Source organism: Paroedura picta, chromosome 3, assembly GCF_049243985.1.
Source record: "Paroedura picta isolate Pp20150507F chromosome 3, Ppicta_v3.0, whole genome shotgun sequence".
NCBI classification, from domain to species: domain Eukaryota; kingdom Metazoa; phylum Chordata; class Lepidosauria; order Squamata; family Gekkonidae; genus Paroedura; species Paroedura picta.
Window position 1 is genome coordinate 115418407 of NC_135371.1, and position 288358 is coordinate 115706764.

General features: G+C 42.7%; 1 protein-coding gene across 5 annotated transcripts; it reads left to right on the top strand.

Moving 5' to 3' along the window:
- The first annotated feature begins 32012 nt into the window (after nt 1-32012).
- Nucleotides 32013-222689, top strand: GABRB2 (gamma-aminobutyric acid type A receptor subunit beta2). 5 transcript variants are annotated; one of them, XM_077327209.1, is made up of 12 exons: nt 32013-32503; nt 33336-33569; nt 33704-33795; nt 34684-34751; nt 88912-89132; nt 110473-110555; nt 171764-171901; nt 177026-177178; nt 178356-178600; nt 198528-198638; nt 210976-211026; nt 217192-222689. In XM_077327209.1, exons 2-12 carry the CDS (start codon nt 33493-33495, stop codon nt 217537-217539), a joined length of 1587 nt encoding a protein of 528 aa, XP_077183324.1. In that variant the 5' UTR covers nt 32013-32503; nt 33336-33492; the 3' UTR covers nt 217540-222689. The 5 variants fall into 5 exon arrangements, with proteins under 5 accessions (XP_077183324.1, XP_077183326.1, XP_077183325.1 ...); XM_077327211.1 differs by lacking the exon at nt 198528-198638 and having other exon boundaries at nt 32014-32503; XM_077327210.1 differs by lacking the exon at nt 210976-211026 and having other exon boundaries at nt 32015-32503.
- The last annotated feature ends 65669 nt before the right edge of the window (nt 222690-288358 follow it).

The window sequence follows — 288358 nt, forward strand, 5'->3', positions numbered from 1 at the left end:
ATCAGTGTTTCAAAGAACCAGGCAGCTTTCTTCCCAGTACCAATCCTTTTGTAAGGGTATTGCATTTCCTCCTGCAGTTAACAGTATGCTGTTTCTCCCTATTCATGTTTGCAACGGTGTCTCTTGTGTTTAATGTGGCTTTGCTAGTGCCCAAGCACAAAAGATGGATCAGATAAGTGGTCCAGCCTGTCTCACAGTAGCCAACCAGTTCTTCTGAAGGTCCAGTAACAGGGCATAGAGGCTGAATCCTCTCCAATGTTACCTCCTGGTTCTAGTATTTTTCTCTAGTATTCAGAGGTTGACTGCCTCTGGATAGGGAGGTTTCCCATAGCCAGCATGGCTGTCAAGCGCCGACAAAACTCACAAACAAACTTCTATAAGAAGAAAGCTTTAATTGCAATTAGATCTGGTCACTATAACATTCGAAGTCAAGACTGTTTGATACCAGGACAGTAAGCAGTTATCAATACAATTCTCCCACCCAAACCCGAGCGTTCCCAGGGGAGAGGGGGGAACCCCACACCCAGGTGCCATCCCAGGCTTCCTGCCAAGGTGTTGAAGTTAGCACGGCCTTGTTCAGGCCGGCGCCTCAGGCTAGCTGATAAGATGTTTACAGGAACTAGGCGACATTGTTTCACAGCGGGGAGACTATGCAGTGTGAATATGCAAGGATCAAAGAAAGGGAAAGGAAATCTACAGGCTGGTTACACGGGAACATTTCTAACAAGGCACAGCATCTTAAGATGGAGTCACTTAGGTTCACTGAAAGGCAAGCATGGCAGAGAGCAGGGACTGATCCTGACAATGGCTAGTAGACACTGATAGATTTATCATCCATTAATCTATCTAATCCCCTTTTAAAGCTGTCTATGCCTTGCTGATGAGCAAGAAAATATCTTCTCCTTGATCACAACCCTTGTTTGGGTTTTACTATAAATGTTGATTCTCAGATTAAATCTAGTTTTTCTGCAAACCTTGCAAGGCATAACAATTGCTTCACAACCTGAACTCATCGCCAGCAGCCACAGTAAACATCTCACAACCTCAGGCACCGAAAACCTAGTAAGATTACTATTAGCCACCTTGGGATCTTTTGGCTGCCAACATTGGATATAAATATTTTAAATAATAAATATAACATAGGATGTGTTGCATGGATTGATAATGTTGATTTCTAGGAGAATACTTCTTTTAACCTATGAACTTATTCTTGGCTGTTGTATTCAAATTCAATCAAGTTACCTTACTGTATTTCAAAAATTTATTTATAATTATATTTAACTGCCCTATCGCATGAGACTCAGGATGGTTTACAATAGATATTTATGCCCTCAAAATATTATTAAATTATCTTCTGCTTGTTCTCAGTTTCTGTCACAAGTAGAGATGACCTGTCAGCCGAAGATGAATAAACAGAAAGAAATTTCCAAGCTGGCAATGGCAAAAAGCTTTATTCAGAACGAGTTCCTAGGTATAAAACCTCGTTTTCATATTTTACGTTCTCAGTAAACTTATTTCTTAACAGTTTTTTTCCAGGGATACAAATTCTTCAGCCCACTACCTAATTCTTATGTTTTATATACCTTATACTTTGTATTTTAAGCCATATAATTTGGGTCTATTAGTATCAAAAGGTCCATAAAGGTCATTTATAAGACAGTTACCTTTATGTACAGCTCAAAGCCATGGACATGCTTTACATTTGTAAGGTCAGGAATTCAATCCCCAATATTTGTAGCAAAAAGATTTTTGTACAGCAGAGCTGAGGAAGTCCTATGCCTGAGGCCTTGAAGAGCTGTTGCCAGATAGAGGGGCTCCTATGCTCATCAAGGTGGGAATGGGAGATTACAAAGAAAATTCCACTCATCTTTCTGCTATGCAAAGCATTGAGGCTCCATCTAATCTTTCTGTTGGATACATTTTCTGTGTACAGAGCTAATGCTTCAAGTCAAGTCAAGTCAAACTTTATTGCACTAGGCCATAGGCCATTGCAAGATCATCAGATACAATAAAATTATTAAAAAACAAGGTATCCCCTGTGCAAGCACCGGGTCATGTCTGACCCTTGGGGTGACGCCCTCTAGCGTTTTCATAGCAGACTCAATACGGGGTGGTTTGCCAGTGCCTTCCCCAATCATTACCATTTACCTACCAGCAAGCTGGGTACTCATTTTACCGACCTCGGAAGGATGGAAGGCTGAGTCAACCTTGAGCCGGCTGCTGGGATCGAACTCCCAACCTCATGGGCAGACAGCTTCAAACAGGTTCAAACAGCTTGTCGCTGCCTTACCACTCTGCGCCACAAGAGGCTCTAAAAAAAAAAGAACAGAGTAAAAATTACATACATTTACCCATACCTTCTGCTCATTAGCCCGCAGTATTTGCCACAAGGCCAGCTCGAATCTTTCTTGTGGCCAAAGCAAAGGTGGCAACCCTTTGTGACACAAATGGGTCCGTATCGGAGAGCAAATACCCTAATCTATCATGAGTTGAGGAAAAAGCCCCTGGAATGATTTTATTTTTAAAAATTCCTCCTTGGATCTATATACAGTGGACATTCCAGTATATAGTGTGGCAAATCTTCAACTACTGGGTTCCCACAAATACAGAGACGTTGTAGTAGAGGAATTTGAGCATATCTCCCTGTCAGAACAGATCTCCCTGTCAGAACAGAACATTGTCTGAAATCTCAGGGCTGAAAACGCTACTCTTAGCTTGCTCACATTTATATTACCTAGATACGGGGCTCTGCTGTGATCTTTTTTAAAGGGCTTAGACCATGGTGCACACCTGGACTGCACAATTAAATATCTGTCGATTTCTGCATCCTGGGAGAAAACCCATTGTCTTAGGTCTTTGTTTTTTCCAGATTCTGCTAGTAAATCATCTGGGGCAGTGTAGTGTGAAATAATACCATCTGTGCAAGTAGAAAGTGACCCTTTAGCTTCAATGGCAGAGTTAAAGTACTGATGGCTAAAGGAGCTTGCAGCAGATCGTATATTCTTTTTCCACCATTTTAGCAGGGCTAGATGTGCGCGAGCTCTAAAAGAGGGAAGTCCAAGCTCTGCCCTCATCAAGGCAGCCGGGGCCCTTTTGGGAAGAGCTAAGATACGTCTCATGAAAGTGTTCTGAATGGATTCTAGACCACTGAGTGCTTGCAGAGCTAATGCTTAAGAAACGAAATTGTGTCAGACTTGTGTACAAGACAGGGTGACATGCAGAGGCCAGGCAGCAACAAGGCTCTGCATGAGGTAGTGACTAAGAGGATAATTCCCAAACTTATTTTATAGTGCAATCCTAAACATAGTCTCAGCTTCTAACCCTGTTTACTTCAATGCATTTAAACCGTGCTTAGAAATGTACCAAATGGGAGTGACAGGTTTGGATCTGATACGCAATTGAGGCTGTTTAGCATTACATGGAACCTACCCAAAGTCACATAGTTAGCCTTGTCCGGATCTGCAAAATGCCTCCATGGTTATTTTCTGTTTTTAATAACATTGGAGACATTCTCAGCACTGTTTCTCTTTAAAAAAAAAAAGATAACAAGTCCTCTCCTTTTGAATGCAATGTCACAATACTACCTCCTCGTATGAATGCACATAAGATGTCAAAATTGATTATATTATGCTTAGTTTATCATGGCTCCACTACCACACTTCCTTTCTGAACCAGTTCCTGTATGTTACTCTGGGCAAAGTCAAGAGTAGCCTTTCCTCTTCTGTGCTTTGGAATGAACAGTTCCAAGGAGATTTTGTTTACTGTACTCAGATTGTCTCTCCCAATTATGTCCATATATGACATCCAACTAGTCTATATTTGGTACATTACTTCACCAACCAATATTATTGCTTACTTTAGTTTGTGGTAGGCAATTTGTTCAACGGGATAAAATAAAAGCAAACCACAATCCTCTAACATTTTGCTTGTTTTATATTATGACTAGGGGCAAAGCCCGTTGTCTCCAAGAATACAACGGGCGCTAGAGCTTGGCAGTGGGAAGAGGAAGGGGAGGAGTTGTCCAGTCTGTAAGGGCATGAGTTGAATGTGTGTGTTGTGTGGGAGGTTGTGGTGGCGTGGTGGCAAATGAGGGCATGGGTGTGCAGATATGGGTTTCAAGAACCTGTGGTGTGGAATGTTCGTTGATTGTGGGAGAGGACTGACCTTTGGGAATTGTGGCATAGTGGCTACAGATGAGCTTTCCAGAGCCATGTCCTCAGATATGTGAAGGGAAAATCAGGCTGGAGACTCTTCTTAGGGGAAGATTACATGGCAACCAATTCCCCCCAGTTCTGCGTCATTTCCCTTCTTGTGTGAATTAGGCCACAGACACCGAAATGCCCCTCTGCCCTAATACACATGGGGTAGTCACAGTACACAGGTGTCCACCCTGTTCCTTCTGTCTCCCATATTTTCACTGTTGGTAAAATGTTATGTGCCCACATGCTTCTTTCATGGTTGCTCCTTTGAAGAACGGATTTTTGTACCCTATTGCTTACTACCCAAAGAAGTCTCAAAGCGGTTTACAAACACCTTTTCCATTTGTCTCTCCACAATAGTCAACCTGTGAGGTATGTAGGGTTGTGAGAGATCTGAGAGAACTGGGAATGGGCCGCAGTGACCCAGCAGGCCTCAGGTGTCTCAAAGCATTTTCCAATCGTCTTCCCCTTCTCTCCCCATAGCAGACTCCCCATGAGGGAGGTGGGGTAGCGAGCCTCACAGGGAAGCTGGCAACCCTAAGAGGAAGACTGTCTGTGCACAGCAGTCTTGACCTTAGTAAGGTTTTTAATACTGTTTTTTTATTTGCCAGGCCAAGGTTATTTGCCAGTTACTATTTCAGTGACGATGTGTCTCCAGACATTTACTTGTTCTCTATTTAGTTTCAGGCTGTAAATATTTATTTAGATCTTCCTGCACTTTCCAGACTCACAGGACTGATGCTGGTCTGCCTGTCTGCGCCCCAGAATACAAACAGTTGCTGATAAGGGCTGGCCATAGCCCATAGCCCAGGAGGGACACTCCTGCACCACTCCCTACCAACTGCAGGCAAAAATGGCTCATTTGAAGGCTGGACTCTGAGGCATTGTACGATTTTGAAGTCCCACCTCCAAACCTCCAGGAATATTCCCAATCCAGGGATAGCCAACTTACAGGTGTGGCCTGGAGAGCTCCTGGAATTAGAGCTCACCTGCAGAGTATAAAGATCAGCTCCCCAGGCAGAAAGGGCTTCTTTGCAGAGGGTTGTGGTAGAGAAGAAACATTTAAGGCCTCCCACACATGTTGTTGAATTGAGACCTACTGCACAGGGTTGTTGTGCAGATGAAACAGGAGACAAAAGAGCCAGTTTCATCTGCAGAATAACGCTGTGCAGTGGCCTCAAACCTGCAGAGAGTTGCAAAGAAGAAAGACACATGGCTTGGCTGTGTCTAACCCCCGGCCAGAGCAGTATTTTAAGTGAGAAGGGGCTTTTCTGTGGCCTCCCTGTCAGGCAACTGTTTGGCAGAAGGGGAAAGTACCCCCCCCCTCAAAAGGAAGGCCCACCCCCATGCCCTGAAGCTCCCCTGTGTTGCTCTTAGAAACGCCTCCCTCCCCTCAGTCAGGGCCTGTCAGAGGCTCCTTCGCAGCAGGCCTGAAGGGAGGGAGGGGGAGCACTCTGCAGCCTCCTGCCAGCTCTGTCAGGGTTCTGAGGCAATTTGCAGTTGGACTTGACAGTTAGGACAGCCTTGGGGCGAAAAGGGCTGGTGCAGCCTCTGTTCTCACCCCCCTTGGCAGCCCTACTGAACTCCTCTCCCTTTGGTGGTCAGGAGCAGACTGGCAGCCAGACTGGGCTGGGTGAATGGAATTTTGGTCTGTCCTGGTGAGGGGCCAATAGGAAGGCACTTTGCACACCTCCCCATTGGCTGCTTGGCCCTGGATGGACACTCGGAGGGCCCAATGAGGAGCCGCTTTGCGGCTCCTCATTGGGCCCTCTGAGTTTTTATCCTGGACAGGGCCCGCCCTAACTCCTCCCCAGGTGGCCTTACTCTTTTATTTAATAGGACCCTGTCCAATTTAAAGATTAAAGATTGTGAGGGGGGAAATGGATTTTTCACAAAACTTCCTCCAAGGATGCATGTGCTTTAATTAGTATGTACAATATTAGTATACTGGGAAAAGGGACAATTTGAGGTAGCCACAATTCTCAGCCATAATGTTCTATGTAATACCCCATAACATTTCATGTAAACTGCCCTGAGCCATATGGGAGGGCAGTATAAATATCTAAGAAAATAAATAAATAAATAATTCCAACAAAGAAAATTGTTTCTAAAGTAACCACAGGCAAAACATTATTAAAACATCTTCTGTTTAGGAGATTGAATTAAATTAATTCATGTACCAAAATCAAGGAAACTCTAAATTAAGTCTGCTAATGTCACTTCTGCACTACAGCAGAATATCATGATACAGTCCAGTATTTTATACTTCCTTATGACATAGGCTCTATACAGTATATTTTCCTTCATCATTTAAAATTTTGTTTTCCAAATCAGATTGCTAAGGCAGTGGTCCCCAACCTTTTTATCACCGGGGACCGGTCAACACTTGACAATTTTACTGGGGCCCGGGGGGGTGGATAGTCTTCTGCCAAGGGACACCCCCACCACTGCCTGAGCCCCTGCTCCACTTGCTTTCCTGCCGGCGCCTCTGACTTCCTGCTGCCCACTGGGAGGGGGGGTGCTGCCAGCAGCAACGCCAGGGGCAGCCCCAGCCATGGCAACCACTGGAGAGCACCAAAGGTGAGCCAGCGGCAGAGTGGCAGGGCAGCCCCCAAGACAGCAGCCGGGGAGGAGGACAAGGAGGAGCTGTGGCCCGGTACCGACTGATCCCCGGACCGGTACCGACTGATCCCCGGACCGGTACCGGTCCCCGGACCGGGGGTTGGAGACCACTGTCCTAAGGAGTGAGCACCTGCATCTTTATATAAGCCAAAGAAACCAGCAAGGAGATCTCATAATTGGAGTAGTATTTTTCTTTTAAATATTTTTTAAAATAAAAATTATGACATTGTAATGACAATAAAAGGAACACATTTCATTACACCATTATAGAGAATATCAAAACCCTTAAGATTACAACCTAAACAGTTATCATTGACATTTTTTTGCATTGTTTTAAACCAATTAGAATCCAAATTCCCTATATCTTTGTTATTTTGGTAACCAGTTGGTTTAACTATGGTATACATTCCCCATATTTTAGATCAGCGGTCTGCAAGCTTTCGCCCGCTGCGGACCGCCGCTCCGGAGTGGGGGGATAGGGCGGCCTGGGGGCCCGTGCACGCGCGCCAGCCCCAGCGCAAACGCGCATGCGCGGACTGCCGCGCATGCGCGTTTGCGCCGCCGCCATGCCGGTGGCCGTGGCTCCCCCTCCCGGCCCCTCCAGGCCGCCAGCAAATCAGCCGCTAAAGTGGCTGATTAGCTTGTGGCTCGGCAAGCTTCTCTTCCCTCCCCTCCCAAAACAAGAAGCTTGCCGGGCCGCGAGCTAATCGGCTGCTTTGGCGGCCGATTTGCTTGCGGCTTGGCGAGCTTCTCGCTTGGGGGGGAGGGAAGAAGGAGCCGCAGCCCGGCTCCAAGGCCTTCACAGCCTGGCAGTTGGGGACCACTGTTTTAGATAACCAATCTTGGATTATTGGCATGTTGTTTTCCCTTCATTGTTTAGCATACACCAGCCTGGCAACTGTAATCACGTGCAATATTCACATAAATTATAGGAAGATCGTTTAGTAACATTGCATCTGGATTGAGTAATATTAAAAGTTTTCTTTGGGGCATCCTAGATTCCATGGGAGGGAGCACTGTCCCTTAACAGGCCCATGGTTCTACTCCTGCTGCCAATCCCACTTGGCTGGATTATTTATTTCTTTGGAACATTCTTGTGCTGCGTCCCCAGACCTGCTCATGATAAAAAGGTCCTTCCCTCAGTGGCTGTTTTGACTCATAACCATAAAGCAAGACTAAACACAATAAGAACAGTAAAAAACAAATCATAGCAAAATAAGATTATTCATAAAACTTCCCAATGAAAATCATGCCAACAAAAACAGTCCACAAAAGCAAGCCAGGGCATAACAACACATAAATGGAGCAGTCTAGAATGGTATTGATACACCAGTTCTCAGGAAATAAAAGGTATTTCCAAATGCATTCTTTGTGATGGATCTCAGATTGTCTTTGTCACACCAAGTCCCCTTCCTCATCCCCACCTGCCATTTCAGCTTACCTGGGACTCAGGTGGCAAGGACACAGATCTTGGAAGTGACAAGCACTAAGTTTTAGATACCAGGTGAAAGCACCCTTGCAGGCATTTGTTAATATTGTTGTATTTTTGTGTGATCCTTACTTAAATTGTCTGATTAATGAAGATGTCTGGGTTATTTATTTATTCTGCCAAACTTACTCTCATTATGCTATTTCATTTTGCTGCTTTATTAAAATTATAGACTGCTGTTTTAAGCTGTTTAAATGTATTTTGATATATTCTGACTTTGTTGTAAGCTGCTTCAGGCAGTTTATGGAAAGCTGTAAACATTCTAAAAGAATAAAATAAACTATGTGGATTGATTAAATCCACAATGGCTCAGTATATATAAATGACAAGGCAATTAAATCTACATTTTTAAAACTCAGTTCTTACAGGTCTTGTTATTTTCAGAACAAATGTCTGCAAATTACCATATATTATTAAGTGGGAGGTTCTGGTGTATGGGGAATCCCACTTATCCTACAGTCTCTTGAGGAGAGCTCATTTGTTTCTTCAAATATTTATGTCTCACCTTTTCTTTTGAAAAGGAGGCAAATTACATGGCTCTTTCATTGAAAGAAGAGCTACAATTTGAAGGAAGGCTCTTTATGCTGAAGAATGGTTAGACCCACCCAAAGCTTTCTTGCTTACTTTATTTTTAACCCACCTTTCCCAGTAGCTCAGGATGGATAACAACATATAAAATACACAATATTACAAGTTTTACAATTTAAATAAAAATCTTAACTTTAAATTACTAGAAATATAGCCTTCTAAAAATACAAAAAAAGCACAAAAAACAGCATGGTTGTTTGCCAGACATCCTTTCTTATCAAAAACAAGAGGATAGGAAATAATATATGAAATATAATTTGTCAGATTGCATTTTTGGATGGGGAGGCCAGGTAGAATTTTGAAGTTCTTCCAGGCCTCAAAATGAGAGCTTAGACATAGCTTAACTAACTATTTGGAAAATGTTATGGAAGTCTAGAATCCCTCTAAGGACCACATTTAAAATGCCTTGCATCAATACTTGCCAAGAACAAATTTCATTTGATAGCATCCTGGTATGACCAGAACCTTGTGGTTGTGCACAAAACACTATGATGCCACGTGTCCTTGTCAGAGCCATTTTAAATGAATTCAAACAATTGAACAAATGATGGACTGATAGTTCTTTTGTGCTGCCATCATTAGGAATCATTCTTAACTTGGGACTGAACATTTCTTGCCTGAATAACAGGGTAATATGGAATGATTGGTTGGCATGCAAAAGTGTGAAATGTCATAGTGCCTTATGGTTCACTGGTGTGAAGAACCTCTCAATCCCCCCCCCCCAACTATTCAATTGTCAGTCCTAGTTTGACTGGGATCTCTGTCAAGTTTCTGCTATTAAGCACAGCTGACATTTCACCTTTCAAATAAAGGCTAATCTGCTTTCATTGATTCATGTCTGTGATTTATCAAGCGGCATCCCAAAAGAGAAAATTAAATTGTGGATGGCACAAGGCTTGAAATCTCTTCTCTGTTCCCAAGTAAAATGCCAATGCCAAGAGACAGCGTTGCTACTGATTAGGACACATTTTATCACTGGGCTGTTCACTCTTTCTTGTTTCTGCCCCACAGGCATGCCTGTAATTCACTAGAGAGAACTCAGAAGGGCAATGGCAGGAATGAGCAAGAGCACAGTGTACTGCATCTGATGGGCTCAGTTGAAAGGAGACATGGATTCCAAATGCTGTTCAACCAATTGGGTGATCTTGGGCCAGCTACCATCTCTCAGTATAATATACTTAAACGGGCTGGTATACAGATAAAATAAGATTGTACCAATGAAGGAGAGAGATATTAGAGGGGCTGGCTTGCTAGAAGATATTTTAAGCTTTATTCTCCTGCCCTTTCTCCATGAATTCCCACAGTGCTTTGTAAGTGCAGTCTTAAGCGAAGTAGATTTTAAGTAGATTGCACAGGTATCAGACTTATCTGGTTTGCAATGCTTGTTTGCAATGCTTGGAGAGCCAGTTTGGTGTAGTGGTTAGGAGTGCGGACTTGTAATCTGGCATGCCAGGTTCGATTCTGCGCTCCCCCACATGCAACCAGCTGGGTGACCTTGGGCTCGCCACGGCACTGATAAAACTGTTCTGACCGGGCAGTGATATCAGTGCTCTCTCAGCCTCACCCACCCCACAGGGTATCTGTTGTGGGGGGAGGAATGGGAAGGCGACTGTAAGCCGCTTTGAGCCTCCTTCGGGTAGGGAAAAGCGGCATATAAGAACCAACTCTTCTTCTTCTTCTTCTTCTTTTATCTCAAGTTGAATATCACAGAGGATTTCACTGATGATTTATTTGCAATTTTATGCTAGCAACACTTTCCGTAACTGCGGTTGTATAGTTGATGGCATTTAGCATAGCATCTAGCTGGGTAGGCATTGGTGAGGTATGTTACAAACCTCAATAACATCCTTGGTAAGTCCTTTATCAATTAAAATCGACTAGATGTCAAGCCTATATGTAGTTGATGTGCCTACACTATTAGTAAGATTCTTCACTCATTTGATGGCATTCAATGTGCTGGTGCATGTTTTGTGCGTTCCAGTCCAACTACAGTTCCCAGAATAATAATTCCATAATGTCACATGAACACATGGAAATGCCTTATACTAAATCAGTCCCTTGGTCCATCAAAGTCAGTAGTGTCTACTGAGACTGTCCGTAGCTCTCCAGGATCTCAGGCAGTCATCTTTCATTTCACTTACTTCCAGATTTTTTAACTGGAAACACTGGGTATTGAACCTGGAATCTTCTGCACAGCAAGTAAATAAATACAGTGAAACGTTCCACTGTATTTAAGCACCCAGTCTTCCAGCACAGGATTTTATTTGCCAAAGATTTATTGTTGCTTTTCAAAAGAAACTGAATATAATATAAGCAACTTGAAAAAGCTATTGCCAATAAATTACTATAAAATCTGGGATAATATATCTACACAATAGAGTCCAAATTAAGGTCTAACCTTAAAAATGTAAAATTATTTTTATATTTAATAAACAAACACAAAATATTTGCATAATGACATTACATAATTGGTATATTTATTTCCATATTTTAATCCTGTGTTTTCCCAGTTGGGAACCCAAAGCAGATTGCAAAATGCAAAATAATAAAGTGCAATTTGTAAAAAAAAACACACACACACACACACACAAACAATTTAACTAAGTAAATATAAACAAAACAAACAAACCTATATACCCTACTCCTGAATCTGCTGGCACTTTGGCTCTTGCCCTTAGAATGATGGCCAGGACAAATATGTACAACTAGAAATATAGCCCGCTGTATAAGGGATACAGCGGGCGCTAGGCACTCACAGTTTGGGGTGTCCTGCGGCGATGGCTCTCCGCGGCGGCTCCCTCCCTGTGGCGTCGTGTCTAAGTGGCAGTGGCGGGGGAGGCAGGGAGGCCCCGGCAGCTGCGCTCCGTGCGACTGCCAGGGTCTTCGTCTGGCAGCAGCCTGACGCAGCGAGAGGCCGCTGGGCAGGGAGCCCCTGGCAGCCGTGCTCTGCGCGACTGCCAGGGGCTCCCTCGGGTAGCGGCCTGACACGGCGAGAGGCGCTTTGCGCCTCTCACCGCGTCAGGCTGGGAGCAACTGCGAGCCGCGTTGCTGGGGCTGGGAATCGGAGGGACCAATCGGCAGGCACTTCGCACCTGCCGATTGGTCCCTCCGATTGTCTATCCACAGGAAGGGTCCAATCCGGACCCTTCCTCATCACGGACAGATCCCACCCCAGAAGCCCTTAGCAAATTATTTAGTCCGTGGCGCCCGCGGCGCCGCGGGCGGTGTTTAGATGACAATCGGTAAAGTCATACAGAGAGAGATGTTCTTACTGGTTTCATATATGGTGTCAAAGACTTAATTCATTCTACAATGCTCCAAAAATGTAGCCTTCATTACAGGAACAGTCAAACTGGGTGAGATGCTAGATGAGATGCTGAGAACTGCATCTCTGGAGTGTTTTCTTTTGAAAATTGCAGCTATGGGCAAATGAAATTTTAATTAGGACCATGGTCAGAGGGAGACCATGTTTAACCCTTTCTCCTTGTGCCAAACTGCTGCCTTGAAATGTTACTGTGGAGCTTCTGTTTGTCAACTGAGACAATGATACAGCCCCTCTATATTTCCCCTATATGGGGGATGGGGAGGGAAAAAAACAATCCAAGCCCTGTTGCTACTGCTTGCAAAGCAAAAATTGGGAGATCCAAGCTCAAAACTCTTAGCATCCCCTGTAGGTAGATATTATATTGCTATTTAGGAATTTTGTCTAATAAATATCTCCTGTTTATCTTGTCTCAAAGAATGAATTTTTTTTGCTTGTTTAGATGAGGGTTGTTTTTATTTTAGTTTTTTGGGGGTTTGTTTGGATAATGCAAGGGTTTACTTCCTAATGGCTTAATTTCCACAATACTATCTGAATAAAAGGCTGGCATACTAAATTAGGAATAAATATTCTTTCATACACGTTGTCTAATGTTACTGTATTTTATTTTCTTAATCCATCATCCAGTATAAGGATTCCTTCCTGCTTTTCCTTTTTTCAAGCACTGAAATCCTGTCAAAAGAACAGTCCTGGTGAAAATCCAATTAAACATCTACAATCAGTGATTACTGAATTAAGTGTCTAATCAAACACGTCAATTCATTAAAGCTTTTAGTTTATTCAGTATAATTCCTGTTTGTGAGGCACTTTATTGCTCTCACTGATACATTTGAGTGATATCTCAAGCCAGTCTCCAACATGCACTGGAATATGGATATAAAGACTATATATACCCACCTCCACACGAAGAAAACCACATAGAAGAAGAAGAGTTGTTTTTTATATGCCACTCTTCTCAAAGTGGTTTACAATCCCTTTCCCTTTCCTCTCCCCACAACAGACATTGTGTGAGGAAGGTTAGGCTGATAGAGCCCTAATATCATTGCTCCGTCAGAACAGCTTTATCAGTGCTATGATGAGCCCAAGGTCGCCCAGCTGGCTGCATGTGGAAGAGGAGCAGGAAATCAAACCCAGCTCACCAGATTAGAAGCTGCTGCTCTTAACCACTACACAAGCTGTCTTAGTGTGACTCAGGTATATACACATAGCAATGAATACATGTTAATCAAATTTCTACCCTTCTTTCACATTTAAGAAGAGATAGATAACAAATTCATAAGATATTGTGTATATACATTCTACTTTATATGTGCCATCATGGGTGATGGCAATATTGAGACCTGCAGTAATGTCTATCATTTAGCAGAAAGTCCCTGAAAATTAGGAATTATTAATAAATTATGAATGAGTACAGCAGCATCAAATCTCATCCCCCCTACAAAAAAGCTGAAGGAGATACTCCTATGACATCATCCAGCTCAGCATCTCAGACCTAGACTTGGAATATGCAACATTTGTAGTGTGCATGATTCAAAAGCATATGAGTAGGGGCACTGGAAGAGACGTATTTTAGCATACTTAGAATAGGATCTTCCTGATGTTTTTCAAATGATCTCCTCCAACATTCTGACTGGTTCACTGGAGACTTTCCTGTTCCTTTGACAAGATTTCCTCCCTGCTTGCTTGCAGAACAGACAGAATGAATGAAGACGACCATTAGATAGTTAAAACTACTAGGAATCTCTCTCTCCAAAACTGTTTTTCATAATATTAAAACTGTTTTATTCTTTTAAGCATCCTGCTGCTCAAATCCTCTGTGAATATTTAAACTCTGCAAACAAAGAATTAAAATTAGAAGAGCTGTTTTTATACCCTGCTTTTTACTACTCAAATGAGTCCCAAAGCAGCTTACAAACATATTTTCTTTCCTCTCCCCACAGTAGGTAGGTGGGGCTGAGAAAACTCTGAGAACTACTCTGTGATAATAGCTCTATAAGAACTGTGATTAGTCCAAGGTCACCCAGCAGGTTGCACGTGGAAGAGTGGGGAATTACAGGTCTCTCGATTAGAGTCTGCCATTCTTTAACCATTATACCATACTGGCTTTCCAGATAAGTGCTGCAAGGAGAAAATAAAGCTAGATTCAGCCACATTTGGGCTTGCTATATCAAGAGCACCAATGGTCTGGCAAGATCTTGACTCAAGAAATAGTAATGCTGAATACTCCTGCTGATTAAGATAAGTCAACATGTATATCTTTCACTTATAAATGCTTGTTATCATTTGATTTAGCATTCATTCTTACTTAAATAATCTATCGTCATGACTTGGTATATGCTTTATAGCAGTGGCCTCCAACCCCTGGTCCGTGGATTAGTTGGTACTGGGCCACGGCTCCTCATCCTCCTCTCCAGCTGCTTCCTTGGGGGCTGCCCTGTTACTCTGCCGCTGGCTCACCTTTGGTGCTCTCCAGTGGCCACCAAGGCTGGGGCTCCCCCTCGGCGTGGCACTGTACAGCTGCTGCTGGCAGCGCTCCCCAGTGGGTGGTGGGAAGTCAGGGGCGCCGGTGGGAAAGCAAGCGGAGGAGGGGCTCTGGCGGCAAAAGACTACCCCCCCCCCCGGCCTCAGTAAAATTGTCAAGCATTAACTGGTCCCCGGTGATAAAAAGGTTGGGGACCACTGCTTTATAGTACACAAATCCCATAACCTCTGGTAAATAACCAACACACACAACTTTCAAAAAATAATGGCACATTCCTTGCAAGTTGTCCTTAGTGCTTTCTGCAATTTTTTCAAGTTCAGATTTCATTTGCCTTGTCACAATGGAGTACAAATATGCCTACATTTTAAGACCATGTAATGCATCCTATATAATAGATCAAAAAGTGACTGTCACATGTTCCTTTTATTCACATCCTCCTTTCCTACAGCCATCACCTGAAACAGTGCAATAACATGGAATTTTATGTCTGAGGAAGAGGGCTCAAAAGCTCACACCTTGAATAAATCTTTGTTGGTCTTAAAGGTGCTGTTGGACTCAATTTTTGTTATGGAATTTTATGGATCAGAACACAAATCATTTGCACATCTGCATTTCCTACAACTTTAATAACATGAAAATCAGCTCAGGGACAAAAAAAAAAAAGCATATGAGTTCCTAGGCAGAAAATAAAAGTTCAGCTAGGTTTTATAACCCTAGTAGTAGACCTAGGAGAATGAATCAAGAAGTAGCAGGCAGGCTTTACATGCAGAGATGGAAAGGACCAAGAGGAAGCTGAGTGTAAGAGGACAGAGAAGAAGTATAAGCCCTAAGGGACAAAGGCCCTAGGGATATGAGTGCATGTAGGAAGATGGAGCACAGGAAATAGTGGAATGATTTAGACCAGGGGTAGTCAACCTGTGGTCCTCCAGATGTTCATGGACTACAATTCCCATGAGTCTCTGCCAGCTGGCAGGGTCTCATGGGAATTGTAGTCCATAAACATCTGGAGGACCACAGGTTGCCTACCCCTGATTTAGACTACGAATTGTTTCCTTCATTTGTGATAGCCTCCAAAAGAAGAGTCACCAGATTGCTATCAAAATTTCTGAACTAACTTCTTTCACTTCAGAAAAAGAGAGAAAGCTCTCCAGAGATTAAAGAAAGAAATCATGGGATGTATCCAGAGCAGCCCTAGACAGGACATTAGTCTTTTTCTTTAAGAGGCAGGAGAACCAAAACTTCCTGCTTCCAAAATCTTTGGTTTGGCTTAAACTGTAATACATGAGAGGAAATGTCTCCTGCTTTCTCATCATTATCACATATCTTTTTTATTAAATGCAACAAATGTGTGCATGAGAGATACACACTCATGGATGCAGTATTTAGGCTCACGGAACTTATATGATGTGTTTTGAATCGATTTTTGTACACTAATGCCACATTAAAGTATATGCTACTTAGCTTTGACAGGGCAATGGAGAGGCTGACATAACATTTGTGCAGTGTGACATATGTTACATAAGCAGCAAGTTCATTAACTTACCAGCAAAGCAACAAAATAAACACAGTTAAGATGTATGCATAAATTACCAAACAGTGTTTTAAAAAAATCATACGCTATAACTTCTTGAAACTTATACTTAGCTTATTATGTATTTATCATTTTATTGAGAAAATTTGTGTGCCACGTCTATAGACCTGGACATGACACAATAAAATAAAACTAAGCATACAATTAAAATAAGGGGAAAACTGATCCTAACAATAAAAACAGAATAAAACAACCCAAGTCAGTAATAATATCCATATTTTAAAAAAACTACCCAAGGCAATAAAGCACAGAAGACAGCAGTTTAAAATAACAATGATTTTTAAAAACCACAACTCTGTGGGCACTACTGGAATTAATGATTCAGAATTTTGCATCTGCAAAATGGCTGCTGTAGGAGGTGGAGCCAACCACAGAAGAAGTATCAAGAAGTGAGGTTGTCCGCACCTGGCTGACCTGAGCAGATACGCAAATCTGCTCGCCGGTCGCCCCAGGAACCGGGAACGGCATCCTGAGGGTCCTACAGATCCATGGGGAGGTAGGGAGACCGAGCTCTCCGGATCAACAGCAGCGTGTGCTCAAGGTCACGATGGCGCCCTTGTCGTAAATAACTTTCTAAGCCTGAAACGACCAGCTGACCCTACATTCTTCCCAGATCATCTTTTACCCGACTAACAGGAGCCGAAGTTTACAACAGTAAGGATTGAAAATTTTCTGGCTTTTCCTTTTCTTTCCCCACAAGCTCTTCCCCCCCCCCCTCAACCAATTTACAAGTGAATTCCTTCTTTCTTCGAGTGAGAGGCTCCCAGCTAATTATACCCACTAACCAAACAAAGAGAGTGCTTAAGAGAAGAGAGACTTTAAAGTTTTGTTGGAGAGAGTTCAGTGGGGGAAGCTGACTTGATACGGAGATCGACAAACTGATAATTTGGGATCGCTCGTGCTCCCGCGAGACCTTACGAGACTTTCTGTTTATAGTTTGTGACTGCCTAGAACTATGGAAAAATGAACTAAGGCACAGCTTTTCCATTTGTTATGCGAAGGAAACTCAAAGATACTGAAAGCAGTCAATAAGGTGGAAAAGGAAATCCGTGGGACTAAGGGGGAGCTTTGGGACGGAGCCGACGGTCTAGAGAGAGCAACTGATGAGGACACAGCTCAGCTAACAATACATCAAACAAAAATTCAATGTTTGGAAGTTAATCAACAGGAGGGGGAGAAAGAGCTAGGGATGTAAAAATCCAAAGCACCTTGGAAGAACTTGGGAAAACAGATTTAAGGAAGGAAAGCACCGAAAACCTGGAAGTCTATTTAGAGCAGGAAGTGATTTGGATCAGCAAAATAAAAAGAGTCTATTCAAAGGTGACAGCACCCAGGAAGCTATCAGGAGATATCTCTGTGCGACCAGAGGAAGAGATCCAGATTGATAAAGTATACAGAGCCTACTTAAAGGCGACTGCAAGCAAGAATCAAGTAAGAGACTTCTCTGGCCCTGACAGAAGAACAATCAGAAATACTCTATTATGGAAAAAAACACAATTTCATTTTCTGCGACCACCTGAAGGATGAGTTGAACAGTGGAGTATTCTCCTGGTTTCCTGTGGGGAAGACAGCAGCAGTAACTTTTAGGACAAGACCAATCATAGAATCATAGAATCATAGAGTTGGAAGGGGCCATACAGGCCATCTAGTCCAACCTCCTGCTCAATGCAGGATTAGCCCTAAGCATCCTAAAGCATCCAAGAAAAGTGTGTATCCAACCTTTGCTTGAAGACTGCCAGTGAGGGGGAGCTCACCACCTCCTTAGGCAGCCTATTCCACTGCTGAACTACTCTGACTGTGAAAAACTTTTTCCTGATATCTAGCCTATATCGTTGTACTTGAAGTTTAAACCCATTACTGCGTGTCCTCTCCTCTGCAGCCAACAGAAACAGCATCCTGCCCTCCTCCAAGTGACAACCTTTCAAATACTTAAAGAGGGCTATCATGTCCCCTCTCAACCTCCTTTTCTCCAGGCTGAACATTCCCAAGTCCCTCAACCTATCTTCATAGGGCTTGGTCCCTTGGCCCCAGATCATCTTCGTCGCTCTCCTCTGTACCCTTTCAATTTTATCTACGTCCTTCTTGAAGTGAGGCCTCCAGAACTGCACATAGTACTCCAAGTGTGGTCTGACCAGTGCCGTATACAATGGGACTATGACATCTTGTGATTTTGATGTGATGCCTCTGTTGATACAGCCCAAAATGGCATTTGCCTTTTTTACCGCTGCATCACACTGCCTGCTCATGTTTAGTTTACAATCCACAAGTACTCCAAGGTCTTGTTCACACACAGTGTTACCTAGAAGCGTATCCCCCATCCAGTAGGCACGCTTTTCATTTTTCTGACCCAGATGCAGAACTTTACACTTATCTTTATTAAATTGCATCTTGTTCTCATTTGCCCATTTTTCCATTGTGTTCAGATCTCGTTGAACTCTGTCTCTATCTTCCGGAGTATTTGCCAGGCCTCCCAATTTGGTGTCATCTGCAAACTTGATGAGTAGTCCCTCCACCCCCTCATCTAGATCATTAATAAATATGTTAAAAAGTACCGGGCGAAGCACCGAGCCCTGAGGTACCCCGCTACTCACCTCTCTCCAGTCTGATGAAACACCATTGACAACAACTCTTTGAGTGCGGTTCTCTAACCAATTCCCTATCCACCTGACTATCTGAAAATCCAGATTGCAGTCCTTCAATTTATCCATCAGAACATCATGGGGAACCTTGTCAAAAGCTTTACTAAAATCCAAGTAAATGACATCAACCGAATTTCCCCGATCCAGCAAACCTGTTACTTGGTCAAAAAAGGAAACCAGGTTGGTCTGGCAGGACCTGTTGGAGACAAAACCATGCTGACTTCCTTGGATCACCAAATTGTCCTCCAGATGTTTGCAGATCGCTCCCTTTAATATCTGCTCCATTATCTTCCCCACAACAGAGGTCAGACTCACTGGTCTGTAGTTTCCCGGGTCATCCTTCCTCCCTTTTTTGAAGATCGGAATAACATTTGCTCTCTTCCAGTCCTCCGGGACATCTCCAGTCCTTAAAGAGGTTCCGAAGATGATGAACAAGGGCTGTGCAAGTTCTCTGGAAAGTTCTTTGAGTACTCTCGGGTGCATTTCAATATATGAGTTTATATTGAAACTGACTTTATATCATCTAAGACAATAATAGAATATATTCTTATAATAGATTATACTTTCATATGTATCAACAACTATTCTGCTAAGAAAGATGGTAATAACTTCTAGATCAGGATCAATATGTGATGGGAACTGAATATGTATGCCAATATGTATGCTAAAAGAGGATGACAAACTATACTTCATAGGTATTAACAAGACGGCAGCAGTAACTCTTAGGTCAGGGCCAATTCATGAAGGGGACTGACCTTACATCATTTAAGATAATAACAGAATATATTCTTATAACAGATCATATTCTCATATGTATTAACAATCACTTTGCTAAGAAAAATGGTAAAAACTTCTAGATTAGGAATAATATGTGATGGGAACTGAATATGTATGTTAAAAGAGGATGGCAAACCATATCAGCTGGTCGCTTTTTTCTCTCTTTATTTTTCTGTAAATGCTTCATATAATAATAAATAATAAAATTATAAAAAAAAAAGAGGTGAGGTTGTGCATAACTCGAAAAGTAACACTTCAGCATTTCAGGAAGCTTTGCTTAACAGGATGCCTTTTTAAAAGACCACATTGTTTCAAAGTATCCTTTGACTTACACAAAGCTTACTTTCAGTCACACAGTGTAGATCCTTGTGCTGGGATGACAACTGCTGTCAAAACTACTTTCAGATATTCTGTACAGCCAGTCTGATCTCCAATGGCCAATCAGAAGCCCTGCTGGGCAAAAGTACTACTTCACCCTGTAGTTATCTAACAAAAACTCAGGACCCTCCTCCCCTAATCTAATCAGCACATAACTTTGAGGCCATGTAGAGGAGCATCAGGGGGAGACCCCCTACCACTTTGATATTGCTAGCTTGCACAGATCCATTCTATATACTCCTGAACCTCCTGAACCTGTGTCTGTCATTTTCCAAGAAAACACTTTCCTGGGAGCACCTTCTATGGGTGTGTGTATAACTTGGATCCCAAAAATCCAATTCTCACCAAACTTGAAGGGTAGGCGGAGAAGAGTCAGACAGAGATCCTGACTAGATGTCCCTAGTATGCCAGATGGAAGGGGGGCATTCTACCATGCCATGAACAAAACCAGTTTGTTTGGCACCTAAAAGTTCATGTCAGGTCATGGCTCATGAACCTGGCATGCTATGAACCATAAACTGAATCTGCATTTTCCCTGTACATATTCACCCCTATTCATAATTTTCATAATATGTTGCAAATAGGGGGTTATTCAAATGACCAGATTTAATCTGGGAGGCATCTATTGTCAAGATAATCCATTCATAGAACCATAGAATCATAGAATAACTAGGGGCAAAGCCCGTTGTATCCCAGAATACAACGGGCGCTAGAGCTTGGCAGTGGGAAGAGGAAGCAGAGGAGTTGTCCAGTCTGTAAGGGTATGGGGTTGAATGTGTGTGTTGTGTGGGAGGTTGTGTTGGCATGGTGGCAAATGAGGGTATGGGTGTGGAGATATGGGTGTCAAGAACCTGTGATTTGGAATATTCGTTGATTGTGGGAGAGGACTGACCTTTGGGAATTGTGGCATAGTGGTTACAGATGAGCTTTCCAGAGCCATATCCTCAGATATGTGAAGGGAAAATCAGACTGGAGACTCTTCTTAGGGGAAGATTACATGGCAACCAATTCCTCCCAGTTCTGCGTCGTTACCCTTCTTGTGTGAATTAGGCCACATTCACCGAAATGCCCTTCTGCCGTAATACACCCGGGGTAGTCACAGTACACAGGTGTCCACCCTGTTCCTTCTGTCTCCCATGTTTTCACTGTTGGTAAAATGTTATGTGCCCACATGCTTCTTTCATGATTGTTCCTTAGAAGAACGGATTTTTGTACCCTATTGTTTACTACCCAAAGGAGTCTCAAGGTGGTTTACAAATACCTTTTCCATTCGTCTCTCCACAATAGTCAACCTGTGAGGTATGTGGGGTTGTGAGAGATCTGAGAGAACTGGGAATGGCCTGCAGTGACCCAGCAGGCCTCAGGTGTCGCAAAGCATTTTCCAATCATCTTCCCTTTCTCTCCCCATAGCAGACTCCACATGAGGGAGATAGGGTAGCGAGCCTCACAGGGAAGCTGGCAACCCTAAGAGGAAGACTCTCTGTGCACAGCAGTCTTGACCTTACTAAAGTTTTTTATACTGTTTTTTTAATTTGCCAGGCCAAGGTTATTTGCCAGGCCAATAAGTCATTCCAGTTACTATGTGTGTCCAGACATATACTTGTTCTCTATTTACAGTTTCAGGCTGTAAAAATTTATTTAGATCTTCGTGCACTTTCCAGACTCACAGGACTGATGCTGGTCTGCCTGTCTGTGCCCCAGAATACAAACAGTTGCTGGTAAGGGCTGGCCATAACCCATAGGCCAGGAGGGACACTCCTGTACCACTCCCTACCAACTGCAGGCAAAAATGGCTCCTTTGAAGGCTGGAATCTAAGGCATTGTATGATTTTGAAGTCCCACCTCCAGGAATATTTCCAACCAGGGGTAGCCAACCTACAGGTGTGGCCTGGAGAGCTCCTGGAATTACAGCTCACCTGCAGAGTATAAAGATCAGTTCCCCAGGCAGAAAGGGCTTCTTTGGACAGGGTTGTGGTAGAGAAGAAACATTTAAGGCTTCCCACACAGGTTGTTGTTGAATTGAAAGACTTGAGGCCTACTGCACAGGGTTGTTGTGCAGATGAAACAGGATACAAAAGAGCCAGTTTCCTCTGCAGAATAACACTGTGCAGTGGCCTCAAATCTGCAGAGAGTTGCAAAGAAGAAAGACGCATGGCTTGGCTGTCTAACCCCCGGCCAGAGCAGTATTTTAAGTGAGAACGGGCTTTTCTGTGGCCTCCCTGTCAGCCAGCTGTTTGGCAGAAGGGGAAAGTCCCCCCCCCCTCAACAGGAATGCCCTCAGCCTCCCCTGTGTTGCTCTCTGAAGGAAAATGCCTCCATCCCCTCAGTCAGGGCCTGTCAGAGGCTCCTTTCCAGCAGGCCTGAAGGGGGGGGGGAGGGGGAGGGGGAGGGAGCCAGCTCTGTCAGGGTTCTGAGGCAATTTGCAGTTGGACATGGCAGTTAGGACAGCCTTGGGGCAAAAAGGGCTGGCGCAGCCTCTGTTCTCATCCCCCTTGGCAGCCCTGCTGACCTCCTCTTCCTGTGGGGGTCAGGAGCAGACTGGCAGCCAGACTGGGCTGGGTGAATGGAAGTTTGGTCTGTCCTGGTGAGGGGCCAATAGGAAGGTGCTTTGTGCGCCTCCCCATTGGCTGCTTGGCCCTGGATGGACACTCAGAGGGCCCAATCAGGAGCCGCTTCGCGGCTCCTGATTGGGCCCTCTGAGTTTTTATCCTGGACAGGGCCCGCCCTAACTCCTCCCCAGGTGGCCTTACCCTTTTATTTAATCGGCTCGGCAGGAGCAGTTAAAGATAGAGTTGGAAGGGACCTCATGGGTCATCTAGTCGAACCCCCTGCACTATGCAGGCCACCCACATCCCTATCGCTCATCTACTGTAACCTGCCACCCCTTTGCCTTCACAGAATCCGCCTCTCCATCAGATGGCTATCTAGCCTCTGTTTAAAAATTTCCAAAGATGGATAAACCACCACCTCCTGAGGAAGCCTGTTCCACTGAGAAACTGCTCTAACTGTCAGGAACTTCTTCTGGATGTTTAAATGGAATTGCTTTTGAATTAATTTCATCCCATTCATTCTGGTCTGTCCCTCTGGGGCAAGAGGGAACAATTCTGCTCCATCCTCCATATGGCACCCTTTTAAATACTTGAAGATGGTTATCATATCCCCTCTCAATCGTCTCCTATCTAGGCAAAAAAGACCAAGCTCCCCCAGCCTTTCTTCATATGTCTTGGTCTCCAAACCCCTCACCATCTTTGTTGGCCTCCTTTGGACACGTTACAGTTTGTCAACATCCCTCTTCAATTGGGGTGCCTATAACTGAACATAGTACTCCAAGTGAGGCCGAACCAGAGCAGAGTAAAGTGGTACCATCACCTCCCGTGATCTGGACACGATACTCTGTTTGATACAGCCCAAAATCCCATTTCCCTTCTTAGCCACTGAGTGACACTGCTGACTCATGTTCAATGTATGGTCTATTAAGACTCCTAGATCCTTTTTGCACATGCTAATGCCAAGACAAGTCTCCCCCATCTTATATTGGTGTATTTGGTTTTTCCTACCTAAATGCAGAACTTTACATTTGTCCCTATTGAATTTCATTTTATTCAGTTTAGCCCACTTCTCGAACCTATCAAGATCATCCCGTATTATGTTGCTGTCTTCAGTTGTGTTTGCTACCCCTCCCAGTTGAGTATCATCTGCAAATTTAATAAGTAACCCCTCTAATCCCTCATCCAAATCATTTATAAATATGTTGAACAACACAGGCCCCAGGACAGATCCTTGTGGTACTCCACTTGTCACTCTTTTCCAAGAAGATGCTGATCCATTAACAAGTACCCTCTGGTTACGATTTGTCAACCAGACAGAATTCGGATCCATACCACATTTTACCAACTTGTGAACAAGAATATCATGTGGAACCTTATCAAAAGCTTTACTGAAATCCAGATAAACTATGTCCACAGCATTCCCCTGATCCAGCAAGGTTGTCACTTTCTCGAAAAAAGAGATAAGGTTGGTCTGACATTACTTGTTCTTGTGAAACTCGTGCTGAGTCTTAGAAATCACAGCTCTCAGTTCTAGCTGTTCAAGGACTGAGTGTTTGATTATTTGTTCCAAAATTTTGCCAGCTACAGATGTCATAACAGAAAGAAATTTCCAAGCTGGTGATGGCAAAAAGTTTTTATTCAGAACAAGTTCCTAGGTATAAAACCTCATTTTCGTATTTTACTTCCTCAGTAAACTTATTTAAGTTTTTTTTTCAGGGATACAAACAAAGTCTTCAACCCACTACCTAATTCTTATATTGTATATACCTTATATTTTATATTTTAAGTCATATAATTTGGGTCTATTAGTATCAAAGATCCATAAAGGTAACATCTTATAAATGATGGGTCATCTCTGCTAGCTACAGATGATAAGCTGACGGGTCGATAATTACCCAGATCCTCTTTTTTCCCTTTTTTCCCTTTCTTGGGGACAACATTCACCTGCCTCTAATCGTCTGGCACCTCACTTGTTGTCCAAGAAGTGTCAAAAATAATGGACAGATGTTCAGAGATGACATCTGTAAGTTCTTTTAGTACCCTTGAATGAAGTTCATCTGGCCCAGAAGACTTTGTTTCATTTAAAGAAACTGGGTGTTTGTGAACCATTCCAACAGTGATCCTAGGCCACCATTCCCATCCCCCGTGTTGTGTTACGTTTTTGATCACTATTTCCCTCACAAGAGAAGACTGAGGAGAAGTAGGAGTTAAGCAGTTCAGCCCGCTCTTCATCATCTTTTATAATTTCACTTTCTTGTCCTTGCAGTGGTCCTATGGTGTCCTTATTCTTTTTCTTGCTTGAAATATAACTAAAGAAGCCTTTTTGTTATTTATAGCATTTCTTGCTAGCCTAAGCTCATATTGAGCTTTAGGTTTTATAACACTCCCCCTACAATAATTGGTTATTTGTTTATACTCATCCTTGGTAATAAGGCCTTCCTTCCATTTCCTAAATGACTCTTTTATTTCTCAAATCTTTTGACAACTGCTTATGGAGCCAACTTGGCTTCCTTCTGCAGCTATTTATTTAATACCTTGTGTTTGGGTTTTCTTTTTGAAGTTTTCAGCCCTAATATTATCTGTCATTATATCCGTCTCAGCAACGTTGCTGAAGTTAAGTAGGCACAATTTTAATCTATTCCACCAGACACCATCCAAAAGATTGGACTTTGATTGCTTTCAAGATTTCCTTAAATTTTGACACTGAAAGATTACAAAAATATAATGTTCTTTTTGTGCATCCTTTTTGTACACTAAAGTCACTAAAGTCTGTACACTAAAGTCATCTGTTGTCATAGATAGGCCTTGCTTCTGAAATCAGCAACATACCTCACTTTTTTAACCTGCAGATGTTTATTCCTGGATCTTCATGATTTTAACACAAATCATGCTTCATATGTCATGAAGGACATGAATGCTACATTTCCTTAAGTTACTTGCTATGTTTGAAGAACTGGGTTCCGGTATATGAAAGATCATGCTGAAGTGAGATTTTTTAGTCTGAAAGTGCCCTAAGATTTATGTTTATTTTTTCTACAAGAGGCTATCTTCCATTCTACAAGTGAACTAATGAAAATTGCACATTCACATCATTTCTCTGTTGTGTCTCCCACCTTGTAGAATAGCCTCCCTGAAGAGGTCAGGAAAACTCCTGCTCTCCTGGCCTTCTGCGAACTATGCAAAATTAAACTATTAAAGGGGGCTTTTCTAAACAGTACAAAATGGTTTCACAAACTTACTTGGATAAATTATTGGGACTTGTGTTTTTTACTGCTGCATATGTTGCTGAGTACCCAGCTTGCTGCTGGGGGGTAAAACGGTAATGACTGGGGAAGGCACTGGCAAACCACCCCGTATTGAGTCTGCCATGAAAACGCTAGAGGGCGTCACCCCAAGGGTCAGACATGACTCGGTGCTTGCACAGGGGATACCTTTACCTTTATGTTGCTGTTGTTCTTAGTTGCGAAGTTGTGTCCGACCCATCGTGACCCCATGGACAATGATCCTGCAGGCCTTTCTGCCCTCTACCATTCCCCGGAGTCCATTTAAGCTCGCACCCACTGCTTCAGTGACTCTATCCAGCCACCTCATTCTCTGTCGTCCCCTTTTTTTTGCCCTCGATCGCTCCCAGCATTAGGCTCTTCTCCAGGGAGTCCTTCCTTCTCATGAGGTGGCCAAAGTATTTGAGTTTCATCTTCAGGATCTGGCCTTCTAAAGAGCAGTTAGGGCTGATCTCCTCTAGGACTGACCAGTTTGTTCACCTTGCAGTCTATGGGACTCACAAGTCTTCTCCAGCACCAGAGTTCAAAAGCCTCAATTCTTTGACGCTCAGCCTTCCTTATGGTCCAACTTTCGCAGCCATACATTGCAACTGGAAAGATCATAGCCTTGACTAGACGCACTTTTGTTGGCAGGGTGATGTCTCTGCTTTTCAGGATGCTGTCTAGATTTGCCATAGCTGTCCTCCCCAGGAGCAAGCATCTTTTAATTTCTTTGCTGCAGTCCCCATCTGCAGTAATCTTGGAGCCCAGGAAAATAAAATCTGTCACTACCTCCATTTCTTCCCCATCTATTTGCCAGGAATTGAGATGCCATGATCTTTGTTTTCTTGATGTTGAGATTCAAGCCAACTTTTAAACTCTCCTTTACCTGCATCAAGAGGCTCTTTAGTTCCTCTTCGCTTTCTGCCATTAGAGTGGTATCATCTGCATATCTGAGGTGGTTGATATTTCTCCCTGCAATATTAATCCCAATTTGTGACTCATCTAGCCCCACCATTCTCATGATGTGCTCCACATATAAGTTAAATAGGCTAGGCAACAGTATACAGCCTTGCCGAACTCCTTTCTCAATTCTGAACCAATCAATGATTCCATGCTCAGTTCTTACTGTTGCTTCTTGACCTGCATATAGGTTTCTCAAGAGACAGATAAGACGCTCTGGTATTCCCATTCTTTAAGAACTTGCCACAGTTTGTTGGGCTCCACACAATCAAAGGCTTTAGCATAGTCAATGAAGCACAAGTAGATGTTTTTTCTGGAACTCCCTAGCTTTCTCCATGATCCAGCGTATGTTGGCAATTTTGCTGCATATACCATATTGTAATTAGGATCCTGCTACGTATGTTCGGTACCACTTAATATACCATATTAATATGTACTCTATGTTCCTGTTCTTTCTGGTGGTTCCAGTCTTCTGATATCCTAATGCATTAGTTATTGAATATCCTATTTTGATTATTGTACTCATTTTGTATAATCTGCCTAGATGTGAGAAAGGCTCACTATCTTTAACCGCTCCTATGGAGCAGAATAAATAAATAAAAAAGGCCCAATTGGGCCCTCCGAGTGTAACTCCAGGGCCAAGCAGCCAATGGCCTTGCCCAGCCGGGAACTCACTACACACAAGGAGAAGCAGCCTTCCCCAACAGTGAGTACTCCCGCTGGCTTCCCCTCAACCTCGCGAAAGGAGCAGGGACACCGCGTCGCAGATGCAGCGTCCCTGCTCCTTTCCCACCCGGGGTCCCTTCCCAATGGCCATTGCACCGCTGCTGCTTCCCCGCACACAGACACACACACACAGCCTAACCAGCCAAACCCCCCTGGCTGCCCCCCCATCACCCCGCCGCCGCTTCCCTGTGACCACAGACACGCGCACACATACACAACCCCCCTGGCTGCCCCCCATCACACCGCCGCCACTTCCCAGTGACCACAGACATGCACACACACACACAACCCCCCCGCATTGTGCCACCACTGCTTCCCCGCACCCACAGACACGCACACACACACACACAACCCCCTGGCCGCTCCCCCATCACCCCGATGCTGTTTCCCAGTGACCACAGACACGCACGCACTCACACACACACGCAGAGCCACCCACCGCACTCTCCCACCCCTTCCCCCACCCCACACACCCATGCACACACTCCTCTCTACCCCCGCTTCCCTCACCACCTCCCCCTCCCGATTCACCCCCTCCCGATTCCCCCCACCCTTCACACATGCCCTGTCCCCTCCCCTTTCACCTACCTCTCTGCCTGCCTTCCTTTCTTCCATCTTACTTCCTGACTTCCTCTATTTCTCCATCTCCTTCCTGTCTGTCTCTCCCTCTCACTTACTTCCTGTCTTTCTCCTTTACTTCCTTTCTTTCTCCCTTCTGCCCATCCCTTCAACCACGCCTTGCCCTTTTTTCTCCCTCCCATACCTCCTTTCCTCTTCTTCCTTCCTTTCCTATAGTCTGTCTCCCCATCCGCTAGCGCCCACTGTCTTTCTTCTACAGCGGGCTTAATTTCTAGTAAATAATATAAAATTAATAAATAATACATAACTGTCCACACAATCATACAACATGATTCATCCAGGACACCAAGCATTTTTCTTTTAGTGTAATGTGCCCACAAACTGGGCATTTGAAATATTAGAAGATCAGAACCACCAGATGAAGACACTAGCATTCTGTTTCCAATCATGGCCAGGCAAATATTTCCTGCTTGGAAAGTTCATGAGAGTGGAGAAGAGGCTTTCTTCCCTTTAGCATCTAGATCATGAGGAATTGTAGCATGGAGATTCAGTTTAACAATCATGGTTTAATACCCTCCATGAATAAACCTAATCCTTTTAAAGAGCCTTTTAAGCAAGTGGTGATCATTTCATCTTTGGCACTGGATCCCACAAGTTAATTATACAATGTGTACAGCACTTCCTTCTGTTTGTCTTGAACATACTGAAAAGCTGTTTCCTTTATTGGTTATAAAAGGCAGGGCAACTGTCTGCATGCCATTTATAATTGTATAAATCTGTATTGTGCTATACATAATCTTTTTTGCTTTTGTAAATCAGTATGCCCAAGATGCGTTACCCTTTCCTTATAATAAGGAAAGCCCCTCAACCCTAGATAATATTGATTCCTCTTCACCTAGAAAGGAGCTTTGACTCTCAAAGGCTCAAACCCCCGAAAATCTTGTTGCCCCCCCCAATCTTTTTGCCTTCATCAGGGCCACCAAAGTGGCTAACAAACTAATAAAACTACATCTCGAAAACCATTAAAACACATCATTAAAACAATTAAAACCAGAAGAAAAATACATAGAACTCAACAATTTAAACATTGGGTAGGAAGGAGGGATCACCCGGAAGGATCACTGTCAAACCTACACTAGGTCTTTCCTGTGTTTATGTGTATATTGCATGTTTGTGTCCATGTAAAGCATGTTCTCATTTGTGCCATCACAGGGGGGTCAAGAAACATTGGGGTCTATGGTTATAATTGCATAGCTCATTCATATATGATTGGATAATGGATTCACCAAGTCTCCATAAAAATAATGAGGATGATTCATGGCTTTTAATGTCATTGCTACTCCATTTTTACAGTGCAACCTGTGATGTGTTTTGGGGGCTTGGGGGATTCATGTGAAAACTATGAGGATCCACAAAAAATCATGCCTCAGATCATGTTAGCGGCACAGCACTGAGACGAAACCATGAAGTCATAACTGTGATAAAGCCCATGTCCTGGGTCTATGGATTTGCACAATGACAGTGCCATAAAGCACTGAATTTGCTAATTGTATGTTGGAGTCTATAAAAAGGGGCACAAGCTGTCATTATATATGATTATAAGAAAAATCATGAGGACCTGTGGCTCAATGCAATGGAGAGAATTTTTTTAAATTACAGTGTGATCCATGTATACAGATGTGACCTTTGATTTGATGGAGAGGACTTCAAACCATGAGGGGCTGCTTAGATCCCACATTTCCCTTTTACCATTGAAGGACAAGGTGCTTGTTTCCTCTTTCCCCTTCTTTAAGCAACACTCTCCACACAGGTCTGTTTTTATCTGAGCCACAGCCAAATACAACAAACACCTTCACCTGACTTCAACTGTCTGCAACTTCCATTTGCAATTGCTCCACACAGTCTATGGCTACACAAAGTATGAAGTGCCCAGCCAAGGAAGTTGATGTCATCCTCCCACCCACACTGACCCCACCCCCAGTCAGGCTGGCAATCTCAGAGACAAATGACAGGATTGCCCATTGGAAACAATGGAGATGCTGGAATGCACAGTGGCTGTATAAGAACAGGAAAGCCAACTCCTGGAGTCGAATGACAGCCCTGGGAACAGAATCAGTGACCATTGGTTGTAATGGGAACCTGGAATGCCAGCCCCAGGGGGAATGGGGGTCCCTGGAACCAGATAAGGTGATCAGGGCTGGAATGATAGCCTTCAGAGTGGCATGATGGTCTTCTTCCACTGTGACATTGTGGTGATCAGTTGTCAAGTCTTTGCCATGTCCTCCCACAAAAAATGTTCATGATCATACGGCTTCTTACTAAGAAGCAGAAACAGAACCCACGGATTCTGCAATGGATCTGCCTGAAAACTGGCAATAAGATCAGATACAACTCCAAAAGAAGGCACTGGAGAAGGACCAAGCTAGGCGTGTAAAGATAAGCCCTTATGGCCCATCTTGTCCTGCATCAAGACCTCAGATGCCCCTTTGCTACCAACCTGCCACAGACCTGTTTTCAAAGCTGACTCATGTTGTGCATATTTTTGTTTATAAAGCTTTGGGGTTTTGTGGAAGAATTAAAACTGAATAATGAGAGAGCCAGCTTGGTTAGGAGCATGGTGGACTTCTAATCTGGGGAGCCGGGTTTGATTCCCCACTCCCCCACATGCAGCCAGCTGGGTGGCCTTGGGTGGCCATAGTGCTTTTCTAGAGCTTTTCATAGTGCTTTTGCTAGAGCTTTTCTTACTGAGCAGTAATATCAAGCCTCTCCTACCTCAGCCTCTCCTACCTCACAGCGTGTCTATCTTGGGGAGAAGAAAGGGAAGGCAACTGTAAGCCGCTTTGAGAAAAGTGGCATATAAAAACCAACCAGGATAAGTGTCTTGGGACTTGTATGACACTCCCAGAATGGAATCATGGCCAGATCATCAATGCACTCTGAGGCCTCTTATTTCTGGCCCAGAACACATCTGGTACTCCCAAGGACAGTCATTCCACTGGGGGGGGGGGGGCTGTCATTACAGTTGGAGAACACTTCTGCTAATTCCAGGAACTGTCATTCCAGGCCCCAAACCCTTATCCTACTCCCAGTACGGTCCATTCTGGGTGCCACTCCAGGTCTAGAGTCCTTTATCCAGTCCCAGGGGTTGTTCTTCCACACTGAAGTCTGTCATTTCAATCCTTTAACACTTCTGCTATTCTGTCAGTTCACTCTGGCGGCTCATTCCTGTCCCCAAAGCAGTCTATCTGGGCTCAGAGAGATCAACATTCTAAATCCATTCTGTCTTTTTGTTTTCACTTTTGTGTGCTTTAATGTCTTTCATATGAAGCCCGTGCAAGTCTATAGCCATTCCTGGTTCCCATCATCCGCACTGGGCAATCCGTCACCTCCTATTGTTCCCAGTGGGCATTCCTGTCACTACATCCCCTGGCCGGTACCGGTGGGCGCCGCAGCCGTCCCCACTGTACTTGTCTGCGGGTACCACACCATCATCCGTGCCTCCAGGAGTCAGCTGCTATGCCAGCGGCCCCGCCTGAAGGAAGCTCACGTCTCCATGCCGGCGGCCACAGAAGGGGCTAGCCTGTGCGCGACTGGCTATTGGCGAGCGGCGCCTGTTATGACTGAGGCGGCCTTTCCCGCTCGGTGTTTTGGCGCGGGGGCAGCTGGGGTTCGTCTGGCCGACTGTGGGCTTCTGGTTTCCAGCCCCCGGAAAGCAAGGCAAAAGCAGGCGGGCAGCCAGGTGGGGGGGGGGGGGTTAGAAACGCCTGTCACGGTCTGTGTGTGCGGAATGACTAAACGTTTGCTGAAGAGCTCTCGGCGTCTCCTTCACAAGCACAGTTCACATCTCTCGGGCACGCGCCGCCGCCGCTGCCCCTCCACCTCCCGCGGCTGGCAACACTTCTCCCCTCACACTCGCCCTCCCCTCCCGCTTCTCCCCTGCAGCGAATTATATATTTCGTGGCTTAATTGAAGAATCCAAGTATTTCTGCCTAATTCGCCCCCCCCCCCCGCCCGCGCTCCCCGTTTCCAGTGCAATCCCCGGCAAGGCGAGCACTTGAGCCCTGCACCCCGCATCCGTTCAATGAAGCAGCACAGATCCACGGCGGCTCCGAGTGGGGTTTTACAGGACGAGAAGGAGGAGGAGGCGGCGGCGGCGGCGGCGAAAAGGAGCTGGTAGCAGAAGCAGCAGGCATCTTTTGCAAGGAAGCCGTTAAGAGGCTCGGGAGGCTGCTGGGGATTTAAATGTCACTCAAAGCATCCCTAAACCAGCTCGCTGCTCCTCGCCGCTTGCTTTGGAGGCACTGAGCCGAGCCCCGAGCGTTGCATTTCTGCAGCCAAGGTAAGGAGGCGTTGCGAGTGCAAAATGCACCGCGGCGGCGGCGTCGGCAGCATGGTCACTGAGAGCCCAGAGCCCCTTTCCAGGGTAACTTCGTTGCCCTGTCCTCCCGCCAGCAGCTGCCTCTTGCGGGGCTGCATTCGGGCACGATTGCCCTCCCACCTTGCCCGTTCTTTCTGGCCACTTGAGCTGGTTAGGTGGACAAATGAGGGGGGGAGGCGCGGCCTTTTGGATCGGCCCCTTTGCACGGCGTGAATGCTGTGTAGGTCTCACTTGTACTCCGCGCCCCCGGAAAAGAATCCTGAGGATCGCGAGCCCGATAACGTCATCCCGCGATCCTGAGCACTCCATTTCTGTGTCCCGGAGACCATCCTCCCCCCCCCCTCTCCCCGGCACAGCAGACAGCCCATCTGACCCCTTCCAAGAAACTCGTCATCTCCTAATACCCCCCCCCCGAAATACTATAGGCGGAACCCTTTCCTACCAGCCTTTGCAAACTCGGACCTCCCCCCCCCCCCTTCCCGGGCGCTTCACCCACCATTTGCTATTTCCAAGCCTAGCGCCCCCCCTTTTTTTTGCAGGTTTTGAATTCCTGTTTTTAACCTCTTTTCCTCTCTGTGCCTAATTCGGTTTTGCACATCTCTTCCCCTTTAAACTAGGTTGCAAAACTGCTGTAGGCTGCAACTCCCGAAACTTGTTCGGTGTGTGTAGTTCGGGCTGTATTACCCCCCAAAGGACGACAAAAATCCATCTTATCCTCTTGTGGATTTAAAAAAAAATGCATTTTCTTCTTCCCCTTTAATTTCTTTCTTTTCTTTCCTTTTTTTTTGGCAAGGAAATTTGCTCCATCTCCAGCAGCAACCACTGCTCCTTTTGATGTTGTGGTACGCCGTGCGCATGCGCCCCACATTAGAATTACTGCACTGGCTAGAATAAGTTGGATCTCTTCTTCTCTTCCACTGAAACCCTAAATCATATCAAAAGCTAAAGGGATGCTGAGAGTCCGGAAAAAAGGTGGCTTTGGGATATGGTCGTTGCCCTTAATCATAACGGTGGTGTGTGCACAGAGGTAAGTGACCAAGGCATCTCCCCCCCCCCCCTTCACTTTGAATTGTACTGTTTGCTTCTGAATGCATCTTGAGAGACACCGAGAGAAAAATCGCCCCTGTATTTGTTTCCCTCTCCTCAACCCTTCTTTTTTAGTGCGAACGACCCCAGCAATATGTCACTGGTCAAAGAGACCGTGGATCGCCTGCTGAAGGGCTACGACATTCGACTGAGGCCAGATTTCGGAGGTAATTCGATGGCTTTTGTTGAAGGCTGCTCTTGCTCGGCGTCCGTGCCTTTAAAACGTGCCGGGGGTGCTGCTTCCGCATGTGTGCTTTGCTGTTTTCGGAAGCCTGACCGAAAGTTAAGCCAATTGTTCGCCGATTGCCCCTTAGCCGACAACGATCGTGAGCCGGGCATTTTAATCTCCCTGATCTTTCCTTGTCCGGAGTGTAGCTGGGCGCGCGCGTGTGGATCACTTCTCGATCCCCCGTCATTAAGCCCTCGCTTAATTGGCTTTGCCGAGATGCCCCCGAGTTTACCCCGCGCCGGCTTCCCCGAGCCCTCCGTGCCGGTGGCAACGGGGGGGGGGGGGTGCCATACCTCGAAGCCGGGACGAAAATGGCATTTAAAGGTGATCTTTATTTGGTTGGTTTGTTTCTTTTCCGTTTGGAAACCGCGGCCTCCGGGGGTTCACGCTTGCAAAGCTTGTCCGGATCCCTGGACAGGCGTCGGGTGGCTTCGCCTCGAGACCGAGGTCGGCGAGGGCTCCGGAGAACGCGGGATTGCGAGAGCCTGGCTTCCATGCGATTTGAAGCCCGAGGCAGCTCGGGTGGCCTGCCTAACGGGAGTGGCGAGAGCCTTTTTGCCGTTTGAACTCGGGACGCGACTCCCCCAGTCGCCTGTGGATTGAATCCCTTTTAGCCGGTACCGGGGGGGGGGGCGGCGGCGGAGAGAGACTTTACCTTATTATTAGACACGTGTTGGGTATCTAAGGCGTGAAGTGGTGCGAGCAGGGCGCGTGTGGCTTGGCCTTGGAGTCGCCCCCCCCCTTAGTCGAAAGGAATCGCCAGCTTTGGAATGAGTGAAATAAATGGCCGAGATCTTTGAATACAGACCACCTTGTTGCGTTTCAGGTCCCCCCGTGGCCGTTGGCATGAACATAGACATTGCCAGCATAGACATGGTGTCCGAAGTCAATATGGTGAGTATCTGATCTCTCTCTCTTAGTCCCTCCAGGCCAGGCCCTTAGGCCGTCCCTGCGCTCCAGCCCAATGTCCTGCTTGTGTGTTTTCTACCTTGGTGTTCTTTAGAGGGCCTTCCTGTGAGGCATTGACTTAGGACTTTCTGCATCTTCTGAATAGGGGAAGTATTAGGATCATGTCATATCCTTACAAAAAAATCGCTTCTGTTTTTAAAGGGGTGGGGATTAAAATCTATACAAAGTTCCTTGACTTGAATGAGGTTATGAGGCCATTGGTACAGCCAGGTAAATCGTATCCTGTGTTTCTTTAAGGGTCTTTCAGCAATCCTAGCATTTAGCAGATACCATTTCACACATACAGTTAACCCTATTGAGAGAGTTAGGTGAACGAGGCTGGCCTTCTTTTACTTCATGCACGAGCGCCCCCTGCTGACTCCAGTGTACACTGCAGCTCATGATATTTTACATATATCCATCATCTTATTGTTTTGGGACACTTTTGGTTGTGTTGGATGGTGTTAGAGTGAGTGGGGGCTAGGATTAATATGGATGACCCAAATGGCAACTTGTTGTAATTGACTGATTTTGATTCTTAAATATGGTATGGATGTTTCGTCATCCATGTTTGAGGCGTGCAGGCCTAAATGTAGGTATAATATAATGAGAAGAAGCAGTAGTATATGATCACACTTTGAGGGGAGGTTTTTTAATTTAAAAAATAGTTGTTGGAAAGCTCATTTTAACACATTGAGAAGTTGTGCTTGCTAGGTAGTGGGGCATTTTCCAGCGGATTTTGACAGAAACAACCTTTCAAACAGCAAGCTTTTAAACTATTAATTAGCATCAAATCCATTCACCTAGAGTTGGTAAAATGGAAAGGTACTGACATATGTTAGGAAGTCTGCTTTAATATCTGCCATAGGGTACAGAAGTCAGTGAAGAAAATATTTGGAATTAACGTTAAAATTCAAAAGGACCTCTTGACATGACCAGTAACCTTTTTTCCTACTTGGAAAGGGTCTTCAGCTTCGGTTGTCATTGATAAAGATTCACAGGGTTTGGCTGCGATGCATACATTATAAATAATGGTAACATAACATGGTAAATTGTGGAAGTTCGTGTATTGTTAAAATGACCAAAATTACAGATAAAACAAATTAGACATTAAGTTGTAGGGGCTCAGTTTCATTACTTGCAGCCCCAGTCCTGCTATGACATATTCAATTGATTATTGTAACGTGTTATATTATGATTTTTCATTGTGTTTACTTTTGTGAAGTATGCTTTGTATATTTAGCTCATTGGCTTGGTATAAATCCACTCCTTCAGTGGATTAATTTAAGAAGCTACATGAATTTAAGAAGCTGTTTCACATTCCTTTTTCTTTAAAAAGTTGTAAATATGTTCTTCTGACCACACAGTGTTCTTCTGACCATAGCAGGAGAAAAGATTATAAGTCCAAAAGAGTACAAATCCAGTAGCAACTAATTTGGGGCAGAGTATATATGCTTCCATGAGTCACTGCTGACTTCAGATAACAGCTAGAATGAGAGTATTCCATAGTATAAAAGAGCATCCATTTTGAAATACCTGTGTTAAAGTTAGTTAACTTGTATTTCAGTTACGAGGTGCTAATGATATCTCTTATAATCAGAGTTGAAAGGGACCTCCAGGGTCATATAGTTGAACCCCCTGCAGAATGCAGAAAACTCACTACTACTTGCCCACCCACAGTGACCCCAATTCCATGTCCAGATGATCCCCTCTCCCCCCCCCAAAAAAATCCAGAATCCCTGGCCAGTCTAGCCTGGAAGAAATTTGCCTCCCAACCCCAAAAGTGGCAATTGGTATTTCCCTGGGCGTGCAAGAAAGAGCCACAAGAGCCAAGCACCAACACAATCCCTTCTGCCCACCCACTTAAAATCTGCCTAAGTTCACAGAATCAGCATTTCTGTCAGATTACTTTCTAGCCTCTGCTTAAAAACTTCCAAAGAGAAACTTCCAAAGAATGAGTACCCACCACCTCACTCTTCTTTTTAAAGTCAAATTATATATATATTATCTTTTCTATTAAGTTATAGTTAATTTTTATGCAAGTCGTCTCATTTGATTTATTTAAATTTTTTGAGTCATTTATACTTACGCTTTCCCTTAAAGCTTCCAGACACTCATTGGTCTTGTTTAGTGTATAGTGTCCCATATTTTGTACCTAACACACCATCATTATATTATAATCCTGAGACTTCTATGTGCAGTCTTGTGCATTATCCTCAGTTAGCCGATGGGGCCCAGTTCAAATATGCTTCTAGTGACTGCCACAAGGCACAAACTGGCCTTGATGTTGTTTACAAAGAAAATAAAAAGTTTGACCCTCTTTGTCTCTCTTCCATATAATGGGCTTGTTGGTTGTCAAGAAATGTACTTGTTCAACCACTATTCTTCTAGTAGTGTCACTTTGGTTCTATTATGAGCCAGCAGAATAACATGGTGAGGAGAATCTAAGAAGGAGGCAGTAATGCAACCTTAACCTAATAGTGCAGAAGTAATTTTGATGGTAATCACATCGTGAAACATTTTGGATGGAATGAGTTGGTTCAAGTGTAATGCCCTATCCACCACCTATTAACTGTTTTAAGATTAAAATGATAATGCTTATGTAGCAAGCCCAAAAAGTTCTAGCACTAGAGAACTTTTTCAGCCTACTGGGTCATCCTATAAATATTTTAAACAAGAAAAAGTGAGCCAAATCCTGACCTGAAGTTTGACTCAGGTCATAATTAGCTTGCCAGGCCGAACTTACTTCCAGGTTGTCTTGCCACTGATTCCTTCCTGCTCTTTCCAATCCAAATTACTTATGAAAGCAGGAGAGGTGAATTGATAGCAGGGGAGGGTGGGAACCCCAGAAGGTTAGCTAGTCCTTCTGAACCGGCAGAGAATTCTCTGAACCTTCTGAACCGGCAAAGAACTCAAGCTTTCTTGGACTGACCTCTCAGAAAGCTTGCAAAGACGGATTCCATTTTTTAAATCGCGATTGGAAGACCTGGCTTGTCCATCCATTGACTGATAGTATAAAGCTTACAAGGCAGCAACCCCCAAAATGTCTTATTATTTTATATATTTAGCAAACTTTGATGCCACCTGCCTGAGATGGCTTGCAAAATAAAACATAAAAATCTTTATTTATTTATTATATATTTATATACTCCCCTCCCCTGAGGCTCAAGGTGGTTTACATGGAACATAAATGTTACATGGAACTTTGTTTCTGTATAACATATGAATGAACTGCAACAATAATAGCATTAACATTAGCAACTACTACACAGGGTAACAGTCTGTAATGGTTCAAACAGGTCCAAGGTTCAGAATGGGTGTATGGATTCCTGATGATGTTACTAATTCTGGTCGACCTCAACCAAATGCCTGTCAGAAGAGCTCCCTTTTGCAGGCCCTGCAGAATAGTTTTAGTTCTGTCAGGGCCCTGATCTCCTCTAGGAGCTCATTCCACCAGGTGGGGGTGAAAACAGAGAAAGCTTTGGCGGTGGCTGAGGCCATGCGGGCTTCTTTAGGGCCAGGGATCACCAGCCAGTTGGCAGTGGCAGAGCATAGAGCTCTTTGAGGGGCATAGGCAGGGAGGTGGTCTCTCAGGTACACTGGGCCCTGACCACATAGGGCTTTAAATGTAATTATCAGAAACTTAAGCCTGATCCGGAATTCAACTGGTAGCCACAGTAATTGATGGAGGATGGGCTGAATGTGGGACCTCCATGGTGTTACTGTGAGAGACCTGGCTGCTGTGTTTTGGACCAGCTGTAGTTTCTGGATCAAGGTTAAGGTCAGGCCTGCATACAGCGACTTGCAGAAGTCCAGTCTAGAGGTGACCGTGGCATGGATCACTGTGGTTAGGGGTACTGGTGCCAAGTAGGGTGCTAGTAGTTTGGCTTGGTGGAGGTAGTAAAATGCCAGTCATTCTACCTTTGTGACCTGGGCTTCCATTGTGAGAGAAGCATCCAGGATTACGGCCAGATTCCTGGTGGAGTGAGCTGCTGAGAGCTGCACACCATTCAGGGTGGGCAGACTCACTTCCTCACATGGACCCTTCCTACCCAGCCACGGGACCTCTGACTTTGAAGGATTGAGCTTCAGACAACTCTGCTTGAGCCATCTCGTCACTGCTTCCTGGCAGCTGGCTAATGTTTCTGGGGAAGAGTCAGGGCGGACATCCCTCAGGAGAAAAAGCTGGGTGTCATCTGACAACCCAGCCTGAACCTTCGTATCAGTTGATTAAGAGGGCGCTTGAAGATGTTGAATAAAATAGGGGAGAGGACTGCTCCCTGTGGGACTCTACAAGTAAGTTGTCGGTGGCTTGATGTTCTCTCTCGTACCCACTGTCCATGACCCCAGCATTAAAAAAACATAAAATGCAGCATTAAAAGCATGGGCACAGCATGAAAACATAGACCATTAAGTATCTTAAAATTAGAGTTTGAGACTAACTCAGGTGGGTAGCCAGGTTGTTCTGAAGCAGCAGAACAAAGTTTGAGTCCAGTGACACCATTGTGACCAACACATTTTTATTCACCGTCTTTCTCAACTTTTTATCATTGAGAAACTCCTGAAACATTCTCCACAGTTTGAGAGATCCTGAAAGTGATATCAGCAGGCCACACCTTCCTGCCACACCCCCAGAAGTCACAGGTCATCAGAGGTGATCTCACTCAGACACTCCATTGGACATGATATTACCAGGCCACTTTCACAGCATATGACAGCACAGAAATATTTTCAAATGATTTGTGAACAGAACCATACCTGCACTCTGGGCTAGCTAACAGTTTGCTCTCCACCAAAGGGAGCCGGCACAAACAGAGCTGAGGCAGGCCTACGTAGCTACGTTGTCTCCACCCCCCCCCCCCCCCCAACACCAGAAACAGCACCAGAGCTGGCCCATCCCATTCTATTTCCCTCGCCCCCACTGCCGTTAAGTGAAAATGAAAGTAGCCTCTCTGGACTCTAGTTGCTACCGCATGCAATGAGCCTTGGCCAGCAAGGATTTCTGTGGCCAGGGCCCCTCTCCTTCCCACCCCTTCCAGTCCATCAAAATATATTAAAATTCATTCACACCCAGTCAGTAATACCCTTCTGGTGCTGTTGCAAAACCATAGGCTTTTGCAAAACCCTGATTGAGAAAGGCTGTATAAGCTTGCATGTGTATACACACCTCTTCAGATACAGTGAAACAGAATTTCCTCAACCCTTACATATAGGTGTGTGCGGGGGGGGGGGGGATGGGGGCTAATTGCCAGGAAGGGTTAGCTGGAGTCAAGATGCATAGTTAATAGGGTGACTGTAGCTGGATTAAGGCAGTTCTGAAGAACTGCCATTGACAGATCTTGACAACTGCCTTAATCCGATCTTAACCATGCATGTTGACTCTAGCTAGCCTTTCCTGACAATTAACCCCTCTCTTTTATCTATATATAAGGGCTGATAAAATTCTGTTTCACTATATGATGAAGTGTGCATGCTTGGGAAAGCTTGAATAAAAATTTGTCAGCTTGAGGACACTTAAATAGTATGAAAAGATTGATTGTAAGTATGGCTTTCCCTTGCAGCTCAGGGTGGTTTACATGGAACTTAAGGATAAGCACAGTTAAACAACTTCAACCAACACAATAGTAACTGTAGTCTCATCAACTGGTAACAGTTTCAACAATAGTTTGATACAACACTTCCAATAACAGTGGTGACAGCGTTGTCAACTATGGTCCCATAGGTTGGTCTGTTCAGGAGCAGTTCATGGGAGGGGTTTCTGGGGGACCCAGCTGGTGTTGTTGGTTTGGTGGACCTCAACAAAATGCCTGGGAAAAGGACAGAAATAATTTGACCTGGCATCTAAAAAGAGTTGTGTAGGCAGCAGGCTAGCCTTAATGGAAAGGGCATTTCAGAAGCTAGATACCACCACTGAAAAAGCCCTGTTTTTGAGAGTCAGCATAGTTTAGTGGTTGGAGGGTCAGATTAGGATATGGTAGAGCAAGCTTCATGGAGAGCTTGTCATGGAGAGTTGCAGGTGGTCACATACATTCAGCCTAACTTACCTCACAGGGTTGTTATGAGGGTTAACTGGAGGAAAGGACAATGAAGTAAAGCTGCTTTGGGGAGAAGGTGGGACAGTGAAAGCAGGGTTTGTCAGGTAGATCTTAGCTGGGGATGGGGAGGAGGAATTGATAATAGGGGAGATGGTGGTTCAGATTCAAAGTTTAGACCAGGAAGCAATTGGACCATTATCTCTTGTCTGTTGTTCAGTTGAAACTAAACCATTTTGTCCATTATCACCATCCCAACATAAAAGAGAATGCTTAAGGGGGTTAATAAGATCAGAAACTCTCTGTGGACACATAAGATACAAATAGGTTTTAATGCACTCCTAGGGAACTTTTTGCTGCTAGAAATTTAATACCACTGTTCTTCTGCGGACTGTTAGCTGAATTGCTGTGCTATCATAGGATACTGAAATGTTCGGAAGCAATTTAACTGCTTGAATGGGAATTCAGCAGTAGAATACTGACAATGTGTGCGATTTCGGTAACCCAGTTCATGCTTCCAGAAGTAAAAACATCAAATGCAATTTTAAAAGCCTTTCTTCACCACATTGTGGTGTTTCTGGGTTTTGCTTGCGTATGTTTTTTCAACATTTGGAGTATAGGCAAGGTTGCCAGTGAGAACCAGCTCTTCCAGCAAAGAACATTTAAAACTGGCCCAGAGGACAGGTTTGTTTGTGAGAAGTGAACTCAGCCACTGGAACTCAGGTGTTGTTAAAGGGGACTTTGTCTAAATATGGAAAGATGTATGTAGGAGCTACTGCTTTGTATAAGTTAGGTAAAGGTATCCCCTGTGCAAGCACCGAGTCATGTCTGACCCTCTAGCGTTTTCATGGCAGATGAATATGGGGTGGTTTGCCAGTGCCTTCCCCAGTCATTATCGTTTACCCCCCAGCAAGCTGGGACCTCGGAAGGATGGAAGGCTGAGTCAACCTTGAGCCGGCTGCTGGGATTGAACTCCCAGCCTCATGGGCAGAGCTTCAGACTGCATGTCTGCTGCCTTATCACTCTGCGCCACAAGAGGCTCATTTGTATAAGTTAGAAACAGTGAAACTATGTCAGATGGCACTTGCTCCCAGGAGTCCTCCAGTCCCTCTCCAAACCCCTTCTCTCCTCAGGCCTGGAGCGGGCAAGGAGCTTAATTAGCTGCTGCCATTGTGGTCTGGGTTGCCATCTCTTGGTTTGGAAATATTTGGGGACTTTGAGGGGCAGAGGCAGAAGAGGGTGGGATTTGCGGTGGGGAGGGATCTCACCAGAATAATAATAGAATCATAGAATCATAGAGTTGGAAGGGGCCATACAGGCCATCTAGTCTAACCCCCTGCTCAACGCAGGATCAGCCCTAAGCATCCTAAAGCATCCAAGAAAAGTGTGTATCCAACCTTTGCTTGAAGACTGCCAGTGAGGGGAAGCTCACCACCTCCTTAGGCAGCCTGTTCCACTGCTGGACTACTCTGACTGTGAAATTTTTTTTCCTGATATCTAGCCTATATCGTTGTACTTGAAGTTTAAACTCAATAAAATGTCATTGAGTCCACCCTCCAAAGCAGCCATTTTCTCCAGGGGAACTGATCTTGTTAGAAATAATATGAGGAAATAAAGAACTGGATACAAATAACATGATTTGGTTTGCAAACTTCACAATCTAACAAAAGGTACAATATCTTAAGATATCAAAGACTAGGAATTCATGTCATGATAGAACTAGCTGGCACTTGAGGTAATAGAGAAAAGGACTAATGTTTTTCTGTGTTTTCGGTCATCGTAAAACCAGCATTTTCTGTTCAGTGGAAGTCTCAAGCAGCTTCACTTTTCCCTTCCTATCAGAACTCTTCTCTTTCAAGGAGCAGAGCTTGCAATGTTGAACACTTATTAAAAGCTTCCCACAATTTAAATAAACAAACTAGACCTTGTTTCAAATCCTGTTATCAATTTTAGGCCCCTGGGAAAACTTGTATCCCTTGGGCTTTCTTTGCATATTAAATATATGTTTAGAGGATGCTTCGAAGAATGAATTGCTTACTTGAGGCACAGGTCCAGTTTAACCTACTTCATAGCATTTACATTTTTGCTTACTTGAAGCATTATATTTATGTACATACTTGTTGATCTGTATTAGTACTTCTGAGCAGTAATCTTCTGCTTAAGTAGCTCTTGCAGACGTACATAACACAACAATATAGGTGAAAGCAATAGGAAAATGATTTCTAAACACTATAAAACCCACATTTCTGCTTTAAACACAGCCTCCCCCCTCCCCCAACATCTTGAAATCAGCTGCAGGTGGGGTTGGGGGGACAACCATCTTAAATTGGCACCATCTTAAAAATGCCTGCTTGAAAAGCAATGGAAACACATTCCACAACATGGTCAGCACCACAAGAGAAGGTGTGTCGCCATGCCCCACACAATAAAAGTGTCTGTAAAATGCAGAGTCTTTTTTTTTTTTTGCAAAAGCAAGAAGTTCAGAAAGAGTGAAAATTGCTCCTGAAGATTATATGGATGCTGTGGTGATGGCCATATGCAGCTTTCAGCAAAGATACCATTGTTTAGCGGGTGTGTGTCTCATCTATGATATTCTCTGTCAGCAGGAAAAGCAGCAGTTGCTTAATCAAATTCTCCCTTGAGGTGAGCAGAGGGAGCCAACAGGAGAGAGAAGAGCTGGGTATTTTATACCCCGCTTTTCACTACCCCGAAGGAGTCCCAAAGTGGCTTACATTTCCCTTCCTCTCCCCACAATAGAGGAAATTGGGTCTAAGACCGTTTAAGCACTGGAGGTTTCATGCCGGGCTGCAGTCTGGAGTTATAGTCGTGGCAGGTTGCCCCATCTCTTTCTGCACCCACACAGTGGAGCATTTGTCCCAGTGCGCCTCATTTGCCGCCGATTTGTGCTCCTGCACGGGTGCTGGGGCAGTTAACTTCCCAGTGCGTAAACGGTCTAAGAGAGCTGTATGAGAATTGTTCTGTAAGAACAGCTCTAAGAGAACCATGACTGGCCCATGGTCACCCAGCTGACTGCAAGTGGAGGAGTGGGGGATCAAACTCCGTCATCTTCATTGGTTACCCGTCTGTTTCCAGGTCAAGTTTAAGGTGTTGGTATTAACCTTTAAGGCCATACGCAGCTTGGGTCTTACTTACCTGCGGGACCGTTTGGTTGCTTATGCCCCCCACAGTACTCTCCGCTCTGCGGGTATGAATCTACTGACTGTTCCGGGCCCCCGGGACGTTTGCCTGGCCTCGACCAGGGCCAGGGCCTTTTCGGTCCTGGCTCCAACCTGGTGGAATGAGCTCCCGGAGGAGCTAAGGGCCCTGTTGGAATTACCATCTTTCTGCAGGGCCTGTAAGACAGAGCTCTTCCGCCAGGCATATGGTTGAGGCAAGGGCAGAGCCCGGGTTCCATCCAAGATTCCTAATCCATTGGCCAGTCTTTCTCTCCTCTCTCTCTTACAGGATTAACGCCCAACCTCTCTCTGAACAAGCGGGGAAAGTGGGGAAAGTTATAGAATAGAATGCCATCTTTTATTGTAATAATGGGGTATTTATGGGATTTTATGTGATTTTACTTTGATTTTATATTTTATTGTGAACTGCCGTGAGACCTTTTGGCGAACGGCGGCATATAAATCCAGTTATAAATAAATAAATAAAATAAACCCAGTTCTCCAGATTAGAGGCCACCACTTTTAACTACTACATCAAGCTGGCTAGTAGAGTCTTCAGTGTGCATTTGATGGTGGCTGTCTTTTAGCACTGCAGCAGACTTGAAAAGGTGTAACTCCAATTGTTCAGAAGAGCAATAGATAGCTGTGAGTATAGGAAGACAAAGCAAAACAATTCCAGGTAAATAAAGAAGAGTTCACATATTTCTAACTTAATAATAAACAATTATACATTTAATCCATTCTGTCTTCAGTTTATGACTATGTCTGTGTTAATATGCCAGCCAATGACAAAGATTTACATTCTAAGTTTATTCATCTTAGAATAGCTCTTTATTTCATACTAGCTTCAAAGCCTGTTCCTAAGAACGGGCTCTGAAAGGGCCCCCTCCCCTGGCCCTTGGCCAGGCAGCTTAAGGTGGCTTTGGGCCGTAGATCACAGCTGGATCAAGTGGGGCAGGTGGGGGCTGGGCCGCTCGTTAGCAGGGTGGAGACAGAGCTCCTTAGCAGGCAGTCAGCAGGCCAGGGGGCCCTTGTTAGGAGGCCCTCCACCACGACCCTTTGCCCAGGGCCCTCTCACCTGCTGCTGGCTCCAGGCACTGAGGTGTCTGAGAGCAAAGAGGCTAGAGTCCAGGGCCAGAGGGTGGGAGCTGCAGAGGCAGGGCCAATCATGACAAAGCTGGCTGCACCCTGATTGGCCCTATTCCAACTTGGACAGCTGGACATGTCCCACCCCCTAGGCCAGGGGTAGTCAACCTGTGGTCCTCCAGATGTCCATGGATTTGCTGGCAGGGGCTCATGGGAATTGTAGTCCATGGACATCTGGAGGACCACAGGTTGACTACCCCTGCCCTAGGCTGTTTCAGAAATATATAGAGGACCAACAATGTCTGCTTAAAAGTCTGCTTAAAAATCTTCATCATACTTAAATATATTAGGTAATGTACAACAATAAATTATCCATCTTAGAGGTGGTACTGTTGTTCTGCCATTGCCTTAATTTACAAATTATTTCACATTATTTCAAATTATTTCATATTCCACTCCTGACTCGTTTTGTAAGCTTTCTTGGTGCTCATATATCTACAATTTAATTATCTTGCAAAATCTTCTCATGGGCTTAATTCCCTGGCCAGGACATTTGGCAAGTCTACTTTCACTGGATCCAACCCTTTGTATGCAAAACATTCCTATAATTAAAATGGGCAGGGTGGATCATCCTTTCGAGGCATAAAATACTACCTGAGATTATGCAGGAGAAAGGTCATACACAGTCCGAGGACTTGTTTCACATGTGCCTCTGAACACAAGATTTGTGTTCTGAAATGAAGCTTAAAAGAATCTTATGTATTAGCCCCGTTCATTCTGAGTAGATAAAGTAGAATTTAAACTGTTTTGAGGCAGAGTATTTCCATTGTGCAATTAATGCATACTTATATCTAACTGTGCTAGATGTGGAGGAAGATTATTGTTGCCCCTATTTAATGCGGCTTGATGGGTTTAAGAGGTCATAATTTCCCTCCCATTTCACACACACTGGATAATGCACTTTAGAAGTAGATTTTCCTGTTTTGCATAAGAAAATCAAATGCAAGAGCACAGTAAAAGCACATTGTCCAACATTTGTGGAATAAGTGTGCGCCACGTAGGAAGTTATTTGTTAATGAGTGGTGCTGAGATCTGTGGGTTATCCTCTTCCTCCTTGGTGCTTACACTGAAAAAGTTTGATATGAATTTATTTGATCTTAATTTTCTCTTTGTGTGCATGAGTTCTGGTTATATCCATTTTCTAAACAGGACAGTTATCTTTTTGTTTGTATTAACTACACTACAAAGGATTTGAGGCATTATTTCTTTGTGTCAGTGTGATAAACTTTGACAGGCTGTCAGAACCACTGCACATTTGACACAGATACTCAAGTAATTCTCACCTTGACTTCCGATATCATTCTTGAAGAGGGAACTTCATCTTTCTTTTACCGCAAGAATATAGTGCGCAAAGCTCATATCTGCACACTATGCTCCAAATAAAAGCAACTCACATGCCTGTTTCTCACTGATATCGTGCGTGAATTATATGGATTATTTAGCACATGGCTGAAAGCAGTATGGTGGAGTTTATTTATTTGAAATACTTTTATTGCACTTTTCTAACTGATTGGAGTCACCAAGGCAACACACATAAAACATTAGGACAATTTAAAATTATAAGATAATTTAATAAAAACACATTTAAAAGCCCCCACAATTCCAGAACCATGGAGGAGGGTCAGTACTGTTACTAGGAGGTATAGAAAGCAAAACCAAAAAATAATGACAGGTTTGATAGTAATGAGCCTTGTATCTTTGCATGTGGAACTTTATATGTGCTCAAGTAACCCCTTCCTTGGATATTCTTGATATAGAACTTAACTACTGTGGTTTCCAGGCCCTGAATAATGTCAGAGTTTAGTCTAATAAGAGAGAGTTTTGAGCCAATAATCTTGAATCAAGAGGACTGACGAGAATCTGCTTTTAATAACAATAGGCAGCCCAAGTTACTCTAGATCTCTTTTAAGTTATACATTGAAGGCCAGTGGCCTCCAAAGATGGTTGACCCAGTTCTTCTCATAGTGGCACTCCAGCTTCTCATGTGTTGGTCAACTTATGAAAGAAGCAAAGTAGAGGTCTGAGAGATCTTTGATTGACTGGATCCAGATGGCTGTTCTGAAAAGCAAGATAGGGATAATAATCTTATTGAAAACGTGAATTGTTCCATGTATTTATCATCCTCCATGGTACCTAAAAAGAATTGGGATGCCTTCAGTGCAAGTTCATACTTTCTTCTGCATGGCTTTCTGATGAGAGGACAAACTCAAATTATATGTGAAAACTATTCCTAGATACATAAATTCCTTCACTTGTAGGATCCTAAAATTATCAAGAGACCATCAGTATAAGGGAAGTCATGAAAGAGTTTGGAAAGAAGAGTACCATAATTAATTTTTAGATCTTCAGAATGACAGTAAATGGCAAAGTTGTTTAATAGTCTCTGGAGTCCAGTGCAAGAGCAGTACAGTAGATCTGCATAATCAGAATTATGAAATTTCATAATCAGAAATGAACATACAATAATGCACAGATCACTCCGATTATGAAGGGAAGATTAAGAAAGATTTCTTACTCAGTCTGCCTTTGTGATTGTTCTCAAGGGTAAATTGGTACTTAAATACATATCTTATTGGAGTTCCTCTTTATAATAGCCTTAGAAATAGGTTTTGAACATAATTTTTCATCTTTGCCTCATCACAAGCTAATTTTAGTCCTTTTATCTGACAGATTCCCTAACCTTACCCTTGTTTTTGCAAGATTTTTCCATTGGTTTAATGTTGAATCCAGGTTAACAGAAGGGTTTTTGACTGCTCAAGACTTTAAGTCAAAGAGCTTTAAAGGAAAGGAACTTTATATAATCATTTTGATTGATAAGTATTGATCTCATCCCATCCCTTTCAGAATTCAGGATAACAAGCAGGGGGCCTACCATTTCTTCTTTCCATCCCTATTTCTTTCCCTTGCCTGAAAGTTTCTCCCCCTTTCCTGCTTCCTACTGACTGTCCCACCCACCAGCCAACCTTCCTTTATCAGCCTCCCTGTCTTCAGCTTTTCGTTCTTCCCTCATCCTGGCAGCCTCTCCCTGTAAAAATGATGCATGGTTCTGGCTGCCAGACTGAGCCATGCCCAGTTGCACAGGGTCAAACACTGGGCAGGGCATTGTTTCACAGTTAAAGACCCACATGGACTTGAAAGTACACCTCACATCTCCCCTACACTGTTTCCTCTTTTCCTTCTCTTGGCAGCCCCCATATTGTTACCCTTCTTGGGTCTTCCAGCTCACCAATCAGTCTTCCTTTTATCTGCGCCCCCCCCCCATTTCAGCTATATTAGTCCTATAGCTGTCTCTCTCCATGGGGGGGGGGGCAAAGTATATCTTTCTCCTCGTCTCCATTTTGTCCTCATAAAAAGCCTGTGAGGTAGGTTAGGATGACAGTGCATGACTGGCCCAAGTTCATGCAGTGAACACTATGGCAGAGTACAGATTCATACCCGAGTCTCTCAAATCATAATCTGTAACTCTAACCACTACCCCACACTTTCATGGCAAGTAATTGGACCTGGGTGCATTGTCCAAGTTGTGTGAAATCAGCTTACCGAATGTTTGTTAGCAGGCCTGCCCACAGTGAGTCTTTCTTCAAAGATGAAAACAGTTCTGAAAAGGGCCCTTCCTCCTCACGCTGCCTTTTACTGACAGAAACAAGTGTTTGAAGGCTAGTAATATGGGTGTGGCTGCCTAGGAACAGCCACTGAGGGAAGTTATTTCTTAACGCTTCAGGCACTGCTTCTATTATTTTGAGTGGTTTTAAGCTCCCTGTGTCTCTTTAAATTGCAGATTTTTCTGTGAACCTGGGGCGCTATTCACATTTGTAGAAACTTCTGTCTTGTCCACTGTTTTGTCTGTGTTTAAAATTAGACATATGGATATGGGAACATGCAAGGAACTTGTGGGAATGTCCATGCCATTCCTGTACCTTTGCCTATTCTTCTCTTCTACCACCCCGTTTCTCAGTTCCTCTTTTTTCCTCCTCCCATCTTACTTTATGTCTTAGTTCCTTACCTCTTTCTCTATCATACCTACTGTCAGTCCTCTCTTTTTACTTTTCTCCCACTCCCAAAATTATTATTCTCCTTACTCATCACTGTCTCTTGCTTTCTTTCCTGCCATCATTTGGATCCTACCTGCTGGCAACCCCACCACTTTCCCTCTCATGCGATCACTGGCCATCTTTTCTTTCCAGATGCCCCCCACTGGCTCTGCTTTTGGGCCCATGCTATGTCTTGCATCCTTTACTGTCCATTGAAGGGTCTATATGGACAGACCTGTTCTCTTTAGAAAAGTTCTGAGGCTGTGCAAGTTAGAGCTCTGTGGCCATCACCCTGCTCCTCCCCAGCCTGGGCCTGGCAAGCTCTCTGCATACCTGCCTTCCCACATGCCCCCAGCCTTGGCCATGCTGGTGATGGAGGAAGCCACGCCAGCCACACCAGTGGCTCCTACCCCCTCTTTTTAAAGTTGCAGATTTTTCTGCAAATCCGGTGTAGGGGGGTTGCCCTAAGGCTTGAAGAAAACTGTCTCTTCTCTTGAACTGGTCCCAATCTGCCGTATAGGGTGAGGCTGACTATTAAAATCTATGATAAGAAACTTGCAACAGAAGCTATCACTTTCCCCCACCTTTGCTTCCTCCCCTCTTCCCCTACTTCTTTTACACATTTTCTCCCTCCTGCCATCCATTTTCTTACTATCTTTCTCATGCCTTCCACTTCCTTTCTCTTTCTGCCTCCAACCCCGTCATTGTCTCTTTTTTGCCACCCTTCCCCCAACCTTATCATGCTTTATCTTTCTGCCTCCCCTCACTTTCCTGGCATCCTGTCTGCTTTCTTCCCACCCCCAGTGGCAGCCCCAGCTGCCCACCTTCTTTCCCCACATACATGCACAGCAGCAGCGGCTCTCAAGGAATCACAACTGCGAAGATCATTTCTCGTTAGGGGTGCCACTCCAGATTGGGAAATTCTTGGATATTTGGGAGTGGAGTCTTGGAAGGGTGAGGTTTGGAGAGGAAAGCAACATCAGCAGGGTAGAGTGTCATAGAGACCACCCTGCAAAGCAGCCATTTTCTCCAGGGGGAGTGATCTCTGTCATCTGGATAATCTCCAGTTCCTACCTACCTGGCGGCTGGCAACATTTGTTTCCTTGGGAGAAATGACTGCTTTGGAGGGGCGAAATCTATGGCATTATACTCTTTGAGGGCCCTTCCTTCTTCAAACCCAACCCTTTCCAGTTTCTGCTCCCCAAATCTCAGGGAACCTGGAGTTGGCAACCATATTATGTTCCTACCCAACAGGCCAGCCTCCTTTTATCTGCCTTCTGTCTTAAGCTCCTCTCCCAGAAGATCTACCTAGGAAATTGCCCCAGTTGTGTGGTAGGGAACCCTCAAGGATTTATTGGGTGGTACCTCATTTTCTCGCCACACTATTCTCCTGTGGGGAATCCTCATATCCTTTCCTTTTTCTCTTCTTCATTCTCTCAGTCTCAGCCATTCACCAATCTACCTTTTATCTGCTTCCCATCTTCATTTAATTCCCATTAAATGAAGTGCATTTAATGACTTCATTTATACTCCAAATTTCTTCACAGTGGTGATCAAAGCAGATTACTGCCCTCTCCTACTTTTTGTCTACACAACAACCCTGTGAGGTTGGTGAGGCTGAAAGTATGTGACAGGTGCAAAATCACGTACTGAGCTTCTAAAGCAATATGGGAATTCAAACCTTGGTTTCAAGACCCTACTGTGAAGCTCTAGCTACCACACCACACTGCCTTTCACATGGTGGTGACCGCTGGACAGAAGCGGGCAGCCAAGCCTAAGTGAGTCATGCAAGTTGGGTGGTAGGTCACCCAGAAGTTGCTGTCAGGCCAAAAGATGCCAACCTCTGGGTGAGACCTTGAGATCTACTATTAGAACTGAACTCTGGATGACAGAGATCTGCTGGAGAAAATGACTGTTTTGAAAGGTGATGTTATATTCAGCAGAAGACTCTCCTCTCAAACTCGGCTCTCAGACTCTACTACAAAATCTTCAGCCATTTCCCAATCTGGAGCTGGCAACCCTAGGCAGGCCTGGCTGTGATGCACACACTTTCTAAGACCTGGAAATGACCCTGCCCCCTCCCTCTGCCTCTTTTCTCAGATAATATCTGCCAAAATATTGTGAGTCCAGGAACAGCCACTAAGGAAATCCATTACTTAAAGCTACCGGCACTCATTTGATCATTTTAGCTTTTAAAAATACCTGCCACTTTTCTGTTAGATTTCTGATTTTTCTGCAAACTTGGGGCAGAAACTTTAATTGAAAGTTCTGTCTTGCCTATTCACAGTTGCAGTCATCAGATTTAAATATCTAAATATTAACTGGTTTTACTATTAGACTATAGAATATATAATTTCACATGTTTGGTGCTTTTGTTTAACTTTTCCTATATTATTTATTACTTTCAGTTAGGGCCATTCAGCACCTGATAAATGTAGTGAAATGCTTACCTTTTGAAGACACCATAATTTTGCCATTTTGCACGACGTCGCCAACCTCTAGTGTCCATCCAGCAAACTTCAAGCAACATCCGCCATTTTAAAGTGGTAGTCGGAGAATTGCATAAAGTGGATTCTCCAACCTAAGTATTGCTAGCTACAGGAGAGCAACCAGCAAGCGCGCTAAAGAAATGTATGGAAGCGAAGAAGTGCTATCTTCACCTCCAATGTCCTGCCTTCGCACCCACCTCCCTCTCCCTTCTTCTTTTTTTTTTTTTAGAGCAAACTGCCTGGTGCAATGAATAGGTGTTCAATTGTGCAGGCAAAACCAAAGAAAACTTTCCCCCAAAGTTTTCACACAAAGCATGCCTCTCTAAAGGCCCCCCCAATCAGGAACACGATTAATTTTTTAAAGATTCCAGACTCATGATTCCATAAGGGGTGGCATTATAAAAAGCACTATGCATCTATGATTAGTGGCATAGGTGTTTCAATGGAGAAGTTTTACTTTTAAAAAATTAGTGGACATTGTGGGCCCTTTAAAACAGTGTGAAAGGGGATTGGCTGCCCGGCTTTATTGACAGGCAGAAGAGAGTTGTGTGTAAAGTGCATTGCTCTCTTCCGCCATTTCAAGCGCTTGCAGAGTATAAGAAGTGCAAGAAGGTGGCAGGCATAAGCGAGAGAGCCAGAAAGTGAGGAATGGCCGGAGGCGCAATAATATTTAGTGCTACGCCATTTCCCTGGCATAACGCTATTTTTTTCAATGTGCGGAAATTCCCTTAGTTTTTTCATGGTACTTTGCTGTAAAGAAGTATTCTCTGTATGTACATTTGTAGACATTGTAAGACATTTTCAGGTAGAACAAAAGGTTGGATAGATGCTGGATTTTGTTAATTTTAATAAATGTCAGAAATCTTTAAATAATTTTCATCTCCCCCCCCCCATTTGTTGTAAGGGGGCAGATTCTTGTGTAGCTTATAGTGGTTTTAACTTGAGATAGTTTAAATGATAGCAATGTATTTTAATTTCATTTTTTGAAAAACCTTGTTTCATTTTGATGTAATCAAATTTTGATGATGTTGCTATGGTTTATTTGCTGACACAACGAAGACTGAATATTGAATATAATGTGAATATCTCACGTAAAAGTAGCCATGGGATTCTGCAGTTCAAACTTCTCAATATGGGTTGGAAGATGACATAGTAATCTGTTGATTCATCCTGTATTTGCATGGCTATTGTTATATAGTTCCATCCTATGCAAAGGGATACCCTTTGAAGTCTGTTGAAATTAATGGCCGTAAATGTCAATATTATGTATCAAAAATACGTATTACGGCTACATGTTTATCACAACTTTCTTTCTTTGAGGTTCTCTAAGATCTTCTGTCTGCTAAGTTCAAAAACTGTCTTGTCTTGTTCAATTTTGAGATGGAAGTCCATTTGGAGCTACTGAAAAATAAGTATTTCAAATGTCATATTCGCAACTGTTTGAGGGCACCAAATGAAAATGATGGATAATAAATTCAGAAAGAATAGAAGGAAGTACTACTTGATTCAGGCAGTAATGACATTGGGAGGCAAAGCAGCATGGTGTGACCTGATTTTGTCAGATCCTGGAAACTAAGAAATAATAATAAGAGTAATAATAATAATAACTATTATTACTATTACTATTATTATTTGAATTTATTGCCCACCACTCTCGGCAGAGTTTGGTACTTCCATGGGAGACCTCCAAGGAAGGCTCTGCAGAGGAAGTCAGTGGCAAACTACTTCTGCTTCTCACTTGCCTTATGGAATTCCCTGCTAGTGGTCATAGTGGTAGTTACTAATGTGTATGTGTGTGTGTGTTATATGCCATCAAGTTGCTTCCAACTTATGGTAACCCTATGAATTCATGATCTGCAAAACATTTTTACCATAGAAAGCTTAAAGGTGAATTAGATATACTCATGAACGATAGGGTCATCAGTGGTTACTAGCTCTGATGACTAATGGGAACCTCCATGTTCATTAAACAGTAAGCCTCTGAAGATCAGTGCTAGGGGAGTATAGGTGTGTAATTTATTCTTTCGATATTTTTCAGTTTGGGTATATTGGACCCAAAAAGATTTTGGGATTTCTGAATATTCCCGGATACCGTTATGAGTACAGTGTTCAGATTCAGGATTTTTTTGAAATACCAAATTTGTTTTGTCCAGTAGACTTGAGGGAAAAGAAATGGTATATGTGCAATAAGTAGCAGCAACACTGCAAAAACAGCTCAGAGGTGTGAGCAAATTACTCCTGCTGCTTAGCTGCTTTTCAGGCTTTCATCTGCAGGCCCTTTAAGCAGAACATAGCCCAGAAAACAGCTGAGCTGGCAAGGGGCAATCTCCCTGTTGGCTCAGCTATTTGTCAGGCTTTTCCAACGTTTCCAGTAATTCCTGAATATATCTGGAATTTTTTTCCTGGTGTTCCTGGAAAATCCAGGATACCTTTGGGATGCAAAAATATATGCCCGAATAAGGTATTTTGGGGTATATTTTTGGCTTGGTTAGATCTAAATGCTGCACACCCCCTACTAGGAGGCAGGCACACGGAAAAGACCTGGCCTCTGTGTCCTGCTTGTTCACCCTGTAGGGCACTTGGTTGAGCTGGATGCTGAACTAGTAAGACCACTGTTCTGAACCAGTAAGATGCTTTTTAATCTTATGTTGTTTAAAAACTGTGAGGTGCTTTCTTTCTTTTTTCTTTTTGGTGTGGGTGTATTATAGATGGGCTTTGCAGTATGTCTACAGAAACCTGTGGACAATGCTATTCAGAACCATTGTTTATAGGCCATTTGTAAGGAAATCTGTATATATAATGATGTTGTTAAGTTTCTAGCTGTTTTGTTCTGGCAGCATTCAATTCTAAGTGCACAGCATATAATATCACAATGCATAATGAAGAAATTAATACATTGGCATTTTTTCTTTTCAATAAAAAGTGTGCATGCATGTGTTAGGTCAGGTATTCATAAATCATAAGTCTGGAGTGCAGAATTTCATTTTGATTAACTTTTTAATTGGATTGACTTTTGGAGAACAAAATGATGCATCAACACTTGATGCATCACTTGACATTTTGGTGATGAGGCATCTATTCTGTGGAGCACAATGAAGAGATAAGCATCTTTCACTGTGTTAAAATATAGGCTTATGTGAAACATTTTTGGAATCACATTTCTGTAGTGGTTAAACAACTTTGCACCCATTGGATGGAAAATCTTTTTCAATAAGTGAATGCTATAGAAACTTCACTGTGAACAGGAATTGTAAATTTTATTTCTGTTCTTTAAGTTGAAGGGGGAAACCCTGGTGCAGCTGTTAAATTGAGAATAATATGAGTTTTGATCAGGTAATAAAAGAGGTCACATGTTTATAACCAGACAAAGTTAGACAGTTATTGATCACAAAAGTGAGAGTGTAATACAATAGACACACCATGTGGAGAATCCACAATGCTATGTTCTATGTATACCATTCCTGTGTAAGATTGCTGCACTCTATACACCTGTGCAAATGTTATTCCACTGGAAGGGATCTGTTGCAAGTATATTAACTAGGGATGTACATGAATTGGCTCATGTGTTGAAATGCAGAATGAACTTAAACCAGTTCATAGTTGCTCAGGGAAGGCACCTTCCCTAAACATTTAATGGATATTTGTCTGGTTCAGTTTGGCTGTTTGGGCCATTTAAATGAGTCTACCCATCAGCTGTCAGATAGCTGCCAGCCATTTAATCTGTCCATTTTGCTACCTGGGAAGAGTGAAACAGATCGTTTAAATGGCTGGCAGCTATTTAAACCTAATGTCCTGGTGGGTCTGCCTGTCAACTGTTAGGTCATTTAATCCATCTGTTTCACACATCCCATTTCCAAGTGGGGAGAAGTAAAATGAACCAGTGAAATTGCTGCCAGCCCTTTAAACCTAACAACCTGTCATGTCTGCTTGTCAACTATTAGGTTTAAAAGGCTGCAGGGGGAAGCAATACATGGATTAAATGTCTACTGGCTATTTAACCCTTCCCGGGCAATCTCTCTTCCAGCTGCAGCAAGCTGCAATTGGAAGAAGGGGGCTCCAAACTAGTTGGTTCAGGAAAGTTCTGCCTCACTTCAGTTTGGGATTTGGTTCAGGATCATCTTTAATCAAACTGGAATTTGGGGGGTTGTGCTCATCCCTAGTATTAACTGCATTAAGTAATATCTTGAATTGGATATTCAAAGTGGATCAAATAACATGCTTGCCAACATCCAAGTGAAACCTGGAGATCTCCTGGAATGGCCAATTGCTTTCCAGACTTTAGAAATTGAGAAAATGCTTTAAGGGGTCAACTCTATACCAGCATACCCTACTGAGGTCCCTCCCTGCCCTAAACCCTGCTCTCACTACATTCCCAAAATCTCCAGACATTTCCTAACTCAGAGTTGGTGACCCTATTACATAATGAATATTTAGCTTTGCAGGAAATACAGTATATTCCCACTTGGAAGACTGAGTGCACCTGGGAGGGAGAAGCAGACAGCTCTCTGAGAAGGCCCAAAACCGAACATGTATCCACTTTGCATATATGGGCAGAAACCCTACAAAAATAGAGCTGCCACTACTGCAAGCAAGTCCATGTGTATATAATTTAGGGTTATAGGCATGAGTTAAAGGGAGGTCTCCTACTGTGATCCCAGGTAAACTGAATGTGATACTTGGTAAAATTCAGCCAAAATTCTGATCTGTTGCTCAATATAGTATAAAATAATGTGTGACAGGACTTCTGTCTGCTTGACTATTGAGATAGCAATGACAGACAATCACTAGAAATCATGGTTAATATTACATTACCATTTTATATAGTCTTGACAATCAATCTGGTTAACCAGAGAAACATATTTTATGTAGATTGTCAAAGTCATGTAGAATTGTGTGGCAAACAAACCATCTTTATTATACTCTTAACATGCTTTTTATCATGAAGACATATTCAATGTGGCTGTTTTTACCTCTTTCTACTTTATGACACTCCTGAATTTGGGAACTTCTTACATAATTCAAACCATTAATTATATCCAAAATTACTGGTGAACCCACATTATTAGGGAACCTGCACTCTTCTTTATTAATTTTTAGGATATGACTATATGCCATGTAAATTAATTAAGTGGCAAGATTTTTAAAAACTATAGTGTTTCTGGTATTTGGGTTAGGTCTCATTAGGACCCTCTCCACTGATGTATGCCATTTGTCATAAAAAGATGTTCATCTGCAAAACTGAAGACAAGTTCAGCAAAGCTTTAAGTGTGCAGATTTTGAGTGAGAGCTGCAAAGCTTGTTGTTGAACATAGATAATATTTTCCCCAGCTCCATGGCACATTTCAAGGTTCAGATTTTGCCTTAAGCACATCCACTCACTGCTGTCATGCACACAAGTTTCCTTGCTTATCTCCATGGCAACTAGAATGACTGGTTGAGGGGTCTCACTGTGTTGCATGGAGGTTTGTTCAGAGCAAAGATGCTTATGTATTTGGTGGTGGGGGGATGTCCTACACAGATCAGCATTAATGAACTTACGGTCATTGAAACTTATAATGTATTGATGCCTGTAGTGTTTCAAAAGCAAGCATAGAAGGAAAAAGCCTCCATCATGATGTACTACTAGACTCAACTTTCAAGGCTGGACAATAAAATCAGAGTCCAGTGGCACCTTTAAGACCAACAAAGATTTATTCGGCATGAGCTTTCGAGTGCAAGCACTCTTCGAAAGCTCACGCCTTGAATAAATCTTTGTTGGTCTTAAAGGTGCCACTGGACTCTGATTTTATTGTGCTACTTCAGACCAACACGACTACTCATTTGATTCTTTTAAGGCTGGAGTCATTGAGATCTGTAATGCACTTGCTTTTGTAAAGTAAGAATGCTAACCATGTATTTCAGTGCCCGCTCTGTGTTTTGGGAACACTCCTGTGACTGCTGTTGGGCCAAGCAGCTTGCTTTGAGGAAAGAGCACTTGATATTTGAAGTACCAGTACAGATATATAATGTTAATTTTCCCACTTCTTGACTCTTACAACATCCTTACAAGACACACAGCAATGTGAATAATATCCCAAAAAGACATCTCTCAGCCTAAAGCACAGTTGATTGAAGTGAGGGAACAATGTTACTTTACAACTTGGGGTAAAGACATGCAATTCAATGTTGTACCTACTTCATCATTTGAATTAAATGGGTTCTGGTAATCCATAATCAAAATCTTAAAATTTCCCATACATTACATTCTTTCATGGTCCACTCAACAGTTAGCATATCTTGGAATCTTCTGAACTACTGTCCAGGGATTATGGAACTACATATTGTAGCTCAATTAGACAGGCAAATATTAATGCTAGCTACAGAGAGGGAAAAAATAGAATAATCCACAGCACTGTTTCTTAACCTTTTGTGTCTTAAATAATGTGTGTTATAAATAATTTGAAAATCTAAATGTTTTATTAGTGTTATGTTTATATGGAGAGCCCCCCAGACAACCAACATAATCCCTTCCTGCTCTCTGCTGAGGGAATTGTGGCAGAAAATCTGAAGTTCTAAATGTTACTTTAATAACAAAACCGTATTTACCTTCGGAATAATATAAGTGTCAGTGGTGACTACTACCATAACATTGTTGAAGGTGCAGAGTTCCTTATATACTGATCAGATCCTCAATTCTGAGGCCCTCCTAGTTGAAGTTGTGGCCACTGCAAAGACCACTTCTCATGACAGCTAGCTTAATTTTAACTAAATCAAGACTTGGGAATGTTTTTACTAAATCTAACAGCCCCTTGCAAAAAAAATCCATTTAGGAACCATATGCTGCACCTTGAGTGCTTGTAACATTACACCTTTGAGATATTACTGAATGAACTTGTTGCAAGGTAACTTGGTTGTATCAAATACCTCCAATTCAACTCAATGTCAACAATTTTAGCCCCCAACATTGGGTGATGAGTGAATCCCTATTTCAGCAAGGGCCCACATCAAATAGTGTCCTTGGTTCTGACACTATTAGCTGAACCGGGTCCAAATACCATCTCCTGTACCCAAAAAGATGTCAGATTATTTTTACATGCATCTCCTGCACCCTGATCAACACTTTGCTTTTTGAGTTAGTGGGAAAAATTACAGTCTGTAATTATCAAAAGGTCCCAATTCAAGGTATTTGGTCCTTCAGCAGCCTTGCCCTTCTGGACATGAATCTCTTCACTGTACAGCTCTCAGCAGACTCAATAGGTCCATGCTCAATAAGTCTACCTAACCTGCCTAAGGACTCAATAAGTCTACCTAACCTGCTGTCAATCCTCTGAACAAAACTTCCTATCGCTAATTGGCCACTCCATTTCATCAATAAATTTGCAACAGAGCCAGTTGGCCTGCTTGGTCTGAATGCCTCGAGCATGCCGAGCTTTTAAGCCCAGGGCATTGATCTCTGTCCTCTGAATAAACTTTGCCATCATCTGATATAGAGATGTTATAGGAGGCCTTGGTGTCTTTTTGGTGACTTATGCATCTTTGCCAAGACATTCCCTTTCTGTTGGTACATAATGCTGTCAACTCAGCTCCTTAAAATCATATAAGGCCACCCTTATCAACCAAATCTTAAACAGGCTAAGACTGCAGTCCTTTGCTTGATGCTGACCATCTTCCTTCTGTTATGTAGTCAAATTAGTGAACCATCCCATTCGTCATTATTAGGACCTGGGGAGGGTTGAGCTACTAGACCTTGACTGTCATCAACCAGTTCATGGATTTTTAACCCTTCTGGGATAAGAAAAAACTATTTTGTCAGAAAAAAATCCTTATTAGAAGATTATTTATCAATTTTCCTAAAAGTATCAGTTTTCTAGTGAGAACTAAAAAGGCCCTTTATTTGTTTGTTTGTTTAGTTGTTTTTTAAACTGACTTTGAACCTATGGTCCCAGATCATCTGAATATCAGTGAGCACATTGGGTTCTGAATTCCTCAGGTCTTTGCCATGAATCAAAAAAGTGGTCCGGGCATGTTAGGAATGTTCTTTCCTCTGTGTGATGGCTGCAATCAGAGCCCCCTCCCCTGATTTATATGGTAATAGACTCTTGGTGGTGAAGGTAGACCAAAAGGTAACACCCTTACATGGAAGTGTTGTTCCATGAATGCACACCTGTGGTATTGTTTAGGAATATGCCTCCAAGAAATTTAAGGGAATCAGGTAATCATTTGTCTGGATAGCCTGCAAGACAATGTGCGGTGCTTCCATTCTGATTTCCATGGGACTAGGAACAGAAATGGACCATACTTCCTTGTAGAGATGAAGGGATGGAGTCTGCTCTGATGTCCCTATGCCCTGAAGATGATGTATAGTCTCTTGAACAAGGGCCAATTTACTCTTGTTTTGTGGGGCTGGAGAATGTAGGAATCTGTGAAGACAAAACATTATAGGCATGCGAAAAGCACACTCCTGCAGATCCTACTCTCTTCAGAATATTTCTAAGAATTTTTGGATACCGGAATTGGAAATAATGTCCACATTCCAAGGTTTCAGCCACAAAATCCTCCTAACCATGATGATTTTGACAAGTTCTAGATGAAAACTATAGCAACCTGAGGTGAATTCTCGGCATACTGACAGGCAATCTTGTCAGCGCAAATGACAGATTAAAAACAGTCATTGGATGGATGGTGATGTGACTTTGTAAACTGTCTTTTATGCAGCTGTCCACAGGATCTTGGAGAACATACTTCCCCATCCTCTGACAACGCTGCCTCTGGGTGTAGCACCTTTTAGGTCTTCTTTCACCTCATCCTGGAACCTGTAACAACTCTCAGTGACTGAACATCAGGACACTCCTTCACCTGAGATTGTTCACTAAGTTTTCCGCATCTTCTCAAAATTTTCAGGAAGTGGACCAAAGCTTTGTAGCGGTCTCATCCATCTCTACCTCATTATCTGTAGAGTTCCATCCTTCTGAATACTATGACAACTCTGGGGAGGGACTCTGCTTACCAGAGTGTTCCCCCTTCAAACCCTTTAACAGTTTGTCTTCTCTTTCCTGTGGCCAGACAGTCCTGTGTTGCTGATGAGGCAGAGTAGCCAGTAACAGGAGGATAGGGAGAGAACTTATTCTAGCCATCTCAAAGAATCCCTCTATGATTTCCCAAGTGTTATGCAGTTTTTTTGTGGCTCTTTCAGTTTTCCTGGAGTTCCCTGCAGCTTACTAGCTGTCCATCTGGGACAGGAGTAAACCTTGTTGAGCACCATACCCCAGACCATCCAGGTTGGAGCTATACAGACAGGGAAACAATTAAAAAATGACAGGCCCACCAGATTTTTCATTCCCACCCTTAGTCCTGAGGTACCAAAAGGACCTGGATTGTAAAGGGGCCCTGATGACATAGCCCTCTGCCCATGTTCTGGTGCTGTGAACTAGATATTACCAGAGCTCTGCCCACCAGGGTTGGCTGTACTGCTCCACTCTGCACCATTCTCCCCTAGACTTTTTGTACATATGCCTCCAAAAAAGCCCAGTGCCACAGTGTTTTTGGGTGTGAATTTGTGATTACCGCAGCAGCTTCCTCCCCTCCCTGCTCTTACCAAACAGGGGTAAGGGAAGCCTCTGGTGGTGATTCCTTCAATGTTTTTTCCTCTCCCTGCTCTTGAGGGACACCCGCCGTTGAAGGGTTTGGGGAAATATCCATCTTGGCCTTTGCCGCCCCTGGATGATAAGGAAGATGGCTCAGAGGAGGGAGATAAAAAGAGCTCTGCCTGTCTCCATGTCTGCCTCTACCCTTTTAAAATGCATCCCAATACTTCTCTCCATGCCACTACTAGTAGCTGCTTCAGAGGGACCCCCTGTATATGCTAAGAAGTGGTTTCCAGGGGGCAAATTAGCCATGCAGGTCTCCAATCCTTTGGGGGAGAAGTAACAAAGATGATGAAAAATTGTGTGGTCACCATTTTGGTGTTCCCTGTGTCGCAGGTTGGCCTGCCATACTTGGTGGAGCTTGTTGAATTAAAAATCTTTACTCTGAGAGAATTAAAAAACTTTACTCTGAGGGAACAAGCAGTAAATTCCCTGTGGCCCAGAAGACTGCCTCACCACACTACAGTAACCCAATCTTTCTGACACGCTGGGAGCCTACAATCTACCTTTCCTTTTGGCTTATTCAAGATCTTCCTTCAGGTCAGGTGAGCCCTCCCCTAAGCCCAGTATATGGACAGGGGGTGAGATTTATCAAAGATTTGTCTCTCTTCTGGCTGTTTAGGGCCAGAAAGACTCCTTTGGTTTCTTTTATTCTAGCCAGATCCATGGAGTACTTTCATTTCCATAGCCACTCATAGGCCGTTACAGGCAGGTTGAGGAGCTGTGCTCTGAACATCCTGCGGGCTAATAAGACTAGAAGGGACAGCCCACTCTTGTCCTGGAAAGGCATACTTATTTGCATTAGCCCTGGCTGAAACGAGTAGAGGCGTGACCTAACCAGTTTTGGAGGACTTCCCCCCACTGAAAGAGAAGAGAAAGAGTTCATTTCTTTCCTCTTTAAGCCAAGCTGACCTCTTGAAGTGTAAAGAAGAGACGGGGAAATTGGCTGGATCACCCCTTCCCAAATTCCATCTCAACACACACACACACAGACAGAGGGGGGGGGAGTATAGAGCAAATTTCTCCAGCAGGCTGTTGGCTACAAGTAGCCTATTTCTATGCATATGCACAAACACCAGCTTAATTGGCTACCTGATCACCACTGCTGAATGGGAAGTGGGCTAAACTAGCAGTCTCTCATCACAATCTGGGAGCCACATATTTGAAGAACTGCTCACATGCTATATGTTGAGTTGAGGGTAGAGTTACAGTGATGCCTTCCTTATGCGAGCTCCTTTGCCATCTATAATAAATATAGAAATTGTTTTTTCTGTTCTCACATCATGGAATTGCTTGCCAGTGGAAAGCTGAATGCCTTATCTGGGAAAACTTTGAAAGCCTGTGTGAATTGGTCTTTGTACCTTGTTGTGGAGGTTGTTGTTGTTTTTTAGAGTTATTGGGTGATGGTTTGTTCTCACATGGGGTCTAGGTATAGGGAGTTTATTTGTCTTTAATTCAGGATCTATGTGATTAGACAGTATTTTATTAGTGCTATTTTTGTGATAAATGGTGGGGTTTTTAATACTAAGTAGTTTGCTTTAATTTTTCTTAGCTGCTTTGTTCTCTGGAGAAGCAGAAGATAATTTTTAAAAAAAATTAATATGTATTCCTATAGCCCTTCCCAATGTCATAGTTATCCTCCAAGAAGTCTTGGAACATAATTCCTCCTAGTTTTTTTATAGATTTGTAAATGCATGCAAAAATCTATATGGTATATGTAGTTACCTAAAATGGTCTCTATTGTTTACTTGGCATTGTGGAATATAAATAGTTAAAATCTTTGTTCTTACAGCCATTTTCAAGAGAATGCTTCTCTCTCTCTCTCTCTCTCATCTATCTAGTTCAAAAATTGGTGTTTGTGTGAATTAAGCCACCTTACTTATACAAGCATCCAGTGAAAATTCTGAAATTAGCCTAGGTAAAGGGTTATAAATTCAAAAGATATAAATGGCAGCTAAAGTAAAATTAAAATAAGTAAGGTTCATATTTATGCTTATAGATAGGGACCTTCTTATCATTATTTATGATTTTTATTATATTTTGTTATAGTTGTAGGTACAACACTTAGTTTCTGGTTAATGCTTTCATAATTTTTCTCCTTGCCAAACTGTTTAATACAATTCATGAAAATGTTCAATTCCCGATTTCTCGATTAGCATTTTATTCTGCCTCCATGGAAACATGCTTGGTGGAAAATTCAATAACATATGCATACCCCAGTGATTAAATATGGGATAAATTTACAGTGTTACTTAAAAAAAAATCCTCTTAAGATAAATTTTCCTTGTGCCTAGGTCTAGGTTGCAAGGCATGCTTTGCTTCTCATAGGCTCATTAAAGCAAACATGTAAAAATGTTGTTTTGGGGAGAATGAAGTTAAGCATTACCAGGGTTTACCAAACATACATTTATTTTTTACTTGTGTCTTGGGTTTTTCCCTCCCAGACATTACAGATAAATGAAGTGACCCAAGAACAAAAGAAATGAGTTAAGATGGATAAATCAAACTAAAATTAGTAACAAGCTAAGGGCATGTGGGTTGCTTAGGGCATTATGCAGCTGACATATGATGCGATGACAGCCAAAAGATGAATTCCCATTCTGCATCTTATAAGTTTTGTTTACTACACAAGGTCAAAAACTTGTTTTGTAGCAATTGCTACTTTCAATAATTCTGAATTATCTGTAACACCCCCCCCCCCCCGTTTCCTACATTCCCCCACTCTTCCACTTCAAGCAACTTGCTCTCTGGTTTTCAGCAAATAAGTACATGGAAAACATACCCAAATGCGTAATGCATTTCATAATAACTTAAATGAGCTTTCAGTCAGTAGTATGGAAATAGCAGCAGTAGGAGGACTAAGTCTTTTCCTTTATCTAGTACCTTGAATGTTAAATGTTAAGATATGCTTTTCAAGAGAGGATGATAAAAATATCTGACATACTCTGAATGACGATTATTCCTTACGTTGTACAATGAATGCCACTGTAAACTGCCCTGAGCTTTAAGGAAGGGCGGCATATAAAGGTAATAAAATCAAATCTCTAAAAGCACTATGGCTTGGATCCTAAGGCACCTTTCTATTAGCACAGGAGCAACACTTCCAATGGAATGATAGTCCTGGCTGCAAAGGTTTTTTTTTGACAATTTCCTCTTCTGCTGCAGATGCTCTGTTTGTTCCTTGCAGGAGCACAGTTGGGAGGGGGGAGCACAGAAAGCTGCAGCAAGAGGACAGGAAGTTGACTTACTCTAGCTCAGTGGTTCTCAAACTCTTTTCGGCTGCTGCCCCCCTGGGTCCCAGGCTTCCCTCCAGTTTGTGTCCTCAATTGGGAGAAAAACAGGTGGGGTGGAGGAGAGAGTGAGAGGCAAGTAATGGAACATCCCATGGCCAGGAGCTAGCAGGAGATGGCTTTTTCAGCCTCCCAAAAATGGAGACATTTAAGGAAGCGTTGCGAACCCTGGGTTGAGAAATTCCTGGAGATCTGGGATAGAGCCTGGGAAGGACAGACTTTGAGGAGGGGAAGGCGCTGTACAGGAATGTGATCTCATCGAACCCATCTTCTGAAGCTGTCATCTTCTATTGGAAGCTATTGGGATGGGAGAACACCAAGGAAATCCAGGGTCACTACTACCCAGAGGAAGGCAATGGCAAACCTCCTTGGAACACCTCTTACTAGGAAACAGCTGCAACAAGAAGAGTCAGACCGCTGTCTCCCTACTGCCTCCCAATTTCTTTTCTTTTTTTTCTTTTTTTTAAATAATTTTATTATTTATTATTATATAAAGCATTTACAGAAAAGTAAAGAGAAAAAAGCAACCAGCTGATATGGTTTGCCATCCTCTTTTAACATACATATTCAGTTCCCATCACCTATTAATCCTAATCTAGAAGTTTTTACCATTTTTCTTAGCAAAATGATTGTTAATACATATGAGAATATGATCTATTATAAGAATATATTCTATTATTATCTTAAGTGATATACGGTCAGTCCCTTCATAAATTGGCCCTGATCTAAGAGTTACTGCTGCTGACTTGTTAATACATATGAAGTATAGATTGTCATCTTCTTTTAGCATACATATTGGCATACATATTCAGTTCCCATCACATATTGATCCTGATCTAGAAGTTATTACCATCTTTCTTAGCAGAGTAATTGTTGATACATATAAGAGTATAATCTATTATAAGAATATATTCGATTATTGTCTTAGATGATATAAAGTCAGTTCCCTTCATATATTGATCCTGTCCTAAGAGTTACTGCCGCTGTCTTCTCCACAGGAAACCAGGAGAATGCTCCACTGTTCAACACATCCTTCAGGTGGTCGCAGAAAATGAAATTGTGTTTTTTTCCATAGTAGAGTATTTCTGATTGTCCTTCTGTCAGGGCCAAAGAAGTCTCTTGCTTGTTTCTTGCTTGCAGTCGCCTTTAAGTAGGCTCTGTATACTTTATCAATCTGGATCTCTTCCTCTGGTCGCACAGAGATATCTCCTGATAGCTTTTTGCGTGCTGTCGCCTTTGAATAGACTCTTTTTATTTTACTGATCCAAATAACTTCCTGCTCTAAATAGACTTCCAGGTTTTCAGTGCTTTCCTTCCTTAAATCTGTTTTCCCAAGTTCTTCCAAGGTGCTTTGGATTTTTACGTCCCTAGCTCTCTCCCCCTCCTGTTGATTAACTTCCAGACATTGAATTCTCGTTTGTATTGTTGACTGAGCTGTGTCCTCTTCAACTGCTCTCTCCAGACCGTCGGCACCATCCAAAAGCTCCCCTAGTTCCTCGGATTTCCTTTTCCACCTTATTGACTGCTTTCAGTATCTTTGAGTTCCCTTCGCATAACAAATGGAAAAGCTGTGCCTTAGTTAATTTTTCCATGGTTCTAGGCAGTCACAAAGTATAAACAGAAAGTCTCGTGAGGTCTCGCGGGAGCACGAGCGATCCCAAATTATCAGTTTGTCGATCTCCGTATCAAGTCAGCTTCCCCCACTGAACTCTCTCCAGCAAAGCTTTAAAGTCTCTTTTTTCTTAAGCTCTCTCTTTGTTTGGTTAGTGGGTATAATTAGCTGGGAGCCTCTCACTCGACGAAAGAAGGAATTCACTTGTAAATTGGTTGAGGGGGGGGGGAAGAGCTTGTGGGGAAAGAAAAGGAAAAGCCAGAAAGCTTTCAGTCCTTACTTTTGTAGACTTCAGCTCCTGTCAGTCTAGTAAAAGATGATCTGGGAAGAATGTAGGGTCAGCTGGTCGTTTCAGGCTTAGAAAGTTATTTACGACAAGGGCGCCATCATGACCTTAAGCACATGCCGCGGTTGATCCGGAGAGCTTCGTCTCTCTCCCTCTCCACGGATCTGTAGGACCCTCAGGATGCCGTTCCCGGTTCCTGGGGCGACCGGCGAGCAGATTTGCGTATCTGCTCAGGTCCGCCAGGTGCGGTTGCTCCTGACTCTCAGCATGGCTTAAGAGCCGGACAGAAGCCCAGATGTTACGGCGCCATCTTCAGTTGTTCTTCTCCCTGCCTCCCAATTTCTCACTGCCTCTCTTCTGACCCAAAAGTCCTCACTGCCACCCTGGATCCTTCCATTCCCCCCCCCTGCAGGAGCATACCACCCACTTTGAGAACCCCTACTTCAGCTCAACTTCCTGCCTAAGCTAGATCCAAGCGTATTTATGCTCAGTGAATTTTATCTATCCAGCTGCAGTTTAGGCGGCAGTGAAAGCAGATTTTGAGTCAGACTCAGTATCTGAGCACACTGAATTGGTTTTCAGTGGTGAGAAAAGCTATTGGATATACTGTAGTCCAGGAGTCTTCAATGTAGTGCCCATGGGTGCCATGGCACCTGCTGACACATTGCTCACCATGTATTTTTAGAAAGTGGGTGAGGATAGGCAGAGCTTTTACCCAGCGGGCCTTCTGATTGACCACTGGAGATTTGATTGGCTTTGCTGTTTTCTGACTTCACTGGTGTTTCTTTTGGGTGGTCTGTATGACAATTTTAAAAATATTTTGTTTTCATATGTTATATTATATTGTACTGTCATTAGATTTAGTGGTCAAAACTACATGTGAGTTGGGGTTTAGGACAGTGGTCCCCAACCTTTCTGCGGCTGGGGACCGGCAGGGCATCGGGCCGCGCCTGTGCGGACCACGCTCGCGCAGCGGGACGCGACCGCGGGCCGTGCCCACGCATCAGACCGCGCCTGTGGGCTGTGCCCGCAAATTGGGCTGCGCCCGCACGGGCCACATATGCGTGATGCGCGGCCCGGCCCTGATTCCCTCTCCCCGCCCTCCCGCAGTAAGAAGCTTCCCGGGCCGCAAACTTGCGCCCTGGGAAGTTTTTTACTGCGGGGGGGCGGGGAGAGGGAGCCGCGGCCCGGCGCCATGGCCTTCGCGGCCCGACACCGGGCTGTGGTCCGCAGGTTGCGGACCACTGGTTTAGGAGACTCAGGTAGCCATCCCAAACAGTTCTGTTCAAAAGACTGTTGTTTTTCTATTTGACTTACTCCCTGGAAAATGTTCTTTGGAATGATCCTAATAATTTATTAAGATCATTCCAATGCTATTTTCCCATATAACAGAAAAGAAGAGGTGGTGTTTAGGACTACAGCAATTTCATCTGCTATAAGCTTGACTTTGGAAATGTTTGGGACTTTCATCAGCAGTTTAATTAAAAATCAGTGGAGTTTAAAAGAATTTTAATTCAGCATGGTATTAGTGGGATATTGAAGCTTTCCATAGTTTTGTTTATTAATTAGAAATTCTATAAAAAGAAATGCAGACTGGCTCCAGTAATTTTATACTGTTTATTTGGACTGCATCTGTGAGAAATAATCTACTACTTGATATGCAAAATTGTAAAGTTCTGTTTCATAAGTAATACAAAAGGAAATCTTCCTTCTGCACTCTGTCTCCTTAATGTCTCAAATGTAAGTTCCTTCCCAAAAATGGGGGGTGGGAAGTAGCATCCAAGAACTGTGAAATATTTTTGATACCTGTTTGCCAAATTAAAGAGCTGAAAAGTGAACCCAAGGTAAGAAAATGAACAAAACTGGAATGTGATGCAGTTATACTTTAAAATTTTGAATTAATACCATGCATAACTAATCTTTATGATTATACAACTGCCCTTCCCTGTTCAAAGTACTCTTGCTTGCTTGCTTGCTTGCTTGCTGGTTGTCTTGCTAGTGTTCACTCTTGAGAAACAAATATACTAAATATGCAGCTTATTTTTTATCTTTTTGAGCTGTGGTGCATTGTCAAATAAGTTATTGGCAGGGCTTGTATCCACAGAACATGTGTTTAAAAAAACAGCTTCCTTTTGTTTTGTTTTTGCTTTTCTTGCTATTACGAATAAGCCTCTATTGGGTTTTTTATGGATTGTCTAAACTAGATTCTGCAGTCTCTTGCATTTTAGCTGTATGTTGCATGGTAAATTTCCAGAAATGGAAACACTCACATATAAGCCGAGTTTTCCAGCACAGTTTTTAGCACTGAAAAGCCCTCCTTGGCTTATATGCGGGTAATTGAAATAACAGCCTGCTCCCAGCCAGTGAATTGTAGCATTGCTTTTTGCAGCTGAGCCAGCTATTCCTAGCATTGCTTTTTGCAGCTGAGCTTTTTGCAAATGAGTTATTTGCTCCCAGCCAACCATTGCCTTCTGCAAAGGTCTTGAAATCGGGTAGCTTGTAGGACATCAATGGTTTGACTGAGGTTTGACTACCCCCCCCCCTTCTTTTCCTAATGACTTTTTCCAAACTATTATTTTGGTTTCTGTGGGTGGGGTGGGTTGGGTTTTGAGGGTGCTTTGGGATTTATTGTTTCTTTCTCCTAGTGTTTCTTCTTTTATTTGAGGGGCAGCATTGTTTGCTTTTCTTCTTGGGGTTGTGCTTCTTTTAAAAGTTGATTTTTACAGTAATTTCTTTCAGTTTTCAGTTTTAAATTTGTTTATTTCAGAGTTTTGTTCTGGGGGGGGCACTGTAGCCCCCAGTTCGGTAGCTGTTGTACTTGTTGTAGTAGGTTGCCAACTTCGCGTACTGTTGTTCTGCTCTAATTTGCTGGCCTGGGGGGCACTGTTTGGTTCTCCTGCCAGAGCTATTCTCACAGAGCAGTTCTGTCAGTGCTCTCTCAGGGTCTCCGGCATCAAGAGAGGAAGAGAAGGCAATTGTAAGCCACTTTGAGACTCCTTTGGTTAGTAAAAAGTGGGGTACAAAAGCCAGCAGCTATTCATCCTCTTAACTTTTCTGTATTTGTTGGGGGGGGAGGCTGGAGGGGAGAGCCTATGATGATGGAGCATGGATTAAGTGCTTAGGCCACCCTGTAAATTTACCAGTAGCCTGCTGCATTTTCCACCCTTGGCTTCTATGCGAGTCAATAAATTTGCCTAGATTTTGTGGTAAAATTAGGTGCCTCGGCTTATATGCGAGTATATACGGAGGAAAAAACTCCAGCCAACTGACTGACCTTAATTCTCCTTATTTTAATTTTGTTATTCTTTTAAATGTTCACAACTTGAGACTCCCTTAGAGGGAACTGTTGATTCCTCCAAATAATATAAAGTATGAACCAACCGATAACCACCCATATGGGCTCTGGATAAACTATCTAATTCTATTTCCTATTTTCACTTTCTTTCTTCTTCAGTGGTATCATTTCAAATATATAAAGTGCCTCTAATTCTTTCAACTGTTTCATATACAATGTCCTGATCAGCTGAAACCTTCTGGGAGGTTTTCTAACAGCTTACAGGCTTCGAAAGCCCCCTACATAGGTCAGGTAAGACTTGCAGTGATGGGAGCCTTTTTTTCTTCGTTTTCTTCTTTTCAAGGGGCAGGGCCTTGGACAGTCAGGTGGACCCCCATGCCAAGACAGCCGCTGTTGTTGCCCTCATTAAAACAACCCCAGGGAAAAGTTAAAGCCAATAGCTAACAAGCACTGTAGCCTGTGATAATGAAGCTTTAACTTGTATAGGATGAATTTTTGAAGTTAGAAAATGAAATGAAAAAACAATCGGAAAGCTTCTGCCTGATTTGGAAAAAAAAACAATCCCTTTACATGAATATAGAGGATTGATTCCAGTATGAAATACCAGATTTTTTTTTGATACATTTTTAATCGCTCATTTGCAGAAGACAGAAGTGATGTTTAAACAGTAAAAATTAGCAAATTCACGTGCTTTACAATTCACATTCTGTTAACTCTCTTGTTTGGATTTTCTTATTGGGTTTTCTTATTGGGCATTAAATATGCTTAGATTATACTCAGTTTGTAAACACTAATTGCAATAGGTAAATTTTAGTGAGATTATCTCCCCCCCCTCCACTTTGAGGCTGCAAATGGCTGACATAAACAAATGTAGATAGGAAAGTAAAAATGTTTGTAGACTGTTATATTTGTGGAGTTAAGCATTATGTTGGGTTATTTATTTGGCTATTTTAAACTATTTGATTACCATTCTCTGCATAAAATTACCCTTGCTCAATATAATTCTGTTTTATAACATCTGAATTTATTTAATTAGTTTTGAGCCTGAATAGAAGATTAATTAGAGCTATTAATTAACTTCAGAATTAAAATGTAGATTTTAATCAGTGTGAATCTTGTGATAATGTTGAATTCTGACAGGTTTGTATAGACATATGTACATTCCCATAGAGATAAATTTCAGATTTTCAAAAATATATATGTATTGTTTAAGTAAGACTATAATAAAGCATACTTAAAGTGATTTTTAGGCACACTCAGCTATAAGCAGCTGGAAGCTCCCTCCCTGCTTTAATCAAGCTATTTAAATTAAATATATGCTATTAACATGGCTTGGGGAGAAAGCCCTCTGAATCTGTGAAGAGGCAATTTGGGTTCATTTTCTTTTATGCATCCTGTTGTAGGGTTGAACATTTTGGATCCTGATTTTGCAGTCTTCAGTTATTTGAACAAATCTACTCCATTGAAAAAGGAAAGGAAAGCTTGACATTCATATATTTCTGTAAAAAGTAATTAGTAATGAAAGTGTAAGAGCATCTTTACGAATCAAGTGAATGATTCACCCACTCTGATAGCAGCCTGCGTAGGAGGCTTGAAAAGGACTAACGGAGCAGGCTACTAATAGAATGCACTTCACTACTTTTGTTATCCCCCAGATCTTGGCTGTTAAATTTCTACCTCAGATTTTGCAAAATGATGTATTGCCTTGAGCATCTTAGCTAATGGTTACAGTTACATGAACACCCCCCCCCCCGGTATTTTCCCCTGTTCTAAAGACTTACAATGTGTAGGTATGTCTTCACATCAGATAAAATGGAGAATGTTTAGCTTAAAATGCAATACATGAAAATTACACTTAGTTCTTACAATGTAAACAAAACACATACATTATGATGCAATTACCCACCATGAGCCAGCTCACCTGGGAGTGGCAGGCTATAGATTTGACAATAAATAAAATAAATTCATGGATGGCAGCTTGCTACAACATACACAAAACAGGGAGGACCTTCAACCACTTCAAGAGGGCAAAAATATCTGACCTGGGAACAGCCCTGCCCAATCAAGGTGGAGCTGTGACCAGAGCCACAGGCCAGCTTCCATGCATACCCTGGGGCTTATGGTGCTACTGAACGAGACTTTTGAGAGGGCTCACAGTGGCCAACCCAACCTTCTATGTCGGCATCCATCTGGGTCCACCAGACATAACTGCGAGCAAGGCCCCTCTAGCTCACCACCCCTGGATGACTGGCATGGAGTGTGTCCAAGACTGGGCGGTGAAGCACCTCGAGAATGACCACCCATTCTCCTGATAGAAGACACGCCAAGTGAACCGACAGTTCCATTTTCTGCATCCAAAATGGGGCAAATTCCTTCCCTGGGTCTGTTACTGGTCACCCTTGCCAAGTCTAGTACAGAACCCTGGACAATATTGGAACTTTGGTTGAATGCACGATCAGGTCAGCCACGAGGACAGGGGCCAGGGGTAATGTCCATGAGCATTATCCCACGGGTTGGTGAAGGGTCCATCCTGGGAACTGGCATTTGCAGGTGGCTCAGGGCCCATGTCCGCCCCAGGTCAATGAGTCAAATGGTAAGTGTAAGCACTCAAAATAATGGCCCATCACAGTTACTATCAGGGGATCCCCTAGAATTAGTGAGATCAGGACCCTCAGTCCTAATGAAAGAGCTCCTGACTGCAGCTGGACAGGGGAGAGGAGATGGGGAGTTAACTCCAATGAATAGCCATCGTTTTGTGTGTGTGTGTGTGTGGGGGGGGTTTACAGGTTGTGTTGTTTTATTCTTTTATTGTAAACCACCATGAGTCTCTGAGAGTAGTGGTATATAAGTTAATATATTAAATAAGTAAATGTCTCTCTTTTGCAAGTGTGGCGCTGTGCGTTGCAGAAACAGCAGTAGGTCCTCTCGTTTTGGCCTGGGCATTTAGGCCCAGGGTCTGTGGCCCTCAGAGAGTGGCTAGTGGTCCCACATGAGCTGTCATGCGCCCTGCCTGCACATGGTGGACTGCGTCCTCCAGCTCTTTGTGGATATTGGCAGATTTTAGGGTAAGTTCTTGTCGGGTGAGCAGTTTCCACTATGTCACCTCATCACATACCACAGATCAGTCAGTCTCATAGTATGTCTTCCAGATTCAGGAAGTTGCATTGCTGTGCCAGCGGTCCCAGTTCTGCAATGAACATTGCTGTAGTTTCCCCTGGATGCTGGTTCTGACCACTTCAAAGCAAAATGGTTCATGAGAGCTGCCAAAATGTAGTAGCTATTTTGGCCAACGATGACGGGGCCAACAGTGCCTTAGCTGAGGCAAAAGTGCAAGCCCCACACAGGCTGAAGAAGACTGCTCACTTCTGTTCTGCCAGCGTGATGGCATTTGCCATGGCATAGAATTCTAACCTGGCTGCATAATTGTCCCACTTACTTGGGCAGGAGGGGTTGAAGTCATCTAGATGCCTTTGGGTTGCTATCTCACCTTCGTTGCCAGTGTAAAGTAGTGGGAACAAAGCATGCCCTATTAGTAACAACAACCCTTAATAACGGTCTTCACCAAATCTCTGTGAGTGCCAACAGAATAGAAACCACTTTTTTAATACATGTTTTTTCCCTCCCAAACTTCCTGTGTGTGGGAACAACATAATTTCACAATTAACCCTATAACAACTGAATACATTGCACTACTGGAAAGTGATTCTGACCAGAAAATATTAGTGTAATGTGCATCTTGTAGTCCTCTCCTACATAGTGTGCTGTCTTATTCTGTATCTCCCAGCCTTGAAATATGTTCTGTGACAGCTACATACACAGTACATCACTAAAAACTATTAGGAGACTTAAAATCCAGCAGAGAGGAGGTTGTACTTCTAGGAGACAAAGGGAAAAGATTGCTGAAGGAAGGGCAGGAAAAATGAAAGCAGTTGGACAGATAATCCCCACACTTTTTTAAAAAGGGGGGCTCCTCTGAACAACTAAGTTAGGTACGGGTGACAACAGATGAAGTCTGCTCTAGGTGAATTTTTGAAAACTGTTACTAAGGTAGAAGGATTAGGAAGAGAACATGCCCTTCTGAGAAAGAAACAGCATATAAAGTGAAAGGGAGTATATTGTTATGAGTCGTCTGATAGACATTTTATACTTGGATTTCTGAAAAGCACCAAAACAAACATGGGATGAAAGAATTTAGTATAGTGACAGGTTAAACATGAAACAACAGGTAAGAATAAACAGAGTTTTCACAGTGGAAAGATGTGCATAGTAGAGTCTCCTATAGATTAGGTAGATGGTTTAACAGTTCCACTATTACAGGATAACCCGTTTCTATGAATCCTAGCAGTTATACCCAAACAATATGACAGTCCCCACTGAGAAATACAAGCATTTTACAAATCATATCTCTCTCCAGGTTTTCTGACCATTGTTCCCATTTTTTTTTCTGTCCTTTGTGCCTGCTAAATCATGGCTTGTTAGAAGGATCCCTGTTGATACTCTTTAGTTCTTTTGTAATTTCAAGTCATCTTATTTTATTGTCTTGAAAATTCAAAGTTTAGTAAAAAGAATCTATATAAGAAATTAATGGTAATTTTTATTATTTTCACTCATATATTTCTCTTTTCTCAGTAATAACGTTATCAGTGAGATTACATAAACACACATACACACTGCCTCTCAAAAATGGAAATTATTGAAATAGTGTAAACAATTAGTGTTGGGGGAGTATCTATATTTTTAACCACAAAAATCCCCTACAGCATTTCTGCTCCAAATGTCATGCTCAGGCCAGTGAAATTGCTTGGTCATAGGGTAGAGACAGATTCAGTAAGACAGATGGTGTGTTAGGCCAAAACTAGAGCCATTAGTCCCAGGGCAAAAGTTGGAATCAACAAGGTTGAACCTCCAGGGTGACTTCGACACCATTCTGAAAGGGTTGGTCTTTAAGTCATTTTCTACATGCTTGAGTCCTCGGTTAATTTCACAGTGCCCTGGAAATTATAGTAGATGAGAAAAATAGGGCCATGAATTATTTTATGCTATAGGAAGTATATTCATAATTAGTTTCAAGAGAAAATGTACAGCTTTGCATTAGGAGAGACACATGACTATTGTGTTTTCTTCAAACTAATGTAATATACGGGTAATCTGATTTATCCATGGCTTGGCTGGTGTATTATCACATTTGGTAGTGCTCAAATAGCTGTGGCAAAGTTAGACCACCTCTGTCTCTTGCCTTTAGATTACCGTGAGTCATCTGTAAAATTCAGTGGAACTTTTCACTCCCCCAAAACAGCTGTGACCACAGACCTAGTTATATGCTCTCCTGACCCCAAAGTATGTCAGCGCTTTCAAGATGGGCCCAATGCTACACCAGCCATTTCTTACACAGTTGTCAGGTCCTTCTGTTATCAGAACATCAGATTAGAAGATACGGACCAAAATCACATGTAAAATACATTATACAACACAGGTAGATTGACATACACTTGTTAATTAACTTTCATACATGGCCATCAAACAATTGACAAGCCCAGTATAAATGTATAAGAAACTGCCTTTCTGTTTTCCACAAGTAAGAAGCCTGATACTTGCATATGTAGGAGTGGGCCCTTTCATGTTTCAATATGCAATCAAAGCACAAGAAGAGCTGAAGTAACTTTAAGCAACACGTGTTGTTGGTAAAAGGCTACCTCATTAATTAAATGGGCAGCTGACAGATTAACACATAAGAACTGAGATCTTGACAAGATTAGTGTCAACGTTAAAATAAATTAGTGGCCAACTGAAATATTATTGACATGTCTGTATACTCTGGTATACACATGCAGTCTTGTGCCCTTTTGCAGAAGACCTTTACGTTGCTGACACCGTCGTTTAAACCCCTGTCAGGCTCTCATGGGGAGGGGGTTGCCTGACACAAAACCACTGAGGTAAGGTAAGGCTGAGGTTGTTCTCGCAGAAAGAGCTGGGGAGAAAATAGGGCTGCCAGGCTAGTCGTTAACCCCCCCCCCTCAGAGAAGTGGTAGTCAAGTCCTAAGAAAAAAATTGATAACATCTCACAAAGTAATTTGGGGGAGGGGGGGAACCAAGATGATGAAGTTGGTACATTTCACTTTGGAAAAAGGGATATGATAGAAACTCATCAAATCTCAAACTGAGACTAGTTTGAAGAGAATTGATTAAGAGTTTTTTTCTCTTTTAATGCTAGAACTTGGGGTTAACCAGTGAAATTGATAGGCGCTAAGATAAAGGAATGTAGAAGTTTTTAGAACAAATAAAAAATACTCTTTCATACAGGGCATAGTTAAGGAATTCACTGCCCCAGCAGATATTGAAAATCTTACCTAGGCGGTTTTAAAAGGGGACTGGAAAAGTAATGGAAGGCAGCTTTATCAATACCTCTTAGCCCATATTGCTAAATGGTACCACCATGTTCAGATACGCTTGTGTGGCATTTTGTGTGAACATGTTATAACTGGCTGGGGAGGCAGGACGTTTTGGATTGCCAGGAGCTGGATTTTTCAGAAGCTCATGGACCATTAAATCAGTTCATCTCACACAGCAGCTGAGCACAAGGAACTAACAAAAATTCCTGTCTCTTTCACTGGATCATCAGTATCTCAGAATTAAGAGTGGGTTCTATGCACAATTAAAAACAAAACAGATTGTACATAGAAACAAACAGTCTTCACCCATCACATTTCCCCCCCTCTCTAGTGCCCAACCTGTCTCTCACCTCCTCTTTTTATCTTATTCTCCTTTTTTTGTCTCTTATACATTTTCTTATACATTTTGGGGGAAAAGAGAAGCAAATGGTGGAGTAACCCATTTTAAATTGTGATTAGGCGGCCAATTTGCTCGCGGCCTGGCGAGCTTCTCACTTCGGGGGGGGGGAGGGAAGAAGGAGCTGCGGCCCGGCACCGGGCCGTGGCCCACGGGTTGGGGACCACTGGTTTAAATTGCTTCGAAAGAGATCTAATGTTGGCTATCAGAGCTCTCTCTCTAGGATTGGTGTACTAAAAATGGATTAAATAAGATCATATCTCCCACCAGACCTCAAAAGGTACTACAATAGTAAGTAACAACTTTTTACAAAAATCACTGCATTTATTAAAAACATTCTTTTTCTATAGAAAGCACAGCCAAATTCATCATTTCTGCTAGGACTGGGTGAATCTGGACTATATGAATGAAGTCTAGATTCAAAGTGTAATGCTTGCTTGGTTTTCAGCAGCATCACAAAACTGATGTGTTCAGCCAGAAATGCCCCATTAGCTTTTGTGAAGTTCAATATGAGGGGTAGCCTTCAGCATATAAGGTTTTTTAAAGCTGCAGAATCTGGAAGGAACATCCAAGCTTCAAAAGAAATGTTTCCCTTGTGGATTCAGAATTACATGTGGCATTTGCCTACTGTCCACTTGTTGTGAGACATTTGTATTTGCTGGGCAATCAAGAGATGGGTTGATTTTCACAATCTAGCCTATATCCTTACAAAAATTTTAAAAATGCTTAAACACTAAAAAATGCTATTTTTCTGTAATATATATGGCAAAGCAATTCCAAAAGGAAAAATGAGCCAGATTGCTTTTATGAAATGTATCTACAATACCTTTTCCTAGAAAAGTTTCCAACAGCAGTGGCCTGCATCCTGCTTCTTTCTAGGTTGTTGTGTTTTTTACAAAATGAATAAAAAATAAAAAATTAACAAACTACACACAATACACTAAAAAACAACTTATAATGGTGGTGGAAAGTATCTTTCAGTTGGTGTTGACATGGCATTCCCATAGGATTTTCAGGACAAGTGACAAATAGTTTGCTATTGCCTGTCTCCCAAACAAGTGCTAACCAGGACAGACCCTGCTTGGCTTCTGGGAGCTGATGGGATTATGATGGCTGGGCCATCCAGGTCAGAACTCATTTATAGTAATAGCTATAAGGAATGACATGTAATAGATTGAATCTAAAGATGATTCTTCCAGTGGTGCAAGGAGCTTTGCTTCAGTGGAGAAGATTTTCCACCTTGCACAAAACAAAGGTCTGCCTTTAGTGAAACAGAAGCTGTGGATCAACCCAACAAAATCAGCATTATTTTAGAAGGTGAGCTTTACACATATTTCAGTATGTTGTGCTCCTGTACATGATCAATAGGGAATTCGCTCCACAAGTTTAGGTATATCAGAAAAGTCCTGCTTGTTCCCATAGCTTAATTCTCTAATTGTTTGAACCTTAATGCCAGTCTTAATTAGTTTTAACAAGTATGGTAGTCCATTCAGCTTGGCAAAGGATGAGGGTGTGCAGCTAAAATATGGTGCTAACAATTTGCAGATCAAAAGAGAAATTTTGAACACCTAACCTGCCTCACAGATCTGTTGAGATAAAGATAAGTTGTAGGAAAGGAGAATTAGGTATTCTGCCCTGGAAAAAGGGCTGAGTGAAAATAAAACAAATTAACATGTGTTTAAATGAGACCTCACATGATGACTCTTATTCCCAGTTTCTGATTATTTTTCATGTCATAAACACCAACGTACCATTGTGCTGCATTTGGAGTGCTGGCTTTTTGCAGTTGGCTGTCCTCTGCAGGAGATACCTTTGGAATCGACTTTTGATTGATGTTGATGTTTGTTCTTGGCAACGCATAATGATGAAGATAAATTTGTTCCTGTTATGAAATTTAACTTTAACCAAAAAAAAAAATGGAATGTTTACAACAGCCGTCATTTATTTTTCTGACAGATATTCTTTTTTATGTGTTCATATCATACAGAACCAATTCTTGCAAATAAACCAGGTTATAAATCACCATTGGTCATACAAATAGAAGCTGAAGTGCTGTTCTGGGGTTATGTTTTACTGATTTGCTGATTCTTCTCATTACCTACTTGTATTATATCTTTGTCTTTGTTTTTTTTTTGCGAAATTTTATTTAATGTCACGCTGAAGAACCCTGATAAAGGCCTGACACATGTTTAGAATACTTCAGAAACAGTGTTGTCCTAAGTCAGCTGTTGCCAGCTCCCCAGGGGTGGATACATTTTTTTTAATGGTCGTTGGGATGATAGCAAGATGTCACTTCTGAGTTTTCCCTGAAAGTGATGTCAATGGGAATCTCTGGAAACTCTGGTTTCCAGCAGTTCTTAAGGAGGCATGGTGCCACACAGAAGTGATGTCACACTGTGACCACTGACCATCCCTATGTACTGCCTGATCTGCTGTCCTAAGCGGGTTACTCAGGGATATTCAGTGGGACTCATGCCTCCAGTTAGTATTGGTCTGTAAGGTACTTCTTTTTGCCCTGTTTTCCTCCATTTCAGAAACTTACACTGCTGTCTTTTACTGTAAGTCCCACTCCGTTCAATGGTGCGTGCTCCTGAGTAAGTATTCATAGGATTGCAAGCTTTATTCTCCTTGATTTAAGCATATATATATATATATATATATATATATATATATATATATATATATATATATATATATATATATATATATTCATACCCAAAAGGACATTGCAGGAAAGAGTTAAACAGACATGTGAGAGACTACACAAGATGATTGCAATTTATTAAAATTAGAAATTGTTAGAGACATGCATGTTTTGCTTTAGGCCAGTTGAGAGTTCATCTCACGCATTGACATTAGAAGATAATTAAGAGAAATGGTTAATTATAGTTCTGGATGATACTAATAACAAGATGTATCAGACAAGGAATCAGGCAATTAACCTCTTACATGTTTGTCTGAAAGCACCCAGTAATGTAGCAACATCTTAAATTATTATCAGTTAGGTATCATTAAATCTAGATAGGTATTAAGGATTTGCATTTCATGGTGCCTTTTCAAACTGGAATTTTAACAAATAAAAGGTTAAAATATATGGGGGGGAAAGAAGCTTGAATATTTTAGAAGCAGAGCTGAAACCAAGTAAATCATGATGCTGTATATCTAGAATCTTACTAAAATATAGTTGAATAGAGTTGCCAGCTCCATCCTCTGCTTTTTGTATAAAAAGATGTTAATAATATTAGGACTCAAATAGATCAAACCTAGCAATGTTTACTAAGAAGTAAGCCACAACAATTTTAGTAGTATTTCTGCAGATAACTAGCTGGAATTTCCTCTGCAGTGGTTGAGAAGACAATTTGGGAAGGAGGGAGGATATATTAAACAATGATGTTCCGTTATAGATTTTTTTCCCCTTTAAATTCTAAAGGTTATTGAATTCACTGAATGGACTGAACAGCTTCATAATACATCTGTTGAAATGTAATTCCAGTATGATCTTGGTGCAACTGTGATATAATAATTAGGTCAGCCTGCTTACCTTGCTTGGCAAAAGAGATCTGATGGTAACTTAGCCATCTATCATTCTTTTTAAACACTGGTCTGTGCAGAGTTTCCGGAGGAACCCACAAAGTCATTTATGCAATTCTGTCACATGGCAAAGTATATTTGCTCTGGCGTGCTGTTTGGATGTTCATTTATCTCTGTTAAGCTCACTTGTGGCTTGTTTCTGCCAAATTAGTTTTTATGCGTTGATGGACCATGGTCCCAGATGCCAGCCATTTTAAATTTATACTTTATTCTTCATCTAGGCCTTTAGGAACATAAACTCTTTCTAAAAACATTGGGCAGTTTCCTATCACTCCATGTGCGAAAGATATAGCTTTCCCCTTTTCCTCTCCTGTGCTGTAGCTCTTTACAAACATAAATAAGATCATTTCTAGGGATACAGAATCTGTGGTGAGGAGTAGCTATGCCCATGTGTGGAGTTCCAGTGAGTCACTATTATTTCTCCTGCTTTGCCATGCAGCAGGCTTCATGCTATAATGCCCAATGTGTGGAAGAGCTCTCTTTTTCACGTTCTAACAGTGTTACAGGCTCAATGAACATCCAGCTTTCGTTTGTTTAATAAAGCAAATCTGGAGTACATTTTATCATGGAGTTGTAAAAGGAACGGCATAGCTTTGCAGTAGAAGGGGCTGATTTTAAGAGTGAAAGACAGAAAAGGTGGTGTAGAGAGGGACGGCTGTAGCTGGACTGCATAAATCATTCCATTTTTGTGGTAGGAAGTAGCCCGGGGTCTGTTGGCAAGCCTGGACCTGATATATAGTCCCTCAAAGGCCAAAATGGCCCTAGTAACCACCATGCACTTCCCTGCCATTTACTGACAGAAACTAATTCTTGAAGGCTACCAGTGTTGGGGATAAAATGAGGGAAAGGAGAAAGTATGCTTTGGGCATAATAAGCACATACATAAAACTGACAACTGGCAGTGTTGATATAAAAGCACCAAGGGAACTTGCATGGTGCTCCCGAAATGTGCTTCCTTCCAAGAGGTGATGATTTCTTGGAAGGTAAGGGACATGCAGAAAGAGAGCAGTGGCCAGCCTGTACTCTGCTCAAAGTTACATGATGTTAATCAGCAGTTCCATGGCTTATGAATTCCAGTTATCCCCCTGCCTTACTTTCATGTGATAATTTTGCTGGGCTGGTTTCCTTGAGCTTTTCTGAGTATCTGAGACCAATAGTACTGGAAACCTCTGCCAATTGAGTTTATGCTCAATTTTACATTTAACCGAAAATGTACCTTTTCTGCTAAAGACGCAGTCTGAAAACTGCTGACAGTTGCACTGGTGTGCAGGATTCCCCATCTCTAGTGGGTTGCCTTCCACAGATCTCATCCCTTGTGAGAGTTTAAGCATAATTCTTAATAGCTTCCAGTTTTTTGCATTGCTATATAGTAGGCAAGATTACCCTCAGCCATGTTTTGATAGCTAGTCAGTCAATTTAACTAACCACTAGAATCATATTGCACTCAGTTGCCTTGCAGGGGAAATTAGGTTAAAGACAAATGCCATGTGTTGCATTTCAGTCTCTATATTAAAGAATTATTTCCCCTTTAGCAATTATTACCACCTTTTGTTTAACATTAATCATTGTAATTTCTCTGGCTCCAGGTATATTATTTACAAATCATTCAGAGAACTTCCCCCTGAAATATGCATAATGTTATTATCCATTGCCCTATTTCCCTTTAAATATAAATAGATAATGGTCTGACAGAAAAGAGACATACGAACAATTAGTACTCTAAGTAGTCAAGTGTGTAAAGCTAGTAGATTGTGACTATGTATCTGCTTTGTATCTGCTAGTATAGACTGTTCAAAAGTTTTCCTACCATAATAGGAGAAATTTAAACAATAGATAAATAGAGAGGAAAAGATTCTTCATGTATATAGTGGTGTAGTTTTATTAGCATTTAGTCTGATGAAGCTGGGTATGCCTCTGGATTATGTGCAGGGCCCAAGGGTAAATGTTTTATGTTAGAGGAAGATAGGAGAATGTATTGGAATTCTTTCCTAGGGGACCTAAAGCACATGCATATTTCAACTTCCAATTTTTTAATTTATTTCATTTATACCCCTCCTCTCTCCCTGATGGGCACTCAAAATGTCCTACCTCGCCTCCATTCCATCCTCACAACAACCCTGTGAGTTAGGTTAGGCTGAAAGTGTGTGACTGATCCAAGGTCATTCAGGAGCTTCCATGACAATGTAGATTTGAGCCTGGGTCTCTCATATCCTAGTACAATTATCTTAACCACACAGGCTCTCTTTTATTCCCCTGTTAAGTGATATAAAGAAATATGGTAAAGAATAAGCTCCTAGTTTCAGCAGCCTCACAGGAGTCATCCATAATGGAAGAAACTGTGGTTTATTCATTAGGTAAATGTTACCTTTGGTATTAAATTTCTGCAGGGAAATTGAGCACAACACTTTGATTATTTGTAAATATTTACAATAAATTGCTGCATAAGTCCCCCAAATTGTTAAGTACTTACTCATTACAAAAAATAACTAGGAAACCTTAGATATAGAGAAGATGTGTTGCCAGTTTTCTTATTGCTTGAAAAAAAGATGACTGTAGATGTACACTGTTCAACAATTTTTGACCTTAGCCAACCATAATTTTTTATCATTCCAGTGACGTCCTGATAACTTTGTAGGCACAATCCTCCTAAATGTGTTTCCCTATACAAATTAGGGTTGGGTGCTTTGGCATCTGAAGCGGCCATTCGCGCCTTAAGCAGCCAGCGCTGCGCCACGGGGGGAGGGGGGGAGGCGTGCCTGTTGGTGCGTCGGCAGGCACACAGATGCTGGCGCAAAGGCGTGCTGGCACCTACGCCTCCCCTCCCCTAGTGCAGCGCTGGCTGCTTCGGGCGCAAACAACCACTTTGGATGCCGAAGTGCCCAACCCTAATACAGATCTTTTCCTCCTTTTCCTTTCCATGCATGTGGACCAGGCCAGACTGAAGAATGAAAAGTCATGCTGGAGAGATGTTATTACTTCAAAACTGTGTGGTCTGATCCCCTAATCAGGGTTGCTAAACCCTCATCAGTAGTGGGGAATCCCCCAGTCTGGGGCTCTCCCCCTGACACTGATCAGCAGTGAAACTAGGCCTCAACCTGCATTGTTGGCGATGCAGTGATATCATTCCGGCACGCACTAGAAGTGACATCATATCATTGGCAATGCAGGGACGCTCTGGTATTTGGGCAAAAACTCTATGGGGGAAAAAGACTTCTACAATTGAATTTTTGTCCATATATAGAGTGTCCCTATATCTCCAGGGACACAGTTACCACACTTTCAGTGTACGCTGGAAGTGACACCCCTGCATCACTGGTGATGTAGGCCTACGCCTAGTTTCCTGCTGATTAGTCACCACCAGCTTCTGGCACCCAGGAGGTACCTGGGAATGATTCTTCTGAGGAATCACTCTGTCCTGAGGCTAGCAGCAGCTGTGTTTGGAGGGCAGTCATATGTCAGAATCAGATTAACCTGGCTTAGTATCTGCCTTCTCTTTAATTCCTACTTTGCCTGGAAAAAGGAAAAACACACTGTGATTCCATACTGTTCCCCCCAAATACCCAACGATCTTCAAAGGACTCTAAAAATATTCCTAGATCAATACAAATTCAGGAAGGTCTGTTGTGTTCTTTCGTCTCCTCATACCTCTCTGGAAACTCCCTGCCCACCCCTCTTTCTTGCCTCTCGCTGTTAGAAAAAGTATGCTTCTTATTTCCAGTTGGCCACAGGTGTGAGTTAATACCAGAACACCTTACCTTTGTAAACCTTTTAATGCTGACAAAAGGTCAAGGCTTGAATATCTTCTCTCCCCACCTTTTAACATCCAGCGTGATGAAGAGCAGAAATGCTCAAACATCTGCCATTTCAGTTCACTGCCTATCTGCCAGTAGCAATCAGGCAGCTGATTAATCGATGACTTTATCTGCTCAGCTGTCTGCAGCCTGCTTGTGTGCTGGGCTGCTGAAAGCCACCATATCCCCCTTCCCGGACAAAGATACTACCTGGACCCTGATCCATACTAATTTTGTAATTTTACATTTTTGCACATATATGCATATACCAATATAGGATATCATTAGCATACATGTAAAGGGAGCATCTTTTTATTACTTTGATTGATTGTGTGGAAAATATTAACTCCCCCTCCATTGTCCATAATATTGACAAAGGTTTGCTGCTAACGTTATTAAGTAGCCAACCAGGATAGGGATTAGACAAAAATTGACAAATAAGGGAGGCAGGTTATCAAAGGAAGAACAAAATGGAGGTAGAAAAACATGGAAAAGTGGAAGATGACACACTAAGATGGCAAGAGCTGGCTTAGCAGACAAAGCTATAGAGCTGGATGGAAGGGAAGGAAACAGACTGCTGCATTAGAATATAACAAACTGAGAGGCATTTGGTGAATCATCATAATGTTGGTTTCAGGGACCTTCCAGCTGATGTACTCAGAAATTTAGTACACACGCACAGACAGCTTTTATGTATTAGTAGGAACAGGCTAATTAGAGCCAGCACAGAGTTTCAGTTTTCAGGAAAGTCAAGGAAATTGAAATTGATCAGGGAAGGTCAGGGAAACAGGTGAAAACATCAAGGAAAGTAAAAGAAAATGTGATTAAGACATACTTCAGGGATGCTATCGCAAGAGTACAGTCTGCATTTGTGGCAGCTGAAATAGAGAAGTGGCAGAATACAATATAGTGATGCACCCCTATTCCATAATTACTGCTCTCACAATAGTACTCTCAGTAATTTTGAGATTGGATTAGAAATCATCAGACTTTATAATGCAGAACTGCCCTGACTTCGATATTTCAGGCTAGCTCAGTCTCTTGTTTTGAAAATCCTATGGGGTCACCATGTCAGCTGTAACTTGACAGTACTTTCCACCACTAGTACAGTGATGCATACAATGACTTAGAAGTTATAAATTCATACATGAATAAGCTCTTAGTTTTAAAAATTCAATCTAAAAAACAAAGGATGAGAATATTCAGTAAATGAGACAATGATTTATTGATGCAAACAAACTTGTGATAGATTTAATATTTATTCATACCTCTGGGCAGGAAGGTGACAGATCAGGAATCATGCCTTCCTACCTTGGCTGGGGTACAATTTAACATCTCACCCTCGGCAAGGAACTTGATAATGGTCCTGGATGCCTCCCTGTTTATGGAAGCTCAGGTCACAGGAGTAGCATGCACGGTGTATTTCTATCTACACCAGGTGAATCTACTAGTGCCCTACCTGTCCTCAGACTGTTTAGCCACAGCAATCCATGCAACGGTCACCTCCAGGTTAGATTTCTGTAACTCACTCTACATGGGCCTACCCTTGTCCCTGACCTGGAAATTGCAGCTGGTACAAAATGCAGCTGCTAGGATCCTCACAGGAACATCTTGGAGGACCCATACCCAGCCTGTGCTGAGGCAGCTGCATTGGTTGCCAGTTGCGCCCTGGATCAAGTTCAAGTTTTTGGTGTTAACCTTTAAGGCCATATGCATTTTAGGCCCCACATATCTGCAGGACTCCCTACCTCCTTATGCCCCCCGCAGGGCCTAGGTGCTTGGTGGGCATGAATCTGTTGAAGGTCCCTGGCCCGAGGGAGGTTTGTCCAGCCTTGACCAGGGCCAGGACCCTTTTGGTCCTGAGCTCGTGGGTGAGTTGCCAGACCTGTTGAAGCTTTCATAGTTCCACAGGGCCTGGAAAATGGAACTCTTCTGTTTTTGATTGTGGCCAGGACAAGGAAAATCTGGGCCCCCTCACTGAGGTCAACAGGCTCCCCATAGGAAGTTCTCCCCTGAGGCTTGGTTTTTAGACAGTATGTAGAGCCGGGGGGGGGGGGAGGAGGGGGTTTTCCCTATCAAGCAGAGTTAAAATTGGGATTTTTATGGCTGTTTTATGGACTTTTATTGTGAGTTGTGAACTACCATGAGCCTTTTTGGGAGTGGTGGTATAGAAATTGAAATATATTAAATAAATAAATCAGAAACAAGCACAAGCTCTGGAGGATTTACCCCACTACATCTTTGACTGCTTACTTTATGCCCAACCCAGAGCCAAATTCCTCAATGAGACCTTACGGGGTTCTAACCTTCACTCCGTTGCTGAAAAGATAATCTATCTTTTATCTGACCAGGTTGATGATGTAACATATAAAACCGCCCTATTTGCCTTGGCTGCAAGGAAAATAAGGGCCAATGTTACAACCACTAAGGCAGCCTCTTAACACTCTTGCACTTTGTATGCTGTTTCAGTTTTTTGGTCTTAAATTTTATATTTTTATACAGTTCCTTTTATTCTATTTTACTGTTTGTAAATTTGTATTTTATATTTTGTAAAGGCCTATGGCTATATACAAATAAATGTATCTTATCTATCTAAATAAATAAATCCCATTCTTTCCCATGGAAGGAGTTTAAAACTTGAACTACCAATTTTGATATTTTGATATTTTATGTGGTGAAAAATGATATATAATTTTCATTAAATTTGTTTATAATGCATGAATGTTATAAATGCTATAAAATGCTGTTACAGTCTATAAAATGAAATAGGGAAACTAGCAAAGAACATATGTGGGAAGAAATTATAATATGTCCAACAATGAAAAGAAATGAGAGGGGGGGGGTCGAGATAGAGAGATGGGCCCCATGAGTGAGGAAAATCCTTGAAAAGAAACATCTAGGGATGTATATGATTAATGAGTCAGATGGAGCTTTCTGTCTTTCAGTAGCCTAGATTGGTTGAATGTTCCCAGGCAAAGGATCTTCACTGCTCTACATTTGATGTATAGAGGTTACTGCATCCCCACTGTAAGGCAATATAATGGCAATGGAGGCACAAATGATCCATGTATATTATGCTGCAATCCCATCCTCACTTAGTTCAAGTAAGCTTTATTTCATATAGGGGGACTTCTGAGTAAGATATATAGGATTGAGCTGGTTGTCGTGCATCTTGATTGTTCTGTTAATCAAAAGGACAATCCTGTCCTTATTTTCTTTGAAGAAGATCCCTCTGACTTACATTAGGCTTAGTTCCAAGTAATGTTGCCTCCCGTAAAATCAAGGTCATTGGGTATTTACTAGGTTTTGTGTACCAGGAATGACATTCTTTCTATTCTATAACACCGAATGTGTTAGGGTTACCAAATCCTTGCTGATAAATCCCAATAGTTTTCAGGAAGTGAAGCCTTGGGTGGGTGGGTAGGTGGGTGGGGGTTTAAGGGAGGGCCCTTAGCTTAGTGTAATGGCATACAGTCCCCTCTCCAGCTTGGAGAGCCAGCTTGGTGTAAGAGCCAGCTTGGTGTAATGGTTAGGAGCACGCACTTCTCATCTGGCGAGCTGTGTTTGATTCCACTCTCCCCCACATGGCAACCAGTGGGCTTGCTATAGCACTGATAAAGCTGTTTAATATCAGGACTCTCTCAGCCTCCCCTCCCTCACAGAGTGTCTGTTGTGGGGAGAGGAAAGGAAAGGCGACTATAAGCCACATTGAGACTCCTTTGGGTAGAGAAAAGCGACATATAACAACCAACTCTGCTTCTCCAAAGCAGCAAGTTTTTCTAGGGGAACTGATTTTTGTCATTTGGATATATGTGGTATTTCCGGAAGAGCACAAGGTCCCATCTAGGTAATGGCAACCCTAGAATGCTTTGTGCACGGTCTAGTGCCATTTGCTTTGATTTCTGAAAATAAATTTTTTGACAAATAAAAAAGGAAAGTGAAAATTCAGAGATTATTGAAAAGTATATCAACTGTTACAGTGTGGCTGTCAAATTCAGACAAATGCAGTCATCTATAAATTGTGCCTGACCTAAAGAACATTAAGATATATTAGCACACAAATGGTGAATCACAATATTGTATAGGTTTCTCAAAATTAGGCAATATTTCCTGTACCCTAAACCAGCATCAGAGTGCTGGCAAGATGGATGCTTTCATAATGTCATGAATTATTTCATCCTAGCTCTTTTCATCTGGGGAAAGAAAATCATCATTATGTTTCATAAACATCACGACGAAGTGTAGGTCCTTAAAGACAAAACTATTCCTGTCAAAATATTTACTGTATCACTGTGTTACATATATTTAAAAAAATTAAGGCTTATAATATTTCTCAACAACGAGATCTGTATATCTGAAAAGTGTGCTCTCCTTCTAATTTATACGATAGAACTTTAACAAATATGCTTCAAATCATAATACTAAAAGATATTGGCTGAATATGGTTCCAGGGTCTGTTGCACTAAAAATAAACAGGAATTTTGTGGCACTTTGAAAACTAAAATAAATCATTCCAACATGTTTGCATAGAGTATAGCTACTTCTTGAGATGCAGGTAGTGCATACTAAATATGCAGTCATTTGTGCACAGATACAAAAAGAACAGCACAGGGTAGAAATCATGAAATGCAGAAAGTATTTATTATTCGATTTGTTACCTGCCACTTTCAGCATACCGGCTCATGGCAGGTACAAAGTGAAACATAATGATGCTAAATTCAAATCTAGTTAAGAGAAATACAGGGACACCTTACTATTCCCAGGTTTTGTTAAAATTATTAATAGCCATGGTGAGTAATTCCTTGCATGGCCCTGGGTGGGGGATTGGGGGTAATGTTAACTAGATTCCTACTTATTTGGGTGGTATATGGATATTTATAGAAGGAAAATGTACTTTTTTAAAAATCTCAAACCAATTTCAATCTGTTTTTTCTTCCCTGTTTCTTCTATGATTTCAGGACTATACCTTGACAATGTACTTTCAGCAGGCGTGGAGGGATAAGAGGCTTTCGTATAATGTAATACCTTTAAACCTTACCCTGGACAATAGAGTAGCAGATCAGCTTTGGGTTCCTGATACCTACTTCCTGAATGATAAGAAGTCATTTGTACATGGTGTCACCGTGAAGAACAGGATGATTCGTTTGCATCCAGATGGGACAGTTCTCTATGGTCTCAGGTCAGCATTAAGTATTTTAAACATCAAACTTTAAACTTTTCTTTACAGCTTTCTGTGTCTTACAAGCCACAGATTAAAGGACTCCAGGTATAATTGTTAACATTGTTGTGAATCCCACACACCAACCTGTCCCATAACATGTCCTCCTAATTGGGGAAATTGCATTGCTGTGCTAATTGCCTTAAGTCCACAACATAAACTGCTATGCTTTCCCCTGCCCTCTAGTTGTACACATAGAAAGCATGTTGCCGGACCACCTCTGACGGCTTAGGGGCAAAATGGGTCGTTAACGTGGTGATGATGTCTGTAATCCCTGCTGCGTCCAGCTGCATTGGCACCACTTTGGCTAATGTGAAGATCTGTGCCTTCATATGCTCATTTTCCATATGAGGTCCGTAATTCTGTTACCTGTCACGTAAAACTCGAACCGCACCACATAATTTTTCTACCTTCTGGGATCGGCTGGGATATCCCCTGGCTTGCCTGATCCCATCCTCATTGCCAGTGCAAAATATCAAGAAATGAAGCTAAGCCATAGGAAATAGCAAGAACAAAAGCACAACTAGCAACAGCAACTGGCAAAAATGACACCACAAAACACTCCTTATATAGCATAGTTTCCTGTCCTAATTTCCCACATGCAAGAACAGTTCCCCAAGCAATTAATCCTTCCAAACTCAACCATAACTCAGAATGATACATTATAGCTCCCCCCCCTCACATGGCCTTGATCTATGTCCAATATCATAACAATATAAATCATTTGGCTGGCTGTTATCACATCACATCACATATATCTATAATAATAGAGGATCTGCATGTCCAACTCTGTCCATTTGTGGCAGATGTAAGTCAACAGAAAATTCGAATTTCAAAACTGGCTACCAGCTTCAGGATAGGATGATGGGAGTTCCTTGGCCTCAAATTTTTAAAAATCAGAATATCCTGGCTCAGGTTAACTCCAGATCTTCCTCCTGCACCATTTGCAATAGAAACTAAATTTCTGGTTAACTACAGATTCTTGTTTTGTGCTTTGTAAAAGCTAAGCTTGATTAGTTGTTAAAATCCCTTTGCTATGGAAATTTACTGAGTGCCCTTTGACCTCTCAGCCTCACCTACTTCACAGGGTTGTTGTGAGGATAAAATGGAAGAGAGGAGAATGATGTAAGCCAGTTTTCTGGCAGGTATCATGCTGTATTCATTGAACGCAATAAAAGAAATCCTGGTGTAGTTCTGACTGCAGTCACTAGGAGTATAGGGAAGGCAGAGTGCAGTAAGAAGCTGACTGGAATCTTTAACAAAGTTTAGTAGCTGTAAAACCGTTTACTGCAGAACTCATCAGCCAGCACTGGAGTATGGTAAGACCAACTTAGGTAAATGCCAGGCATTGCCAAGATGCAACCTCCTAATAAACCTATGGTTTTTCTCTTTCTTTAGTTTCACCCAACTCCCGCACCGCCAGCTTTTGCAAAGGGTTTTTCTCTTTCTTTAGTTTCACCCAACTCCCGCACCGCCAGCTTTTGCAAAGGAGCAGCCCTGTTAGTGTGTCTAACCTTGACCTACCCCCCCCCCCGCCAAAGTGGGAAGGGGAGTAAAGGCAACATGCCTAACCCATTGACTCGGTATTGGTTTCTTCACCTTGGATGGGCTGCCTCCCTTGTCTCATGTGGGCCTGATCCCTCCTCTCAGCTGGGCTGGTTAGGTGCCTTATTCATCTTGCACATGGCTTGGCAGGGCCACCTGGCTGCCTCCCTCACCTCATGTGTGTATGTATGTGTGGGCAGGGGCTTCGCATAGTTGGATGCAACCACCTACCTTACCTCACACGGCTCTAGCAGACCAGGCTCCTGCTCCCTGTCTCACCTCAGGCAAGATGGCGGGAGCCTCCTCTGCTTGGGTAGGCTGGGCTCAGCTCCTGTCACAAGAATGACCCACCCCAAGTGGGGGGACTTTACCACATTTAGAGATATCCTGGTGTTCTTGGTGGCCCATCTGTTCCTCCCTGTGAAGTAAATTAGGCTGAGAATGTGTGACAGTGTCACCCAGTGAGTTTCCAAGGGTGAATGGAGATTTGAAGTTCTAGTCTGAAACACTAACCCTGTCCATACTGATTTTTGTGGGGTGGCTGCTGTTGAACATTGTCAAGCAGTGTAGCCTGGGTTACTCATGTAAGCTGCATGGTAGCAAACTCTTGCTGGACCTGGCCTTTCTCTAGAAAGGGCCCTGCCCCCCTCTCCTTTTATAGATGGAAACCAAGGCTGGAACTGGCTGGCAGTACTGTTGTGGCTGCTTTGCAATGGCCACCGAAGGCACCTGTTTCTTAAAGAAACAGGCACTCCATTTATTATTTTGTTTTTTTGTTCTTTTAGAACTTGTTAATATGTTTCTTTTCTGCAAACCTGAGGCAATTTTCAGGTTTCTTGAAATATAAGGCTTGTCAATTCACTGCTCCAAACTTCAGATTTAAGTATCCTCAGACTTTGCGGGGTTGAGAATAAGAATATATGATGTGATATAATTTAGGTTGAACTGACTGGAGAGTATTATTGAGCGTCCGGTGGCTATAGGAGCGTTATGCGGCACCAGCTCTTCCATTAAAATGCAAACTCCAGAGAAGGTCTTTGCAGCGAGTCTGGTAAAAGCTTAAAGGCAAAGAATCCCTACAAGGCCTTTTGGCATAGTATTGCCTCCTGTACCATCTTCAGTGCAACCCTGTGCAGAATTTTCTACTCTAAACCAATTGACTTTGACAGGCTTAGGCTGGCATTATTTTGCAAATGACTTTGTCTGTTGGCATACTCCTCTCTAGCGCTAGGCAAAATATGACATCATTACCTTTCTGCATGCATCCTTCCTGTTTAATCCTCATTGGAAACACTGAGACCTTTTCTTTGCCCCAGTATTCTGCAGCATGTTTCTGTAAGGGTAGCATAATATATTGGAATGTTGGGACACCAGCTCTTTTGACTTTGCAGGAATGTGCCATCTGTACGAACAGATTGTAAATATGTTACAAGGCCGGAGGGAGATGTCAAAAATCAAACCATAAGAGAGAAACTACAATTTTTTTTTTCTCTTCCCCCCTCCCCCCCATCCTTATAATGGATATTTATCCTTTTAATAACATTTATCAGCTGGACTCGCCTAAAGAACCTGGAAGAACTCAAAATCCATTAGGATATTTTGGGACAACATTTCTTCCCAAACATGGATACCAACTAAAATTCTAACATCTGATATGTGTTATATTAACATACAATATCTTATCTGGTGGCAGAGGGGTTATGGGTAGCATTTTGCTGTATATTGTGATGTTTTTATGGCGTTTAAAAACATTTTTTCATTGTTACTGAAAATTATTCATTTATTATTTTAGTGATCATCAAACTGTAGTAATCCAATATTTTATTAAATATGTTAATTGGTTGAATACTTGGTGCAGGCATCATCAGCAACGAATACCAACAATTGTTTCTCCTGATTGGTAAAATAGCAACAGCAGTCATAGGTGTCCAGCTGAGTGCTAGAAGATAGTACGGGAAGGAATTAGAGTTGGAATAAGTGTGCTATGGCTGCACAGATTTTCATGTTTGCATGTATCACATGTTTGTGCATGCACATAAGAGGACAGAGGACTGTTCTGTATCAGTTATGATTATATGATATGACTAGTAGTAGAGCCTGCTGAAACCAAAATTCAGCGGGCGCTAGGGGCCTGGGGAGCTTTTTTCCTCCCCCCTCCCCGATCTGGGAAAAAGCTCTCCTTCCCCGGGGCTTGGGGAGCTTTTTTCCTTCCCCCCCGATCTGGGAAAAAGCTCTCCAGGCCCCGGGGAAGGCAATCCGCGGCTCGCGGAGCTGTGGATCGCCTTCCCCGGGGCCTGGAGAGCTTTTTTCGTTCCCCCCGATCTTCAAAACAGCCCCCAGGCCCCGGGGAAGGCGCTGGGCAGCTCAGCGAGCCGGCCAGCAGCCTCCCCGGGGTCTGGGGAGCCGTTGTCGCGTAGAAGGTGGGGGCCAGAGAGTATACCTTCGCTCTCGGCGGCCAGCAAAGCAATGGCCACTGGAGCGAAGGTAAGCTCTGGTGGGGGGCTGTGCGCGGCTGCTGATTGGCAGTTTGGGCCTCCCGATTGGGCCCTCTACTTGTCAGTCCAGGGGAAGGGGCCTATTGGCACCCTTCCTCATCCCGGACAGGGCCTGCCCTCGGGGCCCTTACTGTTTTATTTCTTTATTTCCTGGCGGAGCAGTTAAAGATAATGAATGAAGGGCATTTATATTTTCTCAGAAGATTTGAGATTCTTTCTATCAAAATGTATTTCTTGAACTGTAGTTTGTGACTTCACTTATTTTCTTGAATTATTACCCTGTGTGTAGGTTGTTTTCTGCTTTCTGGCTATACAACAGTTACAGCCTCATTTTATATTGTGATGTGTGGTAGCCTGAAATTATATGTGCATGCAGAAACTGGGCATCTTAGATGAACGGAATATTTTTGCGGCACTATAAAAACACCTTTTTTGTTTGTTATTTTAAGAGACTGGTGCTTTGATCTTTGAGGCTTATGCCCCCCCCCCCCCGGTTGTGTTGGCTGAAAAAGCTGGATCAAGGAATGGAATCCTATCAGGGTACCCTGTTGGAGTTAATAGATTAACAGATATTTGAATGCAGATGACAGAGGAAAGGATGAAAAACAATGTATTTTTTGAAACTAGGGACTGCATGAAATGGCCGAGGTCTCTCAGTGAAAGACAAAGTTGTTTAATTGTTGCTAATTTGATAGGTCTTTCTAGGGTCTTAAATATAGTCTTCCATGTCTAGTCAATCCGTTCCTGCATATAGATTACATGATTCATTTTGTTGTTGTTGTTGTTGTTGTTGTTGTTGTTGGATTTATTACCCCCCTCTCTCAGGAAGTTGGTTTGCAGCGGGTTACAACGTTAAAAACTGCACAATAAAATATCACAATAAAATATCTTCTGCTTTTCAGTTTATAAGTAAAGAAACAAAGATAAGTAACTGGAAGTCACAAGCTTCATCTTGTATCCTTTGATGCACCTTATTGTATATTATGTAACAGTAAAACTTATAGAAACAAAGTGCAGGGGAGGATGGTATACAAGTTAAATAAATGAATGAATGAATGAATGAATGAATGAATGAATAAATAAATAAATAAATAAATAAAGTATCATGCAGTTCCAGGGGCAGCAAGGGCCAGACTGTAGCCACTAAAGTAGATATTTGGGAATTCTCAGTTCATTCTCACTTCTGTCACAGTTCATTTATAAACACTATATTAGTTTCTTCAGTCATTTCCATTCTGTCCAAATATACATGCATTTCCATATCCCTGAATGTATTTAAAACTGTATTCATGGCTTCCTACTTTAGCAGGTGTTGATGCAGAAAATAACAGGGCCAGAAGAACAGCGTTCTTTATTAAGCACTGTCCCCAAGGGGATAACACAGTGCTCTCTATTTGGTGCAGTATAAACTTTCCTCTGCTTTGTAGCCATAAAGATGTGAAGACCTAGGGAGGGGAAAAAAAAGGTTTGGAGAGAAAAAACAGGTGGTTTTTTCGTTTGTTTAATTTTCCTCCACCTCCCTTCCCCCCATTTTTCAGATGGAAAATCTGGGAGTACTGAAAACTCCTGTGAATTATTTTCTCTTAGAATAAGTGACATGCTTTTAAAGTAGACCGGTTGTAGATTCATACTGCTTTTAAAGCCAAGCTGCATTTCTATACCTGGAATGATACCTAATCTTCATGAAGTGAACATTCAGAGCTTTGATTGCTTCTAAACTATTGCATGCCTTCTGTTGTCCTTTTCACCTGAGTCTTCCTTTGAAGCTGACTTTTTATCTCTCCCTCAAACCATTGTGACACAAATCCCCCCAAATTGGGTACAAATTAACTTATTTACTTAGCTTGCTGAAACCAAAATAGATTGCTGAATAGAAAAGGAGGGGGCAGATATCTTACTTCTATGGTATGTGGATTGCAGCCTTAATTGGCATTGGTGATACTGATCCATTGAACTGGATCATGACCTGGCCAGTGGGGGGGGGGCAAACATTGCACCAAACAAAACTTTCAGAGTTTCATTTCCTTTCTCTTTAACCAGTAGCCGCAGAAGGAAGTAGAAAGAATCTCCTTACAACTAAGATACATGTGGTAAGGTAGCATACTCAGCTCGCAAATTTCTCTCAAATATTGGGTATAATTGCAGTTTTGTTTATAGAAAACTAATTCACTTATAAATTTTAAATTCCACAAATATGTCAAATGTTGCCATTTCATATGCTAGGTTATAAATTATGCACTTTATGCTGTGAAAACAATAAAATTGTTTGATAGGACTATAGGTATTGCAGATATTTCAACTTTCCTTCTCCTACCACAAAATAGAAATTTTTCACACATTTGACATCTCTTACTAGCCAGTGTGTGCAGTCCTGTTACGGCACTCATGGGTCCTTTGCAGAATACAAACTAGTAGGCAGGTCATTGTGAAGTGATGGGGTGTGGAACAGAGTGTGCTGATGCCACCACTACTTGCAACCAAACTTGCTGCCCCCCCCCCCTCCAATCTATCTGAATGAGGTCATAGCTTAGAAACTGTGTGTGCATAGAAGCTGTCCCCACGATTAGAAATGTTCACATAAGTAGACTTGGCATACCCATATTATACCATCAATCTAAAAACTCTGCTTGCCTGCCTGTTTCTAACATGGTATAATGCAAATCTTCCATATTTTAAGGTACCTGTGAGACTGTTAACTGGGTTGGTATAGTGGTTAAGAGCAGAAACTTCTAGTCCAGCGAGCGAGGTTTGATTCCCTCTATATGCAGCCAGCTGGGTAACCTCCATCTTGGAGGGGTTGAGTATCAGGCAGCTCTGCTCTAACTATCCACCTGTGGCTTCCAAACATCTGACAAATGTATCTGGGGGGGAGGGGAGTCCAAATTGCTGTCCATGAGGAGCTAGAGCTGGGTGTTATCTGCATATTGATGACAGCCCAGCCCATAACTCTGGAACAGCTGTCCCAGGTGGCACATAAAGATATTAAATAGCATAGGGAGGAGTACTGACCCCCGTGGAACCCCACAAGGGAGTTGGTAAGGGCGTTATAAAATCTCCTCCACTGCCACCCTCTGTGTCAGGTTCTGGAGGAAGGAACACAGCCATTGAAGGACTGTACCTCAAATCCTGCTCCGGCGAGGCATTGGGCCAGTAACTTGTGGTAGACAACATCAAATGCGGCCGATCTAACAACACAGGAATGGCTGAACCGCCTTGATCCAGCTGGCTCTGGAGATTGTCCACCAAGGCAACCAACACTGTCTCTACCCCATGGCCAGGAAGGAAGCCCGACTGGTATGGATCAAGCACATAAGCTGCACCTTCATGCTGCTACATATATCAACTTGTTTACATAAAAATATTAATTTTTGAGGAATATTTTTTAATCTGATTCTGGTTCATGTATATGTTTTTGTTTGCTATAGATAAATATTTTAGTTAGAGTATAATCACAAAATAAGCAGAAATTGATACGTATAATATTTCCCCCCTCTTATGAACCCAGGAACTTTCCCCGGTCTATCTTTGCACTTTTAAGTAAACAAGAAAAGATTTTTGAAAAATGAATTAAATATTTGTTTTCAATTTGGGTCCATTTGTGAGAAAGAGAGACAGAGAAAGAGATTGCATCTGGACACATTTTACCTGTTTCACTTCATTTAATTTTCTCTAAACTTTACCTCTTTAGAGTTCCATGCCATTTAAATCTGTGTTCTACAGAATTGCTGGGACAATATTCATTGTTCTAGCAGAAAGAATGGTGAGAAAATCAAAAGATGAATACTGAGCCACTCCTTCCAAATCAATTGGCTTTGGTGATACAGATCAAATGAACAGGCCCATGGAGGGGACAAATATTTTTTTTAGTCAATTGAAGGAATCTTAAAAAGGTATTGTCTTGGAAACTCTTTCATAGGTTTTGGATTACTAAAAATGCCCATTTGAAATTTGGTATGCAACATATGTACAGCACTTGAGTTCATGGATGGTTCGTAATGGGCCACTGAAATCAGGATAATTATAACTATTTTCTAAGCATGGATTTCATGAATTTGGCTTTTTCTAGTGCAGTCTAATCCCAGATGCCTTGTTTTTCACCCACCTACACACTAGGTGGGCTGAATTTAGCAAGATACATGAACCCTAGTGGGTGGGCTTTAAACCATTTGTCTGGTAGTGATTGGGATATTGGACTACATAGTCATGCATGCATGTGCCAGACACCTCCTTCCTACCACTGTTTGACTATTCAGGTGGGAAACCTCCCAATTTTCTCTCCTTGTATTGAATACCCCTTCCTTTTGTCTGTTCATTAAATGGCTTTGTTTTTAAAACCAAATTCTGTAGAAACGGGCTATAAATGACTTTAGAATTATTTAGAATTAAAGAAATGAATAAAGGAGTGACTGTTGAAAGATCTGATGGATTTTCATAAAATTTAGACGCAATCTGGATAGCCCGTGCTAGCCCAACGTTGTCAGAACTCTGAAATTTGGTTGGCCCTGGTTAGCATTTGGATAGAAGACCAACATGGAATATGCAGGTGATGGCAAACCACTCTTGCCTTGAAAAGCCTACATGGACAACATATCAAGATGGCGGCTGGAACAATCAAACAGACTGCTCCCAACTTTGATTGCCCTAAGACCCTCAAAAGCCACCAATTAATATTAAATCTGGCCAAATTAATTTTAAAAAGACCAAAAATACCCAAATATCCAAATTAAGCCACGCAGAGAATCTAAATTAAACAAAAAAGACCAGAAACTGACCCAAAACAACAAGCAACGCACCAAAGGGAAGAATCAAACCAGACCAACTGGCATAAGCAAGAAAGAAGAACAAAAGAAACAGTAACAAATCCAATCGGGAAAAGACTAGAAAATAGCAAAGGGCAAATAAAGGAGGAAAAAACCTCAGAACCCCCCGAAAACAGCCTAGCCACTGCCAGGAGCTCACATCAGGTCCAACGCATCCACTATGAACCCAGGCTATGCTGAGAGCCCTGACAGCTGCTGCCGCCCCGATCCATACCAGGCCCAACATTGCTACCATCCCGGGAACTTCAGCATGGCGGCTGTCTCTCAGACTGTACCAGACACACCACTACTGCAGCTGCCTCTCCAAAACACCCTGGGAGCCTGCCACAGTAGCCACTATCAGGATCGTATTGGGCCCACTGTCACAACTGCCACTGCCTGGACTGCATCAAGCCTACCTCCACTGTGGATCCGGGCTGCCCTGGAAGCCCACTTCTGCCACCTCTTTGGTCTGTGCCAGGCCCTCCACAGACACTCATTGCTTTAGAAACCTTTGGACCCACGAGAGCCCAACAACTATTTTCCCATCTTGCATTTAGCATTTCTAGGAAAGATGCTTGAAAGGGCTTTCGTGGACCAATTGTCAGCACTCCTGGAAGAAGCCTCAGTCTTAGACCCATTCCAGTAAGGTTTCCAGCCTGGCCATAGGGTTGAAACAGTGCTAGTCCCCTTGACAGATGATCTCCATCATCAGTTGGACCAGGGTGGGTTGGCGCTGCTTTTATTACTACATCTCTCAGCAGCTTTCAACACAGTCAACCATTAGCTTTTATGTTGAATCAACCAGCTTTCATGTGGAATCCCTGCAGGAGCAGTCCTCTTTCCAATTCAATTTACACTTTCATGCACCGACTTGCTCAACTAATCCGGAAGTTCAGGCTGGGATGTCACCAATATGCTGACGATACCCAGTTCTTTCTCCTGATGGATAGCTCACCTGATTCTTCCCCAGAACTATTAGCCAGTTGCTGGAAGTAGTGATGGGATGGCTCAAGCAGAGTCATCTGAAGCTCAACCTTTCAAACATGGTCCTGTGACTGGGTAGGAAGGGGCAAAGCAAGAAAGTGTGCCTACCCAACCTGGATGGAGTGCAGCTATCAGCGGCTCGTTCCACTAGGAACTTGGGCATGATCCTCAATGCCTCCCTCTCAATGGAGGCTCAGATCACTAGAGTCGCTCATCTGGGAATCTGCCACCTTCACCAAGCCAAACTGTTAGCACCCTACTTGGCCCCAGAACACCTGGCCACAGTGATCCACACAGCAGTCACCTCTAGACTGGACTTCTGCAACTCGCTCTATGCTGGCCTGCCATTAACCTTGATCCAGAAACTACAGCTGGTCCAGAGTGCTATGGCTAGGGTCATCACAGCAACACCATGGAGGTCCCACAGTCAGCCCATTCTCCAACAACTGCACTCATTACCAGTCGAATTCCAGATCAAAGTTCTTATCATCACCTTTAAGGCTATACTTGATCTAGGCTCAATGTACCTGTGGGACCACCTTTCTTGCTACACCCCTCAAAGAGCTCTTCACTATACCACTTCCCACTGGCTGTTTATCCGTGACCCCAGAGAAGCTTGCTTGACATCAGCCAGGGACAGAGTTTTCTCCATCCTGGCCCCCACCTGGTGGAATGAGCTGGAGCTCTATATGGTTGGTGGAGACACTGGAGAGTTACCCCTGTCAATTGTCTGACAAATTTTAGTATTGTAGAATCCCACTACTATTTCTGTGAACACTCCTAACTTCCCCTTGACCTCATTGGGATCCCGTAGCCTCTGACTGGAGACTAACCAAATCAATCTTCCATTCTTGAGGAAGAAGGATACCAGTTTCTTTGACAGTGTCACAGTCTAAATTTACAAAACCTCAACCAGATCACCAGAAATGTGCTCAGTGCAGAATATTACATTAAGTATGTAGGCCCAAAATAACCTGGGGCAAACCCATAGTGGCCATGGTTTCTAAAATATCCTGATCCAATCCTAACATGGCAGCCGTTGCATGTATATTGATGTCCTCCAGAAAAGCAAAAGTCCAAGTCTTCAATAAAGTTCGAGTTTAGAAACTAGATAATTCTGAGATCATCCAAGATGGTTTTTGGGAAAGACATTTTAATGGTTATCCTACCTCTCCAAGACAATAATTATGAAGAACATTCAGTACAAGAAAATAAGGTAGGGCTGCGAATAGAAGAAACACACACACAAAAAACAAACCTCTGTAAATTTTTTCTCTAGTGAGGTTTATGTTACATTGAATATGCATAATGTGCATGATATCACAACAAAAGGAATATCTTTCCAGATTACATCTTCTGATCCTTCTAAAACAATTACAAAGCATGCTGTCTGTATCTCTTTCACCCTTTCCCCTGCATTGTTTTTAACCCTAATTTATTGACAGATTTCTGGAACAGAGAGAAAACAGCAATCCCTGACAGCAGGAACTCAGCTGGAACTTGAGATGGCAAACTTGATGTAATGTACAGAGAAAATAAATACAGCAGCGCAGATCTCTGGAGTAAGATGACCTCTTCCAGTTAATGTCTTCCTCTAGCACATTTTTTTGAAAATAGAAAAAGCAGTGTGACTAAATCACTCTTCTTTTGCTATTTCTTTACACATATGGATTGTCTTCTCCTCTAGCTACATGGTCTGTTGTTTTGATATAGGGCCATCGCCTCCTACACTAGACCATCTTAATGACTGCAGATTTCATATCACCCTCATAACACTGCTGTATTTATTCTTAAAGCCAGTCTAGCAGTATATGGTAACCTTAAATATGTTCTGTGCTTCTTTCTCAGCTTTCCTCTGTGTTGGGACCAAATGCTCAACTGTGCTCAGTTGCATTCTGTGGCTTCTTCCTACATAGAGTTTAGATTGTGATTTCACAGCTGCTATGCTTAACAGACCTTTGATTTCAGTCACTGTAAATATGTGTGTTTGGGTGCATATTGTGTGGCAAGAGATTTTTAAGTTGAGCCCTTATGAGTAAGTGAATGTCTTGGATGTCCATTTATTCCATGTGATAAAAATGTCATTTGTGTGTAATGTTTTTGAGTTAAGCTGAATCTACTACTTCTTTTGGTCTCTTTGATTTACTATAACTGTATATATTGATTTATTACAGTTATATAGAAAAATCCTTTACTAGTGTGTTTTATCAGTGAAAACAACCCCTGGAACATCTAAAAATTTTGAAATAATATTGTATTCATCTTTATTGCTTTATATAGAACCTAAATGTATTGAATTTATACTATGTTCATTGACTGGATAGTGTAGAGCTCAGTAGGCTGATATGGCTAGTTAGATGAGATCCTTCATAAAGCCATATCTTTCTTGAGATGAAAATAGCTGACAATAGCAATACTTAGGGTATGTATTCCCTAGCCAGAATATGTAGCAGAACTGAAAGCAGAACATTTTAGGCACAAAAGGATTTATAAGGAGCAGGGCTCAGTGTTACAGAACAGGATTTCCAGAGGGCTTGGGAAGGGGGTGGGGGCATGCTGTTTGATCTAGGAAGGCTACCTCAGAAGACTTCCATATTACTCTTTTGATAATGCACTATTGGGTTACAACTGGACACTCAGCAATATGGTGTTTAAAAACAGTCACCTTTCCTTTCCTCTCCCTACAACAGACACTCTGTGAGAGTGGTGAGGCTGAGAGAGCCCTGACATTACTGAAGAAGAAGACTTGGTTCTTATATGACACTTTTCTCCACCCGAAGGAATTGCAGTTAGTTATCTGTTTTTGTAACTAATGAATGAAATTCCTATATATAAGGGAGATGAAGAAGTTAGGATACATGCAGGTGATGCCAGAGGAATTTTGCCATTGATCAGTAGCCCTAGTTATTAATCCACAGGATGAAAATGGATTAAAACGCCTGCCAAGGAACAGCTGTATCTCTGCTATGAAAAGATAGACAGTTTTCACAGCCCACAGCCCACAGCCCACAATGGTAGGAAAGCAATGGTGTCAGATTGCTTTCTTCACCAATCTTTTCCTAATCTGGGGCTCCTGCCTGCTAAAATAACTTGTGTTGTTTATTTTGTTCAAAGCTACTGCTGGGCATTTAAAACAACTAATTCTAAGGTTTCTCTAGTAGAATTTGACAAAAAAATATTGGCTATCAGGTGATAATATAGATTGTGACTTAATTTTTTGCTTAGAACATTTTTGTGCTACCTCTACAGAAACCTGCTCAAGACAATTTACAAAATAAAATATGAAATGGGTATCATTGTTGTGTATCTATTAGAAGCATAGTGCTAAGACTAAATATGTTGCAAGTATGAGGAAAGTAATTGGCAAAATGACCTACCTCATTCCAAATACAACTGACAAATAATATTTACTGTGGAGCTGTAATGATTTAGGGACAATTTAATTGAGCATTGGCAACTGTACATTGCAGCATTCGTTCCTTTGATTTCATTATTGTCCTTAAAATTTGAATGTGGCGTATATCCATGCAAGTTCAAGCAAATATTTATGTTGATGTTTTCTAGGAGAAAGTACTTAACTCTAATACTTTAAATTTGGTGCTCTGATCATGAGGCTCCTGGACTGAGACCCATGTATGCTGACTTGAACCACTAGGATATAGATGCAGATACATATTTTACATTAATTTCTTCCTTTAGACTGTCTTATAGAATCATGCCAAATTAATGTGAGATACATCAAATTTGTTTTGTAAGTAACCAGGTCATCCCATAAAATATTAATGTTTGGTACAGAACAGTTGAGGAAAAGTCAGTGGATAGAAATAAACTGGTAGTTTAAAGAAGCACACAGATTTTGTCATTTTTAAATTTAATGAACTTCCATAGTTTCATTTTTGGCTAAATTCCATTATTATTTATTTAACTTATTGCTCACCACTCTCAGAAAGTTGGCTTGCAGCAAATTATAAGTAATAAAAGCCCCAAGGGCTATTGGGGAGGAGTTAGGGCGGGTTCTGTCCGTGATAAAAACTTGGAGGGGCTCCTGATTTGCCCCTCTGAGTGCCACTCAAGGCGTGCAAAGCACGCCTCCCCAATGGCCGCTTGCCCCGGCCTCGTCCACCAGAAGACTCGCCACGCCAAAGGACGTCCTCCCCAGGGCCTGGGGAGCATTTTCGCTTGCTGGGGGGGGGGAGGAAAAGTGCTCCCCAGGCTCAACGGGGCCTGGGGAGCGTTTTTGCTTGCTGGGGGGGGGTGGAGGAAAAACGCTCCCCAGGCTCCCCGGGGCCTGGGGAGCATCTTCGCTTGCTGGGGGGGTGGAGGAAAAACGCTCCCCAGGCTCCCCGGGGCCTGGGGAGCGTCTTCACTTGCTGGGGGGGCCCCTGCCCTTCCCAACCGTCCAGGCAGCACTGCCACGGCAGTTGGGGACGGCTAGCACCCGCTGTATTTTGTTTACAGCGGGCTTTATTACTAGTTATATAATAAAACAATTCCCCGACCTCACCACCCCTGTTCAACAACCTCCCATCTAGTGTCTCAGGGGAGATGTTCATGGAGAGGAGCCTACTGTCCTGGCTAAGCCAATGAGGGGCCCCTGACTTTAACTGCCCTGTCCTTAACCAAATACCTGGTGGAAGAGTTCCATCTTGAGGTCCTGTGGAACTGTGAAAGCTCTGTCAGATCCCTCAGCAATTCTGGGAGCTCATTCTGCCAGGACCAAACATGTTCTGGCCCTGATCTAGGCCAGGTGTACCTCTCAAGAGCCAGGGGCCACCAGTAGATTAGCACTCACAGAACGTGGAGCCCTGCAGGGGACCTAAAGTGTTAGGCGGTCCCTCAGGTATGTGGAGCCCAGACTGTGGATGGCCTTAAAAGGTTAACACCAGAACCTTAGACTTGATCCTGAGGACAGAACTGCCAACCAATGCAGCTGCCTCAGCATTGGCTGGATATGGGCCCTCCAAGGCGTTCCAGTGAGGACTGTAGCAGCTGCATTCTGCACTAGCTGCAATTTCTGTGTCAAGGACAAGGGAAAGCTCACATAGAGTGAGTTACAGAAATCAATCCTGGAGGTGATCATTGATGGGCTCTCAACTGATAGGGACAGAAGAAATTACATCATGGTGTGATAATGATTAGCTCAATGAAAAATGTTGATAGTGTGCTGCAGCAGTGAAAAATGCAAAATGCAAAATCCACCCTGATGATTGTCAGGAAAATAAAATTGTCATTGAAAATAAAATGGCCAATATTGTGATGTTCACTTATAGATCGATGGTGCCATCGCATGTGTAATGCTGTGTACAGTTCTGGTCACTATATTTCCAAAAAGATAACACAGAGCTGCAAAAAATAAAGATATAAATAAAGATGATTAAGGAGGACATGCTAGAGTTTGAAATAACTATGCGTGGGGGGGTTGAAGAAAGTAGATTTCTCTCCCAACATATTAGAGCTTGCAGACATCCCATGAACTTGATGGACAGTAGATTCAGAATACTAAATTCCAAGGGCATTCGTTCCATCCAACACATAAGACCTCATAAGTCAGTACTCCAGAATCCAGGAAGAAATTTGGATAGGAATGGTTTCATAAGTGGCCCCTACATATTTTAAGAAATGTCAGTGTATTTGATGGTCTCCTAAACAGCTTTTTAAATCTTTCTGTGTAAGCAGAATAGAAAGGTGTCTTCTCTTTTTTTCTATAAAGAATAAAGTAGCAAGAGGTAGAAAATTAAAATAAGAGAGGGAAATACTGCTGCTAAAGAACCATGGCTACTTTTCTTCAAAGCTGAGCTCTGTGTGCAGGAGAGAAATTAATCACAAGGCAGTTTTGTCCTCAGATTTCCATATATTTATTACTGGGGCTACTGCCAGCCTTTCCAACTGTCACAAAACAGGCCTGCTTCCAAGAAGCAGACGTGAACACTGGGCATAGCTACAAGTGCACAGCTCTGGTAACTATTTCAGACATAAGAGTCACTGATGCTTAGTTACCAAGCATGGAAGGCACCTGATAAGAGTTCTAATAAAAGTATGCAGTCCCGTGAAGAGAATGATTTCTCCTGAAGGATTATTAGTGAGACTGCTAATTAGCACCTGGAGGCTCTTCCCTGAGGTGGATGTCTGTTTTCTATTGATCCAGGTGTGAGTGCTGTAGATTACCTATGCAAAGCATTAGGAACATTTACTTTCCCAGTGTTTTGTATCTTTCCCAAAGTTTTCTAAAATGTTTCGTTCATGTGTGCCATGGCTTAGACAAGATTGCTCATGAGCGGAAAGAAGGAATACTTTTCCAAGTAATTTTCTTTATAACTGGCAGGGATAACAGAAATTGTGCAATTCGTGAAGAAAAAATACAAGGATTTCGAGCAGGAACATGACAAGGAGTTTCAGAGGAATGCCTCATTTGTTCTTTCCCCATTCTTTCCCTTCCTTGAAAGCCCCCAAACCTCTCCCCTTTATTTACCTCTCCTCATCCTTACTACTCTCCTACCAACCTACCTTTGCCTATCCTCTACATCCTTCCACCTAGCAGCTTCTCCCTGGGAACAGTATGGCACAATTCTGTGGCGCTAGCTGCTCAGTCCAGTTGTGCAGAGCTGGTGTTGGGTCAGTTGTATGCCTCTTCCCACATTATTTCATCGTTCCCTCCTCCTGTCAATCTTTCCCTGCTTCCTTGTCTCTTTTCCATTGCCCAACCAACCAGACTTTTATTTGCCTCCCCCTTCAGCTGTATTTATTATTCTTTTATTACTTTTTACCCTGCTTTTCTCCACAATAGGGACCCCAAGCAATTTGCATAATGTACTTGTCCTCCATCTTACCTATCTTTCCCTGTGAAGTAGCTTAATCTGTATGAATATCTCAGGGTTGGCCAGATTTGTGGAGCTTGGAAACACAAAATTTTCAGAGTCTGTGCTGTGCCAGGAGTAGGGGCACGGGGTCCCCACTGCATGATGGTGGGGAGCAGCAGGCCTGCAGAAGAATCCGTGTTTCTTTGATGCAGGTCTTCCGAGGACCAGGGTCAGGGCAATAACATCAAGCATAATTCTAGCCTGTGCATAATTGGTCTTTGAAGAAAATCATCACAGATATATGTACTTGGGTTAGTTCCATTGTTGCTGCTGGCAGGGGATGGAGGGGCACTTTCCAGGATTGGAGAAGAATGACATGATGTACTGATATTACCTAGAAGTTATATGGGGGGGGGGGTTAGCTTATAACCATAGAGCTTGTTACCCAAATTGCTGAACTCGTGTCCTAAAACACGTTTCTTTGAGCTTGTGGGGAATATTAGCCCAAAATGCTGCGAGAGGGGGGTAACTTAGCGTTATCGGATCGTTACCTATGTATACGAGGGTCGATTCCACCCGTAGGAACTCAAGGCAAACACAGATTTAAATGGTAAAATAGTAATATAAGCTTTTATTGAAAGGAAAATAACAAAAAGACACACTAATAGCTAACACACATACAAGCAGTCATATAGAGAAGGGGGAGGAAGAGTGGAAGGCTTGATAGTTACCTGTCCGAGGAGTGGTGGGTCAGAGGAAGAAGCACGAACCAGCGTGGGAGGTCCCGGGTTGGAAGACACTCAGAGTGGCTGTGTGAAGCCACAGTTTTTATAGGATTTTTGGGAAGGGGGCTATGTGACAAGGCTCAGATAAGCATGTGCTGGAAGTTTCCAGGGTCCCCAGAGATTAGGACAATACCTGGCCAAGTGTGTGTGTGGGGGGGGTGATGGCTGTAAATGGATTTGGATAAAGGTATTAATGGCTCTGAGGAAGAGAGCCATTAGGTCTAGTTGGCAGGGTGTGGGGAAGAGATATCCCCTGGCAGAGGGGCCAAGTGTGAAAAATGTTGCAAGACAAAGGATTTTCCTAGGAGCCCTTAGGCAAACAGGAAGAAGCCAGTCCACTCACTTAGAAATACAATGGGGGGGGGGGGAATGAGCTGATGCAAGCTTGAGTCCAGAGGCACCTCTGGGTCAGGCAAAGGCTGTCATTCCAAACCTAAGGCAGAGAGCAAGATTGCTAAGATGGAGTCTGGCCTGGCTTGGCTGACCCTAGCAGTGTCATGGCTTTAGCTTAAGCCTAGACTATTGTGGGGTGCCATTGGTTATAGAAGACAGTATGCCAAGGCATAAGGCAGGGATCCTGCCATGCGTAACAAGCTTTGCCCCCAAACCAAAGCGTCACTTCCCCAAATGACATTGACTTGTCAACATCACTTTCTGGGGATGTCAGCACACTGTGTAAATTTGCTGCATTCTTCTAGTTTGGAAGGGGTTGGGGAGATGAGGTGCATCTGGAAAGCCAGGAACCCCTGCCTGGTCTAGGAGAGCTGGCAATCCTAAATAGAGGAGAAGTCCAATATAAGGAATGTGCATTTTTCAGAGAATTTTCTGCAGCTGAAGATATAGATCTGTCTGAAGGTGCTTTACATAGAATAATCATATATAATGTATTTGTAGTTCGTTATGTATAAAGAGAGAATGTGTATGTGTGAAGGAGAGTATGAGTAAGTGCTGAGCCCAGTGAAAACTTGTAGGATTGTTCATTTTGTTAAATCACAGATAATTGATATCCAGCTGAGTCAATGTGTAGCCATTGTATTAGCCGTACAAGCAATCAAAACAACATGTATTGGACCACAGAAATCAGCTAATTAACTTTTCTACAAACATCAGGTCATGATTTCCCCATGTACTGGAATGTTGAACTGCAGTTTGCTGAATTTTGTCATCTGTTTTCAAATTTGCATGGATTCTGATTCCTTGTTCTGTTTAGACAGTCAAAGAGCATTATTTCCATATGATTTTAAAGTTCCTGTTCTCTTTCAGTAATTGTATTTTTAAAGGGAAACTCTGAAATAAAACTGCTGAATTAGAATTTCTTAGTTTTTGAACCAGGAATTAAACATAACCAAGACCTTTCTTGATTACCACAGGTGCTGAATTGCTTAGCATCTAATGGCCTCCCTTTAACAAACATTCCCATGTCTACATCAATCTGGCAACAGATTTATTCAAAAGGATGGCACTAGAAATATTAGCTACAGATTAGATGATACTGCTGTTAAAGAGCCTCTTGTGGCGCAGCGTGGTAAGGCAGCAGACATGCAGTCTGAAGCTCTGCCCATGAGGCTGGGAATTCAATCCCAGCAGCCGGCTCAAGGTTGACTCAGCCTTCCATCCTTCCGAGGTTGGGAAGATGAGTACCCAGCTTGCTGGGCGGTAAACGGTAATGACTGGGGAAGGCACTGGCAAACCACCCCGTATTGAGTCTGCCATGAAAACGCTAGAGGGCATCACCCCAAAGGTCAGACATGACCTGGTGCTTGCACAGGGGATACCTTTACCTTTTACTGCTGTTAAAGATGGTTTTATAGATGGTTTTAAGTGGTTTAATGTATTATGTTAACTGTGTATTGTTTTCATAGAATCATAGAGTTGGAAGGGGGCCATACACGCTATCTAATTCAACCCTCTCCTCAATGCAGGAAACATTTTACTGATGTACACTGCCTTGAGCCGGTATATTGGTAAGGTGGTATATAAATGGAATAAATAAATAGCTGCCTTTTAGCACATTTTCTTGCTCTTCTGTCTGTCAGAGCAGGTTATCTACATGGGTCCTCTTTCCCATTTTATCCTCGTAATAATCCTGTGTGAGAGTAGGCTGAAGGAGATTAACAGACCCAAGGCTACTGGCATCACCATCCTGAGATGGACCATCCCAGTTTGCACTGGAGTGTCTGGAAATGACACTTGGCTCAGCCTATCCCTGCTTAAGAGAAGGCAGAATTGAAGTGATGGTGTTGCTAAGCAACCAGGTCTGAGTTGTTATCAGCCTTGGAGGAGCAGGTAGCATTCCAAGGCAGTGTAGTCAGTGTTTCTATAGCTGGTAAGACTGAAGTTCAGAGGGGGCTCCCTGCCCAGCGGCCTGATGCGGCAAGAGGCCGCCACCTCAGACAGCCGCTGGCCAAGAGAGCCACCCGACAAGGTCAGTTTCTAGCGCCCGCTGTATTCGTCATACAGCGAGCTTTATTACTAGTAACACAATAAACGTATTTTTTAAATTTAAAAAGAATTCAGATCTTGAAGGAGGATGGTCAAATGTGACAAAATGGCACTGGAAGGTGATAGGAAGTTTGTGCCACATGACAATGATTTGCAATCCAGAAAGAAAAATAATACCGCAGGAAGTTTCTACTGCCTGTCCACTGGCAACCTCATGTGGTTGGAAGATTCAGGGCAGACAGTGGGCCAAAGTGCAGTGGTGGAAAAAATTGGGGCAACTAGCCCTTGGCCAGAATCCCGGAGGCAATGCGGTATTAGACTCCCGTACAGTAGTGTCTCTGTCTCTTCCTCCTTTGCTCAAGAGGCTCATTACTGTCCTGTGTCTCTGTTTTTCCCCAAGCTCTTGGCTAGTGCCTGGCTGTTAGGCCTGGGCCATTCGGAAGGGAACAGTCAGATTATCCTGTCCCAGCTGTTTCCCACCTGCACGTGATGTACAGCACCCTGGAAGAGACACAAAATGTCCCAGGCAGCTCTGCCAGGCTGCAGAGCATGACAGAGCCACCTGGGTCATTTTTTAAAATTAAGAATGTGGTATTGGTAAGCAAAACCGGGTTCTTAAAAATAAAAAACAAATCAGGCCCCTGCCACTCTGGGAGCACAAATCCGAGGCAAATGAGGTGCAGTGGGCCAAATGCTCCCCCATTTGGAAGCGGGAAGAACAGAGGCAATCTGCCCTGGCTCAATACAAAGAGGCAGGCCTACATGGAGCCTCTCATGTGGTAGTCTCAGTGACTGACATTAAAACTACTAAACCACATCATTTTCACTTAGCTATCATCAATTATAATTATTGTAAATGGTCTCTAAGCTTACTTTGTTTTGGATTATTAAAAGACAGAGGTTGTAACTCTACCCTTTAACACAATGTCTCAATTCATTTTCTTTCCCTCTGCTATGTTTATGTTCCATTGGTATAGTAGTATAATTAGCCTGTAAGGAATAGTAGTTGCCTCATCTGGTGAGCTGTTATTTGTGTGTTCAAGAGCTCACGGGTTCTAGCATGGGCTTCTTCACACTTGTATTCCCCTTAAGACATACAACTCTTTTATATAGCTCTCACAATTGGTGATGGATTCTTTATAGGCCATTAGTCTCTTCTAGAGATATCCTCTGGCCCTTATTTTTGTCTCTTCTTGTGAACATCTCTTTACTGTCTGGAGAATATGCAAACAAAATTAAAGAGTATTCTCACCTCTCATGAACTGATGGATGTGCTTTCATTTTTAAAAAATCAGACATATAATGGTAAATAATTCTTTCAAACATTTTTGCATATTTAATTCTTGAGTAACAACGCATAGAATGAAGTCTTCCATCTTATAGCCCATCCATCTTCAAAGAGATTTGAACAAAATATTTAAGAATTGTCTTTGTATTTACTTACTTTCTAGAATTACAACAACAGCTGCCTGTATGATGGATTTACGAAGATACCCCCTAGATGAACAAAACTGCACCCTTGAAATTGAGAGCTGTGAGTGCTTTTTGTAATTCCTACCTTGATAGATGTTGAAAATAATTCAAGCATTTAACTGTTTTCTACCTGCAACTAACCTTGTTGTTTCTGTGTCTAGTGACACTTAGATCCTTGTAAATACACAAAACAGATTTAGCTTTCCAGATGGATGAGTAATTCATGGCACAAGGATTTGAGGAACTTATTTTTTTGTGTTTGATGGACAACTTTAAGCTTTAAATGTCTCACTCAAATGCGTTTTGGAGTTCATGTGAGGAGTACAAGGATTACTGTCCGTCCTTTATCCCTTTGTTCTGCTAAACAGGATTGCTGTTTGTTTCCATTTTAAATGAAGAGTCTAAATTTGGCATTGCAGTTGGTGGCATACATCACACTGTAGCTGGGCTTCTTGTCAGTTTACGATGGCAGTAGAATATATGCTGATTGTAGTTATTACTTCCTACCTTTATAGATTCAGAATATTTGATTTTTGTGTCCATTTTCTATACAACTACATGCATTTACTGTGCCAGGAATCCTACCTGTGACAGGATTCAGTGGAACAGAGTTTGTGGAGTGGATCATTGCCAGCTTCCATTTCTTCCTGGCTTTCTAGGAACAAGGAATACTGTACTGAATAGGGTTGTATATGTGAAGCTGGGGTACCATCTGAAGTTCAGTTTCTGTTTTGTAAGTGGCTTATTTTATTTTATTTACCATAGTATGATAGATTAAACTTCCAACTTCTTAAGAAAAATTCCACATTGAAGATCTTCAGTCGAGTAAAAAGACAGCATATAATTAAAAAAAAAAATCCTCCGTGAAGGCATGGGGGATGGGGAGAAGTATTTAACACTAGTTATTGGTGAATATTCTTTGTCAGTATGTCACATTTATTGTTTAAAGAACATTTGTTTCAGTTACAGGGTTTTACTCTGGTTTAAGTAACATTTTAATGATAGTAAGGGCTGGTACTTATTATAGTTTAATTAACATGGATGACAAATGCCATTAGAGGGCAGCAATACCCATCAATACCATTAGCAGGAAGAGATCAAGGAAAGGACACCACATTTTTGGAATTGGTTATGTGTGTAAGCATATTCAGAAAAGAACTCCCCCAGTTTACAATTCCTAAACCCTTTACAAGACAGTTTAAAACCAATACTGGAGTATAGGCTCAACTTGTAATCAATTCAACACCATCCCTGTTGAGACCTGTGCTACAATCCAAAGAGCAATTTAATGTTGTATTGAAGGAGAAGCAAGCTTTGGTTGTGAAATCCGGCCTAGCAGGGGTTTCTGATCTGCTTCTTGTGTTCACCAAGCTTTTCTGTCTCGTTAATTTGATTAATAATTTCCCACAATTCCAAAACAGTGGTTTTCAGCATACATTTGGTTTTCAGTGATAAATACATACAATGTTGACTTCAAAGCATGTAACGATGCCCCCCAATAGTAAGTTCTATGCAACATAAAATGATTAAATACCAGTTAAAACTTTGACTTAATTCTCAAATCCAAGATTGTAGTGGCTTGAAGTCATCAAGTCCATCTGAGAAGGCAGTTGATATCCTCCTGTGACATTTGGTTCTAGTATCTTCACTGGCTTGTATCCAGCCATCCATGCACAGAAGACACATAGTTTTCCTACATTTCTTGCCATATCTGGAGCCCTTGAAAGATTGTTATTTGAGGTCACAATCACATGTGTCAAAGGGTTAACGTAAGGAACACAAGGGGATGAAATTGCCCCTTTCTTTCGATGGAGCTACACCTGCAGATGATTTTCCTCCCTGTTCCTCTTCACTATGCCTCCCTTCCCATTTACACGGATGTCTTCCATGTGAGTCCTGTGAGTCCAAGGATGGTCTTTCTGGGAGTTGGAAGGGACTTCAGGGATAGTTTTAAAGGGTAGGGAAAATCCATTTTCTGTGCATGGATGATTTATGTTTATTTATGTATACTTTGATTTCTGGGCCACCCCTCCCTGCAAGAGGGCTCAGGGTAGCTCACAACATACATTTACATTAAAACCATTTAAAAACATAATTTAACAATTGAACATTTTCACCATTTCCACTGCCCTCTTTGTCTCTTTAGTCATTCTGTCTCATTGGCTACAGTCCATTATTTCTCTGCAACCCCCAAAACTTTATTCCAGTTTGCTCTGGATAGCGCTGCCCTGGAAACTCTGTTTTTATAGATGGATCACCAAAAGATCTTTGATTGTTTGGGATTTGTTAACATGGCTTCGTATCTCACGTTTAGCTAAGCATCTGGTTTAAGCATTTTATATTTGTATTATTTATGTAAATACTGTTGACATTGTTGCATACTGAAGGCATATTTAGGATTAAGTCTTTGTTCAAGATTGGTAGATTAATTTTAGCATATAAGTAACAAGAACAAAAATCCAAGGCATGCAATTATATTAGAAGAAAATGTGACCTCAATTATAGTATTCTCTGGTAGTTTCCAGTACAGCAATAATGACCTGGAATTAATAACAGCGATGTGAAATATTAGAGGAAAAGAAATTTACTTCCATTTACATCTCCTTCTAAGGAAGAGCTGGCACAATCCATAAGATATATTGCCAGCTCTGTGCATTTTTGTATAGTATCAGCAGGATGGAGCACCTTACATTTCATTTACTTTGGTGCTAAGTAGCTGTGTGTAAAGGGAATGCAATAGTTTACAGGTAGAGGAATTAGGTTATATAACAGCTCTAAAAATGCCTCTTACAAAGCGTGTTTAACAACATATATAAATTGTAAGTGAAACAATATTTCAGGCTGCAGAAAATGGCCTTAAATTGGCTTAGTTTTAGTCTAGCATAAAAAGGTTAAATAAGGAGTTTTGCCAGTACGTCAAACCTTATAAAAAGGTTTTATAAGAAGTTAAGAATGCAGCATCAAGAAATTTGTCCCTGTAGTTCAGGATTTTAACTATTCATTAGAGAGTTCCTTGAATGTAGAGTATTGAGTATCAAGGGGAATGTTGCTTATATATCTGTACAGTGAGGGAAAAGGCCATTTCATTAGTTGAATCCAGCAACTTTTCTGCTGGTGAAAAGGGAAGGACAGGCCTCTTAGGACCATGCACAAAGACTCTAGTAAGGATCATGAGACCTGAATGCAAAAAATGACATGTGGGGCAGAGGCTGTACTAGGGAGAAAAATTGGATCAGGTACCACAAAAAAGTTGGCTGGATCCAAACCAGACTTAGCCAATATCTTTGAAATTTAGGATTTGCAAAGGAGGTGGGGAGTCAACATCCATGCTAAGTTTATTTTATTTTTTTAATAATCATGTCTTTCTCCTGAGCATCTCAAGAGCCAGCTTGGTGCAGTGGTTAGGAATGCGGACTTCTAAATTGGCGAGCCAGGTTTGAATCTGCGCTCCCCCACATCCAGCCAGCTGGGTGACCTTGGGCTCGCCACAGCACTGAGAAAACTGCTCTGAGCAGCAATTTCAGTGCGCTCTCAGCCTCACCCACCTCACAGGGTGTCTGTTGTGGGGAGAGGAAAGGGAAGGTGACTGTAAGCCACTTTGGGCTTCCTTCAGGTAGAGAAAAGTGGCATATAAGAACCAACTCTTCTTCTTATTATTGTTATTTAACCAGTTATTAACCTTCTCTTAAGTGACTTACCCTTCTATTTTAACAAAGTTAATGGTCCTCCCCCCATTCTTGGCAAAAGACCCACTCCATTTCTTTTATATGCAGATGACACAGTTATCTTATCTAGAACTCGAGTTGGCCTAATACGCTATCTCCGATCATTCGGAGATTACTGTAGTGACAATCAACTAAAAATAAACTTTGAAAAAATGAAGATCATGGTATTTGGCAAGACCCGATATAAGTTTCCCTGGATAATAAATGGTAAACATATAGAACAGGTCAATCACTACAAGTATTTAGGCATAAACTTTACTTATAATAACAGTTGGGCCAACCATAGAGAAAAAACAATCAAATCTGCAAAAGGCCAGTTGTCCCTTTTAGCCAAGTTTTATCATCAAAAAGGCAACAAAAACCTTCAAGCAGCCATTAAAATCTACAATGCCAAAATAATTCCTCAGATACTTTATGGAATCCCAATATGGATGGATGCATTTAATAATAAATTAGAGAACATCCAATCTTTCTTTTTCAGAAATCTGCTAGGAGTCCCAAACTGTGTGGCCAATCATACACTTGTAGCAGAACTTGGACAACAGAGTCTAGAAGCCCGGGCTTGGTCTCCGTCCTTTAAATACTGGTTAAAAATTCATTTCCATGCTCAAACGGGTAGTTTGTTAATTAACCTTTTGAGTGACCCTTATTCTTTCAGCTGGCTGGGCAAAATGTCAAAAAAACTTCAAATTATGGGTCTGGACATCTCATCCCTTAGCATGCAAGAGGAAAGGATGATACTAAAGCTAATATCACAGAGACTAGAAGATCAGGATGCACAGATTCTGGGCTCCTCTAATAACAGTGTATGTTCTCCCCACTTCTGGGATATTCCGTTATCTTACAAATCCATGCCTATGTATCTCCAAATTTTGGAGACACACCAGTTAAGAAGAGCATTTCTAGTAGCTCGCTTAAACATCTTTCCTTCAAATGTCACCCGAGGTAGATTTTTTAAGATCCCTCCTCAGGAGAGATACTGTTTACATGGATGTAGTGTCCCTGACACGTTGCACCATATACTTCTGGTGTGTCCTAAGTTTGAAGTATTTCGTCGCCCGTTAGCTAATCATCTGAAGAAATTGAAATTCAGCTGTGTTAATGAGAAACACTGGATTAAAATGATACTAAATGTGAGGGACACAGCAACTATTATAAAAGTAGCAAAGTTTTTACTGGCAATTTTAAATGAAAATCTTTTACGATAGATTTTACATCTGAAACTGTTTGAAATTTACATTTTATGCTTTGCAATTTTATGCCAATAAAGGTATTCTTCTTCTTCTTCTTCTTCTTCTTCTTCTTCTTCTTCTTCTTCTTCTTCTTCAAGGCAGGTAACAACAACTCAGTTAAACAAACTCAGTTAAACAAAAACAACAGCTATAAAAACATTAAAAACCAGTAGTAAAACTCCTTAAGCTTTACCTTAGCTTAGACTACCCCCCCCATCCCCCCACCCTGAGTTCTTCAGAATAACTTTGTTTGGCAGCTTTGCTTGAAAGGAGATTAGAGGCCTCCCAATCTCTTCTTGGAGGCTGTTCAAGAAGCATTGAGGTAGTCACTGGTAAGGCTAAACCCGCTGCAAACTATTCCGTAGGTACTGCCAAGGTAGATACTGCCAGTTGACCTTGCTGGGAAGAACAAATCTGCCACATGGGAACATGCAGGGAGATGTAATCCTTCAAGTATGTGCATTCTAGGTCATGGTGGGATTTAAAGTAGGTACCTACACCTTGAATAATCTGTAAACTAATTGGCAGTCACTAGAGTCCTCAGAGTAGGAATGCTATCAGTCCACCAGCTAGCCAGTTATATAAGTTTCATTCTTCCCCAGCTGCAGTTTGTGGATCAGTGGCAGCCCCAAGTAAGCTATGTTACAGTAATCTAGGCTCGGGGCTACTAAAACATGGATCACAATAGCTTCCTAGTTAGACATATCAGGGAGAAAGGGATCTTTTGCTGTGATGGACCCCTGTTTTTTGAAAAGGAGATCAAGATCCATCAAGTCCCCCATCTTTCAGTAGAAGCTGAATCCCATCAATGGCAGGAAGAACAATCCCATTTAAAGCAACAGCACTTCCAGATTGCACCATCTGCATCTTCTCCAGGTTCAGCATCATTTTTATTTATATATGCATTTCCTACCCTGGTGCAAAATCATTATAGTTAATGATTAAGAAAACCATGTCACTAGGCATTTTTGTTACCTTCATTTTGAATGTTGTATCATCCAGATTTTCATACATTTTGTATTAGTGAAATTATGCGCATTATTTGGCATGGTGAGGAAATGAGAACTGTTCACCTGGGCCTATTTCAAATCAGTTTGTGAACTTCAGCTCCGTTTCTTACCCCTGTCTTTATCCACAACATGCACAGAAGCTATGGGAGGAGTAGTGAACATCCCAGAAGAGAGTTCAATGAGATCTGAACATGCTGGAAAAGTGGACAAATGAGAACAAACTGCAATTCAATAAGGATATGTACAGAGTTCTACATCTGGGTCACAAAAATGAGAAGCATGCATACTGGATGGGAGATACACTTCTAGGTAGCATTATGTGTGAACATGATCTTGGGTTACTTGTGGACTGTAAGCTAAATATGAGCAGACAGTGTGATGCAGCAGTAAAGAAGCAGTCTTGGGCTGTATCAACAGAGGCATGACATCAAAATTGCAAGGTGTCATAGTATTGCTGTATACTGCATTGTTTAGACTGCATCTGGAGTATTGTGTGCAGTTCTGGAGGCTTCACTTCAAAAGGATGTAGACAAAATTGATAGGGTGTAGTGGAGAGCAATAAGGATGATCTGGGGCCTGGGACCACACCCATGAAGAAAGGCTAAGAAACTTGGGAATGTTCAACCTGGAGAAGAGGCGGTTGAGAGGAGACATGATTGCTGTCTTTAAGTATTTAAAATTTGTCACTTGGAGAAGGGCAGGGAGTGGTTCCTGTTGGCAGCAGAGTATAGGACCCACAGTAATGGGTTTAAACTATGTGTAGAACAGTACCGGCTGGATATCAATTCAGTAGAATTGGCTGCCTAAGAGCTCCCACTCATGAGTGATCTTCAAGCAGTGGCGGGACAAATATTTATCATGGATGCTTTAGGCTGATCCTGCATTGAGCAGGCAGTTGATGGCCTGTATGGCCTCTTCCAACACTATGACACTATGTTGGAATTTCAATCAGCAAGTAATTTGGTGAAGCCAACCCTGAAGGGTTGTTCTTAAGTTGTTAAGCAGCAAAGCTGCACCTATGTGCTCACTGAAAAGTCATTGCTGGGATTTCAGGGGATCCCAGTCATGTGGTTGGTAAATTTCCACTCCTCATGGCTAGGAGATCCCTATGTTTAACGTAGATTCCAGCCCACTTCCTCTTACTCAGGGAGAGAAGGATCTTGACTATCAAGGAGGAAGCATCCACCATTATTAAGTTCTCAGCTCTCTACATCTGCTGATGTTTGGGCATGTAGTACTGCTTCCAGCACAGCTATAGTGGCTTGCAGTGTGTTGTTCTCCCACAGAGGCAGAAGACAACTCGGGTGTTTTCATCCCTCGGTTCAGGGAGGCAGACTCACGTTTTTCTCCCTTTCTTGTTACAGTGTGGGTGTGCTTCTCTGCTTCAGTTCTTCCCTGCCTCTGACCAAGGGAGGAAGGCTTTTCGCTACGCTACCAGGCTTTCTAAATTCAATCTAAACTCCTAACCTTTTACCTGTTCTTTTCCCTCCTGCTACTTGGCTTGCTGCCTCTTCTCTCTACTCTATTTGCATTTCTAGTAGTGCTCTTATTTTGAAGCTACTATCTGAGGGAGCCTTTTTTCCTCACAAGTCCGCGGATTCCTGCTGGAACTCCGGACCTCCCCTGTAGCTTAGGAGAGACACAGTGAGATCAAAGGCAGCTTAATGGCTTCACGGAGAGAGGAGGAATTCCTCTCCGAGGAGGATGTTTCTGCAGCTGCATTGGAGGGGAATCTGCAACTCCCTGGACCAGGAAGCGCGCCCTCAGAGTCTGTCCTGCATCTGGTCGGAGCAAAGGAAAGCGGGGCAGGTGGGGGGAAACATGCAAAAACTCCCAAGATGATCAAAGCTCATACCCTTGCCTCATCTTCAGCAGCAAGGATAGTTCTATGGCTCCAGTCATGGCAGGCCGATGTCAAGTCCAAATCAATTGTCACCGCATATCCTTTTAACTGTGAAAAGTTGTTTGGTGAGGCTCTGGATAAGGTACTCACTGGTTCAAAGAAAAAGAAATGGGCCATGCCTAAGTTTATTATAAAAAAGTGATAGACGGCCATATTCTAACTGCTCCTTTCGAAACAGTGGATTTTTCCCCATAAATTGCCAAGATAAAAAGCAGTCCTGGTCCCAGTACAGGCAGTCCTCACACTGTGGAGGATTTAACGCTAGATTCTTTAGAAACCAGTGCTCAGATAAGGCCCAATGAGAATCTAAACAATCTAAAGACTGACTATGCCGTGGATCCAGTGGGGGGAAGGCTAATGTTATCCCAACATCCCCTGGCTCAAGTCAGCGACAGATAGATGGGCAAAGGAAGTAGTCACTCAAGGGTACTCCATCGAATTTCATTACCTCCCCACCAGTTTGGTTTGTCAGCTCCCCTTTGAGCAGACAACTGGAAAAAAGGCAAAGAATATTCGGCACCATGCAACACTTAATTCTCATAAGAACCATAGAGGCTGTACCAATTCCGGAAGTAGGCCAAGGTTTGTATTTGAATTCTTCAGCATTCCAAAGTGAAACTTGAATTGGTGAGCCAGTCTGGACTTTAAAAGGCTGAGTCAAGACCAGTTCTGGAAGGAAACTCTGTTCTCAATCACAGAGGCAATTCGGTCAGGAGAGTATATAAACAGTCTTAGACCCACAGGAGGTGTACATGCATATTCCAATGAGGCCATCACATCACCAATTCCTAAGATTCTGCACAGAACACCAACGCTACCAATTCTGGGCTCTCCCAATCGGGCCCTCATTCACCTCCAGAGTTTTTCAAAGATGTTCATAAGCCCAGTGGAAGTGTTAAAGAATCAGTGCATACATGTCCAACTATACTTGGACAACTTGCTTATAAGATTCCCCATCCATGGAAAAGATGGTCTCCAACAAAAAGTCATCAGGGTTCTTCGGGAATTCAGGTTCCTTATACAAGAAAAGATTTTTCAGTTATGTGAGGAGCAAATGTAAAGTAAAGGAGGCAATAGGCCCGCTGTTGGGTGCGGATGGACAAACTCTAACGAAAGATGCAGAGAAAGCAGAAAGGCTTAGTGCCTATTTTACATCTGTTTTTACCACAGGTCAAAGTGTTTAGGCACATCTAGAGATGGCTGTAGCCAAAGGATAGTGTCTGGGTGGCAGGTTAACATGGATAGAGAGGTTGTCGAGAGGCATTTAGCTGCACTGGATGAGTTCAAATCCCCTGGTCCAGATGAAATGCACCCGAGAGTACTCAAAGAACTTTCCAGAGAACTTGCACAGCCCTTGTCCATCATCTTCGGAACCTCTTTAAGGACTGGAGATGTCCCGGAGGACTGGAAAAGAGCAAACGTTATTCCGATCTTCAAAAAAGGGAGGAAGGATGACCCGGGAAACTACAGACCAGTGAGTCTGACCTCTGTTGTGGGGAAGATAATGGAGCAGATATTAAAGGGAGCGATCTGCAAACATCTGGAGGACAATTTGGTGATCCAAGGAAGTCAGCATGGATTTGTCTCCAACAGGTCCTGCCAGACCAACCTAGTTTCCTTTTTTGACCAAGTAACAGGTTTGCTGGATCGGGGAAATTTGGTTGATGTCATTTACTTGGATTTTAGTAAAGCTTTTGACAAGGTTCCCCATGATGTTCTGATGGATAAGTTGAAGGACTGCAATCTGGATTTTCAGATCGTTAGGTGGATAGGGAATTGGTTAGAGAACCGCACTCAAAGAGTTGTTGTCAATGGTGTTTCATCAGATTGGAGAGAGGTGAGTAGCGGGGTACCTCAGGGTTCGGTGCTCGGCCCGGTACTTTTTAACATATTTATTAATGATCTAGATGAGGGGGTGGAGGGACTACTCATCAAGTTTGCAGATGACACCAAATTGGGAGGACTGGCAAATACTCCGGAAGATAGAGACAGAGTTCAACGAGATCTGAACACAATGGAAAAATGGGCAAATGAGAACAAGATGCAATTTAATAAAGATAAGTGTAAAGTTCTGCATCTGGGTCAGAAAAATGAAAAGCATGCCTACTGGATGGGGGATACGCTTCTAGGTAGCACTGTGTGTGAACAAGACCTTGGGGTACTTGTGGATTGTAAACTAAACATGAGCAGGCAGTGTGATGCAGCGGTAAAAAAGGCAAATGCCATTTTGGGCTGTATCAACAGAGGCATCACATCAAAATCACAAGATGTCATAGTCCCATTGTATATGGCGCTGGTCAGACCACACCTGGAGTACTGCGTGCAGTTCTGGAGGCCTCTCTTCAAGAAGGACATCGATAAAATTGAAAGGGTACAGAGGAGAGCGACGAAGATGATCTGGGGCCAAGGGACCAAGCCCTATGAAGATAGGTTGAGGGACTTGGGAATGTTCAGCCTGGAGAAAAGGAGGTTGAGAGGGGACATGATAGCCCTCTTTAAGTATTTGAAAGGTTGTCACTTGGAGGAGGGCAGGATGCTATTTCTGCTGGCTGCAGAGGAGAGGACACGCAGTAATGGGTTTAAACTTCAAGTACAACGATATAGGCTAGATATCAGGAAAAAGTTTTTCACAGTCAGAGTAGTTCAGCAGTGGAATAGGCTGCCTAAGGAGGTGGTGAGCGCCCCCTCACTGGAAGTCTTCATGCAAAGGTTGGATACACACTTTTCTTGGATGCTTTAGGATGCTTAGGGCTAATCCTGCGTTGAGCAGGGGGTTGGACTAGATGGCCTGTATGGCCCCTTCCAACTCTATGATTCTATGATTCTATGATGCTATGAATCTTCAAAAGAGCTCTGTGGTGCCAACTCAACACCTGGAACACCTTGGCATAATTATCAACACTAGGATGGTACCTTATTCACTACAGAGAAGAAAATACAAAAGGTCCAGGAGCCAAGTAATTCAGAGCAACACATCAAAACTTATAGTCTTCACAAGCCTGCACAGACTTCTGGTATCTTGTCTAGACATAGTCCAATGGGCACGACTACATTTATTTCAGCTGTAATCCTTGAGCTTTACCACATGAACATAACATAACACACAACAGGGACATGGTTCTGTCAGTATTCCAAGGGTGAAGTCCAGTTTACAGTGGTGGCTAAGTCTGGGCAACTTATCAGCAGGGAAGAGGTTCATCCTTCCCACAGAAATAGAGACATTTACGGATGCGAGCCTCCTCAGCTGGGGAGACACAGTCCAGGGCAAGCTGGTCCAGCTATAGAGAAGTTATTCATCTGTATTCTAGAAATGAGAGTGGTCTTTCTGGTACTGATCAGCCTCAAGGAAACAGTCCTAGAGAAAGCTATCTTAATCAGAACAGACTATATTGCCATGTGAGCCTACATAAACCATCAAGGTGGATCGCAGTCCTTGAAGAGGCATGCAGAAGCTCTCAAGGTGCTACTGTGGGTGGAGTCTCACCTGATGACTATTCGGGCCAAGCACATTCAAGGGATAAAGAACCTGCAGGCGGATTGGCTGAGCAGATGGACGCTCTCGGAAGGCGCATGGTCAAGCAAATATTTCAGAAAATCACCAGACGCTTCAGAATCCTGCTGGTGGATGTCTTCGCCAGGACAACAATCAGCTCCCAAGGTTCTTCTCAAGGTTCTTCTAACAGGAGAAGAGAAGATGGATGTGCTTCTGGCTCCATGGCTGGCGGGCCTTTTTTATGCATTTCCTCCAGTCCTCATACTCCCAAGGCTTCTCAGAAGAATCAGAGAACAAGATGCACAGGTAATTCTGGTTGCACCTCATTGGCCACAAAGACTGTAGTTCTCAACAATTCTTCAGTTAGCCACGAAGGGTCCAGTGCTTCTTCCACCAGTACCAGACCTGCTTCAACGGAGACCAGTATGGCATCCGGACCTGACATGGGTCCACTTAGCCATATGGAAACTGAGAAGGACGACTTTTTAAGACAAGGCTCCACCCCTGGGGTAGCTGATACCATGCTATCGGCCAGAAGGAAGTCCACTAATCGCATCTATGCATAGTCTTAGAAGGTATCTGGTCGTGGTGCAGGCGAAACATGTGTCATCTCCACCCAGACTAAGGGATGTTTTGGCTTTCCTTCAAGATGGGCTTGAACAAGGCCTGAAGGCAGCTGTGCTTCAAAGGCAAGTGGCAGCAATCTCTATGGTTATTCCAAAGATTAGAGGAAAAAGGCTGTTAAGACATCTCCACATAGTTTAGTTCTTGAGGGGCGTGTCACAGACAGTTCACAGATTTCCTACATGGAGATTAAACTTCATGCTTAATGTGCTATTCAAACCCATAGCAGAAATAAGTCTGAAGATGATAAGGATGAAGACTCTATTCCTGGTAGCACGTCAGCAAGGAGAATCTCAGAGTTAGGCATTCTATCGGCAGACCCAAGGCTTTGCATGTTCCATAAGGGAAAATTCATTTTGCGCCTAGATCCATCATTCATTCCCCCCTCCCCCAATTCATCTTTTCACAGAAGACAGGAGTTAATCTCCCAACCTTTTGCCCAAACATCCATTGGAGAGGTCTTGGCAGATGTCTGAAGGGCTCTTAAGACATTCCTGATTCGCACAGCCAAATTTAGAAAAACAGAGCATATCTTCATCTCGATATCTCCCACAAACAAGGGGTCAAAGATGTCCCATTCAGCCATCAGCAAGTGCCTGAAGGACTATATCATCAAGATGAATAAAGCTTCAGGAACACCAGTACCAGAGGACATCCTGGCACACTCTGTACACAGTGTAGCTACAATGGCAGCACTTCACAATCTGATATCAGTAGAAGAAATATGCATAGCTGACACCTGGTCCTCACTGGTCCTTTACGAAGCACAACAAAGTGGACATGTTCAGCTCTGCAGACACTGCCTCCGGCAGGGTGGTGTTGCAGGAGGTTATCTCTTTATAAGCAACTTCCCACCGATTGGGACACTACTCGGGAAGGTCCCGAGATGTCTTCCACCTCTGGGGGAGAAGCACCATTGGCTAAATCTGTGAGGGGTCCTTCTCCCCAAGGGTAAAGGAAGACATCTATATCCCTCCCTAGATGTTGCTTTCTCTGTTACCTGTTATTTCTATTTACTGTTATTGGCCCGCTAGTGTATAATATAGTGTATAAAATAGTGTAATATAGGACAGTATCCAAGTGGCCTTCTTTTCCTGCAATGTTATCAGTGTGGGTGACTATATTTGCCAGTTATGTTTCAGTTGAGCAGATGTTTCTCTTGGCTCTGGAAGTCTTGAACTGGAGCAGAGAGGAACGCCCACACGAGAACAGGAAGGAGAGAAAAATGTGAGCCTGCCTCGCTGAACCAAGGGATGAAAATACCTGAGATGTCTTCCTTTACCTCTGGGGAGGAGGACACCTCACAGGTAAGGCCAGTGGTCATTTTTCTAACTGTCTTCTTTTGTGTATTGTTTCAGTAAGGAGACTGAAGTAGATGAATATGAAATAAATTAATGTATAATCTTTCTAATAAATATTATTTCTTATAAACATCAAAGCACAGTGAGTCTGGATCTATGCCAAATCCACAGAAGGTAACCTATATGTGCAAATGCTCTACACTAACTCTATTTTTCTAGGACCAAGTCTAGTCCAAAAGTCCCAACAATGATTCTGTTTCTGTGCATCAGAACAGCAAAGTACAATAGTTACTAGGGCTGCCAGCTTCTGGATGGGAAAACCCTGGAGACTTGGGGGTGGAGCCTGCAGATGGCAGGGTTTGGGGAGGGGAGGGACTTCAATGGGGTATAATACCGTACAATTCACTCTCTAAGTGGCCGTTTTCTCCAGAAGAAATGGTTCCCAAGTTCCCCCTGGAGGCTGGCATCCCTAATAGTTACTGTACATCAGCCTCCCCCCTCCCCCCCAATCTTCGGTTAAATTTCAGCCTTAACTGCCTTTCTTTACCTCAAGATTCAGCATGTTAAGCCAACTATCTAGTACGTTCCAATTCTTTAGAACATGCTGCCTTCCCTTTTCCCTTAGCAATCATGCATTTGGGGATCTATTTGCATTAGGATTCCTTGCCTTGTCAATTTATGACTTTCCCTCATTTCCTTCCAAGTTAGCTCTCCACTCTAGCACCTTAAATTCTTTCTTCTACCCCAATGAAAAATTCATATATTTTGCAAATGCTAGTCTTTCTCCTTAAATGGCTAAATCCAGTCTCCACATGGTTGCTGGTTTTCCTTTCCTCCTTTATTTAACATCCATGTTCCAATGAGTCTCTGTGCCAACAACAAAGATTTTTCTATGGATTACAGAACACTAATTTGTCTCATTAAAAGTATAGATAAACAAAGTATCTTGCAGCACATCTGCCTTTAAATGTCACCATCCATATATAAAAATCTTTGGCACATAAGCTACAGACCTCACCAAAAATACATACAGCTATTCTTGGTCTATTTAGGAAACTGATTTCAAGTATTATGTCCTGATTGCTGGCTCATAGAAGCAGTTTCTAGTTATCAGGATTTGTAAAGCAAATCCAGAGTCAGGCATCAAAATATAGTTCCAAAGATTATGTACGGGTTAGGCAACACCATTAGCTTCAGAGCCTAAGGAAAATCCAAGAACAAAGATACAGAGATACAGGCCAGGTCAATGAAGTCAATCCACAGCAGAGGCCGCAAGGACAGTAACTAACAGATAAGTTGCTTCAACACAGCCCTCCCTTTGTTTATTTTAAGCATCATGCAAATAATAGCTGGCCACAGTCCTGCTCCTGCAAGCATTCATCCTCATTGTTGGTTCTGTGCCTTCTGTCTTGAAGGTTTCTCCTTATCTTCCTCCAACAGCATTCCAAGGCTCTGGTGATACACATGCACATTTCTGGTTGACAGGCCATTGTGCTGGTTCCTGGCTGATGATGTCTGCCTGGCGATTCAGAGACTGCCTCCTCCTGCAGTGCCTCTGCTGCTGGCTGGGGGTTAGGGTCAGGGCTACTGACCCCTCTTCCTTAGAGGAGTCTTGTGTGTCTCTTCTTTCTGGTTGACTTGGCTGGTCCATGACATATTATTTATTAAGGCACTTTTAACCCTCTTTTCTCTACTCAATGTGGACTTAGAACAGCTGATAGTGTCAGTAAAGAGTGATACAGAAATCATAAATTCTGCAAAAAAAAATTAAACACAGGTTACTAAACATGAATACTTACCATCATCAACCTAATCCCCAGAAGGTAGAGAAGGTGATAGCAGCTCTGCCCTTCATGACATAGTTTCTCCCCAGGTAGATAAGTACTCTCTGATGACATTTGTAAGAATTTTTTTAAATATTAAAATGCAATCCTACATAGTCAGAACCAGTATACAGAGCAAACAACATGTCCATTTCTCAAACTAACACAAAATGAAGAGATTGTACATATTTCTTTCTTATAAACTGATTTCTGACAGCTAAGGGATTTTTAAAAATGCAGCATGGTGTAGTGGTTAAGAACGGTGGCTTCTAGTAGGGTGAGCTGGGTTTGATTCCTGCTCCTCCACATGCAGCCAGCTAGGCAACCTTGGGCTCATCACAGCCCTGATAGTACTGTTCTCACAGAGCAGTAATGTCAAGGCTCTCTCAGCCCCACTTACCTCACAGGGTGCCTGTTGTGGGGAGAGGAAGGGAAGGCAATTGTAAGCCACTTTGAGACTCCTCCTGGTAGAGAAAAGCAGGATATAAAAACTTACTGTTGCCAAGGTTTAACATCAAAAATATTCTTAGAATTTTGAATTCCCCTTTTGGTAAATTTTTGTACCAACTGTAAGCAAGTATTCAGATTGCTGCAGAATTTGATGTTGTTTGTGCTTAGCATCATTTGCAGTTTGCTTGCCAGGGTTCCCTACTAGTACCACAGGGAGCAATACAGTGAGAAAGCACATTGACCACTTGCAGTAAAGAAAAACTTGTGCTAAGTGAAGGGATTTTGTTGGCCACTCTCGCTATATGAATGTACGATGCCACTTAGCATGAAGAAAATTGTGCTAGTAATGTTTGTTCTCCCTTAGTATCCCTTAATCTTTCTTCAGTGAAGAGATGTTCTGGAGGCAGTGTTGTGTATTTTAAGGCACAGAGGGAATTGTTTGGCAAGATGCTTGATCACATAGCATGATTTTTTTTCTCCAGCCTGTTTTGACTCAAGTTGATGGTAGTCCTGATGTCATTGACAGTTCCAATTAGTACAAACAGCTGTGTCATCTCACACAGACAAATGTAGTGGCAAGTATCTGCTGCCTTCGCAAGGTAGTGTTGCATATTTCAGATGCATAGGCCATGTGATGAGGAAATGAACTCCGTGACAGTAGTAGCTATAAAACTCATTCCATTCTTTCTGCGTTTTGTACTTAGTAGAGCTTGACTTTTAAAACCTTTGACTCTCTCTGTTGCCTTCCCCATTGTAAAGAAATTATTATCAAGTGAGGAAAGCAACGAAAAAAAATACATTTTCTATTCGGTGCCATGTGAGTGGCCAGAAAGGCAGTTTCTTTTTAAGGCTCCCTTGATGGTGGAAAGTGCCATCAAGACACAGACAACTCCATAGGGTTTTCAAGGCATGATTCATTTAGAGGTCAGCCAGCCCTGTTTAGCATCTGAGATTGGGCTAGCCTGGGCCCTCCAGTTCAGGACCTTAGACTTTTTTGTAAGGTGTTATAATACAGCTCAGTAGCTTGCAAAGTTGACATGCTTGCAATGACTTAACCAAGGCTTATGAAAGTCATTGATGCGTGTGTGTCCGCTTTTTAAAAAGTAAATTCTTGGAAGTTGCAGTGCTGTATTTTTGGAACATAAACCAGCCTCATCAACAAATTCAGATGACTAGGCATCCGTTTTCAAGCACCTGCACATTATGGCAACAGTCTGTACTCAGGCATAATGATAAAACCAGTTGAGCCTTAGAAGTCTTTGGGCTCATGAGCTCTCCCCTTCCCTGCTTGTGCTCAGAACTGATGCATATTCCCTAACTAACCAAGGTTTCTTGGGAACCAAGAATCTGCAATCAAATCATGAATTAAGTGAATGAGGGAAGAAATGTACACAGGCCTCACTTTCTCAGTCTGATATTAAAAATCTGGTCCCTGTATCCCTTTATTTGTCCTGATGTTGGTCAGCCAGGTGTTTCCTTTTATTAAGGGATTCATTTTTAGAGCAGTAGTGGTTCATTCTTTGTATCAGATGTACCCAACATTCTTTGTATCAGATGTACCCAATGCCAACAGAAGACCGGTTTATGCCTAGTGGCTTCTTATTGTCTTTTTAAAATTATTTTGCAGATCAAGGGAGAAGTATTGCATTTTGCTCTATCTTAAGGTGCAGCCATTTGGGGGTTGGCCCTGCTTCCTGCAGCAGTCATTTTGTTGTGGCACTCACTACATCCTCTCAAAAGGTTAGGGGACTGCATAGAGGCAAAGGACAAAACGTTCAGAGTAGACTTGAGCAGTAGCTAAATGTCTGGATTTAAATAAACAATCCAAATACTAAATTTTCTGCTAATGGAAAAGGTGGGGCTAGGGTAATTTCCACCAATTTTTTCATTTGCTTTGGACCTGCAAATTGCCTCTCATGCTATTCCTGATGGTCCCCTTTCTCCCAAGAGTATTATTTTGGGAAGAAGATGAACAACATAAGTTCAGTTTTCATTGTTTAAATTGGCCAACAATGGGATCATGATAGAAAACACACTATAAACAGTATTGGGGAAAACAAATGTAGATTTCACATTACTATTCTAAACCAGATGTTATTTGTTGTTGGCCTGATTTTGAGTAATGTGATACAGAGACGGAGGTTTCATACAGCAAATTTATTTCCGTTAATTAGCTGTCTCTCAAGCTCTAGGGTCATTTCCTAACAATTCTGCTTCCTCCTCCCACCCCCTGCTGTCCTTTCTTACTGCACAGTCTTCCTCAGAGGTTTTCCTTTTTCTTTTTTAATGTTCTAAGTTGAGCAATATAGTACCCAACTGAGACCGTTATAAAAGAAGTCCATGAAAAATCATGTGGGGAAAAAGTGCAGAGGGGAAAACAGCACTTTACGAAGCTCTGTGGACATTTTAAACAACATAATACAGTGATCCAGAAGTGCAACGAAGAGGTGAAAAACAGAAGAAAGCAATTTCCATCAAAAGTGGCTCAACCACACTTTGCTAACCTAATGCAAGCAGGTTTTTTTACGAACAGGTAAATAAATTCTATTAAAAGCCAGTTAGTAAAAAATTTGTCTGAAACGACAGAAAATCCATTAGCAACCAGTTACTCAAACAAGATACAAAGGGAGTTTGAAAATGGACAAATCATATGTTAGACATTGGAACCTGACTAGCGAAAATTATAATTCTTCTTTGCTGATCAGTGGCAAAACTCCAATTTATGTCAATGCCATTATGATTTGGGGCTTTTTCACATGCCAGGTTTTTGCGCCAGCTTGGCTACTTAAAGTCATCATGTCTTCACTTCCATGACACACAGCCGCTCTCCCACTTTTTGAGTAGTTTGAAAAAATATGGGGAGAACGAGGAGGTGGTGGTGGGGGACAGGACCACAAACTACTGGGCATGGAAAGAGGAAAAACAAAGTAGTTAAGAAACAAAGCTGGAAGGAAACCGGGTGCAGAGAAGCTCTGTGTCCTGGTACTTCCCTTGGCTCTGTCTGTCAAACTGTCAGTTCAAGCAGAATGTCATCTGCAGAGACCTGTGATTGTATAGGTGTTGGTATGTCTTCTGCATAAAAATCTAGACTAAGAGCAAGTTAAGCAATCAGTAGTAGAAGGATGTCGGAGAGCTCAGGAACTCATCAGCAGACCAATTGAGAAATCTTATTTTTATTCCCACAAAAATGTTGTATTACTAGCTATATTTATTAAATGTTTTGAGGTAAAATAGAGAATTCTTTATCAGAATCAGATTTGAGAATTGCTATAATCAAGTGCAGGTGTACATTAATATCTTTCTAAAGGGCAGTTGTCACAAATATATATACTGTCCCCTCTGCTGAATAGGAAAGAGATTTGGATCCAAACCTGAGATATTGTTTCTCTTTGTTATCCTGTATGTAAGACTGCATGCAGCGCCATCTTATTTAAAGGTTTTCTTCACATAGCCTTGCTCTATAAAACTTTATGGAGGATCAGGGTGACTAGAGAAAAATAGTGATTTAATGTGTTGTGTGTTGTATTTGAAGACTGAACAATACCTCCTATTCTTCTAGAAAGAGCTTGTCAGTGTTCAGTAAATGTAGTCCCTTAGTTATCCTTTACACCGGGCCGTGGCCCCCCCCGCCCCCCCCCCCCAGAGTAAGAAACTTCCCAGGCCGCAAGCAAATTGGCCACAAAAGCTGCCGATTAGCTTGCAGCCCGGCAAGCTTCGTTTTGTGTGAGGGGGGGAGAGGGAAGCAGGGCCACGCATGCATGTTTGTGGCCGCACATGCGCGGCCGCGCGATCACCCTTCCCACCACTGCCGGTCCGCAGCACTAGAAAGGTTGCGGACCACTGCTTTACAAGGTTTTGAACAAATAAAAGCTGTTTCCAACATGTACATTTTAATGTTTAAAGATTACATTTGAAACTGCATTTGATCCGAGGATTCAAATTAATTTCTCATGTTATCAGAATTTTTACCTGCTGTGGTGAATATTTAAAGGAAAATAGTGATCTATGTATATGTGATTTAGACTGCACAAGTATGCATAAGCATAAGCACATTGAACACAATAATACTTATTCCTGAGGGTGCTGGGGTGGGCTAGTTGTATATTGCCATATGTACATCTATATTTTCCTGATGAAGGGATCTTTGACTCTCAAAAGCTCATATCTCCAAAATCTTGTTAGTCTCTAAGGTGCTACTGGATTCGAATCTACTGAGGACCAAAACAGCTACTTTCTGGAAATATTTTTTTCTGTTCACTCAAGTACAATATGCAGCTCATGAAACCATGCTTGTCGGAAAAAAATATGGAGGTTCTGAAATTTATTGCTGGTGGGGTAGGATTTTGTTTTGTTTTGCCTTTTCTTATCTTTTCCCTTAACTTTCTGCTCTCTCAAAATAATTCTGCTTCTGTTGATTTATCACAAAAGCAGTTTGCACAGTTAATTCTCTTAATCTAGATTTTATTTGACAACTGAACTCATGATAGCACAGCAGAATGAATATCATGGTACAAGATAGCTACACTACTGAGAGGCTGAAAGCATTTGACCTTTCTTGTCCATGCTGTGCACACATCACTTAAGGGGTGTGTGATATCTCTCCCATAACCCGGTCTCTGTGTTACCGATTGCTGTGTGATATTTGATCCGTAAGAGCAACTATGCAAGTCACTGGAAAACCAATATTTCTAGTATGCTAGACTGTTTAAGAAATACTGATAATTTGCTTGCTTGCTTGTTCCATAAAACAAAGCCTATAGTTGCTTTGTGAAGCATGCTGAGTTGGTCCTTTTCTTTCCCTGTTTGAAACACTAGAAAATAAATTGTCTCATTTGTCTCATTTGTTCAATAATTGCTTACCAACAGCATCAGTATCTGAACCGATCCACATGATCAAAGATTTATTAGTTTCAAGCACCAACTCTCAGAACTGCTTACATTCACATTTTGCATTATCTGTTCTAAAAATCAGGCCAATGGTATACTATACCATTAAGATCATAAGACAGTAAAATTCTATTTGAAGAGAAAAAAGAGTAAACTGTTTTGTAGAACAGCATAATTCTGCACTAGCATGGGCTCTGTTTGCTGGAGCTCTGAGGTGATTCTATATAGATGGCTAGTTCTCCTACATGTCCCATTCCTCCTTCTCAGGGAGAGGGATGCAATCTGTGTTTGTCGGCCTGCTTCCCTGTACGCACACTGCCTTTCTCACTTGAAACCTTCCCCTGAAACTGACCTGCTTATCCTTGGGGAGGTGGAAGGGGTCATGTTCATGGCTGTAGGAGGGTGGCATAACTTTTCATTATGCCAAGTGGTTGTGGGTGGTGAGCACACCCTTCCCCCAGCTGAGGATACTGCCATCTCATCATCTCATCACTTTGTGTAGTTTCCAGAAACATGGACTTGGCCAGAGGCAACAGCAAGTAGAAGATGCTGGGGAGGATGTGTTAGCAGAGTAGATGAAGGGTACACGGCCTTATAAGAGAAAGGCAAGCCAGAACCCTTAGTTTTGATTGTTGATTGTGAAATATGAGGTCAGGAGCAGGATATTGTCTTCAATGGCAGAGGATTCAATTGAGGTGATGGTCAGGGAGTACCTTGTAGAGCCTGTGAATTCTGACCTTCTTGAATACTGGGCGTGCAAGAGCGTCATATGGCCAGGCCTTGCTAGTGTGGCCATTTATTTCTTTTCCTACCCTCCAAGCGACTGTTCTCCTACGTGGGATATCTGAAGGTCAACCTCTCCTTGCTGGGCCACCCTGATCTAAACCTGGTAGAATAAGATCACAGCTTTCTGTCATTCTCCTGTTTGCCCCCCCCCCCAAGTCCTTCTTGGTAGGTGATTCTAGGATGTAGCCCAAGGGTTGTGCGCCTGGGGCTTGGATGGGATGATGGCCAGCTTTGCCAGTTGGAGTTGGCCTTGCCCCAAAGCCAACTCAAACTGCTGTGAGACTATGATAAGCCACTTTGCCACACCCTTTCTATCACCACCTGATCCTTAACTCCTCAAGATTTTCATTTGTTCTTTCGCCACCAGGAAGGTGACTGCAGGGAAACCCATCATGTATCCGGGACATTTGAGCATGCTGTTTGGCAACTGCCACACTAGCAAGGAATGAGGTGTTCAGTGACCATTAGCAGCTTTGACCCTGGCCAGTCAGTCGCATTAAACTTCTAACCGCTCATATCTCTTCCTTGCTTCCATGCATTATACCCCCCCCCCACACACACACACACCTGCACCGCCGGTACAATGGCTGCAATCTACCAGCAGATAAAAAATCCTTCTTGAGTATGAGTCCTGGGTCTCACTGTAGCCACCAATGGCAGCAAGCCGGAGCCTGGGTGGGGGACACGACATGGCTTGTAGGGGGCTCTGGGAGGCTTTTCTTAGTTCAGGAGCCATCCTGTCTTACTCATCCAACTGGCAAGGTGACTAGAAGAGATGTTTCATTTAAGTTCTGTGCCAAGGTGTTCATTGTAAGTTGATGCAGGAAACGCAGACTCTTCTGTCTGGTTATGGGCTGCATTCCAGAGCCATGCTGGCTGTTGGCAGCAGGTTTCAGCCGAAGCCACCCCCTCTGTTCTTGCAGCCTGTTCTCTCAAAGGTGGCTGTGGTCCACAGGCAGTCAAATTTGGGTGCTTGTTGCCACACTGCGTGGGCTGGGCTTCAAGCTGTCCTGTAACTTGCCCCACTAGCCATCCCCATTCTACCAGTGTGCTGAAACCATGGATTTCAGACACGGACCATATCCACTCTTCACAACAGCAGCAGCAAGAACAAGATTTTAAACCTGTTGGAACTGAACAGCTATTTCTGGAAGGGATAATAAAACACAAAAATCACAGGGTTTTTTTGTCTTTTGCGAACGAGTTGCCAGCTCAGCTTAAAACTGTTGCAGCCCAGACTCCCACTCCTGTAACTGTCAGCAAGTAGAATTATGTAATTGTGCTAATTGTATTCTTTTGACACCATGAAAAAATATTGCTCAGGAGGTAGAGAAACATTTCCATCTTTTATCAGTCAAGATTATAGCGTAATGTTCAATCACTGAGCATTTATACTAAACTATATTGGTGAGTAGCTATTAGAATTATTGCATTCATAGTTATTTTTACAGTCCCTAACTAGAGGGACTGAAAGCATTGGATGGATTAGAGGAAATGGTAAAAAAAGGGGAAGAGAATAAAAAAGTCAGTGGCTGAAAGACAGGAATACTTAAACTTTGTTAATCTCAACCAGAAAAATATTATAAATTATATAATTAGCTGAAATACTAAACCATGCATAATCTTAATTTTATTAATTAAAATGAATCTTCCATAGAATAGGCATACTGTATCATCCACATTTATTTTTGTTCTTTTCAGTCAATTTGTATTGCATATATAGCATGCTGAGAGTCTGTATGGATCAGAAAGTAGCTGCATTCTACTTCTGGAGATATTCCCATTTCCCATGCCTTAGATCTATGGAATCTGGAGTGATGAGTTAGTTTATGTCTGACAACAGCAGTAGTTTATTTAAAGAGAATTCAACCATGGCTTCATTTTAACTTTTAGCAATGCTAGGGGATACACTTGTCATTTTCTGTCAGCTTAAACTACTATAATTGATGTGAGAAAATGTCATTGCAAGTTTGCTAAAGCTTCTTGGCTTGCAAGTTGCAAGATAACTACTTCAGTAAGAAGTTACAGAAATTACAAGTTATCAGAATTTAAAAAATGCAGGTGGCATGCACTATCAGGAGGATATGAACCTTATGCAGACTTGCATAATTGCTGCAGGAAAAGATTAATAACTTTTAGCTGTATATTTAAGAGCTCTGTTTCTAAATGTATTTTAGATTAGAATGGGCTGGGCTGTGATAAACTGATGGCCGCAGGCTTCAATTTGGTCCACAGTTCATGTTTAAAAGGATAAGCATTCATCCTTGTTATGTCTGCAGGCAATCATTGGTCAACAGGTATGTGATGTATATTAGCTTGTACTGTCAAAACCACATAACTCACAATTGCCTGCTGGCATTTGGATGTCGATTGGGGTACATAGTACATGGTGTGCAGGGGTGGACTCCCTGTATGACTCTAAAGGAAGATCCCCTTAAAGGGCTTGGGGTATCCGGTACATGGCAACCAGATTTAGGTTGATCATGGTCCCTGGATGCTAGTGATCAGCAGAAACAGTGGCTTCCATTAGATTTGGCCCTAACCATCTTTCCTTGGTTACTGCACCCTTTGTCCTGAGCCTATGCTATACCAAAATATAAATAACGTGTAAGCAATGAAGTTTGAGCCTGATCCTCCCCACTTCAGTTTGTCTGTATGTTCCTTTCTCTCCCTATTGGCTGGTCCTCACTCCAGATGCAAATTGCAAATGACAATAATCAAAAATCTTACCCAAAAAAAGTCGCACAAAATTGTATTTGCAATTCCAGTATTAAGTAAGCATTAGCCAGTTTTCAGATAAATATTATTTTCCTTTTCTTACTCTTATACATAATTAATCTACTATGCCAGATTTGTTTCAGATAATCATCAGCTATCCATCTATTTTGCTCAACAGTCTTCAGCCCATAAAATCTTTAACCGCTCCTGCAGAGCGGATAAAATAAAGCCCTAAGGGCTATTGTGGAGGAGTTAGGGTAGGCTCTGTCCGTGATAAAAACTCGGATGGGCGAATCAGGAGCCCCGAAGTGGCTCTTAGATTGCCCCTCCGAGTGCCACTCAAGGGCCAAGCGGCCACTGTGACCGCTTGCCCCGGCCTTGCCCACCAGGGGACTTGCCGCGCCGAAGGACACACTCCCTTCGCCCACGGTGAGTCCTCCTGCCTTCCCATCGCCCTGGGGAAAGGAGCCGGGACGCCGTGTCAAAGACACTGCCTCCCTGCTCCTTTCCCACCCACCCCCAACCACACTACACGCCCGCAAATCGAAAACTGCCCCCCACCGTCCACACACTCCTTCCCGCACCCCCGCTGATCCCCTCCCTTCAAACAACCCCCCCACACACACGCACCCACCCGCCGCCAGCTAACCCCCCCACCCTCTCCGCGCCCCACTGCCGCTTCCCACGCTTCCAGCACACACACACACACCCGCGCGCACACCGTCCGATCACCCTCCCACCCTCCCCAGACCCCTTCCCGCCCCGCCAACGCTTCCCATGCTTCCAGCACCCCCCAACAACACAATCACCCACCCTGCCACTGACTGATCATCATTCCAACCTACCCAGACCCCTTCCCACCCCAACACAAAGCCCAAACAACCAGCCGCCACCTATCACCCAGCCCCCGTCCCCGCCCTTCCCCACCACCCCTTTCCTAGGCCGATCCGGCCTCACGGACACCACGCTCACCTTAACCCGGTCCTCCGCAGCCCTGGCCCTTCCTTCCCATTAACCTACGCCGGCCCCAGCCGGCCCGCTCTGCTCGGCTGCTCCACCAGCCCTGGAATGAACCAGGCATGTGCAGAGTCACGCGCATGCCTGATTGCAGAGCCCAACGCACTGCCGTGGCTCAAGCACCCCGCCCCCATGCTCCTGCATGCATGCCCGGATTCCCGAGCATGCGTCCTTCGCCTCCCCGTTCCTTGCCCCACCCCCGAGCCCACGCTGCGCCGCTTCCTTGCTTTGATTGAATGGTTCAAAATGCAGCGGCCAGGATACTCACAGCAACACCGTGCAGGTCTCACATCTGGCCCATTCTCCACCAACTGCAATGGTTGCCAGTTGAATTCCGGATCAGACTAAAGGTTCTGGTCATTACCTTCAAGGCCATACGCAGTCAGGGCCCAGTGTAACTGAGGGATCACCTCCCCGCCTATGCCCCCCAAAGAGCTCTGTGCTCTACCGCCACCAACCAGCTAAGGATCCCTGGCCCTAAAGAAGTCCACCTGGTCTTGACCAGGGCCAGAGCATTCACTGTTCTGGCCCCCACCTGGTGGAACGAGCTCTCGGAGGAGATCAGGGCCCTGATGGAGCTTAAACAATTCCGCAGGGCCTGCAAAAAGGAGCTCTTCTGCCAGGCATTTGGTTGAGACTAGACGTAATCAACAGCGATTGAAGGGCCCCTTCTCCCCCCTGCCCCCCATGCCCCACCTCAGAATTCCACCAATGCTCTGGACCTGTTTGCATTGTTGCACTGTTGTATTGTTTATATTGTTTACACTGTTATATTGTTATATGGTTACAACTATTAGTATTATTATTGTAAGGTATTTACTTGTTTATAGACTGTTATATGTATTGTTCTTTGTTCCTATGTAAACTGCCCTGAGCCTTCAGGGAAGGTGGTATATAAATACAATAAATAAATAAATAAATTTTAGTGCAGAAATAGATGAAAAAGTCAACCTTTAAAAAATGCAAATCTGATCAATATTGCTAGTGTGGAAACAGTCTGAACAACAGTTTCAAGGTTTTAAAAACAGCAAAACAATGAAAATCTCACAGAAGTTTTGAAGTAGTTTTGCCCTATACCTCAAAAGAGTAGTACTAGTGTAGAGCCCATACTGGGTTAGAAACTTTCCCCAGGAGCTATGGCTGGTATGTACCCTATTTAAGAAGAAGGGGCAGCAGCAGAGGTAGAAGTTGGAGTGTTGTCCTTACAGAGAAAGCAATGGGCGGAATGAAATTATCCTATCATAAGAAGGTGACCTAGTTAAGAAGAGAGAGAGGTTGGAAAGATTTCCCAGGAAATACATTCTTTTGGGGAAAGGATGATCCAGTTATATAATCATAGAGTTGGACGGGTCCTCACAACTACCTCCCCACCCACGGTGACCCCAATTTCTTGCCCAATTGATCCCTCCACCAAAAATCTCCAGAATCCAGCCTGGCCCGGAGGAAATTCACCTACCTACAGTGGCAATTAGCAATTCCTTTGGTATGCAAGGAAGGGCCACAAGAGACAAACACTGGAACATCCCTTCCTGATCACCCACTCACACTCTACTTAAGTTCATAAAATCAACATTTCTGTGAATCTATGCTTAAAAACTCCAAAGGAAGGTGAACTCACCACCTCCCAAGGAAGCCTGTTCCACTGAGGAACTGTTTTAACTGTCAGGAACTTCTTCTGGATGTTTAGCCGAAAATTCTTTTCAATTAATTTCAACTCATTGGTTCTGGTCCAACCCTCTGGGGCAGGGGTAGTCAAACTGCGGCCCTCCAGATGTCCATGGACTACAATTCCCATGAGCCCCTGCCAGCATCCGTTGGCAGGGGCTCGTGGGAATTGTAGTCAATGGACATCTGGAGGGCCGCAGTTTGACTACCCCTGCTCTGGGGCAATAGAAAACAACTCTACTCCATCTTTGCAATGACAGTCCTTCAGGTATTTGAAGATCACCTCTTAGTCACATTATCTACAAGCTAAACAGACCAAGCTCCCTCAACCTTTCTTCATACGACTTGGTCTCCAAACCCCTCACCATATTTTTAGCCCTTCTATGGACATGCTCCAATTTCTCTACATCTTTCTTCAGTTGTGGTGTCCAAAACTGAACACAGTACTCCAAATGAGGTCTAACCAGAGCGGAGTAAAGTGGTAACATCACCTCACATGATTTCTGTTTCATCAGACTGGAGAGAGGTGAGTAGCGGGATACCTCAGGGTTCGGTGCTCGGCCCGGTACTTTTTAACATATTTATTAATGATCTAGATGAGGGGGTGGAGGGACTACTCATCAAGTTTGCAGATGACACCAAATTGGGAGGACTGGCAAATACTCCGGAAGATAGAGACAGAGTTCAACAAGATCTGAACACAATGGAAAAATGGGCGAATGAGAACAAGATGCAATTTAATAAAGATATGTGTAAAGTTCTGCATCTGGGTCAGAAAAATGAAAAGCATGCCTACTGGATGGGGGGTACGCTTCTAAGTAACACTGTGTGTGAACGAGACCTTGGGGTACTCGTGGATTGTAAACTAAACATGAGCAGGCAGTGTGATGCAGCGGTAAAAAAGGCAAATGCCATTTTGGGCTGTATCAACAGAGCCATCACATCAAAATCACAAGATGTCATAGTCCCATTGTATACGGCACTGGTCAGACCACACCTGGAGTACTGTGTGCAGTTCTGGAGGCCTCACTTCAAGAAGGACATCGATAAAATTGAAAGGGTACAGAGGAGAGCGACGAAGATGATCTGGGGCCAAGGGACCAAGCCCTATGAAGATAGGTTGAGGGACTTGGGAATGTTCAGCCTGGAGAAAAGGAGGTTGAGAGGGGACATGATAGCCCTCTTTAAGTATTTGAAAGGTTGTCACTTGGAGGAGGGCAGGATGCTGTTTCTGCTGGCTGCAGAGGAAAGGACACGCAGTAATGGGTTTAAACTTCAAGTACAACGATATAGGCTAGATATCAGGAAAAAGTTTTTCTCAGTCAGAGTAGTTCAGCAGTGGAATAGGCTGCCTAAGGAGGTGGTGAGCTCCCCCTTACTGGCAGTCTTCAAGCAAAGGTTGGATACACACTTTTCTTGGATGCTTTAGGATGCTTAGGGCTAATCCTGCGTTGAGCGGGGGGTTGGACTAGATGGCCTGTATGGCCCCTTCCAACTCTATGATTCTATGATTCTATGATTCTATGATTCTATGATCTGGACATTATACTTCTTTTAATACAGCCCAAAATCCCATTTGCCTTTTTAGCTACCAAGTCACACTGCTGACTCATATTCAGTGTGTGGTCTACTAAGGCCCCCAGATCCCTTTCATACGTACTACTGCCAAGACAAGTCTCACCCAACCTTTAGTGATGCATTTGATTTTTCCTACCTAAATACATAACTTTACATTTTTCACTATTAAAATACATTTTATTCATTTTAGCCCAGTTTTCCAGCCTATATCATGATTCTGTCTTCTGGTGTGTTTGCTACCCCCCCCCCCCCAAATTTAGTATCATCTACAAATTTAATAAGCACCACCTCTGTTCCCTCGTCCAAATCATTTATGAATATGTTGAACAACACAGGGCCCTGGACAGATCCCTAAGGCACCCCACTCATCACTCTTCTCCAAGAAAATGATGAACCATTTACAAGCAGCCTTTGGATGTGATCTTGTCAACCAGTTCTCAATCCACCTAACAGTAATAGGATCCATACTGCATTTTACCAACTTGCCAATAAGAATATCATAGGGAACCTTATCAAAAGCCTTACTGAAATCAAGGTAAACAATGTCCATACAATTCCCGTGATCTATCAAGGTACTAACTTTCTCAAAAAAAAGAGATAAGGCTAGTTTGACATGACTTGTTCTTGAGAAAGCCATGCTGACTCTTAGTAATTACAGGCATCCACTCTAGCTGCTTAAGGACCAACTCTTTGATGATTTGTTTTAAAACTTTGCCAGCTATAGATGTCAAGCAGACGGGTTGGTAGTTTCTTGCAGATAGGGACAAAATTTGCCCGCTTCCAGTCTTCTGACGCTTCACCTGTTCTCCAAGAATTGTCAAAAATAATGGACAGAGGCTCAGAAATTACATCTGCAATTTTTTTTCTGTACCCGTGAATGCGATTCATCTGGACGAGAAGATTTTTGGACTACCCCTACAGTGATCCTAGGTCACAACTCCCATCCCTCATCACATGAAATGATTTTGCCATGTTGAGCATGATTCTCCTCACAAGACAAGACTGAGGAGTAGTAGGAATTGAGAAATTCAGCCCTCTATTAATCACACATTGCAGTGTCACTGTCTTGTCCCCGCAAAGGTCCCTATTCTTTTTCTTACTTTGAATCCCTTTTCTTACTAAAGAATCTTTTTGTGTTCTTTTTAGCATTTCTTTTCTAACACTCTCCCTACAAGCATTGGTTATTTGTTTATATTCCTCATTGGTTATAAGGTCCTCCTTCCATTTCGTAAATGAGTCTTTTTTATTATTCAATTCTTTTGAAAGGTATTTGTGGAGCCCTCCTGATTTCTTTAGGTTCCTCCCAGTTTTCCTTCTCAAGGGAATTGTCTGCGATTGTGCCTTCAGTATTTCACTTCTGAGAAACCCCCAACCTTCTTTTACTTCCATCATATTTGCCAGTCCTCCCAATTTGGTGTCATCTGCAAACTTGATGAGTAGTCCTTCCACCCCTTCATCTAGATCATTAATAACTTCTCATTAATGACTTCTCATTTTTTAACAGAGTCTAAAAGATATGCAATTAGTTCTGAATGATGTTTATTTATGTTTATTAATTATATTTACATACTGCCCTCCCCTAAGGCTCTGGGCAGTTCACACAGAATGTAACAGAACAATACCTCAAACTTACTGATTACAATGAAAGGTAACAGTAATAACAACAGTAAACAAAGAAATAACATTCAACATAGTGAACAATCTAACAGGCCCATGACTGGTCCGATCTGTCACATAGGTTCAAAGGAAGGAGGTTCAGAACCCAGTAGATGTTATTTAGTTTTGGTCTACCTCAACCAAATTCCTGGTGGAGGAGCTCCCTTTTGCAAGCCCTGCAAAACTGTTTTAGTTCTGTTAAGGCCCTGATCATCTCTGGGAGCTCATTCCACCAGGTCGGGGCTAGGACAGAGAAGGCTCTGGCCCTGGTTGAGGTCAAGTGGACTTCCTTGGAGCCGATTACTCGCTGGTTGCAGATGATGAAGCACAGAGCTCTTTGAGGGGCCTAGGCAGAGAGGCGGTCCTTCAAGTTCACTAGCCCAGACCACATATGGCCTTGATTACCAAGACCTTAAGCCTGATCCAAAATTCAGCGCAGTTAATCAGCGCAGTTATTGGAGGACTGGCCAGATGTGGGACCTTCATGGTGTTTCTGTAAGTACCCTGACTGCTGCATTCTCGACCAGTTGCAGTTTCCAGCTCAAAGTTAAGGGTAGGCCTGCGTAGAGCGAGTTGCAGAAGTCTAGTCTGGAGGTGACTATTGTTTGGATCACTGTGGCTAGGTGTTTCAGGGCCAAATAGGGCACTAGTAATTTGCTAAGGTGTTAGGCCAGTTATATTACTCTTGTGACCTGGGCCTCAATGGAGATGGAAGCATCCAGGATTGCACCCAGGTTCCTGGTGGAATGAGCCACTGATAGCTGTCCCCCATCTAAGTTGGGCAGATATGTTTCCTCACTTGGACCCTTCCTGCCCAGCCACAGGATCTCTGTCTTCGAAGGTTTGAGCTTCAGACAACTCTACTTGACCCACCTCATGCAGTCATCAGTCAGGAATAAGAGCTGTGTGTCATCTGCAAATTGGTGTTTGCATGTTAGTGTTTGCATAATATTAGTAAAAATTTGCTTTATTATTACCATGTGGAAGTCATTTTCTTAAAATAAAATTAATCATACAGTATTTTAATATCTGTACACCGCCCGTGGCGCCGCGGGCGCCACGGACTAAATAAAACTGTAAGCCCTCCTGGGGCGGGCTGTGTCCGGGATGAGGAAGGGTCCGGATTGGACCCTTCCTCATGACAGACAATCGGAGGGACCTTCGTGCCTGCCGATTGGTCCCTCTGATTCCCAGCCGCAGCAACTGCGAGCCGCGCACAGCGCGGCTCGCAGTTGCTCCTGGTCTGTCGCAGCGAGAGGCGCAAAGCGCCATCTCGCCGCGTCAGGCCGCCGCCCGAGGGAGCCCCCGGCAGTCGCGCGGAGCACAGCTGCCGGGGGCTCCCTGCCCGGCGGCCTAACGCGGCGAGAGGCACAAAGCGCCTCTCGCCACGTCAGGCCACCGCCCGAGGGAGCCCCCGGCAGTCGCGCGGAGCGCGGCTGCCGGGGGCTCCCTGCCCGGCGGCCTGACGCAGCAAGAGGCGCGAAGCACCTCTTGCCGCGTCAGGCCGCCACCCGAGGGAGTCCCTGCCGGTGGCGCGCAGGGCGGCTGGCGGAGGCTCCCTGCCCGGCGGTCTGACGCGGCCGCGCCTCCCGCCGCGTCAGACCGCTGGGCAGGGAGCCCCCACCAGCTGCCCTGCGCGCCGCCGGCAGGGACTCCCGTGACTGCCGAAAACGGACCTAAAACGGACCTCGAAACGGGAGTCCCGGCAGGAGTCCCTGCAGGGAAAAACGGGAGTCCCAGCAGGGACTCCCGTGACTGCCGAAAACGGACCACCGAAAACGGACTGCCCAAAACCCCGCCTGGATCGAAGATGGCCGCCAACAGCCCGCCGAGCAGCTGAGGATGCCCCGCCGCCCGCCCTCTCTAAGGTAAGCTTCCTTGCCGCGCGCTGCCCTGTCCCTCCCTATCCCCAACATTCTAGCGCCCATTGTATTTTGTTTACAATGGGCTCTTTTACTAGTCTTTAATAAGTAGCTTTCTTAAAACATTTGGATTTTCCTCACAACTTGTTTTGAGACCCCTTGAGACCACTTCAGTCTTAACTGTCTGTGCTATCCTAAAGAAGTATGCCATTTAAGAAAAAATCAAAAAAATTAGAACCCCTCCCCCCTCCCCGGTTGTCCAGTGCCCTTCTTCAGAGGAAAGATTTTCTATCCATTTGTGTTTCCCTTTGCTGACTGAGCTGCTTTAGTAATGTGTTTTCTTCTTTGCTGAAGAACTCTGGCTGCCCTACCCTGTCACAATATAATAGTTTAGCGGTAGGCACAGCCCAGGAACCTGAGGGAAAAATCAGGAGCCTGCTTTAATTTAAACATCTTAAATTACACTCAGTGTGTTTTGATTTTAGTTCTTATGTTTCAGGTTAATGAGAGTTTCTTAATCTATTCAGAGGGACTTAAATCTATATGTTGAGTGGCTTTCGTTCCAATGTTTTCCTAAACACTTTAGTACACAATTTAAATATTCTCTGATGCTTTTGGTTTCCAGAAGGTTGGTACGCTCTTTCCAGTATTCAAACCCTTTCTGTTGAAACACTAGTAAATCCTGACTTTTTAACTGACTCTTAAAGCATCTAAGTGTCTTTCTGCATGGGGGAAAAAAACTGGGCCGATGCTCATCTGGCAGTAGGGCTAATCCCTGCTTCCAGAGCACGTCGGCACTGGCCCAGCCTGATATGCCCCAGGTATGCCCTTCAACGTGCAAGTAGGAAAAGCTGCTGCTATCTCCATCTTCATTTCTGACAAGCAAACTCAGGTCAAGCCAAGCATGGCTACCTACAAACTCTACAAAGGGGTGGCAGGTTACAGTAGATGAGGGATGTGAGTGTCCTGCATAGTGCAGGGGGTTGGACTAGATGACCCATGAGGTCCCTTCCAACTCTATTATTCTATGATTCTTGTATATGTCAGAAATACATCAATGGGCAGGCTCCATATGAAACATGGATCTTCAGCAAAGTTTTCTAACAAAGGAGTAATGCAGTCATTTGCATAAAAGCTCCCATTAACAGAAAGTCCTTACACCTGGACTCCCCCACTTAACCAGAATGCAAACTGCATCCTCTCCTAATGCAAACTGCATCCTCGCCCAAAGACTTTGACTGACCTCAAATACTCCTAAATGTCCCATTAACATTTCATTATTAAAACCTAGTCCACCCATTAACGAACCTCTGTTTCAGTGTACAAATTTCATATAAAAAGGGAGCAGAGACAAACATTCTTGTTCATGTGTTCCACAAAACCTAGCCTGCAGTACAGGGTGCCACTCTGCTGCTCCCCCCTACCCTGTTGCTGTTCTGGATCAGGTAAATATTAATATTACCCAGTATTCCTCCATCTTTCCATTTATTTCTTAGGAACCTGTATGCTTTTGCTTGTTTGTGAGTTTTGAATGTACCTCAATATTTACCCCCAAATAAATCTCCTTGAGTGTAAGCCTAATTGTCGTCATTATTTAAGAAGGGTATCTCCCAAGGAAAGGATCCTGTAAAAATTGGTTAAAAGATCTTGCATTACCCAGCCTCTTACAATATTCATAATTCCTCATAATTCCCTTTGAGGGATCCATTTTGGGTAATAGGTGGCAAGGGACCGTGGATTCTTCTAGTGTTCCCTTCCCTGCCGCAGGTGCCATTGAGACCTATCTCAGACCATGCCTGTGTGGAAGGGGTAGAGTCAAGCCTTTCAGGGCCAGCTCCTGCTCTCGTATGGCATCCCAAAAGGGACAAAAATACCCCAGTCGACTCCACAGCACTTCACTGTAATCCAGTCCCACCTTTGTGAAAATATTCTGCCAACACAAAGTGTGGCGGAACTTCTCTGCCCTGGCTGCCTCATTTGGAGGCAGTAATCCATGGTGAACTGGGTCCAGCAGGGAAAATCTTCCTTCATCAGGACTCGGGAAGTGGCAGGGCTAACATCTCCATTGCAAGGAACTGCCAACTGTCCAATGTGGCTGCTGCCATGTGGAATGGGTTTGAAGGCAGTTTCTAACCTCACCAGACCAAGGATCTGTTCACTCTTCAGATCTAATTTCCCATTTGGGTCGATAGGGAAATTCACTCGAAGATCTTTCTTTGACCTAAATTGGGGTCTTTGTCAAATTGCCCACTTGTCCTTGCCAACTTTCCCCAGTTCTTCTGTCTATGTTAACTGCTCTCAATCATGGCTGAATTCTGATACTGTCAATACTTGACTCTTCTCAGCTATGGCTGAAATCAGACTGAATCCTCCTCAGCATCCAATTCAGAAGTCTTTCTTTGCTAAACTAATGCTAACCAATCAGATTACTTATAGCAGCCTTTCACTCAATGCTTTCCGACTCTAATATGTAATCCTTCACAGTCCTTTATCTGTTTACACAGCACTTGTAAGCTTTTAAAAGTGCAGTCTCATATTATGTTCCCCATGATGTTCTGATGGATAAATTGAAGGACTGCAATCTGGATTTTCAGATAGTTAGGTGGATAGGGAATTGGTTAGAGAACCACACTCAAAAAATTGTTGTCAATGGTGTTTCATCAGACTGGAGGGAGGTGAGTAGCGGGGTACCTCAGGGCTCGGTGCTCGGCCTGGTACTTTTTAACATATTTATTAATGATCTAGATGAGGGGGTGGAGGGACTACTCATCAAGTTTGCAGATGACACCAAATTGGGAGGACTGGCAAATACTCCGGAAGATAGAGACAGAGTTCAACAAGATCTGAACACAATGGAAAAATGGGCGAATGAGAACAAGATGCAATTTAATAAAGATATGTGTAAAGTTCTGCATCTGGGTCAGAAAAATGAAAAGCATGCCTACTGGATGGGGGGTACGCTTCTAAGTAACACTGTGTGTGAACGAGACCTTGGGGTACTCGTGGATTGTAAACTAAACATGAGCAGGCAGTGTGATGCAGCGGTAAAAAAGGCGAATGCCATTTTGGGCTGTGCCAACAGGGGCATCACATCAAAATCACAAGATGTCATAGTCCCATTGTATATGGCACTGGTCAGACCACACCTGGAGTACTGTGTGCAGTTCTGGAGGCCTCACTTCAAGAAGGACGTAGATAAAATTGAAAGGGTACAAAGGAGGGCGGCAAAGATGATCTGGGGCCAAGCGATCAAGCCCTATGAAGATAGGTTGAGGGACTTGGGAATGTTCAGCCTGGAGAAAAGGAGGTTGAGAGGGGACATGATAACCCTCTTTAAGTATTTGAAAGGTTGTCATTTGGAGGAGGGCAGGATGCTGTTCCCATTGGCTGCAGAGGAGAAGACACGCAATAATGGGTTTAAACTTCAAGTACAACGATATAGGCTAGATATCAGGAAAAAAATGTTCTCAGTCAGAGTAGTTCAGCAGTGGAATAGGCTGCCTAAGGAGATGATGAGCTCCCCCTCGCTGGCAGTCTTCAAGCAAAGGTTGGATACACACTTTTCTTGGATGCTTTAGGATGTTTTGGGCTGATCCTGCGTTGAGCAGGGGGTTGGCCTAGATGGCCTGTATGGCCCCTTCCAACTCTATGATTCTATGATTACTAAATGTGATGGACAACTGATTCACACAATCATTTTTATGTTCTGTATTCAGCAGAAGTTCTTACAGTGTATGTTGAGAACAGTTTTCTGTAGGTCCGTGATATGTTTCTTTTTTAAATAAAATGTTGAAACTCATTTAAATCAGATAATCCTGTGATTTACTGCCTCATGTTGAAAGAATCACAAAACCACTTTAGTGTGCCAGAAATCTAAAGGATGCTGAATTTGTGCTGACTTGAAATTACAAAAAGATCAAATGAATAGACTCTGGGAAATGTGCTTTTCATGTTGCATTGTATAATAATTTCTTGCATATTTTAAGACTAAGTGAATTTTTCATGATATAACTCCAATTATGTGATTGAATTACCCAATGGGGTCACTGTAAGTCAGCTGTGTCTTGAGAGCACTTTTCACCACCACCACTATTGCTCTTATGAGCCAAGAACAGTTAACTGATTGATTCAAGGTAATAAAAGACCTATTGGATGTCAGACACATTTCCTTGGGAGGCTGAAGTTTAGAAAGGGGAAGTTATGGCAGCAAGGAAAGGTTTCCTTAACTCTTTCCTTGCCTGTGTTCACCTGCACAAAATCCTCTATTCCAAGCTGATTTTATCCACAAGAAAGAAAAAAATATTGGTACAAGTACTGACATCAGAGGTTAACTGTGTTTACCAGAAAAGTTCTGCATATAATTATATTTACAGTCATGTGTTCATGCAAGTAGTTAAGCTTCTCAGTCACAAGTCCTGGAGCTCATAATATTAAGATAAGAGGTACGTAGCAACATTACATACCACAAAAAGGCTACCCATAATATCCACTCTGAATATTAGAGGTCTTCATAGGTCTTATCTCTCCTTGTGAAAATACAATCATTATTAAGTTGCAGTTTTCATATTTTATGGTTGTGGCTCAAAGATCATACAGAGTTTGTCTTTTGGGCATCAATTTAGGCCCAGTAGGTTCATGGAAATCATCCCATCACTGGATAATAATGAATGTAAGAAGAGACTTGGTGAATTAGAGCATGGTCAGTTTAGACCAGCATCCTGTTTCAAGTCATGACCAACCAGTTAGTGCTATCAACAGAGCCAAGGCCTTCCCCTGATGTTGCCTCCTGGCACTAGTGTTCAGAGGTTTACTACCATGTTTCCCTGAAAATAAGACACTGTCTTATATTTATTTTTCCTCAAGAAGACATACTATGGGTTATTTTCAGGGGGTGTCTTATTTAGAAATGTCAGTGCCATCAACAAAAGCGTTTGTGTGGGGTGAGAGACACCCACAGACTGTTGCTGGTCAGTGCTGGGGAGCAGCAACTTTATTGGTGTTTATGGGCGGTGAGAGCAACTGGGGTGGCCAGCACCATGGCACGGGGGGGGGGGGGAGCACAGTGCTGATGCTGGCAGCGCATCACTACCCACATGTTTAGTCCTCTTTCATTCCCTCCCCCAGCCTTTATTACTACTATCACAGCTCTGTCTTATGTAGATTGGAAAGAAGAGTAGGAGCTAAGAAGACAGCCCAGACCCCCCAAACCACTGCACATCAGAGCTCGCACGGACCCAAAGAATTCCCAAAGACCTGTCCATGGTCCCCTGGTTGGGAATCCCTGCGGTAGAGAGTAACAAAAATTGTGTATTTTGTTAAATTTAAAATATATTGATGTGTATAAAAAGCTGGCTGTTTTTCCCCAAAAAATATGTAACTTGTATTGCTATATCTCACTGTTATATACTGCCTTTGGAAAGCAAAAAAAACCGAAGCACAGACCAGCTCCCAGCTTTCTTGCAGGAAGTTTCAGTGCTCGACCCATCCACTCAGGCTTCTGTCCTGGCCACGGGGTAGAGATGATGTTGGTTGCCTTGTTGAATGATCTCTTGGCCAGTTGGATAGGGGTGGTTCAGCAATTCTTGTAATGTTAGATCTGTCATCCACATTTGATGTGGTTGACCATGAACTCTTGGTCTACTACATTACTGGGGACCAGGATTCATGGGAGAACCTTCAATGCTGCTGTCCTTCCTACAGAACCAGACACAGAGGGTTGCAGTAGGGGAAGAGATGTCACACCCCTTTCAACTCCTGTATGAAGTTTTTAACATCTTCATGCACCCTCTGGCCCAACTGGTCTGGAGCTTTGGGCTGGGTTGTCATCAGTACAGGAGAGAAAGGGTATTTTTTGGAACCCGCCACAAGACATTCTTGAGAGCAGCGGGTAAGATACCTAATAAATAAACAAATACTGCATTGATTCATTTGCCATATTAGGGGTATGTGTATCTCAGAAAACAAACAAACTGGGAGGGGGGCACATTAGTATTGTAAGGTCCCAGGTTTGTGGGGAATATTATGAATGAGTTATATTTGGTGTACACATACATATAAGATCAAGCAAATCTATTAATCCATTCACAGTTGTTAAGTGAGACTACTCAGTGACATCCCAAAGATACCTAACCATTCAGTTTCCAGTGAAAGTTGCAGTACATTAATCAGGATGGAAGTATCCAAGGGCAAAAAATATTAGGCTGACTATTATGTTTATTCCCTGTACATGTATTTTGGCAGCTCTGGGAAAAATGAAATAAAAAGTAGTGACAGTCTGACCTACAGGAATGGAACACATACCTGCTCTGGAGCTCCTTCTTCCTGGCCTCCCCCCTCTCTCACACAGAGATACACACACTGACACGCATGCACACACAGCCCCCCCCCCCCGCACTTCTCCTCTCCTTCCTTCTGCTTCCTCAAATTCTTCCCTGGTCTCTCCCCTCCCCTCTTCTGCATAGTCCCTCAGGCCTACGCTGGCTCCTCTGCAGCCCTCAGCATCACAGCCTTGGCCCCCAGAGACACAGCTGCTGCCTCTGCCACTACTTCAGCTGCTTCCCCTAGCCGCCTCCCTTCCTCTTCTGGTGAGCTCCCTCGTTTGTATCTGTTTCCGTCCCAGGGGACGCACAAGAAGATGTGTTCCATGTCAAAAAATCTACAATTTCTTCTAATGAGTTTGTCCATTAGAAGCTGCACACCTCTTAGTCTTCCAACCATAATCACCATGTCATCTTTATATGGATTTATTTCTTGCATACTATCAATGGTTGTGATGTAAAAAACTACTAATAGTCATTTTGTTGTTGTTATGTGCGAAGTCGTGTCCGACCCATCGCGACCCCATGGACAATGATCCTCCAGGCCTTCCTGTCCTCTACCATTCCCCGGAGTCCATTTAAGTTTGCACCTACTGCTTCAGTGACTCCATCCATCCACCTCATTCTCTGTCGTCCCCTTCTTCTTTTGCCCTCGATCTCTCCCAGCATTAGGCTCTTCTCCAGGGAGTCCTTCCTTCTCATGAGGTGGCCAAAATATTTGAGTTTCATCTTCAGGATCTGGCCTTCTAAGGAGCAGTCAGGGCTGATCTCCTCTAGGACTGACTGGTTTGTTCGCCTTGCAGTCCAAGGGACTCGCAAGAGTCTTCTCCAGCACCAGAGTTCAAAAGCCTCAATTCTTTGATGCTCGGCCTTCCTTATGGTCCAACTTTCACAGCCATACATTGCAACTGGGAAGACCATAGCCTTGACTAAACGCACTTTTGTTGGCAGGGTGATGTCTCTGCTTTTTAGGATGCTGTCTAGATTTGCCATAGCTTTCCTCCCCAGGAGCAAACGTCTTTTAATTTCTTTGCTGCAGTCCCCATCTGCAGTGATCTTGGAGCCCAGGAAAATAAAATCTGTCACTATCTCCATTTCTTCCCCTTCTATTTGCCAGGAATTGAGAGGGCCAGATGCCATGATCTTTGTTTTCTTGATGTTGAGTTTCAAGCCAACTTTGGCACTCTCCTCCTTCACCCGCATCAACAGGCTCTTTAGTTCCTCTTCACTTTCTGCCATTAGAGTGGTATCATCTGCATATCTGAGGTTGTTGATATTTCTCCCTGCAATCTTGATCCCAATTTGTGACTCCTCTAATCCCGCATTTCTCATGATGTGCTCTGCATACAAGTTAAATAGGCAAGGCGACAGTATACAGCCTTGCCGAACTCCTTTCTCAATTTTGAACCAGTCAGTGATTCCATGTTCAGTTCTCACTGTTGCTTCTTGACCTGCATATAAATTTCTCAAGAGACAAATAAGATGCTCTGGTATTCCCATCTCTTTAAGAACTTGCCACAATTTGTTGTGCTCCACACAATCAAAGGCTTTAGCATAGTCAATGAAGCAGAAGTAGACGTTCTTCTGGTACTCCCTAGCTTTCTCCATGATCCAGCGTATGTTGGCAATTTGATCTCTAGTTCCTCTGCCTCTTCGAAATCCTGCCTGTACTTCTGGAAGTTCTCGGTCCACATATTGCTGGAGCCTAGCTTGTAGGATTTTGAGCATAACTTTGCTAGCATGAGAAATTAGTGCGATGGTGCGGTAGTTTGAACATTCTTTGGCATTGCCCTTCTTTGGGATTGGAATGTAAACTGACCTTTTCCAATCCTGTGGCCATTGTTGAGTTTTCCAAATTTGCTGGCATATTGAGTGTAGCACTTTTACTGCATCGTCCTTTAAGATTTTGAATAGTTCAACTGGAATGCTGTCACTACCACTAGCTTTATTGTTGCTCAGACTTCCTAAGGCCCATTTGACTTCACATTCCAGGATGTCTGGCTCCAGGTCAGTAACTACCCCATTGTGGTCATCAGGGATGTTAAGCTCGCTCTTGTATAGTTCTTCTGTATAATTTTGCCACCTTTGTTTGATCTCTTCTGCTTCTGTGAGGTCCCTACCATTTTGGTCCCTTATCATACCCATCTTTGCATGAAACGTTCTCTTCATATCTCCAATTTTCTTGAAAAGATCTCTGGTCCTCCCCATTCTATTGTTTTCTTCTATTTGTTTGCACTGTTCATTTAAGAAGGCATTCTTATCTCTTCTAGCTTTTCTCTGGAATTCTGCATTCAATTGGGTGTATCTTTCTCTTTCTCCCTTGCCTTTCACTTCCCTTCTCTCCTTAGCTATTTGTAAAGCTTCCTCAGACAGCCATTTTGATTTCTTGCATTTCTTTTTCTTTGGGATGGTTTTAGTTGCTACCTCTTGTACAATGTTGCGAACCTCCGTCCATAGTTCTTCAGGCACTCTGTCTATCAGATCTAATTCCTTAAATCTATTTGTCACCTCCACTGTGTATTCGTCAGGGATATGATTTAGTTCATACCTGAGTGGCCTAGTGCTTTTCCCTACTTTCTTCAATTTAAGCCTAAATTTTGCAACAAGAAGCTCATGATCTGAACCACAATCAGCTCCTGGTCTTGTTTTTATTGACTGGATAGAACTTTTCCATCTTTGGCTGCAGAGCACATAGTCAATCTGATTTCTGTGTTGACCGTCTGGTGATGTCCATGTGTAGAGTCGTCTCTTGGGTTGCTGGAAAAGAGTGTTTGCTATGACCATTGTATTCTCTTGACAAAATTCTACCAGCCTGTGCCCTGCTTCATTTTGTACTCCAAGGCCAAACTTGCCTGTTATCCCGGTTATCTTTTGGCTTCCTACTTTAGCATTCCAATCCCCCATGATGATAAGCACATCATTTTTGGGCGTTGCTTCTAGAAGGTGTTGTAGGGCTTCATAGAACTGATCAACTTCATCCTCTTCAGCAGCAGTGGTTGGGGCGTAGACCTGGATCACTGTGATGTTGAATGGTTTGCCTTGGATTCGAACTGAGATCATTCTGTCATTTTGGGGATTGTATCCCAAGACTGCTTTTCCTACTCTCTTATTGATTATGAATGCTACTCCATTTCTTCTGCGAGATTCTTGTCCACAGTAGTATACCTGATGGTCATCTGAATTAAATTCACCCATTCCTGTCCATTTTAGTTCACTGATTCCTAAAATGTCGATGTTCAGTCTTCTCATTTCTTGTTTAACCACGTCCAGCTTGCCTTGATTCATGGATCTGACGTTCCAGGTTCCTATGGAATAAAAATCTTTACAGCATCGGACTGTCTTTTCGCCACCAGTTACTTCCACAACTGAGCGTCCTTTCGGCTTTGGCCCAGCCGCTTCATTCATTCTGGCGCTACTCGTACTAGCCGTCTGCTCATCCCCAGTAGCATATTGGACACCTTCCGACCTGAGGGGCTCATCTTCCAGCGTCATATCGTTATGCCTATTGGAACTGTCCATAGAGTTTTCATGGCAAAGATACTGGAGTGGTTTGCCATTTCCTTCTCCAGTGGATCACCTTTTGTCAGAGCTCTCAGCTATGACCTGTCCGTCTTGGGTGGCCCTGCACGGCATAGCTCATAGCTTCACTGAACTACGCAAGCCCCCTTGCCACAACAAGGCAGCGATCCTTGAAGGGGGCTAATAGTCATAAAGCCTATTAATAATAGCTATAATATTTATAGGATTTTGAGAAGTGTATGCACTGGAAGATGGCTAATATAATACAATGACACCAAAATAATCTAAGAGATTTCTGAGAAAAGTTAGAAGACTAAATAGTGTATTTCTTTTCATTCCATAATTGGTGACCCATAACACACATCTTCAGAGATATTTCAATATGTTTCTGGCTTAAATGCTCACGGCATTTTTTACTATTTGGTAGTATATGCTGATGTTTGGCAGAGCACTGCCAGAGAAGATGGCAATAGCCAGTACTTACAGCATTACATGTTTTACCTAAATTTAAACAAAAATGGTTGGAAATGTAAGGAAAATGTAAAAATGTAAGGAAATCTGGTTAATCTATAGAAATCTCTTGTAAAAATGACATTATAAGGTTGTTTCAGCATGAATTCAGATGGCATACATAAACCTAAAAATGTAATATAGGATGTTTACATAGCATTATTGCAACAGAAGGGATATTTATTGTTAATTTGTCAGCTATTACAGAATAATACTATAATATTTTTAGGGCAAATGTGAAGAATAATACCTGCCGATAAAGCAAATACTGGTAGCACCTGAGCAATTACATATTATTTTATACTTACTTTTGTATAGATTTATAGAAACAGAAAACACATTTTTGTTTTGTGTTGTATGTGTTCTGTGCCAAGGACTTTGAGTTCTTTGAATGGAACCCTACAGAGTTGTTAGATAGTTGTGAATTATTGCTTTGTATACTGAAAGATGGGAAATCAGAAATGGGAGGGAGGTTTGACAAGGCAGTATAAAATATATGACACAGAGGGGCTGAAGTAGAATAGAACAAACATTTGAATTAAGGACAGGCTTCCACATATGTTTACTGAAGGAGGCAAAATACAGAAAGTGCAGCACCGGGATTTCAATATTGACTTTTTAAATTGAAGGAATCTCAAACAATCTAAAATATATTAAAAATGGGAAGAGTTTTACTCTCTACAGAAGAAAGTGATACAGATTCCCTGTTTTTGCCAAATTTACATTGCATCAAGGTGTTATTGTCCTGATTACTGGCAACTGATTTCAACTATTATGTCCTGATTGCTGGTCTATAGAGGCAGTTTCTAATTATCTAGTTTGTAAAGCAATCCCAGGATTAGGCATCAATATACAATTCCAAGGTTCAGGCACAGTGTAGGCAACACTCACAGCTTCAGGTCCAAAGGAGAATCCAAGAACAAGGGTACAAAGATTCCAATCAGAGTAAAAGGCAAAGTGGCAACAGACCAGTTGCTTCCACTTTGTTGCTTTTAAGCACCATGCTGCTGAACAGCCTGTATTGCAGCATGCAAATACCAGCTTGCCTCAAGCCTGCGCCTGCAAGAACTAATCCTCACTGTTGGTGCCGGACTGGTGCAGTGCTGCTAGGCAGGCATTGCACCTTCTATCTTGAAGGTCTCCTCAGCGTCTTCTGATGGCATTCCCAAGGCTCGGGTGGGGGTGGGGGTGAATTGACCAGCAACTGGTTCTCTGTTGACAGCCCATGGCTGGGAGCCTTAGGGGCTGGTGTGTTGGTTCCTAGATGAGGATCTATGCCTGGTCCTCAGAGCCTGCCTCCTCCTGCATCACCTCTGCTGCTGGCAGTAGGGGTGTGTGTGTTTGGGGGGGGGGGGAAGGTCAGAGCTGCTGGCTGCCTCTTCCTCAGAGGAAGCTCCTGCATCTTTTTAACTCATGATTTAAATCATGCCAATAATAGTATATTTAAATCATGGGGTATTTTTTACATAAGGACTCATTCTTGCTGGTATGATCTTGTTTGCCTTTTGCAAACATTCCTGCCTTACCCATAGGTGGAGTAATTTCATTAAAATATTCCCAAATGGGATCTTTTTTACAGCCTGCTGCCATGATAGGTTTTGTGCTCTAGGGAGAAAATAATATGATAAACTGCATGCTGAATAAATAAAAATCCCAAGACTTGTGGACTATTCTTGTCAAAAAGTTTCACTTTCTTTTTTACTGCTTGCCCCTCCCTTTTCACACTTCGCTCCTTGTGCATATCCCACTCCAAACAAGCTTCTATTCCTTGAACCTTTTGAAATTTAACACTTGAAGGGGTCAGTTCTGTGTACATAGATTTTCAGAGGAACAATGTGATTATGGTTGGTTTCTCAATTCTGTTTATTTTATAGCATTTTTGCTGTGAAGAAGAGGAGATATCTCTGAAGTTCTGAGAATTGCAAAACCAAGTATCTGTAATATACGTTAGAAAGAAATATTGTCCAAAATTATCCAACTAAAACCACCGGGAGAGAATGACTTTGTGAATGGATTAATGGAATTTATGTATTTTAAAAAAATTATACATTGCACGAGGCTGCTTAGAACCTCTAGGGAAGGGCAAGGTTTAAATGTATAAATAAATATACATCCTCATGATATATAATTAAGAAGTAATCCATATTTCATGATGAATAACCTTGGACTATAATGTTTCTTAAATAGAAAAGTACCTCTATATAAATTTTTCCGCAAGAAAGCATTGCATTAGGAAAAATCTAATTTAAATTTTAAAAATCCTGATGTAAAATTTTAAAATCTTTTTTATAAATAAGAATTGATTTTTATCTGCCCTGGTCCTTTGTCATGATCACTGCAACAAACTTAACCCCCCCCCCCCCCGCCGCTTTTTTGTAAAGATTTCATAATTTTCTGCAGTCTTGGATTTGCTTCAGGTTTGTACAGCAACCCCCCCCCCCATTTATTTGTATTTTTCAACTGTGTTTATTGAATATTCTATGGTGTGGTTTATAACATAATTATATTATGTTAATTATTGTACCATGTATGCTGTTCCCAGAAAGAATGTACTCTAAAATTGTTATTCAGGAAGGTATCCACATATAGATGGATTTTGTGCTATGGCAATGATTTCCAATTGGATTGCCTTCTCCACACAAGAAAATCCAGTTGCAAACTATTGTTATAGCCTGACAATAGTACAGTCACAAAGGATATGTATGAGGATATAAAATGTAGATGATCTATTTAAAATAGTCTGTATTATGTTTAATCAAGAAAATCAGTTACAAAGCTACAATATACTTGTTCTGAGAAGGGAGTTTTTGAGAAACAGCAACATATCTATATGTATTGATCTTTTGATTTGGTGTGTCTTCCTTCAAGTGGTTTTGCCTCTTCTGAGTATTTTAACTTTTTCTTTGAGATTTGTAATGTCCTGCTAGTTTAACAGTTTATAAAATAAGAATGAATTATCTCACATGGCTATTTACATACTGTATAGGGGGTCATTGTGAACTTTCATGATACATGGAAACTGTATTGCCAAAGGTAAAAAAATATAATTCTTCCTGAGACAGGAAAAAAGTTATTATTAATTTCAAAACACACATGCTCACTTGTTTCATGGTTTATATATTCTGTTGTTATACCTAACTAGATTTTGTACTGACAACATTGCATGTAAATGAATCCTTCTATTTATGTATTAACTCTTGCACATGAATAGTGCTAATATTAGGGGTCTTTGCTAATTGGCAGAAGGGATAGGAGAAATAGTTCTGTAGCTGCTACTTTACCCACTTACTGCAAACATACATATGTCTTCCCACACATGTGCCAAAACGACATGTGGAGATAATGTGCTTTTAATTAATGGCATGAGAATGCAAAAAGCTTTTTCAATCTGAAAAGATTGGGTTTCACATTGTCAAAGTTTGTGTTTGGTATAAATTTAGCACTACATCACAACATGCAAAATATGATATAGTTGAGAAAATATCTATTGATGTGCTGCCCTGGCTGGTAGCACACTGGGTACCGGTTAATTACAACCTCGGCCAGGAAGCCGAGACCGAATACAAACACAAGTTCAGAGTCTAAGTCCAGTCCAAGAATCTAGAGCTGAGGAAGACAGTTCACCAAGGAGAGTGGGGCAGGGAGTATAGTCAAAGCCAAACTGGGGTGGTTCGCAAGGGAGAGTGCTGAAGCCGTCGTAGCCGAGAGTCAAAAGCCAGGACTAGAGTCCAAGAGGTCAGGAGCCAGGAACCAAGTCAAGCCAAGCTGAAGTCAGGAAACCAGGAACTAAGTCACAAGTCAAAGTCAGAAACCAGGGATGTAGACAAAATTCAGGCTGAAGTCAGGAACCAGGAGTTAGGCAGGCAGAGCTTCACCTTAGTGAAACAGAATACTGAGCGTCTGGGAAGACGGGCAGGGAACACGGACATTACGCCCACAAAGAGGCTTGCCTTAAATCTAAAGAACAACATGTCTGGTTGGAGTAGCCTTCAGCCAGAAGGCCTGCAGCTAGGCCTAATCCTCATCTGAAGCAGGAGCTGCAGCTGGACCCCCATCTAGACTGGGAGCATATTGACAGCTGTCAGATCTGCACGCTTTTGCTGCTGCTGCTACTCTGGTGAATCATCTGGGCTCAATGGGGACTTGTCCTGTGGTTTTACATAAGCAGACATGTAGCAGCCAGGCAGCATAGACAAAAGTGATGTCATAGTATTGAGGAACACTTTAGGGTTCACTTGATACTGTAATGGTACAAGCCACAGAGTTTAAAGTGAATATTAGAGCATCTTGTGACATGGTGATGTTACTTCCCATTGACATTGCAGCATTAACAAATAACATTTTTGTCCTGCCATTTCTCTCTTTCCACTTTGTGGAGCAACTATGGAGAACAAAGTGAAACTGGTAGGCAACCTGGCCTGCCTAACCTGATCAGAAGCCTCTGATGCTAGATGCCCCTTCATAATCTGCCCACACAGAATATTTAAATACATGTTCTGTATTCTTATGTTTTTAAGTGTATTTAAAAACATGCCTCAGCTTCCATACCCCTCCCCTCAAAAAATTACAGTAGATTTTGGAACATACAATATAAAAACAGCTATTACTGCGCATTGAAAATTTTGTGAAACTAATATTTTAACAAATGGCAGAAACAAATATATTTTATTATCAAATAGTTCAGAGATTCTTAGGAGTAGATAATTAATTTAAATTCCTAGGTGAGAATTAAACTATTTATTTATTTATTTAGAATATTTCTGTGCCACTTCTTCAGAGTCACGTGGACTGCTTTTGGGGTGGAACTGGGTGAGTGGAGGGCTTTGTGGGACTGGGCTTGCAGTGCTGTCTATGGGTAGCCTCTTGGGATCATTCCTCTTAAAATCCAAACAATAACAATACTCAGTAAGTGGTGTCTTTTTATGACTCCAGCATCAAAGCATTCTGCTGGGGGAAAGGGGTGGTGCAGATCTGCAGATACTGTTCTGTCATTTGGGGGTTCAGGTGGCTGTGCCAAAAAAAGGGGCACCCATGCCACCCAGGGGGGTGCAACACAAGATGTGGGTAGCCTCACAATGGGCTCAGGGTTGGGCCACAGCAGCTGTTATTTCTGTGGCAATCCATGCTGATGCCCTGGGTCTGGGGTGGGGCTGCTGACCCCCGCCATACACATTCTGCCCACTGGTCCTGGACAGATGCAGGCTTCACTCAAGGAAGACGGCGATCAGTGCTAGAGGGGAGGTTGGTGCAGCCGAGAGGGACATAATTCCTTGCCACGGGACAGTTCCACTTCACCTTCCCGAGGCAGGGTCAGTCAAGGTTGATGACCCCAGGGGGTTAGCAGGCTCTTGAAGAGCCATTGGGACTTCCTGAGCTGTGGACAGGAGCTGAGCAAGCACCATTGCATTGGGATCTGTTTGACCCATGGGAGGGCAGATCTAGGCTTTACCTGCCCAGCCTCCATTACCCTGACTGGGAGGGCTTTTCTCACAGTACCTACTGTTTCATTACTGGATAAGGCATGAGGCAAAGGCCTTGGGGAGGGCATGGCAATCACTATTCAGCTGGTGAGGTGGTATGCTTTGTGGCTAGGCCCCTTCCTGGATATCCCCTTTGGAGACCGGTTGGGGGACATTCCCTCCTTACAACACAGGAGCGGGCACCGACTGGGACAGTGCCATTGCGTCTTCTGACAGTGAGGACAATGCTAGCTTTCCTGCAGATGACACGGATCATGTTGGTCCAAGATGCTTATGGCATGTTCGGCATCAGGAAGCCAGCTCAGAGCACAGCTGCAACAAGGTTGAGAGAAATGGGAGAGGGGGCATCCATGGTGGGTTCCCTCCTCTGCAGGCAAGCAGATGGCTCCTGCGCAGTCGAAGGGGGTCATAATGCATTCAGCTGCTAACATGAAGGGCAGTGGGCCAGGGGACGTTACTGAGGTTGGAGGTATCAGTTCCCTTTGAAGGTGGTTCCTGGCAGATCTTGAGGGAAGAAGACATTCAGGAGGGCCGGTCCCAACATTCATCTGAGTTTTCTTTGGGTGATTCTTCCTCATCGGATGATGAGGCTGAGGTAGTTTCCACTGGCTTACATGCCTGAAGTCCCCTCAGGGCTCTTAAACTGCAGGAGGGAGGTCCATAACTATTTTTCCAAAAGGTAAGGTGCTGGAGGGCCTGTGGACCCATAGGAGGGCTTTGAGGACAGTGATGAACCACTTGGAGTTCATCTGCCTCTGTGACTCAAGGCTAAAGTTTTGAGCAGCTGCTGTGTTGATGTTTTAAATATCTTAAAACTATTGAGGTTGCTGCTAATACTAGAGTGCATGGCAAGAAAAATCACCCTACGGCAGGTCATTTTTAGCTTGCCTCTAAGAGTACATTGAATATATGTGCCTGATGTCCTCCATCTTTCCAGAAGGTATATCACACTTAATTTGCCACCTTTCTAATGTTATGGACATCCAGACCCTGGTTGGGGAGGCAGCCACCCTGGACTATGACAGCACAAGAGGACATCTAATAATGTCTTAGCGTGCTTGGATAAGCATAACTCCAACGTCTGGTTGCTAACTGTGGTGTCTCTTGCCAGGCAGGGAGTTATTCTGATAGCACTTGTCCAACTTCTAAAAAAGAGAGAACATGGTATCGCTGGGACTTTAACCAAGGGGGTTGCCACAGGATTAAGTGCCACTTTACACATGCTTATGACACATGTTTATGTGGCAGCCGCCATTCCAAAGCTGACTGTGCGCCCAGCCCTTGTATAAGGGCTGGTCTACCTCGAAAGAAAAGGGCAAGTTGGGCTCATGATGATAAGCCAGGAGCCTCTCAGTAGCCGTTATTTGTTTCCATTGGTTCTCACTCCTATTCAGCTTTCTACCTTGCTACCAGTACTAGACCTATACCGTAACAGTTCATCACCGAGTTATTACATTTAGGTTTTTCTGAAGGTTTTCACATTCCCTCCTTGGGGAAGTGAGTGGCCACGCCCTATGCTAATCTAAAGGCGGCTCTAGCAATGCGTAAGGTGGTGGATGCTAAATTACTTAAGAAGCTATTTGCTGGGAGGATTGCAGGCCCTTTCTTAGGGCCTCCATTACCTGGTTTAAGGATGGTCCCTAAGAAAACTCCAGGGGAGTTTTGCCTCAAACACCACATTTCTTACCCTAAAGGGCATCCAGTCAATGATTGCATACCAGTGAAGTCCTGCTCAGTGAAATATGCTTTCTTTGATCAGGCTGTCGCATTAGTCTGGGCTTTCGGTCAGGGCGAGCTGATGGTAAAATGTGACATTAGATCGGCCTTTTGTTTCCTGCCAATTCAACTGGATGACTTTGGTGTCTTGGGTTTTAAATTTTGCAGATCATGGTATGTTTATAAGGCAATACCTATGGTTTGCTCCATTGTTTGTGCTGCATTTGAGACTTTTAGTTCTTTTTTGGAGTGGGCAGTCAAGGACAGGATTGGTTCCCCTTTCTTTACCTTAACAATTTTCATGTATTGGACTTTCTGTGTCATCGGTTTTGTGCTATGCGTCTTCAGTCTTTTCAGTCTTTTGGTGCTGGCTGCTTCCGCCTCTCCACTGACAAAGTGTACGTACCTTCAGAGCACATCAGCCAGATGCTGGGAATGGAAATGTGCATGCTACAGGAAATGCAGACCCTTTGGAGGCACCTTAGTTTTGCCTGCAAGGTGGTTGCCCCGGGCAGGGCCTTTTGCGCTAGTATGACAAGGTCCTTGTTTGGGACACCTCCCCCCCCATGTCCTTTTTACCCAAACCACCAAAGCCGACCTGAAAGTTTGGGGATCCATTTTATGGTAGTTCACGGTCATAGGAATTTGCCTGTTCCCTTTGCAGCTGAGGAATTATCTGCAAGTACACACTGATGCCTTTGGCAGCCTTGGTTTTGGTGTGTTCTATAACAATCACTGGTGCGCTTATCAGTGGCCTCGGGGGTGGTAGAAGGCTGGTCTGGTCAGAAATTTCACATTTCTAGTACTGATTCAGACCCTGGTACCGTCACGATCTGGGCCTCTTCTGCATGATGGATAAGCTGATGAAAACTCACTAAATGCATCATTGTTTTTCTGATCTCTGCACAGAAGAGTTCATTTACTCTGCAAAACTGATTTTGCTCTGCATGGTGAACTGCCTCTTCGGTGCTTTAAGCATCTTTTAAGCGTTGTTTCTGAAAGATGCTTTTCACTGATTCATTTCTCTCCTGCCTGAGACACACTATTAGCCATGCAGAGAAGCTCCTTAGTTATGCAGATTAGTGATTGCATTAGAGAACAAAGAGGAGTTGGCAAAACTACAGGGGGCGGGGCTACAAATTGTTTCATGCAGAGAGCATTGCAACATAGTTTTTCAACAGACTATATTCAATGCAGAACAACGATTGTAATATAATAAAGCGGTCTAAAGTGGTTGTTTTTTAAACTGTTTTATTTGGCTCCACGCAGAATACCTCCAGGAGGTGGGCTTTCCCCAACAAGGTAGTTTTCTGATGCAATGACCAAACTGTGGTGAGGAAACGAAACAGACAATATTTCCATTCTGAAAAAGCCTTGCAACTGGTCCATAGGCTGGTCCTGACTTGTTTGGAAACTAATGTTTGATTCACCGCTAAGCATATTACAGGAGCATGCAACCGGGTCCCTGCTGCATTAATCTGTTTCCAGGATCACCAATTCAGGAGTTCGGACCCAGAAGTGGACTTGTTCCCTGAGGACTTTCCAGGGGAACTGTGAAGCCTTGGAGACTGCTCAACTTAGAGGGCCTGTCAGGTTTCTTGGCACCAGTCATACAACAGACCTATGAGGCGGTTGTTTGTCACTATTTATATTTCTCGCAGGTGTGTGGGTTCTAGGAGTCATTGCTGTCTTCCGAGGAGAGCGTGCTGCACTATTTGGCTCAGCTGCAAGAAAACTTTTATTCAGCCAGGATGCTTAATATGCAACTGGTGGGCATTTCCTGTTTTTGCAAACTGAAAGGCTGGTCAGACCCAAACTCATCCTTTCGTATTCAGAAAACCTCGAAGGGTTGGCAGTGTCTGGTTCCCAACATGGGTGATCCTAGTTTGCTTGGCAAATCACTACAGGAATTACCAACGGTTTGCAACTCCAGTGCAGCATTTCAGACTTGCTCCATTGCGCAGTGACCTGTACGCCTGTGTGATTTAGGCTGCAGATGTCCATTTGGCTGGCACTCAGGTGCACATTCACCTATAGGGGGCCAAAAGTGATCAGCCGGGCACAGGATTGATTATTGTGCAGACATACAGGCCATGCTGTCCTGCCTGCCTGGTCTCCACTGTAGTTCAGTTTTTGTGGTTTCAGCCTCTGGTACCGGTAGCCTCTTGTTCCATGCGGACAGGTCTAATTTATCCAATTTTCAATTTGTGGCTGCCTTTTGCCCTTGCCTGAAGTGGCTAGGACTACTGGTGTCTTCAGGTTTCAGTTCCCACTCATTTCACATTGAGGCTGCCACCCAGGCTGCCATGGATGGTCTGGATTGCGAGCACATATGAGCCATCAGGTGCTGACACTCCAGTGTCCTTTGGTCATATCTAACCTGCTCATGTGATTTCATGCATTTCAGGTCTGAGGAGTCAATAGAGGTTGGTTTTTGTCCTCTGCAACAGCATTGTTTTCTGGTCCTCAAAGTATGCGTCTGAATCCGGGTAGGGGAGAGACCTTGGGCTCACAGACAGCTTTTGCATTCACTGGCATGGGATCTGAGAGCTGAACTGGGCTTCTCTCTTGTTTGTCTTCAAACAACTTGTGGGGAGACTTGTCCCCCCCCCTGCATTTGACTTCATTCATCTCAGTGCAAATGACCTGCCCGCTATGGTGGGTGTGGATCTGTCTTTGATGATCCTGCGGGACCTACTCATAAGGGAACCATAATACTCCAGGACCTTTGTCTTATGGTGTGATTTGCTGTTGACCTTAGGAAGGCGTGCAAAAGTATTGCGACTTTGTGTACTGTGCCGTACTGAGTCACCCAGATATTGTTTTCTGACCGGAGGCCTTGCGCGCAGCAGACAGTATTCACCTATCAAAGTGCGGCTTAGACCTGCAGTTGGGTGTGACATCAGGGGTTCATTATTGAGGTTGCATAAGTATGAGCATTGGTGGGAGTGGGGGAATGGTGACCGTGCGTCTCCCCCCCCCCACTCAGTAGCGGGTTGTGTTTTGGACTGGATCCTTTGGGAACTGAGCCTCACTCAGCCTTTGGGCTAGACTTGGCCTGTTTTCAGGAGCCTTCTTCTCAGACTTTTCATGTGCAAAGGTAGCAGCAACTTCCCAGAAGGGGAGACAGCTGCTGCACATGGCAAGGTGGCTGAAGAGGACCCCAATAGAGGCTAACGCTTGTGGGGTTCTCCTTAGCTTCAGCTTCCTGGTGGTCCAGCAGGCCTAATGGAGAGGGGAACCTTGACAGCTGTGTTGCTCGTACCCTGCAGGTGGGTCTGCCAGTGGGTTCTCCTCCCCAATGGACTGTGGTCGGCTGAGATAGGGATGAGTGGTTTATCGATCCACCCCCTCACCCTTTGATTTGCACTCACTCATTTGCATTACAATAAAAGCTGTGCCTTCAATCATGCCAAAATTAAAATGCAGTTTGTGTCTTGTGTCCTTTGTGTGCTGGTACTGTCCATCCCCTGCCCTGAACAAGCTATTAGACATAAGCAGCATAATATAGAGAAGACCATTAAAAAGCTGATAAAAGCTAGTGTCCAAATGCTCTAAATATGTATTGGAATGAAAGTACCCCCAATAAGTAGGCAGCATTTCCACAGTTCAAATTATGCCCAAAGATTCTGCAGATCAGTTTTTGTAATTAAGAGATATCTTGAGTGTATTTAGAATTAGAATAGCATCATTAACATTTTTTAAAACTGTTGCTTAATGACTGGTGAAATAATTGATCCATTCAGAATATTGGAAATAAAATCAGATGGGCCTCCCTCCTTCCCCCTCTGGAAATTCCTTTTCTGTTCTGCACTGCCCCGAGCCTGCTTGCAGAACAGGGCGGTTTATACATTTAATAATAATTACAAGGGGGGAAGGTAGAGAGAAAGTGAAGGGAGAGGAGAACAAAGAAATGTCAGTGCTCCCACACTGACTAACCAGTGACAGTTGATTATCATAGGACAACATCCGTCACCACAAAAATTGGTTCCCCCCCCCTGCTTTTCCTGTTTCTGTTTATTGCCTGCTTTCAGTGCAGAAAGGAACACCCAGTAATCACACTTCAGAATCGGGAAAAATGACATTTGCAGATCATAGGACAAGATCCAAGAAATGATCTATTTAGGATCCGCAGCTCCTGTAACACTTAAAAAATTGTGAATGCTAAATGTACACTAATCTCACATTTAACGACTATGCCTCAGAGGCTATCATTTTGAGCTGCAGCTAGGGAGGAGACAGGGAAGTCCTAATCCAGTAATGAACATCCTGTCTGTCAGTAGAAATAACTACTGAATATAGCTAGTCCTTTCACCTTTTAATTCATTGTACTTGAGTATACAGTTTAAGTCATAAACAGTTTTTAAGCATTCAATAACATCCACATCACATTGCAGAATAAGCCTGGATTACTTCTGTGGCCACTTGTGTTGCTTGCTTTCTGTACTACTCTTTGTTTCCCATACTTTCTTGCAAATAAACATATCTCTTAAAGAAAATTAGTATTCTCTTGTCATTAAAAATTGAACCAGGCAACACATTTTTTCTAAAGTAGGATTTCATCAACCTATATCTTAACACCCATATCTTATCCATGGTTCCTCTTTATATTTACAAAACCGGCCGTGGGGTGGAGCGTGTCCGGGTTGTCCAAGTTGGAATAAGGCCAATCAGGGTGTGGCCAGAGGTGGTTCCAAATACAGAAAAGCCTGTGTATAGGGAATGGGGAGAGCGTATCTAGTAAATCCTGTCAAGTTTATATAGTTTATCTCACCAGGAAGTGCCATGTTTCTATACTGGACTCATGCCAGACACTTAACTGAAGAGCCTCAGCAGCAGTAGCAAGTAATCACATTTCTTGCAATCCTAGGATTATTTATTGGGGCTTCGTGTTCTAGAAGCTGCTCATAAGTTTGTTTCATTGTTCTGTTATTGTTATATTTTGCTGGTGGTTCAAGGTTCAGCAGCCAAGCAAAGTGTGTCTGTGTGCTGTTCTCTGAATAAAAATGTAGTATGTCATCTTGCACTTTGAGGACAATTTTCTTTAATGTATGTAAATATATTATTAGTGGCTTTGTTTTCATGAATAGTTGCATGCAGTTATTCTCCTTTTCTAGCCCAGGACTAAACATTATATAACCGTCACTTGCATATTGACATGATGCTAAATCTAGAAGAACTCAGATGAGATGCTAACCAGGAGGGATTAAGAATTTTACTTGAACATTCAGAACTTTAATGATTGAGGTCACAGAGGATCTGGTGTTGTTGCCACATTGTCTCCTATTACAGTGAGCTGTGAAAAGTAGAAATGGAGATGCTGAAAACTGTTAAACCAACAGTCAAGAAAGAAATTCTTATGCTTTTCACAATATACCAGAGGTACCATAAAACAGAACATGATACTCCAAAACAGTGGTCCCCAACCTCCGGGCCGCGGCTCCCTCTTCCCGCACCCCCCCCACACAGCGAGAAGCTCACCAGGCTGCGAGCAAATCGGCCGCCGAAGCGGCCAATCAGCTTGCGGCCCGGCAAGCCTCTTGCTTTGGGTGGGGGCGGGAAGAGAAGCTTGCCGGGCCGCAAGCTAATCAGCTGCTTTGGCGGCCAATTTCCTTGCGGCCTGGAGGGGCGGGGAGAGGGAGCCGCGGCCGCCGGCATGCCGGCGGCACAAATGCGCATGCGCAGACTTGCCAGGCATGTGCGTTTGCGTCCGTGGGCGCAAACACGCACACACGGCAAGTCCGCGCATGTGCGTTTGCGCTAGGGCTGCCGCGCATGCGCGGGGCCCCAGGTCGCCCACACCCCGCACCCCGGCGCAGCAGTCCGCAGCCTAACAAAGGTTGCGGACCACTGCTCCAAAAGATAAGGCAAGATGGAGTATTGTAAAGACATGAAAGGTTTAAGAAAATATATATTGTATAGATTTGTTTAAATTTCATACACATTGTACATACAGTAAGTAAAGCTACACCTGAAAGTGCTTATAAACTTATTAACCCTATTTACCTTCAGTAGTTTCTTGTGAATAATTTTAGGGTAACTGCGGTGCTAGGGTGCTAGAGGAGCTGGCAAGAGGCCTACAGACTTGTATTCCAGAGAGGTCAAGGCTGGTTGCAAATGTATGATTAGAGCTGTGAAGAGACTGGCTATTAGGAACTAAAGCCACTAGGGTAAGGATGGGCATGCCGTTAGATCAATAGGGCTCATGAGGAGCCGGCATACAGCAGCATGTCCCAGTAGGCTCAAGAGGGGATTTAAGGTGACCATGGAATGAAGTTGGGTAGCTAACTACCACCACCCGTGCTCCATTGAAGGTGGAATGAGAGCACAGGGAAGGGAGCAATTGTGGCAGTTGGGGACAGGGAGTGATCTGAGAGCACCTTTGCCATCTTGAAGATCGTTTTAAAAGGGAGGATAGGTCCATTAGTGTCAGTTAGCCATGATATATGAATATAACCTCAGAGGCAATAATTTGGAATACCATTTTCTGGAAATTATGGCTTCTGTTTCCCTGCTGTGGACCATCCTAGGCTAACCTTCGTGGGCAACATCTTCTGATTTTCTTATTCCATTTTTCACTTCAGAAGGTAACTTATTAATGCAATTTTTCTTGCTTTGAATGTAAGATAATCCATTTCTCTAATAGTTTGAATCCTTTCTCCTGATAAAGAATCTTAAATTATTGTGAAGAGCTTGGTTTCTCATGTAATTAAACTGAAATAAGGAGACTTCTCCAAATTCTGATTTTGGATGTGAATTAAATTTATTATCTTAAAAATTCACCTTTGTAATTGTTTTCTGGTTTTAAAGGGTATGTATAATATTTTAAAAATAATTGTGCTGTAGTAGGGAACTAGCAACTATATTTTCCATGGACCCAAACATCCTAACATTGTTACACTTCCATGTCTCTGATCTTCAGATTATGGAGTTTTCCTGACAACCATCTTGTGCCATTGCCTAGTCACTTAAAAGTTTGGGGTAAGAGGGTTGCACAGGAAATCTAAAATTGTACAGTTAAGCTCTCCTATGGCCTGGATTGTGGCAGTGGACCTAAAAACATTATTTTCTTCATACTCAGTCTGGATTAATACTATAGTGTAGCCTTTCATTATGTCACAGGGGCTGAATGGTATGAATGGTGGATAGCTACTAACTGAACTTATGGTTGTTCAGTTACCAAACCTTGTAACTATAAATGCCAGCCTAATAGCTGAATCTCTTAGAAAGATTGTTATATTACAGCCAGAGAATTCACATAATTCAAGGGATGAGGAAACATGAAGAATCAAAGGACTAGTCACTAAATTGAATAGCTTCTGTCTGGTATTAGTCTAATTAGGTTGTGGTTCCTCTTGGATATTATATTTACTAATTATCATTTGATCTCTCACATTTGCATACACACATGTTGGTACTCCTTGTTGTTTCAGCAAGAACATAGAATTGGTATAGATTGTACAAGGGGAATTGATAGTCTGGACTGGAGATCAGTTGTAATTCTCAGAGATCTCTAGGTCTCACTTGGAGGTTGACAAGCCTAGTACAGACCCAACTTTCTGTTTCAACTTCCTGTATATACACACAAATAACTTGGGCACAGTAATTAGAATCTCCAATTCATATGCAATCAAAAATTTATTTGGTCTGAAACAAGTTTCATTGGTGTCAATGGTGTCAATGAAACTAGCTTTATAAAAATCTAGGCTGTGTTTGATGCTTTCCCCCCTTATTGAACCTTTCACTTTACTCATAAAATTGCAATGTTTGCAAACAATCTAAAGCCTACAGTTTCTGCACTGACTAAGATAAACTACTCTGTGACATCCAATCAGCTAAGTTAGTAGCTAGTGTGACAGATATGTCGCAAAGCTAGTTTTAGAGTATTGTTTCAAACAATAATCTGTTAGACTATATTTTATACTCCTATGTTCTTCTGAAAATAATATTTTAAAGTAATTCTTTAAATCAGTTTTGCCTGCATGAGACACTGTTTGTGATTTTGATTGCTTTAATATTGCATTATTTTAATGTATATGCCTGTAAGCATGTTAATTTATGAGTTGCCTTAGACTTTTCAAGGGAAAGGCAGGTTAGAAATAATTTAATGGATATATAAGTGCATTTATAATTGCAGACGTGATGGGGTTTGTTCTTTTATACCTAAATACGTATAACAATGAAAATCTACAAGGAAATTATGTAGACTATCAGGAATATTTTGCATGCTACCTTAGACTGAAACAAAATAGAAGGATCAGGTCTCTAAACAGTGCTGTTAGCTTCTCTTAAGGAATTAACTTATAGTTAACTCTGAATGAAACAATGTATGACTGACCAGTTTTTCCAGCACAAGCAAAGAATAAATGCTCCTAAAAACAAAAATTAGAAAGTGGAAATAAAATTCAAAGATCTGGCATTTCCCTCAATTTTAGGTCATCTTTCTATCCTTTAGCTGATGATTGGTGGAGCAGGTTGTCCTCTCAACCAATACACTGCTGTAGGTGCCACTGGATTTTTTGTCTTGTTTATAATGTTTCCACTCTTGGCTATTGGTGGCAGTAGTTTTGGCCATATGGATAATCAGTCATGAGTTTCTAAGGTCTTCTTCAATCTGTTTAAGCCATGTTTTTGTTGGCGCCAGTCGTTGGAACTTCCATTCAGTTGGTCGTTCTCGCCAGAAGAGTTGATGAGGCGGTCTGCTGGTGTTCATTATGCCGACATGGCCAAACAATTGCAGTCTGTGCTTTTGGATGTGTTCTTTAATTTGTGGCTGGTTGTCACATTTGTCCAAATTATCCCATTTTGATTATGATCACATAAAGAGACACCCAGAATTAGGGTTGTGCGATTTGGCAGCCGAAGCGGCCATTCCCGCCTGTAGCCAGCGCCACACCGGGGGTGGTGGAGGCGCGGGCTCCCCGGTCGATGCACACACACAGGTGCAGAGCTGTGCTGGTGCCCACACCTCCCTCACCCATTGCGCGGCACTAGCTACAACAGGTGGGAATGGCTGCTTTGGCTGCCGAATCGCACAACCCTACCCAGAATTTGCTGCAGGCATCGCATTTGGAAAGTCTTAAGTTTGTTTATGTCAGGTTTTGGTAAAGTCCATGTTTCTGATCCATGTTGGAGAATTGGCAGGATTAGTGTCCGGAAGAGACAAACTTTGGTCTTGAGAGAGATGTTTGTCTTCTTCTAGAGCAGTGGTCCCCAACCTTTCTGAGGCTGGGGACCGGCAGGGCATCGGGCCGCGCCCTGATTCCCTCTCCCCGCCCTCCCGCAGGTTGGGGACCACTGTTCTAGAGGCACCATTTGAGTCTGGCAAATGCTGATGTTGCTTGGCCAATCCTATTGTGGGCTTCAGTGGTCAATTACACTTTTCTTGTGCCAGCGAGCCTAAGTATTTCAATTTGACTTGCCCAGTTTGGAATCCATTGAGGTATGCATTTGTTGGTGATTCATCTGTGGTTATGACTTTGGTTTTATTTCATAGATTCCGAAGAGCTATTTAACAGTGAACACAGTATCCATACAATATAATAGAGTGTGCGTAATTCTGATGATGGAGCCGGGGCCCCACATGTTACAGCTGATCATGACAGCTCTTGGTAGACTGGGATGGAATGAATCCCACCCACCAGGAAACTTTGGAACATTCAGCATACTGCAGAAACATGGGAGGGGGTGTTGAAAGGGATCACCCCCATGTGTTTATTATAGCTGATCATGACAGTTGCCAGGCCCAGCTCCATTTAAATACTTCCTCTCTGCCTTGGCAGAGGGAGTATTTAAAGAGACCTCCACCTGGCTATCATGATCAGCTGTAAAGTGCACTGGGCCCTGACTCTGAGGGAGTGTTTAAAATGAGCTGGGGTCCCGTGCACATTACATCTGATCATGACAGCCCAGAAGTTAATACAGATGGAGTTGGAGCCCCACATGTTACAGCTTATCATGACAGCTCTTGGTAGACTGGGAGGGAGTGTTTAAAGGGAACCCCACACACGGATGCATTACAGCTGATCATAACAGCCACCTGGCTGTCATGATCAGCTGGAACATGCGTGGGGCCCCGCACTGTTTAAATGCTTCTCCATGACTTGGCATGCTGGAAGGGAGTGTTTAAAGGGACCAAGCAAGATCTTATGCTCCTTTTCAATCCTCCCCACACCTTTGCAGGCTTTAGTGCTTTACTGCTAGTTTTAAAATATTTTTTCAAAAATAAAGTTTATTGAGTGGCTAACAGTACATTCAAGGTAAAGCACTGGGTAAGCACTGGGTCATGTCTGACTCTTGGGGTGACACCCTCTAGTGTTTTCTTGGCAGACTCAATACGGGGTGGTTTGCCAGTGCCTTCCCCAGTCATTACCGTTTACCCCCCAGCAAGCTGGGTTCTCATTTTACCGACCTCGGAAGGATGGAAGACTGAGTCAACCTTGAGCCGGCTGCTGGAATTGAACTCCCAGCCTCATAGGCTGAGCTTCAGACTGCATGTCTGCTTCATTACCACTCTGTGCCACAAGAGGCTCTCAAGGAAGAGACTGCAAATCAGTGAGATACAAAATCTTTCTCAAGTTTAAGTATAAAATCATGTTAGTATTGGCAATGAGTAGAGAATTTAAAACAAATGTCTCTGAACTCCTGTTAAATATATGAAATGGGGGCTCTGTTTTTAGTAATTTCTGTTTGTATTTTCTAGATTTCAAGAGCTGCTTCTGGTCCTGAGAAAACAATGTCTGTGGTTTCATAAGTGTGCTGGTTGAAGTGTGTAGAGACTTAACTCCATTTAACCATTAGTTTAGTTCCTTGATTTCTAGTAAAACAGTTAGTACATTATTATGTCTACAGTAGGACTGAATAAATTTCCCCTTTTCCATTCTATTATTATTGCAGAATTTTGTTCTGCATTGTACTGTCCTCTTCCTTAATTGCACATTAACTAGGAGAATATCTAACACTAACACAGGAACTAGAGCACGCAGCATTTGCTGTCCCTTTCCCATGCCACTGATCAACAAGGGTAGTGATAAAACCTTGAAGTGAAATGCATACATTAGTATCAGAAATATTTTTCTATGGTCTTCTGTTCATGCACATATGCACTTTTGCACATTGGTAAAATACCAGGAAAATAATCTTGATTCAATTATACATAGTCACATGAATATTGCTTTTGTTTGTGTTTTATCAGTGTACACTTGTTCACTGACACTGTTCCCAAATTGAACCCACTTGCAAACTTTTCTCTCCTAGTGCTCAGTGAGGCAAGAAAGCCATTGTGATCCTCCTCTTTGATTACTGTAGCTGCTTTTATTATATAAAGACAGCAAACTGTTAAATTATTGGAAGATTGCCTTCTTGGATTGCATTAACTGCTTCTGCCATCTGCTGATCCTTCTAAGTAATATTGAACTTTCCCAGATCCAGAACTTTCCTTTGTCTGAAATTTACAATATTAAAATCATTCCTTAATTTGTTCTGCTTGCATGACCCGTTGTCAGTCAAATCATGACTCAGCTGTGGCTCCTGTCACACCCGTGGAAGACCATTAGTGTGGCATAATAGTCTGCAAACTACTAACTAGTTTCCTAGTATAGTTTGTAAAATGATACATATTACTATGAAAAGTGTGGATGTTGTACAGGTGGTTGTATCCAATAGATAGAGTTGCCAACTCCAGGATGGGAATTTCTTGGAGATTTGGAAGTGGAGCTGCCAAGATTGGAGGAGACATATCCCATCATGCCATAAAGTCCATTTTTCAAAGCAGCCTTTCTTTTTCCCCAGGAGAACAGATCTCTGAACTCTTGGGATCAAAGGTAGTCCCAGGAGATCTCCAAGCTCCAATTTGAGATTGGCAACCCTATCAATAGCTTTGGTTCATTTTTATTTTAGCAAAATATTATCAATACTCCAAGTAAAATGATAGAATTCTTTTTGCAATGTGTGTTATTGCAAGTGTACCATATCCTAACGTTTTTCTCCTTCTTTCAGATGGTTACACAACAGATGATATTGAATTTTACTGGCGTGGGGGAGATAATGCAGTTACAGGAGTGAGAAACATTGAACTACCACAGTTCTCCATTGTAGAATACAAACTCATCTCCAGGAAAGTTGTTTTCTCAACAGGTTTGTGAAAGGATAATATAAAGGAAGACTTCGGTTTGTCTGTTGAAAAGCTGTCTCTAAATAGTTGAGGAGCTTAAGGAATGCTTAGTTCATGGGTTACTTAAATAATCAGATAATCTCAAAAATGTCAGATAATCTCAACAATGGCAAATAAATTATGATGGATGAGCAGGAAGAAGGGCAGAAGATTCAGTGACAGAGTGATGGAAAGTAACACTGATATCTCTGATTGGGAGGATGTAGGAAACATGTTCTCCACTGGACATAGAACTGAAGGGGGGAAAGAGGCCAAGCAATGTCTGGCCATCTGTTTAACAGATGCCCAGTTCAGCCACACACCCTGTTGCCATGCCAACACACACACTGCTCAGAGGATGCCAGGGCTGGGAGATCTCACCAACCAGCCAGGTGCCTGTCATCGTTCCTCCTCCACAGCGGCAATGGCCCACTTAGATAAGTCTTGGGGGCTTTCTTTCAACCTAAAAGAAAAAATATGCTAGCTTTTCATGTTTTAGCACTAGGGATGGGCATGAACATTAATAAAAGTATTCCAGTTCATGAACTGAACCAAAACAAGCCAGAAACTACAAAATGGAATTTCAGCATCCCAGTGGACAAGCACACCTTTCAGTGATGGATTTCTCTCCCTCTCAAGTGGAAAGGGGCCAAAATGGAACCCTGAAATGGTTAACAGCCATTTAACCATAACAGCTTGATGGATCCGACCATCATCTACTTGGTATAAATGGCCAGAAGACATTTAAACCCTCCATTTTGCTTTCCCCTTTTCCAAAGGGAGGGAAGCAAAACAAAGTGCTGAAAAGCCAACCATTTTAGCCTCACAACAGACATATCCAACCACCTGACTGTAAGTCTGTAATTGCTGCCACCCATTTGGCTACTCTGTTTTGTTTCCTTTCCCTTTGGAGAGGGGGAAGGAAGCAAAACAGAGCAGTGAAATGGCTACCAGTCATTTAAACCTGCAGTTTTGCTTCCTCCACACACACTTCCAAAGGGAGGGAAGCAAAACAGTACCAAAAGGCTGCCAGCCATTTCAGCCTCATTGCGGACATGCTCACCCACCACATTATTTATTAATTATTATTTTATAATAATACACCAGTTTGGTGTAGTGGTTAGGAGTTCGGACTTCTAATCTGGCATGCCGGGTTCGATTCTGCACTCCCCCACATGCAACCAGCTGGGTGACCTTGGGCTCGCCACGGCACTGATAAAATTGTTCTGACCGAGCAGTGATATCAGCGCTCTCTCAGCCTCACCCACCCCACAGGGTGTTTGTTGTGGGGAGAGGAATGGGAAGGCGACTGTAAGCCGCTTTGAGCCTCCTTCGGGTAGGGAAAAGCGGCATATAAGAACCAACTCTTCTTCTTCTTCTTCTTCTTAATTATTATTTTATTTATAAATTACTACCTTCAAAGTCCGTTCCTAAGAACGGGCCTTGAAAGGGTCCCCTCCCCTGGCCCCCTGCCAGGCAGCTTAAGGTGGCTTTGGGCCACAGCTCACAGCCGGATCAAGTGGGGTGGGCAAGGGCTTGCCAGCTCGTTAGCAGGCCCGGGACAGAGCTCCTTAGCAGGCAGCCAGCAGACCGGGAGGCCCTCGTTAGCAGGCCCAGCCTAGCAGACCAAGAGACCCTTGTTAGCAGGCCCTCCACCATGACCCTTTGCCCAGAGCCCTCTCCCCTTTCCTGCTGCTGGCTCCAGGAACTGAAGCGCATCTTGGAGCAAAGAGGCTAGAGTCCAGGGATGGAGGGCGGGAGCTGCAAGAGCAGGGCCAATCAGGGTGCACCCAGCTTTGTTGGCTAAACCCTGATTGGCCCTATTCTAACTCGGACAGCCGGACACGTTCCACCCCAGGCTGTTTCACAAATATATAGAGGAACCATGGATGGATAAGGATAAGGCTGAAATGGCTGGCAGTAGGGCCTGCTCCTCAGCTGTTAGTTTTAAATGGCCAGCAGCCATTTAAACCCTCAGTTTTTCTTCTCCCTCCCATTTCCAAGTGAGGGGAAGCAAAATTGATTGCTGCAATAGCTGGCAGCCATTTCAGTCCTTCAGAAGGGCTGCATGCCCATCTGCTTTTAGCCTAAAACAGCAGGCAGACTGCCCTGATCAACTGCTAGATTTAAATTGACCAAACCCTGGACTCAAGCGAACAAAATGTCTGGGGAATTTTCAGGGGAAGTACCTCTCATAAACCTTGGTTGGGGGTGGGGGCTCAAAAGAGCCATATTACCGAGGCATTTGTGGTAGTGAAATGGATCATGGCCATCTATAGTTAGTACCTCTTGGTTGGAGATTCCAGATTTTCACAGCTTGATCCTAGAACCTGAAGTCTGTGTAGCACAGATGGGGCAGGGGCTGAAAGGGGAAACTGTTCCTTTGACTTTGTTCATTCATTTTGATGTGCATTAGGGGAGCTAACCATGAAGAACAACAGGGGAATGATGCTAAAGAGGTTTGCAGATAATGTGGAGGGGCATTGTCCAGCTAAGAAAGATCAGCTAGATCAGTGGTCCGCAACCTTCCGGTTGCCGCGGACCGCTGCACCGGAGTGGCAGGAGAGGGCGGCCCGGGCCCCCGCGCACACGCGGCAGCCCCAGCACAAACGCGCGTGCGCGGACTGCCGCACACACGCATTTGCGCCCAGCAAACGTTTGCGCCGCCGCCATGCCAGCGGCCGCGGCTCCTCTCCCGGCCCCTCTGAGCCGCCAGCAAATCAGCCGCCAAAGCAGCCGATTAGCTTGCGGCTCGGCAAGCTTCTCTTCCCCCCCCTCCCGAAACAAGAAGCTTGCCGGGCCACGAGTTAATTGGCCGCTTCAGCGGCCGATTTGCTTGCGGCCTGGCGAGCTTCTCACTTTGGGGGAGGCGGGAAGAGGGAGCTGCGGCCCGGCACCGGCCCGCGGCCCGAAGGTTGGGGACCACTGAGCTAGATCATGGATTGTAGGCACATAATAATTTTGTTTTTGTTTATTTTGCATAGTGCACTTTAGGTCTGTTCTTGTAGTACCTTGAGTTTATGTCTTACAGAAATAAAGTTGTTTAGTTAGAGAGAGCCTGCACCTGCCTTGGCTACTTGGCATGCTACAGCAATACCCCTCTGTGGATTTTACAAGCTGGACTTTTCCCAAGGTTGTGACATTTATATGGAGGGTAAGATGGCAGCTAATCTGTCCCAAAAGGTGACATGTCATAAGTTTATTACAGCTTCTCGCCAAAACAAAATATACAGAGCTATTTATGCTGATAGATTAAAGTGGGTAGCCGTGTTGGTTTGAAGCAGCACAACAAAACAAAATCAGAGTCCAGTGACACCTTTAAGACCAACAAAGATTTATTCAAGGCATGAGCCTTTAAGTGAAAGGCTGAGGAAGAGTGTTTGCACTTAAAAGCTCATGCCTTGAGTAAATCTTTATCGCCTTAAAGGTTCCACTGGACTCTTTTTTTGTTTAATTATCCTGACTGTACAAAAACTTGGAATGACCAATAGAACACTTTTTAAAAATAACAGTGATAGCTCATTGGTGTTAGGTTCTCTGCAACAATTCAGGCCAGGACAAAAGCAATCAGCTTCATCCACCAACTAGCATTACTGAAACATATATGGACCCTTTCAGGTGCTTGATGATGCACCATGGAATCGAAATTAGCTCCCTTTCCTCTCTACTACACAGATTTCCAATCTGAGTCCAGTGAACTATTTTTATTTTTGACAAACAATAAATCTGCAACAGAAAGATTAATTTCACTGTGAGGAAACAAGCTTTCAGACTGATGGAGTGACTGTGATTATTTCTTTCTTGTGTCACTCATTTGTTAGAACAGCTGTCATCTCTAGGGTTTCCTTAGACAGCAAAGAATAGTGCCATAAAAGAAGAATTACCACCATTGTGTTGGAGGCCCCTCTTTTATACTCAGGCCAACCGTGGAACAAAATGCCAGAGCTATGGTCATCCTGAGGGTCATACATTGTTTTCCTGTGGTGTTCAAATTGGGCCAGGGGTGGGGGGAGGTATTGCAAAGGAACAATGGGTTTTTTCAGATCCAATATGCACAGAAGTGGTGAAGGAAAATAGACTTTTATTGAAGCCCCTCTGGTAATATGCAGAAAAGGGATGAACAAGACATAAAGGAAACATGTCCCTGAGCCCCTGCAACTGATTGAGAATCCCAAAGCATGACAGTGGGTGGACTCCTAGAACCTGCTAACATGCTCAGCACTACTCTGTGGCCCAGCCTTAGGCAAAGTGCAATACTATAATAGTTGCCAGGAACTTATATACCATTTTAGTATCACACAATTTTCACTTGCCTGGATGCATGTGTGTTTTGGATCTTGGAGAAGAGTAATACATTTCAAAAGCAACTGATTTTGTCCGGGGTAGCAAGTGTCCAGTACAGATACTCCCTACATTCCAAAAGCAGTGTCAGCCTAACATAAAAATAATGCAATCCTAAAGTGTAATAACAACAGATAAATGAACAGTAAGGAAGAAAACATGTTTTTACAAACGAACATTTTCCACAAAAGCAATCTATTCAGATCCGACCCACAGGGGCAGTTGGAGAAACAGTGGGTCACCACTAACTTCTCAAATTGCAGTGGTTTTCTACAAAGTGCTTTACATAAGGGCCCAGTGGTAACCTATCTCTGGAGGCCCATGGTGGCAACTTGCTGCCCAGGGTGTAATTACCAACGAGGCCATACTAAAGGAAAACAAAATCCCGCCAAAACTTATACTGCTTGCTATTTAGGACAAGGTTCAGAATTAATAGGAATTTCCTACTGATTAGCATTATGTAGGCATTCATGTGAATTAATTTTCAGTCTTGGCATTATGGGTATTTTCAGAGTAGCAGTAAACCAATGGAAATTACAAGAAGTCATAAACTGGGAAGATGTTTTGGAAACACTGGGCAGCGTAGTTTTATACATGTATATATGGGAGCAAAATAGCAATTGACCTTTTGATGATTTTGAGCAGATTTGAGAAAGTGGTTGTTATCTGTATAACGGGGACTACTTTGCCACCATTAAAGTTGGTGAGTTGTAAATTAACATAATTTTGCAAGGTTGTAGAATTGTTAAGTGTTCCTTTTGTTTTAGGTTCCTATCCAAGGCTGTCGCTGAGTTTTAAGCTTAAGAGAAACATTGGCTACTTCATTCTGCAGACCTACATGCCTTCCATTCTGATCACAATTCTCTCGTGGGTTTCATTCTGGATTAACTATGATGCTTCAGCAGCAAGAGTGGCTTTAGGTAGATATTTTTGCTCGACTTATTACCTCTCAAGATTATGTACCAGGGACACATTCTAATAGATACAGTTTTTAAATACAGTATTCGCTGTGAAGTAAATTTAGCTGAAGTTATTTTAAAGGATTAAACTAAATATTTTCAGCAACATGTGAGGTTTTGTTGTGGCTTTCAGCTTTCTTGCACGCTCATTACATCGTATTTAAAATGCAGCATTTGAATCATTACAATTCAGCTAACATATTCAGCCATTTAATCTCTGAATTAGCTAACTGTATAATCACTGCAACTGAGATGAGGTCTGGTAACACATGTCATTTTTTAATTTATTGCTCTTTATTTTATCTTATCTCAATCACAAAGTTCCAACCACAAGCCCAAGGTGTTGGACAATTTATCGTCTTTGCTTCTCAGGTATAAATTAGATAAACTTGTAACAGAACTCTAACCCTGCAGCAAATAAGACCTGTTCTGCTTACTGTCATTTCAAATAGTGCAAGCAAAATAATAAGTGCCTTTAATTCTGAGAACACACCAGTCACTCATGTGGCTTGTTTATGTAGTAAAGGTTCAGATACTGTTTTCTGTGCACATAACAGTTACAAGGAATTCCAGGGCCTTCAAGCACCCATTCACAGTCTAAAATATCTTCAGGTAGTATAGCAATATACTAAATACTCTCCCTGATATTAGTGGCCTGAATTTGAAGTCCAACCATGAGGATAACTATCTTAACACAGTAGAGGTCCTGGCTCCTAGAGTTGTTGATACGCCCAGGATTCTGGGAGTTTATATGATACATCCCTTTTCTTTTCCATATCTCAAGAGGACACTGAGGTCTAAGGTCATGTTTCAAAGTTGTGGTACACTTATACTGAGTCTAGAAATATGTATGCTGCTCTTTCTAGATAAGATGGCCCTTGTTTTGTGTAGCCTATTCTCTCTTTATGTGCAGTCAGATGTAATACTTGAAAAATACTATCATTAGTAGCATTTTACATTTTCTCAACATTCCTGTAACTCTCAGAAAAATATATGGCCACTATTTCTTCTTGCAATTTAATAAATAATAGTTTTTCCTTGGGAGTAGTGCTGGCCTTTAAACAGGTTGACATACACTGATGCCTTTTTAACAGAATGTGTATTTTAAATTAAAGTTTATGTTATTGGCTTTCTCCAGGGATCACGACGGTTCTCACGATGACAACCATCAACACCCATCTACGAGAGACACTGCCCAAAATTCCCTATGTGAAAGCTATAGACATGTATCTAATGGGATGCTTTGTCTTCGTCTTCATGGCCCTACTGGAGTACGCCTTGGTCAACTACATATTCTTTGGCAGGGGGCCACAACGTCAGAAGAAAGCAGCAGAAAAAGCTGCCAGTGCAAACAATGAAAAGTTACGAATGGATGTCAATAAGGTAAATTAAAATGGAGTGTACTACAGTTGCATTGTTAGAGTTTTAGTATGCAAGTCCTTTTTAGAAATACTGTGAGTATGCCTTGGCTTGAAAATAGAGTCTTTCCAGATGACTTTTTTTTAAAGCAGCTTTCATTCTCAGGGCTATTCTTGATCTAGCCCTAGATTAACCATAGGCTTATTGCAGAAGGAATGGTAGCAAGACAGGGACATCTTGGAGAGCGCATGTCACAGGGACATCTTGGAGAGCGCATATTCAGCCGGTGCTGAGGCAGCTGCATTGGTTGCCGGTTGCAAGATCAAGTTTAAGGTTTTGGTATTGACCTTTAGGGCCATTCACAGTCTGGACTCCACATACCTGAGGAACACCTGTTGCCCCCCGCAAGGCCCCTCACTCTGCATGTGCAAATCTATTGGAGGTCCCCAGACCAAGGGAAATGCACCTTGCCTCAAACAGGGCTAGGGCCTTTTCTCCAGGCCCTGACCTGATGGAATGAACTCCCAGAAGAGCTAAGGGCCCTGCAGGACCTTTTATAGTTTTGCAGAGCCTGTAAGATGGAGCTCTTCCACCAGGTATTCAGTGGAGGCCAGGCCGATTAAGATCTGCGGCCCCTTCTTGCCTCAGCTGGCACAAAATGCTGACTCCTGTATATACATCTTTCCACTGAGGCACAGGATGGATAGAAGGGGTGCTCATGCTATGGGTTGCAGCGGTAGCCTTGGATCGAATGCTGCTGGGGGTTTTAAGGGAATGAGGATTGTTTATGTTTTTTATTGTGGGGTTTTAAGTACTGTAAACCGGGGGTAGTCAACCTGTGGTCCACCAGATGTCCATGTACTACAATTCCCATGAGCCCCTACCAGCGTTTTCTGGCATGGGCTCATGGGAATTGTAGTCCATGAACATCTGGAGGACCACAGGTTGACTACCCCTGCTGTAAACTGCCTCGAGCCAGTGAATAACTGGAAGTGGAAGATAATAAAATAGAGAGAGATTTCATTTATTTATTTATTTTTCGATTTATGACCTGCCACTCCCATGGAGTTGCTCGTGGCAGGTAATAATAATTGAAACCACATGAAATCCCCTAAAACAATGTAAGGTAAAGGTAAAGGTATCCCCTGTGCAAGCACCGGGTCATGTCTGACCCTTGGCGTGACGCCCTCTAGCGTTTTCATGGCAGACTCAATACGGGGTGGTTTGCCATTCCCTTCCCCAGTCATTACCGTTTACCCCCCAGCAAGCTGGGTACTCATTTTACCGACCTCGGAAGGATGGAAGGCTGAGTCAACCTTGAGCCGGCTGCTGGGATTGAACTCCCAGCCTCATGGGCAAAGCTTTCAGACGGCTGCCTTACCATTCTGCGCCACAAGAGGCTCAAAAAATGTAATAACCCCAATATAAAATGACCCATGACGGCGGATTCCCACCTCCACACCCCAGCTCAACAGATCTTGATAAAAATCTAATGCATTAAGGGGGAACAAGGGGGGCTGATGAACTGGCCAGACAGACAGTCATCAGTCAGTCATGTAAATTAAGAGTGATAGACATTTATTCCAGGAAGTGGACTACAGAAATCTTCAAAGAAAGAAAAGACATTAAAAAATGAAAGGAAGAGAAAAGTTGGGGCTCTGCAGCAGGGGTTGATTTTGCTAGTATTCATGTTCCCCTTGTTTTTGGTTTATTCAAGTACTCCCCCAATGATGAAAAAAATAATGAATTGGTCAAAAATGGAACAAGAGGGTCATTTCATCATGAGTCCCCTGACTTTCAGTTAGATTCTTTGGTGCATTTCACTCAGAAATGAATGCAGTAACTGGAAGAAAAACTACCTTTAACTGGTACACAATATTTGTATGTGTGTGTGGGGGGGGGTAGGGACTAGTATGCACTGGGGGTGCTTGGATCTGGAGTAACGATTACACACTCATTCCACCAAAAAGAATTATTTGGAAAGGCCTTTTGGTGCCTTACCCATCCTCCATCCTTTAACTGGGATCATCTCATTTATTTTCTTCTCTAAAGTTTAATGGGTCTTCAAACTGTTCCTTAGAAGAACAATCCAAAATGATGGCTAAAATATGAAGAGCTGGGAAGCTGTATGAAACTTTATGGCAGAACAAAAATGGTCTAATCTTAATGTCTTGTCAAGACACCAATAAGCCTGAATGAAAATATTTTCATTTCACTAAAATACAATATACGTTTTGTAAAATATACAGTTTGTAAAACTTTGTGATATGCATTTTGTAAAATTATACATGTAAAACATGGAATAATTTTTGCAACATACATTTGAGGGGGGGAAAGCAAATTGCTTGTCAACATTTTCAGGAAGTATGACATCTATAGAACTTAAAGAATTGTAATTCAAAATAAGATTGGTTCATACAGCTCTGGCCTATAATTTTTCATTTCTCCACCATTGCCACCAACAGCTTATTATTCTAATCATATGTAGTAATTCCAGGTGGTGAATAAGCTAAAGCAAGCCATGTCTAGACAAGATAGGCAGTTGGCACCACTGTTATATTTGTCTTATTGTACTTCTAGCTTGGAGCCAGCTTAGCGTAGTGGTTAAAAGTGGGAGCTTCTAGTCTGGTGAACAGGGTTTGATTCCTCACTCCTCCACATGCAGCCAGCTGGGTGACTTTGGGCTAGCCACAGTCCTGATATTACTGTTCTTACAGAGCAGTCCTGCCAGACTCCTCTCAGCACTACCTATCTCACAAGGTGTCTGTTGTGGGAAAAGAAATGGAAAGTGGTTGTAAGCCACTTTGAGATTCCTCCTGGTAGTGAAAAGCAAGGCATGAAAACCAACTCTTCTTCCATTCATAGTTAAATCAGTTTATGTAGAAGTTGCATGCTTGGATATAAGGGGGGTTGTACTTACTGATATTTACTGATTTTAATTGAAGTAAAATGCTGTTTTTGATAGTGACTTTGAATGAAAATATACAGGCTAACTCCTAATCATGTTTACTCAGAATGAAATCCCACTGATTCCAAGTAAGCTTGCTGCAGCCTGAAGCTGTTGCAGGAATTTCAGGCTGAAGACTTGGGTTTCTGAGTAGCTGAAGTGTTGACACAGTTGTACATACCAGGGAAGTCTGGGCTCTGGCACATATTGTTTATTGTTTATTTCAATAAAAGCTCCCAGGGTCAGTCAAAAACAATTTGCAGTGTCTGAAGAGATCTGTGATCATGTATTCCAAAGCCTTCATTCCATTTAAAAGCACCCATAGACACTCTTTCTCTCTCTGTAAGGGAGGGAGGGAGACGGTGAGAACTATAGCTGCTGTGCTGTGACAGTAGGTTTGTATCGCTTTTGCTTTCTTGTTTTCTCACACTGGAGCAGCTGTTAGACCAATAAAGAAGAGAGTTGGACAGTTATTTTGGCAAACCACTTCAGTTGTAATTTTATCTGTGCTGTTAGTCCTATGATATATCAATTTATAATATGCTTGCAACCAGAATTGGTAATGTCCTTATCTAAATGAGAAAATACATTTATTTTCCAATTTTCTGTCAAACTTGTTTTTACCCAGAATTATTTAGTTGCAACTCTGCCTCCAAACTCCTAGCATCAGTTGCTTTGTAGCAGCCTCAGCAAGGAAGAAATGGAGGGTCACACCAAGCACAGAGCAAAAACCAATTGGTGCCAAGTGGAAAATTAATTTTCATACAGCTCTGACATCCCTACGTGTTTCACATATGCTGCATCAGGGGATCTGAAATAAATACAAGAATAAATAAAATTCTAATCCCTGAGCCTAATATTATATGCTTGGATGTTTAGCTTTAGAAATGTCCCTGTATTGGATGTCTTCTTCATATGCTCAGTTTCTGGGTTTTGTTTGTTTGTTTTTGTCTTTTTAAAGTGTCTTTTAAATAATGCTTTTAAGATTTTTATTTATTCCTGTATTTGTTTCAGCTCCCCCCCCCCCATGAAATGATAACATGAAAAGATAAAATGATTCCTTCAGTGGCTGTTGCTAGGCAGCCACAGTATTCCAGGCTGGATTTCAGTGAGTAAAAAGCAGGGAGAGAGGGCTGGGCCCTTTCCAGGCCTGTTTTGGCCATTGAAGAAAGATTTGTTGGAGCCAGGCCCGTCTAGCATTGCCAGCTTCAGCTGTTATGGTGGAGGGCAGGATTTGGGCAGAGGGGAAGCCTCACCTGGGTATAATAGTATAGAGTTCACCCTCTAGATCAGCCATTTCTCCAGAGAGAAAGATCTCTGTCATCCAGAGTTCAGTTGTATATCTGGTGGATCTCCACATCTCTCTCCCTCCCCCCCCCCCCCTAAGTTGACAACCCTAGGTCTGGAAGCAAACTCCAGGTGACTTGGCCCAGTTTGCATGACTCAATTAGGCTGCTTGCTACTTTTCAACAGCTTACCACCCTAGGAAAAGCCAGTATGGTATAGCTGTTCCAACTTCAGAGTAGAATCTGGGAGACTCAGCTTCAAATCCGCATTGTACTGTGGAAGCTCACTGGATGATTTTGGACCAGTCACATACTTTTAGTCTATCTCCCTACCTCCTCCAGAGGGGAATAATATATGCTGCTATTGTCCCTATTGTAGAGAAAGGCTGAGTATAAATGAAGTAAATTAATAAATATAGTTGAAGATGGGAAGGATATAAAATAAAGGTTGGCAAATAGCTGAGTCGAGAATGGGCCAAAAACTATGGCTTCACACAATTGGGATAGTTTTCCTAAGTAGAGTTTCGGGCGGGGGGGGAGGGGAACTAGGAGGAAAGCTTAAGACAGAGTGCAGAGAAAGGTAGGTTGGCTGCTGGATGAAAAAGAAACAGGGTTGCCAACTCCAGGTTAGGAAATTCCTGGAAATTTGGGGGTGGGGCCAGGAGGGTTAAGGAGGAGAGTGGCCACAGAATGATATAATACCATGGACTCCACCTTCCAAAGTAGCCATTTCCTCCAAGGGAATTAAAGTTGCCACCAGGTTGGGGCTGGAGATCACCCAAAATAACAGCTGCTCTCCAGATGACTGAGATCAGTTCCACTGGAGAAAATGGCTGCTTTGGAGGGTAGAGTCTATGGCATGCCATGCTGAGGTCACGTCCCTCCTTGAACCTTACCCTCCCAATGCTCCACCCCCAAATATCAAAGAATTTCCCAAACTGGATCTGGCAACCCTAACAGGAACTGATCTTTGTATTTGGGGGATCTGTGTTTCCTGGAGAGCCACCAGGACTACTGCTGCTGTGGTGGGCAGATGAATCAGGTGTTGGGAGTATGATGGACAAAAAAAGATTGTGATGGAGTGGGGGGGGGAGCAAAAACAGAGAGGAGTGATGAGGTGAGGTAGAAAAAGAGTGTAGGGATGAAAGAAGAAGTGACAGGCATGTAAGGGGTGACAGAAGGGAGAAAGATTGTGAGAGAAATAGTGAGGGATGGAAGGAAGCAAAAGTGGTGGAAATGGGATAGCCGCAGCCACAAGTTTCTTGTGGGTCTTCACTTGTGAATATATCTAATTCTTAGCATGGTCCCATCAGAAGGTACCACATTCCAGAGACTGGAGCCATGATCAGAAAAGAAATATCTTATACAAATCTGAGGAAAGCCCCAGGTTTGCAGACATAGAGACTGCATGACCAGGCCTGCCATCAAATAGATTCAAGTGGGTAGTCATTTTGGTCTGAAGAAGCATAACAAAAATTGAATCCAATAGCACCTTTAAGACCAAAAGATTTATTCAAGGCATGAGCTTTCGTGTGCATGCACACTTCCTCAGACAAAATAGAACAAGTATTGGAGAAATAAAACTGTCCATGTGAATAATTAATGGCAAACACTATCCCAGTTGTAAAAATAAATTAAAAGACAATACTTTTGGAAGGGAGGTTTCTCCTCCATGTTCAACAAAGGTGGTCAATAAAATTAAAATGAGTGAGACTACAAGTCAAATAACAACTGACTTCAGCAGGATCCCAGTGGAGGGCAGGCTTTCACATTTCCACCTAGTCTAAGCAAACAAAGTTTCAGATCAATGGTCCCTGGAGGTGGTTACCAAAAGTTATGCAATTATATTTCAATGTATCCCACCAGAAAGATTCTTAAGTTCCCCCTCAGCAAACAACTAGTAAAGAGGCAATACCCAATCACGGCAATTGACCACCTTTGCCAGATACAGGCCATAGAGCAGGTTCTACCAGACAAACGGGGGAAAGGAGCGTATTCCATCTTTTTCACATTTCTGAAAACAGTTTCTGGTGAGCTTACTGAGCTTCATGATCTCTTGTCTGGAGATGGTACAGTGGGCACGTCTGCATGCCAGACAAGGCTTCTTAAGACCTCATCAGCCGAGCATCATGTACAAGATGGACAACCTCTGACTATAACACCAGTGATGAAACAGCCTACAGTGGTGGATGGTCATCCCCAACTTGACAATGGGGAAAAGGTTTCTTCTCCAACAAGAACTGGAAGTCTTCATGGATGCCAGTCTTCTAGGTTGGGGAGCCACTTCACAAGGCAAGCTAGTTCAGGGAACCTAGTCCACTCCCGAGAAATCTCTACTGTTAAAAGGGCTATATCTTTGGCTCTGAAATGCCTGAAGAACCTGGTTGTGGAGAAATCTGTCCTAATTCAGACAGACAGTTAGGCTGCCCGGGCCTATATAAATCATCAGGGTGGGGATCCAGGTCCTTCCAGTGCAATTCGGAAGCTCTCAAGATACTCCGGTGGGCCAAACGTCACCTTCAGTCTATATGGGCGGAGTACATCCAGGGTATGGAGAATCATCAGCCAGGCTGGCTCAGCAGGTCAACATTATTGGGGGGACAAGGAGCCTTAAAGAAAAGAGGTTTTTCATCAGATAACCTGATCCTTAGATATACCCATGGTAGACCTATTCGCATCATACCAGAATCATCAGGGTCCCAAATACTTCACCAGATTTTTCCATCTGGAGATGGAGGCAGTGGATGCTTTTCTGGCCCTATGGCCGAAGGAGTTACTTTATGCATTTCCACCAACTCCAATTCTGCCAAAGGTACTAAGAATAAGGGCTCTCAGAGCCGAAGTAACTCTTGTAGCACCACACTGGTCAAGGATGCCATGGTTCTCTTCTATCCTTCAACTGATGACACACAGCCCCTTGCATCTGCCGTTCATTCCAGATCTTCTGCAGCAAGGGCCAATGTGGCACCCAGAGCCAGAGTGATTTTACTTAGCTGCCTGGAAACTGAATGGCAGCATCTGTTGAACGCTGGTTACATCCTCAAGGTATCAGACACGATGCTTTCTGCTAGATGAAAATCCACCAGTAGAATCTACAAGGACACCTGGAAGATGTTTAGGCTTTGGTGCCAGAAAAAGCATATTGTGCCCACAAAGCCCGGGCTACAAGGCATTCTAGAGCTCCTCTAGGATGGCTTAGATCAAAGTCTGAAAGTGTCCAGCCTGTGCAGACAGGTAGCAGCGATTTCCACCGTGATTCCTAAAGTCCAGAAGGTGCATCTATCTAGACATCCACAAATCATTCAATTTCTGAATGGAGTTTTCTTACTAGGCCCTCCAACAAGACATAGATTTCCCACCTGGAAATTAAAAGTGGTTCTTAATGCGCTCCCAAAGCCACCTTTTGAACGAGTGGCAGAAATAAGTCTTACGTTTTTACTTATGAAGACACTTTTCCTAGTTGCCATCACATCTGCAAGACGAATCTCCAAGTTGGGAGCTGTATCTTCAAACCCGAAATTATGTGTTTTCCACAAGGACAAGGTCACCTTACCAAAGGTGATACATCTATTCACCTTCTGCCCTAATCCATGCTCTAGATGTTCAAAGGGAAGGCCGACTTTAAGAAGACAGAATGTATCTTCATCTCAGTCACAGTGCCTAACAAGGGTTCAATAATGCCCAGGTATTATGGAAGCCTATAAGGCATTGCAAATTCAAATCCCACAGGGGATACTGGCACGCTCAGTATGCAGCATAACCACAACAGCCGCCTTCCTCAACCAAACTTCCATAGTGGAGATATATAGAGTGTCTACTTGGTCATCAGACTCCATATTCACCAAGACTCCATATTCACCAAGGTGGACTTGTATAGCTCTGCAGAAACAGTGTTTGGTATATTCATGCTTCAGGAGGTCATTTCTAATTAGACAACTTCCCACCCAAGGACACTGCTGGGGTGGGTCCCAAGATGTCCTTCATCTCTGAGGGAGAACGATTGGTCTAACCTGTGAGAGGGTCCTTTTCCCCAGAGGTACAGGAAGACATCTTTATCCCTCCCTAGAAGCTGCTATCTATCTCTCTTAACCCTATGTGTGTGAGGTATAATTTTTGTTGAGTTTGATAGCAGTTTATTAGTAGTGCCAGTCATAGTGGAACAGCATTGGAAGTTTCAGACTGGGGATCCTGGCATGCCCACACGGGAAACAGGAAGGAGGAAAAAAACTCCTGCCTGCCTGAGTCGAGTGGCGAGAAACACCCAAGATGGCTTCCTATACCTCTGGGGAGAAGGACCCTCTCACAAGTAAGACCAATGGTCATTCTATTTACCCTGGGATTTTCTAGGGTTAAGTTGCTATTTATTTGCATTGGGGGACCAAAGGAGGATAGAAAAGTGTCAGCTCAGACACTGTCCAGATGGATTGGTAGAGCTATTAGGGGATGTTATAGCAGGGCCAGACTTCCATACCCATTGAACATTCATGCACATTACACTAGGGCAATGGCTTCTTCTATGAAGTGCAAATGGGCAAGGCAATTCTTCACTTCTTCAAGTAGTGGAGCATGCCCCACTATCTGGTGCATAGTTTGCTGGAATTCCCATGTGGTACTGCACAGAAGATCAACAATGTTGTTCATCAAGTATCTTTTGTGCAGGCATGCAAACCCTCCCTCCTACCCTGCTGCATGCTCTGCTTCAGCGGCACTAGAGTTACTGAGGGTTAAGAGGATGCTGCTGCACAGTAGTACACGTCCCTAGGCAGGAACAAGCTTCTGACTCTGGTACACAGCACCATCTAGAGAATTTTAACTAGAAAGACCTATCCAATGGCAGGCTTGTTCATGCAGTTACAGGTAAGTGCAAACTTATTTTTGATTTACATTGAGGGAATGCCTGTAATCTGTAGAAATGATTTAAGTATTTATAGAAGAACTGAATGAAAAGAGTTTTTGTTTGTAGCACCGTCCGCAGCCAGTGCAACAACAAAAGTCTAATTTTGGCCTCCCCTCTTGGTTGCATGAATTAAAGTATAATTGAACACTCTACCTTTATGCTTAGTTCTCTAGCATGTGTGGAAATATATAGATTATACATAATGTATAAATTACATAATGAATACTGCTTGACTGTTCTCATGAGCAAGAAATGAGGAAAATCATGGACTGCAGAATTAAGGTCTGAACCTTAACTAGTTAATGCAAATTTTAGGAATGTTCAAAGGGTTTTAGAATGAGGTTTCCAGCTGAGCTTAAATATTAACCACAAGAAGTATCCCTACATATGACATGAGTGTTTCATCACCTGACTTCTGGTGCAGCCCCACATTGGGACTGCACCTGCACAGGCCAGCCATGGTCATTTTCTAGCTTAAACATAGCTGCTATAATGGGGGCACCCATTATAATGGGGGCATCACATTTGTTCGTGCATGTGCTGTTTTTCACTCTGCACACCATGTGTTCAGGATGCTCACCTTTTTTTGCTGCTGCATGTGTCAAACAGGTTTCTAGCTTCACTCAGGTTAGACTTGGAATTTGGCCTTTCTTTAGAAAGTTTGTTTGATTGAAAATTTTGAAAATCTTCCAATGTTACAGCAAACTTTGCTGACAACCAGATGGCTGCCTAATTTGTGATTTGTGAAGCCTATGATCCCATGATGGCAACCAAGGCCTTACTTTATAAGTGCACTATTTGCTCCACTAAGATGCCCACCTCAGATGACCATCTGCTTTGTCTTCTTTGTTTGGGCAAGAGCACCTGCAAAAAATTCATCATGAGCACCTGCAAAAAATTCACTGCAAAAGCATGTTCAGATTGAGCCTCCATATTACAAGCAGCTATGTGGGAAAAAGTCTTATCTGCAGCTCCTCCAGTTCAACTTCAGTAGACTTGAGCCCATGATTGGATCCAGCAGCCATAGCTGAAATAATGTTTTATTGGTTCCATTGGACCAAACCTCAGTTCAAAAAAGGTCTGCTCTGGCAGCCCCTCAAGTGAGGGATTTTAGATCAGCTTCCCCAAATTCTACCCTGAGAAATTCCCAGTGGCCACAGTCTGAGCCTTCTGCTAAGCAATGGTGGTCCAAACACAGAGACAAAGAAGTTTCAATTTCTAAGGCTACTAAATCACCCGTAGCCTCAACCCTGGCCATAGTTCCAAACATAGGGCTCCACCAAGAACTCTGTCTCCTTGTTTGGGCAGTCAGGCAGTCTTGGATGTGAATTAGGTGGATTCCCATATCACAGCAACTCAGAAGAGCTCTTTGGTGAGCTTCAGCCCCCATCTATTTGGCACCTGGCTGAGCATACTCAGAAATACTTTGTCACCCATATAACTGGATGGGATAAGTCTCACCAATTTATGGAACCTGAGTTAGCTCAGGATGAGTTTGGGTAACCATCATTGGAGCCACCCTTCCAGGTACCATGTTATGAGGGTATAGATGCCTTCTCCATCACCTCCTGTGTAGACTCAGCTTCCAAGGCATCCCCAGATGATGCTGTAGGAGACTCCACTCCCATATCTCCTAGAGAAGATCTGTCATTATCTGGGGAGCAGGTGGCCAGGATGGCTAAAACTCTAGACATTGAGGTGACAATTTTGGATAATAGACCCAGAGATAAAGTATTTATACTCACGTGCTTTGGGGTTCCTGTTTTCTGGGATACTGTTTGGTTATTAGGAACTGTAATGCATGCTAACTATTGATGCTTCTCAATTATGTGGGAATACACAGTTAAGGGCTCTCTGCCTAGGAGCTCTGGGACATTTCTCAAAGAGAGGTGCATATTAACATTCTAGACTTATGCATGGTTCTAGATATTAACATTCTAGACTTATGCATGGTTCGCTTAACTCTGATTTCATTTGCAGGCATGGTTAGAGTTAAAAAGGTCCTGGTGCAGACAGACAGTGCAGCAGCCATGTATATATCTTAATAAACAAGATGGTATCTAGGTTCCTATAAACAGAAATGTTGGAAATTTAGAGGATGGCTCTGGAATCGGGGGTTACATTGAAAGCAGGTTCCTTAAATATTTATTTTTATTTATATCATTTACTGCCACTACCGGGCTAGCCGGCTTTTGGCAGTTTACAGTAATAAAACAATGATACAGTAAAAAACATTACTTACAACTACAGTCATCCAAAATATCTACAGCAATATCCCCCAAAGAACTATACGCACCCCCACCCCCAACAAACCCCCTCTCACCAGACACCATGCCTCAAGGGAGATGTTTGAGATTTAGATGTGTGGGATATCTCCCTGGGGGAGAGACCCCAAGATCTTCTTTGCTCTGGCCTCAACCAAATGCCTGGTGGAAGATCTCCATCTTGCAGTTCCCACTATGTCAGTTCCGACAGGGCCCTCAGCTCTTCTGGGAGCTCATTCCACCAGGTCAGGGCCAGGTGCACTTCCTTTGGGCCAGGGATCACCAATTGATTAGTTCCCATAGAGCAAGGTGATCTGTGGGGAGCCTAAGAAGATAGACAGTTTCTCAGATATGCCAGTCCCAGACCACGAACAGCCTTGAAGATCAATACCAAAACTTTGAACTTGATCTGGAACACCAGCAGTAGCCATTGCAGCTGTTTCAGCACTAGCTGAATATGCGTCCTCCAAGATGTTTCCATGAGAACCTTTGCTGTCACATTTTGTACCAGTTGTAACTTCCAGGTCAAGGATGTTACAGATATGCTGAACAGGGTTTATACCATCAATTTTGAGTGGTCAATCAATCCGATATACATTGAGAAAGTGTTTGACCTATGGGTTTACCCAGCTGTGCAACAATTTGCCATGAGGGAGCCTACATAGACATCCAATGCTAAGGAAGCTTCTAACAGGCTGTTTCAGGCAGAACATTTTCAGAGACTTTTAAAGGAAGCCACAAGTTTTAACTATGAGGTTGAAGCTGTGGCAAGTTCTGCCTCTGACAAACCAAATAGATCAGCCAACTAGATGTTTTTTTTAAAAAACAATGAAAAAAGCTTACAGTCTTCCCCTTTGTTGAAGCATTTGAGGACATGATGAGGGCAGTACCAAAGGGTGGAATGTCCCTGAACTCAGTTGCAAAAAAGTTTTATATGCACGCCGAGGACACCATGTGGCTATGTTCTCTGGGGCAGTACTGCCGATGGATGGAGATAATGTTTTGAAGGATCTTGTTGATAGGAAAAACGAGACAGTTTTTTAAAAGGCACACAAAGCTAATCTGTTAGCCATTGGAGCAGATGCTGTGTTATCAAATTTCGCTAGGGCAGCAGTAGTGTGGGCAAATGACCTGTTATAAGATAGCGAGCCAGATCCATTAGTATTAAGATGTTCTCTGTTAACATCAAGAAAGCCTGTCATTTTGTAGCAGACACATCCCAAGGTACGCTGCAGTTTTCAGCCAGAGCAGAAGCAGCAAATATTGTGAACAGATGAAACTTGGAAAGTAGATACCCTTTCAAAGTCTAACCCAGCTATGTGAAGGTCTTCAGATACTGCTCTTTGAAGAAGGAGCTCTGGACAAGGTTCTCATGGAGACATGAGAAAAGAAGAAAGCTATGCCTTCTACCTCAATGCCAAATGACAATGCCTTTAAAGCCAAGACTTATCCATTCTTTCACTCATAGAAATCCCAGGGTGTTCACAGAGATCGTTTCATAGGGGGTCATTCCTTTCCATACCAATCCAAGTACCAAAAAAGGCAGTTCCAACCAAATAAGCATATCAACTGGTGTTCAGTTCCCCCCAGAAAATGCAAAATGGTGCCAAAATTGGGGGTCAACTCCAGAACTTTTTTCATATCTGGAAGCAGTCAATCACAGACCAGTGGTCCTTGTAATCCTGTAATATGGATACAAAATAGAATTTATACAGTTGCCCCCACACAGTTTGTTTTGTTTATGGTACCCAATCACTCTACCAAAGCACTTCTAGTCCAGGAAGCGATCCAACCCTTACTGGACTTAGGTGCCATAGAAGAAGTTCCTAGTACACAGATATTCATATGCCTATATTGGATCCTTTTTAGAGTACCCAAGAAGTCAAGGGACTGGAGGGCTCTATTAAACTTAAAATACCCCACCTTTGGGAAGGAGTCACTTCACTCCATTACAAGCCCTTCAAAAGAGCAATTATATAGCTTCTCCAGACCTAAAAGAAGTCTACATATACCGATCCATGTCACCTGAAGACAATGCCTCAGGTTTTCATTCAGGGGTAGGCATAATCAATATAGATCCTTACCATTTGGCCTTTCTTCATCACTTGGTGGTGGCACTCAGACAGAGAGTAATGCATGCGTACCCTTACTTCAACAACATTTTGATGAAGGGAAAGGATTTATAAAGGACATTGTGACCATAACTGTGGGCCTACTACAAGAACATTTTTGGATAAATCTTCAGAATAGCCAACTAACTCCTTCCAGGGAGCTAATTGATTTAGGGGCAGTGATAAATATAATGCAATCAAAAGTGCACCTAACTCCAGACAGAGTCTCAAAGGTATGGAACTTGGTATGGAATGTTCAGGAAACAAGCCAAGTCAACCTGATGATTCTAGCTGAACTTTCTTCTTATTGCCGCAATAGAAATGTTACCATCTGAAACCATTAAGTTGACACTGCTCCTCCTGCAAAAAGGCATTGCTGGAAAGAGACACAAACTAAAGAGGGGTCTGAAGTAGTGGTACTCGGAGGTGACTCTAACTCAAGGGATACTATTTTCTCAACCAATACAAGTTATTATTCCAACAGATGTGAGTCTATAAGGATGGGGGTAGGGGCACATTGCCTCAATTGGATAACACAGGGAAGATGGTTAAGGACAGAATCAACTTACAGTATGAGTCTTCTAAAATTAAGAGCTATCAAGTTAGCGCTAGGGGCATTCAAGGATGTAGTGTGGAAAAATATGTCTTGATAAGAACAATTTCACAGCAAATGCCCACATAAATTGGCAGGGAAGCACCAAAGTGTTAACCTTACACAAAGAGGCAGAAAAGATTTGTCAGTGGGCAGAGCAAAATCTGCTAGGTCTGAAAGCACAACATCTTCAGGGAGTTCAGAATGTGAGAGCCAGCCAGTTACGTCGAAAGGACCCTGTGGAGTGATCACTCAACAAACAGATCTTCCAACAACTAGTGTCAAGGTTTGGAAAGCCCATGATGTACGTATTTGTGATGGCCAAGAATCAGAAAGTGGACAGGTTCATGTCCAGATTCAAGAACAAGAAGGCAGTAGGAATGGATGTACTACTTCAGGACTGGCCACCCAGACTCCTGTATGATTTCCCCCCAACTCATCTACTGAGCAAGATGTTAGCCAAAATGCAAAGAACAGAAGCAGATCTGTTTGTGCCATATTAGCCGAGAAGGCCTTGGTTTTTGGACCTGGTACAACTAAGGGCAGAGGATCCTGTAATACCAGACCTTTTGACAAAGTCTGATTTGGCACCCAGATCCTTAATGGCTTAAATGGCATGGAAATAGAGTTCAGTCAGGTATCCCTAGAGAAATTGTGGATGTGATGTTCCAAGCCAGGCTCCCAGCAACCAGAATAATTTATCATTATACATGGCTAGCTTTTGAAAAGTAGGCATGAAAGCATAAAATATATCCACTTAAGCTGTACAATAAACTTGGGAAGCAAGGTGTCAGAGTCCACAATTGCAAACTGGATTAGATTGTGTATTAGATAGGTTTATGAGTCACAGGGGTTGAGACAGCCCAATAAAAGTACATCCCATTCTATACGCAGCATTCAGATCCAGGTCTTTGATTGAAGAAATTTGCAGGACATCTACTTGGTCCTCCTTGATAACCTTAATTTGTCACTATAAAATTGAAGCTCTGGAAGCAGAGAATGTAATTTTTGGCAGATGTGTTAATATTTCTGAAATCTTAGTAAGTTATTATGGAGCTGGGCTATTCTATGCCTGGATGGGTCAGCCTGCCATGATCCTGGAAAGACACATTAATTTGCATAAACCTGCCTGGACCAAGTGGAGCATGCCCTAACCAGTCTTGAAAAACTTTGCCCCACTGAAGAGAAGGAACCTTCAAGTAAACCAGTGTTTCTTTTTCTGATGGCAATTACCGCTACCGGGCATGTGACTGAATTTGCCTCCTTACGGATAGACCCTACACTCCTGAAGGTCTTTAACAGTAATTGGCCTTACATCCTAGCCCTGGCTTTCTAACTGAGGTGGTATTAAGTTTTCACCTAGCTCAGGCAGTGGTATTTCCTGTGGTTTTTCCCTCTTTGACTACTCAGACCAAGAAAGCTCCACTCTAGATATCAAGAGAGGTGTGCTTTATTACTTTGAGAGGACAACAGTTTTGAAAGGACAAAAAGTTGTTTATTTGTTCTTGGGGCCCAAAGAAAGGGAAAGCAGCTCCCTCCCCGTCCATTGCCAGGTGGATAATGACTGCAGTTCATTCCTGTTATGATGCTGCTAGGAAACAGTGCCCCGTCAATTTGAAGGCACATTCCATGTGGTCCATAGCGGCCTCTGCTGCATTGCATGGAAAGGCTCCATAATTTGATATTTGCAGAGTTGTAGCCTTGTCAAGAGAGGAGACTTGTCAAGCATTATGCACTGGAACAGCAAGCAAGGAAAGGAAGTTGTGGAAAAAGCTGTTCTGCAAGAGCCAGCTTGGTGGAGTGTTTAAGAGCAATGGTTTATAATCTGGCAAGCCAGGTTTGATTCCCTGCTCCTCCACAGGCAGGCAGCTGAGTGACCTTGGGCTAGTCACAGTCCTAATATTTCTGTTCTCACAGAGAAGCACTGTCAGACTTCTCTCAGCCTCATCTACTTCATAGGGTGTCAGTTGTGGTGAGGGGGAAAGAGGGAGCTGCTTTGAGACTTCATCTGGTAGTGAAAAGCAGGGTATAAATACCAACTCTTCTTTTTTATTTTAAGCAAGAGGTTCAAGCCTCCACCATTACAGGTGGGTAGGTAAAGGGGCTCATGGTGGTGTAGGGGAACTGAGGAAGAAGGGATTGTCCCACCCATAGAATACATGGTGGAAGCTGCAAAAACCAGTGTACAAGATTAAAGAACCCCATTTTAAAGGGGCTCGTGGTGACATAGGGGAACTGAGGGAAGAGGGGGTGTCCTGCCCATTGGGCATATGGTGCATGGTGTGGAAACTAGCACACACATGGGCAGAGCACACCCATTATAGGAGCTTTGTTTAAGCTAGAAAAGAAAATGACCATGACTGACCTGTCCAGGCCCAGCCCCAGGCCTAATGTGTGTCTGCACAGAACATGTCAATGAACAACAGTTACAGGTAAGCCAACTATTTTTTTTATCAAATTAAAGATTTGTGTGGGGATATGTTTACTGGATATGTTAAAAGTGACTTTTTATTACAAAGTGTATTAGCTGGAATATATTTTGTACAGAAATACCACATCAAATTCCAGCATTATGTTTGGAGATGTTTACAGTATATACTGTAGCAGTGTATTTGAAGAGAAGTAATCCAAAAATAATGTTTGCCTTACTTACTTGGGTTTGCAGCTGTCTCAGCCAAGTCAGCTGCAAGCCTTTTCAGCATGGCAGTTCATTCCCCCCTCTACCAAAGTGAGGGAAGTAATGTGACACACTGAAATTGCTTGTAGTCTTTTTAGCCTGGCAGCGGAGAGGTGCACAGTCTTTGCTATCAAGCTAAAATAGCTAGCAGGCTTGGCAGCCGTTATAGTGGCCAATTTTGCAAAATTGGAGATTTAAGTGGCTCAGAGCCATTTCAAACTAACGGCTGAGGAGCTGCCCTGCTCAGTTGCTAAGTTTAAATGTCCTGAACCCTCAGCCAAATGAGCCAGTCCAATAATTGTTTGGGGAAGGTGCCTCCTCCAAACTTGACTTAAGCGGGGGGGGGGGGGGGGGGGACAAACTGGCCAAATTCATTGCCATGTTAAGGTTGTGAACCAGTTCAAGTCCATCCCTAACTAGGACAACCAGAAAATTAGTAGACAATATAAGCTCTACAGGTGGTGTACAAAATACACAATGAAGAAAGAACGAGAAAGAAATAATCACTTGCTAATGTCATTGTATACAAACACCTACTAAGAAAAACATGGTAGAGAGTTTGCCCTACATTTACATGGAGGAAGGATAAAACATATCCATCAAATATTTGTTTATAATTCAAGTGTGCTGCAAAATCCATTTGTTCTACATTCTGGTCACAATCTGCTCTTTCCAATTATCTCATATGGTTTGAGATTTCCATTCTTCACATATGTGAGCTTTGAATGTATTTATTTGACCATGCATCTAATTCATTTAATCATGTACTAAAACTACATTGGCAGAATACATACAGATGTGGCACCTTAGGGCATTGTCATCTGTGAACAATGTCCCTAAAGTGTAGCCAGTTACCACTTAGCTTGCTTTGTGCAAACAGAAAAGCACCTGGGGTAGAAAACAGCCATAATATGTTTACATATTTTCATAAACAAATACCTAATCAGTTTATTGAACTGCTGATCCAGGGAGCCAGTTAATGTGCTCTAGATCAGCTGTCCCCAACCCCCGGTCTGGAGACCGGGACCAGTCCGTGGATTAGTTGGTACCAGGCCGCGGCTCCTCCTCATCCTCCTCCCCAGCTGTTGCCTTGCGGGCTGCCCTGCCACTCTGCCACCGACTCACCTTTGGTGCTCTCCAGAGGCTGCCATGGCTGGGGCTCCCCCTCGGCGTGGCACTGCGCAGCTGCTGCTGGCAGCACCCCCCAGTGGGCGGCAGGAAGTCAGGGGCACCAGCGGGAAAGCAAGTGGAGCAGGGGCTCAGGCGGCGGCGACGTCCCTCAGCAAAAGACTACCCCCCCCCGGGCCTCAGTGAAATTGTCAAGCATTGACCGGTCCCCGGTGATAAAAAGGTTGGGGACCACTGCTCTAGATGCCTTTCATGAAAACCTGGAGACCATTCCTGATACCCTTAAGGATATTTCTATTGGTGGTAGTGGAAAGTATCTTCAAGTCACAGCTGACATATTGCAACCCATGGAGTTTACCAGACATGAAAGTAGAGTTGCCAACCTCCACCTGGAAAAAATGGAGGGTAGACTCTATACTGTATAGGAGTCCCTCTCCTTCCCAAACTCACCTTCCTCAGGCTTCATCCCCAAAATTTACAGGTATTTCCCAACCCAGAGCTGGCAGCCTTACATGAGACAAACAGAGGTTTCCCATTGCTAGTCTCTGCATAGTAACCCTGGACTTCCTTGGTCTTCCCTCCAAGTACCAATCAGGGCTGATCCTGATTACTCTTTCAAGATCATGCTAGCCTGGGCCATCAGGTCAGGACCTTATCACAATGTATGATATAAAATGTATGATATAAAACACCTCAAAGGGTGAAGGTATAATAATACTCCGAGATACAAAAGCAATAGAAATTATTATTTGTAGTTGTTTGTTGGATGTTTCCTTTTAAAATCAAATGTTATCTAATCTTAGGATCCAAACATAGCTTTTGTTGTTTCAATTTTTTTAAATTATTGCTTTCTTTAATTATTACATATTCAATATGTAAAATAGGAGGGGTGAATCTATGCAAAAACAAACATTCTGCCTCATGTCCAAGTGTGTGTTCAAGAGCTAGTATTAGTGTTAGTATTGCTAAACACAGTGGCTTCTGCCACCACAAAACATTTTTGGTTTTGTGGGAACTTTTCTACCCTAATACTTTGCAATTTGATTTTAGAGCAGAAACATAGTTCAGAATACAACATGGTATAGTGATTAAGCGTATTTTGGTGTAGTGGTTAAGAGCGGTGGCTTGTAATCTGGCAAGCCAGATTTTATTTCCCTGCTCTTCCACATGCAGCCAGCTGAATGACCTTGAACTTGTCATAGTCCTGTTAGAGTTGTTCTTACAGATCAGTCCTGTCAGAGCTGTCTCAGCTCCACCTCCCTCACAGGGCATCTATTATGGAAAGAGGAAGGGAAGGTGATTGTAAGATGCTATGAGACACCTTCAGGTAGTGAAAAGCAGGGTATAAAAAACAAATCTTCTTCTTAAAGTTAAATCAAATTATATTTTACATTCTGAATTTTAATCCTAATATTCTTCATGTGCAACAGCTGCTCTATCCTGACATTTTCATGAATTGCCTATATGTTGTTTTAAATGTCCAGTTGTCAGTGCAAGCATTGGACATATGCGCTAGGAGATTAGTGCCAAGTGCTATTATCATTGTTGTCTGTTTTTTTAATGTTTTGAAATGTCATTTATTTATTCCATCAGCCTTTGTAGTTCCCACTTTGTCACATACCTCCATGTTAGTATACTGTCATACCGTTTGTTGCTCTCTTTATTTGCCTCAAACTCTTGTGCATTTAGTTCTTACAGTATATCCTCATGTATGGGATGTTTCCTCATCTTTCTTTCTGGGTGATAATTACTTTTTTTGCATGATGCAGGAATGTCCAAATACATAAAACATTTCAGATGTTTGACATAGCAAATCCATCTTCTGATGTGTGTTTTTTGGAGGGGGGGGGGTTCTCCACTGAATGTCCTATATTCTGTTATTTCCTTCTGTCTCTCTCTGCTTATTTAGAAATAATAGTCTATAAAATCTAATCAACAAATTTCAAAGAGGCATATAGGGTTACTATGTTAGTTCTAGCTCTGATCACCATTCCCTAATCAGTAGAAGCTAAAAGACTTATTTAGCGTATTCTCTACTTTGTCTTCCAGATCTTTTATAAAGATATAAAACAAAATGGGACCGAATTGCGATCCCTGGATCCCACTGGAAATCTCTCCCCAACTAGATGGACTGCCACTTACGATTACTCTCTTAATACGGTTAGATAGCCAGTTTTTGATACATTTGATTGTACTAACTGTCCCAAACATCTTATGTTGGCTTTCTAACCATAAGATATTGTATAGTACTGTATGAAATGCTTTACTAAAACCCAGCTAAAATGCCCACTTCATTCTCATCATTCATTATATTGTAAGTCACATTGAATATTTAGTTGAAAAGAAACTAACAGATAAGTAATTATATGTATTGCAATGTCAAAATTCCCGTGCTGATATAGTGTTTTTCTCTATTTTTCTCTGAATCATCCTTTGTTTAAAAATTATGCAATCACTGACTATTGAGGATTCAAAAAAGACACAATAGCTTATTTCTAAAATTTAGAAAGAAAAATGGCTCCATCTAGACACTACATTGTTAGATTTTCCATAGCTTTATGAAGAGTGCTCAGTGATTAAAAAGTTTTTTGGGGGTGTGCTTTTCTATTTTTTAGATTTATAATAGGCTGTGTGTGTGTGTGTGTGTGTGTGTGTGTGTGCTTGCTTGCGTGCGTGCGTGCGTGAGTGCTTGCATGCATTTGCTTGTTCAACACAGTTTTACAGTCAAGTTTTTACTTCTATTCCTGGCTTCCTAGTTGTTTGGGAAAAAAGTAATATATTTCCATACCCTCAACCATCTTAAAAACTTACTTTGTATCTCCCATCACACTAATTGGTTACTATACCATCTTGGATTAGCTTTGCTTTGGATTTTCGGATTTTCAATGAGCAGAATTTTTCTCTTATTCCATGCAAACCTCTATCAATAACTTCTTAGCTATGCTACAAGCCCTTTTCTATATATACAGCTTTAGGGGGTCTGATTATTGTTCAGTAGCTAGGCAACAGAAAGAGAATTGCCTTGGAAAGTCTACCTGGTTTTTGTCCACCAAAGAAAAGGGCAAGCTGGAAAATATACATTTATATATCTGTTTGAGACATGTGTACTTTCCTTCTGTTCAAAGCAGAAAAGAAAAAGTCAGAGGACAAATGACAAAGCTCTACTCTGGTAACTGTAGTCTGCTGTACAGTGACTGCCTTTGTCAGTTTTCTCCATATCTGTTTGGGACAGATATCTATATCGACCTTCTCACCTTCCCCTTGCATTCTCTGGAATGGCTTTGAAATGACGGCAGCTAAGAGGGAATACCATGGAATTATGGAAATGCGACAGGCATTCACAAACAAGGCCATGCAGGAAAAAAAATCAATGTTAACAGCAACTGGGGTGTCATCTAAATTAGCGATCCCCAACCTGTGGGCTGCGGACCACATGTGGTCCCTCGACTAATTGGAGGTGGGCCCCGAAGGACGCCTTCTCCCCCCCCCCCGGCCCTTTACTTCATCCCCCCCCTTTACAACACACTTCATTGTTGTGGCGTGTCTGTATCTTATTTTTAAGGGATGTTTAAACATTACCATAGCGATCAGAGAGCACTAGGGCAGTGGTTGAGAGTAGAGGAGTAAACTACCCCCCCCTCCGGGCCTCAGTAAAAGGTGTTGAGTGGTCCCTGGTGAGTGGTCCCCGGCATTGAGTGGACCCCGGTGATAAAAAGGTTGGGGACCACTGATCTAAATGATGATAATTTGAATAGAAGAAATAATGAATTTTACTGAAGAGGAAACTGTTCAAGAAAAAGACTAACGATGGCTACTTCCAAAGGGTAGTTGTGCTGGTCTGCACTCAATAGAATAGTAAGATCCAAGTCCAGTAGCAACTTGGAGGCCAACAAGATTTGGGGGGTATAAGCTTTTGAGAGTCATGGTTCCCTTTGTCAGATACGAGTAAGAGTGGAGATCTTAGAATCCTTTTATCCCCGTCAGAAAGTGGGAGGGATATTGTAAAGAAGGACGCAGAGGTGCAACACATATTGTAAATTGTTCATGGGGAAATGTAATTCTTTATTTGTACTTTGGAATATATTTCTGAAGAAGCTGCTTCTGTTGAATTCAGTAATAAGGTTAGGTATAATTTTAAAGCAGGGATTAGGGCGAAGTAAAACACAAAGTCAAGGCTCACTGATGTAATTATCCTTCAACATTCCATACCATAGCCCCAATCACCACTCACCTTTTCATCTATCTTTAAACAGCCCGTGGCGCCATGGGCGCCACGGACTGTATAATTCGTTAAGACCCCTAGAGGTGGGCTTTGTCCGTGATGAGGAAGGGTCCGGGTTGGACCCTTCCTCACGACAGACAATCGCGCCTGCCGATTGGTCCCTCCGATTCCCAGCCTGAGCAACTGCGAGCCGCGCGCAGCGCGGCTCGCAGTTGCTCCCGGACTGACGCGGCGAGAGGCGCGAAGCGCCTCTCGCCACGTCAGACCGCGCCTCCCGCAGCGTCAGACCGGCAGGGAGGGAACCCCCAGCAGTCGCGCAAAGCGCGGCTGCTGGGGGTTCCCTCCCTGCCGGTCTGACGCTGCGGGAGGCGCGAAGCGCCTCGTGCAGCGTCAGACCGCCGCCCGAGGGAACCCCTAGCAGTCGCGCGAAGCGCGGCTGCTGGGGGTTCCCTCCCTGCCGGTCTGACGCCTTCTCCCCTTTCAAAACCCCTTTTTATAAAGGGGCTTTGAAACTAGTCCAGAATAATTCTCAATGTTTAAGGAATTCTACAACTTGGACATTGTTAAGTGAACCTGATTTTTCACCATGGTAACCAAGTTATGGTGCTAGAGTTCTGAGAGAAGTTAAAATCTAGATCTTGAAAGTAAAAAGACAATAATAGTAAAAGTACTTTGCTATCCAAAACCACTTCTGTCCATATTTTTCATTAAAATTGCATTAATGTAGTGCTAAAACATTTTTAAAAGCAAATTTAACTGCATTGCTGCTGCGAACCAGCAATACACAAGGCATTGTTTGTGATTTCTCCATTGGCATTATGTAAGTATTTGCTATGGTTGTAATGAGGTGGTGTCAGTCTTAGCCTTTGGGCTGTTATAGAAAAGGTCACAAGGTAACATATGCATGCCATCTGTAGTGCTTTCTGGCTGACATCAGACAAAATGCCGCTGCTCTAGTAAGATTCTTCCTGACCATAGTTGAGAACTCACAATGCCATCTTTAATTTGCACAAAAGCAGAATTTATACAGTCTTTGCTTGTTTAAAATGTATCAGCTCTCTTACATAATCTAGCAATCTATCCTCCAGTGCTTTTAGCCAACTAATTAACTCTGACGGTGACAGAAACTTTCATTAAAAGTATTCTGGTTTTTATTTAAGGTCTTTTAATAGCAACTTCCTTCAGATGCAGCAGTTAAAAAAAAAGAAAGAAAGAAAACACACAACAGGTCAAGCAGTATAGCAGAAGGGCAACCGTTTAAGAGTTCTTCAAAGCTACATACATAGTTGTCATAGTTTGAGCCCAATTATACAGCCCATGTGTACTTAGCTGGTTCGTATTGGTGTGGTTGCTTGATTTCTCTTCCTCTTGCCCACGTCAATGTTTAGGAAACAATTTACTCCATCTTATTACACATGGGGGAACCAAAAACTCTTCTGCCTTAACGGCCATTAGCATGGGATTCTGCATTGCCATAGGATTCCACATAAAGACTAGTCCTGTCACTGTATTGGAGCTGTCTTCTCACTCCATGCGTACCGCTCAAGGACAGTTGAACTCTATTTCAGTTCCCTTATAGGTAAAATTGCCGGCTCACCAACTTTCAATAGTTTATCCTACTCCAAGCCAGTTGCCAGATGAGGGTCTTTTTCATATAGTGCTGTTTATTTTATGCCTTGTAAAGTATAGACTTTTAAAAAGTTGGTTTTTACTTTTATTTTCAACAAAGGCTTTTCTGTGCATCAAAAGGCTTTTCCAACTGCTGCAGCTGGAATGTGCATCCCTTTCTTTCCCAATATATCATTTTCCGAAAGGGAGAGAACACAGCACTAGTATTGAAAACACTCTGTTTTGCCCTAGTTAGTAGGTTGAGGGAGGGGTTGTAACTGAAATTAGATTTACTACCAACTTCTACTAAGAGATTTCCTGATTCCATTGCCAGGATTTTTCAATCTGGGCATAGGTATGTTTACTCAAAAGTAAGCCCAGTTGACTTGGATTCTATGGAGGATTTCCACATGCAAGGGGGGATGATTTTTGCTAATTCCTACCACTACTACAGATCTCCCACAACAATTCCCAGGGGTTCCCCTATCCCCTAAAAGCAGCATTTCGGGGCTGGAGCAGGCAGGAGGAATCTCTTCCATCTATGAAAATCCTCTATGGGATTAAGTCTGTTGCATATAATGGGGATTGCACTCCCAGGTAAGTGTGCATAGTATTGAAGCCTGTAACATATGGATCTGCCTAGTTATTGAGTCAGCTAACCCAGCTCTGACTGTAAGTGGATCTCTTTATCTTAATGTATTGCTTGCTGGATTTTGTAAGCACATGGAAAACTATATCTGACCATCTTAGATTAGCAGTGGTTTCTGTTGGCTTCTCTCTTTTACCTTTCAGTTTGATCTGGAGCACGTGGGCTCAATTTCTGGGGGCCCTGGCCATTTCTCAGCCTGTACCAGATTCTACTTTTAGGACATCTTGAGTTGAATCAAACGTATACTTGTACAAGTGGAAGATATTTCTGCTCAAGCAAGTAGGAGGCCTGTAGTTTCTACAGTTTCCTAGATGCTCTATTACATATTCCATGATGTTCTCATGGATCCCCTGACCTTTTTCATGTGACTTGGGGAGCAGGTGCAAAGAAGGCAAGTGAAAGAGGGAGAACTGATCAACAAGTTGCATTTCTATTCATGATTCTTAGGATTTATGAGCTGTTTTTTTATCCCCTAGCCAAATACAAGTAGGAAAAAGGGCCAGTTTTTGTAAGCCAAGTGAAACAGGAGTCACTGATGCATAGTTTTGATCCTATGATACACTGAGAAGTTCCTATAGAACAGAAGATAGCATAGGATAGAATTATATCACGGGGATGTGTCCCTAAGGCCCATTATGCACGGCCGCCGAAACGGCGATTTCGGGTCACATGGAAAACGCGGAGGGGGAAGACGCGACGCATACCGGTTATGCACGGGGCGGGGCGCGACGGTGGCAAAACCCAGAGTAACCGATTATGCACGCGGCGATCCGGGCGCCGCTTCTGGTTGCGCCCCAGTCACCCGGAAGCTGCGCTTTCTTCCGCGTTTCACTGACGCGGCTTTTTCGGCGGCATGCACCGACGCTGCGGCCGGTTGCAGCCGGCTCCGTGCGTTATCAGTGATTTTAGTCACCGCCATTCCACCCCGAATGTGCGCTAAAACCCCCGTGCATAATGGGTCTAAGAGATGGTATAGTGATTAAAGAGCAGTGGATTCTAATCTGGAGAACAGGTTTGATTCCCCCACTCCTCTACAACTGGGTGACCTTGGGCTAGTCACAGTCCTGTTAGAGCTGTTCTCTTAGAGTTTTCTCAGCCCCACCTACCTCATAGGGTGTCTGTTGTGGGAAGAGGAAGGGAAATGTGTTTGTAAGCTGCTTTGGGATTCCTTACGGTAGTGAAAATCAGAATCTAAAAACCCTACTCTTTTTCTAGGCTAGAGGCAGAAGAGGACAGAATAATATAGTTTCAGCTGACTGGAGGTAGTATGCAAGAAGCCTCCACTGCAATGTATACATTCATCCTGTTTTCTAGTGGGAAGGTTGTGCAAAAACTTGTTGAACCCATTTTATCAAAAGTATTAGAAAATGTATGTCTACAAAATTGATTAAGGTGTTGTAACCTACTTACTATATGCCGGATTACCAAAGACTGAAAGAAGGATTCAGTATCAGTTATAAATTCACTATGACTGTTTATGCACTGGGAACTTCACTGCCCCAGCTTCCATGCAGGATGGAACACATCGGGGGCAGATGAGGTGCTGTGGGCCAAATGCTCCCGTGTGTGAGTCCAGGAAGAGGTGGGGCAACCTTCCAAAACTAAAACTCCAGTCCGCAGCCCAGCATGAAACCTCCGGTGTGTAAACTGTCTATAAGCTTCAAACAAGAAAAAAAACACAAACACACACAATGTAATATTTGTTGTTCCAGCATAGTTGAAAGGCATAGTCCTTTGAGAGGATTCCATTTTTTTGTTGTTGAGTGGCAACAGTATAAAAGTTCACAGAATTTTTCTTTCATTCCCAACATTTCCCAAATATATAATTTCAGTAAGTTTTTTAAAGGTTTAATGTCAGCAGTCATGTGACTTGTTAGATGACCTGCCTTTCTGGATATTACCTGTAATATTTAGTAATATCTCCTGCAAGGCATATAGTGCATGGAAAAGCTATACTTTCTGTCTTTGACGCATTCTTTGGCTGAGGATAATGTCAGCCTTTGTATGTGTAGCAAGAGTCAGCTGCTGTCTGTCAGAAAAAATAATGTTTATTGACACACGTTGCTAGTTAGAACAGACAATTGTGGGTCATGGGGCTTCTTTATTGGTATGCAAAGTGTTTAATGGGCATTGATTAACTGCTTCCTTCTCACATCTGTAACAAAAAATGGATGAAAAGTTTTTCTACATCCACCCTTTGTTCCAGAAGAAGAATAAGAGATCTGATTTAGGCAGGAGAGAGATCCATTTTGGAGTTCAGCCATGTAACAGCTATAACAAGAACTCCACCATGAGCTATATAAAACTATGCATTTTCTTGTTTTGTTTCCAAGTTCCCCTACCCTGAGAGTTTAGTACTATAACATTGCCTTGTCTGGTATAATCATTGATATATTAATTCTGCTAATATTTTTACACAAAATATCCAATATAAGGTTATGGTCGGCCAGATGTTTTTTCTGTGCATGATTTTGATGAGACTTGGCAGTAAATTAAAGACTAGAACAGAGTAGGAATATTTTTGTTTGCAAAAGCATTTTTCTTTTTGGATATCGTTATGTTTTTTTTTTCTTTCAAAAAGACAGGTTACGTGTTTTGAGCTGGAGCAAAGAGCTGCAGAAACGCCCTTTGATAGCTGAGCAACAATAAACTAGTCGTGCTGAATTTTTGCAAAAGGAACATAGCTTGTGCACTTGTGGCATAATCTCCAGGAGCTTTGGAACTAAGCCATCAGCCAAGCCGATATAGGAGAGAACAAGGGAGATGCGTTGACTTCTGCAGGAAACAAGGAAGTGATGGATTCAATTCCTAAATTAACTCCTTCTGCAATGCAATCTCTAACCAATTTAAGTAATTCTATTTACATTTGCTGGAAATTTAAAGTCTTAAATGCTTTGGGAATGCAAGGTCTAGATTACACCTTGAAGAATGATTTCCCAGATTAGACAGCCCAAGGATATAAACAGTTTAAACCAGATAATTATGTAGCTCTCAACATAATTGCTAAGACTTTGCAAGATTCTGAGACAAGAATGTACCTAACTGTGAAAACAGCCAAAGAATTGTGGGATAAGCTAGCAGAAAGATATCAAAGAAATTCTAAGTCCCAGAGACTTCTCTATGTAAAATTTTGGACCACAAGGCTTGGAGAGAGACAAGACTTACGTAAACATTTAAAATTGCTTTTGGAAAATGCAGGCCGTCTTAAGGAAAATGGGCATGATCTTAAAGATGAGTTAATAATAAATGTTATGCTTGCCCTCTATCAAAGAGTTATGAAGGGTGCATGCACAATTTAATGTGGAGAAATTAGCAATTGAATATACTTTGAATATCTGCAGAAAATGTGATGAGGAAACTCAAGCATCTAAAAGCACGTGTTTTGCAGCTAAATAAGAGAGAGGTTGTCTGTTACCATTGTAAGAAACTGGGTCATAAATTTTTTTCAGAAGTTATTTAAAATAGAAATACAAAGAGCAATCAGACTCTAATGGCCAAGGTAGCTCTTCTGAACGTAATGCACTGAAAGCTGACAAGAACCAAGAGACAAAAGGGCACGTGTTAACTCTGTCTGTGAATCAGTTGTGTGGAAGTGAAAAGAACAGCTCTGTTTGTGAAAGTGGATTAAGGTGGTATTTGGATTCTGGATCAGAAATTGTGTTGGCAAATGACAAAAGACTGTTTAGTACATTTGAGGAATACTCTGAATCTCTATATTTTGTGGTTAATCAGAAAATAAAGGATGAAGGGAAAGGAACTATAGTTTTTAAGGCTCATGAATCAGTGGCAATATTGTGGATTATTCAATATCTGATTCATTCTATGTACTCTCAGCAAAATTAAATGTGATATTTGTATCAAGGCTTGCAAGAAAGGGATTTGAATTTCAAATAAAAGGAGATGAACGGTTGATTTATTATTCAATTGTAGATGAGACATTTAAAGCTAAAGAAAGCTGGGATCTTTATTTTTTTCAATGCTGAGAGGAAAAGCTGTGATCAGCCAAGGTTGCTTAATATAAACAAGGGTGAATACAAGCATAGAGACTGTGTTTATAGATTTCGTAGAAGAATGGGCCATAGAAACTTTGACTCTTTTAAAGAAATCTTTGTGTGATGTTGGTTATAAGATTATAGAGTGTGAAATGTCCAAGAATGGCTGTGAAATTTGTCTCAAAGCAAAGGGGACAAGACCCTCCATGTGCAGCAACACAGTGAACTCTTGGAACAAAGAATGTGAGCCTCTAGAGAAGGTCCATGCTGACCTGATGGGTCCAATCACAGCATCTTCTGGAAATGCTAGATATATTCTCACAGTGATTGATAATTGAACAAAATATGCACGTGTATAATTCTTGAAATCAAAAGATCAAACTTTGTACAAATTGACGATTTATGTGAACTATATTACGAACAATTTTGAAAATTCCTGCATTTTTTATAACAGACAATGGATCTGAATTTTGCAATGCCGCATTTGAGAATTGCCTTGAACAAGAAGGGATTTCATATGGGAAGACAGACCCATACACCCCAGAGTTAAATGGGACAGCAGAGAAATTTAACTGAAGCTTGATGGAAAGCTCTGGTACATGCTAATAGGTTCACATTTGGTTTATAAATGCTGGGCTGAAGCAGCCCATACTGCAGTTTACTTGTACAATATAACACGCTCAAAGGTGATTGGCAAAATGCCATAGGATGCCTTGAATGGCAGAAAACCTAGCCTAGGATATTTGAAAACTTTTGGCATTAAAGTATATGTTTATGTGCCAAAGCAAAAGCATGGAAAATTGAATCCCAAAACTGGGCTGGGAGTTTTTGTAGGTTACAATCCATACAACAAAGGATTTAGAGTTATGAAGTTGATATAAAACATGTTGTGTTTGTGGATGAAAATTGCTCACAACATGTCAAGTCAGGGGAAGGGGCAGTGCTGCCCAGTGGCACAAATGTCAAGTCAAAGCACCAGATCAATGTGAACCTTCAACCTCGGACTATTAATATCCCAATGAGTGAAAGGGACAAATGGCTGGATGCAAGGGAAGAAGAGCTTCATTCTCTTTACAACTACACATCAGTCAAAACACTGCTCTGCATACCTGCATCAAGAAGGATAGCAGTAAAGCAAGTGAACGTGACATCAATATTTAAGCAAACAACTAGAGCTTAGAATGAGATACTCGAGGTACAAGGATTAAAATGAGGAGCAGCAAAACCTTGTCTCTTCTCCAAAACTAATGAAGAACAATATCAATATATACTGGTTTTTGTTGATGATCTGCTTTTATGTTGCAGAAACAAAGAGGAAACAAAAGAAATTGTTGAAAATCTAAATAAATATGTTGAAATCAAGCAACTAGGTGACATAAGTACCTACCTTGGAATAGAAGTGGAATGGACCACAGATAGTGGATTTCTACTTAGCCAAAGATATGAAATAATGGAGTTTGCTCATTCAATGGGCATGAATGAAAAAGGAGTTGGCACTCCATTAGATACAGCTTGCATGTCCTTACCTGATGAACAACAACTAGATAACAACGTCATACAGAGAAGCCATTGGAAAGTTGTTATACCTGAGTAATGTTACCAGACCTGACATTACAGCCGCAGTAGGTGTCTTGAGCAGAAAGGTCAACTCTCCTGATCCTGTTGTAACAAGGATGGTGAAATATCTCAACAATAGTGCTGACAAAGTTGTAGATATCACCATGTAAAGAACTACAACTAGTGAGATTTATGGACACAAACTGGCGTGAAGTCAAGTTTGACAAGAAATCTACAAGTGGATATTTATTCTTCTTTGGAGGAAACCTGATCAGCTGGACCAGTAAGAGACAGCATCTGATAGCTAGATCAACTGCAGAAGCAGAAGAGATAGCAGCCTGCAATGACTGCAATGAACTTGAATGGATAATAGGTATACTGAAGGACTTCAGCATTGATGAATCTAAGCCAATCATAATGTATGAATATAATGCAGCCAGTATTGCAATGATCAAAGGTGAGAATATGAAGAACAGGTCAGGGCACATTGCAATCAAATTTGCAATTGCTAGAGAGAAGTTCAAAGAAGGACTCATTGATGTTGTGTATTGTTCTATTAATAATATGATTGCTGCTGAGCAAACCGTTAGACAGAAAGAGATTTGTGAATCTTAGAGATGAGCAAGGATTGCTTGAAGTCAGCAGCTAACTCTTTAGAAGGGGCTTGTTAGCCTTTGTCTGTTTAACAATAGTCAGCTGCTGTATATCAGAAAATGTTTATTGACACTAGTTGCTAGCAGGAAAAGGTAATAATGGGCCATGGGTTTTGTTCGTTGGTATGCAAAGTGTTTACTGGCTATTGATTATGTGCTTGCTTCTCATGTCTACAACTGAAAATGGAAGAAAAAGTTTTTCTACTTCCACCCTTTGTCCCAGAAGAAGAGATCTACTTTAGGCAGGAGAAAGAGCCAGTTTGGTGTAGTGGTTAGGAGTGTGGACTTCTAATCTGGCATGCTGGGTTCGATTCTGCACTCCCCCACATGCAGCCAGCTGAGTGACCTTGGGCTCACCACGGCACTGATAAAACTGTTCTGACCGAGCAGTGATATCAGAGGTCTCTCAGCCTCACCCACCTCACAGGGAGAGGAATAGGAAGGGGACTGTAAGTCACTTTGAGCATCCTTCTGGTAGGGAAAAGCGGCATATAAGAACCAACTCTTCTTCTTCTTCTTCTTCTTCTTCTTCATATTGGAGTTCAGCCATGTAACAGCTAGGACTTAAAAGCTCCGGCATGAGCAATGCGTTTATAAAGCTATTCATTTTCTTGTTTTATTTCAAGTTCCCGTACCCTGGTAGTCTAGTAAAATAGGCTTTTTATACTATAACTCTGCCTTGATATCATCATTGATATATTAACTCTGCTAATATTTCTACTCAAAATATCCCACAGATATTACCTAAATTTCTGTCAGTGTTCTTACATCATTTTGTTCCACCTTAGTTCAGTCCGATAACATTACTATATCTATCTTCAGCTTTGTTTTTGAAGCCATGTTTTAAGAACAGCTTACAAGCAATGGAATACAACTATACATCTGGAATTCTGTACTACATTGACATGAAGCATGTCTGATAATAAGTCATATGAATAAACAGACCCATAGAAGCATCTTTAAAAGAGGGAAATATTGCTGCAACTCTGTTAAAAATAATATTTTTTCAGTCAAAAATAGTAATTTTCTTGTCTGTTATCTGTTAATATTACTTTGTATGTGTTACACACTCTTCCTTTAGATAAGCCATCATTTTGGACCTTGGCTAGGATTGGTTTTTATTGGTATGCCAGGCTTATGAGCTGGAAAGATCAGCAGGGTCTCATGCTCCATGATCAACTTTCTGCAGATTGATTAGGAGTAACCATGAAATCCATGTTTGTCATTTATCGTGTTATCATTTAGAGTGATCACACCACCCCAGTAATTGCTGAGTTTAAGTATTTTACAGTTTGCCATTCATCCTCTACTTGTGTGGTTTTGTTATCCCACCCCCCTTCTCATCTTTGTCCATCCTACTTCTCTGCTCTTTGGAATTTCTCCATTGTATACTTAATATCCATTTTGCATCGTTAGGCAATTTGATCTGTGGTTGGATATTCCTTTAGCACCAAAGGTTTTGTTTTTTTTACTCTTCCCCATCATGTTCTAAATCCACATATTTTCCACTTATTCCAGTATAAGTTTTACATGTCATCATTTCTTTTTAGGTCAATAATGACCAGTTGGGGGAGAAAAAAAAATCCCCCTACATTTCCATCACAAATTTATGTTGTCTACAATGTCAGGGCCAAGACAACAACAGCAATTCCAAAATGAGGATACACTTCTGCTGATTGTTGGTTCAGAGTGCCCTGTGCTTTTAATTATATTGCAGTATTTATAATAATCATATCCTATAGTGCATTAATTTTAAATGAAAGCTAACAGCTACTTTTTCTCTAAGGAAACTGGTCTTGATTTTATTAACTTACAGGACAGAAGAATAATTGGCACATATCATTGTCCAGAAATGTATTCAACAAAGGTATCTTTTATTGTTTTCTAATGATTTTATCCTTAGAGACATAAAAACTGAGATCTTGGACCATAAAAATCCCATGGCACTTTTTTGTTTTTGTTTTTGTAAGAGCTGGCATTTTAATGTCAGCATTTTGTCCAACTTTTAGTTGTCTTATGAAATGTCTCCTACTTTCTGACCCATCCCCACCATTCACCATCACCCACCGCATAGTTTCAATTGGCTACAGTGTTGTTGTTGTTTTTTTTCATTTCCTATTTTAAAATTCAGTGTGTTGTTTGGCAGTGTTAGACCATTTCTGCACTGGGAACTTTGCTGTACTGGCTGCCATGTGGGAGCACAAATCCAGGATGAGGTTCACCAGACCAAATGCCGCCCCGTGTGGGAGCAGGAAGACGCGGGCCAACCTGCTCCGACTCAAACTCCAGCCTGCAGCTCAGTGTGAAGCCTCCGGTGCAGAAACGGTCTTAGATAGCCACCACATTTCGCCAGAGAGGTGATTGCACTTGTTGGTGAAGTGATGTTGCTTTCTAAAGTCTGTAAATCACTTTGGGATCCTTCTGGATGAAAGGCATCCCATAGAGTTAGTGTTTTTCACTGTCGTAGCTAAGCTTTTCTTTAGTTTTAGAAGCATACATTTTCATTAGGGATGGGTGAACCTATCTGTCACAAGGAAACTCAAAGGTATCTGTCCTAATCTGAAACTCAAACCTCTGCTTCAGGTCCAAAGATTAAGTTAATTGCTTTCTGTCATTTTTCTTCATTGTAAGTTTATGTACTTCCTGGTTTGAAGTGAAAGTCAGGCAGTACTGAAAAGAGGCATCCAAGGAAAGTTGGATTTTTATGAATAAACATACATTCTCTTACATACAGCGCAGGACAGCTGGAGGTTCATCCATTACTAATTTATTGTTATCAAGTAATTAGCAATGTCTTTTTGGAAAAGATTAAGAGACCTCCAGCCTTCTTGAGTTGTGGTTTTGCTGGGGAAGTGTCTGATAACTGCAGAACATTTCTTACAAGAAAAAAAGAGTGGTGCCATATACACTGGTAATAATTTCCTTTTCTTGCTAAAGTCCCTGAAAATGTGGCATCTTGCTGAAGTTAGTCATATTGCAGTTACTGTAATGGCATCTTTGCCAACATTCATACAAGACACCAAAGCTGGCTGTTTGGGAACTTGATATGTCTGATTACATTGGGATTTTTCCTGTGTGTCCAACAATCACACTCAGTATTCTCATGATTCATGCATTTGAGTATATAAATTTTAGAATTTGAATATCTTTTAAAAAAATCTGTCTGGCCAAGCTGCCTATTTTCCTTTTGAAATTAAATGTGTAGAAGGCTGAAGATTGGTTTAGCTATTAAACTTTGGGCTCTGACTGGAAATAGAAAATGAAATTCAGAGGGAGGGGAACTTTGCTATCCTGCTTGTTTGATTCACACCCATTCAACATACCTACCCTACCCTCTTTTACTGCTGTGATTTCTCCTGTTTTTTACCTCAAATATAATAATAGAATGCTTTATTTGTTTCATAGTCATCACGTACTTGTCTCAGAGCTAACATGCTTCTTTCTAAACAGTTTGATATTTCAATGTTAAAGAATTTACTGTTTGCTAACTGGTAAATTCTTTAATGCTTGGTGCCATGACGTATATGTCATAATGAGCTGTTGTTTTTTCCCATGAAAAAAAGTACTATTCTCTTCCTAGGATTTCTGAATTCAGTGATAGAGGGGTAGTGTTTTAAAGATTGCTTGGGTTATAAGTGTTAATGGTTGTTGTGGGCTACAGAAGATGTACAATGGAGTATTTATCTGTTTAAACTGCAAGTAACAGGGGAACTTTTCCAGGCATTCTGATCAGAATTGTTTTTCTGTTATAAGCTTAGACATTAAGTGTCTACTATCCAAAACATAGCCTATTAGGGACAATTTACTGGTAGGCTGTAAACGACAATCACATTTCACCACATACATATGTGAATTGCACACAGTACCTAACTTGGAAGATCCATATGAATTTGATTTGGAAGAGCCAATGCAGTATAGTGCAGTGGTTCTCAATCTTCCTAATGCCGCGACACTTTAATACAATTCCTCACGTTGTGGTGACCCCCAACCATACAATTATGCAAGTGTTCTTTCACAGAAATTAAACCGAAACTGACCAATGGCATGATGATCCATTGTTCATGATTGCATATAAATTGTTTCTTTCCCGTGGTTTCTCAGTTCAGTTCTGCCACTTGTCCCACCATGCTGATTTCACTCTTTTCCGCTGCTCCAGACAGACGAACACTCTATCTTGATCTACCCCACAAGACTGTTGTGTGGATGGCGCCCCCCAAGCCAAGCTGCTTGCCCTGCCGCAACCCCTGTGAAAGGGTTGTTTGACCCCCAAAGGGGTCCCAACCCCTAGGTTGAGAACCACTGGTATAGTGGATAGAGCACTGAACTTGAATGGAGAGGATTCAAATCTTCACCCAACATGAAACTGACTGGATCACACCGGACCAGTCTTTCTTTCTCGACTTAACAGACGTGTTTTGAAAATAAAATGGAAGACAGGTGTAATAATCTTTATCTTTGGTGTTATTCATCACATAAAGCTTGTTCAGTGGGTTTTAAAGAAATGTAACCCAATCCTTGCTTTGATGTCTGTGTTAATGTGAGCTGGTTATTGTGAAGAATGATGAATTATTTGCAAGCATGACTGAGGTGCAGGAGGCAGGATTACAAAAGAGCAAATCGATTTGTTTATTCATCCCCTTAGCAGAGTTTAACATTCACGTTTAACAGTACTCGCTGTTCAGATGTTACAGTGACAGCATAGCCTCATTTCTTTCTTCTGCCCAGGCACCTCTTTTTCAGAGAATAATTGTTTCACGAGAGCTTAAATAGAAAGTACGCAAACTCCCTTCAGAGTACTTGCAACCCTGATTGACAACTGTTTCAGTCAACCAACAGCTGCAGTGTTAGGCATTGTTCAAATTGGCCAGATGCCAAGACATGCTGATTCTGGATTAATATCACTTTTTCCCTTAATAACATGAATTAAATAGGCAGTATGCTATTTACCTGAGCCACACTTCTAGTACACTTATGCATAACCATCAGCAGCCATGTTCTTTCTCTCCAGAACAACTATTGAAGTCTTGAGCTTCGTCCGTACCCAGCATTCTGAACGAATGTTGCTGTGACTCTGATGATGGGGGACTGATAAATGACTCAAAGGAGGACAGGACAGCTGCCCATTCATCACCTCAGAGAGAACTGTATATGCTCCCCTGCACTCCCAGAACGTGATAAAATTGTACTAAAGCATAAAGATACCCTTGACTTAATTTGTTAAGTTTGTCCTATAGGTAAAGTCCCCAAATAAAGGGAAGCAGTCCCACATGGGCCACAGTTCAGTCTTCAGGTCCGGCTACAATATTCCAAAACCTTTGCTTCAAATTTTTTGTGATAGCTTGCAGACCCAGGGGATAGAGAGGGGTGAGGGTGAGAAGTGATAGACCACCAACCAGATGTTTTAGAGAAACAAAGGCCACAACTTTATTGAATACACCATGGCACAGCATAGTGACAGAACCTTAATTGGGTGACCTGCTGGCTGGCTATACCCCAGCCCACCTGTTGGGGCAAACTCTAGGAGCCATGTGGGCCCCAGCGACTGCATGGTACCCTTGTCACCTGGTGATCCCTGCCAACAGCCTCTGAGCTGGGAACACCATTGTTTTGGCTCCACTCCAAGATCCCTTACCAGAGTCCCCAGACTGTGGGATGTGACTACACAATCACTGCCTCTGTGGCAAAAGGATTCGTCCCAATGCCCAAACTATCACAAGAGCTGGGAGGGTGATTGCCCCTCTCCCACTGCTGAGGGAAACGGGTTGAGATCTCTGTGGTGTCACTTTAAATAAGAAGAGGGAAGTGCAGCGAAGCCCCCACAGCCCACTCCAGTGTGACCCCAGCATCTGAACATAGGTACCTACCTAAAGTACTCACCTTTTGGCCAGATTTCAACTACATGGGTTTGCCCCCCACTTTCCCTCATTCCCAGAGCCTCAAAATGTGGCAGCAGGGTAAGTCCCACACATGGATTATAGATTTCTTTGGTATTTAATATGGTACCATTGTCCATAGTTAAATGGGGTATATCAGCATTAACAACTTTAAATGAACATTTTTCCTGAGCAATAATAATTTAAACACCTTATAAATGTGCAAGACTTTGTCTACAGCTCTGTAGCCAAGTATGTCTACATTTACCTCCTATCAGAAACACACAACCTGAACATGTTCATGTTATTGCACATTAGCAGTTATGATGTGTGGCAACTTGCACAAGAACATGGATAAGGAGCCTTCTTCAGACGTCCCATCTCACTGAAAGCAACACAGTGAGGTTATTTATTTAATATAGTATATTTTAGACCAGTTGAAAGCAATCTTTAGAAAAATGCCAAAAATATATAAGAAGTTGCATTAAAAATACAGGCACCATTTATAGCCACTTGGTCTATGGCCTCACAGAGCTCCTTCCCCTCCCCTAACTCCTCTGTCCCTAGGCTCTGAACCCAAATGTCCAGGAACCTCTGAACCATAGTTGACAACCCTACTAGCCAGTGATAAATCCTTGAAAACCTCCTTCCCAGAAACGCTGCTAAATTTCTGAATTGTGTTCATTTTGTCTTACTTTATGAGGGGCAAAAAGTATAGCTTGGATATGAAAAACTGACTAAAATCTTTAAGAAAACATATGCCACTGGTACTCAGTAAAATGATTCCATACTTATATTGTCATTCAAATTAAAATTCTCCTAGGCTTCTTTTTCTAGATGTAGAAATTAAAGAAAAGCCTTGGCACATTGAAGGACTATTCCCAAAACCAAAGTGGGAATTCTTTATGTACCACTCTTCCCCCCAGTGTGGAAGCAGCTGCTGAAGCAGAACGGGTGTTGATTATAGATAATACACAGAATAGTTAATCAGGCAGTACATAAAAGACAGTTTATTCTGTGTTTATACAGAAGCATTTAAAGCTGAAAGAAAATGCATCTTACACCATTAGAATACCATCCATCGAAAGATGTCAGTTGGCCCATTAAGGCTTGCTAAAAAAATCTTACGAAGATTAAACCTGTTAAAATTTCTGGGTTTCAAATTACTTTCAAATTTATATATAGGTATAATATGTGACAGCATAATAATTAGTGTCAGTTAAACATTAAAGTGATACTTTTTTGTCTGATAATAGGGGGGAAACTATGATATACTTTAACTATGATATACTTAAATCAAGGACTATTCCACTAAAGATCATTCCTAAATAAGCAGTAGATACTTTTCTGAAGATAAACTTGTGAATGGCAAAGAGCAATTCTATACTTCTTCCTAGTGTAATTCACTGTGGCTCTTCTCACTTGTCTTTTGTCTGCTTAACACTATAAATGGCATTTAAAAATTCTACGACTTTATAGATTCCAATGATACACACCAAAACCATGTAATTGACACTGGTACTCTGAAATGAATGCCTGGTTATTTTTACTGTTGAGGTACAACCTAGTGTAATGGCCATTATTGTGTTCTGACAGGATGAATTGTTCCAGGATAAATTGTTTACAAGGAGATAGCATTTATCCTCACCATTGCGAGTTAAAAGAGATCCAGTAGTAGATAATATCAAATCTTTTGATCAAAATCTGAATACTGATCTGAGAGTTTCAATGTTGCTTTCAAAAGGATGAAGACTATATCAAAACACCAGGAATCCAAATGAAATGCAGAACTTTGAGTTAAGGCCAGAAATCATATTTAGATTGTCTTATTCTGCAGCACTATTGAAATAGTTTTTATTGTGAATGCTGAGTAGTCTTGTCAGAACAGAATTTTTAGGACTAAGAAATGTAGCATTTGTTCAAGTACATACTAGCAGTCCCACAGACTTCCAAGACTTTCAGCAGCAAACATGTGGCCATGGATGTTATCACATAATGTATTTGTCTGTACTATCAAAGCAACGTATCCAGAAATAAACATACACTTGCAGCTTTAAAGTATAGTCTTTTGTAGGTTGACATTAACAGCTAGGTATCTTAGGTCTGGGTCAGTTTGGGGGTTTATTGCTCACACTAAGACACTTTCTTGTGTTTTCCAGATGGATCCTCATGAAAACATTCTGTTGAGCACACTCGAAATTAAAAATGAGATGGCTGCCTCTGAAGCTCTTATAGGCCTTGGAGACCCTAGAAGCACCATGTTGGCCTATGATACCTCAAGTATCCAGTATCGGAAGGCTGGCTTACCGAGACACAGCTTTGGCCGTAACGCCCTGGAGCGGCATGTGGCACAGAAGAAAAGCCGGCTACGGAGACGTGCATCTCAGTTGAAAATTACCATCCCTGACTTGACTGATGTGAATGCCATAGATCGATGGTCACGCATATTCTTCCCTGTTGTTTTTTCCTTCTTCAATATTGTCTATTGGCTTTATTATGTGAACTAAAACAAAAGCCACACAGATATCAAGAACTGGATTTCCCTTCAAAACCAGTTGTACAGCCAAATGTGGAACTTAGGGAGAAAAAAAACCTATTCAGGACAAAAGTTATTTTAAAACACCTTAGTTGCTGGTCCGCTCTATAAATCCCTTTTGTAACATTTGGATTTCTTTTGCAAAACCGTGGAACATGTTTAGTTACAGTACAAATGTATACACTATGACCCTTAACAATATAACTGCATTATATTGTGTGTGGAAACAGAATTTGGCACTTGATCATTTCATTGTTTCCCCTAGCCTTCATTTTAATGTTAAGAACTTCAGACATAGAAAGCTGTAAGATTTGCATTCTAAGAGCAATGTATCATGCCTCCTCACATCTGAAATATGCACTGTGTTACCTGACTGGAGAAAGGGTAATCTTATGTATATCATGCTTACAGATCATGTTCCTACATTACCTGTGAAATACATGGACTTGAAAATAAGTAGTGCCTACCATCAATGTTTTCCCAAGTAGTTCATGCTACTGACTGTGAGAATTGAAACGTTGAGTGTGGTTTCAAGTACATGTTAAGTTCATGAAAAATCTACAGCATTTGTTTAAAAGATACAGCCGTCCAGGTTATCATGCTGTGTAATTATGATCCATGGAATAATCTGAGAGTTGTCTGAATATGTGCTACAGTGTGCCATTAAGCATAATGTCTGAAATCATTATCTGTGTAAAGTGCCAAATACCAGTGGGCCAGCGGTGACTTCATGGGGGGCTTTCTGTTGGTACTTTGTCATTCTTTATAGGAGAGAGAAAGAAGAATGCTTAGGGGTTCTTTAAAAAAAAATGGCTAGGAAGAGGTTATTTATACTGTCCAAACAGTTAGTATCAGTTTGCCTGGAACCCTTCCAACAAGCTCTGTATTGCTAATTTAATTGAACAAAATCATATCTGTAAATGCTTTGGCTGTTTAGACAACATATATTTTTAAAGAAAAGACCAAACCTCTAGTTGAGATAAAAGATTCTTCGTATTCATTCAGTATAAAGATGTGGTGTTGTTATTGTTCTGAATGAGAGAACTTAGGAAATATTACTTATATTGTTCACATATAGCTGAATATTCCACTATCGGTGAAAGAAACAGAATTTTTTCATTCTGGGTTTTAAAATAGCCCCTTCAGCTGTCCCCCACGCCATTTCCTCACACTCTTCAGGTATTATTATATTATATGGTCATTACATTTGGCTCAGTAGAAATCCTTGCTAGACTCAAAATGAGTTCTTTCTTCTAATATAAAAGAACTGCTTAGTCAAGGGAAATGAGACATGTGTTTCTGTTTCAAGAAATAACACATTGTTGGAAAAGAACTTCCTCTAAAATGTTAAATGTTGTCAATTTCTTCTTCTTGTGCATCTGTTCTATCTAATTCAATGCATTCATGTTCCTTTTGTAAAGGACTTTTCAAATAGGTGTTGCTAGATACCTATTAACTCAGAACCAGTTGGAATTTTGAATGAATTTTGGATTTGCAGAGACACTGACCATTTGATTCAGACAAGAGGTGGTTTCCCATCTGAATTTTTCCTGAGTGCACTTTGAAAGTCAGAACATTGTTGTTTTTGTGATGTTCATGTGCAAATGAGCAATGTTTCAAAATAATTTTACAAGCACTTTGACCATCTTATGTGAGATCTGTCATGCTGTATTCATGGCTTTCCCCTCTCTTTATACACACCCTTATTTATTACTTCACAGAAGTTTGAAAAACAGACAAAGTACCAGCATTGTCACTAATGTTGTGGGGCAGAGGGTATATGGATATTGTAAGAAAGTACTTCTTTTTTCACATTCGTTCAGCAGGTCAGCTTTCGTGGAAACTGTAAAATTATCTCTTAGTACTGCACTTTAAGATATCTGGAATTTTACAGTAAAAGCCATAATATTTTCTGACCTTGCCAAACAGGGAAGGAATTTTTCCCAGGGAGATTACAAAAAGAAAGTGCACAGTCATGCCAATGAGGTCCTTTTTTGTAAAGGAAAAGTGCTTTCAGGAGTAAGCACTTAAGAGGATTTAAGGAGAAGTAGGAAAACAGTAACTTTAGAAACGCACATTGGTTTTCTCCTATGTAATATCAGCATATAGTAAAAGAAAGAGGGAAAGTATTATATTACTTGCTTCAGAAAAAGAAATTTCAGCAAGCTGTTACCTTTGAATGGAGTTGAAATAAATTCTTACTTATTTTGTTATGGTCACATTTCCGCATAATAATTGTTCATTTATTTCAGGTTTCATGATGTTACCAGCCAGCAATTAAGGTGTTTTTCTCTCCATCTTTGTGAAATCATGGTAAAATTACAACTATATAACATGGCACAGTTTTAACAATATTTGCGATTAAAACTCTGTAAATATGTTCTGTATATGACTGCTAGTAAGTCTAATATGCATTTTCCAGATTGACAATTCATGCAGCATATTTATGTTTGCCTAAGGAATGTTATGTTTCCGTACTATTGCAGTTTTAATGACTGGGAAGAAAGAACCAAGCAATGTTGTTCTGAACATTTTCTGTTTTCATACCCAGAGAAACAAAATCTTAAGTAATAGCACTGAAGGAGACATCTGAGAATTTTTATATTCTAATATAAAAAAAACTTAGAATCTGCCAGATACAAAAGCACAATGCATAAGAGAACGTGAGAGCAGGAATATAGCTAGATCTGGGGAACAAATCCCATCTAAGTTTAGATTAAAATGTTTATTAAAAATGCAACCAAAATATTTTTAAATTATGAACTAAACCTATGTTCCAGAGTCATTAATCTGAGTGATCAAAACACTAAACATTATCTAAGTATATAATGACTATATAGACACATATTTCAGTATGTGTATATATATGTCTGTATGAGCCTGTGTGTGTACACACATGTGCCATCTGTATATACACACTGGCAGCCCAGTCCACTGAGAGCAATCCATAAGCAGAAACTGGCTTCTGCCTATGGATCTGCTATACCAAAAATGCAGGCAAGTTGCTGAATGCAATGAGGAGACTAATCCCCACCTCCAGTGACCTCCCACCTCAGACCAGGATAGTACAGTTGCAAGAATGGAGTCTCAGGAGATCTTGTAAGAAACATCAAATAGATGGTAAAAAGAGCTGTTAGAGGACAAAGGGGGTATAAGTGTGGTAATGATCTGATACAGGAGCAGGGAAGAGGGTATTCAAAGAGAGCTTAGCACTGCAATCCTATGAAGTTACTCCACTCTACGCCCATGGACTTCTTCAAATTTAGACTGAAATAACTTGCCATTGGATTGCACTCTAAGGCTGGCCTGCCCATCTCTTTGCTCTTGCACTCCCGAGAACAGATCAGGGCTGAGACCAGGTTCTCCTCTCAGCTCCTGATTTCTCTTTGGCCCTGCAGGCATGCAGCCTTCTGTGGTGCTCGTGTTTCTTTGGATTTGGGCTACAACCTTACGTTGATGTTTTAAAGGAATAAGCTAATAAGTTTTGTTTCTATAAGCAACTGATATGTGAATATTTTTTTCAGAAAGCAAATTATTAATGTATTTAAAATCTTACTATACAGGGTAACTGGGCATTTCTATATCAGCAGATCAATGCATCCAATTCTTACAAAGCATTGCACAGTTTGACATTACAATAGTACTGTACCTCCAAGCATCTCAAAAGTAGAATAGTTCTCACATTGCTTGCCTATTTCTTCTCTTTTAGAAAAAGAAAAAGAAAAAAACACACCATTGTCCACTAGTAACTTTTTTTAAAAGTCCTAATATCTAAGGGAAGAAAAGGAAAATTGTGAAATACTTCTTTGGAGAAAAGGAAAGGAAGGCCAGGGTACAATACTTTTACAGTAGTGATCATAACATTTTGCTATCTGTATATAGAACATATAATGTGAGCAATCGTAACTAAAGCCTAACGTGTAAATATTATCAGATTTCTTAACATTTTTAACTTCTAATTTGTACTTTAATGTAAGGCAAAAAGCTGATTCTATTGGTTTAGATTAGTGTCCTAAAATTATGTAAATATTTAAATAAGCTGTAAATGAGCAATTAATAGAAACAGTAATTGTTCAGTGATAATATTTTGGGTTTTTTTAAGTACTATAATTGCAGTTCTCTAGCGGAATAATTTAAACACCCTTTTGCATAAGACTTGGATTCCAGAGAAGAGTTTTAATATAGAAATCCATGGAAAGTACAGAATTTATTTTCTGTTCAACAGCATCAAATTCATTTGTACAGTGGTGAAAAAACTACTGAAGATTGTCAAATAGCCCCCCATCTAATGGCTGTGGTATATGCATGCAAGTCCAAGAAGGTATGCACACTTATCCAAATTACATTAGAATGGGGGAAATTATACGTGTATTGCGGGGTTTCATTCATAGGTTTTTCTGCCATTAAAGAGAATGGGTCAACTTTAGCAAATACAGACCTCCTTCTGTATATTGGAGCCTTCTGGAGTCTGGATATTATAGGACACAGTAACAGAAATATTTGTTCCAATATTCATTTGCACTAAGACTGTGATTCTAAGAGCGCTGGGCTGATAGAAATTCACAGTAGTGGCAAAAGGGAATTAACCATAAGTTTATTAACATGGTTTAAAAATGACTCCAGTTTCATTTTTGGTCATGATGTAGTGTGGTTAACTGAGCATGCCTCTGGAAGGAAATTACTATGTGTCATGACGGGTTCCGCTGAAAATTCTGTGTGGGTTAGAACATAGTCCCTATTCTTTATCACAACATAGATGCAGAGTTCATGTTTCCGGCTTAAGGGAAAATGAACAGCAAGTAGTCAGCGCAAAGAGCAGAATGATGGTGTGGGATTAGCAACATAGGAGAACCACAGGTTTACAGCATCCTTACCATGCACTAATCCCATGCCATGTGAATTTAAAGCTCTCTGTGCATACCAGAACCTGATAAGCCTTTTGGATTTTGTCCCTTTTTGTGTAAATGCAAGTTGGACCTCTAAAGTCTATAAAACAAAGATAAAACCGGATTTCAAAAGGCACATCAGCCAATGTATAATATTCTGTTCTTTCCACCTCTCCCCAACCCCCCAATGCCAAAGATACTTTATTTTAGAAATTTATTAAAAGGGAACATTATTGAGACACTGCTTAACACCAAAGGTAATGTTTAACAAAATGCACTAGGAAATATTTGTCAGAATTTTGGAGGAGTAAACGGAATGTTAAATGAAACTCATCCATATTCCAGCTTGTACAAATAGTATCTCTAAACATCCATTTTAAAGAATTAATGATAAATTGGAATGGATCATATTTGCAGGCTATATGCAACATGTTTCTTATGTGTCAAGTTATTTCTTTAAGTGCTTTGATAATAAACATTTTTAATAGCTGAACTCTTAGCTACAGTTTGATATTTGGGAAGTTAATTTAGTTCTGTAATGTTTTTTCTCATCTCCAAAGTTTGCTCTTTCAAGTTTATCAGCATTTTATGTTTGCTTCATTGATTAAGAAAATGTCACCAGGAAGTATATTTAAACTCCATCATATAGTTTCAGTTCACATTGGCATTTGAAACATCCAAGAACTCTATTGTTGACCATGTTTTTAGTTTCACGTTTTAATTTGCATGGGTGTTTAAATACTTCTGTTAGTACTGTCTTTGCACTGTTCTCTCTCTCTCTTTCTCTCTCTTTCTCTCTCTCTCTCTCTCTCTCTCTCTCTTTCCTTAGTACGATTCATAATGTAGTAATCATCAGCCTTACTAATGACCTTGTAGCCTTTCTAATATGCACATAATGCACATTTTCCAATGGCTAGAAAATGCAAACTACTAGTGGATATCATTGCATCAGATTTTCATGTTTTTTCTCAAAAGGACTGCTAACCTCTGAGAATAATGGAGGTAATTAAATTATGATTGTAAATTGAGTAGCACATAAGAGATATTTTCTTGAATCTAAACTTAATACAGCCAGTTTCAGCATGTAAATATATAATAATGTTGGCTAGTGTGTAATTCTTGAACTAAAAAAAATATAAATAAAGAAAATGTAAAAGAATCTGTTTGGTTGTAATCATAATTCTGTATTTTTATATATTTTAAATATTTACATACCTATCTTTCTCCCAGGCATCCTAGGACCCAAGTCATGCAGATATATGTGGCAAAAACCAAATCACATGTGCTTCCGTTACTAGAATGATAGAGTTGAAAGGGGCCATATGAGACATCTAGTCCAACCCCCTGTTCAATGCAGAATCAGCCATGATAAGTATCTGTCCAGCCACTGATTAAAGACCACCAGTAAGAGGGTGCTTACTACCTTCTTAGGCAGCTTGTTCCACTGCTGAACTACTCGAGTGGGGGGACACACTATACAGTGTGGTCTTCCCACTAGGGAGGGAATAGATTCTAACCAGTGCAACTTTTGCTATTGAAATACAAGCACTAGTGAAACCAGGATTTATCAATACATTTTCTATTTTAAAAATCATCTCTATGATATTATACAGTTGGTTCCATGTCATTCCTTCTAGTAGTGACTGTTGGTTCCTTGTAATAGGAAGTGAGATAAGAGTGCGTTCTAAATGTCCCATTGTATTCTAGCATAAGAAAGTTGGGGCAATGTAACCACACACAGACAAGGTAGTGGGTTCCAGATATGCAGAGATATATTAATACATAATTTCTTTTTAAAAAATTGCTTCATCTTCATAATGACCCACAATCACTTTAGGCTGCTGTAAGCTACATTGGGCATTTGTACTGTCTGCGAACTGTGAGAAGAATTTAGGATTAGAGGTGTGTGCCATGGGATGTATAACACGAGCATACATGAAACTGCTTTATAGTGAATCAGACTCTTGGTCCATCAAAGTCAGTATTGCCTACTCAGGACTGGCAGCAACTCTCCAAAGTTCCAGGCAGAGCTCTCAGCACCTACACCCAGACCCTTTAATTGGAGATGACAGGGATTGAACCTGGCGTCTTATGCATGCCAAACAGATGTCAGGCTGTGCAATGTTGTGCTAGCTAGCTGGTGGGTGGGATGAAGTAAGGAATGGCCTAATAATTCCCAGTGATCCCTCAAGGATCTAGAAGTAGTAAATTATTTATATAGAAGATCTAGTTGGGTAAATGGTTCCGTATAGAAATATAGAAATAAAAAAGTAGGGCCTAACTGCTTGACAAATTTGGAATCTAAGTGTTAGCAGTGTGGGAACAAAAAAGGAAAGGAGCAAAAGAGTCAGGCAATGGATTAAGTCAATGTGCTCTGTAGAGACTCAGACTAAAATTATGCATGCCCTGAAGTAGTTCTAAATAGAAGATTTAGTGACTGACCGCTGAAGAGGAAATGGCTTATAGATCATTGTAGCTGGTTTTATTTCTATAATATCCATTTGAAAAATCTAAATGAATACATTTGTTGACTCTAGATACTCAACTATAGAGGACAGAACTTTTGTTTAAAAAAAGACATAATTCCATTAAGGAAGGTAAAATACAACATTTAATTATCACATATTCAATGTCAGAGCAAATCTTGAATTTCATGGGAGTAAAGATCAAAGAAAATAACATTACATCTAGAAAACTGGAAGAATAAAGAATTTATGAAAAGGCTGACACATGCTATCTCCTGTGTTAAAACTTCCTAAAATTTCTGGAGGCTCTATTTACGATAATAGCAATTCACTTAATATTAGTGCTCTTGCTTCAGTATTACCAGTTATCTCCAGAAGTGTATGAGGGATACCTGAACTTGTCAGTGTGCAGTCGTGGATATTGTTATGTTCAATGTGCCCAAATCCCCTACTTTTCCTTTCCCTAAAAAATTGAGGTAATTTGTTCTACCAAATTGCAATTGACTGATTTAAGCTTGTTTTGATATAAGCCATTAAATAATTATAATGGTTACTGATGCAGATATGACATTAATTGCTGCATAATTAATAATTAAATCCTCTAGGGGGGACATGTTTGAAAAATCTAAACCAATGGCAAAATGCTTTCATTTCCACCTATTTCACAATGAAGGCAATCCTGGGGTCAGTGATTCAGTAAACATCAGCCGGTGCGGGGGTTGGGGACCACTGCTCTATATGGCACCTTTTTAAATACTTGAAGATGGCTATCAGATCTCCTATCAGGCATCTCCTCTCCAGGCTAAACAGACCAAGCTCCCCCAACCTTTCCTCATAAGTCTTCATACGCTGGGGAGGCAACTGGTCACACTCCTCCTCAGAGAACGCTTCACTCAAGACCTTCACTCAAGACTCAGGGATTCCCTCCTCCCCCTCTGAGTGCAGCCCCATCACCCTCAGCCCTCAGTTCAGGAAAAGCAGGCAGCAGGACCAGGGGACCAGCATACCAGCCACCACCACAGGCAGGGTGTTTGGCTCATTGCTGTACCAAAAGTGCAACCAGCAGTTGGAGTGGGTGAAGTTCAGCCATTTTTGAACCTCTTGGTACCTCTTGCTCTCCCGCCTAATCCTTTAGCCCCCCTCCCTTATGGGGTTACTTCTATAAGAATCACCTAATGTCTATTGTCCCTTTGTATCTGCCAAGACCTTTGCTCAATGGGTCTTGGCACGCTGTTTTGCTTTGTACCGTCTGTTTAATACAGCTGTCTTTTGGATTTTCAACTACCGTATATACTTGCATATAAGCCAAGGCACCTAATTTCACCCCAAAATGCTGGAAAACTTATTGACTCACATATAAGCCGAAGGTGGTATTTGGGTAGCGGCTTTTTCTCGTTTCCTCCCCTCACTCCCTCCCGTTTTGGGCAGAATCTTTTTTCCCCTTTTCTTCCCCCCTTCCTCCTCCCTCTTTCCCTCAGAACAGTCTCGCCTTTTGATATCCAGTCCTGTGCTGCTTCCCTTCTTCTTAGCTGGGTGTTCTGTTCCCTCCACTTTCCATGCCTTCCTCTAGGGGCGTTTCCTCCTCCTGCTCCCTGTTCAGAGAGCTTCAGAGCTTCCTGCAGCTTCCTGCACATGCTGGCCTTGTGCTAGCCTTGTTAAGGCAGAGAGAGGGGGAGGCGGAGACTTCTTTCCCTCCTGGGCTTCTGCTCTTCAGGCAATTATTATTATTATTATTATTATTATTATTATTATTATTATTATTATTATTATTATTACTATTACTATTACTATTACTATTACTATTACTATTACTATTACTATTACTATTACTATTATTAATAATAATAATAATAATAATAATAATAATAATAATAATAATAATAATAATAATTAGATTTATTTCCCGCCTCTCCCTACAGACTTGAGGCAGTCACAGTAGTCTCAACCCCATTAAAACCCCCATTAAGACTTTAAAATACTAACATGACGGCAGAAAATCCCCATCCCTCCCCATACTGATATGGAAATAATGGAAGAAAGCAATGTACACTTCCTGACTCCCGGGGGGGGGGGATGATGTCCCTGGTTCTCTGACCCCAGCCTCAACCATATACATGGTGGAAGAGCTCCGTTTTGCACGTCCTGCGGAAAGCTGACAAATCCCGCAGGGCCCGCAGCTCATCCGGTAGCTCATTCCACCAGGTAGGGGCCAGGACCGAAAAGCCCTGGTCGAGGCTAGGCGCGCTTCCTTAGGGCCGGGAATGATCAATAGGTTCTCACCCGCAGAGCATAAAGCCCTTGTCTCCCACCTTCCTGTCTTGTCTCCCACCTTCCTGTCTTGTCTGGCAGCTGTTTTTTTTATACCCGCATATAAACCGAGGGGTACTTTTTCAGCTTAAAAAAAGGGCTGAAAATTTGGCTTATATGTGAGTATATATGGTACCTTGGAATCCGGGACAATCCTTTATCACGGATACTTTCTGTTTCGTCTCCACCAGCCAGACAAAGCCGTCGGACAAGATAGTGGACAGGGCCCTGCTGGGAACTTCAGTGGAATGCAGAGGAGGCCAGGAACCAGGGAAGGATTTATGGTTTTATGGTGCTTGGCTTAAGGGGCCGTATGGAAGGCATGGCACAGCAGGGGGCATGAATCGGGGTTCATGACACAGGGATCACCAACCTGTTGGAATTGGCAGAGTGCAATGCATCTTGTTTAGATTTAAAGTACATATGAAGTCAGAGATTAGAAGTTAGAACTATTCCTGCACCCAAATAATTATATTTGATTTTTATGTATTGGTGGACATCTGACACTTGGTCTTGAGGAGATGAGCTTTGCTACTGTAGGCATTAAGCTTCAATTGGAACCCATTGCATTTGATTTAATAAGTGGTAGACTTCTATGTGTGTAAAAATATAAAACTACAAAACTAGACACATACCTATATAGGCATAAACTATGTAAACTGAGTAGTAGATATAGGAAATCCTCAGGAGCTGATACAAAGAGAATTGGGAGAATCTGTAATAAAAGAGAATAATTCTGGCAGGAACAGCTCACTGAAAAAAGGTGAGGAAAGGTTCCCATGCTACTTTTATATAATGTTGAAGGCTTACATAGCTATATAAATATAGAGCTTTATAAATTACTCAATGATGTGAGGAAAATGAAAAGTGAGATTTTTTCTGCCTCACTGCCAGAGTTCACCTATACTTTTTGAGAGCCTGACATCTCTGTGCAATGGGGTTTATTCCCAAGTAATTTTTATTCCCAGTTAAGTGATAATCTACTTTAGTGTTCTGGCCATGCCCTTGGCTGGAGAGTAATCTTGATTATTCTTCTTCCTGGTTTGTGATGGATTTGTTGGAAGGGTTGCACCATATCCTTTTGCAAATATTACTCTACTAGCTTGAAATGCCCATTCCTAAGAATGGACCTTGAAAGGGTCCCCTCCCCTGGACCCCAGCCAGGCAGCTTAAGGTGGCTTTGGGTCGCAGTTCACAGCCAGATCAAATGGGGCGGGTGGGGCCTGGGCAGCTCTTTAGGAGGCCCGGGACAGATCTCCTTAGCAGGCAGTCAGCAGGCCTGAAGGCCCTTGTTAGCAGGCCCTGCCTAGCAGGCCGGGAGGCCCTTGTTAGCAGGCTCTCCACCACAGCCCTTTGCCCAGGGCCCTCTCACCTGCTGCTGGCTCCAGGCACTGAGGCATTTCTGAGAGCAAAGAGGCTAGAGTCCAGGGACAGAGGGTGGCAGATGCAGTGGCAGGGCCAATCAGGGGGCAGCCAGCATTGCTGACTGCAACCTGATTGGCCCTATTCCAACTTGGACAGCTGGACACGTTCCACCCCCCAGGCTGTTTTACAAATATATAGAGGAACCATGGATAAGGATTTGCTGTAGAAGAAAGACAAATGATTTGCTTTCTTAATATGTGTTGAGGGTCACATGGGAACCCATGGGGACACTCAACATCTTTCAACACGTCAAAAAGTCCCCTTTGCCAGAGGAGAGTTCTGAGCTATGAAGGAACACCTCCATGATAGATAAGGCTGGGTGCAAAGAAAAGCAAGATGTATGATCCAAGCCTTTCATGGAGACTGTGTATCTCTCCAACAACACATATGGTTTCACTCACTAGCCACAATCCAATCAGGAGTATGCATGTTGGTGGGCTTAAAGGCATCCATGTTGCTTAAGCTTTTAGTCTGAGTCCCTGGTTCCTCTCTCAGTGTCTCCTAAGTGATGGTTTAGGATTGCACAGATGCACTGCAGGTGCTCAGCTCACTCTAAGCCATCAGCCTGAACCACCACAATATATGGGGGCCTGGATGGATGGGAATGCAGGTCCAGGAGGGGATTGGTGCATCTTACTTGGCCCACAAGATTAGTGTTGCCAGGTAACACTGTGCTGTCGGGCACTCTCCAGGCTCTCCCCCCCCCATTTACCTGAACCCAGAAGAACATCTGGTGTGCTGTGTCACCAAGAAGTGCCATTGGGGGCAAAGCCCTGGCCTTTGAGAAAACTCTGTGGTACAATATTGGCCTCAAATCATAGACTTTTGCTCAAAACCCAGAGTATCACCACCCCAATCACTTCCAGCACTTCTGGTGATATCAACACATTGGGATGTTCTTCCTGGTCCTGGTGAGTATTGGGGGTGGGTGAGATTTGGGAGGAAGCATCACCATGAAAGTGGCAGTTTGGGGGGAGATTTCTCCCGCTTTCTTAAATCCCCAAAGCAGAGGGAGAAACACCAAAGAGGGGGGGTTCCCTTGGCCCCTGTGGACATGTGGCAACCCTAGACAAGATGCATGAACCAGACTTACTAACTAGAGGCTGCTTTCTTCCACTTCCCCATTAGGTAATCTTGGAAACAAGATGCCCGGAGCATTCCCAGCCAGTTGCAGAATAGGGACAGAGATGAACACTTTTGCTTGTGTCCTTTGGTCTCAGCTGTTCAATAGCCTATCACCAGCTGAAGCAACAGCCAGTAGGTAAAGGCAGTGGGAGGAAAGTGAATTTTCAGTCTTTAGAGTCATTCAGCCATAGCTTTCCAGCTGTATTAAGGTTTGAAGTGAAGCATGCTGTTTTGCCACTTTTCTGTTCTCGCATTCCTTTCTTTACCTCCATAACCAAAGCAGAAGCCAGAACACAGGATTATCAGCATTCTTCTGCATGCTCTTAGTTAAATGGATGTGATTAAATACATATGATATCGTTTGTGAATAATTGCACTCAACACAGAGCTGTTTAGCCTAGTTTCTGACAATACATAAGGGCATGTATCCAAAGGAGACCTCTAAAAATGTGCCCGTCAGCTTCCATGTGTGTGCATTAGCAAATTCCTGCTGGCTTTAGGAAACAAGACAAAAATTATAAGCAACTGAGATTCCAAAATAGACCATGTGAATGAGGTCGGGGGAAATGTCAAGAGTCTGCTGAGGGAGAAGGTGATACATTGTTGAAGAATTTCCCCTAATAACATTTGAACCATTACTGCCTTTGCAAGCTGCGAAAAAGCAAAGGAATTAGTTTTAATATGACAGCAATCTAAAATCTCCTCTCTGATCCACTGGACATCAGGAAAGTTCATGCATGACCCAAAGGTTCATAAATAATGAATGGTTTACTCAAGTTGACTTTTCATGAAGATCGGGGGGGGGGGTTGTAGCTAAAGTTAGGAATGTATAAAGGTTAGAAGAGTTCATAACTGTTGTTGCATCTGTTGAGATGGCTAAGCATGTGACTATACAAGCTGGTAACCCTTTTGAATTTGGAAGCACATTATCTAATTCAATGAGGGAAAAGGTTATTTACTGACTTCATTACCCTACTCCATCATCCCTCCATTTGACCAAGAAAGTGACTGGCCTAAGGCTGCTCAGTGAATTTCCATGGCACAGTAGGGATTTTAACCAGGGGGTCCCAGACTCCTAGTCAAATCACTACACCACACTTACATTCAGGTGCACTGGAGCAGGAATCCCCAGTGGGATGGCTATGGGCACCATAACACTTGCTGATACCTTACCTGGTGCCTGTCAAGTGTTTTTAGAAAGTGGACATGACCAAGTGGCAATTCTGCCCAGCAATGCTTCTGACTAAGCACTGGAGGTTTGATTGGCCATGCATATTTCTAAAAAAAACTTGCTTTGGCAACAATTGCCACCACAGCACACAGATCTTGATGGTGTGACTGAAGGAAACCTGTCGTAGCCATTTTGTGGCTGGATCCACCTCCCATGGCAAGCACTTGTGGCAAGCAAAGGTGTCTGCAGGCTCAAAAAAGTTGGAGACCGGTGCTCTAGAGCAGCGGTCCGCAAGCTTCTGCTTGCCGCGGACCGCTGCGGAGTGGTGAGCGGAGAGGGCGGCCCGGGGGCCCGCGCACGTGCGGCAGCCCCAGCACAAACGCGCATGCGCGGACTGCCGCGCACGTGCGTTTGTGCCCGGCAGGGGCGCAAACGCGCGTGCGCAGCAGTACGCGCACGCACGTTTGCACCGCCGCCATGCCGGCAGCCGCGGCTTCCCCTCCTGGCCCCTCCGGGCCGCTAGCAAATTGGCCGCTAAAGCTTTGCTCACGGCCTGGCGAGCTTCTCGCTTCAGGGGGGAGGGAAGACGGAGCCGTGGCCCGGCGCTGAGGCCTTCGCAGCCCAGCGCTGGGCCGCGGCCCGCGGGTTGGGGGCCACTGCTCTAGAGTCTGGCCCTTTCAGATAGGAAGAAAGTTCATCTGTTCCTATGATCTAAATCCTCAGGTTTTAAAGTGTCAAATTCGACAACAAACATGCCCTCATACTAATCTGTATAAACTAGCAGCAGGAGTTAGGATGTTGCTAAACTTGGAGCGACATTTTGCAGATGTGGACTGGATATGGATATCTGCCTCCCACCTTGCTCTTTTTTGTTTCTCAGCCTTGTGGCCAATGAACAACAGCATAGTGCCTTATAGAAAATAAGAACAGTTATAATCAGCAGTGTTATTAACCTTCGCTCTAGAGTATTTGCTTCAGGGAATGCTTGGGCAATATCATGAAGATCTGAATTGCCGGCCTAAGGAAATGAAGATTGTGCCCTATGAGCAATCAGGGAACAAAGTACAGAGGAACTGGGAGAGTTGCTTCTCTGTTGAGCTTAAGTGGCATTTTTGTGTGAGGGGGAAAAATGAAAAGGGCATTTTAAGAGAGAAAAATATATGTTGGTGATCAAGAAAGAGACACTGAAAAGCCGTTGGGAGACTGGTTGCTGAGCTTAGGAGTGGTGAAACCTGGGCTCAAATGTCCATGATGCTCATAGACTAGCTTTAAGTTAATCACTCTCTCTCAGTCTAGCCTACTTCAGAAAGCTGCTGTGGAAATCACAGCATGGAAAAGGCATGGAAATCACGTATGATCCCTTGAGATCCATGGAGCATTGGAGGGACAGAACATAGCAAGTACATATGAAGAAGTGACGGAAGGATAAAAATATAATAAGTAAACGTCAAAAAGCTTTCTAAGCACAAAATTGTGGAATGGCAGCTAACCGGCCAGACTCCATGGTCACGCTGCTGCGGCTCTGCGCCTTTATGCTTGGCGCTTTGCTGCTCCCTTCCTGTGCAAGCTGCAGTTCCAGCCCAAGCAAACAGACAAGCTGCTGCTGAAGAGAAGGAAGGAGGACCCCCACTTTGCTTTGCTGCTTTCTAGGCCCCCTTTTCCCAAAGCGGCTATGTCCCAGTGTGCCTCCCCATTTCAGTGGACCATGCGTGGATGAAGAACAAGCCCTGCTGCCATGCTTTCTCTTTCCTTTCACCATCTGGGGGGCAGGGGGCTGACTGCCACTGCCTGTCCAAGCCTCAGAGACTTTGGTGGCCCGCCCCAGGCCTTTGCCCAACAGGGGAGGGGGAGGGTGCTCTGCCTGGCCCCAATGCCCTCTGTGCCCCTCGTTGGACCGCTGGCCTCCGCACCATCACTAGCTCCTCACCACACTCCTTTCTCCTTCCTTCCTTCTCCTTCTCCTTCCTCCTTCCTTTCTTTCTCCCTGACTTCTTCCCACCCTACTTTTCCATTTCCTCCCTCCCTCCTTCCCTTCCTCCCTCCCTTCTTTCCTCCCTCATTTCCCCCTTCCTTCCTTTTCTCTTTTCCCTGACTGCCTACCTTCACTCCATTTGGGCGCTCTTCCTTTCTCCCTCCTTCAGTTCCTCTCCTTCCTCCCTTTCTTCTTTCCTTCCATTCCCACCTTCCTCCCTCCTTTACCCCCCATCCTTTCTTTCCCCCTCCTTCCCCCCCTTCATGCTTCCTTCCTTCACCTTTCCATCCCTTCCCCCACAGGGAGATCCTAGTGCCCGCTGTATTCTATAATTCAATGGGCTTTCATTCCAGTACCTTGAATAAAACTTTGTTTGGGAGCCAATTATGGCATAGTGATTAAGAGAAGTGGTTTCTAATTTGGAGAACCAGGTTTGATTCCTCCACATGCAGCCAGCTGGGAGACCTTTAGCCAGTCACAGTTCTGTGACAGGGCTGTTCTTAAAGAACAGTTTTGACAGGGCTCTCTCAACCCCACCTACCTCTCAGTATGTCTGTTGTGGGGAGAGGAAAGGAAGATGAGTGTAAGCCACTCTAAGACTCCTTAAGGTAATGAAAAGTGGAGCATAAAGACCAATTCTTCTTCTCTTTTTCTTAAAAGTGTCACTGGATCCCAACTTAATTCTGATCCTTCAGACTAACATGGCTACTCACCTGAATCTATGTTAAGATCTGTTGTCTCTGCTTCCACACTTTGTACTATCAATCTCTGTCCTTCAGTCTTCAAGCAACAAGGGGATCTGGACTGGTTGCAGGGAACAGAATGCAGAAGGCCTGAGAGGCTCACCCTTCTTGCCCCAGAAACCAGAGAGAGGCTTTGACAACCTGGAAATGGGTGATGCAACAGGACTGCACCAACAGTGAAATGCATTGCCTTTTATGCTCCTAACATAGTTCAACCATTTGACCATTTCTGGATGGAGAAGTCTCAACTTGTAGACAGGGCACTGAAATAGAACTCAGCATGATTTAACATAGCATCTCACAAAACCTTTTATCACTGGCAAAACTCAATAATGATATTCCTTAGGCCCCTGTAACACTGGAACATTATAACATTGACATGTTACAGAATGGCTCATCATTCAAAACACAGCAAAATGTATCCAAAGAAAAGATCATGCATCAGGCCAATGGAAAAGTCTATAAGTTGTGAAAAAGCGTTGGACTCATAAGGGGTTTTTTGATGTAAGTGAAAGCCAAATGGACAAATGAATTTTGTATATATTTTATAACCTGTATGGCTTATATAGCACTACCTCATTGACAGACATGATGACAGTTTTTGGTGATAGAGAAAAAAACCTGCCTCCTAGACAATCTGATTACCATAAATATAGATAGAACTTCAAATATATAACCCTGGGCTGAAATGATACAAATCGGAATGTGTCAAACTGTTCTGAGAGTGACAGGATTGAATAAATTCTATTTATTTAGGATTTCTTTCTCTGTCAAGGTCCTTTTGAAAAGTCAAGGCGCCCCCCCCCCCAAAAAAAATGCTGAAAATATTGTTTTCTTTTGCTACTTTCAAAACAATGCTTTCAATCTCTAGACTTACCATTGTGTCAGAATTCTGGAGCCCCAGCCATTATTTAGGATGTTTCTGTAACTAGGTTATGTAGAGCATTCACTCCTGTGTAGGAAATGGGGGCAACTTATCTCCTTTGCTTTGCTTTATGACCCTGTTGTAGTTGTTTTTTTGCATTCCCATTCCCCACCCCCTCTTCCTCATCTCTAAGCAACCCATTTACTCTGTTCCTTTCCCCTTCACTCTTGAAGCCAAATTTCTCATCAGTGTTAAGACTGTTTGATGTTCCCCCATTTTCGCTGGATTTCCATGGGAGGAGGGAAGTTGGGTTTGGGATATTTGTGGAGACCTTTATCCCCAGTCCCAGTTTCAACAATGCCTTGATGAGAGTACTTTCTTACTTAATAAAGAAATCTTTGACTATCGGTCAAGTGTTTGCTTTGCTGAGTAATCAAAGATCCTTGCACATTGTAGATCACAAGTATTACTGAGCTCTAATCATCTTTTCATTTCATTTTCATATTTGATGTTTTATTAATGCATGGGTCATGATTTCCCCCCAAAGGAAATGTAAATTATGGTAGGATATGAAGTATCAAAACTATTACCAATGAAATGATGGGAACTAGCACTACTAGCAATTGCAGTACAGAGACAACTTGGCCATCTCTAATCTATATTTATTCTGGCTGTGCCAAACAATGAATGACTGGGGAAATGTATTTGTTGTTTTGTTTCTATGAATGTGGAAGGAAGGGCTAATAAAGATCATGTAGCATCACAAGAATTCCTTCTGTTTGTTGATGGCACAAAGGGAAACTCCTGGTAGTTGCAAAGATTCTAGGTTAACCACTTGTTAATGGGGTTCAAGTCAAGAAGAAAACTATTTTTGGGGATGGAGGGCAGGGTTATCATCCAGATGGGTTTCCTAAAAAAAAAAATTATTGCTGACAATTTCAGCATTAAATGTCAAATATAAATGAAGTAGTAGAAGCAAAGGAATGGAAGGGTTGAGTTTTAATTCTGAAAATAATTCTCTTAGTTGGCAGATGGTGATATAAAGTTCAGAAAGGGCTTAACACTTCCTGAGACTCACCATTTCATCACTGCATTTATTTTCTAAGAAGTCATGTTCATAGCTGGATTTTTGTACCCTGCTTTTTCCTACATCAAGGTGTCTCAAAGCAGCTTACAATCACCTACTCTTCCTCTCTCAACAGAGACCCTGGGTGTTTTCGGAGTGACCTAAAATTTAGAGTTAGCACCCTTTCAGCTGCATGAAATTTCCTCAATTTCACACAAAAATCGGGTCATCCAATCCATGTGGTCAGCATTCGAAGTAGTTTCTCTCTTCTTTCGATGCCCTCAAGATGCTTTCATGGACCTACAAGTATGGTTCCCTGCTTCTCCACCTCCTGTTTCGTTCCCTTGCACCCTGCTGCTATTTGGGGGAGGGGGTATTTTTTGTCTCATTAAGATGCATGAATGTTATTTTTCCATCCCCTCCTTTTCATCTTCTTCCTCAACAGGCTCCCCCCCCCCTTCATTTCAGCTTTGAAGTACAAATGTAGAGTTCAGTGGCACCTTAAAGACCAACATTTTATTCAAAGTTTTATTCACACTTCCTCAGATACAAAGATATCACAAATACATTAAATTGAATGTGTGTTATTGCTTGTGTACAAAGAAGAAAAAGGGGGAAAGGAAGGGAATGGGTCTGCCTGCCCTGTGCCTCCAAAAAAACAATTATCGCTAAGAAAATCTGCTTCAAGTCACAATATAATTTCTTTTGTGTTCAGTTTTCTTTAAAACTCTTCCTAATCTGGCTTTGAAGACCAGGAACACTTTCCAAAAATAAAGCCAGCAGCAGGCTTACCAGTGAGCAAGGCCCCTTCGACCTGGGGACGAGGCATCACTTCCTATGATTCATCAAATCAGTCGGCATTGTAAAGGCTGTCGTTTGATCTGGCTGCCATCCCAAATGAGAAAGGACCCCTCCATGTTGTCCTTGATTTGGGCCATAGACCCTTGCAGGAACTCTGGGCTACCTGCACCAGTTCCCAGTCTGGGGAACAAATAACTCCCATTTGCATCTATGCAGCAGCCAGGCAGACCTGACTCTTCTTTCCCTGCTGGTTTGTCCTGGGCAATTCTCTTATCCCCCCACCCCCACCCCTGCCACTGCTGAGGGCTTCTTTGAAAGTGTTTGAAAAGGCGTTGTTTTCTCACCCCCTCTTTTTTGCCTTCTTCCTGAACAGGCTCTTCCCCTGCCCAAATATTTCAGATTTAAATTACAAATTTAGAGTCCAATAGCACCTTAAAGATGAACAAAGTTTTATTCACACTTCCTCAGATACAAAGATATCACAAATACATTACATTGAATGTGCGTTATTGCTTGTGTGCAAAGAAAAAAAAAGGGGGGGGGAGAAAACGGGAGCACGTGGCTCCAAAGTTAATGCAAAAGGCATTTGAAGAAAGCAAATCCTCAGTATTGCCATTTGGAAACTACATGTGTGGATGGCAAGGTGCAAAAGTGAAGTTGACCTCCAGAGGCCAATATGAAGGAGACCTAGGTGTAGTCTGCACGGGGCTTTTACCCACCCCCAGTTCAAATGAATCACTCCCGTCTACACTGAATTCGATTTCCACTTTGATCTTGGGTGCTTTATATTTTCCCTCTGCAACAAGCTTGATTGATCCGGAGTGACCCTACCTTTCCCTGAGATATCCAGAAGTTGAAATAACCCTGGATATTTGATAAATTGGCACCAGGGAGTGTGCAGCTTCCTGCTTTGTGAGAATAAAGTGCCTGGGAGAAAATCAGCCTGTCCCTAATTGGCCAGGGCATCAGTTCAAAGGCTTTCTGGTTTCCAGGTTGCAAGGCTTCCCTCCCTGGCTTAAAATGACTGCACTCCAGAAGCCCTAACTTCTCTCAGCAGAGATTTTCTCTCAGATTTATTTCCCCTTCCTCTGCTGTCTCCAATCCTCTCCCCCAAATTCAAAAAAGAAAGAGATGCCTGCTGTGCTTGTCACCCCTCCCCCTTCTGAGATTCCCTAATCACGTGCAGGACACTTTCTGTTCCAATTGGGGAGGGGGGTGGATAAAGGAAGACCCGAATTCAAATCAATCTGAATTCAACAGGATCCACACTGGAAAAAACAAAATAAGTGCACAATCATCCCAGGAGAAAATGGATAACCATGGAAACTGCCCCTGTGAGGTAGGTGGAGCAATTCTGTTACTTCTTCTGTTCAGTCAAGTGACCTTTCTACAGCAAAAGTACTAAGCTTTTCCAACAAATTTGTATTCACATTATTAAAAATGTGTTCAAAGATCAGTAAGATTTGGAGAACAACCATGGCAGTAAAACTGGGACTAGCCGCCTGTGAGAAATGCCTACATTTCAAAAACTTAAAATGCAATCTCTTAGAACAGTGGTCCCCAACCTGCAGTCCGCGGCCCGGCACCGGGCCACGGCTTCTTCCCTCCCCCGCCCGAAGCGAGAAGCTCGCCAGGCCGCGAGCAAAGCGGCCGTCAAAGCGGCCGATTAGCTTGCGGCCTGGCAAGCTTCTTGTTTCGGGAGGGGAGGGAAGAGAAGCTTGCCGAGCTGCAAGCAAATCAGCCGCTTTGGCGGCTGATTTGCTGGCGGCCCAGAGGGGCCGGGAGGTGAAGCCGCGGCCGCCGGCATGGCGGCGGCGCAAAAAAGATTTAAATCAGGTCAATCCTCTACAATAAAATTTTGAAAGCTTTCAAAAGAGTAAATTACAGTCTCCCAATTTTTAAGATTCTCTAAAAATAAGCAGAAAATGTAGACAAAGGATGCTATGTAGCATTAGCCCAGTTCTTTCGTATTCTGGTTAGCTAGGCAAATTTAGCAATCTTGGTTGTAAGATCTCTTTGAGTGTCAGACAGAATCAGCTTGAGACATTGTTTCCTCAGTGTTCCTAGGCAGTCTGCTAGAATTGAGGTTAAGGGACCAACTCATATGTGATTATATAATTTGCATTCAGAAAGAGTGTGTTCAGAAGTCTATTTGCCCTTCATTGCATAAACAGATGCATTCAGCAATTGGAGGTCTTTTAATTTTCCCTTCCAAATAAACCGAAGGCAGGGCATTATAGCGTAGAAGAATAAAACATCTTCTATTCTCTGGATTAGTGATGTTGTAAAGGTGAGGCATCATTTTTTATTAAGAAGATCCTTTTCAAATTGGGGATCCTGCTTTCCAGGACAGAAAGCGCAAATACTGGATTAACTGGGTAAAAACTAAATCTATATGATGGCATGGCAGGGCCTCCTCCAGATACTTCCATATCAGTTTCAGAGGTTCTGCTGCTTAATGTATCTGTTGATCAGAAACATTTGCAGGAACTTTTGAATCTTCCAGCATAACAACTCATTTCTAGACTACGGACAGTTCCTCTGGAGAAAATGTCTCCTTTGGAGCATGGACTGCATGGCACTATATCCTGCTGGTGGCTTTCCTGGCTTTCCTGGACTCCACACCCAAATCTCCAGGAATTTCCCAATTCAGTTTTGGCAGTTCTTGTCCATACAGGGTGTCCCTCCAGCTGTGTCCATGAACTTGCCACACACTTGTTTATTTTGAAAGTGCTATTTTAAAGTTAAAAACTTTATGCCATGCAACCTTTCTGCCTGAAATTCTGGATAATGTTGTTTTTCAAGCTGCACCTACAGAGAGTAAGGAGCAACATTACCACTTATTCTCTGTAGGTGCAGCTTGAAAACCAGGTGTTCTCAGCAGTAATACTTGAGAGCTGAGCTTAGGCTAACGCTAATGATTCTTGGAATATAATAAAAAGATATTTGTTCCTTGCCAAAATTCAAACATTTGTGAATATGAGAGGGGTTTAATACACACTCAACTGTGTATATCTATCTAATGCAGGTTCTAGGTAGCAGCAGGCAGCTAAAATTACAAAGTGAAGCAAAACAAAAATCCTTTAAAAACGTGTGCATGTGCAGCCACATGTGCAAACTATGAAAATCTACAGATGGTTCCAATAATAAGACTATGTTTAGGGGGGGGAAGTACTTTATTGAGGTGTCAATCAGATCATCATGGGGGCCTTGCTAAGACTGGGGATCTTAGGCAAACATCCTCTTATCAACCCAGCTCCACAGCCCCTCCCAGCACCAAACTGTTTTAGGCAGGAACAGTCCTGGTTGACAAAATGGATCAGCTCAACTTTCAAGATTTGACAAAATTCCCCAGGCTATAGCCTTTGGAGACAGGAAGTGGGCTTTCACATCTAAGATCTTGGGCAGGAAGAGACTAACTAAAGAATCAAAGACACTACAATAAAACAGGCATGTGAGTTGACAGAGACATGTAAATGATGCCAAACAGAATACATGGCAAAACCATCAAGCAATCATGGTTTTGACACAAACAAAATTGTCTTCCATCAAAACAAATACAACTTCAATGTCATTTTTAGGCACATTCTAGTCACTCTTCATATCTAATTATGTTCATCAGTAGATCATTTGAGATATCTCTAAACTAAGCAAGGATTAAAGGGAAGTAGGGGAGAATAAAGCCTAATAAAAGACAATGAAATGTGCCTATATCACCAAAGGTCACAGAATGATCTATGATCGATCACTATCTTCAAAATGTGATATGAGATGTAGGATTCACGTGGGTATCCGTGTTGATCTGAAGCAGCACAATAAAACAAAATCCAGTGACAGCTTTAAGACCAACAAAGATTTATTCAAGGCTCACAACTTGAATAAGCAAAAGTTAATCCTGTTAAATTAGTAAACTGTGTCACAATATCCTGGACTTAACAAGGACATAGGGTTTTTTTTTTTATCTTGCTATGCATGCTAACCTTGTTTAACTTGTGTATCCACATTCTTCACAATTTATTTTAATTGGGACTGTTGGTGATTTTGAATTTAACTCTCTGGTCCCAGGACTAGATAGCTGCCAGCTCAGCTTCTACTTGTAGGAATGTTTCACACTTGTATAGAGATAGATGGGGCCAGCAGCAAATGGTGGGATGGAAGTCATTGATCACTGACAGTTTTATTTCTCCTATGTTTTTGTGAACTACAACTGAATTTGAGGGGTCTGATTAGCTGTTTTAGCAAAGAAGTATCATATGGCTGTATTTTGATGTTGTGACACAGTTTACTAATTTAACAGGATTAACTTTTGCTTATATATTCCCACTGTCATGATGGTCAGTTCATAGTCTGAGGAAGAGTGCTTGCACTCGAAAGCTCATGCCTTGAATAAATCTTTGTTCATCTTTAAAGGTGCCACTGGACTCTGATTTTGTTTTAATGACTTTTAACTGAGGACTCTTGAAATGCTACAATATTCATTTATAAGGTTTGCAGAAAGCATATTTAGCTAACAATGTCCTATACTTTGAAATATGGGTGCTTGGTTTTGCAGTTCCATGAAGGTAATCACATGATTTCTTATGATGTTAGTCTTTGATGACTGCTTCAAAGGACAGTTCTCCAAATGTGCTGACGTATCTTTACTGTATCAACAGCCATTGTGTAAAAGAGTGTCTAATGCTGTTGTGTTTTAGCTTATCAGTCTATCATGGACTGCTTCCACACTAGCAATATCATTTGGCTTTGCATTTTAAAGGGTCGACTTTATTGTCCGTTTCCACACTGAAATCGACTTCTTCGGGTGCAGACCTGAATTGCCCCATCATTTGTCCAACAGCAAAGGAATCCCCAGAAAACCCAGTTTCATATTTTCAAGTAGGTTCTAATGGGATCTAATTAAGAGCTGTTCAGTGTGGAAATGTGTACAGTTGGTTTTTCACCACGCCTGCCATTTTGAGTTGTTTACAAAATGATAAGATGGGGACAGAGAAGCCCTACTTACTGGCATTTCTCTCTCTCTCTCTCTCTCTCTCTCTCTCTCTCTCTCTCTCTCTCTCTCTCTCTCTCTCTCTCTCTATCTATCTATCTATCTATCTATCTATCTATCTATCTATCTATCTATCTATCTATCAAAAGAGATGTTGGGCCTGTCTGAAAATTGTGTCATCTGACCCCAAAAGATTACTGTTCAGTCCTTTTAGTTACCTGAAAAGAGGGAAAGCATTCTTCAGTATTCAGGTTCTTTTAATTAACATATGCACTGGAAAAGTGTTCTGTTGAGTCATAGCAGCAATTATATCCTATGGTGCCCAAGTGGCACTGATTTTCTCCAGTATGCATAATATAATCATTCTGGGATTGAGATGTGTGTGTTTATAGAGAACTCGGTGATTACAGATATATCCAGTTTCCACCTAGTTGTCTCCAGTTGACCTTAAGCAGCTTTTAACTAACTTGGTTACTGCAAACAGGTTGGTTTTATGTTTCTGCAAAACCATTGTTATGATGACTGCTGTCATCACATGGATCCATTATGCACGGCTGCCGAAACGGGGATTTCGGGTCACATGGAAAACGCGGAGGGGGAAGACGCGAAGCAAACCGGTTATGCACGGGACGGGGCACAACGGCAGCAAAACCCGGAGCGGCGGGTGTCGAGGCATCAATGTGGAGCCAAGGGGAAGCGAGGCGAGTGTGCCGCTGCATTGGCGAGCGTCGGAGGCGGAGGCCAGGAAGGGTGGAAGCAGCCTGCGCAGGCGCAGCCCTGCTGGGTTTGTCGGGCACGGAGGGGGAGGGAGCATGTTTCCCCTTCCCCTTAGTTTACTCCCATTTCGCCTCTCCCCTTCTTTGCTGCCCCGGTTCCTCTGCCCCATAGGTTTCCCCTTTATATTGTTTCCCCTACTTTAAGCTTTGTATTGTATTGTATATTTGTGCTTTGTTCATTCACACTGTTGTATAAAGTTTTTGTATTTTCTTAGAGACCTCGCCTCTGTTCTCGTTTGTGGTTGGGGTGTGTGTTTAGGAATGGGTGGGAGGTGGGTGGCTGGCCTCTCTGCCGTCCTTAGCCGCAGTGATCCCCTCGCCCCCCTCCACTGTGAGCTCTCCGGCCGCCTTTCCCTCCGTGTTCCCTTGGGTTCCCCCGGCCTGCGCCACTGTTTGTTCTGGCAGCCGCTTGAGCGGTGGTGCCAACTCCGACCCTCTGGCCTCCCCGATTATGCATGTGGTCAATTCAGCGCCGCCTCCGGTTGTGCCCTGGTCGCCTGGGAAGCTACGCTTTCTTCTGCATTCTGCTAAAACGGCTTTTTTGTGGCATGCACCGAATCTGCAGCCGGTTGCAGCTGACTCCGTGCGTTATCGGTGATTTTAGTCGCCGCCATTCCACCCCGAACACGCGCTAAAACCCCCGTGCATAATGGGTCATGGAAAAGACCAGCTACTGTCTTGCACTCCTTGTTCCTTTCTCCACCACCACCCCAAGCTGAATCAGTCCCTCTGTCTCAAATATTGTAAATCTTAGGCCAATGCCACAGGGGTGTATTGCTTTAGATGTTGAGTAGCCAGAACGAGTGGATAAGGTAATGTGCAGACTCTCTATAATTAAACAACTTTATTTCTACAAGGCACAAATTCGGGGTACTACAAGACAGATGCATAAAGCAAAATGAACAAAAGTTACTAACTAGGTCCTTCCAGTCCAAGGCAAATCAGGTCTATGTTAGTTGCAGATGCTCCCTCCATTGGCACATCTGCAAACATCCTTAACATCATTCCCTTCTGTCATCCTTCATTGTAAATGCACACAGGAGAGACTGCCCCAAAGGACCAACTAACTGCTTCCCACAAGCAAAGGAAGTTTCCTGTTTAGACCCCTCCCCATGTGGACTCATTGGGCCTTAGCCAATCTAGGTGCCAGGTCCTGGAGTTCAAGCCCAACAGAATATGTACCATCCAACCAGTAGGTGTTAACACATTAAAGAGCTAGACTGTTTTCTCTGTTATTTATTTAGGTTTCTATACCGCCCTTCCATATGGGTGGTATAGAATGGTTAGTTGCAAAGGATGGTTAGTTGCAAAGGATGCTCTGTGTCCAGATACGAGCACCCTTCCCATATTTTCCCAGTCACAGTGGGCCCTTCCATCACCATAACAATCACAGCATCTATTGCCCATCCACCTCTTCTCCATAACTGTTATTTCACAGCCTCACAATAGTATTTCATCATTTGCCCAAATATTTTTTTTCTGATAAAATAATCAATCCAATAGCACTTAATGAATTCATGAGACCCTCCTCACTGCACCATGTGCTGGGACATCTCTGGCCATAAAACCTAGGGAGATGGCTCAGCCATGATAGCTTATGGAAACAGATCTGTAGTTTTGGAGGCAGCCAGTCTGGGAGAATATCCACTGCCTCCAGATGGAGGGAGTTTATATCCCGAGTGTGAGGCAGGGGGGCTGCAAGGCTCAGAATGATTGGTCAGGGGGTAGGGAAGAGGGAAGCCCGGGGAACCGATTGGGCTGCCACTTGTGATGCAACTGGGAAGGAGAGGGGTAAAATCAACCTCTTTATGTGCATCTCTGTTTTTATGAGAGCGAGCGAGAGTTCAGTTCAGTTCAGTTCAGTTCAGTTCAGTTCAGTTCAGTTCAGTTCAGTTCAGTTCAGTTCAATTTATTACCATCAAAGATCAGCAGAATCTGGTATACAAAATCAAACAACAACACATACCCACAAGACAGTTTAACATTATTTATACATTATGAAAAATACAATTAAGATACAAAACAAGAAAATATGATGCGCTAAATCAGCACCGCACAGTGCACAGAATCTTGAAACTGTGCCTGAGATTCCAGACTTAACGTCAGCTAGAAGAAAGGAGGTGTACCATTACTCTGCTCTTCCTGGAATTTTATGGAAGGCTGCATAAGAGTGTACCTGAGGTCATATAAAATGGGCAAGTTTCAACTTCCTCAGTAGCACAGAGGCACAAATGTTTGTGAAACTGAATAGTATGGTACCATACAGGAGCAGAATAACAGGACAGAGTAAAAACTAATATATGTTTGAGGATCAGTAGATTGGCCAAATATTTTGACAGCTCCAGTTTCTTGTTCCTAAACTGAAGGCATTTTACAGTGGAACTTAAATAGTGTTGGAGTTTGATATCCCAGATTCTTTGCTTAATTTCTGATTTAGCTTTTGAATACCTCAAGGTTATTAAACTGCTAGAAAAAATACCCAATGGATTTTAATTTCTCTGAGAGGGAGCTTTTCCAGTTTGAAAGGTGTCTCTTAACATCAGAGGTGCCAGACTTAAAGGAGAAAGAGAGAGAGAGATTTAACCAGTAAACAGTCCTGTGTATCCATGCTCAAGCTTTCAGAGTGATTAAACCAGCATCTAAACACAAGATTGTGTTAGGGACGTACTGAGGGGCTGCTACTATGGCTCTAAGGAATTTAGTGTACATGACTTCAAGAGCACTGTAATTAACATATGTGCATAGCTGAGAGCCATACAACAACTGAGAAATAACCCAGACCACAAAGGTACATATAGCTGAAGGAGCATGGTGACCACCTCTGATATAATTTTTTTTTCTCAGAGCAGTGACAGTTCTCTGAGCATTCCCAACCACATTCTTCATCTGAGTGTGCCCAGACTCAAAAGAACGAAATACTATTTCTAAATATTTAAAACATGTCACTTGTTCAATAACATTCCCATTAATCAACCATCTTGTATTAAACACAATTATTTTGATCTGACTGTAATTAATTGTTTATTACAACATACTGCAAGGGCTTTAAACTTATATATGTGTGAGACAGCAGGATTGCATCATCAGTATAAAGTAAAACTGAGAATGGTCTAAAGGCCAGTGAAAGAGAATGAAACCTATGGTCAGCATTGCTGGATTAACCAGTAGCACGTGGCATGTGCTATGGGCCCCATGCTTTCAGGGGCCCTGCACAGAGCCTTCCCCCAAGGGCCATTTTCTTCCCAGTACCAAGAGGATGATAAAAGAAGCCCGTGGAGCTGCAGCCCTCTCTAAACGAATTTCTACGGTGGCTGATATAGGACAACACATAAAGACAGCCTGCCCTGCCATACTACCTTCAGCTTCTGAGGGATGTAGTAGCTGGGGGTGGGTGGGATTCTTGGCCTCCTTGTTGCTATACGTAAATTTCACTTCCTCCAACCCTTTGCTTCCCCATCTCCTGCCTGCTTGGAGACAGAGTAGCGCGCACACACACATTTACGATTTGTCTTGAGGAGCAATAACAAGAGCTCCAGGTTGGCCACCTGCATGCCAGATGCCTTCCTTACAGTTAGAAGTCTTTGTTCTGGCTTGGGAAGCAGACCTCCTCATAAGCAAGTTTCTTCCTTTGGGTGCTGCTCTCTCATCTTGTTTCCCTGCACTGCTCTCTATTCCAGCAATAAGTAATGGCTACATTGCATCAAGCGAGTAGGGACTAAGACAAGTAATATGCGGACAAATGCCCCCCCCATTTGTTTACAGGATCACTGTTTGTATTGAAGGATTTCCTTAAACAGTGTTTTTGAGAAAGAATGGAAGACTTCAGCATCACCCATGGCAAATTTGCTTTCCTTAACATGGGGGAAATTACCAAAACAAACGTCTGAGCGTCGCAAAGCCCACCTGAGCACAGTGCCACTCCCGACACATTAGTTTCAACTCCTGCTGCTGCAGGCCAATTTTAGTGCTACAGAGAGTAATTCTTCTTGCATGGCATTTAGCAGTAGGGGGATTGTCCTGGTTCTGAATAGTGCTAAGAGGAATTACCTTCACTGGCCTACATCAGCTAATCCCTAAGTGTTGAGTGCATGTGAGACATCCACCCTCCCATCTAAGCCTAAGAACCCTTGCTTTGGTGTTTCTAGTCTTACAAAAGAAATCTCCTGAGTGAGCCAAAAGACAGAGAAAGAGCAGAAAGGAGAGAAAGGTCCACCCTTTCAGAAAGCACACTTCCAAGAACACATTCACACATGAACAACTTCCAAGAGTTCGTTTGGGGCTTTTCCCTTATAAGCGGGTTACTGGAGAGCTCAGTGTGTCCACTTTGCTCACAAGTAAGACTGGGGCAAGTTCCCACGTGATCCACCAAATCTGTTACCAGAAATGCATTTACACACATGTACTGAGACACATGTATATTCAGCAATGGGGAAAAGGCAGAGCGAGAGGTGGTAACGTAGCGTTTAAGGATTGATTTGGCAATGTTTTATGAGGTGATTATGCGCTTAGGAACTCAAGGCCATCAACACTGATAAATTGTAAAAATAATAAGAATAATCTTTATTGAAAAAAGCATAAATATATCTAACACACTAAAAAGCAGTCATATACAGAAGAATAGGGTGGGGGGAAAGGGTCCGGTATAATTCCCTTTCCTGTAGAATAGATAAGCAAGAGAAAGCAGGCTGCATGGGAAGCATGTAGGGTGTTTCAGATGGGTCTCATATCCAAAATACACAAGGGGGCTTAAATCCAGAGCCCTTCACATATACTGGTAATGGAGTACAATGTGCCAGCATGTGAGGCAGGGGTGCTCAGCTTCTGAAAAACCTTTTGTTTGATGAGAAAATGTTTATTTATTTATTTATTTATTTATAATTGGATTTATATACCGCCGTTCGCCAAAAGGTCTCACGGCGGTTCACAATAAAATATAAAATCAAAGTAAAATCACATAAAATCCTGCAATGTATTAACTGCAATGTATTCTTTATCAATCATGGTTTAGGGTTGTGGAAAGGAGTACAACCTCTGCTAATGTGTTTGTGTACTACAGAGTTTTGGAAAAGTTGAATTAGCTCTGTATGCTCCTTTAATATCACTTCAACCATATCAGCAGTTGTTCCATATAGGCTCTAGACTCAAGCAGCTCTGACAAAGCATTTGCCAGCTTTGCAGACCATTTAATACATAAAGGTCTTATTTAGGTAGAAACTAGTAATAATGATACACATGTGTCTCCTGGCTAGGGGTATGCAAAGAAATTGGTTTTTTTCCTGATTTGGGTCCATTGGACCCCCCATTGGTATTTCCTCCCAAAATCCTGTATTTTAATACCAATATGAGAGCCAGCCCCCACCTCACTCTGAAACCACATGGTTATATCTTAATGTGACTCAGGGAATAAACTTTACTGAGGTCAGAAAGGACTGCTGTGAAGAAGGGATCTGCAACTCTGACTGCTTTTTGCTGATAAACCAGAGGATCCAGCCCAAGATATCCGCACCCTTTGTCTTTTCCTTCTGTTTGGTCAATGCTAATATCTAGCATGGCATCCTATTCACATGTCCTTTCCCACATGGTTCTGCCTGTGGACTTGTCAAATCCAAGATAGGTGTATGTTCTAGTAATATACAACTTTCCCGTTTGTGTGCTGTCTTTTGTCATTGGAGCTCCGTCAGAAGCGTTTGGGATGCTGCTGCTGAGAACACTTGTCATTCTTATACACCTATGATAACCTTCATTTTCATTCCAGGATTATTAATTTATCATATCTGAGTGAGTAAAGTGAATGTCAAGATGGATAGGCAGAGAATCCAGTGTTGTATGCAGCCAAGCAAAAGATGCTCACTCCTCAGATGTGCTCAAAACTCATTTGCAGGTGCAAGATTTGCAGGCAGAATGGGTCAGTTGATATGATGGAGATTATTATGTTTCTATTAACTATAACTGAGGATTCCAGCTCTGCACAGAGCCATAGGTCCCTTTCTTCTACTTCCACTACATTAATCATTTATGTTATCCAGGTATAATGAATATTAAATGGCCTATGGAGGAAATCATATTAACAGACTTCTTTTATTATTAGAACGACTGCAGGGAATTACGGTCAGTCACTTTAGTGAAAGATGTGTAAGACAAAATTATAAAATATGGAGATTGGATAATAAATCATTTTGACCAGGTACGAAAGTAATAAACATACAGAAATGAAAAAAAACTACTGACTAATGGAGCCATCAGTTTCCTGTTCCCAGTAGGTTTAATCCTTCCTTCTAGCAGAGTGCAGGATATTGCAAAACACAAGTGGCTTTTAAGAGAAATCTTTCTAAATTTTATAATGTGTGCTAGATATCTGTATTTTGTCTGTTCACCAAGACTACTGAGGTACTGTCAAATTAGCATTTTGTCAATAATGACCTTTTCTCTGTACACAAGGGCTTCAGGGATTTGCCTATTGGAGAAAAGAAAAACCGAAATCCTTGATGTTGCTGACTCAGAGTATCCAAGATACTTTCAGATGTACCCACTCGGTATATCTCTTCTGACCCTGCATGCCACACTATTCCAACTTTGGAAATTGCTTGGACTGGTGTAAAATGAAATACAAGTTTGTCAGAAGTGCCATGCTTCTGCCATGATTGTTAGCATTCATTAGAAGTGTAGATGTAGGGCACATGGCCAGTTTTACTGTTTGAGCTATTTCCTTTCATTTTCTCACCTTCCTTCCTTCCCCCCATCTATCTCCTCTTGTCTCTGAATGCAACACCTCGATCTTGAGTGCTAGGATATCTGGCCATCTGAAGATCTCCTAAGTTTCATGCGTTTTCAAGGTAGGCTGAGTTGGTTTGGAAGTTCTATGCTGTATCTATCCTGCTATGCTTTAGTCCCAACAAAGTATTTTCGGATTAACTTTCTTGCTCTCAATAAATTCAGTCTTTTGCACCAAGTCAAGGATTCATGTTTCTGAGCTGAAGAAACCTCATAGATTGTCAGAACTCCTATTCTGGACCTGTGTTCCTAGTTCAATCCACATGACTGAGGAGGATTACTTGGGATCCAAAACCAATGGTGAGGAGGGAACAATGGCTCCCTCAGCCAAGATGTAGGAGTGGGTACTGGGGCCCACTACATGACCACCTTCATGGTTGGCACCCTGAGCTGGAAGTGTGGGAGCACCAGCATGGAAGTGGGCTGTTTCATGACCGAACGCCGAGGGCTTTAGGTGTCCACAGCTATGACTGTGATTTGGCTGATTGGAAAGAGCTGGGGTGGTGTAGTCAACTGGACCTGGAGACTGTGGTGCACTGGGAGAGGTCTCAGCTGTGGATGAGATGCTGGGCATGCTAGTGGCAATATTCTTGGAAGACAAGGGGAAGGCAAATAATTTGCCTGGAATGTCACCGGCCAGCAGGTGGAGAATGAGACACTGGGGACATCTTTGGCTGCAGCTGAGACCCCAGGAACTTCATCGGCAACTGCAACAGCATCTACAACTGCCCCCACAACCCCTGCATGTGGTAGAGATAATGCTGAACTAATGGTCCTGGCTCCTGCTCCTGTGGTCTTCGCAGAGGCACTGAAGCTCGGCACCTACTTTGATAAGTCAGCAAAGAAGCTGTCATTTTTCCTGGTACCGGTGCAGGACTACATGGATGAGTGTGGGTTTGTCTTCCCTGATGGGTCCTCTTGCATGCGCTATGTAGGTTCCTTTCTGGAGAAAGAAATCATGGACTGGTATGTGGGGCTCCATGACCTAGAAACCCCAGAGCTACTCAATTTTGATCTGTTCATGCAGGCCATGTGTGAGCACTTGAAAAACTCTGCTGCCAGTGGACATGGTTTGAGAGCAGCTGCGCAGCTTGCGGCAAGGCTCCAAGATAGTCTCCCACTATGCATCAGAGTACTGTCACCTGGTGGCCAAAGAATGAGGCTACCAAGGTCCAGTTCATATCCAAGAGCCTGTGCCCCAAACTCCTACACAGTGCATGGGACAAGTGGATACTACCACCCTCGTGAGATGGGTAAGACTCACTGGGGAAGTGGAAGCCCGTTTCCAGATTGTCAAAATGGTGAATGCCCAGCATGCCAGAGAAGCAGCTGGGAAGTAGGGTTGTGCGCAGCAGTGTCTACATTGGCTGCTCCAGTCCGCTGCAGCCAGTGCCTCACTGGGAGGGGGGGATGTGCGTGGGACAGGAATATCTCACTGCTTTCAACATTCCCTGGGGTAATTTGAGTACCTCATTATGCTGTTTGGGCTCTGTGGCATACCTGATGTTTTTATGAATCTCATAAATGAGGTGCTGCTTGACCTGTTGTACAAGACGGTCTTGGTTTAGTTAGATGATGTCTTAATTCATTCAAAAACCATGGACGAGCATGTCTGCCTAGTTTGAGAAGTACTTAAATGGCTGCAAAACAACATCTTCTATGAGAGACTATCCAACTGTGACTTCCATAAGGAGTGTTTGGGCTTTCTGGGTTACAGGGTGTGCCCCCAGGATTTGGGCATGGACCTGTCCAAAATATGTAATGTGCTAGGTTGGGCCCTACCCCACATCCGATGACAGCTGCAAAGTTTCTGAGGTTTCACAAATCTCTACCCGGATTTAATAGTGAACTTTGCCCAGGTTGCCCACCTCTTAACAACCTCTTGAAGACAAAGGGGGACAGGTGGAGGCAAAATGACAGGGGCTTGTTTGCAGTAGATGGCAGAATGCCAATGCACAACTGAAACATCTGTTCCCAATTCTTTCTCATGCCCTGGCCTCTTGGCCTCTTTGAACTTGGAGGACATGGGGGTAGGGATTGAGCCACCTCCTGATGTAGCCTCTGTGCACCATCTGGAGGGGGGCTGTGGGAGGGCCAGAAATGCCCCCCCGCCAGCCCTCTGGGTTCCAGCACATACAACTGTTTTTTTATTTACTCTGTTATTGAACTGAACTGAAGAATGAACTGTCTGAAATGTGTTCAGTTCTTTAGATGGGGACTGGAGCATCAGGGACATTTATCTGGATCAGGAGTGTGGCAAAGCATGCTGAAGTGAAAGATAAGGTGAACATTTTCAGTTCTTTAAGCAAATTTTGCTATCAATTAAATAGCTTCATGTACCTCCATGGGATCCACAGCCAGGGCTTTTCTCTGGGGGACTGATCTCTGTTGCCTGGAAATGACCCGCGATTCCAGCAAATCCCCATCCTGCAGCCTCTCTGCCACAGAGTTCCCCCTTCCCAAGCAAGCCCTTTCATCTCCAAAAGCCTGGAGATTAGTTGCCATTGTAGATTCCCCCCCCCCTCCAAAACAGCCATTTCCCCCTAGGGAGCTGATCTCTATAATCTAATTCCAGGAGATTTCCAGGCCGAAGCTGTAGGTTGGTGACCCCTGAGTCAGGAATGTTCCTTGAGGTTTTGAATTGGGGCCTCAAGAGCCCAAGGGTGGACAGAAGCTTTTGCCATGTAGCCAGCCCCCAGGAAGGCCACAGTGGCCTTTGCCTCTAGTAATACAAATAATGTCACTGCAACGACATTCTGAGAAACCAGCAACGCCTATATTAGGGGAACATTAATAGGAATTGCAGCCAAAAAGAGCAAAGGGGAGAGAGAGCTGTACAGATGTGTATGATTTTGTATAGTATATACATTGATTTTTGTAAAGTGTAATTTTGTATACTTACATTGAATTGGCCACGGAAAAAAGTTATCATGTTGTATTTTTCTTGGCCAACTGAACCTAGTGTCCTTACCATGAAGAGAGAGAGAGCTGAAAGCATAAGTTCCCTCATTTCTATTTTCATTACTGAAAACATTGACTAAAGTCTGCTGAAATTCATCAGTTCCAGATTATGGTGAACTCATGATAACATGTAGACTGGTTTCTCTAATAAGCACAATAGAAGGAAGGAAAAAGATCAAGATGGATTTATGAAACACGTGAATTATATGTGTAACCCCATAGGAGCTTGTTAATTTAGCCACACAGTGCAGCCATGGAACAATGGATGGGAAGTTAGCAGGAGAGAGAGAGACTGCCCTGTTAGAGGACTTGAATAATGTTTCCTGGTCTAAGTTATCACCTTGTATGAGAACTACACTTTTTGAAACTGAACATTACAACCTTGTTCTCTGTGAATTATGAGAATCTAGGGCCTTGGGCATGGTAGGTTGATCCATGTAGCATATGTAGCATGTGCAATGCCTCCCCCCCTCATGGATCAAGGCCTTAGCCTCTCACCTACCCTCTTTTATGGATACTCAAAGAGATATTCCTTTCCACCATGGGGGCCCTCTGTCCCCATTCTGCCTGCTCTCACCACTGTCGTGCCACACCAATGCCTCCTTGGCCCTCTGAGGCATTGCCACAGCAACCAGAACCAGCTGTTACACATCAATCAGCTGAGCAGTCAGTGCTGGCAGAAGAGAGATATTCATCTGAATGCAATGAAGATCACACAGAGGGTGATAGGAAGGAGCTGGTCATGTGCCCAGACTCAGCTCCAACACAGTGTCAGATGACAGCCCAGAGGAGTTTGCTGAACGTCTCAGATGATGGAGACACGTTGCTGTCATGGAGCGCAGGAGAAGTGCAAGGCTGCTGGCTCGCTGTCAGCATAGACAGGACACAGCTGATATGCCTATGTGGGAGAGTGACTGATTTCCTAGCTGGAATCACGTAGCTCATTAGCAGGGCTGCTTTTAGGCAGGGCTGCAGCGGTGTTTTGACGTGCGTGCAATCTCCCATCCGGCTTGGATTTCTCTTTGCTTCTGAAAAATTCCAGCATGGTTTCCAATCGGCTTTCCCTGACCTTGGCATATGGCTCTCCACTCCTGGTAACTGGACTGACTCTGATGATTAACTCTGCTTATCTGGATTCTGACCTCAGCTGGCCCTCCACCACTCTTAGCCTTGCCCCCAACTCTGAAGAAGAAGAAGAAGAAGAGTTGGTTTTTATATGCCGCTTTTCCCTACCCGAAGGAGGCTCAAAGCGGCTTACAGTCACCTTCCCTTTCCTCTCCCCACAACAGACACCCTGTGAGGTGGGTGAGGCTGAGAGAGCCCTGATATCACTGCCCAGTCAGAACAATTTTATCAGTGCCGTGGCGAGCCCAAGGTCACCCAGCTGGTTGCATGTGGCGGAGCGCAGAATCGAACCTGGCATGCCAGATTAGAAGTCCGCACACCTAACCACTACACCAAACTGGCTCTCTGCTTGCTTCAGTATGTGTAACAACCCAGACTAGACACTGAACTTGCTCTTGCTTGGTGACTCAGACTTGACTCCGTACCCAAGGCACCTCCTGCCCAGCTGCCACTGGGTGCAGACAGATTGGGCAGCCACAATTGTATTCTGCTAGGGCCTCGTGAAACCCCAAACCAATCCTGACTTTGGTGGACTGGGTCATAAATTGATCTTGCCTCACCACAAAGTTTTGCAAGCAAACTGTTATCAATTGCATGTTTCTATTCTCTGCTACATCTATCTGTATGAACCTTCATTCTGTATGATAGAAGGTTTTGAATTAATTTAAATTAATTGATTTTGCAAGTTTTATTCCTGATTTCAACAGGAGAATTCCCAGGGTAGTTAAAAGAGGCTGTGGTTGGCCCGCTGCTCAAAAAACCATCTTTGGATCCACGACAACCTTCCAACTACTGCCCCATCCTGCACCTAGCATTTCTGGGTAAAATGCTTGAAAAGGCTGCCACGAACCAACTGTCAACGTACTTGGAAGAAGCTTCAGTCCTAGACCCTTTCCAGTCATGTTTCCAGCCTGGCCATGGGGTAGAGACAGCGCTAGTTGCCCTGACGGACAACCTCTGTTGCCAGTTGGACCAGGGCAGGTCTGTGCTGCTTGTATTATTAGACCTCTCAGCAGCGTTCGGCATGGTCGATCATGAGCTTTTAGCACACCGCCTCACCGATACCGGGATCAAAGGAACTGCCCTTCAGTGGCTGATCTCCTTCCTCTGGGATCGCAGACAGAGGGTAGCACTAGGAGAGAGCACATCAAGCCATCACCAACTGGCATGTGAGTCCCCCAGGGAGCAATTCTCTCTCCAATTCTATTCAATATCTTTATGCACTCTCTTGCTCAACTGGTGTGGAGGTTTGGGCTGGGTTGCCACCAATATCCTGATGACACCCAGCTCTTCTTCCTGATGGATGGTCGCCCTGACTCTCCCTAAGAAACATTAGCCAGCTGCCTGGAAGCAGGGTCGCTTAAGCAGAGTCACCTGAAGCTCAGCCCTTCAAAGACGGAGGTCCTGTGGCTGGGCAGGAAGGGCCCAAGTGAAGAAGCACACCTACCAACCCTGGATGGAGTGCAGCTATCAGTGGCCCACTCCACCAGGAACCTGAGTGTGTTTCTTGAGCCCCCCTCTCAATGGAGGCTCAGATCATGATGGTAGTACAACTGGCATTCTGCCACCTTTGCCAAGCCAAACGACTAGCACCGTAATTGGCCCCAGAACATCTTGCCACAGTGATCCATGTGACGGTTACCTCTAGACTGGACTTTTCCAACTTGCTCTACACAGGCCTGCTTTTGACTTTGATCTGGAGACTGCAACTGATCCAGAACATAGCTGCCAGAGTCCTCACCGCAACATCTCAGAGGTTCTACATTCAGCCCATCCTCCAGCAGCCGCACTGGCTTCTGGTTGAATTCCGGATCAGACTGAAGGTTCCGGTTATCATCTTTAAGGCCATATGTGGTCTGGGCCCAGTGTACCTGAAGGATCACCTCTCTGCCTACACCCCTCAAAGAGCCTTACACTCCAGCACTTCCAACTTTCTGGTGATCCCTGGTCCCAGGGAAGGTCGCTTGGCCTCAACCAGGGCCAGAGCTTTCTCCATCCTGGCCCTCACCTGGTGGAATGAGCTCCCCAAGGAGATCAGAGTGCTGTCAGGTCTTGAACAGTTCCGCAGGGCCAGCAAAAGGGAGCTACTCCACCAGGCATTTGGTTGAGGTTGACATGAATCACCATTTCCAACAGGCCCTCCCCCTTATCTGTGGTACACACTGTAATTCCACCCAAACCACTGGGCTATCAGTATGCGTTGTTAATGTTTTCCATATTTTTTTACTGTTCTATGTTGCTTGTTGTTATTACTTTATTATTGTTAAACTATCTGCATTGTTTCTGATTTATGTGAACCACCCTGAGCCTTTGGGGAGGGCGGTATATAAATATAATAAATAAAATTAAAATATAAATAAACTTAGGTACACAGAACCCATGCAGATCACAGTTTGTATATGCATTCTGGATGAAAGAAAAGATCTCTTAATCAAGACAGAGTAAGCAAATCCTTAAGATTAATATCTGATGTGAGTTTTGCTTTATTTGTTTGAAAACTAACTGCTTCACTTTAATAGATCTAAACAAAGCTTCTCAGAAAATGTCTCCCCTAATAAGAACCATGAGGAAATGATGCAGAAACATCTATGAAAACCTGCACAAAGCCCACACTATAGCTCTGACAAGCTCATTCATCTCAGTAAGATAGTAATGTCAGGGCTGTATCCAGTGATGTTAATCTATCTGTCATAATTTTAAACTTATTTCATTTATCATGTGTAAAAAAAGAATCACAGTTCTGCACATTTTACTGTGAATGATGCTTCCGCTTTAGCAGTACACATAGTTGATATAAAGATTTTGACCATTCATGAACTTGTAGGTGAATCTATAGGCACAGACTTCAGTGAGGCATGGATTGCCTCAACCCCTGATTCATCAGCCTAGGAACAGGTCCCTTCAGAACCTAAGTTTTAATGTTATTTCATATGAGAGTGACAGGATATTACATAAACCAGTAGGTAGATAAGGATGTTTCCAAATCACAGTAAATAATTCTGACACTTGGAGTGTTATGGCAGGAGAATACTTTTTTCTGGAGCAGAGAAGGTTGATTAATAGAGCTGTGCATATGGGGTATGTTATATATGCAAACATAAACCCTTGCTCAAATAATATGCAAATGAAAGATTGTAAACGATTCAATCATAGGCTTCACATAGACTCTGGAAATGGGCCAATTAAGTCTATGGGTCTAACAAACCCACAGACTTAATAAGGTACGTAATAGACACCAGTAGCACGGGATGGGGTAACCAGGGAAGCAACCTTAAAGAACATTGGCTCCCTTTCTCCATTGTTGGACATTAGGACTTTCTTGAAGGAAGAACATTTTCATATAGAACACACATACAATCCAACCGTTCCCTGTGGATACAGTTTGGCACATTGGTCTGTCAGAAACAGAACAGGAACACAGAAGAATACAAGGTAACCTTTCTCCCAATCTTTTGCCATGCCTATCTTTCTGTGATCCCCTCCCATGTCCTTGTCAGAAGGGTCTGTTAACACTAACTGCCTTTGATAGATAGATTTTGGCTCTTACCTTCTCCCCCTTCCTTTTTTCTGGAGGAGCCTTTCCAGGCAAATTTCCAACCCTGCATTTCTCTGTCCCAACAATTACCTTGCTCCTCTGTAAGTGTCTGGTGAAAGCATTTAGTGGAAGGTTGAGGGCATCTTTTAGTTCAGAATATTGGAAGGTTTGTTACGTTCAGTGAATATTGCGATGTTGATGTTCATTTTTTAAAATTTGTAAGTACTCGAGCAATTTGGAAAAGATGGTAATGATATTTAATATTTAACTATATATTCTATGGGGAGGAAATTTAAGTCCTAAGATCCTTTCAGGAGATCAAGGAATTGGTGACATCAGGGGTTCCTCTAAACATGTTTTGGGTGACCACCAAAAATGTTAAAAATTGCCAGTAAATAGCAACATTCACTGAAGTTCACTGAGCTCATCCCTAAGGCCCATGCGTGCGGGGGTGGGGTTGGATTTTTAGTTATTATTCTGGCCGTTGGACTACATTATAGTTTAAATATTTTTATCTTGTGGGGATTTATTTTATGCTGTAGCCCACTATGAGATATTCTGTTTGATCGCAGCAAGCAATAAATCAAACAAATAAAAGCAAAATCAATAAAATATTAAATTTGTAAATTCACACATCATGAAGCAATGTATAGATTATTACATGTTACTAATGAATGTTGCCCCATTTAAATTTAATTATAGGGGGGAAAGTTGAAACTATCAAAAATATTGATAGAATTAAGGTGGGGTTATTATTTCCTGCTAAGAATTCTGTTCATGAGCTTCTAGTCACACCATATAACAGGAACAAAGATCCAAGCTGAATGTGCAGTCAGCATTATCAGATGGAGCTCACAGACTGAAAATATGTTAAATTATACAAGAGGCAGCTCTAGGGTCAATAAGAGCTAAAAATTAGCAGTTAGGTGATGAAATTTCATAGCTAGAATTTTTTTAGTAATTTGGAGTTTGCAAGGTGCAGGAAGAATTCAGGGATGCCAGACTGAAATATTTGCAGTATTCTTCAAAAATAGTAATAATTCTCTTCTTTAAAGAATACTGTTGCCCCCCAAAGCAGAGATAATTATAGAAATTCTCATAGGTTTAGCAAAGAATCAGATTGAATGTCACCATTCTTTCTAGGGAGGTGGAAAGAGGAAAAGTCTGCTACTAAATTTACCTCCGGAAGTCTGTAATGAAAATTGTTATTTTGTGATCCATGTTCTTAGGGAAGGGGCAAAAATTAGCTGGGTGGGACTTATTTGACTAACTCTTTCTGCCTGTGTCCTTCTGAAACAAATGTCCTGTTGGATTTCTCAGTGTAATGGGATGCATTCCAAGCTAGAGGCTAAACAAAAACTGTCCATGTGCACACTCCACAGGACTGAAATGCCCTCACACAAGCCAGATGGTTACACTGTGATGTAAACATAACCATGGTAGTGCTGCCAGCTTATCAACATTTTCCTCTAGTCCTAAACCCCTTTACATGGAACTTGCATTTAATTTACCTGGGGTGGGTAGGATTGCTGTCCAATTCTATTTTCATTTCATGCATCACTATCAAACAAGGAAAGCATGTCTCTTCAAGGGTAGAATTAAGTCAAACAGGATTCATATGCAAATACATAGGATGGTTTTATTTAATGGGTGAATTTTTCTTAAGGTAACATACCCGTGTCCCCCTTCCCACCAATTTATTCTCACCACAACATCATGAAATAGGTTTGAAGGAAAGAAAATGATGAACCAAGGTCACCAGAGTGTGCTTCATCACACAAGGGCCCGTTGAGCCCAGTTTTCCATGGACCCAGTCCACAGTGCTTTAAATTTTAGCAAATTGATTTCTTGCCATGTAATCTGGCCATCTGATCTCAAGCAGAGGTATCAATGTGATTAGAAGGGTTTAATTCTTTCTAGGATTGCAGGGTTTGTGTTCCCCTTTCTATGACCTTGCCACAAACTTTAGGGATGAAAATGGAATTATAATGGTTGATTTTCCATGATAGAAGCTAATGGAAACTGCTTCTGGATAGAGGGACTGGCCAATGCATCAGCCAAAGTGTTTCTGAGTCACTCACTGCATGTATTGGTCCAGTCACCACGAGGGTCTCACCAGGTGAACGGGTATGTCCAACTAATAACCAGCTTATACATGAAGGTGGAATTATTACCATGTTAAAATAACGGTTTGTGGCATTCATGGTACAGACTATAACATCTGAACAGCCCCAGAAAAATGAGATTCATATAGCTTATTGTCATGCTCCTAGGTGTGCCCATTGCCTCGCCATCACCCTCTGCCTCCTGGTGACTGAGTTAACAAATTACACTACACAATCAAGTCAGTTTATATGCATTCTCCTTCTTTTATGTCTTTCCCATTCAGTATAACATGTGCGCCTCACTCTGTGCCACCTTTACCGTGCCATCGAACCAGCACCCCTCCCTTCTTCCCTTTTACCCTCCCTCATTGCCCTTCCCATGCCTTCTAACTGATAGTGCTGCCTTGCAGCAGGAGCTCAGCATGAAGGGCCCACAGGCCTGGGAATGCCTGCCCAGCAAGTTCAGTGTCCCTTACTGTGGTGTGCTCCAGTGTCCTGGGGAATGGCTGCAGCGCCACAGAATGTCCAGGAACGAGGGCATCCCAGCCCTTCAATCCAGGTCACTTGTCATGATTCTTATGCAGCCACAGGTGAAATTAACTTTGCCTCTTCAAGGTTTGTTTTTCACAGGAGGTTCTTACAATCATGCTTACATTTTCATCATCTGTACAATAACATGACAAAATCCTATATTGAACAGATTGAATAGATTAATTCTAAATGGTCCTCATCTACATTCTGTGTTGTGTTATCAACACTGGTAAATGGTGCATAACTGTCTAAATAGTGCTCCATGCAACATTCACTTGGGCAGCTTGGTAGCAGTTTTGAATTTGGCCAACAAGCCAAAAGTGAAGGTGAAAATGTTCTGGAGGGCTGCAGAGAAACTGAACTTTCTCAGCTTAATCGATATTTCCTGAATTATGATGTGTGAATGAGGATGTGGCTGAATGGCCCCTTCCCCAGCAGCAGCAGCAGCAGTTACTTAACTGGCGTTTGGGAGAAGACGTTTTGTTCTCAGTCTATGCAGTTGATGACAGGACAGCTGCACCGCTACTAATGTCAGAATGGTAAAAGCAGAGCAAATGGGGAAAGGGGGGGGGGATTTTACATTCTTTTGTACAGGGTAAGGTAAGAAAGATGGTGGATGTGGCAGAGGTTACTATTGTTTGAGATGCTAAGTTATAACCATGGGTAGTCTGGTGTGAATGCATCTTAGTCATACATTTTGTATGAATGATCCTGCTGGGTACCTACTAGACTAGACCAAGAGTTACATACAAAAAATCCAAGTGTGGGAAAGTACTCTCTCCTCTAGCATTCTTCTCTCCTGTTCCAACAGGAACTGCACACTTAAGTTCTAACCACCAGGCTGGGGAGCCCTGTTCAATACTGGATTGAAACTGTAATACTTCATTCCAGGGATTTCTGACAAAATGATAGAGGTCTAGAGCAAATGTTTACAGAAAGCTGAAAACTAGATATAGTAGAAAACAGATACAGTTTATTCGATAAGAATAAAATGCATTCAAGCAGTCAAAACATTATTACATTACTAGTAGAAATGCAGGCAGGCCACCCCACCCCAGCAGTTCTAGAGGGAGGCAGAGAAGAGTGGCAGAAGCTCACAAGAGGACACGGTTACCCCCTGCCACCACCATACTGGTGGGCTGCCATGGTGCAGGCTGCCAGAGCTCCTCACCACGCACAGGCAGAAGACAGGCTGATGAGAATAGAAGGCTGACATGGTGGAGGCTGCCAACACTCCTTGCCCCATGCAGAAGTGGGGAGGCCAATGAGGATGGAGGGCCATCACAGCAGAGACAGCTTTGAGGAGGCACGCCAACTGTGGTGGAGGAGGGCAGGGAAGAAGCTCTTATTGGCCCTCAATGGGGAGACCCCTCCCAGTGAGGGACAATCAGAGGCCCCCCAAGTGTTTTCCAATGGTGCACAAGATCCTCTGAGTGGCTCTCATGGGGGGGGAGGGCCCTCTTGCTGAGGCCAAATCAGAGGGATGGCACATTGTAGGAAGCATGGCCATAATTTTATGATTACAGCACCAAATAGTAGAATATCTACAGTAACGGTAGGTATTCCAGTCCCCACATAGGCTGTGTAGCATGTGAACTGAAGATATAAGACTTGGGTGGACAGAGAGAACCACAGAAGAGGAGGAGTTGGTCGTTGTACCCCACTTTTCACTACCCAAAGGAATCTCAAAATGGCTTACATTCACCTACTCTTCCTCTCCCCCAACAGACACCCTGTGAGGCCGATGCTCTTAACCACTGCACCATGCTGACTCTCAGGGAAAGCAGAACGTATTATAAATTTTGGTATGATTCTGGGTGACATGGTCATCTGGGATGGTTGGGGCCATCTGGGTAGCTCATTGTCCAAGAGTATCTCGAACCTGTACAAAATGAGAGATTTGGGGTTCCAAGGGAAGTGTTGGGCTCAGAGCAGAGACTGAGGGCAAATAAAAATCTAAGTAGCAAGCCAGTTTGCAGTCTAGGATAAAGCATGTGGAAATGGTCAAACAAACACTGTGATGAAGTTGAAACTCAGAGGAATGCTGTAGAATGTGTACAAACTTTGGAGGACATATTACCATTTCAGTTACAGGAGAGGGGAAATAATAGTCAACAAAACATTTGATGGACCTGGGTATGGGGAGGGGAATATTGCTAAGCTGAAGTGAAAAAATGTCCAGTCAAAGAAAGGCTTAGGGTAGGTAGGAGGTGTGTCAGAGGGAGTTCCTATGTCCTAAAAAAAATGAAAGATGAGTGTCTTCTGGGCCATTCCCAACCACAGTTCTCTGAAGGCCCCTCAATGATACTGTGGCATTAGGGGTTTCAAAGTGGCAGCTGGGGAAAGCCCTTGCCTACTGAGAAAGAGAAGGGTTTTAAAGTTGTTTTTTTTTTATTACTCTTATATTTGGGCAGGTTGACCCACCCCCTCCCAAAGTGGCCAAAGATGGGCCTAAAGGGAGTGGGAAGGGAATGGGCCTCAGCCACATAATCCTTTGCTGCCTGAGCCTCCTCTCACTTCCAGGGGTCGGGCATGGCCGGGAGGCTTCACTTCCTGGTACCTCAAAGCCTGAAAAATATTTCCATGGTCAAAATGTTGAAAAAGGGTGTATATAAGAGGCACTCTTATGTTACCTCATCAAAATATGGGATGTCATGTGCAAAGACAAAATCTCATTAATTAGAGTAGCCTTTCTCAACTTCTTTGCCATTGAGAAACCCCTGAAACATTCCTCAGGCTTTGAGAAACCCCAGGTGGTGCAGTCATGCAGAATATGGTTGGGAAGCATAGAGAAGTACATGCCCTCCCAGGGCCCCTTCCCTTCTCACTCCCTCCAGATCTTTCATTGGCCATTGTGGGAGGGGGGGAGGGGGAGGGGGTCAACATGACCATATATTGTCATAGAAACCAATAAATGTTAAACAAAATTTAAAAAATATATTACAAAATAATTAACCACCCACTCAGGAAACCCTATTTGAGAAAGCCTGCATTAGAGACCTGAATCACTGGACTCATACCATAAATTTAGTGTCATGCTTACCCTGTGAAGATGCTATATTCTAGCCACTCCATATGATGTCACCAACCTCCCGCATGTGGCCAGCAAACTTCTCGCTATATCCGCCATTTTAAAGTGCAAGTTGGTGAATTCCAAAAAGTGGCTTCACCAACCTAAAAAGTACTATCCCAGGTGGACAACCAGCAGGTCACCAGCACAAGAAATGTATGGAGGTGAATAAGCGCTACATCTGCCTCCAATGTCCTGCCCTCACACCCGCCTTTCTCTCTCCTCTTCCTGGGATGGGAAGTTTTTTTTAAAAAATGGACAGCCACCTGGAGCAACAAGTAGGCAGACACACGCCTCAGCTGAGATTGTCTGTGCTTCTATGAATATGCAGAGAGGCATTTAAACAAATAAATATGTATTTTTTAAAATTAAAAACGGTGTTCATATGTCAATTATCCATGCCGGGAGGGGAGTGGTTGGCCAAAGTTATTGACAGTGGTCGGCACGGCTAAACGCAACAAGCCTAAAGTGTGTTGCTCTCTCTCATGTTTCCGGCAGCGAGTGATGAGTGCAACATGTGGCGAAAAGCGGCCATTAACATTTGAGACAGCTCGAGAGGCGTAGAGTGCCGGTGAGTCGCTATTATTTCTCACATTTTGCCATACAGCAGGCTTCATGCAATAATGACCAATGTGTGGAAAATCATGGTCCAAACTATTTTGACTTTATCAGGTGCTCCCGGGTGCTTTATCAGGAGCTCTTTTTCTGTTGTTTCTTATTCTTGTCATCTTGGATTACAATGAAGAAAACCACATGGGCATCAGCGTCTAGGTAGCCAACTGTCCAAGCAGACATCAGACTTGCACAAACTTGGAGATTCCAGGAGAAGTATTGCCAAGGCCCATAGTTCTGGTTGACATGTACCACTATACAAGCCTTTCTCAACTTTTGAACTGTTGAGGAACTCCTGAAACATCCTTCAGGCTTCAAGAAACCCCAGAAGTTGCCTGATTATGCAGAATATGGTTGGGAAGTCCACTCAGGGCCCCTCCCAGCACCATTTGGAGGTGGGGGTGGGCAGGCCCTATATGGTCATATCACCCAATAAATGTTTTAAAATTTTAGAGCCTCTTGTGGCGCAGAGCGGTAAGGCAGCCGCCTGAAAGCTTTGCTCATGAGGCTGGGAGTTCGATCCCAGCAGCCGGCTCAAGGTTGACTCAGCCTTCCATCCTTCCGAGGTTGGTAAAATGAGTACCCAGCTTGCTGCTGGGGGGTAAACGGTAATGACTGGGGAAGGCACTGGCAAACCACCCCGTATTGAGTCTGCCATGAAAACGCTGGAGGGCGTCACCCCAAGGGTCAAACATGACTCGGTGCTTGCACAGGGGATACCTTTACTTTACCTTTATATATATATATATATAATTAATTGTCCCACTCATTTGGGAAACCCTTCCAGGACCATCAAGAAACCCCAGGGTTTTTATGAAACCCAGGTTGAGAAAGTATGCACTATACCACTTGCATGAAATATGTTCAGTGTACTGTTGAAGCTACATACGTTGAAGGTGTGGGAAAAAAGAACACTTGATTGGTTAACTGATCTATATTTTACAGTCTATTCTAATTACCTAGATTCCACTGAAGGAGACAGAATATTTTTGAAGTGTGTGATACTTTTTCCAGGATCGTTTTGTACTTTTCATTTCTATCTGTAGCATTCTGCGCAGAGGATTTTTTAAAAAGGATCCAAGATAAATTAAGCCTTCTCAGTTGCCTGCTGCCATATTCTTGTCACTTTAATAAATATACAAACTGTCCTGATACAGATATGCAAATGTTTCATTGCTGGAAAAATAGATTTTTCAGGTTTGTTTTGTACCTCTAATCTCTGTCCCTGCAGGAGTACTACTAATAATAGCTTGCTCTTCAGAGTTTAATTAAGGAAAAAGTTTAAGATTTGCTTATTGGCATTCACACAGCTGACTCTATTTAGTAAAACTCCATATGTGTGCTGAGCAGTGTGTACAATGCTGGCAATCCAATCAAAACTAATAAGAGGTAAATGCAGATTAATTTTTTCATCAGGATGGAGCAGTATTGTGAGGCGGTGGTCCCCAACCACCGGGCCGCGGCTTCCTCTCCCCGCCCTGCCCAGGCCCCAAGCTTCCTTTTGCAGGAGGAAAAAGTCCTTCCTTCTCATGAGGTGGCACATACGCGTTTGCGGCCACGCATGGTGCATGCGCGCATGTGGCCACACATGGCACAAATGCGCATGTGCAGCCGCTGGATCACCCTCCCACACCCACCGGTCCACAGCCTAAAAAAGGTTGCGGACCACTGTTGTGAGGGATTTAACTATCAGTCTTTTTGTTTTGTCTTACACTGTTTAAAGGTATGTAATGTGGGCTGCTATATTGTTGGAATAGGCAAGATCTTGTGTGCATGATATGAAGAATATCCTACAGGGGGCACAACAAAACATTTATTCTTTGTTGGTCTTAAAGGTGCCACTGGACTCTGATTTTGTTTTGTTGTGCTGCTTCAGACCAGCACAGCTACCCACTTGAACCTACAGGGGGCATTAGAGGAGATGTATATCTTTAACACATTTTGCTCCTTTTTATAAAATGGAAACGGCCCCTGGGAGGAAACTGTCCGGGGCCCTGTCCGTCCATTGCATCCCTACTGATTGGCCACCGACCATACAGCGACCTCCACAAAGCCCGCTGGCAACTGGACATCGCTGGAGACAGAAGTCAGAGTCACTGGTCTGGAGAGTGGGTGACCAAGGGGCCTGCCTGCTGCTGCCCTCACTGCCAGAAAACCTCACTGCTCTGGGTCGGGGGCTAAGTGACTGCTTGCTGCCCCTCAGAGCTCTCAGCCCCTCTTCTCTCATAGGGTGTCTCATAGGGAGGGGGGAGAGGAAGAAAAGGCAATTCTAAACTGCTTAGAGACAACTGAGGCCTGCTGGGTGACTGTAGGCCATTCCAGTTCTCTTAGAGCTCTCAGCCCCATTTAGGAACTAAAATGTATCCAAGTCCCATTTTAAGGATGTCAGAAAAGTCCTGGTGGATCAGATCAAGGCTTCCTCAGTCCAGCATTCAATTTCCAAATGAGCTTGCCAGATTCTTGGTTTGATTGTGGTGGAACAGGCACACTTTAGCTTTGTAAAGCCTATTCCTCCTTGCCTACCCCCTTTTTTGGCTGGTTGTCACCTCCTAGAGGGGATATAAATGTGTCTCTCTGGGTAACTGCCACCACCACCAGTTCATTGTACAGGGCTGCCTGTTGCAAGGATCAGGACTCCCAGCTGTCCCTTTCAGTCCTACAGCCCATCACATGCACACTGTGAGGACAATGTAATGCAGAGAATGCCCCCTGGAGTAGTAACTGCTTGTGAAGCTCTCCCTTCTGACCCTGGGTTTTCCCCTTGCTCTGGACTAGTGTTTATGAGATGAGAAGACACGATGTGGATCAGAGAACCACTGCCAGCTTCAAATTTATAAAAATTTATTAAAGAAACATTGTTTAAAAGCATACTTTTAACATAGCACAGATTTAAACAAAAGAGTCCAAATGAAATTGGGTGAAACACAATCCTTCTGTCCCTGTTTTTGTTGTTGTTGTTAGTTGTGAAGTCATGTCCAACTCATTGTGACCCCATTGACATTGATCTTTCAGGCCTTCCTGTCCTCTACTGGTCCCTGGAGTCCATTTAAGCTCACACCGACTGCTTCAGTGATTCCATTCCACATCATTCTCTGTTGTCCCCTTCTTCTTTTGCCCTCAATTACTCCCAACATTAGGCTCTTCTCCAGAGAGTCCTTCCTTCTCATGAGGTGGCCAAAGTATTTGAGTTTCATCTTCAGGATCTGGCCTTCTAAAGAGCAGTCAAGGCTGATCTCCTCTAGGGCAGAGTCTGCATTTACTTTGTTTATTCCATTGTCAATCCTGTTGAATTCAGATCGCTTTGAACTCAGATCTTCCTCTTCCCCTCCTCCCCATTGAAACAGGAAAGTCTTCTGCACGTGGTTAGGGTAGTTCAGAAGGGGAGGGGGGAGCCAAGCCTCTTTCTTTCTTTTCTTGAAGGGGGGGTGGGAGAGTAGCCAAGCAGGGAGACTCTTTCTCTTCTTGGAGGGGAGGGGGAGAAGATCAAAAAAGGCAGAGAAGGGAGAAAAAATCCAGGACCGACAGAAGTTGAGAGAAATTAGGGGTTTCTCCTTTAAGGCAAATTCGTCACATGACCACCTGTGGCCAATCATGGGACCTCTACCACGGAGGAGAGCCCCGATTCAAAACAATGCGATTTTATAATATATTCAGGATTAAAAGCACTCTAAGATATCGCACAATAAAGGTAGGGTCACTCCGGATCAATAATTCCTGCTGCAGAAGGAAATTTTAAATCGCCCCAAATCCAAACGGAAATCGCATTCTGTGTAGAGGGCAGGGATTGAATCGATCTGGGGTTGGAATAAAAGCTCCGTGCAGTTTACAGCTAGGACTGACCAGTTTGTTCACCTTGCAGTCCAAGGGACTCGCAAGAGTCTTCTCCAGCACCAGAGTTCAAAAGCCTCAATTCTTTGACGCTCGGCCTTCCGTATGGTCCAACTTTCACAGCCATACATTGCAACTGGGAAGACCATAGCTTTGACTAGACACACTTTTGTTGGCAGGGTGATGTCTCTGCTTTTTAGGATGCTGTCTAGATTTGCCATAGCTTTCCGCCCCAGGAGCAAGCATCTTTTAATTTTTTTGCTGCAGTCCCTACCTCCATTTCTTCCCCATCTATTTGCCAGGAATTGAGAGGGCCAGATGCCATGATCTTAGTTATCTTGATGTTGAGTTTCAAGCCAGCTTCTGTACTCTCCTCCTTCACTCGCATCAAGAGATTCTTTCATTCCTGCCCTCCGTGGCCAAGATGTCTTCCTGAGAGGATTGCATTGCAATCACTGAACCCTGACAGGGGCCAATTGTGGAAGCAACTGGCAGAAAAGATGAGGGGTACACAAACCCCACCTCACCTTTCTACCCAGGAAGTCCTAGGGAACTCTTGGGGCCGTCTCCAATCCTTTAGGGAGTATATCTCCCCGGATTACAGGCTGACAGTGTTTCGGGTCAAGAGGACGACCGCCATATTCTGTCTTGGACTTTTCTTTCTTTCTTTCTTTCTTTCTTTCTTTCTTTCTTTCTTTCTTTCTTTCTTTCTTTCTTTCTTTCTTTCTTTCTTTCTTTCTTTCTTTCTTTCTTTCTTTCTTTCTTTCTTTCTTTCTTTCTTTCTTTCTTTCTTTCTTTCTTTCTTTCTTTCTTTCTTTAAGAATCTGCTTTAACCCTCCACTACGATTTACTGCAAATGAACACTGTGAACTGAGGGGAGGACATCTGCTAAATTCCAAAGATAAGTTCTCCGGATCACCGCTTCCTGTGCTGGGAGTCATAATAGCAACCCTGTCGTAAATAATCTTCTAAGCTTGGAACGACCAGTTGATAAAAGCCTGCATTTTTCCTAGAGCATCTTTTTTTCCCTCTAGGTTGAAGAGAGCAGAAGTCTGAGGAATGCAAAAAATGTGAGTTTTTTGCTTGGTTTTCGCTCCTTCAAAGCTAGGCATTCCAACCCCCCCCCCCCTTTTGCCTGAACTAATTTACAAGAGAATTTTTTCTTCAGCCGGGAGGCAAGCCAGCTAAATACACTTGCTAAAACGGACAATGAAAGAGCTTGAGAATTTGTTAATGAGAGCTCAGGGGAAGTTTCTGAAAGAACACAGAGATTTTGCAAACTGATAACGTCTAAGCACCCGAACTCTCGCGAGACGAGACTTTATTACATACTGTGCACAGAAATGGAAAATCTAACAAACGCACAGATGTTTTACTTGTTAAACAAAAGCAGAGATACTGAAAGCAGTTAAAAAGATTGAAAATGAAATTCAAGATACCAGGAAAGAGCTCTCAGATAGAATCCACGGTTTGAAGAAAACAGCTGATGAAAACACAAATCAGCTGGCAACATACCAAAGTCCAGATGCCAGACAACAGAAGTGGGAGACAACATTGGAAGCAGAACCACAAGCTAGGAGCATTAAAATTAAAGACGTCCCAGAAGAACTTGGGAAAACAGATCTAAGGAAGGAAATTACAAAAAGCCTGGAACACTACATACAAGAGGAAGAGATCCGGATTGATAAAGTATACAGAGCCTACTCAAAGGTGACTGCAAGCAAGAATCAACCAAGATACTTTTTTGGCCCTGACAGAAAGGCAGCTAGAAATACTCTATACAGGAACCATCAGGTTACACCGCTGAGTGGGGTGGATCAAGAAAAACAAATACTTCGAGACCCGCAAGCAGATACATCATGGAAAAGAACACAATTTCATTTTCTGCAACCACCTGAAGAATGTAATGAACAGTGGAGCATTCACGTGGCTTCCTGTGAGAAAGACAGCAGCAGTAATTCTTAGGTCAGGGCCAATATATGAAGGGAACTGACTTTATATTACCTAAGACTATAACAGAATATACTCTCATAACAGATTATACTCTCATATGTATCAACAATTACTTTGCTAAGAAAGATGGTAATAACTTCTAGATTAGGATTAATATGTGATGGGAACTGAATATGTATGTTAAAAGAGGATGGCAAACTATACTTTCATATGTATCAATAATTATTTGGTTGGTTGATTGTCTTTTTTTCTTTATAATTTAAGCGATGGGAATTAAGCACGTACGTTTCAAGATAAGAATGGGTTGTGTTTTTATATAGATTAATGATTACTCTGCTAGCCGGCTGTTTCCTTTTTTTTTTTCTCCATTTTTTTGTAAACTTAAGAAAGACAGCAGTAACTGTTAGGTTAGGATTAATATGCAATGGGGACTGTATATTTCTTGAGATAATATCAGATTATACTATGTATGGTATACACGCATAGACGATGTATAGACTGTGTACTAATAATTATTTATTAGCTGGTTGTTTTTCTTTTTCTCTCTTTTACTTTTCTGTAAATGCTTTACATAACAACAAACAATAAAATTTCAGAAACAAAAAAGAGATTCTTTCATTCCTCTTTGCTTTCTGCCAGTAGAGTGGCATCATCTGCATATCTGAGGTGGTTGATATTTCTCCCTGCAATCTTAATCCCAATTTGTGACTCATATAACCCCGCCTTTCTCATGATGTGCTCCACATACAAGTTAAATAGGCAAGGTGACAGTATACAGCCTTACTGAATGCCTTTCTCAATTTTTAACCAGTGATTCCATGCCCGGTTCTCAGTGTTGCTTCTTGACCTGCATATAGGTTTCTCAAGAGACAGATAAGATGCTCTGGTATTCGCATCTCTTTAAGAGCTTGCAACAATTTGTTGTGCTCCACACAATCAAAGGCTTTAGAGTAGTCAATGAAGCACAAGTAGATGTTTTTCTGGAACTCTCTTGCTTTCTCCATGATCCAGCGTATGTTGGCAATTTGATCTCCAGTTCCGCTGCCTCTTCGAAATCCTGCCTGTACTTCTGGAAATTCTTGATCCATATATTGCTGGAGCCTAGCTTGTAGGGTTTTGAGCATACCTTTGCTAGCATGAGAAATGAGTGCAATGGTGCGGTAGTTTGGCATAGCCCTTCTTTGGGATTGGAATGTAAATTGACCTTTTCCAATCCTGTGGCCACTGCTGAATTTTCCAAATTTGCTGACATATTGAGTGTAGCACTTTTACTGCATCGTCTTTTAAGATTTCTGTCCCAATCTGATCTTAATGATAAAACAGAAACTTTTCTTAAGAGGTTATGAGTTTCTATTGCATATTCTACAACTCACCTGGCAGCCACATGGCCCAAGATGGCTGCTCAACTCTTCTCAAATCAGAGTCCCCTTTTGCTTCCATGGTCAGCAGATAAAAGAGACTTAACTTCCCGTGGTCAGCAGGAGAAATTTCTGTCCCCTTCCACCTGGATTACTCCAGGTCCTACTGGGAACAAGAAGTTGTCCCACCCCCCTCCACAGGCAGTTCCTTTTTGTCCTATGTAATTCTGGGAGGAAGCAGCTCTTCTTTCCCCCCTCAAGATGCCTGCTTTATGTCTAGGCCAATTAGTATCTGAAGGGTGGTGAGCAAATGGGCTAATGCTGCCCTTCCCCTCTCTCCAAAGCTCAGAGAAAGATAACCAACTCACTTTAAAATTTTCCCAAAAGAAGAGGCATTTCACCACATAGATGGTTGGGTGGATTTTATCTGCCAATAGACAATGGGGATTTTTAAACATAATGTTTTGTTACAAGAATGCTGAGTTAATGGTGCCATTGGACTCAAATTTTGTTCTGCTGTTCAGACCAATGCAGCCTGAATTATTTTATTTACGAGTTTGCAATGTAACTTTGCTGCATTTATACATAATTCCATTGCTCTTTAAATCTTGTCACAATTTAAAGAAGTGGGGAAAATACCCCCCTTTCCCCGACTTGAATTTGATGCAAATATTCCCTCCTCCCAGGAGACTTCATCAAGGTAGAAGGAAAACAGTGTTCTGCAATCATCAATCCTCTCTGTTTATCCCTTGAGTCTGCAGAATCTTCTCCAAGAACAAGAGCAATGAGATGCTAATATCACATTTGTGTCTTCATTATGCAGTTTGCTTGATTCGTTTTGATTAATAGAAGTATTGTTAGAAACAAGGAGGGGAAGAAGTACCCTGCTTGGGGCTCAGGCAATGAAAACTTGAGTTTGTCAAGAAAGAGACATCACACGTTTCTCTTATTTATAGTTGCTAGATTCCCTACAGACATGGCGCCTAATGGAAAGGATCAAGTGAAATAAAAACTTCTTGAGTCTGGCTTTTGATCAGATGTTGAAAATACAGTGCGGGTGTGAGAAAAAAATAGGCAGGAATTTTTATCCCAAAAGCTATGTTTGCTCCAGCAATCATGCATAAACTATCGATATGCAAATGGGGAACATCTGTTTTCCTTTCATTGCTGCCTTTCATCTGTGGTTTGATGCTGAGGAAGTGCAAGTTAATTTCTACACAGGATTCAAAGGCAACTATTTCAGTAGCCAAGGGTAAAGAATTAATGGATACAAATCTATTATTTCATGAGATATCTAATTAGAAATTAAGAGGGTTTTTTAAAACATAAAATGGCACAAGCTTATGCTGCAGGAAACTTGTTAGGTTGATGGTCTTAAATTCTAAAAGAAAAATCAGCCGCCTTCAGCAGTACATTTGTTTCTAAAATTCAGGGGAGGATATGTAATCGCTATCACTCTGTATGTCATGTAATCTTCATGTTACAACCGTTAATTGTGCCCTTTGTCACAATCTGTTTCATGAGATTATTTTTCCCCAGGTTGGCAAATGCCATCATCTTGATCCCCAGACTAAGTCTAAACCGATTGGATAAAATTTCCCTCAGAATTTCCTTCCCTCTAACCTGACTATTAATTTGCTCTGTGCTTTTCCACGATCAAATGGTACTTATGGGATCTGGCACACTAAAAGGAAATGCCATTAAATAGCTGGGCTACAGTGAAACCTACTCACCCCTTTACCCCACTGGGATCAATGACAAATGAAATAGTGCTTGAAATGCATGACCCCATTCACAAAGAAAAAAGTCCCGTAATTGTTGGCTCCCAAAGTAAGAAAAATGAGCCTGTTTATTTACTGGAAACTCATTTCTTTTGTCTGATATTTTTATGACCTGTAGATTTGGACATGGATACTTTCTATGGAGATTGGGACGGCTCAGTCTGTCACTTACTGTTATGATGCAAACAGTTCAAAAACTGATGTAAGGATTAATGGTCTGAGAAGACAGGGAGAACTGACAGCCCAATCCTGGCAAAGGCACCAAGTTAGGATAAGAAGATTCCTTCAGTTTTGCTATATTATTAACTCTGCAGCAGAATAGAGTTTGAGTCCCATGGAATCTTTAAGACCAACAAAATTTTATTCTGAGTATAAGCTTTTGCGTGCAAGCACACTTCCTCAGATACTATGAAGCAGAAGTCACCAACCATTAATAAAGGTAGGGTGAGATGAGGATGTTGCCAGGAAAGACTGATTAGAATGAAGATGTCATATGTAATCATTGGTGACTTTTGTTTCCATCTATCTGAAGAAGTGTGCATGCACTCCCTCCCCCCTCCCTTCTGGCCTGCTGTGAAGGAGCCTCTGACAGCCCCTGACTGAGGGGAGGGAGGCGTTTCTGATAGCATTACAGGGGAGTCTGTGGGGGTATTGTGCTTTCCTTTTGAGGACGGAAAGCTTCCCCCTTCTGCCAAATAGAAGATGGCAGACAAGGAAGCTACAGAAAAGCCCCTTCTCACTTAAAATACTGCTGTGGCCAGCCTCGCAGCTGGAGGGAAGACGCAGCTAAACAACTCTCTGTAGATTTGAAGAGAGTTACACAAATCTAAAGAGAGTCGCACAGAAGAAATACACATGGCTTGGCTGTTTCTTCCCTCCAGCAGTGAGGCTGGCCAGAGCAGTAATTTAAGTGAGAAGGTGCTCTTCTGCCAGCCAGCGGATTGGCAGAAGGGGAACACCCCCCCCCCAAGGACTGCAGTTGCCAGCAGTAGGCCTCAGGCTTTAGAAGAGCAGATATCACCAGCCAACAGTAGACTGTTCTAGGTATGCCCAGTGAAAGCGAGGTTTGGAAGTGGGGCTTCAAAAGGATATCATGCCTCAGAGTCTGCCCTTCAAAGCAGCCATTTCTGCCCGAGGAGTTGATCTTTATAGTCTTGAGATGAGCTGTAATTCCAGGAGATCTCCAAGCCACACCTAGAGGTTGGCTATCCCTGGATTGAAATATTACTTGAGGTTTGAAAGTGAGGCCTCCAAAGGGTATAATGCCTCCTCAGCCACCCAACCAGCCACATAGTGCCCCCAGCATATTTCAGGTCAAAACACTTTGCAGAGAGGAGGTAAGGTTGCCTGATAGGTGTAGGTTCATATTCTGGAATTCTACACTTCCTAGGTGTACTTGAATCTGCCTTGCGTCAGGGCTGTGATGAACAGAGAAACCTCCTCATAGAGTTGCCAGCTTCCAAGTGAGGTACAAAACCCGTACCAAACTATCAGCTAGCACCCATTGTATTACAGCACACAATGGGCTTTACTAGTAGTAACCAGAATAAAACTTTGAAGGACTTAAAATTGCCTCTGGATGTAAAGTTTGTTCTGCTTGAGATCAACAGGCTACCTACCCGAAATCACTTCTGCAGTTCTTTGATGTCTTAAGTTCCACTCCAGTTCTCTTTTGGCAGGAAAGGAAAATTTTGGAAAGTTGGTAAATGGATTTCAAGAGACAAGTTTATTTCTCTGAAGAAAAACATTTGATTTATTTGTACTGCCTTTTCAAAGAAGCCCAGCAAAAATTTAAAAACTTCTCAAAATTAAATCCCTTATGTTGAAAAGCACATTGTTATATTTTTAATTTCATTTTTATGACACACACAAGAGGGCAATTATGTCAACATATTAAAAATAAAATAAAGCCCTTTGAAAAGATCCACTTACTGTTTAATTTTATTGTTTGTTTTTATGTTCTAAAAGATTGCAGCTGCACTCTTGTGTAATGTTCAATTTTAAAACAGGAAAATGAATAACATTTCTTGAATTGAGACAGAAGCATATTTGTGTCCAGCAAAGCTGGTACTGAACCGGCCCTGTAGAGCCACATTCTGGATCTACTGAAGCTTTAAAATTTTATTTCAAGGCAGACCCTTGAAAGACATGCATTAATGTGAACTGGAAGGTTACCATGGCATGAGCGTCAGTGGCCAAATTTTTCTATTCCATCTAGTCTGAATTAAGTTGCCACAGTAGAGCCTGAGGTCTGTTTACCATTGATTAATTGTTATTATATACCAGTGGGTAGCCTTGTTGGTCTGAAGCAACAGAACAAAGCTTGAGTCCAGTGGTACCATTAAGACCAACTTCTTTCAGATACATCAAAACAGTCTTCACCAACTATTACATATATATAGAAAGAGTGTGGGAAGGTTTAGTTGCCAGAAATAGCTAATTATAGTCAAGATGCATAAGTAATTGGACAATAATACCTCCTCATAGATGGCCCAGTAATATTAGCCAGCTGCCTGGAAGCAGTGACAAGATGGCTCAAGCAGAGTTGCCTGAAGCTCAATCCTTCAAAGACAGAGGTCCTGTGGCTGGGTAGGAAGGGTCCGTGTGAGAAAGCTCATCTGCCAACCCTGGATGGTGCTGAATAAACATACTAGCAGAAAAAAGTGAGAAGCTATCCCAGGATATCAAAATCTGTATATAATATAATATTTATACAATACTCCTTAATAAGTATTAAATGTCAAAATGTGTCTTGTCTCTATTTTAATAATTAATTAAGCAACCATAACAGACTCTAAATTTATGCCGTTTTCAATGTTGAACTTTCATCAGTGGTTGTTTCCTCCTATGATGTGTAACTTATCCTAACAAGTTTCCAATATTTCAATATTCATCCAACTCAAAGTTGTAACAAACTCTACTGATATAACATCAGCCTTCAGCTCACAGGTATGGGAGAACTTTGTCAAGAGAGTGGGGGAGACCTTGAGGGAGACTTTCCTGTGTGAAGATAAGCTATATAGCATCTTAAATTTTGATAACAATGGAATGTTACATAGCTATAAGCTTCTGCAAACTTTTATATCCGTTGACATGTGTACTGTGAAGTTTTTTCGGAGCTGTAAAACTGAATAAAAAAGCTTAGCCTTCTCAGGATAAAAGAGAGCAAGCTCCAGAGCAGGCTAGCACAGAGAGAGAAGCAAGCCTCGTGTCTGTCATTACTTAACAGTTACCCTCTGTTATAGTTGCTAATGTTAATGTCACTATTGTTGTAGTCCATTCATATGTTGTCTAGAAACTAAGTTCCATGCATTGTTTACATTCCATGTAAACCACCCTGAGCCTCAGGGGAGGGCGATATATAAAAATAAATTAAATAAATAAATACCTAAGATTAGAATAACAGTTGTAAGAACTCTGAATAGCAGCAGATTAGCATCTGTAACTGCTCGGTGAGCGGTATCATATTTGGTTAAGGGCCTGGTGGGCAGAGAGTGGGCGGGGCCGGGCCGGGTGAGGGCCCATCAGAAGGCGCAAAGTGCCTTCCGATTGGGCCCTCACTCAGGCAGTCCAGAGTTCTAGCCAGAGTTCTAGCCCACGGGGGGCTTCTGTGGGCTCGCCGGCAGGGAGGGGTCCAGGGATGGCTTCTGTGGGGGGGCCCACCGAGCATACCCACTGCCTTGCAGAGGGGCCCCTCGGCGGACCCCAGGGAAGCCATCTGTGGCCCCCTCCATAGTGGGGAAGGGGCCGGGGATGGCTTCCCGTCGCCCGCCCAGCACACCGCCACCTCACTGGGCCTCCGGTGGGCTGGGCAGCTGCGGCAGGAGGGGGGTCCTTCAAAGCCCATTCTGACAAACGGTCTTTGAACCTAATACACATAATAAAAGAGAAATGAGTGACAGCATGAATAGTGAGATAAGAACCTGATATCTTTATTAAACCCAGCGTGTTGTAATAATGTAATTCAGCAATCTCCCATTTTAGTTGGTTTCTAAAACTACTACAGTTACTTTGAAGTACTATTGGATGTCCTGGGAGGTTGAAATGTTCAATATGAGCCAATATGTGTTCACTTAACAAATGAAACTGGGGACTGGTACCTGGATACATCATACATTGGGCTGTACATGTGTTAGTAATGTGCACATGTAAATAAAAATCAAGTGTACCTCATACAGCCAGCTTGGTGTAGTGGTAAGGAGTGTGGACTTTGATTCCACGCTCCCCCACATGCAACTAGCTGGGTGACCTTGGACTCGCCACAGCACTGATAAAGCTGTTCTGTGAGTTAGTTTAGGCTCTCTCAGCCTCGCTTCCCTCACAGGTTGTCTGTTGTGAGGAGAGGAAAGGGAAGGGGACTATAAGCCACTTTGAGACTCCTTCGGGTAGAGAAAAGCGGCATATAAGAACCAACTCTTCTTCTTCTACATGGAATGTATAATGGATTATACATGTGTTCACTTGTAAACAGGGCTACTGGACAGCTCCTTTGAATTCCTCTCCACTTTCTCTAAGCTTTGGGAAAGGAATCTTTTATTATCATCTCAATCCCAAGTCCTGTAACTGAAGCCAGAATATGACCAAAAAGTAGGGTCCTTATTGCCTGGGACTGCAGAGCTCCTCACTGGATACAAGATGCATTTCTGCTTCTTTTTCCTCTTGGTCTGAGGGAGCGTGAATCTGTTGATTCTTGAAATAACTGTGGGTTGCTCAAATATAGTGGGCTCCCTGTCTATGGAACAGGTTCTGAAATTTATCCAGATAGGTACTTATCCAGATAGCTCTGTTTCACCTTATTTATTTCTCTTTTGGCCTCTTGCCTTTCTCTCCTTGGGAGATAGACACTGCATAACGTGTGGAGGAATTTTACTTTCTCTGCTTGGGAGATATACATCATCTGATTTTGCCATTTTTTAGGTCTCAGTACTTCTCATAAATTTGTGTTATGAGCTTTGTTACTTTATCCTGTGATCTCTGGGTTGCTACATGTGTGGTTCACTGACTAGATAGGACACAACACTGGGTGTAGAAAGCACATCAGCAGTTCCTAGAAATGAGAAGTTATGGGAGACAGGGTGAGCTAGCATGGTGTAGTGATTAAAAGCAGTAGATTTTAATCTGGAGACATAGGTTTGATTCCCTGCTTCTCCACATGAAGGTTGCTGGGTGACCTTGGGCCACTCACAGTTCTCTCAGAACTCTCAGCCCTACTTAAAAATGCCTATTATGGAGAGAGGAAGTGAAAGGCAGTTGTCAGCAGCTTCGAGACTCCTTAAGGAAGAGCAAATTAGGATATAAAAACCTACTATTTTTCCTTATTTTCAGACTAACTTAGTGTAAAGTGGAATGAAAAAGGAAAGTGTGCTCTCTGTACACACAGACACATGTCTAGAGTACGCATGTCTCTTGATAATGCCTCCTCAAAGTCAACCAAGCATAATTACATGCATTTGCTCACATTCATCCCCGCCACACTTTTTTCCTTTCCCAGTCTCTGTTGTCTTTCCCACTACCTGCATGAGATTTTAAACTCCTTCTCTGTCTTTTCCAAAATACTGTTTAGCACCATGTACACAGATGGTGCAATATAAATAATATAGAAATGGGCTTGGGTCCTACTGTAAATTTCCACTAATGGAAAGGCAGTGATATTCACCAGTCACCCCACTGCAAACCACCAACTCCCTGTTTATATTGTTCCTGAGGGTTCAGTGGAGATTTACCATGGAATCCAACCCAATGAATCCTATCCTCAAAAGGTATCAAATGTGGCAAGTAAGGAGAAATTAACGTGAAAGAGGAAAGCGAGAAAAATATTTTTAAAGGAATTTAAAATGTCTGTTTTAATGATGTATGAAATATCATTAGCTCACTATTTTATGTCCTGTTACTTATTCTATAAAATCTTCATTATCAGCTTTCCATCTTTCCTCCTTGAAACTGTCCCACCACAACCCCAGTTCCTCTGCACTCAGTCCTGCCCTCTTCCTGGTAGAAGAATCAGAAATTGTTCTAAGGGCAAACTGAGCTGTTCAGTGTGGGTGTATTTAATCTCGCAATGCGCAGTTATGTCATAGCACAGGCACATAAGGTGATCCTTGACATTTTATATCTATCAATTTACATGATGAGTATGTAATGATATAGTCCACCAGAAAGGAAAAACATAACAACCATCCCTAATACAGCATGTCATTGTGAACCTATTCACCCTCCTCTGCATGTGGATTCTTCAGCTAGACTGAAACATGACATACTCTTTTATGCACGTGAATCTTTAACCATAAAGCCACTAGTGAAACATTATTTTCTGTAGAGGCAGTTATCATAGCCTTAGGGGGAAAGTGGTATTCATTTTCAGAAATATATATATAGAATTAGCAAAAAAGCCTGTAATATCCAGGAATGCAATGGAGGCTAGGCCCCACACCCTGGGCAGGCCAGCTGAGGCATGCAGAGGTTTTGTCAGACCATTTCAGGGTGGGGAGGAAACGTTGGTGGGGATTCCACCTCTCTCCTCACCACCCCCAAAATGCCTGCAGAGGCCTTGGCAGGCCTTTTTGGAGTGGGGAGGAAGTGCTGGCAGGGACCCCTCTCCTCCTCCTGTTGCCCTGGGCAGCTCTATCAAGCCTGGCAAGGCCACAGCCGCAGCTGCCTGGGACAGTGGGAGCACTGGCGGGGACTGACTCTCCCCCCCTGCCCCCGGGCTCCTCTGGCAGAGCTGCCAAGACATGGCAAGAAATCAGCCCAGACAGAAATAAATTGAAAAAGAACATAAATTCCAAAAAGGGGGGATGCTGTATAATTCTGGCATTTCTACATAGCAATGGGGCAGTGTTGATTTCTATTAAAATATATATCTGTGTTGGGGCATTACCGTATAGCAATGCGGAACTGCCTTTAAAAAAATCAATTTGGGGGGGGAGAGAGAATTTCAGTCCAGGAGAGAACTGCTATGCTGTGATTGGGGACTTGTTGTGATTGACAAGCTAAGGAGCCAAGGGAGAAGTTCATGTTGCTTACCCTTGCGGCCTTGTCAGGAGGCAAAAAAGCCGCAATGGGGCAGAGAGAAAACGCAAGAGGGGTTGCCCTGGGAGGAGGGCTGCAAACACAAGAAGTACCACTACACGTTTGTAAGCAGGAAGCCACTCATGTTTTACCCCTCCATGCGGAAATGGCCTTCGGCTCATTGGTGAAAGAAAAAAAGTGTCATTTACCACTGAAGCTCGCAATAGGAGTGGCCAAGCAACATCAGCATTTGCCACACTCAATATGGTGCCTTTGGAAGAAGACAACATGTCTCTCAAGACCAAAGTCCATCTCTTTTGGACACTAATCCTGCCAATCCTCCTATATGGATCAGAGACATGGACTTAACCAAAACCTGACGTAAACAACCTCGAGACTTTCCAAATGCAATGCCTGTGGCAGATTCTGGGTGTCTCTATATGTGATCATAATTGATACAATTAGGACAAAATGTGGCAACCAGCTGTAAATTAAAGAACAAATCTAAAAGTGTAGACTGCAATGGTTTGGCCATGTCTGCAGAATGAGCACCAGCATGGTCTTAATGACCGTAAATAAATAAATTATTTGAATGAGCACCAGCAGACACTCCTCTGGTGAGAATGACCAACTGAATGGAAGATCCAATGACTGGCGCCAACGAAAACATGGCTTAAACAGATCGAGGAAGACCTTAGAAACTAGCGACTGACTATCCATATGCCCAAAACTATTGCCACCAATCGCCAAGAGTGGAAACATATTATAAGGTAAAGGTATCTCCTGTGCAAGCACTGGGTCATGTCTGACCCTTGGGGTGACGCCCTCTAGCGTTGTCTTGGCAGAATCAATACGGGGTGGTTTGCTAGTGCCTTCCCCCGTCATGACCGTTTACCCCCCAGCAGCAAGCTGGGTACTCATTTTACCCACCTCGGAAGGATGGAAGGCTGGGTCAACCTTGAGCCGGCTGCTGGGATTGAACTCCCAGCCTCATGGGCAGAGCTTTCAGACTGCATGTCTGCTGCCTTACCACTCTGCGCCACAAGAGGCTCTAAAACATATTATAAACAAGACAAAAAATCCAGCAGCACCTGTAGCAGCATATTGGTTGAGAGGACATCCTGCTCCACCAATTGCCAGCTAAAGGATAAAAAGAAAGAAGGGTACACTCCTAAATCTTCAGGAATTTCCCAACTTGGAGCTAGTAAACCTAAGGGGATCTATGTTGTTAGGAGATCTATTGTACTTCATGCTGCCATTGCTGCTGGTGGTGGTGGGGAAGCAGGTGAGTGTCTGGGTGCACTGCCGCTACCACTGCTGATATGTGTGTGGGGGCAAAATGCATGACTGGAGGGGACAAAATAGAGAAATTGTGATGGGGTCCATCAGACATATGGTTGAGGCCAGGGCCCTGATATTTAAAACTAGGATCCTCCCATGTCCATCTGATTGATCTGATACTTCACTCCCACCAGCAGAATGGTAGGAAAATTGGCCCCTGGCTGGACGAGGGGAGGATATAGCTAGTGGATTTTTTGCCTACCGCCACAGTAGTAGCAGTTGTAATATTAAGGGAAGATTGTGAGGTTTTATTGTTTGTAAACCGCCGTGAGCCCAATCAAGACTGGTGGTATATAAATCCAAATAGGAAGGAAGGAAGGAAGGAAGGAAGGAAGGAAGGAAGGAAGGAAGGAAGGAAGGAAGGAAGGAAGGAAGGAAGGAAGGAAGGAAGGAAGGAAGGAAGGAAGGGGGTGGCAGGAGAGAGAAAGAGTATAAGAGACATAAGGGGAATGTGATAGTCATCCCACAAGTTTCTTGTGGGTCCCCACTTGTAGTTCTCTTTTCTAGTAAAGATAGCTTGCACTCTTCATGCCTAATTATATTCCTGGATGCCACTGTCTCAATTGAAGACTTCTTGAACTGTTTGAGGGGGCAATTTCCACACCCCTGCATTCAATCAGGCATGTAGTTCAGCTTTCCAGCCAAAACACTGCTGGCTATTCTGAGCATGACTTGTTGCCTACCAATAGGATCTTTATACTGGTAACAACATTTCATCTTACCTCTTTTAAAAAATCTGAGTTGGGGGTGGGTGGGGGGGAACTCTTCAATTTTACATCCATCAGAGTGGCTCTATACTTTGCAATGAGAATATTGATGATTATATTGATTATATTCATCATAAGTTTTAACTACAGTGACTAGTCTTTACTTTTGAGTGACAAATGCAAATCAGGATCTTTATATAATTGTACCTTATTTTTCAAAATTATGTAAGATGCTATGTAAAACTGTATTATCTAGGATCAGAAAGGAGATGTTACTGTGTTGCTACAAGCATCCCCTCAATGTGTTCATTTTTCAGCAGCCTGACACTTTGATGAATGCAGTCGTATGATGTTGTTCTTCTTGTTTCTGACTAGTGATAATGAGGCTCTGTTCAGACCTTCAAACTTATCTCTGTGCTTTCTGAAAAATCTCCAGTGTAAAACGACTTCAGAAGGGCCTTCTGCTTTCAAGCTCTTTAAATAAGACCATTACAAACTCAACCTGATTCCTCATCTAGTTAAACTTCTGGGATTTAAGCCAGTTTTTAGTTCCCTGAAGAAATGGGAAATGAATCTGTTTTAGCCATACTACTTAAGATAGAGCTACAGAGCTCAGACTGATGGCCTGGGGTCCTGCAAATCCCCCTCTTAGACCTTATGCTTTTAAGTATCTGCATGAAATCACTGGGTGAGGCCATCACTACATAACAGGAAGCCTCTCACTTTTAATTGTGCTATTTATTCAAGTGGGTAATCTGAAAGCAGCCTAGAAACTGGTTCCTTGGACAGCACTGAGAGAGACCAGAAAGTGTCCCCTCGCCCTGTTCACAGTTCCAGTTTATTAAACTTGAGAGCAGATACAGCCTCATCAGCCATGCACATAGTGGGGTAGCTGCTATTTAAAAATTGGAGGTAATGAGCAATGTGTTTAGCTCCTCTGGAGCAAATGGGCAACTCATTATTTTAACATGTAACAAGTCAAAGAAGGCACAACCTATTTGGATGCACAAATATTGAATGGGGACATTCATTATGATTTATTTTCAAAAGCCATTCTTTGAAAACAATTTTGCAGCAGACTGACTAAACCAACTGGTGCACATAGGTGGGTTGCAGTATTGATCCCTTTAAACTTCAGTTGGAAATCTGAAGTCAACATCACTATCACCCCTGAAATTTACACTTTTGAGTATACATGCCTCTCCTAAAACAAATGAAAACTCTGTAGTAGGAAGGAAATTGCAAATATCATAGCAAAGTGTGTTGAAAAGCACTACAATCTTATGTTCTTCAGTTGTCCACAATTGCACTGTTTTTCAGTTGCCTTGTACCAGGATTTCTCAGCCAGCCCTGGGGTTTCTTGATGGCCCTGGAAGGGTTTCCCGACTGGGCATGAAGTAATTAATTTTTATAATTAAAAAATGTGTTAAACATTTATCAGGTGAGATGACCATATATGGCAATATCAACCAGCTCCCCCTCCCCAAATTGGCCAATGTTCGGCCTGGAGGGAGTGGGGGGGGGCTTGGGTGGGCATGTCCACAGCTATGCTTCCCAACCATATAGAATCATAGAGTTGGAAGGGGCCATACAGGCCATCTAGTCCAACCCCATGTTCAATGCAGGATCAGCCCAAAGCATCCTAAAGCATCCAAGAAAAGTGTGTATCCAACCTTTGCTTGAAGACTGCCAGTGAGGGGGGGCTCACCACATCCTTAGGCAGCCTATTCCACTGCTGAACTACTCTGACTGTGAAATTTTTTTTCCTGATATCTAGCCTATATCGTTCTACTTGTAGTTTAAACCCATTACTGCATGTCCTTTCCTCTGCAGCCAATGGGAACAGCATCCTGCCCTCCTCCAAATGACAACCTTTCAAATACTTAAAGAGGGCTATCATGTCCCCTCTCAACCTCCTTTTCTCCAGGCTGACCATTCCCAAGTCCCTCAACCTATCTTCATAGGGCTTGGTCCCTTGGCCCCAGATCATCCTCGTCGCTCTCCTCTGTACCCTTTCAATTTTATCTATGTCCTTCTTGAAGTGAGGCCTCCAGAACTGCACATACTCCAGGTGTGGTCTGACCAGTGCCGTATGCAATGGGACTATGACATCTTGTGATTTTGATGTGATGCCTTTGTTGATACAGCCCAAAATGTAATTTGCCTTTTTACCGCTGCATCACACTGCCTGCTCATGTTTAGCTTACAATCCACAAGTACACCAAGGTGTCATTCACACACAGTGTTACCTAGAAGCGTATCCCCCATCCAGTAGGTATGCTTTTCATTTTTCTGACCCAGATGCAGAACTTTACACTTATCTTTATTAAACTGCATCTTGTTCTCATTTGCCCATTTTCCCATTGTGTTCAGATCTCATTGAACTCTGTCTCTATCTTCCAGAGTATTTGCCAGTCCTCCCAATTTGGTGTCATCTGCAAACTTGATGAGTAGTCCCTCCACCCCCTCATCTAGATCATTAATAAATATGTTAAAAAGTACCGGGCCAAGCCCTGAGGTACCCCGCTACTCACCTCTCTCCAGTCTGATGAAACACCATTGACAACAACTCTTTGAGTGCGGTTCTCTAACCAATTCCCTATCCACCTAACTATCTGACAATCCAGTCCTTCAACTTATCCATCAGAACATCATGGGGAACCTTATCAAAAGCTTTACTAAAATTCAAGTAAAAAACATCAACCGAATTTCCACGATCCAGCAAACCTGCCACTTGCTCAAAAAAGGAAACCAGGTTGGTCTGACAGGACCTGTTGGAGACAAATCCATGCTGACTTCCTTGGATCACCAAATTGTCCTCCAGATGTTTGCAGATCGCTCCCTTTAATATCTGCTCCATTATCTTACCCATCACAGAGGTCAGACTCACTGGTCTGTAGTTTCCCGGGTAATCCTTCCTCCCTTTTTTGAAGATGGGAATAACGTTTGCTCTCTTCCAGTATTCCAGGACATCTCCAGTCCTTAAAGAGGTCCCGAAGATGGTTGACAAGGGTTCTGCAAGTTCTCCGGAAAGTTCTTTGAGCACTCTCGTGTGCATTTCATCCGGCCCAGGGGATTTGAACTCATCCAGTGCAGCTAAATGCCTCTTGACAACCTCTCTGTCCATGTCAACCTGCCACCCAGACACTATCTCTTGGCTACTGCCCTCTCTAGATGTGCCTAAACACTTTGACCTGTGGGAAAAAACAGATGTAAATAGGTGCTGAGAGCCTTTCTGCTTTCTCTGCATCCTCCATTAGAGTTTGTCCATCTGCACCCAACAGTGGGTCTATTGCCTCCTTTACTTTACGTTTGCTTCTCACATAACTGAAAAATCTTTTCTTGTTACAGTGGGCTTCCCTGGCCAATCTTAGCTCACTCTCAGCTTTGGCCTTTCTGATATTCTACACAATTGTACCATTTCGGGGGGTTCTTAAAGCCTGAAGAATGTTTCAATGATTCTCAGTTATAAAAAGGTTGGTAAATGCTGCCTTATTCACAGAGCACCCTACTTGCCTGTCTCTAATATTTTCCTCCTCCCAAAGCTTTGTGCTTAAAATGGTTATGGAGATTTGTGCCATGACACAGCAAAGGTCAGATGTTGTCTTGTAAAAACTTGCCAAAATGGATGAGCTGAGATACAACACACCGCCAAATCAAGCACAGCAAGACAGAACAAATGAGGTGGAAATTATATCACTGCTGGGTTGATCATAAGGATTTTACTATCATGGATTCTGGTTAATTATGGATGCAAAAAAGAACAGAAATATTGGATGCACTGAAGACATAAAAATCCACATGCAAAATACAAAAGTGTCATTCCTCAATGTAGAACTGAGCTGATATGTAGCAATTTTTGACTTATCTACATTTTCTAGAAAAAGTTAACCCCCAAATAACAGCTCTCTTTGCTACTGTGGAAAAAGAATTCCCACCACAGGACAAAAAAAGTTTTAATCACAAAATAAATTTGCATTTAAATATTCTTTACAATGCCAGAATTATTAGTATTAATAACATTAAATCAACTTGTTTTTTAGAAAAGTCTTACCTTCTTGACAAGAAGTTCTTGTTCAGCAGAAAATTTCCGGGTATCTACAGAAGGACCACAATGTTGGGTTTATTTTTTTAGGTATAATGTATCATGCAGTAAAGGGTTGCCCTATTAATACTCATGCTATATTTTTATTTATGTCCATCAACCTGTACTTTCAAAAATCACATAACCAAAATCTGGACACAGTTCCCACAGACAATAGCAGCTCTACGGTATGGGGTATTTTACACTGTCTATTTCTCTTTCTCTCTTGAATAAGTACGTCTTATATAATTTAAGAACAGGGTAACCAAAAGCGAAGAATTATCTAGATGCAACTTTAGGTGCAGACGGGGATGAATGTCCTAACCGGAATCATTAACTGTTGCAACAATTAGTCATTGCCTTTTCTGAAGCTGGACTGAGGCCAAAGACTATTGACTGGATTTATTTAGACCAGGCTCTTCCAACCAAGGCTTCATGGTTTCTTGGTGGCCCCGGAAGTGTTTCTCAAATGGGTAGAAGTTAATTCGTATTTATATATTTTAAAACTGTGTTAAACATTCACTGGGTCATATGACCATATATGGTCATGTCAACCTATTCCTCCACTCCCAAAATGGCCAATGATGGGCCTGGAGAGGATGGGAAGGGGAGGAGAGGAGAGGAGCTCCAAATGGGCATGTACACAGCTATGCTTCCCAACCATATTCTACATGGTCTGACCACTTCTGGGCTTTCTTGAATCCTGAAAAACATTTCATGGATTTCTCAATGGTAAAATATTGAGAAAAGCTGATTTAGACTGATATCACTGACAACAGCCACATGATTTATCTTTGGGCTGCTGCACCTATATTATATTGGCTCTTAGGTCGGTTTCCTAAATTTTTGTATGCACTGTGAACTTTGTTTCACCACCAAACCACAAGCCCCCACCCCGCAAAGTGGAGTAGGATCTCTAAATGATAGCTGTACTTTCTGCATCTGAATTGTTACAACTTTGGCCTTCTGCCTCAAGAAAGATCCCTGGAGTGCTCTAATTACTAAGAAATGTGTTACTTGTTGTCTCATTGCTTAAGAATGTGGTTTGCCTTACTCCTTCATAGCTCATTAGGACTCAGAAGCACACAGTTAACAGCACAATTATCACTCCTCATTCACAAAGCATTTAACAGCTCTCAGTGCGGCCTCTGGGCTCTGATTAAAGGGGAGCTTTGGTACACCTTTGTGCAGCCTATGTTGGCTATTACACAGCTGTGCATCTTAAACAAACCTCTGATTCTGGAAACTGAAGGAGTTGTTTGCTGGTGTATTTAAATCAGTTCAACGTCTTTGAAAGAATTGGAATAGCCACAGTATGTGGGAGGAAGTCTCAGGAAGAGCCAACCACAAGATTTTGTTCAGGACCATCAATGATCCAGTGAAGTTAACTCTAACCTATACCTACCTGGGGATTTATGGCTCTTGACTACCCAGCCAAACCATACCTGCTGGATCCCCACCAGATCAATAGATTCCTAAAACCCATTCCCTCAGAGGGTAAGAACGGTTTCAGAGGTCTCTATTTTAGAGTGTTTAAACACTGATGAGCAATCCAACTTGTTCATCATGCTCAAAACAGCAATTATCGTTGACATCTTTCCTATTGTTTTGAAGATTTCTCCTGTGATTTCCCATTTTAAGAGATGTTCTCCATCTGGAATTGTGGTCCCTTATCCTGCGATTTTGGTAGGCACAGTTGGGGCCATGTTGAGAATTAGATATATTGATGTCATTTAACTTCATGACACCTATCAGCAAGGAAAGGTAAATGTGATCTCCTCTCACAGATAACTTTTACACTAATTGCTTTCCTTCTTAAGATTAACTTTGCAGAATTTTTTCTTTTTAATAACAAATATTTTCCACCCCTGGGTTGGAAAATACCAGGAGATTTCGGGAGTGGAGGCAGGCATGGGCAGGATTTGGGGCAGGGAGGGAGGCATTTACTCCAAGGAAACTGATCTCTTTAGTCTAGAGATGAGCTATAATTCCAGGGGATCTCCCAGGCCCCATCTGAGGATTGACATCCCTAATTCTAGCTAATAACTAGCTGCAAATTCTGTAACTAGATTCTGAGGCATAGAAAACAGGACTAACCGAATCTTAAGTACATTTGCAGTGCTATTGTAAGCAAAGCCTTTGCGAATTGTAGATTTGCCTTAAAATGGCACTAAGAATGCCAGTCTCCAGGTGGGACCTGAGGTTCACTGTAATTACAGTTCATTTCCATATTGCAGAGATCATTTCTTCTCAAGAAATGTATGCTTTGAAGGGTGGTGTTATGCCCCACTTAGGTCCCTGTCTTCCCTAGGCTCCATCTCAAAATGTATATGAATTATGCTAACTGAACGTGGGGGGGGGGCAGGGACCTGGCTGCCCTATTGGCACTCTTAGAGCTATAAAGTTCTGCACTAATCAGATCTGTCCTACGAACACTTGCTTTCCTTTCTCCTTTTAAATTCCTATCAGTTTTTCATAAACCTTGGCAGCTGTAGGGGTAATGAACTAGTCTGCTCTGCCTTGTCAAACAAACCATTCAAATAGCTCAACAACTCCTAACTGCTGAGTTCTGATATATGCCACACTGCATCACAGCTTGATTTCCATGTTCCCAGGGATTTTGTGAGGAAGCAAAATTGTTCAGCTGAGCAAATCTGGCCTGGAAGCCAGCAAGAGGGACAGATGCAAGACTACATGAGTCCAGTTGCATCTCATATGCTTTATATTCTTCTTGTTTAATTTGTTTACCTGTTATAATCTCATGATATGAGCATGGAACACACACAAAACTAATGCTTTCAAAGAGCTTGCAGGAACAAATAGGAAATGAGAATTGGTTCAGTTGTGATTATCATTAATTCTCTAGCACTTTTCATTGTATCCAATTAATAGTACTTTATCTAAACCATTACATCAGATCAACTCTGAGAGATCATAGAATCATAGAATCATATAGAGTTGGAAGGGTCCATAAAGGCCATCTAGTCCAACCCCCTGCTCAACGCAGGATCAGCCCAAAGCATCCTAAAGCATCCAAGAAAAGTGTGTATCCAACCTTTGCTTGAAGACTGCCAGTGAGGGGGAGCTCACCACCTCCTTAGGCAGCCTATTCCACTGCTGAACTACTCTGACTGTGGAAAATCTTTTCCTGATATCTAGCCTATATCGTTGTACTTGAAGTTTAAACCCATTACTGCGTGTCCTCTCCTCTGCAGCCAGCAGAAACAGCATCCTGCCCTCCTCCAAGTGACAACCTTTCAAATAAAGAGGGCTATCATGTCCCCTCTCAACCTCCTTTTCTCCAGGCTGAACATTCCCAAGTCCCTCAACCTGTCTTCATAGGGCTTGGTCCCTTGGCTCCAAATCATCTTCGTCGCTCTCCTCTGTACCCTTTCAATTTTATTTACGTCCTTCTTGAAGTGAGGCCTCCA

Coding starts and splice junctions, on each gene's coding strand:
- GABRB2 (XM_077327209.1), top strand. CDS start 33,493: ATGCTGAGAGTCCGGAAAAAAGGTGGCTTTGGGATATGGTCGTTGCCC. Junction 33,796..34,683: donor ACTGAGGCCAGATTTCGGAG/GTAATTCGATGG, acceptor GTTGCGTTTCAG/GTCCCCCCGTGGCCGTTGGC. Junction 110,556..171,763: donor CACCCTTGAAATTGAGAGCT/GTGAGTGCTTTT, acceptor TCCTTCTTTCAG/ATGGTTACACAACAGATGAT.